This window comes from Lepidothrix coronata, unplaced genomic scaffold, assembly GCF_001604755.1.
Source record: "Lepidothrix coronata isolate B3197 unplaced genomic scaffold, Lepidothrix_coronata-1.0 Scaffold5, whole genome shotgun sequence".
NCBI classification, from domain to species: Eukaryota; Metazoa; Chordata; class Aves; order Passeriformes; family Pipridae; genus Lepidothrix; species Lepidothrix coronata.
The window spans coordinates 1,822,369-2,110,726 of record NW_016690185.1 but is presented as its reverse complement, the minus strand read 5'-3'; the positions used below and the strand labels follow the sequence as shown (position 1 = coordinate 2,110,726).

Genomic DNA, 288,358 nt, shown 5'->3' with positions numbered 1-288,358 from the left:
AACAAAACTGTTTGCTGACTGCAAATTTGGGGGGGGTGGTTGTAGACTCTCCTTTCATGTGGATTGGGGTGGGGTTTATCTTGCTGGAGAGTCTCCTGTCTACTGAGCAGTACTTCTCATGCCAAGTGATTTTGCAACTTGCATTATTGGGCAGCTCACTATTAATTCTGGACAGGGAATGGATGTGATAATGAAAGAGCAAATTCATCAGGCTGGAGGTTGCAAACAGTCCATGAATTTTTCTTGCTGAGGTTGAGATCCACTGAGCTGACATCCCAAACTGTGGAGGGGAAGAGAAAAACATTTAGGAAAATGAATGTTAGGTTATTGTACATACCCATGCCCAGCTTTAAGCAGTTGTCCTCGTTTCCAGTAGATAAGGCAGCAGGTTGAAAGACTCACCTAAAATGATATTATTTTTTCTTAGTGGACAATTTTTCATTTAGATAAATTGAGTAACTCTAAGGTCATGGTTGTCTTTTTCTCAGAAAAGAATAAAATGTTTCTCTATAACATTTAGTATTACAGATCCTGAGAAGGGTATTTATGGCCTTAGCAGTTTTGATTTTGCATTAATAGCAATTACAATAATGACAGAAATAATTGTATGAAACAGATGAATTTTGAAAGGGAGTCTGCTCTTGTGTCTTGTGTATTTTTCCTTCAGAAAATGAGTGTGTACCTGTTGTACTTCTAGGTGTCTACCAATACCTTGTGTATTTTGTGTGCTGTGTTAGGGCTGATTGCAGATCAGAATGATTACTTGTTTTATGGGACCCTAAACAGTAGCACTCTTTAGTCAGCTTCTCCAACAATTATGTTTTAATGACCTTCAGAAGGGTTCAAAGCTTCCTGAGCTGCGTAGTCCTAACAGCCTGGTTTTCGTTCCCTTGATCCCTTTCTTTTTTTTTCCTGCAGCACTCCAGCTCACGCCTGAGTTACCAAAGCAACATTCAGGGATCTTCTCAGTCCCAGAGTACAATGGGCTATTCCACATCATCTCAGCAGAGCTCTCAGTATCACCAATCTCATCAGTCTCACAGGTACTGAGAGGCCTGACAGGCTGCACTCGGAAAGGAATGGACTAAAAGCCAGAAGACTCCAGCAATATGAAGTTCATAATGATGAGAAGACCAAAAATACAAACTATAATGCAGAATTAAAGTTCATGATGACAAAAGGAAAACTTCACTCACTGAAGACTTCCCCCGCCCCATCCCTTTATTGCCATAAAGGAGATTCTTGTGAAGTTTTCCTTCCTCCCTGCCCTTGCATGTGCTCCATTGTGGTTACTCTAATGAACCCTTCTGATCTGAACCCAGCACTTAATTTCTTTAACCTTTGGAATTTTGAAGGATTCCTGGTGCACCTTCCTTATGCTGTAGTGATTGCCATAAATCTGTCTTTTCAATCTCTTTAATGGGATTTTAAAGTTTGAAAATCTTGAACTCCCAGGCTTTCAAGCTTGTATATAGTTAGTTTTATACTAGGCAAACCAGTTTAGCTATACAGGTATATTGCACCTTTTTAAAGCACTATGTTATTTTCACAGGATATTACTGTTTTGCTCATGGATGTCAAGAACAGCAAAATTTTACTGTTCCAGAGTATTTTACTATTCTGTTTTTATTAGTCTAGTTTTCAGGCAAAGTTAAAAATAAAAAATTTAAAAAATTAATAAAATGAAAAAAGGAAAGAAGAAAAAAAACCACCCAAGTCTCTGCAGCGACAAATATGCTTCATGCTACTGGACTGAACGCCAAACAGAAGATTGCTGATATTTCTTAACTCATTCACATTGAATTCTTGAAATCACAGTGATCATGCTCTGACTAGTTTTAAATTAAGTGTTATTTCAAATGAAACCAGGACAGTCACATAAAAAGGAGATGCTTTCAGGATCTGTTGGAACAGAAGAATGGAATGTCTTCCCAGGCTGGACACCAAAATAGTCAGGAAAATGTATTTACTGCCCTCGAGTCTCAGTAGGAATGTGGATGATGCGCTTGTTTTTCTCCTAAGCAGCTCATTAATGTATGTGAGAGTTCTATAAATTTAGCTTTCTTTCGCATTCCTGAGTCAGTTCTCGAAATTTAAAGGTGACAGAAATACTAAGACTTGCTAAAACAAATGCATTTAATCATTTTACGTTAGAATTAATAATTAAGAGAAATTATTGTGCAGTTTGAAAAGCATGTTGAAAACTGTTCCTTTTTCATGTTTATAGTGCATATTCTATGTCCCTCACATTGCTGTGATTAACCAGATTAGTTACACCAGATGCGCTTGATTGCACTGAAATGTTTCCTTTTCCCTAGAGCAAACATGTTTTGATTGTGCCTAAGGGACTGCAAGTGGATGGGTAGCTGGCAGAAAATCCCCAGTAATTAAGCAAGAGTTTAGAAGCATAATCAGGGGATTATTGTCCAACTTCTGGAACCACAGTTATTCAGAGACACACAACGTGTAATTTGGGACAACTTCGTTTTTCCTTCAGCCTTCAGAAATAAGGCTGATTCTAGTTGCAGAAAACCTGGAAAAATGCATTTAAAAAGATACTGGCAATGTAACACCAGTGAGCTTCTACAACTGGTGTCCAGAGAAGAGGTAAAGTGAGAGAAGTTTATGTGTAAATGGTTAACAATACAGATTTTTATGCTGCACTGTGTTCTCTTCTGTCCTGTGGCCACACAAAAAACCCTGTACACCCATACACGTTCACACTGAAGTTGTGATCAGATGTAGCAAGAAGAGGGTCAGGCACTGATCTCTTTCCTGTGGTGACCAGTGACAGGACCCGAGGGAATGGCCTAAAGTTGTGTCAGAGAGGTTTAGGTTGGCTATTAGAAAAAGGTTCTTCACCCGGAGAGTGGTTGGGCACTGGAACAGGCTCCGCAAGGAAAAGGTCACAGCACCAAGTCTGACAGAGTTCAAGAAGCGTTTGGACAATACTGTCAGGCACATGGTGTGATTCTTGGGGATAGTCCTGTGCAAGGCTAAGAGTTGGACTTGATGATCCATGTGGGTCCCTTCCAATTTGGCATATTCTGTGATTCTGTGAATAAATCTGTTTGCTCTGAGGAGAATGCTATTCATCACAGCTAGTCACATACAAGTTTCTACTGGGTTTCATGTCCCAATCACCTTTACTGCCCCCTTCCTCCTCAAACTTGTGCTCTTTTCATACCTTTTGTGAGCAGTTGGCTTGTTTTGGCTATACTTACCATCATGTGGTTTTGACAACACCCAGCTGCTCTGGAAAAGCAACTAAAACCTGCTTTTGTCATCAAATGAGTAAGAAGGTGGTGAAAAATGAAATGAAGCAATTGAAAGGAAACCTTATTTCTGGGGAAAAATAATCTCCCAGAGGATACTTTCAATGTGTAACCCTTGAAATGCTCCATTTTATACATGCCCTAGTAGCCTGTTTGTAAGAACAGATTTTAATTGTTTCTTTATTTCACTGAGCCTGAGGGTTTGCTTGCTTTCTGTCTCACCTCTTACTGATGTTAATAAGAGGTACTTTTGAGCTAATGGATATTTGGCCAATGCCATAAATTAACATTTGACTTGAGTGTCACGTTTCTGGAAATTAATCTTTTTGTCCCCTTCTGTTTTTTTCGTCTTTCTCTTACCTCAAAATTATTTTGTCTTTTCTACTACAGTAATGTAACATTTCTATTCCCTACTGTGACCTGCAGCTGGTCATCCAGATTCATACAAGATCAGGAAGTGGCAGGGAACCATATGGTTAATTAAGATGGGCTCTTGTGCCAATAAGGCAAAATCATGGTGTAGATTAATCTCTATGTAGAGTGTGAAACTTCACAGCAATGTAAGGTGCTTTAATTGAGTGAGCTTCCAGCTTCTAAAGTGACTGCCACGACCTCTCTCTAAGCTGCACTGGTGTTTCTGCCTTGGTTAGGTCTGGTCAATGACCACATGGCGCTCCTCTCTCTAGCTTTTGTGTGCACACATGAATCCTCCGTTCCTTCAAACTCACCACTGGGAGGAGAGTGAATAAAAGCAAAAGAGCTGGCTGCAAAACATAGGCTCTGCACACTCTTGTAGTTCCTTCCTGGTGGTGAAATAATTCTCTTTTTCTTGGGAGCTTGATGCATGCTGCCGAGGTCAGTGGCCGTCATAGTGGAAGAAGCGTTGCTGTCTAGGGGTCATCCCGTGAGGTAAAAATGTTCCGCTTTCAAAAGCGAATCATGCAGTTTGTCATGGGAAACCAGGACCATGTCATTTTTGTTATTTTTTGCCTGTGCAGTTTCGTTATTACTCATAGCTCTGTCTCTGCCCATAACCCTTAGACCCTCACCAAAGTGTTTCACACCTGTGCTGAGAGATGCAGGTGACACGGGCAGAGCTGTCTTCTCCATCCTGGTGGGAGAGCAGGCTGCTGGGTACAGCTTTTCCCATCGTGGCTCAGAGGAAACAAACACGTGGGGAATGAATAGGATGAGCAGCCTGGTCCATGTTGGTGAAGTTTATGTAGCACAAACTGCACAATGAAGGAGAAATATAGGGGAAGCTGCGAGTCCTGCACTGTATCTGTGACACTGTATCTGGGGAGGGGGAGGGAAGAGCATTCGTAGCGGGAGGGGTGGCGGGAAGCTAGAAGTGTTCAAATATGTATAATATTTTATATAAACATAATAAGCTTAGTTCCCCTTCATAATCTTCAGGAATGGTACTTTAACACCATTAAGCAAAGAATTGTTTTAGGATTAAATAAATGTATTGTACATAAGGCCATACGTAATCTTCTAAAAATGTCGCCAGACAGAAGCGATGTGTATTACTATATGAAAAAAGTCCTTAATGCACTGTTATCTTCTAAATATTTAGTAGTAAATTAATGCTATTTAATTTTTTTAAAAATTTGTCTTGTGTAGACACTAAAAAGTATTACACAAAATCTGGACAGAACATGTCCTTTTTAACAGCAATTTAAAGAACTTTTTATATATGTAAGGTAGTAACTTTTCAAACTGTTCTAGTTGTATATTCCCATGTTTACTATTTGTGGAAGTGTGCCTGTCTCTATTCAGTTTTTTTTTCTAATAATTTCATGCACACATCTTTCATTTTTGTAGTTTCCATTGGAAATTATTGTGTATGCACCTCATGCTGCCACAAAACTTTGCCACTCTAGATCTGTGGTGGCCACGTTCAGCAGTGCCCATGCCAGTGGGCTAGCAAAACCACAAAGCAAAATACTTGTTTCTCATTCTAGAGTTGAGAGTTTACTGCTTTTAAGTTGTCCTGATGTCACTCTTGAAATGACTGTTAAAACTAAGCTATGAGTTCATTGCATTTATTTTATATTCTTGGTTGTAATGAAATGGAATTGACTTTGCTTCAGTGTGAATTTTTTTAATAAAATAATATACATTTGTAATAATAATAAAAAGTTCAAATCGAATAAGTGTGCAGAAAAGTTTTTGTAAATATCAGCTTTGGGCTACCAAGAGAGAAAATACAGCCCACGAAATTGCAGTTGTAATTACATTCAGAATGTTGATGATATCATACACCACACAAAACAAAGCTTGCAAAACCTCAGAGTTGAAATTACAGCTTTTAAAATGTCCATGAGGATATTCAAGGGTATGTGTCTATCAAAATAGAATGAAAGCTTATGGAAAGCAGAATCAATGGAGTGGTTCTCTTATGTTTTGTTCTGTGCTTACGAAATTCTGGCATGCTGTGCTGATGCCCACTGTTGAGATTCATTATTACTTGCATGACAGTGCTTTAGATGTATCTTCTGAAAAAAAGCTGATCTACTGCATTCTGAAGATAAATGCCCTCGTGCCTTTTCCTCCTCACTGAACCCTGGAGCATTTCAAGATGTCAGGTGACAACATGGAAAGCACGAGCTAGAGCATGTTGGTGGGTTTTCAGAGTGGGGTTTTGTGTGCTTTGCTAATCTGTTTCTGTTCCATCTAACCGTTGTTTCACGGATGGATAGCTAATTCCTTCCAAAAATCCCACTTGTCTTCTCCATAATAGTTGCCTGGGTACTTGCACTACCAATCGTGTTAAAAGGCTTTAGTTTCTAATGTGCTTTTTGCATAAGGGTGAGAGTAGGAGTGGCCTTTTGCCAAAAAACTTAGTCTGCATTTCTTACACCTCAAGATTGAGCTGTTGCTTCAGCCTCAGTGCAATTGAGCATTCCCAGCTCTATAACCCTCATAGTTTCTGTTTCTGCTGTCCTGGTTTTTTTGTTAAGAGATTGCACTTAGTCAACAGCTTTGACTTGGATGTTCTTAAAACCTCTTATGTTGGCTCTGTCTCAATCTTCGTTCTTCTATAGCATATCTCTCTCTCTGTTTTTTTCTACCTTGTCATGCAATTTACAGTCTAATCCAGCTTGATCATACTGATCTGAATTACAGTGTAGTCCCTTTTTCTGTCCTTGATAGCTAAACAGCTTAGATTTCACAGCCATTGAGAAAGTTGCAGAGTAGGTTGTTTATATTAGTCTCTTGCTTTGACTTGTTGCTTTCTGCTTTGTGTTACTGCCCTGGCTCTGCCATCTCTGTTGCATTAGTTGTGAAGCTTCTCTCTTCACTTGCACATCACTGCCAAAGCCTGCTGTTATGCCATCCCTCTTACTCAAATCAAGAAGTCGTATAAGTTATCTCCTGCTCTGATTGTGCCACCAAGTCACATCCCCTGTTCTAGATTTCTAAATAAGCATAAATTTCTGGAAAATTCCTTCTTAGGTGTCTTCTACATCCCTCCTTAAAACCCTTTGGCTTCAATGTCTACAGAAGTTTAGTATTTTAAACTACTGGTGCGCAGTGAGTCATCCCTGTTGTGTTAAAGAAAACTGTCCCAGTGTTTCATTATGCCCTCCAGTCTGTCTGCACCCATCTTTCACCTCCCTGTATGCCCCTTGCAAGAACAGTCATTTTGTTCTGATACTGTAGCTTCATGACTGGGGCTTGCAGCACTCTGTAATATGAATAATAATCACTTTATTATCGTGGGGTCTTACTGCTGGACAGTACACAGTAGTAGTGTTCTCACTTCCCATGTGCTGTTTCTGTAAAACATCATATTGGTACCAAGTATCAATTTTTTCTGGTTAATCACAGAACTTGAGCAAGCATTGTTCCAATAGCCAGCAAAGGTTAATGATGGTTTACCTGTAATGTTTTTTTTTAACAGGTAGGTCTTGCTTTTTTTACCCAGAGAGCTTCATGTCCATGTTTATGATCACAGAAAAAAAAAACAGAAGCTTTGGTTTATTTTTGTGGTTTTACAGTAATGTAGAAAAATAATATTGCATAACTACTACAATGATTTTTTCATTTGCAAGAAATATTTATTAGAGCAACAGTTGTTTGAGGTAGATTAAAACCACCAACCAAGTTTATGAAAGGTGTGTACAGTCATAGCTGCGCTGCTGAAATTGCTGGGGGAGTACTACACTTATGTAACAGATATCCAAGTTAATCTAGAGTAGGTGTTTAAAAAATTGTTATTGTTATTATTATAAGTCTGAAAGTAATACCAACCTACCTATAATTTTTATATGATGTGCTTGCCTTGGAATACTTCTGTAGGATCAGTTTTTTCCAGCTTTGTGTATTGACGAACTGGTAAGTGTATTTTAAGGACTGTAACAGGCCATTTCTGTGATTATTTTGTTTTGTGTTCTTCGAAGAATCTCGAACAGTACACACAATGTGAGGGTATGTAACTTTTGCGTGGGCATTGCATGCGTTGAACGAAATATTCAGCCATACATTCCTTTGGCTAAAATGTCTTTTGATGATATTCAGTAAGAAGTTGTGTGAAACGTCCAACTGGTATTTCAAGTCATTATAGAAAGGTTACCTATGCCTCAGTCCATTGCCAGAATGGAGTTTTGCTTTGCTTATACTAGCAGTAAAGGTTATAAATAAAGTAGTAAAGGAGGATCTGTATTTTTTTTAAATATGACTTTTTAAAATAAGGAATTTAAAAAAATCAAGTATTTGCTACTGACTCTTGGATATGGTATTGTAGCCAGCAATAATGTATTTTATGTGATTTCCATCCCAGAAGACTAATCACGTCATTAAGTAATAAAAAAACCAATATGTGAAGCACTGAAGAAAGGACTTCTTCATAGCTATCAGCAGCAAAGTTTTAATTATGGATCAGGTCCTGCCAAATGATGTATGGTTCAGATGTCTTTTCCATGGCCTGCATTTGAGCCTACAGTGTTAAGATTCTTCCCTATATCCACAAATAGGAATTGCTCGCAATGTTAGGGGGAAAAAATAGGAAAGAAAGTTTGCAGCATTTGATTTTGTAACAAAGTTTTAATGCTATCAAGTTTAGGTGTCTGAAGTTCTCCAAATCATAATGAACTTTTAAATATTTTTAAATATATGTTTTTAACATTTGCATTGTTAAAAATCTTTTCTACCCTTATCTGGGCAACACAGCACAGTTCTGCTCTGGAAAGATAACCTCTAACTCTGCATGCTTGACCTGGTCAGGGACACGGTTGTCAATTCGGAGTCTTGCAATTTACACAAGTGGGCACTGAACTTTAACTGGTAAGTTCAGGTCACACAGGTTTATGGAAAAGCAATCAGCTTTTAAAGAAAACATACTTCCTTAGCTGAAAGGTGAGCCAGAGAAGTGCAAAATTAAAGGCTTAAAGTCTTACTGCAGAAGGCTCCTGTGGTCCCCCAGTTTAATAGACAGTGCTATGAGATGATTGTAAATTGTCAGATCATATAATTATTGCTAGGCTGTGCAGTTCTAAAACATCTGTTGTTGGTCATGCCATTTTCTAATATGATGTAGAATCAGTAGTTTGCAAAAGTATAATTAAGATTTTCTGTTTTCAACTTACTGTATGACTTGTTCTTGCAGTAGTACAGAAGAAAGAAGGACAGTTTCCAATAGTTTGGTTTTGGTGGTAAAGCTCAGAACATTAACTTGCTAACAAAGAAGAACAAAAGGAGATTAGGCTTCTTCCTTGCTGATATCCTCCTTTCACTGCAGCAGAGGAGATTCAAGGAGGCAGATCAAACTGTGGCATTTTATAGTAACTGCAGTTCTTGGGAAACATTTGCTTTTGAAAAGAAATATTTGTAAATATAGCATCACAACTGCATAAAGTATACCTAACAAAGTTGATGGGAGCAAGTCACCTTTACAAAATTCCCTGCACACAGTGAGCAGACTGACTTGCTCATGTTGAGAAGTTTATAGACTTTGGTTTTACCCACCCATAAATGCATGAAAATCTTCATAGTTTGTGGTTTCAAAATACTCCCCCTGGTAATAATGGAACTTTTCTTTAAGCATCTAAAAGTTTTCTTGTAGCTTGCAAGCATAAAAATAAATCCCTGCTCATTTAAGAAACAATGGGAACATCTAATAACATGCCCTGGTGGGTATGTCCCAGTGGGAATTATCAAGAGTTGCTTCTGCATCTTGCTGCTGCTGGATGAAAGCTGGAAGTCCCCTGTGACTTTGAGGCAGTCAGTTCTAGGAAGCAGGAATGGAGCAGCTTCTCCTATCATCCAGACTGATATTAGAGCTGTTTAAATGTATTTGAGTCATCTGAGATTGTGACATGTATCATATTTGAGCAGTGGCTGTACGCTTTCAAATCCCAAGAACTCAATCTCCCACGATAACATTTGCATATATTGTCTGTGGAAAAATGCTCAACTGTGACTTGTTAATGTAAATCTTATGAAATACTTGTCAGTGGATCGTGTGTGCTGGAGGACATAAGAAATGACCTGCCAGCTAGATCAGAGCCAGGCATGTTCCTTTCCACCTAACGTGCCAAACTCATATATCAGTTGTAGTGTGTCATGCTTTTATTAATACACAGTGGTTGTGCTATTCCAAGACTGCCTTATCACTGCAGCTTCTCGTGCATCAGAGATGTGGTAATCCATTTGTATTCCACCTACCTCCTTCGGGCTGTTTCGTGCATGGCTGTGGGGAGACCAGCATTTCACTGGTCTGTGACTATGTGTAGTCTGCACATTACCTTGAAAATGAAATCAAAGGAGCATCATAGCAGTATTCAATCTTGTCCTTGTGTGGGCTGAGATTCCAGTGCACATGACATGGCATACTTATGGAAGGGACACAGGAAGAGAGTTGCAATTATCCCTGCTTTTGTGGGAGCAGGGGTGGTTTCTGAATATGCTACATGTGAATGTCAAAACAGAACACATATTTGCTTTGATGAATTCACAGTTTTACCAGAGAGGTGAATTCCAAGAGTATGCTCATTTAAATTATTAGGGTATGTCCTAAGTTTGTTTAGGCCAGCATGGACAATAAAACTGTGTTGACATTGATAGTAACTGTCACTTCTTAAATTAGAAAAAAACCAACAAAAACAAAACGAAAAAACTTAAGCAAGTTTCCTATGCCTTGCTCCTCTCACGCACATATCCAAATGTGGATCTAAGGAATAATTTGTTTCCCAAAAATGCCCTGAGAAAACAGGATACCCCGTGTAGCCAGAATAGCTATGCATCCTAAATATAACAGTGCTGAGCATTCATAGAGCAGGGTTCAGGTTTACACCATGTACCACAGCTTAGGATGTTCAGGGCCAGATGTCCCCCCCATGTAACGTGATTGCTTCCTTCAGCTGGGTGCCAGACCAGCTCCCAGCCCTGCATCTGCTGGCAGGGAACGCAGTTACCTGACCCAGACCCACCTCTTCCTGGCCAGAACTGTCCCTCCTGCAAGAAAAGGTGCTTTGTGTCGTGGACAGATTTCTCAGCCCCTACACAGACTGTGGCACCTGTCTGATGTGGAGGTTTGCTACTGTGGCTGGGTGTGAGCTATTGAGTTGATCCTCTGAGAGTCTCTGGAAGCAGTGGGGTGGGCACAGAGGTCCCCTCGGATACGAGGGGTTGTGGATGCAACATACCATCGTGGAGCAGATCCAACATGGAGCCCACGTGTGGAGATGGGAAGAAAGATTACCCAGCCCTCAGGAGCCTCCACCTTACGCAAGCTGTCCGCACACATTGCAGCAGTGGGCGTCTTGGGAAGGTGCCGGCAGCGCCTGGGGCAAGCTGGGAGAGGGTAGCGCTGCTGGTGTGCCACCCTGCCATCTGGCACAGAGAGGGTCTGGCTGTGGGATCCGCTTTCCCGGACACTTTGTGAACACCGTGGTGCTTCAGAAAAACTCTCTAGATCTCCTGGAGCCCCATGGCAAATCCCACCCTTGCAAACTGGAGCATGAGCCACTGAAGTGTGAAATAGACTGGAGCCAGCAGTGAGGTGCCAGCCAGCACAGTGATGGGCATGTTGTGTGCTGCCTCTCCCCCCACGCACGCCGCTCCCCAAGGCCTCCAGGTGGGAGAGGCAGAGGGGGAAGGTGCCATGTGAGGACCAGCTCACTCCTGACTGTGGAAGGGTGACGCACTGAATTGCCCAGCTCTGTGGTTATGTGCCTCCCTGGAGTGGGCCTGCAGTACCCATCTTCCAACATGTTTCAGGCCCTGAAGTTTCTCGGAGAGTCTGACGAGTCCCGCATGTGGGTGAGGGTAGAACTTCTTTAAGTTTTTAGAGATGTGTTCTACTTCTCTGCAGTGCCCCAGGCACAGACCTTGTTCTGCTGTGCTTATATGCTATCCCACAGGAGGGTCTCACAGCAACTGGCAGTTCACTGGATTTGGATGGATTTTCAGGAGGTCTGATCCCCTCCAATCTTTTTTTCCTTGCCCTGTTCTTACCTGCTAGGGCTGCTGTAAGCTTTAGCTAAAATGCCCCTTTTTGTATCATGGCTCAGCTTTGCCCAGTCCTACACAAACCCTCTCTTCTCTAGCCACCTGGCAGCCTACACCCGAAGAGACCATTTTGTGGCTAACGTTAGATGCATTAAAAAAAGGTGTATTTAGAGAGCCCCTGGGTGGTTTGTTTCACTTTGCTTTTACTACTGCGAAGGATATTCTGCTGCCAATGCTGTCTAGGTCCTGGCTGTCCTGGAGAGTTGTCTGACAGCTCTGATGTTTGTCAGGATATGTAATATGACAGCATGTATTTGAGAACACAATCCCTGTTGGGATTATAGTCTTCAAATTTTCTTACATATTAAACCATCGTGTGCCTCGTGAGAGACTACTGAGGAGGCTGCAAAGAATAGTCCTACATGGGAGAGTTCAGCAGTATGGCAGGCATCATCTAGGCCATCTACTTAGAGAACATGAGTCTTGCTGAGTAAATGCTTCTCGTTGACCTGCAAGCCAAAAAGAAAGGTCTGATGGAATCTCAAATTCCTTGGCCATGGCAGGCAAAAGAAAGTCTGAAAATGCTCATATAGGGCTCCTGACAGCCTATCTGGACGAGGCAAGAAGTGGTTCATGCAAGCCCTCTGCCAGCAGGAATCTGCTGCCTCCTTAAATCATCTGCTGGGCAGGCAGCCTTGTCCTGTTGAGGGAGGGGAGGCAGCAGAGGAGCTGAAGCAGGAAGGGGGTCTCTGGCATCGCGTTGTGGTGCTGCAAGATGAGTTGCTGCCTTAGATGGCAAGGAGGGGACTGGCTGCCCCTTGTGCTCTGCAGAGAGGGACACTTAGCACCCCACTGGCATTATCATTTTGGTCTCCTCCCTCTGCAGCCTGACCTGCTGCCCCCGAAAGTCCCAAGTAGCAGCTACTTTGGAGGAAGGCTTCCAGCTAAAAACTACACTGACTCAAATGAATTTCCCACTTGATAAGAACAGGGTGAGAGCTGGACCCTGTTCTGGGAAAAACTCTTGAAAATGTGTATTTTTGCTTCCCTTTGCAGATTCTGGCAGGGAATGAGCATGGGGTCATTTGGGGAGGATCTGAACAAACCCTGACAGAATCCATTAGAGGGACTGACATCCTAGAAGGGGGAGAAAGGTGGAGGAGGCTGCCAGGCCTCGGGGGTATTCTTTTATATTTCATTTATGATCTGTTGATTTGGATCTGGCTGGGGTTTGAGCCCATGAGTCATGTTCACATGGGCAGGTAGGAGTGGCTTCATTATTTTCTTTTGAATCACAGTTCTCTGTCACCAGAACATGCTTTAACAGCCACGTGCACGTATGCGTGTGTGTGTCTGTGTGTGCATGCAAGACCCAGCCAGCCTGGAGGGAACAGGCTTGGCTGACTTTGTCTCAGCTTGGTGGACTTGGCAGTGGTAGGTTCACAGTTGGGCTTACTGATCTTAAAGCTCTCTTTCAATCTAAATGATGCTAAGATTTTGTGATATGTGAACTAGGATGTTATGAACTGTGAGCAAGTGCCATTCTGCAAGAGTTTCTCACAGCTTCTGTTTTATACACAAGGCTCTCTAGTGAGGGGTCAGGACCCCCTTTTTGACTCCTCCACTGGACCTTTGGAACACCGGCATGCTTATCCTACTTGCTTTGTAGGTGGGTACCATGAGCCTGCAACAGTCACTGCTGTTGGACCTCAGTGATGGTGTGGTCATCACAGACCTATAGAGAATGGCTGGGGTTGGAAAGGACTTTAAAGATCATCTAGTTCCAATCCCCCTGTCATGGTCAGGGACACCTTGCACTAGACCAGGTTGCTTAGGGCCGAATCTAATCTAGCTTTGAACACTTCTAGGGATGGGGCAGCCACAACTTTTCTGGACAAGCTTGCTTGAGTTCATGAAGTGTTTAGACAACACATGGTGTAAGTCTTGGGGTGTCTTGTGCAGGGACAGGAGTTGAACTCAATGATCCTGATGGGTTCCTTCCAACTCAGCATATTCTGTAATGCTATGACTGTTGGCTCATGTCCTGCTTTTCATCCTTCTCTGCAGGGCTGTTTTCAATGAGTTACTCTCCCAGCCTGTATTCATATCTGGGGTGGGGTAGACCCAACCCAGGTGTAGCACTTTGCACATGGACTTGAGGAACTTCACAAGGTTCTCATGAGTCCACTTCTTAAGCTTGCCCAGGTCCCTCTGGATGGCATCCCGTCCTTCTGTTGTGTCAATTACACTGTTCAGCTTCGTGTCATCTGCAAATCTGCTGAAGGTGCACTCGGCCTCATTGTCTATGATGAAGATATTGAAGAGCACTGGTCCCAAGACAGAGCCCTGAGGCACAATACTCTTCGCCATGGTTCCCACCCACTGTCCAGAGACACACAGACTAACATTTTCTTGCCTGTTGTATAATAAAGCGCAAAGAGATGCTTGGGAAGAGGGTTTGGAGTCAGAAGATGGGATTATCATCTCACGCTGCTATTTAGGGGAGCACGACTCCAAGGCAACAACCTCAGCTGGGGGCACACCAGGCCAAGAGAGATGTTTGTGGTGTGGCTCACAGCAGCACTATGACAATGTTCACCAGAAGTTGCTTTGTGGAGCTGTACATCACAAAGTGCAACCCCTGTCCCCCACCTCAGGAGGATTGTTGAAAGCTCCAGAAGCAACCTGAGCCTGGGAGCAGCGGGCCTGAAATCTCTCTGAGTCATGGCTAGCCCAAAGGTGTAGGACCCTCACATGGAGACAAGGTGTACAGCTGCCTACGGCTGGGCTGCAGCAAGTTCAGGCATCAGGACAGTTGTCACTGTCTCAAACCCCAAAACCCCAGCTTTGTAGGAGAGCCCAGCAGGCACCACTGCAGGGGTAATGGCTTTCTTGGCTTGAAGGAGGTGGTGCAGCCCCCAGAGGAACATGTATGGAAGATGAGGGGTCTGGGGTAGCGCACACCCTGCGTGGGCAGAGCTGGACCCATGAGGGCTGTGCCATAGCTCCCACCATGCTTGTAAAGGAGAGCAGACCTTCAGCTGCACTGACAGTGTGCCAGCCTGAACACTGTGTTTGTGTGGACAGGACAGAGGCAGCCAGGCTGGTGGCTGCTGTGCTCAGCACTCCCTTCACATGCCAGCTGGCCCCTGGCAATGCCAATGGGAGGGCAAAAATCCACTGGTCTGCTGGGGCCACTGAGAGATGCTGAACTCCTCTGAGCTTTTCCGTGTGCACCTGCAAAGGGAAAGCTGCAGTGAGAAACACCTCAGGCTGTGAGCGCCCAGGCACTGCACATCCCAGGTGCCAGAGTATGAATAATGTACAGGATATGTACGACGCCCTTTGGCAGCTGATGAGAGTATGTCGTGCAGGCTGGAGGAGGGGGAAGAGCCATGAATCTCTGCTGCCCAGCCCAGCAGCCTGCAGAGCTGGGACTGCTCTGTTGAGCTGAAAGGCCGCAGAGCCAGCACCATACCACCAGTACCAGGCATAACTCCTGATAAAACTGGAGAGGGGTGGCTCTTTAGGAAGATGGTGCTGTTCATCAGTTAAGGTTTGTTTTGTGGGTTTTTCCGTCCTAAGACAGCTACATACAAATGTGAAATTCCCATTTCTCTACAGGAGTTTGGCTAAATACTCTCACATAATCCACAAAAAAGTTTCAGCACAGGTCTGAGACAACTCCTTTCCTAGAGCCTTTCAGAATAGACTTGTCACTGGTTTCACTGGGAGGCTTCAGAGCAAAACTGTTGCATCCTGGCTTTGATTTTGCAAACAGCTTCTTGAGGCTTGAAAATGAAATGCCTGTCCCTAGCTGTTGCCATTTTCTGCTTGGCAAGTCTCTCTGCCAGCAGCCTCCATGGTGTTATGATGGGGTTTGTAAATGTGGTTTGTGTTGGCCTGTGTACAGGGCCCCAAATATGAAGTCTGTGGTGCAATATATGCTTGCTCCTTGGTGTTGGCATGGTGTGTTTGATAATGGACCTCTTTTTCCTTAAATATAGGAATAGGGAAGGGGCAGGAGAGCTGAGAGGAGATATTTCTGCTGTTCGGATGGGACCGAGGAGCTCAGTAGCCAAGTGTGGCTGGCCAGGACCTCTGTGGCTGGCTGGTGAGGACCTCTGCCAGGGGTTGCCTGCCATCTGCTGGCAAATCCCACGGGATGGATGGAGCCCAGGAGGGAGCCGGAAAAGGAAAGCTGTTGTGGTTGGGTTGTATCACTCTGGCACGAGACAACACTGTTTTTCTGATAGGACTGAAGGCTGAGGGTCCATCACTGATGCTTCCCGCTGGTGAGGCTGCATTACTGTCCAGCGTATTTCCATAACACCATTACTCTGGCCAAGTTGCAGAGATATGTGGCCCTCAAAGTCAAGCCCTGAAATTCCTCATTTGCCATTGCCTAGCATTCAGGTACATTCTGATGCTGACATCTTGCCTCTGCATCCAGCTTTTGCCCACCTCCAACAGGGCCCACAGTGACCACCATCCCAGGATCAGCCTGTTCTCTGTAGTTTTGCAGCCCCGAGCTGTGCCAGGTTCAGGATTATGGCACTTCCTTGCCAAAGCAAGGAACATCTGTACATGTTCCTGGTGCAGAAAGAGCAAAGCTGTGATTTACAGCAAATGCCTCCCTCCCCCTATCTCTGCTGTGGAGATAATCAGTGTTTTGCCTGAGTCTTGCTGTTTGCACAGGGAACCTGTTTTCCAGATTATTTCACACGTATTTTGGCTTCTTCACGTCTGAGTTGTCAGATAATGCTGGAGACTGTTAAAGTGCGGAGCAGAGGCACTCCAAGAGCCCAGCCTGCTGGGTCAAGCACCATTAGCACCACCAGCAGACACAGCAGATTGGTTCATATGCCACAGGGCTGTTGTTGCTGAGCTGGGCTGCTCCATGCTCTCCACCATCTTCTCTCCTCAGCTACCCTGCTCACCCACTCCTCTGCTGCAGAGGCTCATCAGTGAATCCCACCAGCAGTGAGGACACCAGGCAGCCCCAGGCAGCACGTGCTCGGTTCAGCAGGAGAGCAAGAACCCTCCCATGGGGTTCAACTGCTGTTTGTACTGATGGCTCAGTCTGTCTTCTCTCTGCCCTTCTCCCCTTCTTCTTTCTCTTCTTCTGTGAAAAGACAGACTGGAATAAACTGCTCTGCATTGCCCATAATGGCCTGAGCAGGTTGGAATAGTGCTAGACTCTGGTTGTGAGCAGTGGTAGCTGTGTGACACAGATATTTTGGGGAGTTTTTCTGGAAGTCTGTGGCATTGCAGCACATCCATCCATGCAAAGCCAGGCAATATGTCTGCTCAGACAGTTTTGTACATTTTGAACCATGTCTGAATTAAAGCTATGTGTGGGCAGTTCATAAATGAAGCTGGGAGCAGTTCTGGTACCAGGAGATAGGCATCCTCAGGTATCAACTCTAGTTCCTGTGGCAGTTATTTCTTTTAGCCCTGAGAGTTACAGGACCCAGTACCTGCAATGCTTTTTGCCACATCTTAACTTTGATTTTTTTATCCACAAATTATCCCAGGTTGTTTGACTCTCTTGTCTCACTCAGGTGTGCTAGCTATGCCTTTTTTGTAATAAACTTTTAATCACTTGCGAAAACAATTGCATCCCTAACCTGGGAAGGAGATTATTACTTGTTACATGAAATCCCATCTGGCAGCAGCAAACCCCACTGCAATCACTTCGTAACAGCACCTGGAGGCAGACACGTAGCCCTAATGTAAGGCAGGTATTTGTAAGTGGGATGGGTACCATGACTATAAAAGGAAGTTTAATGAAATGGCCTGTGCTATCTATGTATGTGACACTTGCTGTAAAACTGTAAAAACTGTCCATCTTTCTCTCCAAGCTACTTTATGGCTCTGTTTCTGTATTCCCCACGATACGGACCTGTTGAAATAGTTCTAAATATCAGGGGATTGCACAACTTGAGATAACACTGCCAGTCTTGCTCAATGGCAGAGGGATAATAATGGCAGGCTCTCAAAAAATACCTGCAGGGAAAGATCCTGGTTTCATTAGCTTGTAAGCTGAACTGCCATACTTGCATTTGTTGGTGCCAAATTCTTTTGCTCCCTTTGCCATATAACAGAATGCTGGCTTGGTTACCTTAAAATGTAGCCTGAAACAATTCCTGTGCTGCATCAACTGCTGGAAAACATGCAGCTGAGGAGAAGAGAATTTAGGTGTTTTCAGGAGATACTTCGGCAGTGAGAAGGGAAGGTGATGCTCAGGAGATTGGCACCTCACATGCAGCTCTTCAAGGAAACTCGGTGCAGGGGTGAAAGGAGCAACAACACTTCTTTGCTTTGCTTGTAGAGCTGCAGCCTTGTACTCTGCTTTTCCCGAGCCCCCTCTCCACCTAGCTATCCTTAGTGTTAAAAACCATGCCCTACTAATTGCTGTCATTAAAAATAGAGGGTTTTCTATCCTCTGTCAATAGAGAGGGTGTCAGCCCCTGAGCCCTTCGGCAGCAGTGCAAGGGCTCCCATTGACGCTTGTGGGTGCTGGCACCCGGCCCAGGACAGCCATCACTGCCAAGAGCCGCACTGCCACCCGCTTTTCAAGTGAGAACCCGATACCAGGGCAAAACCCAGGACAGCTGCAGCAGTCACACACCAGTGCGCCATTTGGAGACTTACAGAGAGGCACAAAAATGAGCTGTGCCTTAATATAACTTATTACAACCAGCTAACCCTTGCTTTCCAGAAGAAAATTGCATGTTCCACAATATATTCTAAAGCTGTTGCTGCACTGAGGCGTACTGAAGGCACCATAAAATCTTAAAAATGCATCAGACAAAATGAAATGCTTTTCTTATAGTGTCACTGTAATCCCGACTAGGGCTATAATGCACGAATGTGTGAGATACATGGTTCCTTAAACAGGGTCTGTTTATGCAAGCATTTCCTTGCCATGCCTGCTGGGAATACAGCCTCGACAGGGAAACGACATTTGCGAACAAATGAGCAGAGAGACACCAGCAAGTTCTCATCTCTGAGGGAAATTAGCATTTTAATATTCTGTGCAGGGCTTTGCTAGGCGGCCAGGGCTCGTAGGTGCTGTGTAATAATGACAGTGATAATTAATAATAAATCTGATGCTGAAATGCCACTGAGTTGGGGCTGTCTGCATGCCTGGAATGTGGCAGGGGTTCAGGGTGGGAGCCGCTCTCATGGCAGTATTTTACAAATGGGGATAGGAGACTCATAGCTAAAATTAAGAGATAAGAAGGGTGACTAGTAAGAGAGCTGAGTGGCATGGAAGTAATGAAAAATCTTTGGTGCTGAGAGAAGGAAAGACAAAGGTATTACAGGCCTGATGCTGCTCCTGATGTTGCACTGGGACTGAGTACCCTTGAACAGTGCTGTCCCGGGTTTTCCACTCCTTGCAAACTGCCGGTCCCATTCAGACAAAGACAATGAGGACATGGGGCTTGTGAGATGCGGAGTGGGATAAGCAAGGATGAGGGTGGGGGCAGTGGAGTGCCTGCAGCCCACTCAGTGGGATAGCGGGAGGGTGGAAGGGATAGAGCCTGGCTCAGGGGACTGCTCTGAGGCTTTGTCCAGCAGAAAGGGTGGACTGAGCCTCTGCTGACAGCAGGCTGGGAGGCAGCGTGAAAGGAAGGCAGGAGTTACTAGCTGGCAGGTGCAATGTCACATGCACCAATGAAGTGGATGCTGCTGGTCTGGGTCTGAGTGACTCATCTGAGGACTCACATTTCTCATCCACAGCCTTGTGCAGAGCTGGGAGGAGATGCTTCCTTCACTCCTGTCTGGCCTGGCTCTACCATCCATCACAGCACTGTGTGGTCCATCATCTAAAGAAGTGGTGCAGAAAATATTAATCCAGTGTGGAGCACTTACATTGGGAACATTTCCCACAAGGAGCTTCTCCTGTGACTGGGTCAAGACCACCGATTTAAGGTGATGAAGGTTTGAAGCCTCCCTGGCACAGGCTGTTGAACCTCCACCTCTCCAAGGACTGCAGGATCCAGGCTAACCGGGAGTATTTATGCCACCAGATGGTTTCAAGGGGTTTTGTTCCTCAGCAAGCTGCTTGGAGGGATGCCCCAGTGGTAGTTTTTCACAGGCAAGGCACATCTCATAACACTTCAGTATGCTGCATAGCCACAGTGAGGCATTTCTGGCAGCATCTGATGTCGTGACAATTAATTAACAGTGGGCACAGCAGGTGCCTCTTTAGCCTGAAGCTGCAATTTCACCACAGGCATTTCTCCCTAACCCATCTCTGATGTGATTTTTCTGTCAAATGTATCTGTTGCTCTCAGTCTTTTTTTTTTTTTTTTAATTTTATGATGCCTTTTACTACTCTCACCAGAGTCATTTGCCAGCTGCTGCAGTCAGCTATTCCCCACACAGGCAGGAGAGGCTCAAGTCGGGGCTTCGTTTCACTGAAGGTGAGAAACACACAGACTGGGGCTGCTGGCAGACATTGCTCCCTTCCCAGGATGTGTTCAGAGCCTCGACTGCTCTTTTCCCTTCCTCCTGGACCTGGCCAGCATAAACTCATCCTTACTGCTCTGGGTAGAAGCTTCTGGGAACTGACTGTTCTTCATTGTTTTATCTCCTATTTCTGAACATGTATTTTAGAGGTCTTTCTCTGAGGTCTGCCTGGGTGGCTTTTGCCTGTTTTATGGGATTCTAAAATTATTGGCTGCTGCTTGTTCTCTTCTTTGGGTGAAATATTTACAGACTCTTGCTAAATCTGAACAGTTCCTCTCTAATTTGTGTTTCTGTCTTCTCAAACCCTAAAGAGAGAGAGATATTTTGAGTCCAAACTAGTTGTCTGGAAATTGTACTTTAAGGGAAAAACCATACTGCTAACTGCTGCTAACTGTGCAGTAGGTAAGGCTGGAACCCAAATGATAGCTATGTCCTCTAGCTGGGGCGATTTAACTCAGGCCACTTTCTTCTCAGATGCCCATTTTCCTGGGCTGTGTGTACTCTTAGTGTAAGAGGGAGAACGGATTTTAGATCCCTGATTTCATAATAATGTTATAGGCTCATATTAGTAGTAGCCAAGAATGTTACCGGCTCATATTGTGAAGTTCAGAATAGTGTGAGGAGGAAGCAGGACAGCAAGTGCCAGCTGGTCAAGGGATGTGATCCTGCCCCTCTACTCAGCCCTAGTGAGGTCACATCTGTAGTGTTGTGTCCAGTTCTGGGCTCCACAGTGCAAGAGACACATGGAGCTCCAGGATTGAGCAAAGGGCTTTGAAAATGATTAAGGGGCTGGAGCATGTCACTTATGAGAAAATGCAGAGACAGCTGGGCCTGTTCAGCCTTGAGAAGAGAGGACTGAGAGGGGACTTTATCAATGTCTACAAGTATCTGAAGGGAGACTGCCAAGAGAATGGAGCTAGGCTCTTCTCAGTGGGTCTGAGCAATAGAACAAGAGGCAATGGGAAGAAACTGATGCACAGAAAGTTCCACTTGAACATGGGGAAGAACTTCTTTACTGCACACTGAAACAGATTTCCCAGAGAAGCTGTGGAGTCTCTCTCTCTGGAGATATTTAAAATCTGCCTGGACACAAACCTGTACTCCAGGATGACCCTGCTTGAGCAGGGAGGTTGGACCAGATGATGCCACTGTGGTCCCTTCCAACCTGATCTATTCTGCATTTCTGTGGTATCTTAATGTTAATGCCCCTTGCAAATCACTGAACTGAGCCCAGCCTCTTGATATTTGAGTTGCACCCTGCCCTCCCTACCATGAGGTGTCCACAGGTTTGGTATCTGCTGTTGCCCTTCATAGGGCATGAGCCAGACAATTCCCAAGCTGTGAAATGCCTGTACAGGCTGGTGGCACTGAAGCCACAACTTGTAGAACCTGTGGAGTGGATCCAGTCTAAACAAGGATGAGTTGGTGAGGCTGCAAACTAATTTCTTCAGGCAATGGAAATGGGGACATCTAAGAAATGCACCTGCCAAAAAATGGCTCCCAGCTGAATGAGTGAGAGTGTGTTAGCAATGGTTTCAGGACAGAAAAAATGTTCACATATGTAACCCACATAGCTTCTGAGAAAGGAATATCAGGCCTGTAACTGGAACAAAAACAGGGGAAAGATCTGCTCTGGTCCATATTTTTTCAGTCACTCCTAGCATGCCTATGAGGTGGCAGGCTGGCCATGTGGCTTAGTGTTAGTCAGGGCTTTCTTACCCTGCCACCTGTAGCCAGTGCTAAGGACCACATAATTCATAACCACATCAGTCTTGCCCTAAAGTAAATAAATCAGGAATGACAAAAATACAGCCACTGCAATTTCAAGCAGCGACTAGATCTGCTCTATTATTTTTTTTTATTTTTATTTTTTTTTGTGATCAGGTTAGCTCTTGTAAAAGTGCAGCTCTGAAGGCAATTTCTAAGAGCTGGAAGTGTGAGACTAAATTTTCCACAGAGGACTATGTAAATCAGTGATTTATATTTCACCTGTGGAGGGAAGAGAAGCCTGTAAAATAAAGGAAGCTTTTTGAGAGAATGTGATTGCCAAACACCTCCAGGATTTTGCTTTGTTAGAGATGAGGAGAATGTTATTTGCATTCTCGGAGATACATAAATTTTATTCATCTCTCTGGTGCTCAGACTGTGCAGATTCCATGAAGAGCTGTGCCTTCAGGCTCCCTCTCATGTGCTCATTCAAATACACACAAAGGATCACACTGTGAAGCAAGTGATATAGTTAAATTGCAGCTTTTGCAGCTCTGGAAATCTAGTCAGGATCCCCAAGTGAGTTTGGGGATATTAGTCGGATATCCAAAATCAGAGTCTACACAAGCAGAAGGTTGTCTGGAGCCTGACTTTCAGATTTATTTTTATTTTTTAATCTCTTCTCAAGCAGGCTGTCCTACTGCCTCCCTAGCTCAATGCACACATGCATCTTGGATGGAGATAAAGTATCACCATCTACTGGCGACTGAAAGGATAACAGCAGAAAATGTTAGAGGATAAGGAGATAAAAAAATTGGCTGTGCTTTTGCCAAGTGTGAGATGATGCAGAGAGTCCTGCTCCAAAGAAAGGAAGGTGTCTTACAGCCTCCTTGGATGCATTAGAGCAGCTGAAGCCTGGCATTTCTCACTCACCCTTGCTCTGGTTATACCCACCTTTTGGTCTTGCTTAGAGGAAAGATTGATGCTTCTGGTGCTGTTTTCCCAGGGTCTGCATGACATATTGGGTGGTGTTTTGATGGGCTGGAGCAGTTGTAGCATCACTGCCTGAAAATGAGAAATGAAGGCTGTGCCTGTGAACCATGCTGCCCCAGGAAGGAGCCAGTCCTTCCTTATAGGACGTCGGCTCAGGTCTCTGGGCCATGAAGGACTCCAGCCAGCTGGGCATCTTCCAGGCTGTCACAGCCAGGTGTCAAGTGCAGAAAAGATCCTATTTCTGCTGTGCCCTTTGCAACACAGTGACCAGTGAACCCAGAGCAGGGGTGCGTGAAGATAGGAAGGTGCTATTTGCCGATCTGATCACAGGTGTTGATGGATCATTGAGATCACCCAGGGATGTTACCAGCTGTGGTGACCAGGAGGACAGGCAGGAGGTGGAGCTCATCTCCTGGTATCAGGAAGGGTGCTCCACAGCCCACAACTTTGCTGCTGCTGTTGCCTGAAGAGTGAAGGAAAGCACAGCCATGGCTTGCTTTGTGCTCTCCAGAAAGGCCCCAGAAGAGGCAGTGGGTCCTATAGCCCATGCACTGTGCACTGCACTCTGAGCATGGCTGGAGACAGGCATGGAGGGAACAGTGCTAGGGATGCTATCTTCTTTGCTCAAGGGCCCCCATACCTATCAAGTCCCATCTGCTGAAGGCAGTGAGAGGCAATGGTGTATAGGCAGTGGTGTTGAGCTGGACTGGTGGCATGGGCACACTTTTCCTGAGATCACGGAGTAGAGCCCATGAGTCTGACCACCCGCAGCAGGCAATGGACCATGTGCATTCCACAGGGGAGCGGCTGACAAGTCCTAGCCCATCTTTGGCCAGTGCTCACCAGCACCTTCCAGATCTAGGGAAGATGGAGCAGAGGAGAAAGGGAGATGATGGGAGGAAACAGAGTGAAGGGGTATCAGAAGGCAGCTGGGAAACTGAGAGGAGAACATCCAAGGATTTCATAGTAGTGGTGGGGGATCCCCTTCAGTAGCAGCAGCTCTTGCTCTGTTTCCTCAAAATACTTATGTGACTCGACCTACTAATAAAACCTTACCTTTTGTTCATATGGAGAGCATGTCAAAGTGTCAGCCACCCTGGAGATTACAGTACAATGTAGGTACACTGCTTTATTTCCTACATGATCATTCATTCCCTACTTGCTGGATGGGTTTTGAAGCCTGGGCTGAGCTTTGTGTTGCTGCAGCTGCCAGCATCCAGTTTTTAACGTGGACACAGTCCCTGCCGAGATAGCAGGACAGAAACAGTCTGCATATATGTTTGTGTCACTTGTCAGTAAAGCCGCACAGGAGATGTGTCTCTTCTTCCCAAGCTACTTGGACCTGTTGTTTTGAATACTACTAAGAGGAATTCCTACGAACAATAGCACCCACCAGATGGGTCATGTGGACTTCTAGAATAGACATCATCATGCTCTACTAAATCTTGACTTTGCTTCTAATTCCTAGTTAAAAGGCAGTCAGAGGGAAGAGGGACTAAGAGCCACCACATCTCTAAGTGTTTTAGGCTTTTTCTTGCTGAGGACATTATGAATTCTCTTTAAGCACCATCATCTTCCCCCATTTGGAAAAGGCCGCCATAAAACAAAGAGAAATAACTCTGGATTTCAAGAAAACACTGTTCAGTGAGCCTCTCAGTCCATCCATTACTGCTGTTTCCCTCTCTTCAATCTACTTGGCATTTGCAATGTGCCACAACAATCACAGCCCACATCCCTGCACAAGAAACGCCTGTTGTTCATGCCAGGTTGCAAGTGCCCAGCAGCCAATGTTGTGCTGAGTTAGGAGGTTTTGCTGGGAGCCTCATCTGACACCATTACAGGGCATTTTAATATTTTGGTCTAGTTCCACCTAGCTACAAAACTCCAAAACATCAGATTTTCTATGAAAGAGACTGCAACCTTGGTGCTAGGGAAAGCAGCAAACCTTACATCCTGGAAATTTTGGGCCTGAGAAGTTGAAAATAGAGCAACTTGTGTTGGTCTTGCATGACTCCTTGTCAGGAGGCCAGGGAGTGGAGCAGAGGGACTGTTCGGGACATGTGTGGGCTCTGCAGTAACCTTGCCAAAGTCACAGCCTTTCCACAGAATGTTTCAACATCACTGAATTGGCAAATTCTAGTGAAAAATCTATTTCAGCTCATTTTTCTTCACCAGGGAAGAGACACAACTTGTTGAAACAAGCACTTTAGTAACATATCCAAAGCCACAAATTGGCTTTTTTTTTTGTCCCCTCTGTCTTCTTCATATGTGTTTCAAATCAATCATAGTTTGATGTTTCTCCAATAAATGGAAGAAAATCCAGAACCTCATTATTTTAATTCCTTCATTTCGCAACTCTTTGTTTGTTCTCTTTATCTGAATTGAAGCAGCAATAGAGAATGGCAGACTGGATTTTTCCCTCTGCCCAAGATTATGTCAGAAGTAAATGTCCTGGGATGATTTTTGTTTGTATATTGGGGAATTTGAGAGAAGCATGAGTTGCATACTAAGTCATTCCTTTAGTTTTCTGAGTTGCTGGTACTACAGCTGTCAAAATACTCAGTGGTTTGATTTGGTTTTACAATCAAGTGCTTATGTTAAGCCTTGTGTGTTTTAATTACGCTTTTGGAAATCTCGGCAGTGCATCTTGTGTGATTTGTTCTGAAGAGAAACAATATTTAGACCTTAAAATAATTGTCTTGAGAGGATTGGAAGTCCTTGAGCCTCTGCAGTCTTAGTTCAGTCCCTCTTGGGTCAGACAAACAAATTCAGAAGTAACAGGAGCTGCATTCTGAATAATCACTGCTTTCTGTTTCAAATCACATAGGCCAGCATGACAGGATGTAAGAGGAATACTAAACAAACTGTTAATCCCAAAAGCTTGGAAAGAACTTGCTGAGCATACCTGCCTCACCGTGGTCTTATAGCATATAGCAGGCATCAGCACATCCAGGAAAGGAACTGGGTCAACTGGGAGAAAAGCAGCTGCAAAATACCCCCCAGTGTAATACAGGTAATTTCCACTGCTAGATTGAAGAGCCAAGTGTATCAAAAGGAAAGCAAAGCAGCTGAGATGCCCTGAGGATGCTGGCTTCTCTAGTAATGTCACCAAACTTCACGTTATACTTTCGTATTTGTCTAAAGAGCACAGAACTCTGCAAATCTGGAACAATCACACGTGCCAATTTCAGAAGTGAAAAGGAGGGACAGCTTCAGCTGGTACTAGGTTAAACTACTGGGGGTTGTTGATAGCTCCTTTAAGTGGGGGGAGACACAGGAAATACAAAGGGTTTTTGGTGCAAGATGTGAGCTCTAGAGCATGAAATGACATGTTGTGGGACTCTCTACCCAGACATAAATCATCTTATACAGGAAATCGAAGAGTTACAGTTAAGTGCATGATACCTAACATTACCAGCAATTTTTGCCCAAATGTGTCTCTTTTTTTTACCTCTCTTGTCTAGGAGTAGTGGTGTGCCTGCAAAGAGAGACAAGACCATCTCTTGGTAGGGTTTCTCCTGGAAGGTCCTTGGTGTAGTGTTTGCCTTCTGTGCTGCTTGGCTTTGGCATTATCTTCACTTATTTCTGCCTCCCTTGCTCTGATTTTGTGTGGAACACTCCATCTGGAGTACTACTTGGTGACAGTGGCTACTCCATACCTCTTAAGAAATGATGCATGTGGCCACAGGACTTGGTGCTAGGTTTTCTCTGGTGTTGTGCTTTGACAAGGTTCTAGAATTAGAGTTTGGATCTACAAGTTTCTAGCCACTTGTAGATTTTACCTGGCTCAGCTTGGCAGTAAGCTTTAAATCTTTACAGTGTTTATGTAGTCAACATCAGCTCAAGATTGGACCTTCTGAGTGAGTGATGCTTGCATATGTCTTTGGAAATTCAGCCTCTTTTTAATTTGACTCTTCATAGCCTAAATGCAATCAGTCCAGTGAATGCAAACCCTGTGGCATTTTGTATTCCTACATGGTACGCAGAATAGAGATGCTTCTACATCTGTGTGTAGCAACAGGTTTTGAATCCGTTTGCAAAGTTGTCTAAAGGTTTTGCCTTCAAATGAGAATTTTTGGTGAGAGTATCTGATAATACCTGGCTTCATATCCATGTATAGTCAACATCTGATTTTTTGTGAAACACACACAAAATACGCCTCACATTTTTAGTATATTTCTTCCAGTAAGGAAGTAATTATTTTCTCAAAAATTTCGGTTGCACTTCATTGCTCTTCACCTTATGTTAAAGTCATCTTTCATTAGAAAATAAGTATCTCCTACTGATGTATGGAATGTAATTTCTGCTTGTCTGCTTTATTAGGCAGGGTGTTATTTTGCAGTATACAGTACAAACAGCATGTATTCCAGATCCCTGAGGTGATTGTTCTTGGCGCCCTTCCTGCTCTGAAATCTGTGCTGCCACTTCCTCATTGCTGAGACCACCAACAGACAGGAACTGGGAGTCCAAAATGCAGGGGTTTAAGACACTGCTGGCACTCAGGTCCAACCCATGTTTCTGCCAGCAGAGAGAGGGCCAAATAATGTGAAATCTGAACCTCAGCCAGCCTGTTTCACAGACCATATATTTGCTGAGGCATCAAGCAAAGGCATGGAGCAGACGCCTGGTATTGGTATCATCTTCAGTCACTTCATCTAAATCTGTCAGATCTGTGCCCTTGGTTAATTGAACTAAATAGCTTAACCTAACATGATATGCTGCTGGGTTTTCTGTACTGTTAAGCACTGTTAGGGACCCACAATGCTTGGCTGTGAGGTCCCAAAGAAACTCTGTTTTTCAGAAAAAGCTCCATACATTGGCACGGCAGTAGTGAAAGGAATTCAGTAACTGCCAGCATGGTTTAACTAATCAACTGCAATGAAAAATTCACCTCATCAGTTTTCTCTCTGAATATATTTGTAAGCTAAAGGGTACCATTTGCCTGCCTGACCGTTTGCATAATGAAGGATAAAGACTTTCAACTTGTTTTATTATCAAACTCATTTGATAAATATTTCTGTAAATGAGAATATCTCAGTATAAGTGAATAGATAGCTCTTTATCTACAAAAGAGAAAACCATCTAATTTGATGATTAGAAATTTTCAAGGGGTAAACAACCCATCAGTTCTTTGGTTGATGGTTTCAATAATTATTTACACTTTCTGATATGAATATGGACCTTGTTTCTCATTTTCAGAATCTGACCTTAACTTTCAGCTTCTGGTTTATCTTATCTCTGTCTCTGCTAGTGTATAAGGCCACTTGGTTATTGTATTTTTTCCTTATTCAGGTTCTAATGCAGCAAAAATTCTAGTCACTTCTTTATTTTACTTCTGATAAGATTACAAATTGAACTGTGAGCTCCCTTCACCCTCTTCAAAGCAATTTCTTTCCTATATGTTTTGGTAAGAAAGGCACTAAAGATCAAAACATAACCAGTATAAAATGCAGGATATTCTAAATAACACATATTCTAAAGAGGCCTCCTCTGTTCCCCAGTTAAATACAGATTGGCAGAGAATAATTTTGTAACACTGCTGTTGCAGTCATACATGCTGCTGTTTTAGGAGGGCTTTGGGGAGTTCACACAACAGTGTCAAGGAAGTTGTGCTGATAATCTTGAAAATGTGAAGCTGAAGTAGCCCACACTGAAGTACCCCACAGTTGGATGTATCCTCGCAGATGTCCACAGCACAACTACAAGACACTCACTAGGCTTCCAAAATCCTGTCTGGGCCTTAATTTCACTGAATATAAATCCTGAGTGAGTTCCCTAGGGGAGCCTCTCGTGATTATTCCAGAGTCCTCTCCAGGAGACGGTGAAAGAAAAAATATAGCCAAAACCATAGTGAATGACTTTAGGCTGCTGCAACTGCCTTGTGCCTGCCTGGTCTGCTCTTTGAGTAGCAACATGGAGGAAAATAATATATACTGAACATATTTGTCTTGTAGCAGCTGCCAACAAACTGCTCTCCCATCAACCTTGCTATGGCTCTAGTTCTTTCAGGTTGATGAGACAGACTCATGAAAAATCAGGGAATTGCTGAGTTCCTTCCTTGTAGTTCAGAAGACTCCCAAAAGTTTTTGCTTAGCTGGATGCATGTGCTGATCCACTTTATCAGCCTGCTTGCTATACTGCTGACCATGTTTTTTAAGTCTGTTAAGTGTATAATGATGCACAAGCTACTGCAATGTAATTGCAAAACAAAACTCCCAAACCACCAAAGACTAGTATAATGCCTTATTTTACTTTCTAGAAGATAAAAGCAACATCTGTACTATTTCCTTACTTTTTTTAAAAGACAAGCTTTCTGCAAGCCTTTTTCAACACCAGCAATTCAATGGCTGACACAAAGTAAGACTCTTTTTGGACTTACTCTCTAGAAGCTTCCATTGTGTTTTCATTGACAAATACAACTGCAGTGGTCCTGCAGGTTTTTCCCTGGAAGGGTATAGAAGTTGTTAACTTCAAAACATCAGGTGAAAAGTTACATTCAAGCTATGTTGTGGTTGATTCCAGTGAGGGTTTTTTTCACTAGTGTGATAAAAGCAGATGTCAGAGACCACTCATGGATGGACCTCATTCACATGCTTGACTTGAGTGCTGGCAGCAGGGAGATCATCTGTGTTTCCGACTTGACACAGCTGCAGTTCCTGCAGTACTCCTCATCTCTGGGTTACAAGCCTTGTCAAAAGGAGTGGGGAAACAGATGGATCAGAAATTGGCACTATTTAAGAAGTCATTATCTGTGTCCATGGGATGATGCTGGCAACACTACCAGTTATCTGCCATCCACACCACTTTGGTATTTAGGGTTAAGCTGCAGTCTGAAGCTCAGTGTACATGTATGAATGTATTAGGACCGTATTACGGGCCTGTTCCTCAAATACCTCTCATATTTTGATGACACTGTAATTTGACATAAAAAAGGGGAGATCAGGAACAGCCTTTACCAGCAGATGTTGGATTTTTCCTAGTGGGAATGACAGACTGAAGGAGATTATTTTGTAAGCCATTTCTTCTCCTGTTACAAGTTGTTAAGATCACTTCTTCCTCAAGGATTGTGCAATATTGAATGTCTCTGTTGAACAGCCTGCTTGTGAGTGCCAGAAATGAGACTAACTGAAGTTTTTTGTGATGAGCCACTGCATATTCCCCTTGCTGGATTAAAAGACCACCATTTCAAACCTCTGGAATATCCTGGAGAGTGTTTGTCTGTTGTGAACATCCTTGATGTTTCCTTCTAAAGACCTTATATGAAAGGGATCAGAACCTCCCTTCAGTTTCTTCTGCTAATAGAATTCCTAAAATTCTGAAGGAAGTAGAGCTTGGATGTAGATGGCCTCATCTTGATGCATTTTAATGATAGGAACCTGTAATTTCTTCTTTAGATATTCCCTGTATTTTCTGTTCCACAAGAGTTTATCATGTAGCACAATCCTTTGGAAAGAGAGCCGTGTGCTGTATGTGAACAGTACCATGACTATTTCTACTGGTGAAAAACAACTCAGTGAGGAACAATGGTGACTAAAAGCACAGTTACTACTTCATGTAGCATTGACATAACAGGATAGGAGGAAGGGCAGGCTTAAAGTATGTAGTGCATCTTCTGAGGCTTGAAAGAAACAAGGCAAATCTCTGCCCACCACATGTTTGAGAGCAGACATTGCAGACATTACACTAATAACCTTTGGAAGTGCAAACGTGGGAGTTTGTTATTAACTTTAATAGGAGTGTGTGCAAGCCTTCTTTCTTTACTCTGATACAGGCAGTAAAGTCATGATATTATCAAAGAGGTAAGCATAAAGAGAAATGTGTGCAGGAATGCCTGTAAGAGATTCCAGAAAAACAAAACTACCTATGGATCTTTTTAGGTTTAAAAAGTGGCACTGAAAAGGATTCATCTTTCTTTTGTGCTTGACTTTTACACCAAAAATAGTATTCCCTACATACCATAATGCTGTTGAAAACTGATGAATTTACTTGTAGGAAGCAAGACGCTAAAAACAGGCACATGACCAGCAATGCAATATTTAACCAGAATGTTTACTATTCATTGGTGTTTGTTTATGCAAATAACTATTTAACTAGTGAGGCTCTTTGAAGAAAGAAATGCTTTGTTAAAGTACCTGTGCTGCGTTCAAGCACATACCATTTTGAACCTGAAAACTATTCTCTAAAAAAAACCCCCAGAATTATTACATTTAATGCTGACATTTACAAGGTAAACCCCAAGCAATTAAAAAATTCTTACTGAAAGCAAGCAAATCTATCCTTAGACTTTCTGGCTTACATATCCTGAGAAAGCAAATGCTACAAACTCTAGATTCAGTGTTAAAAATGTCCTTTGCAGATGTATGGAGATGTATGAGCAGCTTTGTCAAATGTAGCAATGCGTTCAGGACCGTTGAGTGAGGTGAGGGGCCTAGATGTGAGGAGCAATCCTCTGCTGAAATTATTATTCAGTTTCCTAGTTGTGTAACATTTCATTTGCTCATTTTGTCGGTCCAGTTAGGATTCACTTGGAGCCAAGGAGCCTGACAAACATCTGCTTTTTCCTGGTCTACACTGGAACAGATTGCTGCCCTGAAGCCTCAACATCTGCTCTGCACGGAGGAGCGGTTGTGGTGCTTGGTGCCAGAGCCTCTTAAAGGCACATTTCCCTGTGAAGTGGTGGAGCCTGGGTGTGGTAGCAGAAGGGTTTGGGTCAGGTTTTGGAAATGGAAGGTTGACTTCAAGTGATTTAACTGGGGTTTACTTCTCAGCTTTTTCTGTGCTTCCTAAAAAATGAAGTGTCCATGTAATAAGGTTGAATTGATTGCCTTTTTTTTTTTTTTTTTTCTGGTCTCTTGTGTTTTTTGAAAGAGCAGTCTAGAAAGAGATCATGCAAGGTGCTGGAAAAATGTGCCTTTCATCACAGAATCATAAAATAATTTAGGTTGGAAGACGTGGTCCATCTCCTCACTCAGAGCAGGGACAACTCGCAACTTGTATCTACCCTAGAAGGGAAATAAAGTACTCTAGGGAGGAAACACCTTAAGTACGAGGAGCACCTGCAACAGTTGGGTTTTTTTTCCTTTATCTTGCCTAATTCTCAGAGCCCAGAGTAACTGGCTGCTAGAGGGTATCTGTTCCAACAAACCCCATCGCTAAGTTAATTACAAAGGTCTTCTGTTGCAACTCGCTTTGCTAATCCTCAAACAATTTCAAGTTGATTATCTTGGTGTACTCTGGTCAAGGCAGAAAAAAAAGGCCAAATGTAATTGAGGCTTCATTACAAATTGGAGAACTAATGACAGTCAAGCAGATACAGGACACATTACATATTTTACCTTTATTAAATAATAATTCTGTTTTACATTGAGTGCTAAAACTTTGCAAGGTGAAAAAAAAGAAGATAATACATCCAAATAAAAGAGCAAATTATAAGGCTACTAAAATGATTCAGATAATGTCCTGTGGAAAAAAATGGTTTTACCCTCCTTTAATTGAAAGTGTCCAAGTGAAATACACTAGAGCCTAAATATATTGGATTACTAGATTGTCGCAGGACGATTTAAGCACATAATTGCTTACTTTAATTTAATTTTAATGCGGAAGACAAGCGCGGGCTGCAGGCTCTGCTCGATGGGACGAGCTGCGGCCCATCCTTCCCAGAGCAGCGGCCGAGGCGCTCGGTCCGTGCGGGAGGTCGAGCCGCTCGCCCCGCGGCGAAAGAGCACCGCAACGGCAGCGCGGGGGCTGCGGACGGCCCGGGGCCGCCGGGGAGGGGCGGCCCAGCTCCCCGCGCTCCGCAGGTGCTGCTCCCGCCGCCCCGGAGAGCGCAGGGCCGCCGCGGCTCGCGGCTCCCGGCCCTCGCGGCTCCCGGCTCCCGGCCCTCGCGGCTCCCGGCCCCGCTCCCTGCTCCCGCTGCCGGCCGGGCGCGCGGAGCGGCGGCCGTTGGGGCGGCGGTTGGTCCCGCCCGCCGGGCGGGGCCGGGTCCCGCCGGGGCCGGGCGGGCGCAGGGGGCGGGCGGGGGGACGGGCGGGACGGGACAGTACGGGACAGTGCCTCTTCCCCGCAGCGCCGGGACTGCGACGCCGAGGCTCCCGGCTAGCAGCAGCCCGGCCATGGCTCTCAGCTCCGAGCGGCTCTTCGACTCGCTGGGACACTTCGGCAGGTACTCTCATGGGCGGGCGGGCACGGGGGCGGTCGCGCTCCGACAGTGCGGGGACTGACGGGCACCCGCGCGGGCAGGGTTTGACAGCCACCGCACGGGGAAACACTACCGTGCACCGCGCGTACCCACAGCATCGCACAGGCTGCGAGGGACTCGCACGCACACGCGCGGACCGTCACACTGACACACACACACACACACAGGCTGTCACACACACAGAAAATGGCACAGGCACTACACACGCGGTTACACACACTGCGCCCCAGGGTACGAACAATACTGTACAGACAGGCGCTGCCGCGTGTATTGGCAGCACTCTACACACTCCCGTGTACAGTGTTCCATACCCGTGCAGTGATCCACCGGTATGCTCACTCGCTCCGTGCACACACATCTCCGTATATGCCGTGGTCACATATGCACCCGCACAACGCCCGTTCACACACAGGCTCACACACCTGTAGGCACCACTTGCATGCAGTCGCACACGCGTGCACTCTTAGACATTTAATGTTCACACATTCCTTGCACACGTGAGTGTACTCACACACACACAGCCCCAGGCTGTGGAACAACCTGTGCGCTTCAGAGGTGACAGAAGGGCACAAGCAGCACGCATGAGAGTTCTGTGTGGCATTCAGGTGGGCTGTTTCTGCCGAGGGGCACAGGGTTGTTGGGTGCAATACATGACGTGTTTTTATTGGAGCTGGGTTTGTTGCATGTGATACATGGATATGGAGTATATGTATACATCCTTATCAGCAAAGGTTTATCCGTGTGGTACATGGTGTGATGCATTGTGGAGAGTTTCCTTTGATGTGCTTTGTGGCTATGATGTGTGTGTATACAGTTCTGGGTTTGCTAGATGGGGTACACAGATGTGGGGTGGGGGTGTGTGTGTGTGTGTGTGTGTATGCTTCTGTAGATGTGGATGTAGGACAGATATATGAGACTCTGCTTATAGCAGGTAATGGAGAAGAAATGTTTGGCAAGGAAATTAAGCTTTAGAGGATATGAATTGTAAGACTAATGGGTGCACGCCCTCACAGTGAGTTCTCTCCTGCACTTCCGCGATGTGCTGATCATCATGGGTTTTGCAGGCACGTGCTCCTTGAAGCAGATGGCTGGAATAAGACCCATGTGTCACAATTTGGCTACGAGTTGAAGCTGTTGAATTGCAGTGTTGTGCTTTCTAGCTCAGTGACCAGCGAGCCAGCCTAACTGACAATGTTGATCTTCTCTCAGGGGCAGGCAGGAGCAGCATTTTGGACAAAGCCAGGAGGTCCTGTTAATGGTAGAAGTGCAAACCTGAACTCTGCAGCAGGAGAGGCTCTTAATATCATGTGCAAGCAGTAGTGGTGGGTATCAATAGCCTCTTCAGATGGTTAGGATGGAAAGACTTTCTTGACTGGGACCTATGCTTAAGTTACATGTTTGACTAGGTTGTGACTTACAGGCATATCTATCTGAACAATATCTCAGTCATTGTCAGTTCTGGGTCAGCAACAAAAAATACCTTGTTCTGTGTGAACTAGGAGAGAAATTCTAACAATCAATTAATTTTGCTGTTGCTGTTGCTCTTCTGTCTCGTGTGCTCTTTGTGGAAAGCAGGCACTTGTCACTGAATACCGAAGTAACACAAAAGTTCTAATCACTGGAGTAGTTTTCCTACTTGAGAACATTCATAAATACTTTAGATAAAGTTTTTACAACCACTATTTGCAATTAAAGGGAGAACAATTCTACAGCCATAACCTCACATCTAGGGACCAAATTATTTGATATGCAGTTCAATAGGGGCTGTTTTAGGTTTAGAAGCTTTGAGACGAACGGCAAGCTACCAAAATTTGCATAGTCCTGTTAGACTCATGGCTGTTTGAGATTTCAAAGACCACATTAGTAGTATAGTATAATAGTAAGTATGACAGTAGCTTATGGTGGATAGATCCAATTAAAAATACTGTAAAAAACCTCTATTTAATGCTTTGATAGTGCTAGATAAATGATCATCCTTCATATGAAAAAGTAGTTCTTAACTGTAACCATGAAGTTAGTTCTGTTCAGTTTGCATCATCTGGACACTGACAGATAGGTAATCGTTCATTTCTTCAGTTCAAGCAATTCTCATGAGGCCCATATAACCTATGCACTATATATAGATTTTGTAGATTTGACAGTCAGATTCTGAGCAATCCAAGCATGACTGTTAGTATTTTGAGACTGTTTTGATTTTCCTAAAATCTGACAGATGCAGTAGAGAATGAGCAGCTGTTCATACATATATAAATATGGAAATAGTACGTATGCATTTTATATATATGTAATATAATACTATATAGCAAATAAGTTATTAATATACACATAATATATAAACCTTTAACATTGATTAAGACTGTGAATTTTACAGAATTGACATTCCCAGGGATGCTGACAATATTTTGCTTTCCATTTGGACTCTCTTTCACAAGTCTTAGTGATGCCATAGTTCTTACTGGGGTCTTGAGACATGCATAAACAACCATAAAAATGACTTCTGTAGCCTTTGCCAGTAGAGGAAGACTTTATGCCTCTTTTGTATTTGGGCATGGGTAGCATCTGTGGCCTATAAATTCAAGATGGTTGTTTTAAACATTGATCTTGAGTCTGTGTGTGGAGCATGAGATTACTGCTCACTATTGCAGAGGTGAATGACAAAAAACTAGTACTGTCTGCCTCAGATGGCCTCATCTCTAATGAGCTGCCAGGCCTTAAAACTCCCAATTTACCTGCAGTTAACTGCACCTTTCTCCCATGTAGCAGTTCTTGCCAGACTGTACCTCTGGGCTCTCCCCTCGGCCCCCTGCCTTAGCCCCTTTCTGCTCACCCACTCCAACTGCAAAAACCCTCTCAGGGGCCCATCAGGTAAAGTCAGGCACAGACAGTGGCTTTCATTTGCAGGCCCCGTGCTGGGAAAGGGGATACATGACTAATGGGCACAAGGTTGGTAACCCAGTGTGTGCATAGTAGGTAGGCGAGCCTTAGGACCTGGCTGACTGGCTCACACTGCTAGCACATCTAATTCCCAAGTAAACTAAAGGACTTCAAATAACTTCAGTGACTTTAGTCTACCAGAAGGATACCAAACTTGCTTATCTGGTTGCTGATGAGAAACCGGCTATGTATTTTGTAACTCTGATCTACACCATGGCAGTGTGCTGAATGGAGACATGATCTAATCAGGAATAGCTGTCTAGAGAGAAATCTGGTAAGGTACCCTTTATGGTAAGTGTGGATGAGCGTAAGGATTTGGTTTCCTAGCTGGAACGTCTGGTAGCTATGAGATGCAGCTTACATGGTACATAGCTTTTCCCCTGTGATTAACAGTTTTCAAATCTTGGCTTATGCTTTAGCTAAAAGCAGGTGGTGAAAACTGTCAGGGAGAGAGGGGAAGATTGGGTGTCACTGACACTATTTCCAGGTTTTGTAATAAAGTATTTCCGGAGTTTTTGAAAAGATTGCCTTTTCCTTTGGAATATTCTGTCTTTTACCAAGTCGAGTAAGTTATCTAGATTTTCAAATGTTGGTTTTATAAACAGATGTTTTACTAGCAGTTAGATTATCTAATAAATTAAAAAACTCTGCTCTTTACTGAAATGTTCATGTATTCAGGTTTTGGCATCTTTACATTGTTGTCTTCTACAGACGTGTTGCCTCATCAGTGGAGTTGCTACAATTTGGACTTTAGAAGCAGTCGAAACCAAGATTAGCAATGGCTGCTGTGAGGAGGAGGGACAGACTGCCTGTTTGGATGTTTCAGCCAAACATGGAGTTTAGTAGAGATTAATACACTTATCAGCAGTTTCAACATTTTCTGTTAATTTCCCTGGAACTTTTCTAGTGTTTATAAAGAGAAAAGAGATTCTGCTTAGCTCAAAAACTGGCTTGACTTTTGTAGAGATTCTTTCAGTGGACTTCTACAATGCAGACACTGCTGATCAGTGCCATAGTAGCAATGTTTGAACAGCCAGTATTAAAGCCACTTCTCTTTGACCTCCTTTGTAGGGTTCTTGGTTCAATTCTAAAGCCCTACACCGAATGGTCTAATCTTTTCACACCTCAGAACCTTTCCAGGCTCCTATTTTCATGCTGCTGCTCTTATCCACTCTCTTGTTACAAAGCTCACAGCTCGTGTGATCAGATTACATCTTCTGCAAATTGTGCTGTGTACATGTTATTTCCAGAAATTCTTGGTTTGTATCAAATAACAAAGAGTCCCAAGTATCTCAAAGATCATGCTCACCACTTCTTTTCACAAAAGAAAAATAAGAACATTTTCAAGCAATGATTTTTCTAACTCAACTATTTTACAGCTGTCTTGAAAGGTTCTTTCCCAACAAAAATACGTTTTTTGTGTGGAGAAGTGTGCTTGCTAGACATGCAAAGAAATTGGTTTTCCTTTTCCAAGTTAGTACGGAGAAACAGGCAATTGCATTTGAACAGAAGATTAGCCTTAACTTAGAAAATCGAAGCATTGCAAGATTTTTCTGAAATATTAATACATTAAGTATTTAGCACATACTACACAAAATCAATATTTTTAAACAATATAATATGAATTTCTGTTTAAGCTTTGAGTAGTTTCCTGAAGATGAACAAAGTGCTGTGGTTTAGAGATTGTTTTCAAAGAAAATAGGTTTTCTTTCCCCCATATACTGGCTACTTTATACAGTGGAAAGGTTTATTGCAACATATCTGTCATTCAGTTTTCAAAATGTATCAGTGGACAGCTGTTTCTATTTACTAGAATGTACCAGACAGAAGAATCTCAAATCTAAGTCTTCCTTTGGCTCTCAGTCAGGAGTGGTGGTTGACAGAAATGCTTGATAAGTATTCTTCATCTCATAAGTATGCTATATGATAGCATCTGAGTCGGTCTGTGCTCATCTCAAATGTTCATAGGATAAAATAAGTGGACGTGGCTGCATTTCTTTTTTTCCCCCCCTTTTTTGGGGTGCGTGTGTCCGGATATTTTGCAAATTATACTTAATCCTGTTGGTTGAATGGCTTGGAGAAGCATGACAACCCATGTGTTTTCAGAGACCAAACTCTAGCAGCTTAAACAAAGGTCTTATTATCTATGCCTGACTAGGCAAAAGTGGAAATACTCTCAAGACTCAGAACCAAAGCTGGATACTGGCAAGTGCTCTGGGATAATGGTGACAATGCGCTGACAGTGTGGTCTGCAAGAGGTACTAACAGTATTTGCTGGGATCCAGGTCATATTGGAGGCGGTGTAAAGCAAAATCTGCATAGACAAAAATGTACTGCCTCAGAATGTGCTGGCAACCTCAGCCTGGAGGCGCTGTGCCTGTTTTTGGATTGAAAACTGGAACTAGATAGAACTAGATTTAAAAGTAGATTAAAATAATAGAAAAATGACTAAATAAAAGCAGGATGAAATTGCACTTGTACTATCCATTACTTCTCTAAGGCTAAAACTTGCAGTGCAAATAACACTGAAACTTAAAGCTAGTAAATCAATTATGATTTGCAAACCAGCTGCTGAGGTTCAGACTGCACCTCTGAGATGTTGCCAACCCCCCCAGGGTGGCTTCTAGATAAAGTTGTAGCATGGACATAGCTATGGCAGCATAAGACAATTATCACACACATCAAGGAGCTGACGATCAGCTGTTTCATCCTGAAATATTATGGTGTGAATGAAAATTAAACACATAATGCACTGGACAGTGTGTTCCCTGTAATACAATGCCTGAGAATGGGATACCACTCCTATAAAAGCTCTGTCAATAATTTTCTCATAATAGTCATAATTTTCAGCAGTACTAAGATATCTCAAAATTGAAAGGAAATGTTTTATAAAAGGCCTTACATATAGAAAGTTTGACCAGTTTATTGCAGGAAGTAAAATCATACAAGTAGAACACACCATTAAATTTAGATTTTTCTAAGGCCCCAGAAGCCTTTAGCACATTCTGTGGAAATTTCTGTGCCACCATTTTGCGATACACAATATGACTGGAACTGAGTACACATACAGCTATGTATTTACTATATATACAGATATATGTTTAAGGTAGCTTGAGGCAGGAAGCTATAGCAGCTGAGCAAGAACATGAGAGTCTCAAGTTCTCAGAAATATGAAAAAATTAGCAAGCCAGAGCAGATAACTGCTGCGGTAGCTATATCTTGGCTGCAAGGGCAAGACTGGAAAAAGCATGATGACAAACTGTAGAAGACGAAGATTTATAAGTACTAGTAATGATGGCTGATCTGCCAAACTGTCCATACACTTGGAGAGAAATATCATCTTTGAAAATTACTGAAATTGCCTAGAGAGCTAATGTATACTTTAATATCATACATTGACAGCCAGACTGTAGTGATCACCTCACTCAGAGCAGATGTTCTTTGAAAATCACATGCAAAGAAAATATGGTTTCAGGAATATAGAAGTACCATCCATTGGATCATAGACTGAACCCTTTCCTCAAGAAAATGTTTTTATCCAGAGGTGAAGTTAGGTTTCTTGTTCCTATTATTTGGAGGCGTTAGTAGTAGGTAGCAGCATTAGAGGTGCAGCCACAGTAGTGGTGCTGAGGCAGGAACAAACCCTGGAGAATAGATGGAAGGGCCAATAAGGCAACAAGAAGTAGAAAAGAAGTGTTGAAAAGGTGCCTCAAGGAAATGGGAATAATTTGCTGCTCTATAAAAAGCAATCATCATCATTCTTTGGATGGTGCTCAGCACCATTTAAATGGGTTTTATTTGTGACAGTCTGAACTTTTTCAGCTATATTGTGAGTTTTTTCTCCTCTAAATTGTGAAAGAGATTTGGAATTATCTAAGTTTCTATCTGTATAGGTCTATTCTAGCTGTGTGGGGAATCAGCTGTCCAAATCAAGGCACTAGTGAGCTCATCTCTCTGTGTTTACAGGTCTGTAGTGTAAACTTCAGACATCTGTAATTATCACCTTGTCAAGAGGGACAATTGGACAGTTAAGGGCATGATCTATCTGTCTTACTTCACATAGTGGTTTAGGACAAGGTAAATCCTATATTTGTCTCTGGTTCCTCATCAAGTGAAAAAGGGATCTAGAGAAATACTGTAAATGCATATGGATTGCATACTGTATACAGGATGTTGCATCCAAGTATACAGCATACATGCAGATTCTTTACTTTCAACCTGAATTAACTACTTAAGTCTTCACTAGAAGATTGGGATGTGGGAAATGCGTGTGGCAGGACACTTTCTGTGTCACAGCATTAGCCAGTGTCTCAAGAAACTTGAAGCAGATACCAAGATCCTTGCATTTCTCTTTGTGACACATCAGAAAAACTGTCATGTATGCAACAGTACTGTTGTTACAATGCTTGCTACATTGACTCTCCATCAGCAATCCTTGCTATCAGGATCTTGGATACAGGTAATTCCAGTAAAGATTGATTTAGGTGAATTGTGGGGAGCATTAAGATCAGAGAAATGAGAGATCAAGCCTATTCTGAAAATGTGGAGATCCCCAATTTTTAGAGAGTGAGGGAATAAACCCTCCAACTTTCTGAGGAGGAAAAAGGAAGATTTTTGCCATCACTTAGGAGTAGGCAAAAATAGATTTGTTTAGCCATTCAATTGTAGGCATAATGAAAATGAAAAATAAGAAAATATTGCTAATAGTATTCATTTAGCCCTTGTTCTATAAATAAATATTTCCGTATCCATCACCATGATGTAATACATCATTTGGTGGATATCTGTCTAGTGTAAGAGAGAAAGTCAATTACAAAATGTGAAAAATGAGCAATAATAGATAAGCAATATCCAAAAGCATTCTCTTACACAAGGCCATTGGATATATGGTGATTATACTGATGATACCCCATTTCATTTAAACAATTTATATTTATGTCTCATATTCCAGAACAAATTGTTGTTTGATTTTTTTTTCTGCATCTTTAGAACTGGTGAAATACCGTAAAGTTGTTACAGCTTGACCCTTCTGAGAGAGATAATTCATGTAAGTCCCAGGGTCAGAACAACTGGAACCTTATCTCATTTACACCTGTATTTTAGGCTCCTTGGAAAACTGTCATCCTTTGTAGATTAGTGTAGCCAACCTCAGTTCTGTCTCACCCATTGAGAATACAGGGGGCAATTAGTACTAAAGTAGATTTATGCAGAAGAATTCTGGTAGGTCTGAACAGAATCCAGCTTATTTATTCTTGTGGAGAATGGGACCTGTGTATTGTTTGCAAACATTTATGTAAAGTTAGAATATAGCATTATTCCAGATCATTCCCTTGTATGCGATACCATAAGAGAAATGGCACTCAAGGAAAGAACATGACAGTACTGTGAAATTATGATCAGGTAAAAGCACATTATAGAGTATATTTAATAAGAAGACAAAGTACATTCTTAGCCTTGGCAACAGCAAAATCTGTAATTTGCATTTCTTTGTTTTTAATTTAAATTACTTCCAATTTTAATAGTTTAAAGAGGAAGGCAGTAGAATCATCTTCCTTGAATGACAGGAAAGGAAAAGGTTGCTTTCCATTGAGAAATCAAGAACAATATAAAATATCGTCTGTTGATCATGGAAGAGATAAATGACCAATAAAATTAATGAAACAATTTTCTTTGAAAAGATCAATAATGCCATGAAGACTTTTACTTGGTTTTTTTTGAGAAGCTGTAGAAAAACTCTTTGTCTGGTTAAAGTCAAAGAGTATATCAAATATCCAAGATCTATTAAATAAATTTTCTTCATTTCATACTATTTTATATACTCTACAATGTCTAAATCTCTCAGAGCAGAGAAGGCAAAAACATTTTTCTTGTCCTGTGAAGACATAGACTAGCAAAACCAATATCCAGGACAGAAACTAGAAGGGGATATAAATAAACAAAAACTGGACAGAAGTTCATGACCAGGCTGCTATTAAAACAAAGCAAACTGAAACTTCTCCAGTGGCAATTAAACATTGAATAATGTCTCATTATGGGGCAGATTCCCATCATCATTTGGAAAGAACTGAGGACTTCTAGCAAAGAGTGGATTACACATTTGCAGTGAAGAGGTACAGTTTGGAGGGAAGGTGAGCTATGAACCTGCAAAAGAAGCTGAAAGTCCTCTTGTGCTCAGTAACTTCCTTTTATGTGGGTTTAGAGATAACCTGCCTTGCCTGGGAGAGGATAGCCTGTCAGGGATACTAATCTGAGCTCTTGCAAGCATTGATGAGCTCTTGATGGGTCATCAGTGTAGACTCCGGAAAAGAGAGGAACAAAGGAGATATATTTTACTCTCTTTCGTGTCCTAACTGGGCTTTAGCAACATCTGTAGAAGATACCAGCTACTCTGTTACACAGAGAGAGAAAAGCTGTTGGTGTGGAGGCTAATTTCTTTTTGAATTTAGAACACAGCTGCTAAATATGGATGTACTTAAATAATCCCTACATAAGCAAACCCAAGTTTAATAGAAGACCATACTAGACTGTGCATTAAATTGAATCCCTTTCTTCAAGTTGTAGAGCTACAGAAATGCAAGTGTAGGATTCCATACAGGTAGAATTGCAACTGGCAATGTTCTCTTTGGCAGAAAGGAATCTATGGCTCAAACTGAGTTGCCTTTTCTAAAGGGGTGCCCTGATTTACATGTTGACTTGTCCCAGGTTTTAGAAGACGGTATTATTTGACACTTAATTCCCTAAATGTAGCATCTTGTTAAGTGATATTTTGTTTCAGCAAAATATTCATAAAAAGCTAATAAGACAAAAGTATCTGCTTTAGCTTTTCTGTTTCACTCTTGATGAAGAGTCACTGGGGTGAAAGTCAGAATTAGCAAAGAACATTGTAACAGTTGCAAATGGAGCCAGGGAAAGTAAAATGACACATTATGTAGGTAAAATAGTGCTTTAGGTAGCCCATAGAAATAGGCCAAATCAACTTAATCATATTCTAGGGTGCACAAGTAGTGCAATGGATAAAATAATTGCTTATATTAAGGAAGAAAGACACAATAGACCACTCCAAAATTCCATGACATTTCTATCAAGTATTTACAGAAATTATTTAAGCATAAGTTGATCCATGGAACTAATAGTCCTTATTATTTCTAACTGAAATCTCAGAAGATACTAGTATGTACAGGAATGGTTACAAGCATTTGCTAGGAAAGTGATGTCCAGTGTTCTTAAATTAGTTACCAGATTTCTTACTTGTTTTACCTTTTCCCATGAGAACTTTTGAAAACCTGTTAGAGTAAGAAATTTTACAATCATTTTCCAAGTGGGAAGGAGTTAAATTTCCAATACAGAAATTTAAAGCCTTGGGTAGTATGCTTAACAATGTGTGGCATGGTATGTAGAGAATTTACGTAGAATTCAGACTGAAAATGAGCTGTCTGTATCCAAATCTTCTTAGGTGTTACTATGAATAGGAAACAAGCAAAAAAATAGAGTTCTTAAAGGGCATAATATAACTGTGACAACTGTAAGGCTTAATTACTTTGCAAATCAGTATTTAAAGAATAGTTTGGTGTTTGGTGACTTGCTCTTTGCTTCAGAATGAACAGTTTTCACCACTGTGAAGTAGATATTCAATCCATGCCTTTGTATCTTTAGCTACACCAGATTCAGAGTTTTGCAATAGAAATATGTAAACAGAATAACAAAGAAGTAAAACATAATTATGACAATGAGTTAGTTTTAATTCAGGATTATAGACAGAACAAAAAAACTGGATACAATAAAAGTAAACTTCCATAGTTTGAAGATAGGCCAATGTGTCAGCAGTGTAACATGCAGCAGTGTAACATCTGATTTCCTAAATGGGAAAGGAAGAACGAAATTTAATAGTTTATACATGAAGTACTGCCTATGTCTATAATTAGATGGAATCTCAATAAAAACATTTAAATTCTATTAGACACTTTACAGGTTATAATGTGAAATGATTTGCTTACATAAACCGATGGAAATCGTACAGCAGGGAAAAGAATGAAATACCTAATTTGGATTTGTCCACAAAAGAGAGGCTGACTAAAGAAAACAATGCTACCAGAGAAACTGGAATTGAGTTCTCCCTGTGAGAAGTAATGCTGGTAATATATCATGCAGAGTATGTGCTAATTTTCTAAATGGTAGATGTTTATAGAAATGCCATACCCAGAATAGAAACTTCCAAGTATAGAGCCTGAAGTGTTACTACTGTTCAAGCATAACCACTCTGCTGTGTTTAACACTAGGCCAAATAACTCCAAAACAAAGCTAAATGACTTACAAACTGCATGTTCGTGTTCTTTTTTTAATTAAATTACCTGATACATACCCTTAACACATTTAAAGCAGAAAAGACAAGTGGGTAACTACATTAAAATAGACTTGACTACAGCTTTGCCATCAAAAGGTGTGAGAATTGCTGCCAATGATGTGTTTCCCCTTAATCAGAGGCTACTTTCCCAGGAAAGTCAAAAGTGTAATGTTTATGTGTAGCTTGGTGCAAATCCAGAGCCCTTGTGTCTTGCCCAGTTTCACTCCATTTGAACAAGAAGGTTGGGTGTTGCACTGGAGGGGCTGAGCCATGAACACACCATCCTTCTGTCTGGCTCTCCCCTGGGGGCAGTAATCCTTGGCAGAGGAGCAGCAAGAAACATCAGAGCATCTTTAACAGCAGCTGCTCTCTCTACTGTGAGTCTATAGGTGTAAGCTGTGCTACTGAACTTAGTAACTATTTAAACCAAGCAATATATATCAACTAGATTATTTTGTCACGGGTGACAACAGGAATCTAGTGTGCCTGATTTAGATAGTCAAACATTAAGAACTGTTCTATTTAGTTTAAAAAAACATTATTAAAAGGATGGCTCTTAATTCTGTAGCACTAATTCTTTATTTTCACACTGATTGACTTTCTTCATCTAGGCTGTTATACCAAATGGGCAGTAGTGAGCAGCCAACATATTTTTCTTCTTGACTCTAGTGAACGAACGCTGGGCTTGTCTTAATCAAAGAGAAACATGCATAAGCTTAATGGGATAGAAGTGAATCTTCAGAGAATCAATTTTAAATGATTGTAACAATGATTTGGTAAGTGTCTGCTGTTTGGTGACTGCACATTGATGCACACATTGTCATCAGTGATGATATATAATTCCTGGGGTCTTCCTGATCTCTATAGGCTTCCTTGTTCCTGTTGCATCTGTGCTGTTGATATGTTTAAACTGGACATTCAACACAGCATCTTCTACCTCTGAAAACAAATTCTGGAAATAACCATCTTTTTCATGTGGGCTGAGACCAAGTCCTAGCATAGTTTAAACTGCCCTTAGGAGGGAAGGAAGTTTATTCTTGACACCAAAAGTCAAATAAAGATGTTCATATTGTATATTTAAGGCTGCTTCCAAATCTGTATCACTGCACCATAGCCAAAATACTCTTGAGTCACATTCAGCTTCTTTCCTCTCAAAAAATAAATGTGGAAGTGCATCATAGCTTTTTGGTTTAGAGTGGAAAGAATGCTGAATGGCTTTTCTCACATTAAAAAAAAATCAGGATGAAATACAGAGTTTAAAGCGGTTACTGAACACAAATTCTTTCAGAAATAGTAAATATCTGGAAATTTCTTTCCACTGAATCCATCCTGTCGAGTGTATACTGCACAACAAAAACTTACTGTGTTTTCTGACTCAAGCAATTTACTAATGAGGTGGTTGAGAAGAGAAGCAGTAAAAATAGTTCTTGTAAAGCTGATGGAATAGTACAAATATTTTGCTAATCACAGAACAGTGTTGTGAGTCTATTCTACAGTAAAATGATTTTCAAATGTTTGTATTAGCTTTTGACGAGTATCTAGTAATACCCCTCTTCTCTCATTGATGGACAGACAAGGAAATGTTATCAGAACCACATTTTATTTAACATTATGTTTGACAACAATTTTGTCCCTGCTGTGCACTGCAGTAACTGACAATGGTAGAAGTACTGTGAGGCTGGGAGTTTAGTCTCCAAGATATATATGGCAATGTGTACTTCAAGTTTTTTTGCACGCCAGATTTGCCATCTTTCAACATAAATGCAATATAAATTACATTGAGCAACTAATCTAGCTTGTTGTTTGTGGGTTTTTTTGTATTTTTTTTTGTATTCATCATCTATTTTGACTTTTTTATTCAAGGTAGATCTGTTTCCCAGATGGTCCACAAAAAAATACCACTGTGTCTGAGGGTAGAGCACTGTGTCTCAGAGGATGAATAAACAGTGGGAAAAGAGAAGGGAGGAAATCTGTTGCAGTGACAGTGCCACAGATATATTGTGTCATAAGGCTACAGCCAGAGCAACAGTGGTATGAGATCTAGTTCATTGCCTTTGTGGAAGAATATTTCTTCAGTTCAGCTACTGACATGATATTACGAGTGCTTTTCATACTGGTGAGATCTTAAAACTTGTGCAGAGGAAATAGAAAATGTAAAAATAATTTTTTAGTATGAGCTGCAAACTGAAAAAAAAAAAGAAAAAAACTGTGGAGAAATTTTACAGAAATATTTTAAGAAAGACTGGAACATTTTCATGTTGTGTCTTGCTCAAGTTATTGTGAAGATAGTTTTAGGCTCATTTGACTTCTGGCATTCATTAAGTGTCTCTATACTGGAGCAGTAACCTATAAAGTCTTCTTGACTTCTATATTTGACACTCCTGGCAAGAGTGACAAAATGTACTTGCCAAATAATTATCTCCCATGGCAAGTCACTGAAGAGATGGAAAAACACTGAGAGAAATTATCATACCTTTTAGGACAGTCATCATGTTCACAGAACGTTTTAAAAAATTGCAAAAAGTGTGTGTTTTTCAAAAAAACCCCCTGTAAAATATGTTATTGAAAATTACTGTTTGCAGCAATATATGTTGTGTAATCTAATGTGTGTATGGGAAGATGACTGGCATATAAAATACCATTGTCAAAAATTGTCCTTGAGATCAGTCTGGGAAAATAAATTGCAAACTTTGGTTTTTTTGATGAATTTCAATAGTACTTATTACTCCCACAATGGTATTTTCTTACCATTTTGATGCATAAGCAACAGTATTTCTTTATTCAGGGAAATCTAACTTTTTAAATGGAGTTTGATGAGGTTAATAAAATGATTACAGTACATAGTTGTCTGCAATAGAGAGATTTAAGCTTTTAAGGGCTTTCTTATCAGTTTGGTGTTCTTAAATTAAGGATTTTGGAGAAGAGCTAATAATTTACAGTAGGTATCAAGGACAGCATAGACTTTAACCTATGCCTCAGGGTCAGTGAAGTGTATGACCTGTATAGGTTCTGCTGTGACCTGCTGCCCCAGCACAGCCTCTGTGGGGGCTGCTCCAGGCTGCCCAACCCGGACCTGCTCTGCTTCCCCAGCAACGCGTCCTCCCGTGAGGACAAGAAGCTGCTCAGACACCGCATAAGCAAGGGCCAAGAATCTGCCCCAGGGTTTTAAGACTGGGGAAGAGCATCAACATGGCCACAACAAGAGGTCTGAGATAAAACTCATGCACCCAAAGGTTCAAAGGGAGGGATCACAGGCTAGCCATAGAGAAGGCAGCAGCTCTATGTTCTTCCTCACTCAGCACTCTCTACTGCCTCAACCTCTGTTCCAGCAAACCTCTGTCTACCATGAGGCTGGATCTGTGTCTTTGTCCCTTTTCAATCTTCAGCTGTTCTGGAAAGCAAAGTTCCATGCACCTGCAGTATTTTTCCATTCCATGTATCATCCTCCCTACATGCTTTCTATATGTTGTCACTAACGGTCTGATTAATTCCTTTTTGGTAACCTTGCAAGTTAAGGAGTTTCTTGACCTTTCTAGAAGAAGAACTCTTCCTACCCAGAGAAGATAGTCAGCAACTCCTATGATTGGGCTTTTCAATCTAGCATCAGTGGGGGTGCTGTTACAACACTGCTGTAGTCAGCAATGAACTTTGCCTTCATGGCAAAACAGGGCTTTCAGGATATTTTTTGTGTGTTTTGTGTATGTATATATACAGAGAGAGGCTTAGCCAGCCCAGTGTGGAATTTTACTGGAGAGAGCAGTAAATACTTTCTACAGGCAGGGGAGCAGCCCATTAGTGTGGTGTGGAATGTCTTCAGACACTGGTGCTTCCAAATACTTTGCTAACTTCACATTAGGCCTTATTCTCCCCTATTCCTGCTCCCCTGCCTGCTCCTTGGCTCTTTTGTTGAGCAGTCAGAGGTTAAGAACTGCAGTGCGATCCATCCTGTAAAATTCTGCATCACTAGGGTGATTTTGCTGTAAAAACATGTTTTCCTGTTGTTAAATGAAGTCATATGCAGCATAAATTATGTCTATTAATGTCTATCTGGCATTCTGTCTAACTTTTTGTGTTTGCTTAGCATTGGTACTGGAAATTAGGGCAAAAAATAATGGTACAGAGTGGATTTCTTTGTTGGAACTGAATAAGATTTTCATAACACTGGAAAGGGAAGAATGTTTTTACAATAATCAGTTATATCTAGTGCTAAGTTAAACACTTGAAAGATAGGTGATATATGTCATGACACTTTATTCATTTCTTTAAAATGAATCCTTTACTGCTTTTTATAGTCGTGGAAACAAAGAAAGGACATAAAGAAAAGGAAAGGGTAATGAATTGTAATTTGTATGGCTCTAGAAAGTAACTGGAGGGGGATAACTGATAATTCTGTAAAATGGAGTGATAAAAGACAAGGAAGATTTATTCAAGGTTGCACAAGGGTATTTTGTAAGTTAGTAATAGTTTTACATTTGAAAAGGGGACATTGAGATTAGATGTAAGGAGAAACATTCCGACAGAAAGATTTGGCAGTGGAGCAGTCTGTCAAAATGGTTACTGAAGTATGATCACAAGAAGTGTTCAGGAAGAGTTAAGATAAAACTCTCAAGGGAGTAGTTAGAGCAGAGATTAATTAGACCTGCTCCAAATCATAGCCCTGGTGATACTCTTGGGATTTGAGTTTTTAAAAATCAGTGTAGTCCACTGCTTCATGCCATCTTCTCAGTCTGTATCCTTACAAGTTGTTATCTCCCTTCAAGCCTCTCCAACAAAAAAGGATATAAATATATTTTTCCTGCTCACTCTCACTGGGCAGAAGAGAAATGATGAACCTGATATTTCTTGTATTGCAAGAACTAATTGGGAAACTCAAGAAGTATGTATGGTTTGCAATTACTTCCTTCTGCCTCCGTCTGGGAAATATCAATTGGGCTATCTGACATTGCAATTTTCTGATGCATAATGACAGATGTTGCAAATACTGGGGAACCTGGTTCCATGTGTAGTAGAAGACGTAACTGCACAGCTTCTAGGGGTTTAATTTACCAGTTTTCTAGAGGTCTTCTTGTCCTGATTTCAGGCATTCTGCATACTGCAACAATAGCCCAAGTTGTTGAATTTGGTTGTGCTTTGTTATTTTTAAAATGAGTTTGTGTCTTTTGATGGGAACAGCTAAAATGAAATTAGAGAAGAGGAACTAAAAAAAATGTTGTTGACCATATTTGTCTGCATCAATAGGGTGACAAAGGTTACATTTTAAAATAACCTTTGCTTTTTTGTGGTCCAAGATAGCCTAAAAGCCTTTCAGAGCCGTTTCAGCCTTGCTCTGGTTTGTGGATAGCTACTTAGTCTGCAAGAAGCTGTTCTCTTGAGAGGGGATTGGTAGATTTGAGGGTTACTGCGGTTACATTCTGTTTCTCTTGACCATATCTCTCAGTTTCATTCTGAAAGAGCAGCAGGGCACCTGTGTGAGGATTGCCTTGAGGTATCCTCAAGAGGGAAGTGGAGCCAGCTTTTGAACTGCCATGGTGGGTTTAGCAATTCAATCCACTCCTCAGACTGCTGTGGAACAGTCAATAGAGCTTTTGTTAAGGGAAAGGGGGATAAAAAGCACTGCATCAGAACAACAACAATGTCAAATGTCATTGGAAGAACGGGACAGGCAACTGGGTTTACATTTACCAAGGAAATATATAAAAATCACAAGGTAAAAGGCAAAGGAGGATGAGGATGGTGAATGGAGGTGTGTTATACAAGGGAACTGTTTAATTGGAAAGGTTAATTGGATATTAGGACAATGTATCCAGTAAATTCTATTTAAATAGTCTGCTTAAAGATAATTTAGAAATTAATTAGAAATTGCGATGGTAGATGATTTAAAAGTCCTAGGCTATGTACTGTTGAAATCTTTATTATGGGAATTCCAGGCTAGATTAGATACCTTTTGGAGAGGAGCATTGAGAGACCACATTTGTTACAGAGATTGGAATTGCTTTGACTTTTCCCACAAGACACTTCAAGGTAACAGGGCTTTAGACATCATTTCCTATGACTTCAGCAGAGATAGCCTCTGGTCATTTAAAAAAAAATCTGCTTTTTGTTTCATACAATTAAGGCCTACTGCATATGCAGTAAGGATGTATATATAGAAGCTCATTGAATGCTTCTTCAAATTATTGCAATTGATTAGCCTTCAGGAAATAGAAAAGGGAGGAGAAACCAAAGCTATTTTGTTTTTTTATGAATAGATGTTGTACTAATTATATGTACAATTTAAACATTTAATTCAGGAAAATACTCCTTATGCTTAAATTATCAGAAACTTTCTAGAATTTGCAGACAGGGATACTAGAGTTCATTGCAAGCCTTTGAAATTCAGAATACATGTGCAATTTTTATACTAAGATTTACTTGCATCTCAAGCACGTCTTAAAAGCTGTTTAAAATGCCGAAATTCAGGCTACACATAAAACATTCTTTTAGCGTGTTTGCTTTTTGATACAATCTTTAACGGATAACTGCACACCCTGTTTAAGCCAAAACCCAACCCATTTCACAGCTATGTTTTGGTACAAAACATTTCACATTGTTCAGATTCTATCTTCTTCTGCTTGTGTCTACATGTATTCTCTCTGTCTTTTGGAGGCAATAAAGAGAGATGGTAAATGGAATACAATTACAGAGATACAAATAGATTAAATGAGGGGCATAATCTGTTTATTTTGTTTTATTTGATGCACATATCTCTAACCCTAAGAACCTGAAGTTGTAACATTTTGGTTTTTCTAACCATTCAAGTAATCTCAGGCCCTATTTTAAGGGGATGTGCTACAGAGAATTGGAGGTAGGAAGGTTGCTTCAAACTAAGTGCTTAAGTTCAGAATTGTTTCATTTTAAATGGTCTTCCCTCTAAGACTAAACACATGACTGAGAGCAGCATTTATTTCCTGGCAATAGATTACTGTGGATCTTTTTCTCATCTTTGGTCTCTTGCAGGGCTTAACTAACATTGAAGCAGCACTATACAACAAAACACTAGACACCCTAATGATGTCTCCATTTACTGATCTTACAAAACAATTACGTTGATTTTTTTTTTTTTTCATGTATAGAGGGCTTTTCTTCAGTAAAATTTTTTCTTTCCCTTTACAGATTTCAAGCATGTGTTTATTTTGCATCTGTCTTTCAAGCTATGTCATGTGGTATCCATTACTTAGCATCTGTGTTCATGGCTGTTACTCCTAACTTTGTATGTGGGTTCCCTGGAAATGTGAGTAATATTCTTTTCCACAACTCCTCTGCATCAAGTATACAGGACATCTGGACACTATGGACATCAACAGAAAATTATGTTGTAGTCCAGCTGGAAAATGGAGAAATTTGGGAAATTAATCAATGCAGCAGATCCAAACGAGAAGTCAGTTTGGATCTGGCATATGAATACAAAGGCAACAAGTCTGTATTTTCGTGTTCTGATGGATTTCTCTATGATGATACAAAGTGGAAGAGCACTGTTGTTACGCAGTGGGATCTGGTCTGTGACCGAGAATGGCTTGCAAAATTAATCCAGCCTACATTCATGCTTGGAGTCTTGATTGGAGCAGTGATTTTTGGTGACATCGCTGACAGGTAAACTGCTATCCTTTGACAACTGTAGCTTCAGACTGCAGTAACTCCATGTGTTTTTGTTGTTTTCACTCATAATTACTCATAATTATGTGCTCAAAATTCAGGAAGTTTGGATATTGCTTTATTCACAGATCTGTTTAACTCAATATCTTTTTCCAATAGCAAGTACTAATTTTAAAATGTCTTTGCAAGTCATTTCCTTTAGCAATTTTTTTTGTGCTTTATGTCATCCATTGTTCTAGGCCTTAATCTCTGAAATTCCCCTGGGCAGCTAGTATTTGCCTTTAGGTTATTTATTTGTTTGTTTATTTATTTATTTTTAACAGAAATAGCAATAGCTCATTGTAATAGCAATGGAAAAACCTGGGAGTAGATTTTCACCTCATTTTTCACGAGGAGAGATTCCTAGTGGAAATACTGATTTTTAATTTGTAATATGATAAATGACAGAACGCCTTCTAGAAGATTAAGTGTAATGTATTTTAAAATCATGTTTCCTAACCTCTGTCATGAATACAGCTCAGTGGGGCTGATGCAAAGGCTTCAAGGGTTTGATCAAGCCCCATGTTCTTAAAATAAACACCCATACGCTATTTTTCCTTGCTCTCCAATTTTAGCTTTTCTCTGAAAAATTAGCTTAAACTTCAGTCTCTTGAGGGTTAGTCCAGATAGGAGAAAAAATGGGTGTGAGTGAGCTGTGCTGTAGTTTCACTTATTTAATAGCATGTATAAAGTTCTGTTTGAGCACAAGGAGAGTCAGTCCATGGAGGGACTCATCCCAAGCAATCTCATGCTTACGGTGCCAAGGCTGTCCTTCAGCCCATTCCTGTCCAATGCTTCTTCCCTGGATGTTATCTCAGATCACGCACTGAGATCCAACATAAGAGCTGGACTCAGAAGCAATGAGATTCAGGATGAATGTCTGTATCCTCCTGTTTCTGTTGGTTTTCTCTCTCAACACAAACAGACTTATTCCTGCCTCAGGAGAACACTCAGCCATGCCCCTTTATCCATATGACAGTCAAATATCCAAGCTACATTTGTACTTGGTTTTGTCTCAGGCAGTTTATGTACCTGTGTTTTGCTTCGAAGGCTGGTTTAGAGTTATTTTTCTCTTTTTGTAAAGGAGCCTGTTGACTGACATTTCTGTTAGGTCGAGGATGACATTTTATCCTACATCTAACAGTATAAGCAGAACAAGGAGATCAGGCGTGTTTTTTCTGATTTTCCTTCATTAGCACAACACTATGGTGTGATAGTTACAACATGGGAATGCAAAAGTAATGATGACTTTTTTTTAATTTGGCTTTTAGAACACATGGAATCAATCTGCCTCCCAATCCAAGGCTTTGTAAAACCATATTTAATACAAAACCAGAATATAAAGCCAACATTTGTTTTGTGTCCCTTTAAATCATTCATAACTTTTTAAATTAATACTCAGACATGATTTATAAGTTTAGGATCATATTGTTCTCATTTCCATTAATTCAAGCCATGGACAGCTAGTTAAGACAATACACACATTCTGAGTTGCAGATTTACAACTGTAGATTTTACAGCTGAAAGTTATTATTTTCTGACACATCCTGGCTTGGTGGGAAATAAGACTGTGTGTTCCTCCCATTACCAATGAACAGATTTCCCAACAGAAGAGCTCTGATAGCTAAGACTCATTGGGATCTTTTCTGGCAGGAATCAAAGATAAAATGTGCATGACTCCAGGTCAAGGTTGGAGAAGAATAGGAGGAATTTTAATGGAGTACCAAATACTCACAGAAAAATAAAATTACAAAGGAGTCCACACCCCTGAAAGTCCTCAACCTCTCTGTCTAAAAGTAATATCTCCATTTGCGAAAAGCTCTTTGCAATGGAGTAGATAGTAAGAGCCCAAGAAAATATTATCAGGGAAGAAAAATGATTCCACACATTTTGTATTACAAAGCATTTGTAGATAAAATGTAATGAATCTCCAATAGAGCCTTTAGCATGTGCTCACTTGTTTAGGGACAACTGGCTCTACTCTGGATATTTTCTCCCTGAGATACAGGAAGAAAAAAAAACAAATAGAAGTTCTTTTTTACTAAATGCCCTTCTTTTACACTGGAAACTACTATGTGTTGATAGGAAGCTATTATTTGACATGTTTTTTTTGCCGTTAGTATACTATATTCTTGGATTTCTGTATTTGTATATGCATGCATGTGTGCTGTGATACAATCAGAAAATTCAGGGGAACTGTGTGTTTGCCATTTATTAGAGAATTCAATTTTAAATAACTGTACAAAGATATGTTACAGAAGCCTTTCATTACTATCCAAATTGGTTGTTACTTTGGCAAGAGATGGCATGTTATGACAGCTAACTTTTGTTAGAAATTATTAACAAAAGGCTACTTAATATAAAATATCTGAAAAAGTGATTTATGTCCTCATAAAGAAGACTGAGTAAATCTGCAGATCAGTTATGCAGAAGTTCAGCTTGAAACTGGAGGTGAACATATGTAATGCTCACTGCACATTCCATTCATAGGAGCTTCCTTTTCCTTGGAAGTTGGAATTACTGAAAAATTAATACAGGTAACTAAACCAGAGTTTCTGTGGTGCATTGTTAAACTTCCATCTAGGCTCTCTGGAGTTGCAGGTGTATTTTAATAGAATGTTTGTGGTTATTCATAATTTTATTACTGCTGTGATTTTCAGGCTGGGAAGACAGCGTGTTATATGGTTCACAAGTGCTGGTCAGTTTGTATTTGGCATTGCAGTGGCCTTCACATTTGACTACTACAGTTTTGTGACTGTGCGGTTTCTCCTTGCTATGGTAAGAAGGGATGATCACCCTGGCTCTTTTTACGTGTCATTTCCTACCCCTTATCAGGAAAGCCTCCCTTTTGTTATTATTTCCTCCCCTACTTCATTATTCTAAAGCCCCATCTGTTGCACTTATTTCAGCAGAGCAGGGAGAGTCTGAATATTCTTGGACCACAGCAGTTTTCCTCTTTGAATTAATAGAAAGCGTCTGTATGAAGCAGTGTTTGGTACTTCCTCCATCCCAACCTCTGCTGGACTGGTAATTAAATACCAAGTGTGAGCAGCAAACTCTGGATTCTGCATTGCAGCTGCAGTTGCATTTCTCCTCATTGTTAGAAATGGAGTATAGTTTTTCTTAACCTAGCAAATCTATAATAAGTATTATTTTTATCTCTACCATTTTGAATGATGGAGGAGAGATGCACATGTTTTATGCTGTACTTAAGAGTATTTCAGTATATATGTTTATGCATACCTACACACATACTTTTATATATATGCGTGGTATGTATTCCATATCTGATAGATATTCAATATTTATACATATTAAACAATTTTAAATAACTGTTTTACAGCCAAAAATGTACTATTTGTAGCTTTTCACCACATAATGCATACAGAATGCCATCACACACAAAAAAATGATGTAACTTATTTAATGTGGGTTAGATATTTGAAAATAGTCACATAATTTATTTTATTCCTGCTGACAGCGCATTAGTCAAGACAGAACCTTGCACCTGGAGCTCCCTTTGCCTGATTAGAGCTCAGAAGAATTTCCTAGCAGGAAAAACGACATAATTTTAGCCTTGAACAGTGAGATCTAAAGAAGTCCCTCCACTCACTTCCTTGGCTGTTGATGCCAGGGATGGTGGTAGTTTAGAAAAGCAAAAAGCTCAGACCAGACCAATGCTGCAGGTTTTAACTGGCCACTGGGACTGATTTGCAAGACTCAGGCCTAAAGCTCTAGGCCCTGTGCTACTGAGATCAGCACAACTTTCCTGTCAGCTTCAGTGGGTTCAGAATCAGAGATTATTAACTTTCATATTTTCAACCAGAAAACTGATTAATCAAAACAATATACTGAAATATTTTCTAGTCTATATTTTCTAGCTGTGTTTGGAAATGTTTTGAGATACCATGAATTTGATGTTGCTAGAGAAATTGAAATATATATATGTTCAATAATATATATATTCAATAAAAAAATACTATCATGCAGAACATGCCAGCAATTGCATTCACTGCATAACATATGAGAACCTGTAATCATATATATATATATATAATTGTAAAAAATTTGATTTAATGAGATCATTTACAAGGGTGTGGAAGGTAACTCTCAGTAAATTTGCAGTTCCTTGACATGTAGGTTATTAATAGTTTACTTAAAAGCCAAGGTCAAGTGGATTTTCAGAAGTGAGGATTACCTCAGGGGACCTCATTTTCCTGAGCATCCAGTTTGTGATGTCATTAAGGGACCTGATTTTTGGAGGGGAAGGGCTTAATGACATCATCAAATTAGGTTCCTTTTCAGGTATCTCTTGCTGGCTGTCCCCCACTACAGAGAAGCATCCAAATTCACTTCATATTTTTAAATACAGTGTCTGGGCAGTCTGAAGGTTTGAGCGAACTTTTCCTCCAGCCGATTAGTTTTCAGGGTTGCCTTTTTTCTGTCAGTGTGAGACAGGCCAGCACTGTGGCAATTAAGCGTGCACAAATGTGGAACACTGTTACTCTTTGTTTTTACTGCTGGTGCACAAGGAGAGCACATACAAAACTCACTCTGGTTTTTTTTCTTTTCTTTCTCCCACACCCCCAGGTTTCAAGTGGCTATCTGGTTGTGGCTTTTGTTTATGTGACTGAATTTGTTGGCATTAAAGCACGAACCTGGGCTTCTATGCATGTCCATGCTTTTTTTGCTATGGGAATTATGATTGTGGCACTCGTGGGATTTCTGGTTCGGACCTGGTGGGTCTATCAGATATTTCTCTCCATAGCAACTGTTCCCTTTGTCTTGTGCTGCTGGATGCTCCCAGAAACACCTTTTTGGCTCCTGTCAGAGGAAAGATATGAAGATGCACAAAAAGTGATTAATACCATGGCAAGATGGAATAAAGTAAACACTCCCTGCAAAGTTTCTGAACTGTGCTCAGTCCAACAAGATGATCCAGTCAGTGGCAGAATGGGTGAAAATGACATGTCCTCAACAAAGAAGCACAACATCTTAGACCTGTTTTGTAACTGGCAAATTGCAAGAAGGACCATCACGGTCTGGCTGATCTGGTTCACTGGGAGCTTAGGGTACTATGTCTTCTCCCTCAGTTCTGTCAGTTTAGGAGGCAACGAGTATTTAAATCTCTTTCTCATAGGTAAATATTTTTGTACTTTATTCTGTTAATGACAGAACTGGAACATAACATTTAGAAATGTCTATAGATTTGACAGCCAATTTTTTACTTTGTTCATTCAATTATGAGCCTTGTTCAAAAAGCTTCTTGCTAACTCTTCATAAAGTTGACTAACACAGGAATATCATTCACTCCAAATCTGTTTCCAAAAAAAAAAAGAATTTAAAATTTGATGGTGTACAAAATTCTTCTCTATCTGTCTTTCTGATTGTAAAACCGCATTCTGCTTGTCTCCTCTTTGCCCTGCAAGCATGCAGCAGATCCACACAAACACCAGGGGAAACAGATGAGCAACACAAAATTTGCCCTGCACTGTTAAAGGCACAAACTAGGAAAATAGGAGAAAAATATTATTCTTTTTATCCCTTACAGTCATGATATATTGAGTTTGTCTGTGTAAAAAACAGATTCATAATTCTCACAAGCAAGACTAATTTTAGTTTTCTCAAAAGTATATTTTTTATTAAGTTGTGATATTATTTTATCATTCTGAGTATAATCTTTCTCTGGTATGTAAGTTGTTTGTTGTTTACAAAGGCAGTTAAGTGCATTCAAGGCCTGATTCAAAGTTTGTTAAGATCAGTGGAAATACTCCATTGACTTCAGAGGACTCTAGATCAGACATGTAGCTCTGAGCCAGCAAAGAATTAAATTATGTGCTTTCCTTTGTGCAACTGAGTACTCTCAGTGAAGTGAATGTGACTGATCGTGTACATAAGCACACAGAAGGACTGGGGCTCTCATGAATTCAGTTTGTTTTGTCATGTATTACAGTGTATTGTTAGACTGATGTGTTGAAGAGTGGAAGCTAGTATTGCACAGATAACTAAAATGTTAGGTTGGAGTACACTGTATCCACCTCTTCTAAAAATACTTTAGCAGACTAACAAACACATAATAATTGCACAAGCCCAAAAGATCGTTTCCTGATATTACAGGTGTAATGACATGCCATACGCACTTAATGAAGGAATGCAGCATATTCATTCAGGGCTGTATCTTATGTTATTCCTTGATTTTACATTGGACATAGTAGCATTCTTCATGAGCAAATTGGTTCAAAACGTGTCCAAAGTGGCTTAGGCTCAATATCATTTGTCTTGGGGCAGATCATGTTTATACAGTATTTGTGAACAGTCCTCGCCAAATGCCAGTTCCTTCCTGCAGAAGTTTTTCTCCAGAAAGAGACATTAGGAAGAGACAATCTGTGTTAAGAGTGGGATGTTGTAAGCAGCTGCCCTCTTTTTTATAGAGAAGAGAGTAAGCTGGAACTGCACTCTGTATTTGTGAAGCTAACTCAAAAAACTGGACTTGGAGAGACCTTGCTTGCCATTTACTTTGGGATGATTTTGAGCTGAAGCTGGGGGAGGCACCTGTGCCTTCAGTTCTGTGTCCAGGTGGAAGCTAGAAAGTCCTGAGAGGTGTGTCAGTATGACACTAACAATATTCCTTGTGGGCATACTTGAGCTGTTGTGAAAATACTTGAAGGAGAAGAGCAGCAAATGTACAGCTTTAAGACAAAAGTGCCAGTATCCTAAAAGCAGAACTGTGACTTTGATGTTTTCTGTAATTTTCCATCCCAAGGAGAACTGGAGCTGCTCTGCTCTGTGAAACCTGTTTCCCTTGTCCTTCTCCACTCTCATTACCGTATTTAAGGCCATTTTCTGCCTCCTGTCACCATTTCTGTTACCAAATGAACTAGCCCAACACACTGGTTATCTCTAGATTTTACATATTTATTATCCCCTAGATTAAATTAATCCTCATAAAGAGGAAGTTAGAGTTAGAACATGAATATGTGTAATCATGACTTAAAACAAAATAATTTCATACTGACAGGTGCTGTGGAGTTGCCTTGCTATATCATTGCTTGCGTTGCGATGGACAAACTGGGAAGGAGAAACACACTCATTCCGTTCCTTATTTTAAGTGCACTGATCTGTGTTTTAATTATGTTCATACCTCAGGTTAGTCACGTATTGTTGAAAGTGTTCCTATAGCAGAAATTGATTTTAAAGGCTCTTAAGCCAGTAGATGCAGCTGCTCTCTCTAAACCATATAGTTGGTCAAAGGCTGATTTTAAATTTCAGCTGCCAGTCAAAGGTAGATTTCTGCATTTTCAGTACAGGTTTCACTGTCACTGCTGGAGTCACATGTAAAATGTTCCCAAGACTTCAGTGAACCAGGACTGGTAAAGAGTGATATGAACATTAGTAACTTACTGAGCAATTTTTAAAAAGCAAGCAATAAGCATTGCTTATTAAGGTTCACAACTTTTCAAGAATTTCAATTATGTTTGAAAGTGTTATTTTCTCGTGATATATTTATTTGTGCTCTCTTTCAATAGGACTTCAGTATATTAATTATTTTAGCAAATATGGCTGGAAAATTTTCAATAGGTGTGGCATTTGGCCTTATATATCTCTACACAGCAGAACTGTACCCAACAATTGTAAGGTAAGAACTTTCACCAGTTATGTGTTTTTCATTAATTGGATGTTATTTCATTCCCTTTGTTATTGTTCTGCACCTGATCCAGCAGCCCTTGGCATCAGTGGAGGTGATCTCAAAGACTTGGGATGGGATGAGTTCAGAGTTGTCTGGTGTTTGGCTGTACCATAGTTTTTTATTCATTTTTTTTATTCATTTTCCATTCCATATGCATTGATTGGTTCCATTGGGGAACTGGAAGAATACTCAATACTTTCTTAAACATTTTTCATGCCTTTCTTAAAAGTCCTCGTTATTCATCCTGGGATCTGTGCTGAAGGATGATTATATTTTTAATCTTAATTACAGAAGCAGCTGAATTTCACTACAACATAAATTTACCTTGGCATAGTGACAGCTTCCTAGTATAATTGCTTAAAGACATAAATCCTACTGATGTTTTAAGTGTCTGTGCATTTCTAATTGTTTCCTTTATCTGCTAGAATTCTTAATCAAATTTTTTTAAGTCTAGATCACTTGCTGTTGGAAGTGGAAGCATGATGTGCCGTGTAGGAAGTGTGGTTGCTCCTTTCTGTGTATATCTGAGAAGTGTTTGGATTTTCATGCCACTTGTAAGTATTTATTTCTATGGTGAATGTTTCTGGTTTTGAAAAGGTGCATGTGTTATTTGTTTTCTCTTTACTAACTTGCCAAGTATGTTTTTCACATGACAAAGGAACCAAAGGCTGAATGTTTATTTTGAAAAGAAAATTAAGTAAGCCATTCTTGTTCAAAATTTTAAGTCCCAAAGATTAGTTGCTTCATATTGTTAAAAATACGCAGCTAAAGTAAAAGGGAGACTTTGAATCACTGAAATATTCTGAAATGTTTTTGTGATGGGAGACAGAAAAATATTTATGCACTGAATACTAGAGTAAAATTGATAAAAATATTTTCTGTTAAAATATTCTGCATCTACCATGTAACATTTAGGAAGTGTCATAGTCCATACTTTCTTGCAGGCCTAGCAGTTTTTGACCATGCTCCTGACTTATTCTCACCTTTCTTCAAAGGCATAGTTCTTCCATTCTTGAACTCACCACAGGTGGCTGGTTTTTCTTACACTATGCCTTAATATTTTCCACAGCTTCCCTGGGACATTACATCTTTGGAATAGCCTTCCAAAAGATCAAGAATGTTTTGTGCTTACTACACCTGGTCTTCAAACCTGCCCCAAAGGTCCCTCTCTGTGTTCATTTACAAGAACTGAACAAAACAATTCATGAGACAGAAAAAGAGAAGGAAATGGTATACTGATGAGGTTCATGGTGGCTTTGACTAGCAACAGAACCTTGTATTCATTAAGCACACCTTACTTTTTAGGTAACTCCAGGTCATGTTTTCATTAGGTTTTGTCTTCTACCACCAGTTGCCCCACAAAAGAGAGGTGGAACCATTCCTTTGTGGACTTTGGGCATTTTGTCTGCATTATGTAGCAGATCCATTTTGGACAAAATATTTTAAGTATTTCCTGCTTACAGATGAATCACATTTCTTCGTTGCATTTCTGTTATGAAGCATTTGCTGCTTGGAAGTCCTGCAGCTACTCAATCCCTTTTTTCCCTTGAAGGATAAATTATGCCTATATATGTCAAACCAGAAGGAATTACAAAGTTTATATTTAAATTTTAAGTAAAGAAGAATTTATTATTGATTTAAAATAGTTTGAATTCTTTCAAAAACCCCTTAGGATTCACTGTTACTAGCACATTGATGTTTTATGTAGATGATACATATCCAAAGATGAAAATGTAATGGGATGTGTCTTTAACCTGGATTTTTACTCAAATTTTGTCCATCACATTGGAGTTTCCTGAAAAAGTGCATTGTGCCCTTTTGATTTTGCAACTATAAAATCTCCAATTATAGATGGTAGAGACTGGTTTCAGAGAAATCTTGTAAGCTAATTTCATTATTTAAATGAATTACTTTTGGTTGTTTTGGATAAAAACTAAGAGGATGAAGAAGACTACAAATTAATTTATCTCCTCAAGCTCCTAAAAATTTTTTCTTTCTTAACAATGGCCTCCACAAACCAAAATGTCATCCCAGAAAAGACAAAGAAACATTTGCAGAGTAGAGTGATCATGGGAGAACATTCTTTTTCTCTTGTCAGCATTTTGCCTTTACTGGATGAGATAAGCTTTAGTATCTGTGCAGAAGTGCTGCAGTTCAACTACAGATGGGGAATGCTCAGACATGCTGGAGAGCAGTGCAAATGGCAGTATAAACACAGGAATTATTTCAGCTATGAACAACTCTCAGTGTACAAAAATTATCCAGAGTATTTGTAGTTGTGTAGTAGTTCACAGTGAATATGTTTCCATTATTAGCTCCTGTTGTAGAGCATTTGTCAGATTATTAAATGGACTTGTCTTGTGCTGGAGCATAGCGTGCCAAGTCTCAGGTCAAGTAAGCTTTTTGGAATGGAAATGAAATAAAATAGATTATATTTATGAGTAAACTGATATACATCACACTGATCTATTGTATACACTACACATTGTTGAGCAGTCAATACTGCTATTTGACAGTCTGCCTCTTGTACAGTTATGCCACCTGTGAGTACTGCAAGTATCTCATTTGAATGACTGTAAATCTTGAATAACTTGACAAGTATGTTTTTTATGTGACAGCTTTATAGAAAACGTACAGTAAAGCAACTGCTCCATGTATAACCTATTCCTGTTTCTCAGCTGGTAAGAATTATGTTACAGTAGCCCTTTAACAGACTGGATTTATCTCTCAGAAAAAACATAAATTAGAAATTTAAGAAGACCTCAATGAAGTCAGTAAAATTAAATGAATGCAAATACTGTGTCTAATACTAGTGGATTTTCAGGTTAAAATTTAATCTTTTTTGTTGAAGTAGAAGTAAAAGTATTATTTTTAGGGATATTTAATTCAAAATACCTTTTGTTCTGGACTAAATATATTAAGTCCTGGTCTTAGACCACTGTGAAATTGTTGCTCAAGGAAAGGCAGAGGACATATGAAAAATGATGGTGCATCTTTTTTTGAAGTTTTTTATGGTAGATAGTAGAAGCTGCTGGCTGTACTGAAGTGTTGGGAGTACTCTGAGAGTTTAACTAAGCAGATAGTCAGATTTCAAAAATTAAGGCCCTGAAAATGCAATTCATTTAAGAAGGTACACCTGTCAAATTAACTTCAATGCAGCTTAAATGTACTTAAATATCTTGTACAATAGTACACTTTATTCCATAAGCATTTGACTATATTAGAACATTTTCTGATACTGAATCATATGTTTAAAATGGTACATACATACAAAATTTATATATTTGTAATGAACAAGCAAAGGGCTAAATTATGTCAAATGCCTTATGAAGCAGTGTGCCAAGATAAGACAGCAAAAGACTTGCTTTGACTAAATGTAACTTCATTGATAATTGTGGCTACTGCCCTTGAAAAGGCAGATAATGTTTGAGAAGCCCTTGAATAAATACACTGTGACTTAATTTTTCATATTTTGTCTTTCATAGGAAATATTGGAAAATGCTTTGTAGAGTCAGGGAGAAGGGAAATGCGGGAATTACATGCATGCATCAGCTTTCACATAGAAAAATCTTCTTTTCACATAGAATTGAAGAAAACATGATGCAATAGAGTTATGAGAGCCAAGTTGAAAAGGCAGGAAAAATGGTGATGTGTATGCTTACAGAATAGTGAGAGTTCTCAGGGGGATAAGAGGTAGATTCATGAGGAAGAAAAACATGAGAAGAATGCCAAGTGTCTAAAAGACTAACTGAAACAGAGAAGACACACATATTTAAAGCACACAGTGTTGCTTTAACCTTGTTCTGTTTGGTATAAGTAGTGACCCTGTTCTCATACACTCCAAATGTATGGGTGTCTGTAAGATTCAATATTCTTTACAGACTGCAATATCCTCAAATGTAAACTTATGAGAGGCTAAAGGATGTGCATGAGAGAGGTTACTGTGGAATAGCTGCCATGTGTCACTTCATCCTGTCTTCCCATAGCAGAAAATCATATTTTATTAGTAGAGAAGCATTCTGACACACAGAGATGAGATTTTAGTGTTTTGGAATATATTTTTAAATATCACTCTTGCCACATATGTCCACAAGAATTTCCCTCAATTTGTCACTGAAGCACTGTTTGTGCCATTTCTTCTGGTTCTATTACTGTTAGGATTTTTTTGTTTGTTTTAAATTTTCGTGGTAAGAGCATGACTATTTTATTTTCACTGTAGTTTGCAGTATTTAGCAGTATTTTGCCTTTTTTTATTATTTTGTCAGCCTCTATATATTTAATGCAAGTGCAAAAAGAGGACTGTATGCAACTGCATGACTTTTACTTCTCAAAATAATGCTTGAGAGAAACTGTCCTCTTCTTTTGGGGGAGAAGAGAAGCAAAACTAGCATAGTGCATGTACATGAAAATAGAACTGTTCAAAGTTACAATAGAGACTTCTGATATTAAAGCACCTTTCTGACTTAAAGTCTGGCTTAGCTGCAAGTGGTAGCTGGCCAGTTCTTGTCTCAAGTTCTGTGTGAGAGACATAGGCACAATAATTCCAAATGTTCTCTCTCATATCTGGAAAGAATATATTAAACACAGGACAGACTTGAGAATCAGCGAGATAAAGATAATACAGTATCAAAGTGCAGAGTCATAGAATGGAAAAACACTGAGACCAGACATGATGTACTGTGGGAAAGCATTTCTATCAGGAGAGATTTGAGTCATTTATAACCTGGTGTTGCGGAATGTCAGGGTTTTAATCCTGTTCTGTCCTCAAAGGAGGAAAGTGTGAATTGTTCTCATTGAACAAGATATAGAAATGAAAGGGAAGAGTAAATATTCCTGGAGCAAATGTGTGCTTCTCTATCTACCCACATTATCCTGATCCTTGCACCACTCATGCTGAAGTAAGCTGTTGTTATGGAATTGTGTACCCCATGGACAAATCCAAAATGTGATCCCAGTGCAACTGTCAGTAGATGCCTGCACTCCTAACAGTTCTTTGAAACTGAATTTAGCAAAGTATTCTTGTTGAGAGCTAGCTCATCATCTGCTGAGCATGGATGTGCACTTTGTGGCTCAAGGCCAATGAACCATACTAAGAAATTTCAGTCTGGCTATGCAGGAGGGACAGGCACACAGGTTCAAGTACAGCTACACAGGAGCTGGAGAGTGAATTGAGATTACAGGTGGCAGGGAAATTGTGGCTCTGTGTACATGTGTGTAAAAATAAATGTATGCAATCCTAGAATCAGTTCTTAAATACATGCCTGATAGCAGAAATACGAAATGAAGATAATATATATTGTTTCCTCAGACAGAATTATTCCTGTTTGCACTGTATTGATCCCTTGTGAACAAAACACTTCACTTGCTCATTGATAAATTGTGCTGCATAATCTTTCATTTATGCAACAAAAAAAGGTAGATCTTTTATATAGGTAATATTTAAGACTTATGATCTTTTCTTTACATTTCAGTTCCTTGTGCTTTATTTTAAATATGCTCTCAAGCAAGATCAAAACTACAAACAACTTGAAAGACATTTCTACCTTTACAGCTGCTGTTTGTTTCTTCCAGTTGCTTGTTGGAATCATGGCTCTTCTGAGTGGAATATTAACCATAATGCTTCCAGAAACACTGGGAAAACCATTGACTAACACATTGGTGGAAGCTACAGAAATGGGAAGAAACAAGAAAAGCTGTTCAGGAAAGACTCCTCCAGCACATGGTGGTGCAGCATTAGAAAAGATAGAGATGTTTGGTCAAGAAACAGTCAGCACTGAGAAATAAAGCACCAGCAAAATGGCTGTTCCCAATTTTAATCATTCTCTAATTTATAAGATCTTTGTATTCAAGAAATGTGACTGTTCTATAATATCTGTGCCTTCTACTTTGTATCCAGTCTTGCCTTTTCAATAGAGCAAGACTATGAAACCTTTTCCATGGGACTGAGTTACTGCAGAAAATTTGATAGGATTTCTAGATCCCTTGTCAAACTTACCTAGACTTTAAAAAATCTGACTTGCTGTGACCAGTTGGAATGATTACGCTAAATGTCAGAAACTACCTGATTACATATATATATATAAAAATATGTCAATCCTTTGCTTCACATTTTCTGCAGTTAGAATTGTAAACCTACCATGAAGTGCCCTCTCTGCTCTCATTGTGTTGCAGCTGACAGTTAGAGGCTTAAGACTTCAAAGCACAGTAAACTCAGTTATAATTCAAGAGAGAAGCCTTAACGTTGAATTGAGTCATATCAATACTTTTAAAGTGAAACTAATTTATTATATTTTTTTTCAAATTTTCTACTAGAAATGGTACCATTGCTAACAGAGGAACGTATTCTATGGCACAGCTTCTGACTGAAAAAATAATACTAAGTTTGCAAAATGTGCAAATAGCTTGTATATTCATTCTGTTGAATGGCAATTGTATTTTTATTAGTGGTTTAGAAAAAAAGTGTTCACTGGATCTCCTGCTGTCACAGTTTAGGTAAAACTAGACTGCCTGATCCCTTTACAAGTTGCAGTCATTCCAGACCGTTATTTTAATGCTCCCCTTCTCACTTATTTCAGCTCAGATCTAGCCTCAGATTTTTTATAACTTTTAAGAGCTACACTAGCAACTTTACCAAATGCCTCCATCAAGGTCTTCACAGTCTTCAGTGCAGAGAGCTCTTACTCAGGCTCTCTGCACAGAAGCGGACTTAGTTATTAATGAATTTTTAGTAGACATGGTTTCCACACAGCTATCTGTAGCTCATTTTTTCCTTATTATACCACACAAAATCAGTTAGAAAAATATAATCTAAAAAATGGTAGCTGGAGGACACTGATCAATAGAAGAGTTACCAGTTACTCTAGTAGTTTTAGTCAAAGTGTCTGTAAACATCCCACTGTTGCTACACCTCAGGTGTGCATGAACCCTTACTTGTTAGTGCAGTGTTTCTGCCTTATGACTGTGGACCATAGAAAACTGATAGATAGGAACGCATCACTCTGGTTGCTACTTTTATTGTTTTCTCTCCCAACTCCCCCTCTTCAGTCTAACCTCCAGTCCTGGGGGTTCTTCCTTGCCTGAGGATCTATATCCTCTTTGTTTGACCATCCTTGGTTTGAGGGGAGCAGCACACCAGCTGTCTGCATGTTGAGGCTGAGACAGCCCTCTCTTATCTGGGCTGTGTGAACTTGGTCCCCCTTGGTTTGAAATCAGGTTTTTTTGCATCTTAGGGACCTACTCTCATGGCACAATCTCATCAAAACAAGTCTTTGTTTACTTCTTTGCCATGTACCCAAAAATAAGGTATCTGTATTACTACAGATAAATATTCTGTATGTTGTAGAAATTAATGGCCGTATTTTTCAATTATATCTGCACAATCATTAGTTTCAATGACTTCTGAAACCAGAATAATGGTTTATATCCTCTTATAAAAGATTTTATTCTTCACTGCACTGTCCTAGATTATCAAGTAGCATTTTGGTCCTGGTATTAGAACAAAATAATATCCTGTGTAAGGATTAACATGCTTTGAAGCAAGCAAAATTCAGTCAGTTTAAGTTCAGAGAGTTTCTACGAGATAATTATATAGAAAGCATAGAAAAGAATCTTTATGCTCCCTACAGTTCTGTGGGTGTTCCAATGTTTGCAGAGAAAACCTCCAAGAAGACCTGCACAGAATACTCTGGCTTACGTCCAGATATGTTAGTTCAGCAAAAGCACTTAACCTTACCCCGTGAGTAATCCCATCATTATTCAGAGAACGACTTGAACACATACTTTGTTGACTGAAGAACGGATTACTCACATGCTGTGGTTTTTCATTTTGCTGAAGAGCAGACCTAGTATTCTTCCACTGCTTTCAGATCTCCCTCCACTTACCAGAGCAGAACAGTAGATCTTTATCTGCAAGATCTATTGCCAAACCCTGCATGCCCTGCCTTAAATAAGGGTTTAACCATGCTAAAAAAGAAAACATCATGCAATACACCTAACAAGGAATTAAACTGGTACTATCTTCCATTACAGCCACCCTTCTCACACACAGAGCTCCAAGTTGTTTCCTTATTTTAGGGTTCTTTCACATGGATACTCCCTCTTTTGATAGTACATCTATTTTAAAACTCACTAGTCATGAGTTTTGGGAGCACTACAGTCTAATTCTAACAAGGTACTGATGAACAATTAAAATTATTTTTTCTACCTCCTTACTTGCCAAATAACTGGCAAGTAAGGTGTTACCCTGGTACGAACAGTCAAGGCGTGTTCTGTGTTCCTTTGGCTTGAGGGATTCAGGACCTGGTGATCTGTAATCAGTATACATAAGGTAAAGAAAAGAAACAGAAAAATCTTAAATGCACAATGATACTGATACTGTTTACAAACTAAACTGTAATTATATTTCTAGACCACAATGTTGGCTGGTGGCTTTTAAGACCAAAACCCAGTTCCTTCTGTCACTGAAGTCAGTTGGTATTTGGTCTTTGATTCAAATGACACCTAAATTTCCCTGAACTAATGATGTTACTGTTTTTCCTTGGAAATAAAAAGTTTGTTGATCTACAGGTACACCTTTTGTGATTTTATGTATCAATAGCTTAGAAAATGCCTTGGAGTATCCTATTCTTTAACCTGAGGAAGCATATTACTGAAAAAAAACCAGGAAATGGCATGTCTCTGTATGTCTCTAGCATTTCTGTTTGATTGTTTTTTCCATATGGACAAAAATATGTTTAACACTAGTCATGCACTATAAATGTAGCAAAATCAGGGTGAGTTGATTTCTTTCCTTTCAATACCCATAGATTTTCTAAATCCTCTTGCAAGAGAGCACTGAGTTTGAGAACAAATGCTTCTGTTCCTGTGGGGCATCTTTTCATTTCATTGCTCATAAAAAGAATTATTTTTTTATAGTTTCTTATCTGAGTTCTTTTATGTTTGTATTTTTCATCTCTACCTTAGTGCATATTTATTGTGCTGATCTATGTCTCTGGAGTTACATAATTGTTTTATGGCATAGTGAATCTGAATTCTTACCTGTGTTAATTGCTGGTCACTCTTGCATGATGACAAATGTTTTTGTCCTAAATCTTATATCCAGTTTTATTAGACAGTCTTGCAGTTTGTTAAGGACATACTTTCTGGGTTAAATATAGGAATAAGAGCAATTATCATTAGTTTAACGATAACTAATGAAAAATAGTAAATATGTTTGATATTTTGAATAATTATTTTAAACTTTGTGAAACATCTATTTTCTACTTTAACAATTCCCTTCAATTTCTATGTGCAAAATTCTATAGTTTGAACAACCATGTAGGAAAAAAAAAGCTATGCAAACTATGTGCAGTAATCATATGCTCTGAGTAGTACCCTGAATGTCTGAACAAGGGGTGAAGCCTGCCTGAAGGCTGAGGGCTTTTATGCAGTGGCTCTGTGGAAACAGATGATGGTCTGACATCCCAGCGCTGGGATGGAGTGCAGGACTCATTGGCCTTCTCCTGCATCTTTCACAGCTTATTTTTACCAACTCCTTAGGTGCAGTCACTTAGGAAGCCTCCACAGCACTGGGCTCAGCAACATGCAAGGTCTGTGACTGCCTTTTGCAAGAGCTTAGGAAAAGGTGAGGTCATGGAAGCTTCATGCCAGAAAGGCATTTGTGCCTGCAAAAAGGAGGCTCTGGATTCATCCTATGCCCTTTTCAAATATCTTAGAGATGCTCATCTGAATCCCAGAACAGATTCCTAGGGGAGAAATTAAACTCAAAAATTTAAAAAAAAAAATATAGTGTTCACAAAATAACAAGTTTATTCTATCAGGGAAAATTCTAGTAAATGCTGTCAGTTAGTATCTGCATTGTTACCTTTCACAGGAAGAAAGATTAAAGCACACCTATGTACTGGTAGCCTAATAACTTTGTACAAGATTCTGTACCAAACAGAGTGTGCATTTTGGTAACATGGAGGAAGTATGTATTCATAGGAAGGAGTTTGTTTGCCCAGAATTTGTGGATTCAATACAATATATTTTAATGGTTTTTTAAAATGTGCATTTATTATCTGCAATTATGGGCAAGAATAAAGTCAGACACACATTTTTAATTTTTACACCTTTACCTAATTTAATGAACTCCTATCACCAACTGTCCATTTGGTTCACAGTCCCTTATAGAGGCCTGGCTGGCGTTTTGGCATTCCACAGCAAAAACCATTTATGGTTTAAGCTAGCAAGTATCATGTGTATGTCTTTTCCCTGTTTGTGTTTGCAGGTGTAAACCAAGGTTTGGGTAATGTGTTAGATGGTGACTATGACAAAATGCACATGAAAAATGTGACATATTTTGCACTTCAGTTACGGAAAGAATATTATATTTTTTTTTTGCTTTTATTTGTATAAGCTGACTGGGGCAGTAGTCCCTCAGACACATTCAGTAGTGACAAAAATAGCTGCAGATACTGTAGAATGGGTATGAGTTATCAGTAAAGAGAGTAGGTGACTACAGAAATGACAGAACAATGTACATGAACACTTGGTGTTCAGTGGATGTGAAAACTAACTGTAGCTTCCTCATGCAGGCATTGGAGTGGGCAGACAGTGCCAGGAAAACAGGAATTGCAGTAATTTATAGCCCTATTCCTCATTTTTTGGCCCCTTAGACCTTCTCGGGAACCTATTCATTCTTCACTTCCCTTAAATCTCTAATTAGTGCAAGTAACTCAACTTTCTATTCTTATTTTATTAATCTTACGTTTTCTGATCAAGTTACATCCATCACTTTGCTTCGTCATTTGTGTTTTGAAGGCTTGATATGTCCTTGCCAGGTGATTTATGTTCCTCCCTGAAAGTAACCGTAATAAATGGTCCAAATAGTTGTTTGTTGAAGTTGAGAAATTTGAATCATCCCTGATATACTGATTTCAAGAGCACTGAGCTCAATCAAGCTGAGAAAAATCAAGCCTAAAAAGTATACACCTCAAAAGGGGAAACATCCTTTTTTAATACGACTGGTATATAAAAAATGATTGCAGAGAGGTTTGTGCACAAATCTTTCAAATAAATTACTAACCTAGGTTTATGAATAATCAGAAGTAATGGGAAATATCTCATTTAGTGACAAACCAACTCTTCTCTCTCTGAATTCCTGTCTAGCACGCAGGCATGGATACTGCTCAAGTGTTTGCTGCAGATGAGTAGGATCCCTCTATGGAGTGCTCACAGGCATGTAGTTATTAACATTGCCTCATAATGTTACATGTGGAGATGAACAGACTTGCACAGGAATAAGAAAAAAACATAAGGGGTGATTCTTGTAAAGATTCTCGCCACAGTCTCATTGCCAGTGATGTGATTAAAAAGTGGTTTTGACTGAGGTGATCATGAACATAGCAAAAGAACCAGGGATAACTGGGCAATCTCTCAGCAAATATTTTCACAAAGCTTTTCAACAGGAATGTCAGAACTACTGGTTCCTTCCTTATATTGAGAGAATTTCTCCAGAAGTAAGTAAATAATAGGCAAACAGCAAAACGAGGCCCATCTTAAACTTTCTGCTGAAATGGTAACTTGCCATGGACACTGATGCTTGACTTGATCTTTGAACTGGTTAAAGAAGTGGCACATAAATGATTCATGTCATTCACAAGACTAGAAGCAGGTCAGCATCCTGTTTTCAGAGAGGTCATTTCTGCTTATCATTATGGGTCTATTCAGGAGAGTATACAAAGCAAAAGGAATGCTAAGGTAAAGGGAAACACTTCTTCAGCACTGCTTGAGCTGGGCTGGTGGTGTGCTGGAATACCACTGCCAGTCATGGTTCACAAAGAGCTCCAAGTACAATTAGGGCTGTGTTTGTTCTATGCCAGAAGGCTGGTGCTCTCTTCCTGAGTGCCCAAATCATGACTTGCACTAAATTAAAGGATACGACAGCCACTATCACAGTTTGTCAGGAGCATTCTCAAACTACAAATAGGTGAAGGTTGCACTTGGAATACTATTTAGCCAATTATTTGTTAGTTCAAAAGGACATACTTTGCACAATACACAGAATAATACATACACAAACATCCAGGGGATCTTTAGCGGTTGGGCTGTTACACGGATCTTCTTGTCTGTTCTTGTCCTTTTTCCCATTTTTCACAAGAGAACACCAACATCTGTAGCAAAAAATTTCTCATATCTTGAAGGCCTCAATACAGAATGGCTGATCTTCAGTTTATCAGGGCTCTGGGAATTAGAGGATCTATATTGTGCTGTTCATTTTAGGGAAGAGCAGAAGTAAGAAAATCAATGGCAGCACTAAAGAGTTGAAATTGTTTCCCCCTATAGATGCCTGCATGGATAAACAAACATTTGTGGTAGGAAGTCACATATCTAGATTACATGGAAAAAAGCTTTTTCCTCATCCTAAAATATGTTGTACTTTACTTATGGGTGCTTTCACAAAACACAATGTGTTCACCTTTCCAAAATACTTTAGCCCATAGAAGATTCTTGTTATGCAATAACATTACAATAAGATTTGGTATCCCCAATCAGCTTGAATTTCCTGCATCTCATTCTCAGGAAAAGATACATTGGGAATTCCATGAAACATTCAGCCTTGCACCAACATCTGTCACAGAACATTTCAATCCAAATAATTCAAATTTGGCAAAGTTATAAGCAATAAGCAGTAGAATCTCAGGAGGAGAAGTAGCAGGCAGTTTTAATATTAGCTGGCACTGCGACCTATTTGAGGGAAATTTCCATATGTGAAAGGATTCTCTCCAAAGTTACTGCAGATATCCTGTAATGGCTTAGAATAGTGTTCATTTTACAATCAATGCACCATGCCCATCAACAATTTCATTTCTAAACAAGTAAACTTCTGTTCTTCTGCTGCTTTCCCTGTCTTAATGCCCTATTTTCAGAACACAGAAAAATCAAGCTACACTATAATTTGGGGGAATTATGCCTACACATGTGTAATATATCGTGTCTTTAGTTTTACCATTTAAGAACACAGCTAGATTGGGAGAAGTTTGCCATATGTTGTGCACACTGTTGCTGTACATAGAGATATCCTTCGGATGACTGCTGGTCTGTATTTAAATGACTATAAAGAAAAGGCACTTGCCTGGAAGATCCATGGCAGAAGCTGTTCGACAGGGCTGAAGAGGAGTGGTTGGCAAACACTGTCCTGATGAGCATGTTCAGGGACGAATGCTCAGGCTGTCAAATATTAGCCAAAATGTCCTGCCAAAGGCAAATGCCCTGGAGGCGATAAACTGGGGTATATGCTATATAATTTCATCCTAGCGATCCTGCAGAGAGGTTTATTTTTTGACAAACTTGTGTTTTTCCGCTGAAAACAGCCCTGCCTGGCTGTGCTTATTACGGGTTTGCGGTTTGGCAAGGACTCGTACCTCACCGACCTGCGATGGCTGGAGTTCCCCTCCCAACCGCTCGCACGATCGCTCAAGCGCTGTGGCAACCCTAAGGCAGCTTCAGAAACACTCAGAACATAACTGCCTGTGAGGGAGGAAAAAAGGACAATGTATTCCCTGCAGCACAGCGGGTCCCGTTGAGCCTCCTCTGGAGCGCGCTGGGGAAATATCAAGGGGGAAAGTTCTGGCCGGGCCCCGGCAGGGCCGACGCGCGGCCGCCGGGCGCTCCGGGCGTGCTGCCAGCGCCGGGGGAGGGCACTGCCCGGGCACAAACAGCTCCTTCATTCGCGGCGGGGGGCGGAGCTGGGCCCGGGGGTGCCCTGGGGCAGGGGGGCAGCGGCAGCCCCCGGGCAAGGCGCTCCGGCCGCTCCCGCACGTGTCCCCGCGCTGCCCGGGAGGGCGGCTCTTCCAGGCGGGACTGGGGGCCTCCTCCTCACCAGGTATCGCCTGCTCTCCCCGCTTGGGTTGTTTTCAGACTTGTACTTCCAGCCGAAGAGGGAAATGCTGCATGCCGGAGCCCTTTTGCTGCCGAGGGCCGGAGAAGCGCCCCCCGGGACTGGGCGCTGCCCCCGGGCGTTCCCGCGGGCGCAGCCCAGCTTCCAGAGCCGGGGCCGGGAAGGCTCAGCACACATACCGGGGCGGGAGGGGTGAACCGCAGGGCTTGGCCGGGGGGAAGATCCGGGATCGCAGCCTCTCCCCGCACAGAGCGGCGACGGGCTCCATAGTCCCCGGCCTGCGGCGAGCGAGGACCGCAGACCTCTCCGGTTTGGGAGGGAAGCAAGAGCAGCGCTCGGCGCGTAGGTGCTGCTGCTGAAGGGGACTTGCAGGTAGCTGAGGGGGCGGTATAACCTAGCATTTTAGGGTTAGGGAGCTGTTTCCCGTGCATGCGAACAGCCATCTGAAGGACGAGCTGAAGCCTCCCTGGTCGGCCCGGGGTCCCCTGTGACGGTGGCTTTCTGTGGTCCCCTGTGACACCTGCTTTCTGACAGTGGTCCCCTGTGACACCTGCTTTCTGACAGTGGTCCCTTGTTCAGTGAAGAGAGAACAGCCTTGCCTTCCTTCTGTGGCACTTCCCGAATGTACATCTCACAGGGCAGCCCAAATGGCAGAAAAGGGACTAGGCCAGAGTCAAAAGGACAAAATCAGTACCTCCTCCTCCTCCTCAGCAAACGCCCAGGAGTGGATCATGAGCACCATGTTTTTGCCTGGCAAAACCCCTCTCTGGAATCATCTGAAGGCAATCAACACCAAGGGTGCTTGTAAACTGGGGAAGTGAATAAACAAAAGTGATCAGCAAAAAAAAAAGGAAGGGAAAAAGTGCTCCATGGCAGGCACTGACAGGGACAGTGGGTGCAGCTGCTCTGGTGGGTGAGGAGCCCCTCCAGCAGTTCAGAAAGGCTGGAGCTTTTGCTTCCTGGTACCACAGGCTTCAAGCAATTCAAAAGTGTATTTCAGTACTTAATTACAATGAGAGTTAGTTTAAAAAAACCCACAGGACTTATATATAGCAAATTTTGTTTTTTTTCAGTTACTTCCTGTTCCATTTTATGGTCAACAGTTCAGCTGGGCTTTTTCCACTGTTTATTTGGGTGTGTAAATATGCTTATTTTGGTAGGCTAGATGGGTTGCAACACAAGCTCAGAGTGGTCAGCCTGCTGTGTTTGCAGGCTGCAGCTGCAGCTGGCAGTGGGTGTGCATGGTGTGTGTGTGTGTGTGTGTGTGTTGGGGACCAGTATATTTATCCATATTGATCATGTTGTCCACTGCTAGAATGACGTTACAGCTGAAGGTTTGTGGCACTTAGTGATGACATACAGCTATGGGAGGCAAGAAAGAATAAGGATACCCTTGAGACACATGAGGCTGGCATTGTCTACTGTTGCCTGAGTTGGGAGATGAAGTCATGTCACAAAATATCTCAATATTTTTAAAAATAATTCATTCTGGCTTGGGAGGAGCAGGAGGGTGGCAGGACCATGAAACCCACATCAGGCAGCTGGTGTCCTCATTGCTGGGGAATTACAGCTTCCAGGTGACTCTCTCTGGCTTCTGTCCCATTCTTCTGACACTATGTAGGGACAGAGAGCTAAACAGTACTTGACACCATTTGCCTCCCTCCCCAGCAGTTACTGCAACTGGTCTGCCTTTTAAAGGCTGATTTTTGCAAAACCCTCAGTACAGGCCTGTCTGACAGGACAAGAAATGTCCCTCTGCTGGGACTAAGCTGGGCTCCCACATCAGCTAAAAGTAGTTTCTCCTCCTGTGCCCCCTGCCCAGGCTGTGCTGCCAGGGCAGAGCCATAGGTGAGCCTTGCATTCATAGCATGGTCAGTGGTTCTGCAAAGCCCAAGCTGCACTTGCTGATACTAGCTGTGTGTAGCTCTGCTTTGCACCCAGTTGATTTTTGGCACATTAGCACATGAAGGCTTGATGTGCTCCTGAACGGCAGTAGTAAGTGCTAGAAAAACACTGCATTTAATGGGTGTGTCATGGCCTTCTGAGCTGTTCCTGTAGACTCCAGCACTGTCAGCAGCCCCTTCCTGCCCTCACTGGATTTTGCAACATTGGGATCAGTTGATATCGAACCGGCTCGTCTGCAAAAATGCTATCTGAACTGGAAGGACTTCTGAAACCTGAGCCTCCCCCAAGCCACAGCTCCTCTTTCTTCCCTGGGGAAGGGAAGGAAGGTCAGTCCAGAAATTCAATCTCCATCACAGTCTAAGGGCTTCAGCAAAGGAGAGTTGTGAGGGACAACTGAGAGCACATCTCTGGCAGATGCATAATGTACCCACTGCATATGTTCCAGGGCAGCTGAAAAAGAAGGGCTGTGCTTGTCCATGGACTGCTGGGAGACTCGCTGGGTGCGCTGAGAACCACACGCTATTTCCACAGCTACCAGTGCTGAGTGAGAAGGTTTGTTATTACAAATATGTTTAAATACCTTTCTCAGAACCAATTTTCCTAAGTAGTTACAGAATTATTATTCCCCCCCCCAGTTTCTTGTTACTAATATTCTTCATTTCTCTTCTCCTTTCCCTAACAATTTTCCATACTGAGTTTCTGGCTGTCAGCCATGCAGGCCACCAATTGTGGTTCAGGGTCCACTTGCCCCCCCCACACTCCATCCTCTTTCCCCACTGTGAGGGCACTTTTATAGTCAGCTTACGAAAGAAGATGTGATAATTAATATGAAGAAACTTAAGCGTTGCCCTGAGAGGTTGCTAACAACCCTTGGCTGTGATGCAGAAGGAATGCAATGACAAGAACACTGCCTGTTCCTCTTTCCCTTCCTACCTAGTAGAGACGTCAAATTTTAGGTAGTAAAACCTCAGGGGTAAGTGAGAAGCTGTGTGAACAGTTATGAGCAAGGATCTCATAAATAAACCTGACCTATCATAATCTCACACAGTTTGTCTTGCCTAAATTTACATCAAATATGCCAAAAGCCACAGGAAGATGGGAAATCAGCCCATCATTATAACTGCAGGCACTGGTTTCCAGAAAAGGTTCTCAGCAATTAGTGAGGCTGGATTTCTAGTCAATGATAAGCAAGTCCCATAGGAGAAAGCAGAACCATAAGGGCACAAAACCAAAGGTCCATCTCACTCAGCATCCTCTCCAAGAGTGAATATTGCTAGATAATATACTCCAGGAAAAAAAAAGAGCCACAGGCAGAGGAGATTCTTCCCCTACATCCTGGTTGACCGCAAGTTGAATATGAGTCAGCAGTGCCCTGGAGGGCCAGGAGGGCCAAGTGTGTCCTGAGGGGCATCAGGCAAAGCATCGCCAGCCACTGGAGGGAGGGGATTTTCCTGCTCTGCTCTGCACTGGTGTGGCCTCACCTTGAATACTGTGTGCAGTTTTGGGCACTGCAATACAAGAAAGATATAGAGCTATTAGAGAGTGTCCAAAGTAGGGCAACAAAGATGATGAAGGGCCTTGAGGGGAAGCAGCTGTATGAGGAGCTGCTGAGGGCACATGTCTGTTCAGCCTGGAGAAGAGGAGACTGAGGGGAAACCTCATTGCAGTCTGCAACTTCCTCATGAGGGGAAGAGGAGGGTCAGACACCGATCTTTTCTCTATGGTGACCAGTGACAAGATCCAAGGGAATGACCTGAAATTGTGTCAGAGGAGGTTTAGATTGGATATTAGAAAAAGGTTCTTCACCCAGAGGGTGGTTGGGCACTGGAACAGGCTCCCCAGAGAAGTGGTCACAGCACCAACTCTGGCAGAGTTCAAGAAGCATTTGGATGATACTCTCAGGCACGTGGTGTGACTCTTGGGGATGGTCCTGTGCGAGGCTAAGGGTTGGACTCGATGATCCTTGTGGGTCCCTTCCAACTCAGCATATTCTGTGATTCTGTGACTCTATGATCCCTGCTTAGCTTTTGACAGTAATCCCTTGATGGGATGCCTGAGCTGGCAGATGCACCCCAGCTCACCTGGTTCAAAGCTGCTAAAGGATTTATCACCTCTGAGGTTGCCCAGTCTCTCTCTTTTGGGCCCATTTAGTTCTGGCTTCTGGGAATTTGTAGGGTGCACTGAGCTGCATGGTTCAGTTCTGCTTCATGCCTTTGCCAGTGTGAAAACTATGAACTGGCTGGGGCCAGGCACACAGGCTGGCACCTCGCTGGGATGGGCAGTCAGGTGATTGTCAACCAGGAGCTGTGCACCACTCACCGGGACAGGTGCCAAGCTCCAAAACTTGGCCAGGACAAGGGAAAATAAAACCACTGCACCTCTTGGAGTAGCAATCAGCAGTTGAAAATTCTGAGGAGTGGAGTAGAGCTGCTCCAGGACATAAAGCAACTTATAAAGCAAGGCAGAGAGAGGCAAATGTACAGGCTCTTCAGGCAGCAAAACTGGCTGGCTCCTGGGGACCACTGTCTGTTGCTGAGAGAGCATGGCAACCTTGGATGCCCACAGATCTGTCCAAGGTAGTGGGCCATGCTGGCAGGTACAAAGGCCAGGAATGGATTTGAAGACCTCCAGTCACTAGGGGCACAAAATCCCCCAGAACACAGGTAGCTTCTCTTGCCGCACTTTTCCTCCCAAGGCACCATGGCCCAAACAGTTTTTGGATGTGGGCATGTAAACAGCCAGGCTGTACCATGTGAGAATATTCATTCTGTTTAATATGTAAAATTCCTGTTTCCTAGGACAGAGCTAAGCAGGTAACACAGTCCCTGGGGGCAGGAGAACTAAGATGAATGTTCAGAAGAAGCATCTCCCACCATGGCTGGACCCTTTCCTCAGCGTAACCAATTTGGCTCCTGTGCAATTTGCTTCTGCTGCCCAGGCAGCAGCAGCTCTCATTGCTGGAGATCCCAATATTCAAACAACCTTTTTCCTTATGGTGCCAAAAAGCCAGTTTCTTCAGGGCTCCATGACTTTTGCACCTGACATGATTGAAAACTCTATGGGTGCCTCAATCCCTTGGGTTTTATTAAAAAAACCTTGCCCCAAAACAGCCAAAACACCAGTGGTGCATGTACAGATCTCTCTCTTGCCCTCTGCTCCTGTGCCGAGGATGAAGTACTTTTCAAAAATTTGTCATCGTATCAAAGGCTGATGATTCTTTTAATCCTCACTTTCGCCTTGGTTGTGTGCAGCAGTTAGCCTTCAATTAGTTGCTCTGGGGGGCTTATGTTACATCTTGTGTGGGTATTTCATAGCCTGATGAGAGTGTGAGGCCTGGATAATAGTGACATGTGATATGTTGTTTCTGAATGCAGGTACGTTTCTTTTTCCTCTGCCTCTGTATCCTGGAGATGGCAGCACCCAAGGTCGCAGTGGTTGGCGCGGGAGTCATCGGCCTGTCCACAGCACTGTGCATTGTGGAGGCTTGTCCCAGCTGCTCTGTGACAGTCCTTTCAGACCAGTTCAGCCCCAACACAACGAGTGATGTTGCCGCTGGGATGCTCATTCCTCACACGTACCCAGGTTCGTGAAGTTCACCGTGGCATTGCCCTTAGCACCCTATGCAGCCATGTGTGCAGGTGTGCAGCGATGCACGGAGGCTCAGGAAGAAAAGTGCCTTCACCTGTGTTCTCTGTCTGTCCCATATCCTTGACACTCATTTGTACATTTCTATTCTTTGCATTATTCCTCTCTGCATGTTTAATTTCATTCACACGCAGGCACACCGATTCACGTGCAGAAGCAGTGGTTCAAAGAGACTTTCACTTACCTTTTTGCCATCAGCAACTCAGCCGAGGCATCAGAGGCTGGCATTCACCTGGTCTCTGGGTAAGAATGACCTCCTGGGGCAGCCTTTGGTGTGTTTGTGCTGTGTTCTGGAGCAGTCAGAGAGGTTTTCCTTGCTGGAGTTCAGGTGTATTCCCTTCATGAACTAGGTTTTATGACTGTATTCCCAAGAAACTGCATTGCAACTGCTCAGATATGATGTATTTTTAGGCAAAATTCATGCATAGGTGTGCACAGAAAAACCATTCAAGAATGACCAGTGCCAAGTGTATTTCAATAACTGATGTTTTCCTCCCTGTCATCCACCAGTTGCTTGCAGCAGGGGTGGTCTTCATAGGGATGGGACTGCAGGATCTTCCAGCTTCAGCAACTGGGTACAGGGATCCAGTTAGGGGTGTCCATTGTTATCTCTGAGGCCTCTCACTGGGTAGCTGTCTGTGGCTTTCTGGGCTGAACACCTGTTTGGTTTCCCACAGGGGTGGGTGTGTTTGGGGTGTTTTATGCTGCCTATTATGTACACAGAAATTTGCCTCTTGGGAGTGTTGAGACTGGGCACTCTAGCTTTATGGGTATCCAAAGAACTATGCGCAGGTGTGCAAGTGGCCCTACCAGGTCCAGCCAGGTTGTGGCAGGGACCCTGTACATGGGAACTCTGTACATACACTATTGCTGGAAGAACTCTCTGCAGTTTATTTACCCCAGTGTGTCAAGCTCGGCTGTGCCAACCCTCTGCCTATTTGTCCAGGCAGGTATTGCAGTAGCAGGCAGCAATGTTTCCCTGTTGCTATTAACCTTTCAGAGCTGTACTGATGAGCAGAAGCAGGTTCCTGAGCTCCTGAGTTTGTGCTAAGATTGATGTGACACATAACACGGCAGAGCACTGGCAGTGAAGTTTTCTAGGTTTTTCTCTGTGTCCTTTTAGGTGGCAGATCTTTAAAAGCACTCCCAAGGAAGAGTTACCTTTCTGGTCAGATGCAGTCCTGGATTTTCGACCAATGTCCGAAGCAGAACTCCAGAAGTTCCCACAGTACCGATTTGGTCAAGCCTTTACGACATTGAAATGTGACTGTCCACCCTACCTGCTGTGGCTGGAGAAAAGGTTGGTTTTGCTGCAGGCTGGGCATGTGGAGAGAAACTCAGGCAGAGGGACTGGGGGCAAGATGAGGTCTCTTTGAGAACCTTAGATTTGAACAAAACTGGAAAAATGCTGCTTGCCAGTGGGGAAATTGCAACAAGATCTTCCTTAGGGAGAAGCACAGGAAATAAATACCCAATTTTTCAAAAATGTGAAAGGCCCCATTTATGCAATGTCTACTTTCTCCCAGTGTGTCTGTACAGTGGGGCTTGGAGTGTGAGTGACCCTGGGCAAAGGACCAACCTAGCCACAGGAGCCATGCTTGGCCAGCTAGACCTTGAAGGTACATCAGGAACCTGCCATGTCCTAAGAAAATGTTTGGGTGATCCTCATTTGTCAAACTTCCCAAATAATATCCCTCTGTTTTTGAAGATACATCCAGCCCCTGAGAGAATAGGCGTGTCTAGGAAGGTGTCTTATCTGTGAAGACTTTGCACTTAAGAAGTGGCTGGACCAATTAATCTCAAATTTGGTCAACGGTTGGAGTAATTTCTTAATCCAGTCAGCTGGAAAAAAACCCGTTAAATAGCATCATCTTGTAACAAACCTTCTAAAAATGTTTGCCTGCATAAGATAGGTGATGCGCTCACTCTGAGGAGTTGTGGCTTCAGAGTTCATGCCTGGATTGACAGCAAAGTTAGAAGATTTGCTAATTTCCAAATTTCTAAGTTTCCCCAAAATACATGGATTTTGGAGAACCATAGGAGAGATAGGACGCAGATCTAAAAGGGCTTTGACACCTGGAATGTGTATTTAATCCATCTAAGTACCTCTAAAGTGAGCAAATAGCTGTCTCTGATTGAGAGAAAGTGATAGGCTGCAAACTGATTTGAGGTTAAGTAAAGAGATGTGTACTGACACCAAGGTACAAATTGCCAGCCAGCTCAGGTGGTTACTTGGATGCCTTTCATCACACTGCAAAACGTGAAAAAAGCATTTCTTGTTCTAGCAGCCAGACAGGCTGGGAGTACTCCCATGGCACCAGTGCCACGTGAGGTCTGTGCCATCTACTTGGTAGACATTCTCTGTCATGTTTCATTGCCTAACACAAGCAATCTCTGCTGCAGGACAACTAAGTTGTACAACCCATTTAGGATCTGCCGTGAGATTTCAGCCCTCTCCTCATTCCTGCTGTAGTCTTCTTATTTCTCAAAGAATATAGTCTAATGAGATGATGAAGCTCTTTTTCTTTCTTTTCTCCCTGGTGATGAGAAGTGAGAGCATATTAAACATGTAACTAATTCTCAAATCCCTGGTGACCTGAGCAGTATTTATAGACTATTCTCTTGGCAATTCACAAGGAAAATTGTTTTTGTGCCCACCTGGCTGGTCCAAAAATAGACTTCAGGATTTTTTTCCTGCTTGCTTGCCTGAATCCTGGAATTTTCAGAAGTTTTTTTTTTTAATGGTGGTTTTTTAATGGCATGATGACAGCGTTCCAATTACAACACTTACGAGCTCTCCCAGCAAGTTGCCCAGCCAGAGCTGCTGCGAGACCTCCCCTATTCTTCCCGAACAGCTTCGATGTCCTGCTGCACCAGGCCTCAGAGCATCATCTATGCCCTGGATCCTTCTCTCACTCACTGCTTTGTGGGAAACCATTGCATTTACAGTGAAGTTGATGACTTTTCCAGCTCCTGGAATATTGCAAAGGACAGGATTTCCCATCATTATCACAGACCTGTCTCCTGACTTGCTCATGCTAAAACCCCCCCAGTAAAAACCCCCAGAAACTGGAGCCAGCTGACAGCATGCAGTGACTCCGTCTCATGCCAGTGATTTTCCACAGGGAAGAGCTTCAAGCTTCAGGCAAGTTCAGGGGAGGATTTAGCTTGAAATTGAGCTTAAAAATAAACGTCAAGAGGAGGTGACTTTTGCTGAAGAGCAGACATGGATCTATAGTGCTCTGAGCTGTCCTAGGTGACTCCTGGCTGCTGCTCTAGGAGGCTGTGTGTTCCCTGGGGGTCCCATGCCACATCTGCCTGGCCTGCATGGATGTCTTAGGGCTTGGCACATGGCACTGGATGACTCTCTGGCTCAGGAGGGGTGTTGGGAATGAATGTGATGGCATGTAACAGGCACATCAGAACAGATGTAATATGATGGCTCTGTCACCAGCATGAGTAAGTTGGTAAATAAATCAGTTGGTTTTCTGCTTGCTTGAGCTGTTAAAGCTTGGTACTGTTACAGAAATGAATCAATGAGACCATGAGGACCTAACTGTTTGCCTAGGGTCTTCTGCCAGACCCTTCTGTAAAACCGATCAACTTGCTGTATCTTTTCCAGCCCAACAAAGCTAAAAAATAGCTTTGATGAGATCAAATCAGAGATCAAATGACAAACAGAACCCCCATGGCATTTTCTTTTCTTTTTTTGTCCAATCTGTTGTTTGGTTTTGATCATTTTGTAAAGGCAAAGGAAATCTATCTCATTTACCTAATGTTCATAATAATTAATGAGGGTTTAGAGGTTTCTTTCCTGCCTCACTTCTGGAGTCTTTTTGCAGGTTGAAAGCAGCTGGTGTCCAGACGTACAACAGAAAAGTTTCAGACTTGTGGGAGCTGCACAGTGAATATGACATCGTTGTCAACTGCACAGGCATTGGAGCCCACCAGCTAGTGGGGGACAAGAAGCTCTTCCCTGTCAGGGGACAAGTACTCAAGGTTTATGCTCCTTGGGTGAAAAACTTCATCCGGGACGGGGATGGCTTAACTTACATCTACCCAGGGATACAGGGGGTAACCCTGGGGGGAACCAGGGAAAAGGAGAGCTGGAGTCTTTCCCCTAACCCTGGCACTACCAAAGACATCTTTGACAGATGCTGCTCCCTTGAGCCCTCACTGCGGGAAGCTCAGGATATCAAGGTGAAAGTGGGCCTGAGGCCATCCAGGCAGAGTGTGAGACTGCAGAGGGAGGTTTTGAGCCAAGGAGGAGTTAAGCTCCCAGTGGTCCACAACTATGGGCATGGGGCAGGTGGCTTTTCGGTGCACAGGGGCACAGCCAAAGAGGCTGCTCGCCTGGTGGGAGAGTGCATTGCTGCCCTGAGAGGCTCTTCATCAGGGGCCAAGCTTTGAATCTCAGAGGCTCCTTTTCCATTTACAGCAGGCTAGTGTTGCATCTCCTAGTAGCAGCTTGGACTTTTACTCCATTACAGAATAAAAGGAAAGAAACTAAGTCAACAACTTGTGGCATTGCAGATATTCAGTGGTATCTCACCTGGCTTCCAGCTGCTACCTTGGAAAGGCATGGTGGCTTGCTCCAAGTATTGGTCTAGCTGTTCGTCTCCTCTATGTGGCGTTGTTGCTGCCCTGGGCCTTTGTCCTAGCCTCATGTTAAGAAGAAGACAAGATACATAAATACTTTCCACGTAACAGGGATCACATTGCTGCAGTATAAGACAAATAACATCAATTTAGCATTTCTGCATCTAAAGGGTGTCAGATGCACTAGGTTCAGATTCAGTAAAAATCAGTTCTCTCCTCTTGTGCCAAATCTAATCTAGTATTGCCCTTGCTCCTGCCATTCCTAACACATTTTATCATTGACTATATAATTTACAAGGAAAAGAAAACCCCACACAGTGCTGCATTACAGCGCTCCAGGTCAGCTCTTACAATGTTAGGTCATTGTCTGCCACAGTGATTTTAAGAGCAGGTCTGTGATACTGGTCACTGCATTTGCTCATATTACACCTCAGAGAACTTAGTTTCTGCTAACATTGCCCCATATGAGCTACAGGTTTGTGCATCTTTTCTCACGCTTGTTTTCAAGTCTGTTTTTTTTCCTCCAAGTCTCTCAGATTTTGCTGTCACAGATGATTTCCCCCCCACCCTGCATAGCAACATTGACATGGCCTGTGTTCCACAGAACAGGATTTTTCAGAGTGGGCTTGGGAATGAAAGCATCTCCTTTCTACTTCACATCAACACTGTCTGCATTCCTTGCAACAGCTGATATGAATAAATTGGAGACAAACCAACAAGGATTCTAACACCAGGATCAGTTTCATAAAAGAGAAGAGCCATTTAAGACTAGATATACACTCTAAAGACAAATTTGTCTGTAATGGGACGTGAGCAAGCTCCTCTGCTGTAAGAAAGCTGAGTCACCAGAGCCCAGACCATCTCACTCCATGGCAAAGGCCAAGCTGGGCTTTACACTGCCCTCAGCAATTCAAGCTCTTTGATGTGGCTGAAGATAATCACTCCCCAAAACTGGATCGTACTATCAAAGTACAAGTCTGATTGTTAGTGATTAAATTACTCATTAGATCTTAAATGTCTCATTTAAGAGTATAATCCACTTTTGTCTATTTTTTTTGTCCTTAGAGTTACAAAACTATTCAAAATCCTTCAAGAATTTACGTGATTAAAATGAACTGATAAATAAAGTTCTAATAATGGAGCACAGGTCATTTCTGTAGTGTTTCCTTTCATAAACAAGGGTGTTTCTTTCATTTGAGAGGGTCTGACACAGCCAAGAAAGGCCACATTCAGTCATGGCTGCCAACTTCTGCTGTTCTCACTGGGGATGAGGACAGTTATCCTTTGCAAATGACAGCTGTCAGAAGAAACATCACCAAATTAAATTATAGGTCAATAAGCGCCTGGACCAGCCTAAGCCAGCCCTGCCTTCAGCAGCCTTGCCCTCTTTTTCTCAGCTTTGAAGGCTAATTTTGCATTCCCCCCTCTACCACCCCCCATTTGTGCTTTCCAGTGGTATGAGAGGGCAGAGCTGCTGCTTTTGGCAGCAGTGTTGGTGTAGGGCTTGTCAAACTGCAGCTTTGTCCTCAGCTAACACAGAACATAAAAATACATGGAAAAAGAACATGAGAAAGGGCTATTTTTTTTCTTAAATCTTTATTTTAATCTTAAAAAATAGCAAACAGTGTAGCTTATCCTGGAGCAAGAAACACTACTGATACTAATAGGGTGATTATAGCCCCACGAGAAACTAAAGCTGTGGTTGTGCACTTATGCTCTGGAGGGCCATGGGGTTTCTTCCGATTTACTTCTAAAAGTTGTCCGGTTGATAAAAATGTCAGAATGGTTTCAGCTGCACCCCTCAGTCTGGTGTCCTAGCTCTGGTCGTGGCCAGCAGAGGGGACGGCCACTTCTAGCCTAGGGTCTTCCTCAGCTAAGGGGTAGCTTCATGCTTTAGATGATTCGTCTTCCACACATTTGTTGTCTTGCTTCTAAAGCCATGTGTGGTGCTTCTGTAATCCCCAACATCTTGTGAAAACAGGTTCTGTAAAGAGACACACTTCTTTGCCCAGGAGCAGAGCTCCTTGTCTTTGTCTTGAACATGAAAACATCTTTTGATGCCCCTTTCTTGCATCATATGAGGGGTGGTGACTAGTTATTCTCCATGATCCTTCTTGATTTTATAAAGCTCTACCACACTCCCTCTGGGACTCTTCTTTTCCACCTTGAAGAATCTTGGTTTACATAATACATAATTACATAATAGCTGCTAACCACATAAAATCATCCTATATCTTTGGTCATCCTTGCTGCCCATCTTTATATCTTTTCTGACTCTAGCATACCTTTTTGGAGATTGAGAGACCAGAACTGCATACCATACTCATGATAGGGGATGAACTTTGTATTTAATTAATTACATCAATTAGGATACAAGCTCTTTAAGAAGGACAGGCAGGGAGGACAGGCAGGAGGGGCTGTTGCCCTCTATGTCGATGACTAGCTGGAATGCAGGGAGCTTCACCTGGGGATGGGTCAAGATCTGACCAGGAGACTGTGGGTCAGGATCACAGGTAGGGCAGGGACAGGTGACATTATACTGGGGATCTGCTACAGGTCACTTATAACACTTATTTGCGACACCTGACCAAGAAGACCAAGAGGTTGGGGCCCTTTATAGACTGATAGAAGCAGCATCATGTTCACGAACCCTGGTCCTCATGGGGGACTTCAACCTCCCCCATGTTCGTTGGAGGGACAGCACAGCAGGACATAAGCAATCCAGGAGGTTCTTGGAATACACTGATGACAACTTCCTTCTCTAAGTGATAGAGCAGCCAACAAGGACAGGTGGTATGATGGACCTTATTCTTAACAAGGAGGGGATGGTGTCCCAAGTGAAGATGCCTCTCAGGGGTCAGTAGTGGGGACTGGTGCTGTTTAACATCTTTGTCAGCAACATGGACAGTGCACCCTCAGCAAGTCTGCCAATGACACCAAGCTGTGTGGTGAGGTTGACACGCTGGAGGGAAGGGATGCCATCCAGAGGGACCTGGACAGGCTGGAGAGGTGGGACTGTGCAAACCTCATGAAGTTTAACGAGGCCAAGTGCAAGGTGCTGCACCTGGATTGGAGCAATCCCAAGCACAAATGCAGGCTGAGGGATGAATGGATTGAGAGCAGCTCTGAGGAGGACTTGGAGGTATTGGGGTGTTGGTTGAGGAGTAGCTCACATGGCTCATCAGTATGTGCTTGCAGCCCAGAAAGCCAACTGTATCCTCATCTACATCAAAGAATTGTGGCCAGCAGCTTGAAGGAGGTGATTCTGCCCCTCTCCTCCACTCTTGTGAGAGCCCACTTGGAGTGCTGCATACAGCTCTGAGGCCCCCAACATAAGGACGTGGACCTGCTGGATTAAGTCCAGAGGATGGCCATGAAGATGATTAGGGGACTGGAGCATCTCTCTGGTGGAGACAGGCTGAGGCAGCTGGGATTGTTTAGCCTGGAGAAGAGAATGCTCCAAGAAGACCTTATTGCGGCCTTCCAATACATAAAGAGGGCTGCAAGAAGGCTGGAGAGGGACTTTTTACAAGGGCATGTAATGACAGGACAAGGGGGAATGGCTTTAAACTGAAAGAGAATGGATTTAGATTAGGTATTAGGAAGAAATTCTTCACTCTGAGGGTGATGAGACACTGAAACAGGTTGCCCAGGTTGAATGGGGCTAGTGGAAGGTGACCCTGCCTATGGCAGGGGGATTGGAACTAGATGATCTTTAAGGTTCCTTCCAACCCAAACCATTCTATGACTCTGTGACCTCTCTTCCCTTCATAATATACTAAAATGCTTTATAGTCAGTAGTAAGCATTTAACTGACAACCTAACTCGAAGGTATCTGTCCTGAGTGGTACTAGATGTTTCATAGGCCATTGCTGAGGCTGGATAGTAAGGAGGTCTTCCTCCCAACTCAGCAAGGTGTTTTTCTCTGCTGTTAGCCACACTGAATTTCACCTGCCGTTACTTAGCCTGGATTTATGAGATGGTTTTTGCAGATCCTTGCAGGCAAGTTTGCATTTTACTACCTTAAATAAACTTGTACCACCAGTTTATTAATTGAGCCTTTTACTGCCTGACTGATGGGTCTGTGGATGAGCACTGGCCCTACCAGTATCCCTCTAAGATGCCATTGGTGACTTCACTGTGAAGAATGAATGATTTATCCTTACCTTGTCTCTATCCTGTATGCAGTTGCTGACTCATGAGAGAATCTTCCCTCTTACTCCATGCCAGATTAGCATCTTTATGGGTGACAGATGTTATTAAAGGCTTTCCAGAAGCTGAGCAGATCATACCAAGCAGATTGCTCTATTCTGCAGCTTCACTGTATCCTCTGAAGATGTAAGAGGGTGGTGGAGCACAGCTTCATAGGTCCTCGCTGCAAAGCTCTGCCAGTTCTTCCCTCTTAGCCTGTGTCTGTCCTTGCAACTATTCTATTACTATGGCTTTTGCTGTTTGCCTGCTACAGATGTCAGATATAGTGGTTTGCAGTTCTCTAGATCCCTCACAGCACTAAAAGAAAAGTGTATCACGTGCCATCCTCTTTTTTCTTTGGCTGTTTTAAGTAAAAGCTTATACACCAGCTCTTATAGTGCAAGAGTTTGCATTAGCATGCCTTAAAAACCCACAAGCGAGTAACATCTGCTTCTCATGAATTTGTTACTATCCCTTGCATCAATTTGTTCTAAAGCCTCATCTAATGGCCCTTCAATCTGTGGCAGCTTCTCTGCATTATCCCTTTAACAAGTGGTTCTGCTGTAGGAATTTCACTAAGCATTTCTATGCCGAAGCCAGACACAAGTAATCTGTTTAGCTGTTGTGTTAGGGCTTATTTGCTCTCAAACTCCTTTGCCGCCCTAATCGTCTGCTGACTGCACACCCTGGTCACCTGCAGAACTCTCCAGCAGGTTCCTTGCTCCTGCTAGGATAGAGAAGGCTTTTGTCTAGTAGCAAGTTATTTCCTGAGAATCTTTTTTAATCTGCCTTTCTGTATCTGCTTATAATTTGACAGAGTTCATGTCCTTTTCCTCATTTGGATGGGATCTATTTTGGTTCTTTCCCATGTAATTTTTACCATGCTATTACAATGACCCAGTAATTATCTTTCTTCTGAGATCTCTCTGATATTTCAATATCGTTATATAAAAATTGAGGATTTTAGACTCGTATCTTATTTTCATGATTATAGCAAATAGAAACAAGCATAAATTCAGGCCAATTGCTCCAGTTCCTGTGCCCCATTAAAAGGGGCTTTATTTCTCCAGATTGTGCCTTGCTGTTTCCTGCTTACTTGTGGTTATAAAGAGGTCAAAATGGCACCTTTAAAGATATGCTGTCAAGAACCACTGTTCCTCCCTTCCTCCTCACTTCCCCAGTCTCTAGCTTGAAATTCCTTTTTAAATCTTACTCCTTCTCACAGAGGTTTTCGCCCTGGCTAAGGTCATGCCATACAAAGACTGAACACTCTACTCAGGAACCTCAGCTTTTTGTTCCAGAAGCTTACAAGTTGCTTTCAATTTTCAGATATGAATATGTCCTAATATTTTGGGAATAACTGCAAATCCCTCCCCTATTTTTCTTGCTGGGCGTGGAAAATTTAAATAGTCTAAGATATATCCTAGATATATAGTGATGCTGCCCTGTGCTGACTATAGACTTTCCCACAAAGGGGAGTCACACTGTTCAAGTGCCTGCAAGCCAGATCACTGATACTGACTGCTTCTAGGCTTTAGGCAGCTAAAATTTGTTGAGACGAGTCCATCCTCTCTTGGTTCAGCTGCCTACCCTCTCGTATCTGTCTCTGGCAATAACTCATCATCTGTTCCTGAGTTTCTCTTCCTCACCCAAGACTCTTGCATGGAGCTGAAGCAAAGATGTGGCCTCTAGTACCTCTCCAGCTCCAGCTGAAGCTGAGCCAGCAACTTAAAAATTTTAAAAATTCCATTTTGATCTTAAATCTGTCTGTGCTGCTGCATCAGCTCTGTAGTTTCCATCTGGAATCACAGAACAAGTGTCAGGGAAACACTTGCAGGTGGGAGGGGATTAACAGTAGAAGGTTCATTAAACCTCCCTAACCTCCCATGCTGATGAAAGGTGCCTTCAAAGAAAGACATAGCTGTGACCTGTGCAAAGCATTTTATCCCTGTACTATTCCTTAATCCTATGCATGTCCGGACAAAAGTTATCCAGACTGTACTTAAGTATTTCCTTCTTATTTGTACTTTCTGATCTGCATTGAATAGGCACCCCTGGCAGATGGCAACCAATTTGTCACACTCACATGGAACTTCAAAGGTGTAATTACGGTATAGAAAGAGAACAATTATATCTTGAGACATTTTTATCAATCCTTGCGATTGCAGACAGCAGGTTAGATGTATGATGGATTTTGGAGCTTGAGCACAAAGAATAGTTTTCTGCAACAGAGAATTGTGTTGATTTTCTTCACAGACACAATGCCATAAAGACATATTGTTTTGATAGTGGCTTTTGCCTCTGTTTAAAATTTTGCCAAATTTCTGGAAAATACATGAAAATTAGCATTCACCATTCATTATCATTCTTTTCCAGAGGAGGACTATTTGAGATAACATTCAAATTCATTAGGAATAAATGTAGCATTTAGAGAGAACATCATGGCCTGGACCGAGATTTTTATTGTTTTCATGGCATTCAAGTAAGTTTGCTATGCTGTACGATGCTCTATTTTATCCTGCTTTATTCCCTGTTTTCCACCAGAGGGAGATGTTGGATCAAGCAGTTGCTGAAAGAAACCCTGCACACTGCATCTCAAAGAACAAATGCAGTGATGCTGAATTCAGTGGAAATCTGAGTGCCTGTCAGGCTCCCACAAGGCTAGGAGGATATGGGTGCTGCAATAGAGCTTAAAAAATTATTATGAATCAGTTACTCATGGAGAATGCTTTAAAAAGTACATTAAGAAAATAGAAAAGTGAAAGTAGCAGCATACCAGAAGCTGTTAAGAGAAAGTAAGGAATCATAATCCTAAATAAGGCTGCTGCTATAGCAGCAAGTCCCAGAGCTTTCCCCCCATCAAAAGTCTGGCAGGGAAACAACTGTCTTGGGTAGCTAAGTGTCCTTGGTTCCTCCTGGTGTGGGGACTTGTGGTCCCCCAGCCTCATAAGCTGTGCCTGGGCTGGACATCTCATGGTGGGGTCCCTGTGGGGCTGCAGCCTGGCCCATGTGCCCACTGCCTGGCCTGGCTCCTGGCAAGCCCACACAACACTCTGGGTGCTCAGATATTAGAAACTGTCATTGGTTCAAGATCTGAAATGGACTGTTTTCTTTCTGGGTATTTTCCCCCCAGGTCTGGTTTTCTCAATGAGAAGTAAAAACCACATATTTTGGAGAAGAAGCAGATATGAGTCAAAACTCAGCCTTATGAAAAAAAGGAGTGAAAAGCTGGGGTGCAAAGAAAGGGGGATGAAACTTTTCTGAAAGTGAACGACTTCATAGAAATGGTATTTCCAAAAGTAAAAGAAGTTTCAAGGGAATATTTTTCCTGTGTTTTATTTTTATCCTTTGAGACTGTCTCACACCGCTGACAGCAGCACTAGGAGAGCACTGTCCCACATCACTTTCCTCTGTTCCTGTTCATGTCCATTACCTACCATGGGGACAATATAATTCTCACACTGTAAGAGCCATGCGCTGTGTTCACTATGTCCATCACACGCTGTGCTCCTGTCATTGTCACATCTCCCGCCTTTTTATCCAATTTCTGCAAAGTCCTGGTCAACCAGCTAATATCTAAGCCTTTTATTAGCCTTTCCTTATATTTATGAGCCAGACAAGTGGAGGCTTGTTTATTTTCTGCATCATCAGATAATTAAGCAGCCAAGCCAGCTGTTGGTGTTTCTGACACACCTGCATGCAAACCTCCAGTCAGTATTTTGGCTAAAGTGGAGGTCTGAAAAACAACCCTTCTCTCACAAAAATGCACTAGATGCATGAAGGGAGCCTTGCTGTTGCAAAAATGAGTGGTTTAGGTCACTTAAAAAATCACCATCAGAGATACAAAACAAACTTCAATATAAATTTGCAAAAGTGAGACAAAGTTCAATGGCAAGGCTCACTCTACTACTTAGTGCACGGATAATACATATAAAAGTAAATTGAATTAGAATCAATTTAGAGTGATTTATATGGAGGCCAGGGATGTAAAAAGGGGTAAGAGAGACCCTTCATTGACTCACAAGAGTCAGAGTAGATCCCCTTGCTCTCCAAACTCCTTCTCAGAGAAGAGTGTAGATGTGGCTGAATCCAACCTTGGGCTCAGACTTAGTCAATGGTTTATATCTAAAGGATTTAGCAGCACTTAATCATAACAGCATTAGAAAGCTAGATTAAACAATTATCAACTATGAACATAACAATAATAACAGTTAGGGATTCAAGATAATAACGTATACTATATTTGTTACAGGGTGTTCAAGTCAATACACACACACAGATATGTATATACAAATGTACAAAGGTAACACACACAAACACGGATATGTAATGTAGAAGTACAAAGGTATACCTATTAAAAAATTCCCCTCAAGAGTCAGTGAAATGCTCATGTCTAATGCCTTTTTGGTATTTCTCAATGGGTGTGCAGAGGGGGGAGTGTTGAGCCTCGAGTAGTGGGGATATCAGCCCAGGTTCTGTTGCCAGGCGACACTTCTCCGAATTTCACAAGCTTGAGAGTTCAGGCACTCTCAGAGGCATCCCACACAGAGGGAAATACTGATGCAGTCCACTACAGTCCAGAAGAGCTCAAAGGGTCTGTCTTAGGACCCTTTGTTTGAGGGTTGGCTTAAGTCATTGGTAAATTTTCATCCTGGCTGCAATCTGGGTTAGTGATTATTGGAAATTTTGAAATTCCAATGAGGATGGTACTGTTCCACTTGAGCTACAATTCAGATAAGGGATGTTCCAAGGCTGTCAGGGGGTGATTGATTATTCCTGCTGTTACCTCCCGCCCTGGTCAGGCAGCAGGAGTTCCTGGTACAGTCAGTGCTGCCCCCACCTTAGCTTTCCAAGAGTTCCTGGTATGGTCAAGAGATGCTTCACTGCCAAGCTCTTATGCGAAGGCCTGAGCAGGCCAGAGGAGAGGGGGGAGGGATTAACCAACACAGTTGCACTTGCTTTCCTCTTTGCCAAACGAGTGCATGGTTGGGCTTCAAGGAGATGAAGCCTCTCCTCTGCATGGACCTTGCAGCGTGATGAGTCAAATGATTTCCTGATCAGTAGGACAGCTGGTCTCCTTTAAACATTCAAAGAACTGTATTTGGTCTTCTCACACCCCTGTATTGCTGTGACAGTGGCTACAAGAAGAGCAATCCCACTTTTGGGTGTGCTTCTAATGAAAAAGCTCCTTTTGATTTTTGAAATAAAGGGGCTGAGGCAGCTGAAAGCGCTGGCTACCCTGCTTCTGAAAATCCCTCCATAAGCCTTGGTGGGCAAGGTCTGCGCCTTTTTTCTGTGTGGCGAGTGTATCTGCACAGTGTCAGCACTCCAAGAATAAACACAGGGCAAATTTCCACAGAGATCTGCAGTAGGATAATTGCCTCAAACAGAAGGATAAATAGCTTTTTCTAGCATTTAATGGGCCTCTTAAGTGAACGGCAATAAACTCTATGCGAACAGATGTTTTCCCTCTTTTTTGTCCTTTTGCATCTCATCCATAATTATACACTAAAATGTTCTTGTCTGGGTTGCTGAGAGCAATCTTGTTGCTGTTTGCCTTTGCTGTGTAAGACTGAGCACTTCAGCACAAAGATTGAGCAAAAAGCCCTGGATTCCTAAAGGCTCCCATCAATATACATCAGTGATCATCTTCTTTCCTTCACATTAAGCCTGAGGGAAGAGTGAGAAGTAAGAGGGAAGATTTGCCTCTTCCAGCTGCAGGTCCCAGAGTTGGGGTCTCCCCCTGCCTGCACTCGTGCCCTGGACTCTGGCTCGGAAGTTCCTTTGCTTGCCTGGCTTCCGCCATTGACCCAGCTACAGCTTGGGAGAAGCCACAGCTTCTCCTTTGCCTTGCAGGGGAGCTGTCCTCTGAGACAATCCTCCCCGCTATGCTGCCTCTGCTACACTGACTAGACTGTGGGGAGATGGCAGCGCAGGCTCTGTAGCCACTGGCTTTGCCTCCAGCCTTGCCACCAGGAGGGTGGCAGGCACAAAGTAAGCCCTGCAAAAAGCCTTTATGCTTTCGGGAGCATGTACTTGATCTCCTGACAGAGTACAGAGAAATTACCCTGTTCCTGAAGAATTTCGATGCATTCTGGCAAAGGGATCTCCTCCTAACAAGGAGCCTGCAAGCGAGCCAGGAGCTGGGGCACAACCACAAACATTAGCCTGGCTGAGTGTTCATCGCCTGAAGCGATGCCTATAGAGGTGCCTGTGTCATTGCAAACTCACTTTGTCCTTCCCAGAGCATCTTCAAAATATCCAACTGGCCGTTGTTTTCCACATCCATATCTGAGGATGGAGGCAGATATGTTGCAGGAAGACACATGCCAAAAGGATGAGTCCTGCAGCAACACCTAACCTATATATAAACTCTCAGCTAAGGAGGTTATTCCACTTCAAATCAATATTGGTATCTCTGCATCATTGAAGCTGCTCTACATGGCATCGAGGGCAAACTGCCTTGAAAGGAGCCTGCGGGAAGAGCACTGAGTTTTATCCTCACCGTCTGTTCCCAGACAGGCTGCTCAGCTGCAGGGGAGCTGTGGCATCTTTTCTGCTGAGGGCAAGGCCATTTCTCTCCTCCTTGTTAGGGTTGTATCTAAGACATTTAAATTCAACCAGCTGGAGGAGATGATTGGCTGACCTACCAGTAATAGTTTAAAAAAGCAACCTTTTTATTACAGGGAAGGACAATGATCCTGAATTTAGTGTCCTGAAAAAAAAGGATGCTTTTCAGACACATGGGTGAGGCCTTTATTAAAGGTGGATGTATATTATTAATTGGTCTGCATACTGGTCCAGGACATTTTTGCATGCCTTCTATCCTACGAAAGCTGCTTTTTGTCCATCAGGTCTATCAAGTATACTGCCAACCACTTCCAGCTTTTATTGTTTCCTATTGCCTTTAATGAGGCATAAATTGTACAGACACATGCCAGTATATCAAACAACGTTGCAAGACAGACTGTAGAAAAAGTGCACAGAACGTTAATTAAGTGTCTTAATTTGTTTGTGAATCTTCTACCTGGAACATTTTGCTGCTGCTCTTCTCCCTAGCAGCCCCAGTGCTCTGGTTTGCTTCTCTTCTTCCCTTGGAGAGCCCTTTTTACTGAGTGCTTAGAGATGAAAGTCTCTCTCACTGACATCTGCTCTATTGCTCCAGTGCCGTTGCCATCCCCTATATAAATACTTCGGCATTTGTACTGTTCTCTGTAAGCCCATTAAAACATGTAATAAAAAGGCTTATATAATTTCTTGAAGCCATCATTACTACTCCAGCTGTGGTGTTTTGTCAAATTCTGACCATTATAGATTAATCCCTATGCCAAATTACAGTTTTTAATGAAAGATATTCATCCTCGATCTTAGAAGTGTAAAAATGTCAGTAAAATTTATAGCATCCAAAAAAAAAGGCAGAAAGCTGAAGCCAGAATAACACCAAGGTAATCTCTGAAACATAGAGAAAATAGGATTTTGTAATAGAAACTCAGGGTAGTTTTTAAGCAAAGCTGGACATCTGTCTGGGATTACAGTACACATGCAAAAGAAATACAGACGACAAAGTACTATCACAAAAGTTTATGCAGTAGTATGTGAACTGCAGATGAGCTATCACTGCTTAATTCCTATAAACTGGAACGTCTTTTTTTAAAAATGGCCATACATGCTTTCAATTTATGTACTAGTATCTGTTCAATAAAATTGCAAGCCCTTATTTTAAAAAGCAGGCAGAATTTTACTTGTTCAGAATGATTTAGGAAAAGGCAAACTGTAAAATCACTGTTGGTCCTCTCCAGGAGTGAAACAGCTGCTAGAGAATTAGGGTTAAATAAATAAAGGTAAGGTCCAGGCATAGCACAGAGCTGCAGAGCATCTTCTGCTGAAGGGCTGTCTCATTCTTCTTCTCATGCCTGCAGCGAATGTGTGTGTACAGGTAACAGGTATGTATGAGTGCAAACGCACAAGAGTGTGTCTCAGAGGTAAACCTTGATCTATAATCCCCTCTTCAGGCCAGTAATTATCAACTATCTCTTTCATCAAATTTGGATCATGTGACAGGCCGTGGTGTTTGAATCCCTCTGTAGCTGGAGGGAAAAGACAGCCTCTGCCCATGCCTCGTGCTGTGCTGCTGCACAGCAAGATCAATCTTGTGTTAAGCTGCCTAAATAGCCCACAAGCGTGAGGAGAGCTAATGGGAGACTGCACGAACATATATTTTTTAGCTGTTATCTCCAAACTTACCAGTGGTGAGCTGAGAAGTGGTTTTAATAATTCACACAGCTGAGCTTTTGCCTTGACAGCTGTTCAGACACGTATTTCTCAGCAGTGGTAAGTCGGTAACAGACCAATGCGGCCAATTTACTTCTCTGTTGCTAACATTTAAAAGGTAACAGAAAGAGATTCTTTCTCTCAGTTTTCAGTGGGATTTAAGGTATGGGAAGAAGTAAGAACTGTACCTATCTGGCAGAGTTGATGGCTGTGTGCAGGCTTCAGGGTCATCTGTCATTTGGTGCATAAAGAAATCCAGGATTTCAAGCTGCAATTTTAAGGAACAGAAATGAGATCAGGCTTGCACCGAAGCCATCACTGAGAAGTCACCCAGGAGCTACAAACATTTCATCCCACGTTCCCCAGGACTATGGCAGAGCTTTGGCACATAAATGTGCAAGGCAATAAACCAGGCCTGGACCAAAGCTCTGACTCTTGCAGAGTCAGGATCAGAGGCACACACATCTTCTGTGGGGAAGAACACACTGTACTTCTCTTCCTGTGGCCTCTTTTAAAATGACCTTGTGAAAGTTTCTGCATAAAACATCTCTGTTTTCATGTGCATGGAACAACATCACTCAGATTTTAAAAGCGTTAGCCAGGAATGTAGGAGGGAGGAGAGGGAAAAAAAAAAATCTTCCTTTTCTCTGTCCTGTAGATTTTGGCAAGTGGTTCCTACCAAGTCCAGTGCAGTTGTTAGGCAGAGTCAAAAAGAGCATTTTTATTCATTCACTCATTTTATAGGAGGAATGTTTGACTTGTACTAACAGCCCTTGGAGAATCTAGGGAATTCCTAGTGGTGTTTTTCCTGCCTGGGGTTTAATTTTGCACGGGGATTGGGGAAGACATTTTGACTAACCAGGAGGTAAACAGATGCCTTGACAGTGGGTGGAGGCAGAAGATGGATGGTAGTAGGCAAGATGTTTGAACTGAAAATGGCCGTAAGAGAGAGCAACATTAAATAACTGCTGCAAAGGAGAGATTTCACTACCAACAATATCCTAGGCAAGAGGTAATTTATAAGCAGTGAAGACAGCACTAAAGCAATGAAATTTCATTGCTGTTAAACTTCTTCCTTCTAGAGGCTGAGCACCATGCTCTTACCATAGACAAATTTGTAAATGAGAGAGGAATTTTAGCAGTTCAAAGACTTTTTTGGAGAAACTGTGCACCTACATAAAAAGCAGACACAGTAAGACCAATGTCTAATTTTGGTTATCAGGGCATGGTGCTCGCTGTTCTCAGTAGAAATTTAATGCTCACATTCAGAGTCGCTATTTGAGTTACTCCTTGCATTACATGGCAGTAGTTTGTATTCAGTTGGATCCAGCATGATATATGTTCCTTTAACACTATCCATTTTGCTTTAGGACAGCAAGAAGGGGAGGCTATTTGCTGCCTGACTCAAAGAGTAAGCATGTTTTGCAGAAGCTGTGAAACTTTACAGAAGCTGTGTTCCCAGCAATCACCTCAAAAAGGCCCATCCTCCAGTTGGATTGGAGTTGCATCCATTATGCTGCAATTTTAATTTGCTCTTTTTCTTAACAGGCATTGCAGGCATTGCTCACACACATATCTTTACAACCAATGCCTGTGGGAAGAATTGATTTATAATTCACTTGTTAAAATGGAAAAGTGAGACTGTTTAAAGTACTATCTTAATTCCCACTGATTCTTATGCTAAACCAGATAATATTTCTCATTGTTCCTGAGATTTCCTGAGATTCTTCTCTACCATTGTTTCCTTTTTCTATATCTTTAGAAACCCTCTGTTGTGTTTTAAACAGGCAGACTTACATTCATAAGAGTTGGGGGGGAGTGGGTGTGGAAGCAGGTGGGAAACATGAGAAATTCAATTGTTCATTAAAACACAAAAGCAAATTTAAAACACTGAGTTAACTTTTTTGAACTGTTCTTTATCAGAACCACTCCTATCATGCTCACAAACTGAGGATGATCACCTTTCTAAGGAATGCAATATTTCATACAAGGTCAGGACTTACAGTTAGAGCTCAGTGATGACAAGAAGAGTGGCTGCATTCAAGTATTTGAGCTTTCTGATGAAGCTACACAATGAGAGAAGAAAACAAATGAACTTGCAATGCTAAAATCAAGAAAGACTTTGTGGATTTTATTCTGCTCAGGTAGACTTCTCTTATTTGAGTATGTACTATTCAAGTTTTTAGGAAAGCTTTGATTTCTCAAGGGTTAAAACTCATGAGAGAGTTTTAAAATGTATTTGGGCACTTTATACTTTTGTAGTCAATTTTTGTACTCCTGCCTTCAACATTTTCTCAATAATCATACAAACACAAACTTATATTTTAGTAGGACCTTCACATACCATTATTTATCGACTAGATGCTGATAGCTTAAAAGAAACTTTGTGCTAAGAAGTTTGTGATATTATTATTTTGGCTAGCACTATTGCAAGTCTTGTGTCTTGTCACATTTACCCCTGCATTTAGTGTTCTTGATGTATGTCTAAACCTCTCTTCCCCGAGCATCAGCATTACTTCTGTCCTGCAGATAAATGTTGCCATTTCACATGGAGAAGCAAAGTGATGGAGAGGGAGCCCCATGGCAGCCAAAGTGACCTTCTGCTGATAAACTCCAGGTGATGCTCATGGATGGAGCCAAATGCCCATGACTTCAGTTGATGTCAGTCATGATTGGTGCAGTTACACTCTCCCTTTGCCCTCATAAAATCCTTTCTTGCACTAGCAGCAGGGTTTGTCTGATCCATTTGTGAGCCATGTAAGTGGGGTAGAACCAGGAAAAGCATGTGGTTATCAGAAGGGTCCCCAGCCAGAGCCAACTTGCTTGCCTATGGCAAGCACCTGAGCCTGTCCAAGAGGAAGACGAGGACTCCTGAACTGAGGCGGAGGAGAAGTGCTCTGACCTGCACTGCATTTCCCCAGAGGAATAAACCACCCAGAGGTTGTCCAAAAGATAGGATGGTAGCAAAAAGGGTGTCCAGGTCTATTAGGAACACACTCCAGATACAGTTTTTCTTAAATTAGTTTTCATCTGGGTCATGGACCTGGTTTAGCTTACAACAAAGGAGCCACCCTCTTGCTACAGGAATGGCAAGCAGGACTGCCACTTACTCCCTTCCAAGAGGGGCCTGCATTTAGGGCAGTTTAAAACAACCATGGAATTGCTTTAACCTAATTTAGAAGAACAGTTTACTTAAAAAAAACGAGGACAGCAACGTTTAAACGGCAGGGAGCATGCACCTCACCTGCCAGTGCATCTGTGCTTGGAGCCATGCTTGAAATCTCAGTTCTCCAGATAGACCATTGCTCCCTCCCTTATCTTCCTACATGCAGCTCCTCTGTCATGCTGCCAGCAGGTCTGGTTGCTTGGCTGCTGCAGGCCCCACTTTTCCCAGTGCTCCCCTCTGACCTGCTCCCCCAGCATCAGTCTGCCCTGGCTCTGCTCCAGGCTGTAAAGAGACAGGGAGGAGAGGACATCAGAAGGAGCTCAGTGAAGCAAGTACTCTCCCTTGCCAGCAGACAAGACAGGAGTGCTGGAAGCACAGGACTGCTTACAGGGGACAAGAGTTACAGACTCTCTCCCCTACTTGGCAAAGAAATGGGGATTAGTTTTGGACTCATGTCCAGCACATCCCACCCAGGAATACATTTATTACTAACCAAGCAGCATGTACTGCAAATTGGCTGCCATCTCCTCCCTCTCTGTTCACACAGAGCTTGCCTCCTGCCATGGACACTTCTCCCCATCTGCAGGTCCTGCTTCAAAAAATCCCACCAAGCACTGCGACTTGCTCATCACTCAGCAATGGTTTAGCATTGTTGCTTAAGACAAAAGCCAGCCTCTGCACTTTATAATTCTGTCTAGTGTGTCTCCCTTGTGAAACAAATGCGGGGCCTCCAGTGCTCCCACAGAGGTGAGGGGGACACCTGTTCCCTGCACTACCTCTCAGCCTTGCTCAGCTCATGCAGGTCCTTTCTTTCATGCATGAAACCAAGGATGTGTCATAAAAATCAGCAGCTGGCCTGTAATAACCCAGGAAAGAAGCTAAGATGCAAAGTATAGACTTAGAAGAGTTACTCATGAGCACGAGGAGTTGCAGCCAAATTAGGGCACCACAGCTGATGTTTCACGCAGGGTTCTCATACCCTTCAAAAGTTCAGGTCCAACACAATGTGACTAATCACTAATAGACACACCACTGGTTACTAATCAGAGTAGAACTTTGAAAAGTAGCTCTGGTTTTGCAGCATTCTGGCTGCTTGTCTATTGGTCCAGATGTCCCTGGAGTCAGCCTTGCTGGAATTATTATATGTACTGCCAAATGATACTGGGAAGGTTTCAAAGACATATCAGAAGGGTTAGGATGCTAATGCTATCTTGGATGTTCAGGGTTATCCTTTATCCTTCATGGATATCTCTAACCTTCCAAGAAGCAAAGTCCTTGTTTCCAGGCCTGGGCTGTCCTTTTGTTTGACTTAGCCATGAACAATACCCAAGTCTCCAGTAAAATTCCACTACTTCATGACATTACATAATGTGTATAATCTGAAATAATACAAACGTTGATAAGTTAGCACACTTCCATGCTATAGAGATGGGCGATATAACAGTTAGGTCGGGGGGTTCTGTCCTCTGTCAGGCCCGGGTGCACGTACCAGCGACCCGCACCTGTGGCTCCTTAGCGGCACGGCCCCGCGTTCGGTACCCGGGCGCTGCCCCCGCCGGGGCGCGGAGCATCCCGCGGGCCGTCCGATGCCGAACACCCCTGTGCCCCGCAGCCCCCGCTGGGCCGGGACAGGGGCACCCCGGCCCCTCCCCGGCCGGCCCCGCTCGGGGCGGGGTCTCCCAAGTTTCGGCGGCGGCGGCCGCGGGGCCCGGCCCGCCGGCGGCATGAGCCCTGCGGCGGGGCGGGGGGGCGGCCGCGCCGGGCAGGGCAGCCCCCGCCGCCATGCCCAAGGAGCGGCCGCTCTGGCGGGGCCCGGCTTTCCGCCTCTGCCTGCTCTCCGCGGCGCTCTTCCTCTGCCTCCAGCTGGGCATGAGGCGATCCTGGTGTCCGGAGGAGAAGCCCCGGGAGCGGGCGGTGGCGGCGGGGCGGGCGCCCCCCCCGCCCCGCGGCGCGGAGCAGCGCCCGGGCGCGGCGGCGGCGCTGGGGGGCAGGCGGCGGGTCACCTACGTGCGGAGCGGGCGGCGGGGGAGCGCCGCGCCCGCCTGCTGCGCCCTGCAGCCCCCGGGCGGCCGCCGCAGGAAGGTAGGGCGGGCTCGGGAGGAGCCACCGCCGTGTCGCGACCGGCGCCCCCTTCTCCCCGTGAGGAGCTGAGGGTGAGCGGGCAGCCGGGGCGGAGGTGTGGCTCGTACCTGAGAGGAGGTGGCGGGAGGGCGTTGGTGAGGTGAGGTGGTGCGGGATGACGTGAAGGCGACTTCTTGGGAAGAGATCGAACGACTTTTTGAGGATTGCTCCTCAGCTGCAGAGAAGGGGGAGTGTGCTGGAGCGGGGCTGGACAGGGTCAGATCTCGGTTTGAGGAGGTAACACTGGCCCCGAGTTAGCCGGCGCGCTCATCAGGCTTGACATCCCCAACTAGGAGCAAGGTTGGGAAGAGTCCGTGGCCCTTGGCGTTCTTGGCATCCAAGTGCCATTGCTTTCGCAGAAGGCGGTCAAGAAAGGGTTTTAAGACCTGGTCTTAGAATTAATGAGCTAGTTAATGAGCTGGAAATTGAACTTGTAATTAGGTTCCTACTAATGGTTGTTAAGCCTTTTGGGGAAGTGAGGACTATCATTAGCATCTGGAGTTAGCAAAAGTGAGGAGTACCTGTACTATCTTTACCCCTCAGTTACCTGCCTGCGTGACCAGGAGTGGGATCTTGTCTTCTTCGATGACCTCCATGTCATCTTTGGTTTTGGCAGATGCCACTCTCTCAGGAACCACTTAGAGATTCAGATATTTGTGAAGTTTTCTTTGCAGTCTTTCAAGGGGAGAAGAGCCAGCTTTTGAAGGTGGGAAAAGAGTCCTATTTTGGGGCCCTGCTGTCAGGGTACAGTATTGATGGTCTGTGCAGAGATGTGCTTAAAGAAGCTGGAATGATCAGGAGGATGAGCAAATGGGATTTTCCTAGAGATGAGACTATCCTCCTGATCAGAGTAATTAACTGTTTCTGATCTTTGCCTCAACAAGAATAAAACCAGTAGTCTGTGGAATGGCTAAAGCTTGTCCTTAAACTTGTCACAGAAACTTTATCTGGGTTTGATCAGAGTCCTTTAGTGAAAAGACCACTTGCTAACATCCAAACAACTGTCTGATCAGATGTCCTGTCACCATGGGCTCTCATTTGAAAATCTGCTTTCTTTTCTTTGCCTTTGCCACCCTCAGTAATTAATTTTTTATTTAAAGAGGAGAAGGACAATGAACTTGTGTATAGTTTCACTTCTCGATTTGCCTCATCTTCTGTGGGAAACTGTGATGGAAAAATTAAAACGCTATTTCCTGCCTCTGGTTTCCTGAAAGGTTTAGGAGAAATGAGATAATCCTTTGCTTCCTTCAGTGAGGACATTGTCACATATTTCTTCAAAATAATGACTGTGTGGTGGTGTAGCACCTGATGTGCTGTGGTATTGATATCATACTGAGCCACCTAGATCTTGCAGTATCAGGTTTTGTGATTTTTGTTGTCAATGCTGTGTTACTTGGTATTCTAAAGCCCAGCTTTTAAGTGATCCTAATTATGGAAGAATTTCAGGATTCATGGGGGAAAAAAATCCCGTGGATTAAGATAGGTTATTGAAAACATGTAATAAGAATGGCATCAGAAAACAAGAGGCAAAAATAAAGCACATCCTAATTTATTTAGTGATTTGTAGGGAAATCCTAGTGGAAAGTAGCATCAGGAGAGGCAGCTCATTGTACCTGAGAACTGGCGGCACCTTGCAGTGTTGGGAGAGCTTGAGGCTCTGGAAAGCCCAGAGTAGTATGTTTTGGTGTGTTTCCAGGTGAAGCATGTGAAACATCACTACTGTGGTTTGTGGTGTTGGGAATGTTGCTGCTGAGGTCTCATTTGAATCCCACTAATTAACTCAAGTGAAAAATATTAGTAAATATAATACAGGGTGGAGTTGCCAGGTTTAGTTTGAGATCATCAAGTGTCTTCCGTGTTCATCTGTTTGACTTGAGCCTGTTGCTACAGGCTAAGAAAAGTCTACTTGAAGTGAAGATAGGGCTCTGGGGATAATAGGACTGAACTTCCAGAGATTCCTGGTTTTGAAATAGAGTTGTTAAATAAAAATTTAGAGGGAAAAGCTCTGGGAAAATAAAGTGGAAGTGGTCTAAGTGCAACCATTTTTTCTTGTTAAAAAGCACGATAGCTTAAAAAAAAATTAATGGGTGATTTTTATTATTATTTTTTTTTAAATCAGGAAACATTATATTTCACTTCAGACCACTGTAAGACAAAATGGGGGCTCTTACCAAAAAAGGCTGGTTAAATTGATGGACCGTGGCTTCTACCAGCAGCTCTGGAGAAAGGCATCAGTGTGCGGCTGCTGCCGGTATGGGTATGGTGCACTGCTGTGTGTAAATGCTGCCTGGAGGAGAGTGACAGGCTCTTTGCACAGATCTGTGCTGTATCGGCTTGGGATTGCTTTTTGCTGTGGCTTTTATATGTTTTCAGTGTCTTCTGTCTGTCTGTAAACCGGAGGCTTTCAGGAATAGGTTTTTTTTTTCCTGCTGCTGTTTATGGGGGTGGTGTTGGACCGTGCCGCGATGTGTGAGCCAGCAGGATGGCAGCAACAAAAAGTCGGCAACGCCAGACTTTGCTCTATTTTCCCACTGCTGCTTGGTTATAACTCTGCTCACACTTACATCACTGAACTAATGCAGAAGACCAATGAACAGAGTGTTTCCATAGATGAAGTTGAATATCCTACTTTGTGGCTGTATAAGAAAGTAAACTGCAAAAACACATGAGGAAATTATTTGATGCCTACTTCGAATTACTTTAAAGTTTCCTGAATGAGAGTTGTATTATTTGTTTCCCAAGCACAACTGCAGTCAAGCAACCAACACCACCAAAAGGGGGGGGGAAAAAAGACCCAGACAGGATGGGAGAGATGGAGACTTGCCCGTAAACGGCCCCTGAGTCTGCAGGAAGCTGCCTGCACAGCTGATGGTAAGGCTCCATCAGCAGAGTCCAAGACTGTGCAGCGGGTGGGAGGGTTTGATCGCCAAGGTTCCAAGTGTCTGTTTGTGCCTTAAGATGCATACATAAAAAATGTTAACTGAAAGCAGCAGGGAATAAAGCAATTTAGCTATGTGACAGCTCTAGGAGTTGCTGGAGCTGCCTGTTCTGGTGCTTCAGGGAGCTGTGTTGCTCCCAGCTGTTTTGCTCCTGATTGAGCCTACCAAATAGCAGATGCTGCTGCTCTTGCTGACAAAATAAGCAAAATTTGCCATTGACAACTTATGATGGTCATCTGAAGAATGGGACGAGTTATGCTGGGCTGCAGATGTAAACCAAGTGGAAGTTTGTCATTGCATTTATGTTTTGGTGGAAGCACTTGAAACTGCATTGTTGCTAAAAAAATGCCCTGTGATTCTAAGCTCTGATTGTGTTCAGCACTGGCCTGGCATAATATATGCAGCAGATAAAACCTCTAGCTACATGGAAACACACAAATTCTTCCAGATGCACCTGCTCTTGCAATAGGTATTAGCAAGGTCTGCACCCACGCAGCACTGCGGATGTGTGAGGCGAGTTTTAAAAAGTTATTCCAGGGTGCCATGGCAAAAGAAAAAAAAATGTTGCATTTGGACTTCGAAATAACACCAAATTCTTGCAATAACAAGGCTATGTTGGCTATTGTGCACTGAAACTGGGAGGAGCCCTCTTTGAGAGTCTAGTTAAGAAAACCTAGAATTCTTTGCCTCTTGGGCAGATTTATTTTCCTGGAGGTGGGTAGTGTGGTATGCTGCCAAAGTTAACCTGATGTTATTTTGGATGCTCTTTCATCTCCTATCTAGGAATATGAAAGTGTTTTCACCGGTTAAAAGCTAAGAATTAGATTTTGCTGCTGGGCCCATTTGTATTTTGTCCGGGATTATAACATATTTTGAAACATGATGGATCATTGCCCAAAACAGAAAAAACTTGTGAGATTATGTTTTTCTAGGCATTACTTGTATACCTTTGTCTTTTGGTTCATTATAAATGTAGACTAATTGTCTTTTTCTGTTGCTCGTTGGGTTGAAGGTTTTGTTTTTCTTTAAATAGGAACTATTTCTGAGAGGTTAGTGCTTCTCTGTGGTGATGAATGATAACGTTCTCACCTTTAATTTAATTGAAATCTTGCAAATTATTTTGGAGTGATATCTTCAAAATTATGTGGAATAACTGTTTGGCAGTTAATATGGCAGGTTCAAAATAACCTCATGCAATTTAACATTACATTATTGCTAAGATTTTAGTTAAATTTACATTTGGTTTTTAATTTTAGGATGACAATGCCATTTACATTTATGTCAGTGGTATATGGGGCTTATACCAAGAGTCCTTTTTAATTCTTTTAGAAATTTGGTTAAAAAATATAACAGATGTTTTTATTGCCTATTTGCATGTATAGTTTTTTCAAGCTGGCTTCACATCTTTAAAAGTCTGGTAAATTTTGGGTAATATTTGAACAGGAAGTTACTCTGACTCTGGATGAGCAGGAGCCAAAATTCTTGGAGAAAACGGTTATTCTGAAGTTAAATCTAGTCTGTCTTTCCATATCCCATGGTGTAATAGCTGGTCTGTTTTGGATTGGGACTTAACTTTTATAAGTTTATTCATTATGTGTGCCTGGAGCAGTGTTTTAGCATTACACTAGAATTGAACATGACAGGGCTTTGGGAGCTGTGCAGTGAGTCACCTCAGGCTGCGTTTGAAGGAGTGGATTTGCCCTGGCTGAGCCAAACCAAGGGAGCTGCATGGGTTAAGGCAGCCTTTTGGATCTCCTAGTGATTTTAAATCCAGAGATTTTTCCAGTCTCTTCACCTGTGTACGAGACATGACGAGCTTTACAGCATGCAGTACCGTTCTCTAAATGCTGTGTCAAGGAGTGAATAGAGTCCTGGCTTCAATGGATGAGTGGCAGAGGAGTGCTGTGCTGAAGAGCTGGATATTGATTATTCTTTTGAGTGTGCTACTTCTGGGCGCCTCCTTTAATAGCAGGTAGACAAACTGGAAGGAGTCTCATTGAGAGGAAAAAGGTGTTAAGAGCTGCAGGAAGGCAAGCCTGCAGAGAAAGCTTGCAGAACTGGTATTTGTTTTGAATAGGGAAAAGTAGGTTTTGAGGGAATGTGCCAAAACTCTTCAAACTAAAAAAAAATAATTTTTTGTTGAAGGACACAATGACCGTTTGTTCCCTAGGTCCACTACAAGTAGGACAAGAAGTAACTGGCTTGATTTTCAGGCAAGATATTAGGTAAATCTTTGAACTCTGCAGTTGGTAAGTAATGGAAAGACTCCCTAGAAAAATGTGAACTTCGAGTGTGCACACAGGGAATGTCTAGGTATCTTTTTCATTATGCTTCAGGGCAACCTCCTGAGGTCCCTCTGGCTACATTTACCTGCTTTGCAATTAGAGAAGCAATCTGGCAGATACAATGTGATTAGCCAAACTGGAATTTAGCCTGAACAATGATCTAACATAAGTGAAATAAAAAGAGGTAGTAGGGTCTTTAAAGACTATAATAAGCGATCCTTGCCCTGGCTTAATACCTCACTAGAGAGACCAGACACCACCATAATTGTTCTGTGTGATGATTTAGTGGACCCCAGAGAAAGGGACACTAGTTGATAGCTTTTGTCCCTCCAGCACTTGGAGGTCTCTTAGCAAATATGAACCAACACAAAGATGCTTACCTTGTAAGGTTAGCACAAGATAGGAGCTTATGGTTTCTGTTAGTACCTGAGGAACAGCTAGCTGTGAGAGCCGTGGTCTGATTTTGTTCAAATATTCAGGCCAATAGCATAGACTGAGAGAAGTTATTGTGTTTGGAAGAAAAGAATAAACTTTTACTGAAAACAGTTTTCAACAGCAGATAACCAAATCTGGGGAGCATCAGCCAGCTCTGCCTGTAAACAGGGGAAGCTGAGGTACCAGAAAGTACCCAAGTACAGGAATCCTCCAAGTAGCCAAGCAGGAGCAATACTGGGCTTTCACTGTATTCTCACTGCAGTTGAAATGTGTTTATAGTAGACCATAAAAAGGAGATGGTAAGGTTTTTTCTGACAATGATGTCACTTGCAAGCTTGTGAGGTAAATGATCACTCAAAATAACCTTGTATCTTACACACTTTTTATTACCTGAAATATGTTCTTCCTTCATAAATTTTTGAGAAGCAGCTAGGGAATATTATCTTTCAGAAAGTCATTATAGCATTATGAGACTTTATTATATCCAATAGCATAGATTTCTTTCAAGTACCTTCTCAAGACTTTCTTTTGGCATATAAAGATAAGAATAATTTTTTCTAGGTAGCTGTGGCACAGAAAAAATGAATTAGGATATATAAGCTTTCTTTTTTAAGGGACCCAAGGATCAAGGTGATAATTTATTCTACAGATGCCTTGCTCTGTGATGACCATTACAGTTGTGCCTCATTCCTTGAACCCAGAGAGATAGTCCACAGGCCTTGTACAAAATGAAAATCCTTTATGACTGCAGTAGCAGGTGCAGAAAAAAACCACACTGATCCATTCCTCTTTGCTATCTTCAGCTCAAACTGTTTCATGGGACTGCTGTGGGGGCCAGGCAACCCACATTGCCCTCCTGCCTGCCTGTGTGGTGATGCTCAGAGAGTGGCTGAGCAGCTGTGGTCATGGCCTCTGTGTCCCACTGAAGGGCAGCAATTCAATAAACACATCCTCTGCTCTCACCTCTTTCTCCACCCCTCCGAAGTTCACTGTGTTTAGGGAATTGGGTTGTGTTGTCTGGTGCACTGCTGGTTATCAGACCTTATTAGCAGCAAACAAGCAGGACTCCCCGTGCTGTGTATGTGCTTGATGGAGGAAGGATATCTTCTGCATGAAAGCTGTCAAGCAGGAGGTGGGAGGAGGTGAGCACTGGTGCGAAAATCGATTGTGCAGCAAGTCACAGTCTTGTCATAGGGAAAGAGTCTCTGAAAGCTGGAAATTTTGACAGCCTTGAAGACAATGAGCACAGTTAGTGCCAAAAATTATCTTTTGTCACGTTTCGTGTTTTGAAATAAGAAGTGAGAATGGTTTTGAGGACACACAGCTTTCCTTGCTCAAGCAGTTCTCAAGATGGCCAAGCTTTCTTTATTCTTTTCTCAAATTTCTTTCTTTGGAGAGAGAAGAATCCAGAAAGAGAGATTTTGGACAGGTAAAAATTCTCCCAGATAGCCTTAGGGTTTTTACTTTACATTTCCAACCTTTAGCTGCCTTCTTATGAGACAAATATTTAACTTCATCACCAGTAAGGGTTTTATCCCACTTTGTTCAGTCAATTCACATCAACATTTACCCAGCCAGCCAGGCAGTTAACAGAGATGTGTGTCTGCTTTGAGACTACATGGTAGGTGCTGGCATGCCAGACATCTCTTGTGCCACTTTTACTGAACTGTGGCCATGGTTCAGACTGAGGTGCAGCTGGTGGATCTCTGGTGTGAACCCAGAGCAAACTCCAGTGGCCGCTGACAAGGGGTACAGTACTGAAATCCTGTGGTGAAGAACAAAACCTTCTCACAGCTGCCTCGCAGACTCATACAGACAGTGTGACGAGGGCATCATCACTTCTTACAAAACAGATGTAGAATTTGGAGATTTAGGTAGCATTAGTGAGGGACCTTCAGCCTTCACACAAGCAATTTGTTTTGTTTATGGTAGATCATGCTGTCCTCCTCCTGCAGCCTGGCAGTGATGGCTGTCAGTCATGGCACAGCTTAGATAAAAGACTTGACACATAGGTGAGAAAGTCTGTGTGAACCACCACTAATCATTGATGGCAGCAGCCCCCTCTTATCACTTGTTCTAATATTAGCTTTGAGCTATGTTTGTCTTGGATGGCTGTTCAGTGCTCCAGGGCTGTGTGCAGTGGATGTGAGTCATTTATTCAACTCCAGTGTTTTTGTAGCTAGCAGATATGCACCAAGATACTTTCGTGTATGATGAAACATTGTCCAGAGCCCTTTTGTGTTTGTAAGTCTTAAGATCAAATGACAGGCAGTTCAGTGGAACAAATAAAGGGGGAAAAAAAGGATTGATTTAATTTTTCTTTCAGTTGCAGTATATAGCATATGTATCCTGGAATCTGTAACATACATCACTCACCCTGATGTCGTTTATGTTAGTGTTTTTGCCTACAAAAGTGACAGGGTGACATGCTGCCCTATTTTGAGTTAGCAAATCTCTAAAGGTAATAGAAATCATGTGTGTAAATGGACCAATACCTAGGGTAACACAGATGAAAGCCATGATTTTGAACTCACTCTTATGGCAACAACTGGGTCAATTTAAGCAGGAGATGATGGAACTGTTCCCAACTGTTTATGCTGTGCTCAGTGGAAGAGTTTGGATTTTCAATGACGTGATTTTTTCCCCTGTCTGATCTTCTCTTCAGTAGGCTTGTGTTTGAATGTGCCATCGGGCTCAAGCACCATCAAGAAGGGCTCTGTCTGTGAAGTGTTCGTAGACTGTGCTGTCAGAGAATGGGTGGATGAGGTGTCCTTGAAGAGCATAAGTTCTGGGTCTGGTTCTGGGGGATCCCCTTGGTGATTATTTTGCTTTCTTACTAATTTTTTGCAACATTTAAAAATAGTCCTGTAATTTTTGTCCACCCCGATATGTGTATAAATAAAATAAATAAACCTTTCCTTATGTCTTTGTGTAATGATAAATGTAGTAGTTCTAGCAGCTGTTAGGGCATACACAGAAGTCTTGCTTCTCACCAAAGTTGTCTTCATATGCTTTGTAGATGGGAACAAAGTGTCTTTGCAGAGTTCTTCAAAAGTCAGTACCACAGAACTGTTCTGGTTTTGCAGATCCCAAATGTGGGGTACTTGTGATGAACATAGTTCTCCCTGTCATGCAATGAGAACTTTTCTTGTTTCCGGGAATGTAGAACCAAGAGGACTTTGCAGTGAGCTGTTGGCTTCTGAAGTCTCTTAGGATTGTCAGGTCAAGCCAACTGCTTCAGATTTTATATGGAAAACTTCTAGGTTTATGTGCTTGTTGCAGAAAGAGCTAACCAGCAGCTCATTTAACAAGTGATCTGCTGAAGTTTACTTTGGATTTCACTTTCTGATAGATTTCAGGTGCAGCTTCAGGTGCACTGCTGTAGGCTCTTCTGGAAGCGACAAAATTCTGGGTTGTTTCCAGGACTGACCTTGTGACTGCTGCAGATTGAAGGAATTGAAACCTCTGCCCTTCTTGTAGTGTGGAAGACAAAGTTCATGGGCCTTGAGAGCTTAGGAAGGAAAGAACTGCAAAGAGCCAGTTAGGCAACTAGTCTCTCTTAGGGATATTGCTAAAATGGTGGACATGCTGTGTGTTCTTGCTATTACTTTTGATGAGGTAGAGTCACTGTTTTTTAGTTTCATGCATGTGTGACAGGGTGGTCTGCTGGGGAAAATTAGCCTAGACAAAATTAGAGCAAAGGAGCAAATATCAATGGTGTGCCAGGAGCTGGACCTGTCTGGGAAATATGTGCATTTGATGTTAAAGTGGCAAACGTTAACATTGCAGAGCTGCTGTTGCTGCTTTATCCTCCCTCTGCTTTGCCTCATCTGTCCCCAGCCCTCTTCCTCATTCCTCTCCTAGCAGCTAGCTAAGTCAAATAATCAACTGGGAGCTTCAAAGTCAGTGCCCTTTTATTTAGCATCCTCTTTCATATTTTACAAAGAGACAGTGTTTGAAACTCTAGGAGGAAGAGAGGGTAATGCCTGTTGATGCAGCATATAACGTTAAATATTATTTGCTGCTTAGAAGCCTAAAAATGATAGAAATCATTTTCAAACCCTTCCTGCTCCCTGCAGAGTGGACAGCAGTAGTGAAGGAGTGAGATTTATCCATAGATAGGTGCCACAGGGTAGGAGCTCTCTGAAAAAAACCCCAAAGGAACAATAAAATTTGTTAGTACTGATGCCATGTCTCTTTTTGGGCTTTCCTCATGGTTGTTCTGCAGCACTGAAGCTTTCAAAGAAGTGAACTCTGTTTCATCCTGAATAGAGCGAAGCTACCACATCTTATTCTTTTTCCCTCGCTCTTTTGAGAAAATTAAACAAGAAGCAATTATGTGTCAATTTGCTGCTGAGCTGATGTGTTTCTTCTTAGTTAGATGTCTTGATTAATGGTTTGATCTTGCAATTATTATTCATTATGAAATCTGTGAGAATCCTGGATGTATCATGAGTTCAGGGTCAAACCATGTAGCTGTTTGGTGCTGTATCTGTATAATGCTCAGAATCAGGGATAAAACATGGGAAAATATCCTTAACTAAAGAAGATGGTGCATATTTGCCCAAGACCATCCTCCATGGGTTTATTATACTTTGTTCAATATAAGTATAGACCCAAAAATATTTCAAATTGGTGCGCTTTGAAATGATCTTGATTTTGTTCTTTGTAAATTGGAAAATAAATGTGTCATCTTGTACTTAAAATCCTAACAACTTGTGAGCCAGCTGTTGTTGCCTTTTTAGACACAGGGAACTAATTGCCCAACACACGGTTTTATTTTGTTTGGAAGAATTTTACATAGCTCTAGACTAAGGGCGGTAATCCATAATCATATTAAAAACAAGAAAAGGAGTATGTTGGTAGACATTTAAAGCTAGTATACATTTGATTCTGTGAAGCTCCATTATCTTGTTTTATTAACTAATGCTTTTATGAAATAAGGAGTTGAAGAAGAAAAAAGTGAAGTCTGGCTTTTTGAGTCTTCCCTGACTATCCAGTAAAACCCAGGACAATCAAGTGAAACTGGTGGTGGGTTGAAGGAACAATACTTAGGTACCTGTTCTAAATATTTTCTCTCTTACCTTAGGTTTTACACTATTAAATTTAAATACCTTTAGAAGTTACTCAGCCCTTTGGTTTACCCATGAATAAGAATTAGTGTTTACTTCCTTTATGAGATTATAGATGTCTAGTGACAAATACTGCCCTCTACTGCTTCCTGGGCACAGAAGGTTGTCCTGGTACTTACCCGGGAGGGGAAGATGAAGGGGAAGGGGTTTTCTGATGCTTCAGGTCTCCCTTTAGTGTAGAAGGTGTGGGCGACCATTTCTGTTTAGACATTTGCACTCCACTTGGATGAGAGAGAAATCTGCACAAGTGTGAAATGCTCTTATTTGTGTGAAAGCATTGGTTTTACTCCAAAGCACCTTCTTTTCCCCCCGGAGTTCTTAGCCTCAGGCAGAGGCTCTGAAGTCAGTGGATAGGCTGCCAGAGGCATCCCTATCTGTAAATCATAGTTAGAGTGCTGGAATTTGCACAGAATAAACTCAGCTTATCTGGCTAGCTGAGTATTTACTGATGAATTCTGTCTGCTCTATGCTGTGGTTTGAATATTGAAGTGAAGTCAACCTAGAAGAAAATAGCTTTTCCTCCCACTTTATTGTATGGATTATGGAGTCTCCCATATTTTCTCAGCCAAAGCACTTCACCTAAAGCAGTTCTGAATACAGGTTGAAACCATGGTCTTGCATCTGCTTAGCAGAAATCTGAATTTGACAAGAAGTGACCAGTAGTTGCTGTATCTGTTTCTTGCTGTTATCCTTAAGTGTTGGCAAAAGCATGCAGGCACTGGAAGGAATTCATCTGATTGAGCTGCTTAAGCAGTTTTGAGAATTTACTTTCATAAATTTCAGTCTGTTCTGGCTTCTGGTTTTATCTCCCTCGGATACTGTATCATGCTGTCAGCCTCTGGATAGCTCTGGAATGCTGCTGCCCACTTTATTTTATTTCATTACCATAGCAAAGAATCCCACTTGTCTATTTTCAAAGCTGTATGTCTCTTAGCAGAGTAAAATCAGTCTCTCTTTTAATAAACATATATTTCTCCCTGATGTTACTGCGATTTCCAATGGCAGAGCTGTTGGTCTTCGGTGACCTTTGGAGGTTTGAAGAGGGGTTCCCCCCCGTGCAACACTGCCCTTTCCTACCTCCTCAGCTCCTGGCTCCTTTGGCTGCAGTGGGTTTATTCCTCAGAGGTAACGAGGAGTGGTAGTTATGCGATGTAAATAATAAATTAGATGCAATGCTTTCTGAATTTGTAAGTACCTACAAATTAATATTTTGGCAAGCCTTCTGAAACCCATGCTTCCTGTAAGTCCCAGTTCACTCAGGGTGATGAGCCCCAGTCTGGTGGTGAATTTACAGGGGTGTCCACAGCAACTGATTTAAACCTGGTGAGTTCCCAATACCCATTTTACTATGAAAGTCAGGGTTATGATTTGAATTCAATGGAGCATTAGTCACCTAGAATCCTCTACAGATCTGGCTTCATCATGTGAATTTTGGAAGGTGCTCTTTATTTTTCCAAAGCCTTTTCTTCATTCCTAAAGTGATGTAAATTCTGTCACACAAAGTCGGTGGCAAGCAGCCTTCCTTCCTGCACATGCTTATCTTATGAGACATATATTTAGGGGAAAAGACAGAAACCTAAAAGTAGAGTTGGAAAGAGCTTGAGTATGGGCTTTGTGTGTAAAGCGCTGAACCTCCCAATGCATCGAAGTTGTTGGTGTTTTGCATGGAGGTTGGTGTGTCTTGCCTGCAGGTTAGGCCAGCAGTTCCCTCGAGACTGTGAGAGCAATGATTTGTATGCGTGTGGCTGGATTTCATACCATCAGGTGGGAAATCAGTAGCAAAAGGAGCAGAAAGTAAACATCATTATTAACAAAAGGAAAGCAGAGGTGAAATGCTTGTTGATTGCTGCCTTTTCAGGGGTTGTTATGTATTCGTGTTCAGACTGATTTCCTTTGCAAGGGTAAAGACTTTGGGTTTCAATTACTGTGCAGTGACTCAGAGCTTTTCTAATGAGAATTGAAGTCAGAAAATAGTTTGCTTCGTTTCAGTGCAAAACTTTGCTTTTTTCCTTTTTCCTGCTAACCCTAAGAGTTTTACTTAAGGTGCAAACTGCAGCCTTGCAGCTGCTAAACTGCTCTCAAGTGAAGCCCTCTGGGCAGCGTTCGGAGCTTCCTAAGTTGACTCTTGCAGCACTCGCATCCTGCTCCCAGGCAGACGAATGTGTGCTGCACTGCAAAGGCTTGGAGGAGATGAGGAGGCTTGGAGAGAGTGAGGAGCTCAGGGAGAGTTAAGTGCATCTTAGAAATTCTTTCTTCAATTAAATAAAACACACACACCTGGACATAGAATTCTTCATATACAGGTCATGTCAGAAACTCATTTAAATTGAAGACACACGCTTATTAATGCATAAAATGCTCATATTATGGGACTGGCAGAATTTACTTTTGTAAGCAGCCTTCCTGCATGGGAAAGCCTGACTGTATGTTTTGCTTGCTTATCTTGGCACAAAGCTTTTGCTCCTCAGCCTAATGTTCCAGATTCAAATCTTTAGATAAGATCATGGAGCAGATCCTCTTGGAAGATATGTTAAAACATGCTGAAAAAAACGAGTTGGTTAGGGACAGCCAAAGTGGCTGCACCAAGGGCAAGATGTGCCTGACTAATCTGGTGGAGTTGTACAATGGAGTGACTGTATCAGTGGACAGAGTAAGAGCTATGGATGTCATCTACCTCTGAATTCCTGCCTCTGAATAGGAGACATACAGGTTTGATGGATGGACTGACAGATGGATAAGGAATTGGTTATAGTCAATGGCTCGATGTCTAAGGAAACGAATAGTGAGTGGTGTCCGTCACAAATCTGTACTGGGAACAATGCTATAACCTGGTCTAGTGGAGGGTGTGCACCACGGAAGTGGATCATACTAGGTGATATTTAAAGGTCCCTTCCTATCCAAACCATTCTGTTATTCTGTAACACACCACAGTTTTATAGCTCTGGAGTTTGCCTATGGAAGGGACTCCCTTTGTGGCCTGCTGGTTCCATTGCACCAACCTGGTGTGTGGAGAGGATGGAGTAATCCAGTGGTGGTCGGGTACAGAGAAGGCTGTGTGCAGAGTTGTCAGAGATGCCTCTGCTTTAGATAAACTCAGAAAAGTAAAAAAATGGGGAAATAGATTTCCTATATTAATTATTTTTTTCAGTTCATCATGGAATTTGTGCAACGTTGGAGTCTCGCTGTTGGAGTGGAAATTCTCAGTTCAGGTTGGCTGCAGTAGTAGGTGTGACCTGCATTTCCCTGTGGTACACTGAGTGCCTGATGACTCAGAGGGAATCCACTGCTTTTGTCTCAATACAGGCCCACACATGCAGAGAAGAAGTGCATGTAGCAAGTTCTGCACTGTGGTTTCTTAGGTGAAAACCTCATATGTTTAAGAAAGCCAAACTGCAAAGAAAAAATAGAAAACAGTAGTAATAGAAAAGAAAAGAAAGGAAAGAAACCATTCAGACATGTAGGGATGGAATATTTTGTTTGAAGGAATGGGGAACTATTTTGTGGTTGAGGACTGGTTGTGATTCTACTTGAAGTTGCTTACTGCTGCTGCCTCCTTGCTGCTACATACAGTTCTGCTTGGGGTTGCCTATTGCTCTGCTTATAGTTCTGCCTGCTTACTGCTACTTATTGTTTCTGCTTGCTTACTGTCACAGTGCAAAGGCAAACCGGGCAGAATGTAAGGTGGTGAGACCAGCCTGGGCTCACTGCCAGGGAACCATGCGGCCGGGGGGCAGGGAAACAGCCTGACAGGTGGGTGAAGACAACCAATGGACTGCACCAGAAAGCGAAGATTGCCTTTTAAGGAGGGAAGGAGTGAGGCCTGGCAAAGGAGGAGCGGGGCAGTGGTTATGCAAATCGTCCCTCCCATCCAGGTGTTCTCGAACCAGGTCACGAGTTCGATGCACCCAGCATGCTCTTAATAAAGTTCTTTGTTTCACTGTATTTGGCCGTTTTCTAAATTTTAATTAGAGATATTTCTCACACATTTAGCTAAAGGGAACTGTAGGAACTGACCTTTCTCAAGGAGCTCTTTGCCAAGGCTGAAGACATACTTACTCATCAGTACTGACACTTCAGCTTTGAGGTGGAGTTAGGTTTAACTTGTGCCACATATTGCTGCTCCTAACATAAAACATTTGGAATTACTCAATCTTGCTGAAGAACGAAGTGCAGCTAAATGTTGTTTTAGGCTCACGGCTAAAGAGTAGGCTCAGCCCTCTAAAACACATGATTTTCTGCAGTCTGGCATGTGTGATAGTCTGGGCTGGGGTTTCTCTTCTGTGGTGTTGAGCATCTATGGTGTAGGTGTTCTTGAGCCCAGACTTCAGGCTCTCTTTGCAGGTCATGGAGCGTCATGGACTTTTCCAGTGCTTGACTCATCTACTTATAGACATCTACTCTGTAGAGAGATGAATCATTCCATTAAAGAGCCTGTCTGCCTCATCTGTCCTGTCAGATAACTTAGCTCCACAGCCCACTGTGGGAGCTTTGTCCATGGCTGTCCTCACTGCAGGAGCGTTTCTTCACTCCTGTCTCTCCCTTGGAGTCAACCAGCTAATTGCCTCTGAAACTAAACATAGGTGTTCACGAGGGATTCTTTGCCGCTGGAGCTGCTCTGTGTTGTCAGCAAGAGGAGCAGTGTGCCAGGTTTGGCTGCCTGCACCCTCAGCAGTCCTCCTACTCGTCTTAGCAGGCTTCACACTTGTTGTGTGACCCTCATGAAGCATGTCGTGTAAAGCCAGTACTTGAGTAGGCTGCAACACACTGCTTTCACTTAGGGTACTTCTGAATTGAGGGAAAACCCCAAACAATTAGACCACTACAAAATAATATGCCACAGGTGCTGCAGCGGGACCTCAAATAATATTATGTCCAAGCTCTGTAAATCATATCTCCTCTCACAAGGGCAAGCCTTCAGGAACTCAATCCAGTAAATCTGCCGTGTAGATGTCTGAAATTTTGCAATTTGAATCCCACGCATTGCATTTTAAACTGATAAAATCCCTGCAAAATTTCACCCACGAGCAAGCTCTCTTGTGCTGTGCCCTTTTACAAGGATGAGTGTGGTGGTACATAGGGTACCAGGTAGCCAGAATGGTTGGAGGTGAAGATGCATGTGTCATTTGTTTCTATGACTAGCAAATATTTATAGTTATTGATGGAATTTATTGCCACAAGTGATTTCCACTCACATTTGGACCTGCCTCAAATGTAAAAAAATTATTGTTGCATGATTTAATCACAGGATTTGCTTAAGACATCTGTGTATATATTGACAAGTCTTTTGTTTCTTCTTTGGAAGCAACAGACTGCTTCATAGGGTAATGGAATTCCCAGATTTTTTGTTTATAAACACAGCTAATATGTTTCTGTATTTTAATTAGCTGCTAACAAGGAGGGAGATTAAAAGAGGGAAAAAACAGTTATTGAAAAAAAGATGGAAATATGCAAAATTTACTAATTCCCTTTCAAATGTAAGCAGAAAGGAAGGGAGGGGTTGAGTTTTTTGGATCAGTGCACTGAAACTAGGATTGGTTTGGAAAGAATTTAATGATTTGTGTGTTCAAGTTTAAGCTGGAAAAGCCAGATATTTTGCAGACCTACAATTTTAGACCTGCTGGTTTGTAAGCCCTTTGCAGATGTTTATTTACATTTTATATTATGATTTGAGATTTTAAATTACAGTCCTTTAAAAATATACCATATATATACTACAGATTATTAAGGGATTATCAGATGGCTACGAGGAAGAAAAATCTAGAAAGAAGTGGGCTCCAGAGAAAAGTCTCTGCAGATTACTGTCAGATTAGTTTGAAGGAAACATCAGTCCTTATCCTTAAGTGTGAAGTACCTGGGTAAAAAATCAGACCTTCAAATGTGTCCTTCTTTTTCTAACAAAGCAATGGCATTGCCTTAAGATTTTCTTTATTCTATGGTTATCTCATGTGGTAAAAATTTAGACATCATCCTGAATAACAGTTTCAGGATATCCGTTACCATTCTGGAGTAGCTGAAGTCAGTGTCTCACTGGTGCTCAAGACAAAGTCTTGCTGAAGACTGATTTTTCTTACAATGCTGATTTCAGGTAATGTGTCTGTAAGTGAAGCTGTATATAGAGGCATACTTCAAGATATTCGGTGTGGTATTTTTTTAAGTGGCATTGTAACTTTCCAGGTACTGTCATCTCTTTATATGCTGCTGTTTGGGAAACACAGTCATGGTTGGATGAGTCCTTACCCTAGGGAGATAGCACACCCATGGTAATAGGCAGAGATGTAGAATGGCTGAACCCATTTTCTGGCTTCTGGGTGACCTTGTGGAGGTCTGTCTTTTCATATCCAGAGCTGCATAATATGGAGGTAATACCTCCTGTGTTCCTCTGACTGTAAAGCCTGTTGTGAAAGGAGCTGCTCCTCAGCCTGTTTTGTATTGCAGCCACAGCTCTTGGTTACTCTAGAGGTTTCCACAATACAAGTGAGAAAATCCAAATCATGATGCCACAGTCAGGTTTGCTCTGAGTAAATAAAATTGCAAAGTTGAGAGGGGGGAAACTCTTCAAATAAAGATCATTTGTTTATCAGGAATAAACCTGGTTTTCACAAAGCACTTAGTCCACAGGGACCAGGTGAGTTTTATCTGTGGAGTTTATTTGAGAAGGCTTACATGGTAACACTATGGAACAGATTGAAAATTACCTGAAAAACTATAAACAAAGGCTATCAATGTACATATGGAATGGCTTCTTCAGGAGGATATTTTGTGAGTCCCGAACATATCTATGTCACGTCACCAACATCAGTGAGTTACCCACTGGGAGGGTGCACTTAGTCCAAGAGATGTGCTAGATTTTCATCCCAGTTCATCATCTGTGAATCTATTCAGCAGCTGTTGAAGTGCTCCATAGAGATGCTTAGTAGGTGTTAGGAACAGACCTCTCTAATGTATTCGTTAGTGGATGGAAATATGCTGCTACTTCCTAAGGAGCCAGGGACCAAGTGTGAAGTTTGAGAAGCTATTCAAAAGAATTACCATCAAACAGAAGCCTCAGGTCTGATCTCTGTCATAAAAGTAGCATTTATGCAGTGCTTCTAAATTTAAAGAACTATATAAAAGGTTGTGTTTTGGGTTTTTTTTTTGAGACTGCCTTATTAAGTCACTGGGGTTTTTATTTCATTTTTGTGTGTTTATTGATAGTTTGGAGTCACTGGGAAGGTAGTTTGTCTTCTTTAAGATTTTAAGAAACTGAGAGTAAGCTGCAGTGGCTCTTGTATATTGCAGTTTGCTGAAAAAGAACCTCATTCACGTGGTTCATTAGAGGGATTTTTTTTTCTTCCCTCTGTGCAGAGGGAATTCTTGCTGAATAGTGTCACAGTGGCCACCCTGCAATTCCTCTACTTAATGAGCTACTTCTCACACAAATAAATTTCAAAATAACTGGGCACAGATGTTTAGATATCTGTGTGGTTGGTAGGTGGTTTGGTTTTTTTTGTTTTGTTTACTGTGGGTTTTTTCCCCTTTCTTTTTTTGCCTGAAAATGATTGTCAGTCTTCATTTTCATTTCAGCTTTCAAGCCTGTTGAAACGACAGCATTCCTGTCATTGCAAACGTTATTCAGCCGTGTGAACTGTGACTCATTCTGAAAGATTACATGCATTTCACTCCCTGGTGTGCTCCTATCCTCCTGCTGTTAGCTGCTTGCAGGCTGCCTTCTGCAATCAGAGGTCAGGGATATGTGCTACTGCAGAGCTTCCTTGCTAGCTTGCTTCCAGCCTCATGCTGTGCAGAGTATAGGAGCCCGTGTTTGCCATAGGCAGGAAGTTTCAGGGTGAGAAATGCTAGTTTTATCTGCTTCTGGGGGAAAAAAAAAGTCTAAAATGTCCATTTCATCATCTCTTTACAGTAAAAAACCCAACAAAGAGTAACCCCTAAAGGAACAATAAACCTCATACAGACCTCCTGGCTCACATTCACTGTAGACTACGTTTTCTTAGGCTGCAAAAATATCAATTTGTGATACCAGCTCAAGGCAAACTCCATCTAGTCTGGTGGTCCTCTTTAATAAACTTTCTTTTCTAGTTTTACCTTCTTTTTCCTGTGTTCCTCTCTGGCATCAGAGGATCCCTGCTGTCACTGTGCTGGCTCTTCTCCTGGTGCCACAGACCAGTCCTATCTCGTGGCTCAGCACCTCACTTCTCTGATCTGTCTTCATCCTCTGCAGCTGATTGCTGTTTCCTACATGTTTTCCAGGGCTTCTTTTGAAATAAAGTCCTGTGGAATCCCAAATGGGGTTTCTGATTGTATTTTATTGAATGTCGACATGAACCTATGAGGGAGGAACCCCATTATGGAAGCTCAGTTAATTGAGGATGATTAAAGGGAAGCTTGATTCTACCTGCCCAGCCATAGAAGTGAGTTATGGTGCCTGAAGATGAAAAGCCATGAGGAATCAATCTTAATTTAGTACAACTTAACACCATGCTTGTATTTTTCTCTATTTGAGGGCAAGAGATGACAAGTTGAAATTTTCCAGCATGACAAAAGCAGGCAGAATTTGGAGAAGGTGGTGCAGATGGGAGCACAGAGCCCTGTTGCTCTGCAAGCACATGTCTGAAAGACCTTTTCTGTCCTACTCTGTCCATGTGGGAAGGGTTTCTGGAAAAGCTGACAGGATCCCTGAGGTTCAGAGCTGAGGGGCCTTGTAGGGAGTACAGAAAGCACCCACTGAAGCTACTTCCTTGGGGCTACAAAAATGAGAAGTGGTAGGGCTATGGGCAGCCACACTTGTATTTTTTGAGGGGAAACAAATAATTCTGGTGTATCTCGTCTGGCAAGCATGGGAAAGGAAGAGGACTTTTCTCAAAGACCACAAGAAGCTTGCTTTTCAATAAAATCTAGATCTTAAAAAAGAAAAGAGATTGTTTGCAGAGGTTTCCTTTGGTGATTGTTGTTTACAATCCAAGTTCTTCTTTCAGTGGACATTCAAACAGAGATATGCAACAGATATAAAATTAAAATGATATCACTCTTTTCAGATGTTTTGCTAGGGGATTTAGTTACTCAGATCTTGTTTTTTTTTCATGTGTTTCTGCAAGCCATGGCTTTTTTGGATGTCCTAGAATAACTGGGTTGACACATGTATCCTGGATGAAGAGCCCTTTCTTTCTGAATTACCTACATCTGCTTTCAAAGCTGATCACTATAAATCATAAGTGCTCTTTAATTGTAGTTCAAACCCTACTTTATTCTGAAACGTCTTTCATGTGTAGACAAGCCTCTAAGAAACTTTTTGTTTGAAATTAAATCTCCTTATTTTATTAGGCCTGGTATTTTACAATTGTACTGCCTTTAAGGTGTTTTTTGTTTTGATTTGTTTTACAGACTGTAAGATGGCACGTTGAACTACAACCATGGGCAAGTCCAACTCCTTCCCTCAACTACGAGGCATTGAGGTTCCTAAAGTATATTAGCACTTCTCAGGTATGTTTTTCATTTCAGTCTCCATTTAGAAGATAGTTTGCCTCTACAAGTTGTTCCTTCTCAGTTAATGAATTAACCTTGCACCAAACTTTTTTTGAAACTGTTTTATTTCTAAAGTTGTTTAACCTAGCAGTGATGGTCAACATGAATGTAAAGGTCAAAACACAGGTTAGAAAGAATGCATTATTTCCTTGCTTTTTGTTTTTGAATGGGTTTGTGTCCCGACAGGAGCGTGGTATGACTGAAATTCTAGATGTAGTTTCTCTCCCTCTCTCTCTCTCTCTCTCACATACTCCCTCTCAGATACAGAAAAATACAGAGCACTCTGTATTGAGAAAACTGTGTTATTCCCCCACTCCACTTCTCAATAATAATATAATAACCAGGCTCATTTTACTTAAAAAGGATGCATTTGAGGTTCCCAGTAAAATGAGAACAAGGCATCAGACCCTAACTTGGACAAGTTGTTTCAATGATACCAAATACCAATGATACCAATGATACCTGATATTTTTGGGACAAAAATGATGACCTGGAAAATGAGTGGGTTTATGTGATTTTTAAAATATGTCATTTCTAAATCCAGATTGTGTTGATAGTTACCTTCAGCAATCAGCGCATATGGAAATTGGGCCATCATGTCTTCACAGGGGCATCATTTATGCACAACAGCATTTATGCATGTATTTCCAGTAATAAAAAATGGAAAAGGTGCTAGATTCCCACAGTTCTGACAGGGCAGCTGCTTTCAGTACCCAGGTCTATCAGCAATTGACCCTTGAATACAGATTTAACAGCACCATTACTTACACTGGAGAACAGCAAAAAGCCTCAGGTGCTAATGTCACTGAAATGTCATTCACATATGAAATTCTTTGTTGATGCAGTGCTTTCAAGGCTGAGACAAGATTCATTTGAAACACACCTAAAAAGGAGGGTAGTAGGGTGTTCACGTATCCTCCAGCTTGTGGATACCCCTGGCTAAATCCTCAAGAAAATGACATTTGTGCTGCCACTCATGCCAGCACTGAGAGGGCAAGAGGCAAGGTGATGCATGGGGACAGCAAGAGATGTGTGTAGAGCTGCTTGTTTTGTTGTACAGAAATTTAGGCTGCAGCAGACATACTGAGTTTGAAAACATCATCTCAGTGACTTAATAAACAGTGGCAGATGCTGCTAAACTCCACTAGTTGGGTTAAAGCCTACAAGGACATCAATTAATAGAGAGCTTATTGCTCCTGACACACTAATCAAGAAGTTTTGTTCCCAGAGTAACTGACCTTGGTTGGGGGAACAAGCATAAGTGAAAACAAAAAATTAGAGAAATCTCTGTTTCTGACCTGGCAGATGTTACAATATTAATAACTGACGGGATAACACCATAACCGGTATGAGCACTTCTGAGAATGGGATCCTGCTTATGTAGATGAGCATGGGATCTCATATTCCTTGTTTGCTGAGCAAGTGTCTACTAATTACCTTACCTGAGTTCAGCTCCCTGCCGATAGTGTACAATGGCTTAAACTGCTGGAGGGGAAGATGCCATGTCAGCAGTGTCGAGGTGTGGCCAGAAAAAGCTTTTTCAGCGCTGATGTCTGATGATCAGAACTATCTTACCTGTGCTGTTGTTTGTGTGATAGTAGTGAACAGAAGCCCAGAACAGGATGTGAGCTCAGTGCATCAGGATCTGTAAATCATGCAACAGACTGGTGATGGTGCTAAGGGCAGGTTCAGCATTGGATTTTTTTATTTTTTTTTTTTTAATTTTTGATAGCAAGAGCAATTAAGTAGCAAGAGCTGTTAAAATTGCTCCTAATTCTGACTATTGTAATTGCTCATAATGCCATGAGTCAACTAAGTGGCAGCATTGCAGAATCTTAGTTTTCTATAGAGAGTACATTATTCTTCTGTGTCTTAAATTAGTGCTTATTTTTGCAATGCCATTTATTCCTTGATTGTTATGTGACTGAAGGGAAATGAGTAGTGGGGTGCAGTGCAAATAATTGCTTAAAACTTAGTGAATCCTGAGCAGGAGCAGGGAGGTGGTGATGCAGTGTGCAGCTCTTTGAATGTAATGCTTCAGGCAATGATCTTTCAGAGCATAAGCTTCTTAAAGAATTAGTTTTTTTACTTATTATAAGGTACCTGATGGAGAGTGCCTATCACATTAAAGGCTGGGTTCCAGTTTTCGCTCTCACCCCTGTGTAGAATTGTTTCATTTCTGTGGTTCCGGGTGGGACCAGAGCCATGCTTTTTCATTTGTCTAAAACTGAGAACTGAACCTGGGCAGTCTGCTGTAGAGGAAGGAAGGAGCAAGATGAGAACAGTGTTCAGGACTGATGTTTAACCTGGTTTTGTGTCTACCACTTTCCTTCCCACTGTTTTAGTTTTTGGCTTTCTGACAGTGCCAGCTCCCATTCCTGCAGTTAGGGTTGGTGCTTGGCACAAAGAACAACTTTTTGTTGTGATGGCTCAGCTGGGTTCCTGCAGCTCTTCTCAGTCTTTGCTTTCCTATCTGCGTGTTAAGCAGCCTGTGCCCTCCAACCCCTGAATTTGATGGCTGGGCTGCATGTGGTTTGAAAAGCCCTTCAAAACCCAGCTGTAGATGCTGATACTGATGCAGAGTGGCACAACCTTTCTTAGGCAGAAGCAGCCACAGCTTTGGTGCTTACTTCTGCTCCCCATTACCTCCTTAACATTGCTAAGGCAACAGCCCTACAAATTGTACTGGCTCTCCATCACCTGCTGTGCTCTGGATCCTGAGTTCTGGAAGGGGTGCAGCGCTCCCCAGCTCCATGCCTGCCTTTTCCAGAGTGTGTCTGGAAGAAGAGGATAGTGCAGGATGATGTGGCCTGGGGGTGAAATGCTGGCCCAGGCTGCTGGGGGGACAGGCAGAGCTGGTGCTGCAGGCAGGGGCTCCTCCTTAGGGTGTCATTCACGGGGCCCTGGTTTCGTTGGCTCAGACCCCGCTGTGTTTTGGCTGCTGCCGGCTGCTGCTCAGCTGCCGGCAAAGCTGACTTCACACCTCAGTTAAGTGATTTTTGACACTTACAGGTTTCTGATGAATCCAGTGTGTTTTCTGTCTTTGCTTTCTTGGTCTGTACAAGGGCTTTAACTTACAGTGTTCCTCCCTGCAGGGTCTCTGTTTTTTCTTTTGCAGGGTGTTTTATCCTGGCTTTAGACTCTAGATGTCTAAGCCAGCTCAGCATAGACACACATTCTATGATTCCTCTGTTTAGTTAAGCACTTGCTTAAATCCCCTTGTTTTTGGAGAGGCCATGTGTTGGGGTAATGATTAAATCCCTTCTGGAACTGACATCCAGGATACTCTGGATAAGGTATACATCTTACATTGTGTGACACTGCACCTTGTGATTATGATCTTGAATCATGACATGAATAATGGTTTTATCATTATTTGAGATGCAGAATCCATTCCAAGGTTTGAAAAAAACTCCAAAACATTTGAATGGTGAAGATCTTTTCCTTGTGGAAAAATGATTTTGGGTATAGTACTAATGCTTAATTATTTGCTTTTCGAACTGCATTGCTCTCTGTGGGATTATATAAGCCTTAAATTTCACCAAGCAGAACAGATGAACAAGGAAAAAATGATCAAATTTCTGTAGCCATGTACCAAATTGACAATCAGATTTAAATGAAACCAATTAACATTTTTCTTTTTTCCACTCTTTCCCCAGAAGGCAAATTAAAAACAAATTAAAAGTCCTGTCTTAAAATGAAGCATCCTTTGATTTCAACAGATTTCATGTGAACATATGAACCTGAACAGCCTGAAAGGGTACTCTGAAACCTCAAAAAAGCCCTGGTCGATCTGTCTTGATGAGAGGTTTAGCCTCATTCACCGAATCAGAAGCAAGCAATGCCGTCTGTATTCACTTGGGTAAGTGCTCTCTTTTAAAAGTCAGGAAATTGTTTCGTGAGAGGTAACTTCAAAAAGCCCTATAAATGCAACACAGGTTGCAATAAGGTTGTCTTCTAAAATATAGACTTTGTTTGCGTATGTTATGTGTTGATGTGCTTCTGTAAACTTTTTTTTTAGGGAAAAGCCTTTCTCTATGAGGCTCTTTATTTTCCTTTGCTTTTCTAATATTAATATGAAAACAAATTGCTTAATGGTGAGTTGTGAGTAGTAATTCATACAGAGGAAGATGGAAATTAAGGAGATAAACTGAGAAGCCTACAGCATCTTCTTTGAGCAGAGATGACTTGCATATTTGCTGGGTAGTTCAGCAGCATTACTTGTAAAACTTCGTTAACTGCCTCTGGGACAAAATAGTACATTTCTGTATGAGGGTGTGTTTGTTCAACACTTTAGGGGTGATATGTGGCGAAGTGATAGTAATAAAAGCAGTTGTGGCTTTACTTGAAAATGTTTGCAGTGTTTATGATATTTACAGCACTTGAGACTGAAGTTTTCACTTTGTACAGAACAAGTGCTTTCTCAGGTGGCAAAACCACATATACAGCCTGTTTCTGTGCTAAGAAAACATTCTGCTTCCCACGAGGATGAGGGAGATTAGTCCTCAGAGTACATCAGGCCTCTGGCCTTTTGCATTACCCTTCAGCACACAGCTGCATTAGGAGAACGATCGCTGGAATCTGGAGCCTATTTCACACAGATCACCACATAGCTGCTGCCTAATAATACTGTCTTTGCAGTCCTGGGAGCCAGCTTTAGGTTCGAGGTGTATTGAAGCACTTCATCTCCCTTGAACCAGTGCAATTTATTTCTGTGATTTTGCTGCTGTGGGATACAAACTGTGGATAGCAGGGAATAGTGCCTGGGTGGGGTTTCTCAGTGATTAGTACATGGCAGTTAACACCAGCAATTAGAGTGAAGTGGATGCAGAGAGCACTGCAGTCAAAGGGAGCATTTTGTGGTTAATTTGGGTGGGTTTATATTTGGCTTGAGTTTGTATTGAGCTGTAAAGACCTCCTTAGAGGTTGAGGGGCTCTCAGGTTTTGTTCAGCAGCACTGCTCAGTGGCAAAACACTAACATACCCTTTAGAGGTAGATCAGGTATATGGAGAGGAGACTCCTCTTGACTACTGTTGCTTCATATTTTCTGAATGTTCTTTGCAATCCATTTCAAATTGTATTTACCTATATTAATGCAAAATATAGGTTTACATGTTTTTTTTTTTTCTTATCAGCTTTTCGTGTTCCTACGGAAGTTAGGAGAGATGCTCAGTTCCAGACTTTACCTGCTTGACAGTAGTACTGACTTGTTGCCTGAGGGCCCTTTCAGTAGTCAGTGGGGAGAGGCAGGCACATTCAGGTGAAAAATCAGCTAAGCTAAATAACATTCTGGAGGTAGGTCTAGGTTTCCTTTGATTATAGAGGAAGTCTGGATAACGTGTCTGCTGACTTTAGAAGTCTTGGTAAAATACTCAAAGTTCAGTGGAATTAATCTAGACCTTTCCCTTCAAGCTGCATGATCATCAGTATTAGACTTGAGCTTCTGTGTTAATGTCCCTTTTCCATGTTGCGTTGTATCAAGTGTGGGTTGAGAATGGTATTTTTGTTGAACTGGCCAGTAGGTACAATGCAGAGTTGATTTTGTCTGTGTTAGGAAATGCAGATTTGGCATGAATCTGACCAGCACAGAGATATTTTACTAATGATTTTGAACAAACCTGAGCTAGTGCATGTATACCAGTGCTTTATATGTGGTGCAGTTTTGCACCAGCTCCAGGGAGCCTGAATGCCAGATTTTCTGTACTGGTGGAACAGTAGGACTTAGCAGAGATTGAAATTGATGTTGGCTCTCCCATCAGACGTCAGAGACACACATGCAGTTAGTAACAAACCATGATGCATCACATGAAACAGCAAAAAAATAAAAGGGAAATACTTGAGATTAAGGAGAAGCGGTCTTCAATCCAGCTGCTTCTGCAGACTTGGAGCTCATTACTGCATAATTCTTCCCCTCAGACTCACTTCCTTTAGTTTATGACAGACAGAAAAGTAATTTTGTTCTGAGTAAGACGAAAAACCTCTTTAAACATTTTTGTTATCCCATACACTTCATGAAGAGCAAACAGGGAGCAGCTGCATCCAATGAAGAACATTCTCTGTGGAGAGGATGGATACAGGACAAATGTGAAAGTTCAGTGCGAATGTTGCTGGGAATCCTGAAATGAATCCATATATCGCTAAAACTGGAACAAAACATGCTGCTTAGGCTTTGCCTCCTCAAATGCTATAGAAGAGGTCACTTGTGAATGCGAGCGAGCAGTCTCTGGAACATCTGGGCATCCCTTTAGATTAGTTATAGTTGCTTCCACTACTGGGAGACAGCAATGTTTTTGCTTTGTAGACAGGATTTCCCAGTGTGATACGTAATTGCAATATGCATTAGTGAGCTCTAGTTATTAGTGCTAAATCTACTTAGATTAAGCTAAGTCAGTTACAAACACCACAGGCAGGCATTCAAGCTGGGATAACATAAATGAATAGGATTTCAAAAATTTACCAGTAGAGGTTTAAAGAGTCTCACTGCAATATAGTATAAATGCTGTTTCAGGTGCATCCTAAAGTGTATGGGGTTTATGATCCAGGCAGGGGGTGCTTCTTTTTTCCCTGAGCTGCAGAGCTCAGTTTTCTTCCTTTGAAAAAGAAGGGGAGGAGGGAGAGCACAGAATGGGAAAGCTGGACCTTAACATGCATGTGTTTATAGCTCTGTCCTGTGATCACTGTGGGAGCTGGAGTACCTGCAGTTAGACTGGATCAGCTACAGGTGCCAACTAGAGCTGTGCTGTAGAAGACAAAGCAGCTTTTGTGCCACTTGAGCACTTGCTGAGCTCCTGGATGATTCGGGGGCTGGTGGGATGCTTTGTTCGGTGCAAGCTGCAGCACAGTGTTTATTCTGAGTGCAAGGCTCTGTGTACCATGACCCTCTGTGAACCCTGGGAGCCGGGAACAGCCAAGGGACACTGCTCCCTGCTGTGCTGCGCTCTGTCCCGGGTCAGCGTCCCTGCCCTGCTGCCGGCGGGGAGCGATGCCAGTGAGCCCTTCCTTTGCACTCACGCACAGCCTGGGAGAGATGGTCCTGCAGGTGCTGGTTCTGCTGTTTGGAAGCCCACCTCTACCCCCACTGCAGGGGACTGCGTTTCTCTCTGTAACCGAGTGCCCTTCTCCTTTACAGTAAAAATAGGGCCAATGTCTTTGACATGTTTTATTTTGCTGTTGATGGAGGCAGCAGCTGCTCTCTCCTCATGGTGGGGAAAGGCCTCTCTAGTCTTCTGTGACCTCCACACCTTTGTTTTAAAATCAAGGTATCTTTTTAAGTAAGACAAAATCTTTTTTAGGAGGCCTGATTTGTTTATCTTTTGCATGCTACATTATCCCTTAGCATGATTGTATGTGAGCCAGGCATTTTGCAAACCAGTTCCTTCAGAGATGACTTTATTTTCTCCCCTAAATATCTGTTGTTGGCTAAATCTCTCTTCAGGCATGAATTTGAGCTGTTACTAGTGTGCCAGAAGATATATCAGCCTCTTCTTTACCCTCATCTGTATTTTTTTTTTCTGTTTTCCACCACTGAAACCTCCCTTTACAGTCCACACAAGTAGCAATCTGTTTGGACGCAGCCTGAGGTTTGCCTACAGCAAAGCATCCAGTCCTCTGGATTGTACCAGCTGGTACAGTTAGAAGTGTGTTATCGACACATGTGGCCATCAGATGCTGGCAGGCTCTTCACTCTAGTGCTGTAACTGCCCCCAACAATTCGCATGTTGTTCATTTTTAGCCAGTTTATCATTCCTAAGGGATTACACTGGTTTTTGTCCATCAGTGTCCCTTCTGTAGAAAGCCACGTGCAGACAAACGTGTCGATTCACTTAGTTAACTTCTGAACTTTTTTCCTAATGTGTGTTGAATGTATTAAAAGAAAACTGTCTTTTCCTCCTACGTGGCTGTACGGGTTGAAATCCTGTGAAATAGAGTTGTTCTTAAAAGCATGCTAGGCTATTTTTGCAAACACTGTCTCCTCATGCTTTCCCAGGACATGCAAAAGGGAAGATGGCTGAGCAGAAGACCACCTCATAGGATATCACTACACTGTGCTTAACCAGTATTAGCAAGTGTCATACCATATTGGTAACTTCCAAAACATATTATCTTCTGAACGTTTTTTCATCAGTTGAATTCTTTTTAGTTTACTAGTATGTCATCTCTGTAAAACATTTAGTGCTGGCCTGGTGTCATACTGTAGTGTATGACGCGATTTAAAATGTATCACATTTTACGTATTGATGCAAATAGCCAAAATTATTTCATACTCACACCTTTTCTAAGGATTACTGTGGTGTAGTGTAGCAGGTGCTCTGACAGTACACCTAAGAGTTCTGCCCTGCAATGGTTTGTGCGTGAGAGATAAATGCCGTGCTGTTAGTACATAGTGGACGGTCTCAATTGGCACAACTGGTTCAAGTGCTATTTAAAAATCTTGATTCTCTTCTTAGCACTACACATGTGTTAGTTTTGTTAAAGTTTAATGTGTAGTGCATGATTTGAATCAGATTTGGAACAAGCTTGAAGGAGTATGAAGGAAGAGAACATCCTGTTTTATGGAATAGAGAAGGCCTGTGGTCCAGACTTGATTCCAGTGGTAAATACCAGATATTTTTAGTTTTAATGCACCCTGTGTGAACCAGTGGGCTGTAGGAGGTGGGAATATGGCACAGTCTTGTACAATATGTCTTCTCCTTGCAGAGGTAGAGACTGAGACAGTCCTACTGCACGGTGGGGCTGTTAATTTTTCTTCTTCTTTGGGATCTTCACCCAATTAGCAGCAATATTTCTCTTAAGTCTATATAACAAATCTGCTACTGTTGTAAATTGGTTATTTTTAAATTTTCTTTTTTTACTTGTGTCTTCCTGTCTGCAGAAAAAGAGAGGCATTTGGTACTTGTGTTGTGTCCACACTGGTGGTCATTGTGGCTCATCTTTGTAACACCAGATGATAGAAATGGTGTGAAATATGCCAGTTTTTTACAAAAGAGTATTGTATAAATTTTAAATATATTTGCTCTTCTGTTTATGCTTTGCTTATTGGAAGTTTGTGCAGTGGGGACTGAGAAAAGTATTGTAAACTTGTCAAGAAAAAAGCAAATTGAAAATAGAGAAATATATATAAATATAAAATAGGAATATCGGTAATGACAGCACATAGATTCCAACATTTAATTTACTGCCTTATAAATTTTGTCAACTTCTGAATTAAGAAAATGCTCTTTGGGAAGTTTGTCAGCCTGGCTAAAAGTGGTTTAGTTCTTGACTTGAAAGGAGCCCTTTGTTCTAATCATACTGCTTTGAATTTTCTGTTTAAGCCAGTTCATCCTCAGAACGTCCTACCCACTAACACTTCTTCTTGCAGCATTAATAGTTACATGTTTTTTGGTGGTGTTTTTTTTTTTTTTTGGTAGGCTAGGCAGTGATGACAACCAGTTTGAGGTCGGCATGGCCAACAGTGGGTGTGAGGTGCATCGCTTTGACCCCAGCATCAAGTCGGCGCACATTCAGGAGGGTCGGCACCTCTGGTACCATCGCCTGTCCATTGACTGGAGGGATCCCAATCCAGCCATTGCTGCTCACAAGCTTCACAGCAACACAAAGAAGCTGGGCACAATATTGAATGAATTTGGACATCAGAAGGTAAGGACTCGGGTGTCAGGTTTCTGACTGCAAGATTATGTGTTGAGAAAGCTGCAGAACTTCCTCCTTGCTGTCTAAGGAGACCATGCACTTTCCAAGGTTTTCTCCTGATAATGAGTCTTTCTTCAGCAGTACTTTTAATGCATTTCTTGTAGAGGTGCCTTTTCTGTCTTGCTTTTTCTGTGTGCTGATAACAGCCACCCTGATTTTAAATCACTAGCCATATACTAAATACCTTTTTCCTCCTCCTCCTTCCTTTTCCTTTGAACTAGCTGGTGACGTTGGGTGCTAGCACTTCTAGTCCTGTGGTCTTTGCCTCAGTATGAACTCTGGAGTACTCACACAGACAAGTTTATAAAGAGAAAAAAAAATATTTGCAACAATAATTAGAAGAAGTAATGGATGGATTGTTTACATTTTCAAGGTCACTGGTCCTAATTACAGTCATCAACAACAAGAACATCCTGTTTTGAAATTGGCAGCAGTCTGTCGGGGTTTTTTTTTTTTGGCATTTCCCAGTTTGTTTTTAAAGAACTAGAAAGACTTCAAAAATCTTCAAGTCTCAAATAACTTTTGCCAGAATATAGTTGAAGAAGTTCCTTAGGTTGCTTTTAAGAGAGTTTTTCCTTCTGAAGATACATAAGCATGAATTCAAATGCTTATGTACTTCATTGCCTGCAGCTAGTTCTGCTTGCCTTTGTTTTTTAAGAAATAGGCAGCCTGAGCTAAGGAGGGGCTCTTCTGTAAGACTTACAAAGCAAGCAGTGCAATGTTTGTTTGGTTTGTTATTAAAAGATGCAGGATGTCCTTTTCAGTTCACTTCTTGCTTTTCTTTAATATTTTCTTTTGGCTCAGCTCTACTGATTGAACCATTTTGAAGATAAGAGCAGAAAAAAGAAGCCTTTTCCTACTTCTTAGGCATACTGTAACTACACTAGGCTGTGCATTAGCAAAACATCTGAGGAGACAGAGATGGCTTTTCCTTGATGCGTGCCTTACATTCTTTGTTTTGATTTTAGAAAAATTAGTCACAGAGCAAATAATTAATGACCCGATCCAGTGCAAGTCTTGTGATATACCAGACCTGTGGGGAACAGTCAGTCTCAGGTTATCATGGTGATATGGAGTGATTGTAAGATCTTCTGTGAACAAGAAGAAGGTAGCAATGAATTCTGAGTATGTAACTTTCTGGGCGAGAGTTAGCTGACGTGAAAACATCTGGCTGGAGGGCAGCCAAGGATCATAATGCACACGTAACACATGCAACCAGGCTTTCATCTAGCTGTGTACACATGACGTGGGATTTGGTTAAGTGTTTTGATGCGTTATGAACAGCCTCTTGCTCTGTTAGCATTTGAGCAGCTCCCCTGTGCGAAACTGCGGCTTAGCGAAGTTGGGAACTGACTTTCTGCTGGTGAGGATAAAGCTGTTGAACATCCTGCAACCTTCTGCTACTATATATTTGTGGAATACCTGAATGTGCTGACTGTCCTCACATTGTTCTGTTTAGATTTTCTTGAATTTAGAAGACAGCCTGAGAACTTGCATGTTGTGTAAAGACACCAATAAGCTCAAATTTATGAAGAGAGCATCAAAGTAAATACTGTGACATTCAAGTTTTCATTCTTCCGGTGAATGTGAGTGGAATATTCCCTTGGCTGAATAAATAAGTTAATTCAAAACAGTTCCACAGAATATTTTCCAAAGCACTTTTTTTTTCAATTAGAAAGTTAACACATGCTCTTTGTCCTGTTCTTTTTAATTTAAAAAATCCTTCCACTTACCCTCAACTTTGTTCCATTCCCACTTCAAGGCAGGAATTCCGGGCAGCTGCATTTGAAGTTAATGCCTCATTTTCTCCTTGCTTTTATTCTTTAAGATTTGGGACTTGATCCAAGACCCTACAAGTGACTGAAACTATTTCCACCAGTATTAGAAGATCAGGCTGATGCAAACAGCACAGACAAGGCCTCCTGGAGTGCTTGAAAACAAAACTTGCAGTTTGGGGATTTTGTGTGCAAGAGAATCAAAGGACTTGAAAGGGCTTGTTTGCACACTGACTCAGATGAGAGCACACCTGCTATTCTGCAGACAGTGATAGGACCTCATCCACAGAAAGGGAAACCCATCCTGATATTTTGGCAAGAAATACAAACACTTTTTGGTGTTAAGAGTGGATGCGAGGAAAGATTAAAAGATCTCGATCTTTCTAACTGTCTGTGTGGCATAACAGTCCTCAGTTCTTTGAGGAATGTGAACAGCCTGGGGGTAGAGGACTTATGTAGTACTATATCTAGTACTATATTAGGATGTGGCTGACAAAGGAAACATGTAGTCAGAGTATTTTTGGGAACTGTTAGAGTATGAAATCTCTTAAGCCCTGGGATAATCTCTGAAGGATGTCATGGAAGTTTTATTTCCTGGTGTACAGTTCTAAATTGAAAATTTAATGGTGTATCTTCTGAGAAGAGCAGTATTTTATTGGCCACAGGAAAGGATAAAGATGTAAAAATTGATCTTGTTCATCTTCCCTTCCCTGCCCCCCACGCTCAATTTTTTTACTCAATGTGCATGCTCTGTGTTGCATTGATAATGAACAGTGGAAAAAGGGAGAAGGCCACTGAGTGCACATGATTCTTTTTCTATTGCAGTGGCGTTCAGCTTTGTGGAAGCTTTCCCTTTCATATTTTCTGACTACCTACTGGGTTGAGGTTGCTACAATGCTGGTGTTCCCCATGGATTAGTGATCAATGGATGGGGAACTTACCTTCCTACAGAGTCGTTGGATAACTCAAAACAGATGGGATCTTAAAGGATCTATAGTTCAGTCCTCTGCTCGAAGCAAGGCCAGCTGTGAAGTCGGACCAGGTTGTTCAAGGCTATATCTGCTCTCATCTTGAAAAACACTGAGTTTTTTCCAGAACAGAGACTGCCCAACTTCCCTGGGCCAGCTATTGTCCTGCTGGACTGTTCTAATTATGAAAATACTTTTCCTTATATCCAGTCTGAAAGACCCTGATTTGAGTCTATGCCTGTTGTCTCTTGTCCCACTTCTAAGCACTGCTGAAGAGCCTGTCTCAGCTGTCTTGATGACCTCTTTGTAGGCTCTACAGGCTGATGTTTTTTCCCCTCAACAAAGCTGATGCTTTTTCCCTCTACCTAGGTTGAACAAGCCCTCTTCCCACAGTCTCTCTTTGCAGCCATCTTGGTGACTCCCAGCTGAGCTCTCCTCAATTTATCATTGTGTATATTGTGTTGTGGGAACCAAAACTAGATGTAGTATCTAGATGTGCTCTCACAAGTGCCATATACAGGGATATAATCACATTGCTTGTGTCACTGCAGGGAGTCCTTCCTCCTCAGGTGCAGGACTAGGTGTTTGTCCTTGTTGAATTTCATCAGGTTCCTGTCAGCCCATCCTTCCAGTCTGTCTGGGTCCAGAGCAACTCTGCCCTAGTGTGTCTTTATTGGCTGATCTCACCAATTTGGTGTCATCCATAAATATGGTAGAAGTGTCATCGAACTCTAGGTAACTGATAAAGGAGTTGATCAGGATGAATCCAAGTATAGGCCCTGTGCCACCCTACTTGTAACTGACTTCCAGGTAGAGTACAATCCATTGTACTCATTGTTCATCCAGACTGTAATGTCCTGACTTGGATACAAGCCTACTGTGGGACACAGCGTTGAGTATATATCCTAGTGTCCTTCTAGACCAGTCACAGCTGGTTCCATGGTCTTGCAAGGGAATCACCAAATTTAATTTCAGCTACAGGGGGGGCTAAGTTATCTAAATAAACCATTCACCTAGTCCCAGCATGGACTGGTGTTATGTATGGTGTCAGTGTCTTCCTCAAAAGGTTGCTATGTAGCCCAGATTTTAGTGTGGAATAAAACTGTAAGGGAAAAACCATATTGAAACGTGAGCTCCTTCTCCCCACTCTAACATTATCCCCTCTACAAAAAATCGTAATCCTTAACCAGAAATTCAAACCAAACTACTACGTATATTCTGTATTCCAAAGTTTGTGCTATAAAGCACAATTAAAAAACTTTGACAGAAAGGCCCTGAACAGCAGAAACAGGCAAGACTTCATTCTGTCCTGAATGGGCATGCATGTTCACACATGCAAACTCTTATTTCAGTAGCAGTTTTCCTCTCTCTGGAGCTCTGTAGGATAAGTCCTGTGTGATGTCCTCAGTAACTGCTATGAATTTGCATTCCCTGGCAGTACAGCTCGGCAGCAGATGAAATGGCTCCTGGTAAAATAAATTAATCTGAAAAGGAGAATTCGAGAATACAAAGTAAAACCTTCATTTAATCAGGAAATGGTCATAGCTGTTACTTTCAGGGGACAGCAGAGTTGCATTCACTTCCTGCCATTCAAGTAATCTTGAACAAATTCTGTAAGAGACCAAACTGTGTCATTATTCGTTATGAAAAGAAATGCAAAGCAATCTTTACGTCCTGCTTTTGATTTGAAGGCTTTAATTTACACTGTCTCTTTGTGAAGATTTTTTTTCTGTGACAACTTGGCTAACAGGTATCTGCTTCATTTTATTGTATAGGCTTAGATTTAGGATTTCAAAAGGAAAAACCTCCTTCCCTTCACCTGTTATTTAATACTCAATACAACTTCAAAACACTACACCCTGAAGTCATTTTGATTAATAACATCATCTCCTCTTAGAGAAGTAATTTATCATTTGCTCTTCTCTTAAAGCAGATACTGTAGAATCTATTTTATGCTGCACTTTAAGATTTGTGAAGACTGGTGTGAAAGAGCAAATATTAAAGAAAAGATTTCCAATTTTGGTTTAAAATTGGCTCTTTTGACAGTAATTTAATAATATAAAAGTCCAGGGAAAATGTATCACAGCTTAGTTGTGCATGGAGATTTATTTAACAAAACAAAGACTTTACTCTTCAGGGTGGGAAACATCCATGTTCAAGTTTTGTAGCAACCAAATTCGTACAATTACTCTTTTACTATGTATACCTCAGGACTACAGGGGCCAGAATAGGCTTATGAATTCTTGACCCTGCCTAGACAAAATCATTTAACTTTGATTATCCTCTGCAAGGGTAGACTTAGGTATTGCACAGGGAGCCGTGAGTTTGTTAGTGTGAGTTACAGGGGCTGCTGTGTCCAAGTTCAATGTGTGAGTGCCACCAGGGTTTATACACTCAGCTCAGCTGTCATCTTAACACACAGAAGGTCCTCAGTACCAGCTGATGAGCACCTGCAGACTGGTCTATGTCCTAGTGTGAAAGCCTGAGCTCAGGATGAGAAGCCAGGAGCTCAGAAGCCTGGGAGCTCTTGCAGGGAGGTGAGTCCTTGTCACTGTTCCTGATGCAGCCAGGGAACAGCCCCTTTCGCCTTGCTGGAGCTGGAGGCACAAGTTCAGATCTGCTCTGCTACATGTGGCTTAGTATCAGAAAGAAAAAATGAGACAAGGTCTTTTGACTTGTTGCATCACAAATCCTTCAGTAAATGTTTGGAGTTCTGTCTTGAAAGGGTTTAATTTTTTCTCTGCTTTTTGTGCTTATTTGGGGCTTCTCCAAGATCTCAATTCTAGAAGGAAAAAACCCACTCTTCATCTGATTTTTAGCCTCGTTATTTTCACATCCAAGTTTTCTCGTGCAATCAGTGGTCTTTAGGCTTAAGTGGCCTTTTATCTGCAGCTGTTATTTACCATTCCCATATAGTTGTGAAGAACAGCCTTGGCTTTTAGAGGGTTATCATACCGGCCTTTCTAAGACTTCTCTGACATGAGAGATCCTGTATTTCCTGTAACATCTTATTAGTGTTGTGCTGCCCCTCCTGCAGCTGGGACATCAGCAACTGATACTATTCAAAAGTCCCAGTGGTGTGTCTGCTAAGGCTCGGGCTGTGACCTGCCTTCTTCCCCATCCTTCCCTGGAAATGTCTGCACTGTTACTGCTTGTCATCATATTTGCTTTTTTGTGACTATCAGGCCATCTCCTTGTTATATCGGTTTCTGAATGGCACAGTAGAAGGAGATTTGTCCCAGAACACTGGGTTTTTTTAAGTGTAAATGGCTGGTCCTGACCTATTTGTAGTAGGAGTAACTCTGCAAAGTCAAGTCCTGTATTAGCATTTTGCACCAGGCAGATGCAATACCGTAGCATTTAGAGCTTGTAGTCTAAATAAATGTCCTGCCAAAGAATGGAGGAACATGAAACTCACCTCCATTAACTTAAATTTCTACATTTGAGATAGCTCTTGAGTTCCGTATAAACTCAAGTGAAACTGTTAAGGTGCAGTTTGTCTCCCTCAAGGGCAGGTATTTAAAAGAGGCTGGATGATGTGGCCTGTACATCTCAAGTTGCCTTTGAGAAATTCCTGTTCTTCTCCGTGGTCCTTTGTCCAAGGGAACTTGGACAACTGTTTTGGGTTTAGATGTCTAAGGCTGGATGAGGTGCATCCCATCTTGAGTGACTTGTCCACAGACTCAGCTCTGTACTCGGCATCTGACAAATCCTGAGATCGGGACTTCAGAGTTGTGCTAAGTAGTCTCACGCACCTGATTTCCAGGTTGTGCTGAAAGGGAGGGTGCAGGAGATGATGACATTGGGCAAGCTAGCCAAAATATGTAACTTTTTTTTATAAAAGTCATCCCGTTAGAGCAAAAGCTCAGAGTGCTGGAGAACATGTTATTCTACAGTAAGCATCTGCCTCTAAATCTACAGTTTACGAGTTCTTGAGGGACTTACTGCCTGTGACACACAAATTCAGTCCCTTTGAGGGTATGTTTGTAGATCCTGGGCCAAATCCATTCTTTGTGAAATGCGACCGATTTCCTTGGAGTGACAGCAGAGCTGCAGTTTGAGCATTAACCGGTGCTGTAGTGAACCTTTTTGTTTGGGTGTGCATCAGTGAGTTGGCAAATTTTACTCCACTTGCTGAAAAGAGGCAATCAAACTGGTGCAGACATTTCCAGCTGCAGTTGGAAGTGCTACCTTTTGTAACTTTGTAGTAGTTGCCTCTGAGTAACGTCCAAGCTCCTGACATACAGTGTTTCTCTCCTGGATGTATATATTTTTTCATTCTAGGGATAATGAAATCAAGGTGGTAATAGCTGTATATTTACTTAGTCAGCTGAGGCTGCTGCTGCCTAAAGTATTTTAATTGTAAGAGGATTGAAGAGTTTGGTTGCAAGGAGAAATGGGCTTGACATCCTCATGTTTTGGGAAGCAAAGATCCTTGGACAGTGATTTACTGCTCACTACCTCTCGCTCTCTGTGTTGTATACATGGAGTGCCTCATACACATTCCTTTAAAGGGTTTTATCTTGGTCCCTTACATATCCTTTCGCCTCATTTAAATTCTCTCCACCATAAACACTTCTCAAGATATTGTTAAGAATATTGGTGTTTCTAGAGAGTGGTCTGAAGGTGCTGTTTAGTATCCAATTGTCAGGCATGGAGGAAAGATGTTTTTAATGATACCATTGGCTGAATATAATGCAATCCATAGCCTTTTCTTCTCCTAGTAAAAGGGCTAGTGCAATGCCTGACTTGTAATGAAAGTATTGAAGTATTGCACTGTTGAAACAGAACTTGTGCAGGTCCTCTTAAAAAAAAAAAAGGCACTTTCAGAGTATGTTATTGTCTGTTAAAAATTAAAAAGCAAGGACAATTTTTTAGGGTTTTATTTTCCTTTTTTTGTCGTTGCTTTTGTTGTGGTTGTTAAGACCCTTCAGAAAAAAATCAGGTATTAAAAATCTGCTTTCCCCCAGCTCTACTAGAGGGCTGTGCAGACTGTGTTCAATTCCACCTTCTTTTCAACAGCAGCAGCAGCAGCATACCACTGTTTCAGTGTCAAACAGTTGCATCCAGAAGAGCATGGCACTCACTGCTGGCACTGTGTATTCATTGATATTCTGCTACTGTAAGAAAACAGTCAGTCCTGGTTCCCTCCTCCCACCACAACTGGAGTTCAGCAGGAGCCTGGGGAACCTGCACTGCTTCTTGAGGTGGTACCAGATCAATATTCATGCTCCCCACTCCTGCTTAAGCCATTAACACTGCCTTAAACACGGAAGTGTGAATCTGTATGGTTTTAAATTAACCAAGGTGCTGAATATTTGCTCAGGGTGGTGGTCCATAACATGACACTGGTTTAATTAGAATTGAGAACAATGCCTTTCTTATAAGCATTGTCATTTTTCTCCACTACCCATATTTCTCACAAATTCCAGGGAATAATTGACATTAACAAGCTCTTTAGACAAATGTCCTATCTAGAGCACTTAGGAGCTCTCTGAACAATGTACTTTTTTCCCCCCCATGTTTGTTCTTAGTAGCTCATACGTCCTCCTTTTATGGTTTACAAATTTTTGTCATTGGCATTGGACGTATCTCATTTGAATACTTTCACTTTAGTGTCTGGATCCTTTCTGATCTCACTGTTGATTTGACAGCAGTATAAGATATCCCTCCATTCTCAAAAATTTAAAATACAGAGGTCAAAGGCTCAGCAGCTCTTCTGTCCCTCCTTAGTGGCTGTCCCAGATGAAATCTGAGACGTGCAAGCATTTTTGGGTGTTTCTTATTCATGTTTTCAGGAATGTGCAGCTTTCTTTCTGTCATGGTTGCAAGCAAATAGCAAGGTGGACAAACAGCAAAACAGTAAGGAGGCAGGTTGGCACTTTGGACCAGAAATGGAGTGAAACAAATAGATTCTCGTGAAGGGGTGTAGTCTTAAAGATTGCTCTGTCTAGTGCAAGTGGGAACCAAGTTCTCCACCAAATTTAATTGGAGCTACCCAGTTATACCAGGGCTGCAGATTCTCATCCTGCGAGAGATGTTCTTTAAAGTGTGGTGAACGTTTTTTGAAGGTAGGACTCTGATCCCTTTCTTCAATTACTTACATTTTGAAAGCCCCCATGGGCATTAACAAGCAATTAATAAATAATAAAAGGTCTTGCAGCCAAAATGCTGTTTACTGTGTGTAACTGTTTTACAGTAGCCTAAGCCCTCTGTCCCTTGCTGCACACACACACTCACAGGTCTTGCTCCTCAGGGTTTTCAAATCAGTCGCTGCTTAACTATTTGCCTTCTATTGCAAACCTCCTGCGCTGACTGCCCCCTTGTCCCCTTGTAATGCGCTTGTCCCATTGCTGCTGGCTTTCACCTTTTGCAATACTGGGATAATGTGGCTTCATATAAGCATAGAGCTGGATCCCACTGTCCTTGCTTGGTGCTGGGGCAACATAAACAGGCTGCAAATGTTTGTTCCCCTCTAATGAAGAGACTTGAGGGTCTAGCATACACCATTTATTCTTTTGAGTAAATATCCGTTCCCACAGGCGTCCAGCAGCGTCTGGCAGAGAAGATCAAAAGAATAGAAATGAAAAGGACTTTCCCCCTTTCTGGGGGGAGCAGGCAGCAGGACATCTCCTGCAAGATTAGATGGCTGAATACACTCTTTGCAAAGCAACTCGTGCTCGGCCAGGGCTGTGCGCAGAGCGGCTGCGCTCCCAGCCTGGCCACTGGTGGAATAAGTGCAGTATCTAAAAAGTCTGTTTGCAGCATGGGCTTGGCAAGCAGAGCTTTTGCTGCTGATTAGACTGTTAAATAACTTAAGGTCAGGGCTTCTGCAGCTCCCTTGTGGTATTTTTACCACTTTGGCAATCTAGCCATTGGATTCAAGGATCTGGCGAGGGGATGTTTTCATCTTTTAGTGTACAACAGGAGAGCTGTGCAAATTGAAGAAGGTAACACAGTGCAAATGGGAGCTGGGACACAGTGTTCTGAGCAGAGATGCACACTTGTGAGCTGCTGCCACTCTGAGCAGGTGAGGAGGTCACTGTTTGGGGGCTTACGTCCTCATGGTGACTCTTCACCCTGTTTCCTCTGAGAAGGCGTCATTTTGAGTCTTCAGCTAGCGGTGAGGTTCCTGTTGCCTGCTTTGGAGACTGGTCTCAGTTTAAAGTAATGGGAAACCAGGATCTTTGATGCTCAATTTCTTTTAGAGAGGAAGGTCTCCCTTGGCATTGTCTATGTGCAGTGTTGGCCTGCTCCATGCAGAGGGCTTGTAGATCCTATTCGCTAGGTCAGTGTAGAGGAACCTTGGTCTTGGTGGGCAGCAAGCTAGACAAGATGTCTGACTTTAAGATCATTATAGTGTAGAGCTAGCTAAACCTATCAAACTTGTCAGAAAATCAACTCAGGCTCGAGGACCTGAATTATTTTATGACCAGAATATGATTAACGAGTGAGCTGCTGTCTCTGGCTGGTCCAGTGCCCAGCATGAATTAAGATGGGAAGATGCCAATAACTAGTCCTGTGGCAAAGGAAGATATTCGTGGTAACAGAAGTGACCTGACCAAGTGCAGCTAGGCAGAAAGGATGTCAGGCCATGCTGATCTCATGAATCAGATGGTGGTTGTTTCTCCAGAGATTATTTTGTCCCTTGGTAAAGTGTTATTGAAAAAAGCCTTCTGCCAGCTAAAAGGCCTCTTCTTCTCTGCCTGTCCATTTGGAGTAAGAGACATCACTTAACTGGTCCAGTTAACTGGACTGGAGTGGGTGTATGTTATATTTTTTTCTGTAATGGGTCCTCAGAGAGAAATTGCTTTTGGATGGAGAGAGTACATGGGAAATGTTTCGGCAGGAGACCAAGAGAAGAAGTGAGGAATGAAAGTGCCAGGTTGCCCTTAGGCAGTCAGGTTGACCTGGGCTCTGTGTCTGTGGGAGGAAGTCTCTTAGGGTGCCTGCATGGATCCTTGCTGGGAGCAGTCCCCTATGGGAGAGCATGGGCAAAGTGCTCACAGTGTTCCTGAGCATGCAGCTCCTGCATGTGCTGGGTGGGCTTTCTGGATGGATACATTTGTCTGGGGCCATTACTGCATCTGGCAAGATGTTGCTATACTGACAGTTGGCTATGAGAGAGTTAAATAAGTTCTTTTAATATGATTTTGAAACATTTTCTCTAGTTCAAGTGGTAAACCTAAAATTACTTTGTATCCTGCTCCTGCTGTGTAATGCTTTCATGGAAGCACATTACAAGAACTGGGAGGAAAGGTTTCTTTGTCACTTGCAAGGCTGTGGAGGATCGGAGGTGAGAGCAGAGGAACAAAGCTCGCCTGCACTCACTGCTGGTTTTCTGTTTCAGTGATGTGTATATCAACTGGACAGTTGCTTTTTACTGTAAAAAAAGACCAAAGACCATGTAAACACCCAACTGCACAAATCAGCTTTGTGACTTTGATGCCTTAAGCAGATACTTTAAGATGTGCCCGATCTGTCACATTGGGAGTGAACAATCTCAAATGACACATTTGCACCAGTGTAAAACTGGCTATACTGACTGCTGCAGAGAGAAGTGTCAATGTGAGCAGGTAGGAAGGGAAATAATTAGAAGAAGTGCTGCTGTTTGGAGCTGTATATCACTGATCAGTAGTGATTGACTTTTCTCCCTGTTTCAGTATCCATGTTGCTCAGACCATGCCCACAGCAGTCCTGGTCCCTCCAGCAGATGGCTGAGAGAGAGAGACAGGATGTTTCCCCCTCCCACTGATTGCAGGGAGCGTGGGGAGAGACAGTCACAAGTTGCTGGGAGCATAATTTGCTATTAGGCTACGTGGCATCCTGTCTGCCATCAATTACAGTCTCAGCTCAGAATAAAAGGGAATGGAAGGGACTTTACATCCAAGCCATCTCCTGCTGGTGAGGAGGGGCTGTGAATGCATTTTGAGAGGAAAAGAAAGTGGGGGAAGTATCATGCTGAAAATTTGCAGATGGGAAAAGAATAAGAGGGAAGACGCATTTGAAAAAAACATGCTCAAGAACCTGTTGTTACCTGCAAAGACACGTGCTATCAAAATGTGAATTAAATAGCTTTTTCTAGAGTTTTATCTGCTGAAAATAGAGAATTGTACTTAGGCGGAGAGGGAAAAATCTGATGCATAAGCCAGCAGAGTTTATCTTGCTGTACAGCTGATGTCAAAATGGTAACCGGGTATCAGGGAACCAGAGCAAAGGGTTAATTCTCCCAGCCTCAAATCGTGGGGGCGGCTCTTCGGTTCAGGAGGCCAGGTTGTTCTGAGCTCTGTTCCTGTGCTTGAAAGCTGTAACCAGCTCTCCTCTCCCTGCTCCCACCTTGCACCACAGACCTGCTCCCGCAGAACTGGAGGGATCCTCCTTATGTGACCTGTACAGCATTTGTTGTTTTGCCTTTCCTGGCTTTCACTTCCACACGCTGAGCTCATGGTGGAAATAATACAGCTAAATTGCTTCCTCCAGCTACTCACTCTCAATTGACTCTTCTCCATGGGGAGCTTTAAATGGTGCCCACGGGGCAGAGCAGAGCCTGAAATCCCCCTTAACCCTGGTATTTCAAAAGCGATCAAGGTGAACAGAGATCTGATCTCTGCTGTAGGAAATGATGCACAGTTGTAACAAGTCATTACCCTAAAAAGAAGAAACGAGCCTTCATACAGTATGTGTTGACCTTCACTAACTAAAACACATTTTTTTTCAGCTGTTTTATATGCTTGGTTGTGCACGAGCAAGGCCCTTTTTTTTCTCCAAGTGTAAGTGGTACAATGCTGCAGTGCTTTTTCAAAGGAGCTAAACTGAGAAAACATTTTTAAAAATCCACACTTTTTACTTTTCTGTGATAGCCTAGTTAGGTCTTGGAGGATAAAAGGATTTGTGGAAGATAAGAGGAAGCAGCTTTTGTGAGTGCTTGAAACTGACTGCCATACTTTACCTTCAGGCACTGTAGATCTTTGCCCTCTGGGATTTACTCCCAGCAGCAGACTCCAGCTGCGCTCCTGGATGAATTAGAGCTCTGAATTTATAGACACGTCCACTAATCCTTTCACTGGCACTTTGAATCAAGGCCACTGGAAGGTGGTAGTGTATTTCTTATCAGTAGTGTGCTGCTTATCACTGATGGTAAATATCTCCTGAGCTGTCTAATCATCACAAAACTTGCATTTGGTGTTAGCAGGACGCTTGTTATTTGCTCAGATCCTCTGACACAGAGCTGTTCTGCCTTTTATTCTGCACTATCTGTGGCATAAAATGGAGACTCTGGGCTGAAAGGAACACCTTGCCTGCAAGGCAGTCATAAAAGTTGGTGGGTAGAGACAGGTACCCTCCTCCCTCCAGGTCTCTGAGCAGTGCACAGCACTAAAGGCAGCAAAGAGCCTCTGGTTTGTGTGTGCAGCACATCCCCACTAGCCTTGTGTTTCTTTCCTGGTCATTTCAGTGTGTGTTTAAGCAGTTATTGTGGTAACTCAGTTCCTCCTACTGAAACATTGGTTAGCAGCCACTTTTCAGATCAGTTTTGCAAATACAACACAGAGCATGAGAGTCCTGCTGAGCAGCCAGAGCAGCAGTTAGTGTCACAAAAGAAAAACAAACAAACCTGTATGATGACCGCAAATATTACCATGGAACAAAGATGTCCTACTGTTGCCATAAAGTAAGATCATGGGAAAACAAAAGCAAATGCATAGAAACATTTCTTCCCCTATACACCCACCCCCCTGCTCTATCACCCAAGAATATAAAGTTTTGAATAAGTTGTTGTCTGCTTTCAAAGTTACAGAAATCTCCCAGAGATAAAAATCTTTGGTATCTTAAGTGCAGCAGTGTGTGGTCCTATGGCAATTGGACCCATGCAGAATGAACTGCCTGCAAAATTGCATTACAGGTAGAGATGTGAGTTGGTATTTGAAAAATAAATAACCTATTTAAATGTATAAAGGAAAACAAGTGAGCTCACCCATGAAGTAGGTCTCAGCTGAAATGTCATGAGCAGCATCATTTACATTCAGCCTCCCCTTGAACCCAGGGGAGCCTTATGTTCAACGTATTTCACTGACCCACGGATGGACAGACTGACAGGCTCTTTGTTGTAGAGTCAAGTTAGGAAATACCAGAGCTGAGGTTGTCTGTGCAACCTTCCCCTCTGCTCCCCATGCGGACATGCCACAATATGGGCTTTAATTCCATAATCCCTCAGTCTTTTTCCACTGGCTCCCTGCCTCCCACAGCGTGGAGGAGGCACAATGCCGCCTTAATGAGCAGACAAGCAGTGGCTTGGCTTATTGTTATTCAGGCTGTGACCATGGACCTCATTCAAGTCCCACTCTCCCAAGTCCTGCTCTGAAAATGCTGTGTGTTATTTTCAGCTGCTTTACAGCTTGTTCTACTGAAGTCTTGCAGCCCTTCATTAGCACAACCCCTGCACTCTGTAGAGGGTGTTCCATGGTTAATACCCTTGTTTTACAGATGGAGAACAGAATGGGCACATGTCCAGAACCTACAGACTCTTGCCATCCCATGCCCATCTGTAGTGCTGGAGCACAGCGCCTGAGTAGGGCTGACATGGCTGTGAGCTCTGCACCTCAGCAGATCAACCTGTTGTGTCTCCAGTCAGCCATCCTGAGAACAAGGGAAGGTAGATACCCCTTGCCACAGCCCTGTGGTTTCTGGCCATGGCCCATGCAATGCAGAGCTCTGGTGGTACAGGAGACGTGCTCACAGTACAACCCCTGCCCTGCGCCCAGGGCAGAGGGGTCTGGGAGCCAGGGCCCCAGCCAACATGGATGGGGCATGGCATGACACCAGCGAGGCATCCTGGGATGGTGCAGCTTAGGAAAACAGTTGCCTTAGCAATGCTTTTACATTACCCGCCCAAATTTCTGGCCTGTACCTGCACAGGTGCCTTTTTCAACACTGCCATGACAGTTAAGGTGTGAGAGAATCTGGGGGTTTTGTTTGGTTTTTGTTGTTGTTGTTTGGTTTGGGTTTTGTTGGCTTTTTTTTTTTTCAGTATTCTTGACTCTAAATTAACTCAATTTTTCACTTCAAACATATCTTGAGTGTGAGCAGATGGGCAGAAGCAGCAGCTCAGGTAGAACTGGCACAGGCGAACCCTGTACTCTCACAGTGTGGGAGTTTCCTGTGTGGCTCTGGGAAACACAGACCCTTGAGCTCTGCAGCTTGTGATCACTACTGCACTGCAGTCATTGTTTTCTAGCAGCTGTGAAAAGGTGATGAAATGCTCACTTTTCATTTCAGTTTACAGCTCCCCTGCACCCGCTAATCTCCAGGTGAAGTAAACCCACAGTTGTGTAGGGCTGTGAGAAGTTGGATTGCTGAACATCTCACCACAAAATTAAATAACGGTCTAAAACTAGAGCAGGGAACTTTTCTATTAGATCTGTTATTCCCTTTAAACACCTTCACAGCTTCTTTCCTGCTATGTGTTTTTCTTTGGAGAAGCTGCCCTTAAAACCCTGTAGACTCTGCATAATTATCTTTTGTTTTGGTCCTCCTCACTCAGCATCTGTAGTGATGCCTGCTGACCTGAGCTGCTCTCGCATTCATTTCACTTTGGCCTTCTCCTGCACTTGTGTGGAGCATGTAGCATCTGGCTCCTGAGGACGCCACTCGACTGTGGTGCAAGTAATCCCTGTTAGTGTGTTTAGATCTGTCACGGAATTTTGTGACGGAGAAATAAGGAACAGTCGTGCCTTACTGTCTGTGCTTAGTTAGGTAGGTTTCTTTCTTTCATAGATGTGATGCCACCACAAGAATTGTGAAGGAACAGTAACATGCTTTGTTTGTGGGAGGAGCTGCATCAGCACCTTGGGATACATAGTTTTTCAGACCAGGAGTTGGAGGCAGGAGGAGAAGGGCTGTGAACAGGCAAGCGTGAAATATCGTGTACTGCCCCTGTTAGTCCTCTGAAAATTCTTAATTTTTTTTTACTACAAAATTATTTATACATAAGAACAACTATGTATATTAAAGAATGGTCAAGCCTGGCCTCAGTTGTTTCTAACTATAATTGCAAAGTTTCTCATTTTCACACAGTAATGGTGCTTTTGTTGCAGATTGATGTCCTCAAGGCAGATGTGGAGAGTGCTGAGTGGAAAATTTTGGAAAACCTGATCCTGGAAGATGTTGTTGAGCAGATAGGACAGCTGGTCTTTGAGGTGCACATCCACTGGCCTGGATTTGAAGTTAGCGGCAATGACAGCACGGTGGTGCGGTACTGGTACAGTCTGCTCCGAGAACTGGAGCTGAAGGACTTCAGGCTTTTCTATACCTACAAAGACTTATCAAAACCACAGATGTTCCTGAAAAAGAAAGCCTTCAACGCCAGTAGCTGTTACACACTGAGCTGGGTAAATACAAGATGGAAATAGCAGAAAGGAATTTATGATGTGTGACTGCGAGGCATCTGGCCCTGGAGCATTACTGAAGAGGACTTTGGCATCACTGGCTTAGGTTGCTAAATTTGTACATGGTGACTGCTAACAAAATGGCCTGGCTTTTTTATTTATATGTTGTCAAAAGACCTGGCACTAGGAGAAGATACATGGTGCAGATCTGTGTAGCAACATATTTGCCAGTGGGTACACTGTCTCAGAGGACAGAGGTTTCTGTAAAGGTTTGCCTGGGCAAGCTAACAGCAAGGCTTTTCCAGGCTGCCCCATGCTTGAGCATGCCAGCAAGGCAGGGCTGTCCTGGGAAGCTGTGCTGGTTCAGCTGTGCCAGCCCTTGGGCAGGAGAGTGCTTCTGAGGAGGTGCCTTTCTAAGAAACGGTCAAGTGTTACTTCTCTGTAAAGCAATTGTCTTTGATTTGCACCTTCTTTACTTTGGCTTTGTTTCCTATGGAACAAATTTTAGTCAAGAACAGTATGTTCTTGAACCCGCTGGCAAATTTCAGCTGAATTGGGCAGAGGCAGAATTCACCACCAAACTAAACTTCTACCTATTTCGTTGAGCAGCTTCTGGGTGCTCTGACTTTGGGTCTTTAAGCTAGTCTGGCTGCATGAAGCGAGTTCAACGCTTCTGACACAGGAGACGGTGGGACAGAGACACTCAGCTGCTGGAAAAGCTGCTGCCAGTGCTCTCCCTCCTCACCCTCCATAGTCTTCAGCCACAGAAGAAAGGGCTTCCCTAGTTCATCTGCTCAAAAACCAGCTTGATTTAAATTAGTCATGCAATGGCTGCAGTGAATGGCTTTTCATCTAGCCAAGATACTTACGTAAAAGAGATGAAAGTGAAACCTGGTCTTTTTGTTTGTTTCTTTTGAACCATTTGCTGATGCCTTCTCCAGTGCTGTGCCTGAACACCTGCACCTCCTCAGCACCTTGCTGGCCCAGCTGCCTGTCCCTGGCACAAAGAGGCCAGACCCTGGATCTGCACCGATGCTGGCAGAGGTGGTGACTCAGTCAGGTGCCCTGGTCTGCTGCTGTGCTGGGGCTCTGCAGGCTGGGATGTGGATTGTCTGCAGTGCACCCCCAAGGAGCCAGCCTTTGGCATTTCCTGGGGAGCTAAGGAATGGGGGGAGCTAAAAAATATATAGCAGATTGGGGTTTTTCTTATTTTTAAAAGAATTTTGACATTAAACTTTGCATTAAAATACAATATATCACCACTTGCATGTCTTTAATACGTGGCCTTTGTAACTGCCTTTGGTTTCTGACTTCTGCAGGGCTTGGTGTCCCTCCCCTTGGCGTGCCTCAGTCCAGTGTTTTGTTTTCAACAAGTCTCTCCCTCTGTCCCCATGTAGTTCCTTCTCTTAGTCCTGGCATTTTCTTCTTTCATACCCTCCTTTCCTTCTTCACCTCTCTGCTGCCTCACCACCCTCATCCCCTCCTTCCCAGAGCAGGAACCTGTGCTGGACCCAAGAAGTCCATAGGATCTCAGCAAGCAGCCAGAGGTAGGAGCTCTTCCTTCCAGGCAGACAAATCAGCTTTCTTTCTGAGGCCCTGCTTTGCCTCACCAGTGGATCGAGCCATTCCCCTCACCTTCTCCAGGCTTTATTCCAAGCCAGGCTTCTGCTTTCCTCCTCTCCCACCTCTCTGAGGGCTCCTGCTGACCCAGGGTGGGCAGGGACCACTCTTGCCAGCAGAAACTGCTTCAACCCTTCAGGCAGCTTTCCTCCCACCACCCTTGCTTGGGGGCTGTGGGGAGCTCTGGCCCCAGCACCTGCCTCCCACCTCGACCTGAGGAGTCATTGTAGGGGTTGAAACTGCTGCAGCAAATCTGACTTCGAGCATCTATGTTGACCACAGAAGCCACAAACCTTGGATTGCTTTGGAAGATGCAGAAAACCCCCCTCCCTGCTTCAATTGATGAAGGACTAGCATGGGAGGGGCTAGTGGAAACGGAGGGGGTTTTAATCTCTTCAGTACCCTCAAGTGTTTTGGTTTGTATTAGTCTTCCTAATCACATTTGAAACTTTAACTTTTTAAACAAACTCTTTCTTTTATAACCAATGCATGCTGGTTTTCAATCTAATGCCTTTCAATCACACTGACTGTGCTTTATGTCATATGACATAAAGCTGAAGGACTTCAGGCTTTTCTATACCTACAAAGACTTATCAAAACCACAGATGTTCCTGAAAAAGAAAGCCTTCAACGCCAGTAGCTGTTACACACTGAGCTGGGTAAATACAAGATGGAAATGATTTATTGCCCCCCCCTTTTCATTTTACTTTTAAAAAGAAATCCCTCTACTTCTTTAGTTACAGTAGGATTTGCTGAAGTGGAGTTTAATCCTAAGGGGGAGACTTAACATGGGCTTCTGCACATCAAATGCCTCATTTAGGGAAGAAGATGGATGGTGCTGCTGGATCGGGACTACTGACAGGTGATGATCCCGGTTATGCCTATGCTAGGAAATTTAGCAGTGACAGGCAGCGTTCACAGGAGCGGCTACCTGGTTAACTGACAAGATCCTTGGCACAATTTTGGCTCAGGCCATCTAGGATTCTCCCAGATGATTCCTAGGCACGGCCATGAGTTAGCCCAAGCCAACGACAGCCTGGATGCAGCCACCTTGTTTGAGAAGCTGAAAGTGTTTAGTAAATGGACATGGCCAGGCCATCTTTTCCAGTTTGTCTCAAGGCTGAGGAATACCTACTGGTGCCATTTTGCTTTCTGGTATAATTTAACAAGAGCAGGTGGCAGATTCTTCAGCTGTGAGGGGGTAATCCTGGTTATATGTACAAACTGGGGGGATGAGATGCTGGAGAGCGGCCCTGCAGAAAGAGTTCTGGGGTCCTGGTCAATGGCAAGGTGAATATGAGGCAGCAGTTTACCCTGTCAGTCAAAAGGGCCAACCATATCCTAGAGTGCATCAGGGACAGCATCACCAGCTGGTCGAGGGAGGTGCTCTACTCTGCGCTGCTGATCTCAAGTAGTGTGTGCAGTTTGGGATGCCGCAATATAAGGACATCAAACTATTAGAGTGTGTCCAGAGGAGCGTGACTAAGATGGTGCAAGGTCTTGAGGGCAAGACTTAAAAGGAGTGGCTGAGATCACTTGGTTTGGTCAGAGTGGAGAAGAGAAGGCTGAGGAGTGACCTCCTAAAGTGACTTCCTAAAGAGACACAGTGGAGGGGGAGATGCTGCTCTCCTCTCTCCAGTGACAGGACATGAAGAAATGGAATGAAACTGTGTCAAGGGAAGTTCAGACAGGACACTGAGAAAAGGTTCTTCACTCAGAAGGTGGTCAGTCACTGCAACAGCCTTCCCAGGGAAGTGGTCACAGCACCAAGCCTATCAGAGTTCAGGGGGTGTCTAGTCGACTCTATTAGTTGTGTGGTTTGGTTTTAGGTAGGCCTGTGAGGAGTAGTGAGTTTGTCCCAATGATCCTTATTGAGTCCTTTCCAACTGGAGATATTCTATGATTCTATAAAAGTAGCTCCTGTTTCTGCTTCTGCACATCCTGCCTGGACCGGGGAGCAAGGGGCTTTGCAGTTGCCCAGAGCAGGATGCTGTGGGGGCCCACCGTGTCCTCAGCTCTGCATCAAAATCAAGATGACCTGTTGCAGATGCATTGAATTCCCCACATCCAAGAGTTGGGCAAAGGACTGTCCTCAGGGCCAAGCTGCCTATTGCCATCCCTGAGCCAGCTAATACACAACCCAAGAGATCCACGACCTTAGAAAATAAGTAGGAAATGTCTTCTGTGACAGCCATGCTTCCTATAACCCTCATACATTAAGTACTAAGGTTGTTTAATGATGCAGGGCCATGAGGAGATTCATCAAAATGCGAGAGGCTGCCAGGGTTTCCTAAACTAATATCTAACTTATTGGAATGATCACGATTGGTGCATTGCAGAATGGCTCAACTCCCATTTTTCAAATAATGGGGTGGCAAAAGTCCAGCTGCAAGTCCTGATTTATTAATAAAACATAAAAATATGGGCTCTAGCACTGTACAGGTTTTTTCTCCTAACTAGTCTTAGAATATGTAGCTTAGTAGCTTATTATCATTTGTTTAAGAAACCAATAGATAGAGGGCAAAAAACAAATCACATGACTTCTCCCAGATTTAATATTCCAAAGCGATGCATATCTTCCATAGTTCTATTTCCCTGAAGTAAAAATGGCAATATGGAAATTACAGAAGTGGAGTAGAGGTCCATCCTGGTTTTTCTTTGGTTAGTAAGAGTTCAGTAAACTCTCAACTAATCTCTTGCTTGGGATTGCCAGGTAGTCAGGAACGCTTCAGGCTACATCTTCTGAAAAAAAAAGATCCCAATAACTGTGGTAATTTTTAAGAAAACCTTATCTCAAATGCAAGATAGATAAAAGCCATCTATCATGCTGGAGGCAGTTATGTGATATTGTAGGAGAGAATGAACAGCACTTATTTAATGCAGTATCTGTGCCTTGCTACTTCACATCTCTTAGAGCAGAGTTCAGCCTTTCTTTCTGAGATCTTGCTTTTGTGCCCTTACCCCTTCTCTTTTATTGATCTCTTTTACCTAAAGGAGAGACCCTTAAATGAATTCAATTCCCATCTCCTAAGGACTGAGCTGCCAGGTACGTGCACAGCGAGAAGACAAGCCAGCGCTGGCTGAATGCCGCAGTGGACAGGCTGGTGCTGAGGGACGTTGTGTGTGGTAAGTTTCTGTCCACCCACTGCTGTACCCAGGCACAACTGCCCCCTACCTGTTGCAGGGTCCCAGCTGTACACCCTGCTCGGGTGGTATCTCCAGCCTGTGCTGAGAGAGAAAGGTAGGGATCTGGGAATTCTGTCATCCGCAGGCTCATGCTGCTTCAGGCAGAGCTGAAGATGCACCAGCCAACCCCTGCTACATCCTGTCTCTCAACCAGACCAGCTACCTCTGGGACATCTGCACACGTCTGGCATCCATGTTTGAGCTGGCCTTGTTCCTGTAGGATAGCTCTTTGCTGGGAGCATTCCACTGCCCAGAAGGAGCTCTGGAGGAGAGAGACTATTGGAAAGACTATGAAGGCGGTGATGAGCTTGTTGAGACCATCTCCATGCAGTGACCGTATGCCAGTGTTGCACTCCACATCTCTTCCCAGATCAGACCTGTGCAGAAACCACCATAGGTTCCCCCTTCAGGAGCTAAGTACAGAGTGCACCATTAAAACCAGCATAGGCAGGGCATTCTTCCATTATAGCCACAGCCTGGAGACTGGTAATGGCGTGGCCATGCCCAGGCAGGAAGAAAGAGCCACTGGCTTGTCTTGGCACTGCTACAAGGCTGCCATACCTGGGCAGCACCCAGCATCTCTTTTAGTGAATGCAGTAGAGCCCATTTTTCCCTCATTCGTCTGAGAGAGAGAAGGAGAGATGGCTCTTCAGAGACTTACTGCAGGGCCCTTCCCTTGGCAGCAGCTAAGGAGGAAAGTCAGACTCAGCCCCAGATCTGCTCAGCATCACTGTTATGGGTATTGCCCAGCCCTGCTGTCCCCCCAGACTCCTGGCCTACTGTCCCCAGGTGCATTGGGCATCTCCCCCTGCTCCCTGTCGGCATCCACATCAGCTCTCCAGAGCAACCAGCTCATTGCCTCCAGCCCAGGAGCCTCCTTATTGCCCACACTTCAGGTCATTCATGGTGGCCACAGCCAGTGCCAAACCCAGCTAACAAAGACACAATGACCAGGTCTCATTCCTGATGTGGAGCCATGATTGCATCAGTTGGACAACTCCACCAGGAGATGTTTCAGCTCAGTCTAAAGTGGATCTTTTCAGAGATACCCATGTGTAGGAGCAGTTTTATTTGCACAGATCCTTCTGTGAGGGTATTTCTCTTTCAGAGAGGCCCACAGCGACTTATAAATCACACGGATTTGTGAAGTGGAGTTTACAGGTGCTGCCTGTGACCCAGTGAAGATGAAGAGCAGCAACAGATGTGAATCCCCCAAAATTATCACAGTTAATACTGCATCATAAGCTTTCCATAGAGAGCCCGTGGCAGCAGGTTAGAACATTAACATGCTCCTCCAGAAAAACCAGCCTCTTTCTGAATGCCATGCTGGCTACCGTGGAGTTTCAGAATTTTGACCAAAGAAAGGTCTGACCTCCTGCTGCACTCCAAAACCTGCCATTTATTGCATGCTCTTCTGGCCCCAGGCTTTGATCCCATCAGTGACTTGTGAAGGGTTGTTCTTCATGAGAGCCTCTCAACTGTGAAAGAACAAAGAAAGCATAAAGGGAACATATGTCTGGCCTTTCTTGGCAGATGCCAAGAAGACATATCACCCAGTAGCACACCTGAAGAAATGGCACTCATTCTCTCTGGTGAATTATTCAACAGCTGAGACCATCTGGTTCATTACAAAACTTTGATTTCATGAGCTTCATTAGCCGCTCCCTTGTCCTTGAAAGGATCCTCAGGGTTATTCAGTAGGAATCACTCGTGATTTTTTCCTGCTTGTTAATACAATGTGACATTTAATTGCAGTCAGTAGAGACCTGGTTTAGTGCTGGTGGAAGTTCAGAGCTGACCTACATTCAGGGACATTTATACCTGCTTCCCCACCTGACTTTCAGGGTCAGCATCTGTAGAGCAAGCCTGGCACTTGAAGGGAACCACCTGCAAAAATGAATGGATCTCTTCCCTTAAATAGAAGTCTCTGTTCAAGGCACAGTTTGACCTGCCTGATGTAAAGAGTTTCACCTAGTTCCCAAAGAGATCTTTGCAGACAGCTCGTGTTACGTCCCTTACCCTGATAAGGCAGCACCTTACACAAGGGGGAAATGGGAGTCCGCTTTCTGCTGCCTAGAAATGATGACTCAAATGTGAATACCACTGGAACATCCCAGCTCTTTTTGGTGGATTACCACCATAGATGTTTGGTTTTAAACAGCTTCCTGAAAGGAAGTGCACTGCCATACACAGTACAGAACTTAACGCAAGTAATGAAAATGCTTCTGTGCCTCAGCTGGTATTTCTGCCCCCATATTTGAAATTCCATTTTTGAATCGAACACAATGTGAATCCCACCCTTGCATCCACCTTCAGATATCTCGAGTGGAGCCACCACCTTGGGTACCACCACCCTTGCAGGGAGGAGGGGACGGTCTGCCTGTGTCAGACCTCTAAGGTGGCAGCAGCAGCAGCAACCATGCCCTGGAAGGACCTGTGTCTCTCCATGGACACCAGCCAGGAGCAGCCAAGATGCAGAGGCTAGGACTTCACCAGACCCAACACTGACCCCTCAAACTGATTTGCCAGGCAGTAGAGGCCCTGAAATGCCTTTTAACTACTTCTTTATGAAGGGAAGGAAAATTGCTCCAAGAAATAGGAGAATTCAGGATCCGAAGAAATATTCAATAATATAATTCCACTTGTTTAATATTGGAGGAATAATGACAAAAAGCAAACAAAAGCCACTTGCCTGCTGCATCACGGTACTCCCAAAGGGTCAGCAGCAGGGCAGAGAAAGGAGTTTGCAGCAGGGAAGCTCTTCTGACAAAACACAATGTGGTTTTGAAAACTTCAGGGAATGGCCTTCCCTCTTTTCCCTGTAGATGTCTGGCCTGACAAATGATTTCAGAGTTCCCTTTTTGACTCCAAAGAATATTCAAAGGGAGAATGTTTTACAGAGTACAGGAAGAGGAGTTGGAGCAAAACTGTATAGGGATGCCGAAGCAAAATATAAACAATTCTTGTGGGTGAGCAAAGGCCCAGGTGTGTGTGGAAATTAGCCTGGTGCAAGCTACGGTGTGAAGATAAATGGTTACAGATCTTCTAGAACAGGGCATTTTTGCATTTTTTTTTTTATAATATTGCTTTGCAAGAGTTCAAACTCCACAAAAAAAAAAAAAAAGACTTATTCCACAATATCTGGGGAATAGGAGCAAGATACCAACTCCAGAGCAAGTACACTGGGAGAAAAGAAAGATTTCCACTGCCAGAACTATGTTTGGATAACTGTCAGTGGTCTTGAAGCTCCGTGAAGTTCCTATTACTGAAAACAACTCCCTAGAGGATTTGTGTTGCTGTCTTCCTTTCCTAAACCAGAGAAGTAGGCTCAGTTAGTCTTGACATCCTTCAGACTAACCAAAAAGATCAAAAGCCTAATGAGAATCTCTCGCTCTATTGACCAACACAGCACATCTGCAGTAACTTGCATTTGAGCAGTCTCCCAGTGGCATGAAGCACAGCAGGACAAAAGGAGGCTCAGAAAGGCTCAGTGCTTTAGCACATAACATGTTTTAAATATTCTGTCATACAAGACAACGAACAGGTCTGAGGTCAAACTTCTGGTGTGCCTGGTGAATTTACAGGTCCATGGCCCGTTGAAAGTATTGCAACTTGTTTCTGAAAGCTTTAGACTCTGCAAGCAGTTTCTGTAAACATAGCCCTGCCACAAGCAGTTTTCTCTGAGTGCTGCAAGACGGCCGTGGTGACTGTTTTGCTTACCAGCTAGCCTAACAGGAAAGACATATTTTACTGCAAAATATGAGATGTAAATTTTGAGTGTATGCTAGTGAAGTCAACCTACAGTAACAAGTCCTTAAGTAGTCTCCAGAGGAACAACCTCCCTGGCAACTGATTTTTTCTGGCGTATGGGTTCAGCTGTTCACACAGTCTTCCAAGCAAAACTCCCCTCCCTCCTCCACTCTCCGCGTGTTCCCCCTCGTGCAGCCTGCTTGTCATATGGAGTCTTCCTAGCAAACGGGAGCAGGATTTTGTAATAACCAGCTGGTAGAAAGAAGGAAAGTACATCATGTTACTGGGCTGTCAGAGCTGCAAGGCTCCCTGTTTAAATCAGCCGTTAAAGACCACAGTGTTAAATGGCATATTGAACATCTGCTTGCTGCTAAAAATCGGCTTTTTACAAGACAATCTTGGACTTTTCTGGATGTACAGTAATTTTGATGTTTGTTCATAATGAGGGCAAAGACTGAGCAGCCCCATCTTACTGGGGACAATTATAAACTCTGAGCAAGACAGATGCCAAGACCATCTGCTTCAAGACAGCCAGCCTCTTTACCAGCAAGATGCACGGGATATGTGGGACATTTCCCCCTCTCATATGTGAAAAAAGTCCAAGAAAAAAGCTGGCTAAAGGCCAAAAGAACTATCAAGTTTCCCAGGCAGAACTCTAAGAACGATGGAGATAGTTGCCTGATCTGTAAGACTTCCACCGTAAATGTAATCAGTATTAATAAAAGTAGCAACATATTGGCAAGTCATTTCTGAAAGTTACAGATGCGTGACCCAGGGGAACAAAACCATGATGCTGCGACAGCAGCCCTGCACTCCAGCTTGCCTGTATTCCTTCCTAGCAGTGCAACACACTTGTCTGCAGCCCTCCCAAGATGTTCTTTTCGGCTTGAATCACTATATTGCATTCTTCATCTAATGTCAGAGGAGAATAAATTGGGGGAACTCGAAATGCATGCTTTCCTTTTCTCCCAACGCTGCCTTTTCCCTAGCTCTGTCTGCTCAAGGGCCAGGTTCAGCCTGGGGAGTCTCAGACTAGACTTGCTCTGACCAACACTTAAAGCAATTTCTGGTGAAACATGAAGTGGGGAAGAGAAGGACATGATTTGAGCTGATTAGCCCAGAAAGAAATCTCTTCCCATGTGGCTGCTGGAAAGTCAAGTCTAGACTCGCACCACACTGACACACACCATCTATCCCTGTGTACGGCAAACTAGCTGACAACACGAGCTTTGCAGTTTGCAACTCTCAAGCTGACAAGAGGGAATTATCCTCATAAAAATTCCCCCTGCAGGCTTCAATGCAGATGTGAGAAATTCCACAAAAGATTAACGAAGTGACCAACTGTGAGGGACAAAGGATTTTATCTGAAAGTTTCTAGGGGAATTCTGATTCTGGCCTTGCTGCAAACATTTAATCCCAGTTCATCAACTCCAACAGAATTGATTGAAACATTTCTTTTTTTTTTTCCTCCAAAGACAACACCCAGTATATTACTACAAGTTTATACACTTATTTTTATACTTTGCATATACATATTTTTAAATATATATCTCATGTTCTGCTGGAAGGTGACACACGGAAAAACACAGCACCAGTGACAGAGCCAAGCACTTTGTGTATTATGATTTAAATATTTTTAAGGCATTTGGGAAAGGTGTTTCTGATGTGAAAGCTAATATGTGTTCCTGTGAAAAGTTTCTCTATTTGCTCTATTCCTCCTCTCACCCCTGTTTCCCTGTACATATAACCAGTTAATGGTCAGGGCACACTGTATCTACCCAAACTACTTCAGCCCCCTTTCTTGAAGCAGCACCTGGGGGACAGCATACACCAGAGCTCTACTCCCAGCTCATGAATCAAACCTTCCCTATAAAAAGCACCCTGTTGGAAATTCACCCTCTGTGAGACAGCAGCAGCTCTTTCCCACCCACATCCTGAAGAACAGAGAAACGGGAACAGCCTCTTCTCTCCCTGCAAAGGAGATCAGTCATCGGGACATGTTGGACCAGCTCTTTCCTCTCTCTCCAGGCTCCACCATTTCCTATCTCAGTACACGGGTGCAAGGCTGGGCAAGGCCCAGTTACCACCCATACACTGCTTGTGAAAACAGCGTGTGGAGTTTCTCAGGCACACTAGGCTACTGAGATGGGAAAGTAAACAGAAACATGTAAACTTGTTGCAGTTACACACCAGCACAAACTGACAGTGGAACAACTCTCGAGCTCAGCTTTAGAGTTGGTCTAAAAATGCCTAAGCTCCATGTTCACTCACAAGGGCCTACCTTGTGTAAGTACTCTATGAAAGACCAGAATTGTCTTGTAACCAGTGAAATAACCCAAAACCCACAAAAAACCCAATCCATTTCCTTCTGTCTAGACCATCTGGGATTCTTTGCTTCAGCTTCTATCCTGCTGTCAATTAAGACAATTACTCCTTTGCTATTGTTGATAATAGATGAACAGTGATTGGATTTACAGTAAACAATATAATATAATTCAAAATTGTAATTAAAAGACTGATCAATGGGATAAGATTTGCTACATGTTTTTACTTCCATTATGAGCTCAAAAAGAGAGGAGACTAGGAACTGAAAATATTTTTTTCTCCTGTTACCAACTTGCATTAGTTTTGAATGAACACTGCTAGAGAATGAGTTTATCTGGTACAACTGCAAATTAAAATACCAAATGGTAGGAAATATTTTATATGGACACTGCAAGATGGAAAAATTGCATAAAAACAAGCAGACTTTTTATAAAAAGATTTATTAAAAATAAGTTCTTTTAAGAGAAAAAGTGTGACATGTATATACATTAAATCGTCAAAACCTTCAGGGGGCTTATAATACAAGCTATTCCAAACTGAACAAGAGACATTCACTCTTTTTTTTCTAATATGTCATGCTTACTGGAACAAAACAACATATGGGAAACAAAACCCAAACACATAGCACCCAACCATTACAAGCAAAATCTTGAAAGTGAAGACTACTGGCAAAGGTGAAAGTCAGTCATCATCATGATTCTACAGACAGAAACTAAGACTATGTATGAATGCAGTCTTCAGTTGACAGAATTTATCTGACAAGTGATAGCTTCCAATTAGTTCTTAATTTCTACTCTGAATTAACAAATCTCAGTAAGTGGGTTTGTGCTTTATAAAGGCAGAAGTATTTTGGTGACAACAAAATGCCACCTAAAACCAGGTAAAGAAACACATCTTTTCCAGCTCTTGAAGTAGGTACCAAAGGTTTCTTTTTTTGGAAGAAAGTTAACAACTGCTGGTTTTCTCCTTTGACTCTCCACATCTCTTGACAGCCAGACCCACAAAAATAGTTTTTCTTAAAATTATTTTATTTTACAAAGTGTTTTTCACAAGCAGTGACAGGACAAAGTAACATGTGATTCTGCATGCCTCAGATGACCTCAGCTCCTCATACCCAGATGCCATATTTAGAACTATATCCTTTCAGTTGAGTCTTCTGAAGATTTCTTGGATTTTAGTGCATATATACAGCAAGCTGAGAACTGCAGTATTACACACATCTACCCATCCTTACAGCAGAATTCATTCTAATCTCAGATGGGTGCAGGACTTGCATCTTTAGGTCTTTGTAGCCTCATCTTTAGTCCCACAGTTTAATAAGACCATCCCAGCCGCATGTGATGACTTTAGATGTTTCGTGTGGATGCCACACTGCACCAATACAGACTTTATCATGTGCTTTTAATCTGCTGTAGAGTTTTGTCGTCTTCCAGTCCCAGATGTTTAGTTTTCCATCTGCATCTCCAGATATCACATAGCTATATTAACAGAATTAAAAGTTGTATCACGTGTGAAGACAGCTTGTATTATAACACTATTACACTGAGCAACAGAAAGGAGCTTCCCCCAGTGAGCTTCCTGTCTGACAAACAAACCTACCAAAAAATTAGCATTCATGCTGCGCTCTAGAGCGCACAAGTCCTGCAGAAGGTGATTCATCAACTGTGAGGTAAATGTGCTAAGCAATGCAATTACACCATACACTGTGTTACTGGAACCAAAGAGAATACATCAGCAAAAGAGAAAGTGCCAGAAGTTCCTCTAAAATTTATACACACTTTTTCCACCAGTTTTGCTGAGGTTATTCTCCAGTTTTTATAGTAACTGATGTCTTACGTGCATATGGTAGTAAATGTATGGACATATTACTAAGTCAACAGGAAGAAAGAGATGGTTGTCTCAACAACTAATGAGGATACCTACACCAGACCTAGAAACTGGGAAAACAGGTACTCCAGAGAATGTTGTGGGAACAGACCCTGTGCTGCAGACCACGTGCAAAAGGAGCCAGATGTGAGTCAGACATGGAAGCCTCCTGTGCTGTGCCAGGATGAGGCAAAACAAGGGGAGTCTCTGGATGGTTTAACAGTCATCTTCGGGGAATAGGGGATCTGGACTACACAGACTGTTTTCTAAATGTTTTTCAGAGCAATCCCCAAGCATAACTTAGTCCTATCATATGCTAAGAGTAAACTTTCTGTTCTACCGCTTGGCTAGGGAACTCTGAGGCTGAGCTAATAGCATGGCTGTGCATACATGAATGTTGCAGAGGATTCAAAAAGAAATTTAGTGTCAGTACCTGCAAGTTTTAAGACGAAGTTCATTTCCAGGAAAACTTACCTCATATCAGGTGAAAAATCCACTTGACAAGCGTAGCCAGCTACCATGTGACCTTTGAAAATTTTCTTTTTGTTTAATCTGAATCTGTTCTGAGCTCCAAAAATCAGAATTTGATTATCCATTGACTGGCAAGCCAACCACTTCCCTATAAATGCAATAAGAAAAGGTGATATAAGGGTGCTGCATCTGAATAAAGAGACTTAACTAGAATGTTTTAAGAGATTTTTATAATTTTTCTTGCACAATCATTATGTAGCAGCTGATATTGCAACTGCCAAGAGTCAGAATCTTACATTTGACAAGATTTGGGATCCCTATTCCTACAAAATGCACTCAGGACTCCAGCAAAGCTCTGGCTGTTACAACGATGTGCTGCACCAGTCCTGCTGACATACTCTTAAGCTTTTAAGCTACAGAGTAAGGTTGCTGGTGCATACACTCAGGTAGCTCAGATCAGGGGGAAAACCCCCATCTAGCTGCAATTTATTTCATCACCTGTTTTGTGGGTACTCTAAGACAGTCATCTCTTATTTTCTTTATGGAAAAAACAAGTTTAAGGTAGACTAAGGAGTTTGAAAATACTTACATTTTTGCAACTATTTAGTATTCACTGCTTTAATAGAATGCAATTAATAAAGATATTTCAGTAAAAGTAAACATGGAGGCTTTTCTAATCTTAACTCTATCTCATTTTCCATCTTGGCAGTGCATTAACTCCTGCCTGAGAATCCAATGAAGATGATATGCTACAGAACACCCTAGAATAGAGACTTCTGTCCTTAATTCTGCATATTGTCACTGCCTTTATGGTGTTTTACCCGAACAATGACAACATAAAATGTGCTGACTTGACTATACATCTGATCACTCTTCCTGCTACTAGTTTGGAATCTGAGGATTTTCTTCAGCCTCCCAAAGAAAAAAATGACATGTGTACCCCAAGCATATTATTCTCCTCTTCCACTTTTAAAAAGGTTTGTTTCCTGCATTGCTTAGAAGAAATTAGAGTAGAGTAAGTTGTGCAATTTCAAAAATGGGTTGAAAAAGGCCAGCTGAGGAAGCTAACATTTTCAAATGCAGCTACCTCTTTCTCCAGAATCTTCCTTTTAATATTAGGAACCCACTCTGTTTGTTAAGAATAAAACATTTACACTGCAAAGCAAATACAATTTGATGCTGATAGCTGGCTGAAAACGTCAGATGTGCAACAAGCTGATCAACCACTACTCAGCATAATGGGACTGTTAACTGCAAATCTGGCAACACTTTAATAATGGTGACACTGAAGCTATTTAAATTTGGACAAAACAAATAACTGCCTGTTAGAAGGCTTTTCAGTGATTACTTGAGCCCCTAAACCTTTCTCCTCCCTCAGTATGATTCTAGTTGAAGAACATAAACCAGTGAAACATTAACATTAAGAAACACTGAGATAATTTGGGGTTTCTTTTATGCAAGAGTTATTTGGCCTATATTCAGAACAGAAAGGAACAGGATCACGTACAACATCAGTTTCTGCTTTAACAGTGGCACCACAAGGACTACTGAACTTGCTTAGTACTTTGCCACTATTGTCAGTTCCCACCATTCTTTCTCTTAATATTTCAAATACAGCAAAGAGCACATGATAGCTGTATGAAAGGGAAGAGTCCTTTTGCCCTGTCTGGATGAAGATCTAATTTTAAATGGATAGTTACCCTGATATAAACACTCATTTTGACATATGTGTTCTTCTTAAGACTTTTAAATCAAAACTAGATGCAGTCCAACCTTGGAATAACTGCACAGAGTGACTGGCAAGGGGGGTAGTGTAGGGTGACAGGGGGATGCAACACAATAACACTACAGAGATATAATCAGTAAGACATGCCTTAGTAAATTAGGCCTAAGAAGGCAGTAAAGTGTTAACCTACCATTTGGAGACAAAGTCACAGCTGGCATGGAATGCATGCTTGGTTCAGCAATGTACTTGAAGTCTACAGGAATGTCCCTGCAAAAGGAAAAAGTATGTGCTTTATGAAGACATGGAGAACATCCAAAGAGCTGCCTCAAGTCAGCTGATTTACTTAGTGACTGAACCCTAGAGAACATATCGTGGTGTCCAAAGGAAGAATATGCAAAAGATCAAAAATACTACGGATGTCCACCTAGAGAGCTCCAGCCACACCATAACCTCTGATAACGTGAATTTAACCCCATCAAATGACCCAGAGTCAAATGCATAATCATAATTCCAATTGTTAACACCGTGATCCTTTATTGCCTCCATTATAATTGCAGCTTGTACAGAATTCTTACATAAGTAGCAGGAATACTGCTATATGTACGCACATATCTTACTAGAATATTTTACTGACTTTTGTTTTAACTAGAATATTTCTGCCTTTTTTTCCCCCCCTCTTTTTTCAAAGGAAAAGAAAACAGGAGTCTCTCTCATCTCTCTGACAATGCCCTTTTCCTCCTGATCTCCCCAAATGGGATGCCAACCAATTCCAAACGTTCACAGCTGAACTGAATGGTGAACTCCCTGGGCTCAATCGCATGTATGTTAAGAACAGACACTGTCCTGTACAAAGGCCTAGGGAAAGAACAAGTACAGTCTAATCCTTGCTCTGCAGAACTGTCATTTGGTTTTTACTATATAAATTGAATTACTAACGGTTTGTGCATATTCACAGTATTCCTCATATCCTACACTAGAAGACTGGCGAAGAGAGAAGGCATGCACATGGCTTTCTCATTAAGCAAAAGAAACCTCCAGTAGAAAATAGATTCGATTAATGCATTCAGCAGAAAACACATGCAAAATGTTCTGTAGCAACATTAATTAATACAAAGGGGATGTTTATGACTTCATTGTCTAACTCACACAGCAGAAGGGAGCAGAGAGTGTGGGTGGCTGCCTCCTATGAGCTGCCTGAGCCTTGCTGAATGGCAACACGGTTGACACTAGCAAGGTAATTACAATCCTGTTTTATTGTGGAGTAAGTTCTTTCCTATCATCTTGCATTAAACATGAACGTGGGCAGCAGGGTGAGAAGCTGCTCTGCTGTCAAGAAGTGACACAAATGCTCCTGTGTGTTAAACGTTAAAATCATTTACCCCTCAGCATAAGAAGGGCAATCTCTCAGCATAAGAAGGGCAATCCCTCAGCATAAGAAGGGCAAACCACTTAATACAATCCATGGATAAAAGCATGTGCTTTAGGCCAGGGATAACTGGCTTCCAAACAGGCAGACCTAAGACTACTGTTGGGCAGCAAACATGTAAAGAAGTAACAAAAAGTTCACATAATCTCTTGGGCTGATCAACACACCACCACAGGAAGTGCCACATGCCACATCCTACCCAAACGGTTTCAAACCCCAATTGCAACAGGACACAAGGTTATTGCTGCAGTTAAGGCCAGGTCCTGATCACCTCCCACCATCCAAAACTTCTGCAGACCACCAATCATCTGAAGTCCTCAATGCCAGGTAAAACCAATCCCACTGGAAGCCCTATTAAGCAAAGTTTCATCACAGAAGATGCATCTCTAATGCTGAATTGTACTGCAGCCAGAAATTTAAATGCAGCAAAGGTTGCTCTGCCTTTCTTCTCCACACCAGCTCTGCTTTATTCTGATACCTACCAGACACACTTAGGACAGCTGCAGGATATGCTGCATTAAACAATTAGGCAGAATAAAGAGATACATTTATGTTTCACATTTACTTCCAAATTGCTAAGTAAGTATTATCAGCCTGCTCTCTTAAAAAAACTGTTAAAAAAATTATCAAGACAAATGTTATCATGGTTGTCCGACCTCAAATCTCATGTGATATACTGTTTGGTGAATTTTTAAAATTTAAATACTTTCAAGTCCTTTCCCCACTTCATAGCATTTCAAAGGCTGATAAGTTTTAAATACCAAAAGTGGTATCTGCGAGCCAAGATGCAGAAGTGTTATATTCGGGGGTTCTGATACAACTTCTTCCTTAAGCAAGATAGAGAAAAATCTTTTTAATAAAAGAAGAAAGAAAAACAAACCAACCGAAATCCCCAGGTCTAAGCCAATCCAGTTTTGGGACCTACACCTCATGAAGAGCTCTCTCAGGAGACTACAGTATCTTTACCAGGAATGATGGACAGAAGAGGCCTGCTGAGGGGCATAGCTTTATAGAGGTGACAAGCCTCCAAGCCTGTCAGCACAATAGCTGTTACCACTGTACAGTTCTTGCTTTGCTGACTGACTTGGAGGTAAAAGAAAATAAAAGCCTCCAAAGTCAACTACCAAAATCATTTCACTGTTTATCCGAGTAGGATCAGACACACATGAAGCAAAGACAAATAACACTGCATTTCTAGAAGAGAGAACACAGAATCCATACACACATATCCACGCCAACTTTAATATCTAATCACATGAAATGCAAAACTAGAAAAATCTTCAAGTACTCCTATTAATATTCCTGAATAAACCATTTAATCTGCAAGAGTCCATGCTATACTTGCAGTCTGAACTTTAGGCAACCAACTAACTGCAATTCAGTGCACAGCACAGTGAAATCTATGCATGGGATGAACTCCTCACTGTGATGAAGTCAGACATACCATCCCATTACCAGCTCTGGCCAAGTCAAAGTGTTTATAAAACACACTACAAAATTCCTCTAGACAATTAAAACCAAGCAATTAGACCAGCTTTTAATTACTTGCTTTTAAGGCCATACTCAGGTCATAATTACTTCCACTTTGTTTCTGTAGGATACTGAAGAAATATTGTGCTGAAGAACATATGAAGAAAAGTGCCAATAAGTGCAGTAACCAAATCACCCAAAGTAGCAAATAATTTTCCTTATGAACTTAGGAAAAAAGGATTTGAGAAAGAATTTGCCATGGAAGTTTTCAAGCTCCAAAAGCTTTCTTAGTGAATGTATTAACTTAGTTTTAAGGCATTTAAAAAATCTGGATCTTGAAATTATAGAAATATGCCTACAGACCAATTAACATAGAACATGGCAGGTTGTGAGGAAAGGTTTTCAAGTCATGCCCAGAAAGATGGCATTACATTTACTCTTTATAAAACAAAAATCTCCAACAACTGCATTACAGAATACTGCCTACAGTTGAGTTCCCTATTATTTCAACAAGGGAGCTCTTTCTTCAGTGTACAACAAGCTCAGTACATATTTTTTTCTTCAGAAGAACAAAACTTCTGCTACTGGAACAATTAGGTTGCAATGTTCCCATGCCAGAATCTTTTTGCCTTTCCTGCTCTTCCCCACAGAGTGACTAAATCCACCCACTTCACTATTTATTTCAGCCATCAACACAAAGCTCACAAAACAAGGGCAATCCAATCTTAAGGAAATAGCAGATTTGTGCAAGCAAGATCATCCTCCCACTCACCAGAGAGAAGACATTCCTTAGCAGACATGGTATTGTAAAGATTTTTCTTTAAGGAGCTCAGTAAATGCATGGGTCTGCTTATGAAGTACTGAACAGAGGCTCTCTCGGAGTGGCATATGGTGACAGCATTTTATGTCTAGCCTAAGCCTGAGTTCCCAGACTTTGGTCATTCCCACTGCTGCTACTGGCAATGATAGTAGCTGATCACAGACATGCTGAGGATTTAGCTGCCTGCTTGGGTAACATTCCAATACCACAGATTGGAGTCTCTTGTCTAAATTGAAAAAAAAAAAAAAAAGCTGGGAAGGAACTGATTAGTCACAGAGCTGTTGAACTAGCGTTTGTATTATGCAACAGCTTTGTATGTGTGAACACCAAAAGGAAATGAATACCTAAAGATATGGGAGTGATTATTTCAAAATGAAATTTCAAATCCTAGAGAAATCTTAAACGTCCAAAATTGAAAATCCTAGTACCCAGAACCTTGTGGAAAACATTTCAGATAGGAGAGATCTGTTTTCTCCCCAGGTCAAATGTTAAAAACTGGAAGTCATTTAAAATATTTTTTTCTTGGACAGACTCTCACCTTTCTGTCATCTATTGTATTCATACTGTGAGTATCACTGACTGCCAAAAACACCCAAATTACCAGAAAACCAGAAATGAATCTACACTAAACTAGTTATTTCAAACATGGGCGAAATATATATAATACTATGCACATCCAAGTTCAAAGCATTCAAAACCAGCACACATTAACTGTAACAAAGCGAACATTTCTTTAAAAGGTTAATTTAATGACTAATACACCCTTGGGGAAAGGAGAGAGAGCAGAGACCACTAATAGAGTGCAGCATGCCTCAGGCTGATACAGTTGTCTTATGTTTTCTTTGGGGAAGAGGAAATCTATGAAGTGTCTCAAGCATTAGTTATAACAGGGTTTTAATGCTCTTCCTCAGTTAGCTAGAACTCAGTACACTCCAGCGGTCTATGTGCTATGTATACCTTTAAAAATAAACTCTATTCTCAGTTTGCTCATCATATACTTGAAGTTAAAATTGAAAATTTTAAACTTACCATTCCCAGACTCTTAAACTCTTGTCATCAGATGTACTCACAAACCTTCTATTTTCATCCACAAACACAATGGTGTTGACAGCTCCCAAATGCCTATCGTATTCTTGCACAATCTCACCACTTCGAATATCCCACTGCAAGTAAAAGAGTCAGAATAAGAATTTGTTTTTTTACTAAATACCAGAACTTTTAAAGAAATAAATACTCAGTAATAAATACCTGCACAATTTTCTTATCTGACATTCCTGCAACAAAGAGATTTTGTTTATCTTCATCAGGATTGAACTTGACACAGTAAGGAACCTTCCTGTTTGTGAATCTTGAAATACATTGCCCTGCAACAGAAAGCCATTCATAGTGCATCACGTTGGAAGTTCTATGGGCTGATTGGTTGTTTGCAGATATTGATAAAAAATACTTTACTAACAGTAGAAAATACTTGGTTTAAAGTCCTTGAGAAGATTAGAGGGTAGAATTTGCTCTGCTCTTTGATTAGACCTTCTTTCCCATTTGTACGCATACGCCGGCATAAACATGTGCACATACAAACTGTTCTGTAAGTTTACTACAGCTTTTGAAACAATATGACTGCTCAGTAACCTGGATGTCACCAGGACATATCAAGAAGATGAAGACTGGTCAGGATATCACATGCTGACCACTGTCTTTGCAAAGCATCACCTTCTTAGGATCAGATGTCTTCTGAACAAGAGATGCAAACTCAGGCAAGAATTCCTCAAGAATAAGCTTAGAAAAAGCTGCAAAATAAAGCCCTGATCTCCCCTCATAGCTTCAGCCAAAAATAACCTGATTACATGTTATCTGTAACTTACAGGAGCTCATTTTAATCCAAAAGCTCAATCTAAATAACTGAGTTCAGACTCAAGACTGAAGAATCTGACTTACACCTTTTTGGCTATCATCTGTATAAGACTAGTGGCACTGCCAACCCAGAAAGCTAATGTCTTTTTCACACATGGGAACTTCCTGTCTTAGGAAGAGACTTCAGTTTAAAATAGTATTGAAAAAATCTCTCCTGTATTTTTTTAACTTCATAGAATCATAAAGTGGTTTGGGTTGGAGGGGACGTTAAAGATTATCTGGTTCCAACCCTGCTGCTATGGGCAGGGACACTTTAATTTAGGAAACTTAAGAAACTATTTGTAGCAGAATGTTACAGCGCATCTGGAAGGCAGTTGTGTGAAAGCATCACACCTACCCTCCAACTTTCTATACCAGCAGCCCAGTTTCCTAGTCTTATTCTTCCTATTCCTATTCTTATTCAGGAAGTGGAAGATAAAGTGAGAGAATTCTTCTAAATTAAGCATATTTAGGTCTAAAGAGTAATTTTATCCCTGTAGATGTAAACATGCAATTAAATGATCTATCAAAATGTTGTCTTTTTTTCTGAAAATTGTTCTAGCATTACAAATAACTATCAAACTTCTCAAATGAAAATGTGTATAAAACACAGGTATATAGTTCGTGTCAACTGCACCATTACAGACCACAACAAAACACGAAGGGGAAACAAGACTATTCACCCTGTCACGAAAGGCTGAACACTGAGCTACAAGACAATATGAAGGATATTTGGAAACAACCTGAATGATAATATATCTTTATATTCACTGTTAATTAAACATCGTGCCAAATAACAATGTTTACAAATACAAGCCTACCTGTTTCAGTGTCCCAGAGTTTAAGATAGCGGTCATATGCAGCACTAAGAAACTGAGTGCCTGCATTATTAAAACAGATGTCTCGAACAGCTTTACTGTGTCCTACAAAATAGAAAAAATATGATGATAAACTTTCATCCATTCATGTTTAGAACTAATTTGTTGGGAGGGGGGGATTTAAACAAAAACTCTAGTTAAATGCTCCAGTCTAACAATGCAAAGAAAACAAGAAAATCATTTATTGAAGTTCTTCATGACAACTAGTAAAGAATTCATGTGAAAAAAACCCCAAAAACTCCTAAAGAACAATGTGAATAAAACCCCAAAACCCCTCACACCTCTAAAGCACTGGAGAAATGAAGACATTGCACAGAACCAACCACTGTGTGTCATAAATTGATACATAAGCAGAATTTCAGGAGAAATTTAAAACACTGTAACAAACGTCAACATTTAATGAAAAATAGGAGAGACAAACCCTACAGAAGACATATTTAAAGGAGAAACATTTGTAATTAGAAAACAGGTTAAAATATGGGACATATTAGATCAGAAAATTAAAAATGCTTTCATCTGGTGGAAACCTTGCCACCCTCAGGCTCAATACCTTCATCTGACCACTACATCAGACTTGTAAATCTCTTTAATTAAAATACTGGCACAGTAACTTAAATATAGCAAAATAACAGGCGAATCTGGTTGATAATAAGGACCTTTAGAGAAAAAGAATTTGACTGTTCAGTAAGAGCAGTCTATTGAGAGAGAATCTTTTTTGAGCAATCATCTTTGCCACATTCCTGTCATCAGAAATATTAGGGGAGAAAAGACTTCTTTATTGTTACTCAACATATATTCACTCAGTGTTCTAGAAATGTTCCCATTTCAAAAAGAGAAGCAGCTGCTTTTGTTCTGCCTTCAAGGCTGCTAAGAAGTTTGTATTTCTCTCTCTCTCAACTATCTGCTTCAAAAAGCACCTGTTACATGAACAAAGACAGCACCTGAACCTAAAAAAAATTTCCCATGCTTTTGCACTAGAAACTCAGCACAGAGGAAACGACCTATTTAAGGTGGGATCATCAGAGCATGAGATGCCCTCACAGTATAAATACAAAAAGCTGCTGTTTCCAGCATGAAGATGGGGCAATTTAATTTCACGATTTTGCCTTTGGAAAGGATCTTGCAAAAACTATTGATGATTGTCATACACTAATGTTTTGTTTTAAAGGTTGTAAGATGTTACACATCAACATCGGACTGCTTGGAATAATGACAAGATTTTGTTAAAAACTTGCATCTTTTTCAATTCTTACTGCCAAGATCATTCCAAATACCATTTGCCTTGGATGTGTACGAGTCCTCTCTATGATAAATAATTAAGCTAATCTAAATCATATTCTTTTCTTTTAAATCAGTTTAAAAGAAAAACTATTACCAATAAACGTTCGTAGACATCTTCGATCACCATATACTTCCCACAGCTTGGAAAAAGAGATGGAGAGAAAATATATCAATTGTTAAACAATAATGATGCTGAAATTAAGTGCAAACATATATGGCAACATCTTTTAAGAAATTAATCACAAACATATGACATCTATTGATTAGTCACAACTATCTATCCAGAAATTCACAAGAATGCTCCCACCTTCCTATTAGCAAACCCCCCTTAAAATAACTAAAAATTCCATACAATATTCCAACTTTAAAGACTTAAGGTTTTGCTACTGAAAAATCCCAACAACATCAGCTTTCTAATACGGTAGATGCTGGACTAAAGTGAGATTAGTTCAAAAGCACAAATGCTTCAGTAAAACACTTCAGCAGAAACCTACTGTTAGTTATAAAACTAGGCTTCACAGAAAATGAATTAATATAACAACAAAGGCAATACCCTGAGGTACTCATGACCTTCTAAATACTATTACTAAATGATTAACACTGTTCTAACAGCCACAGCCTTATGTATTATTTCTATTTTTGTTCCAATGAAATTGTAATTTAAAAATCAAGTGAGAAAAATAAAAGTAACAAAGACAAAAGGTATTTGTTAGAAATACCAAATGTTTTTGTATCCTAAAATGCACTGTCTGTATTCAGAAAAATAACTCACCTTAATTTTGCAATCCATAGAGCAAGACAACAGTATATGCCCAGACAGAGGAAACAATCTAACTGCACTGACACCCTGTAAATAAGAACATAATTAAACAGATACTTCCTCAGTTCATTTGCTCTCTTTTCCAAGCAAAAAGCTAAAGCTTATCTTCATAAAATATACAGATACTGTATCCTGAAAAGAAAACCTATCCACATTCCATTTTAGAACAGTGATGCATTTTGAACAATTGTTATTGGCAACAAATTGATTCACTTTAACAGCTGTATATGTAGCCTCCTTCAATATTCACACCTTTACTGCGGTAAACACAGGAAATAAATACAAACTTAGGGTTCGGGTGGCTGTTTCTGTGTGACGAGCCTTTGTAAGTGGGGCAGGTGAGCAACTTTTCCACAAAAAAAGTTTTTTGCCCAGCTCAATTTCTTACATATACTATCAGTGGCTTCTACCTATTGAACTCAGATTCCCTGAGCACAGCATCTTCCCATCTGTCTGTATTTCAGGTACTCCTTTCAGAGGAAGTCTAAGGAACCCCCAAGTACTCATGGCTTGATGCCCCTCCTTTTCATTTCCTATCAATTACTTTATTCATATGCCATCCAGTTCCACCCTCCCACCCCTGACTGGAGTTGGGTACTTTATCCTCCCTATTACTGTCTACTTATATCCTCCAGGTTTTCTAAAATTGTCCACCTATCTTTCTTTTGCTTCTCTCATCGATTTCATTATTCATCTCGTTTGAAGGAAAAAGCTATTTTGTGCATCAGTCTGTTGTAATAGGATAATAGGCAGAGGAGTGACTAGAGCTTTGGGGAGGAGATGTTATTCTGGAAAGCCCTGATAGCTGCAGCTCTAAACTCACTGATGCTGCAATAAGTAAAGCAGATCTCAGATTTGTGACAACTAAAAAAGGGTAAAAGCTAAAAACATTTCCTGTGTCCTCCTTTCTTCTGGCTTTCAAGTATTACGGTGCTCTCTGCTGCAGTGCAGCATATTCCCCTCAAGCATACTAATACTGAAAATTAGTGACAAAAGAAGCAGCAAATTGAGTATAAGCTTTACAAACCTGATCAGTGAAACACTCTTTTAATACCAAAAGTATGTATACAGTTACAATCTCTTGCACAAGAAGAAACTGTGGATATTAAGTAGTATCAAAGAAAACTCTTAACAAGACACACATCTCAAAGGTAATAGCTGATGCATCATAATAAAAAAACCCATGTAATTTTTTTTAAGTTGGATACGAAATAGCCCTTAAGTACTTTTACTATTAAAAAACCACAAACCCCCCAAATTCTCATGAATCTCTAGATTTAGCTTTATTGTTATTCACATGGTAGTTCAGGAAATAACTCCAAACCCCACAGAACTCACTGGATAATACTCTTCCCCTTAAGGGAGAACCATTATGTTGACAGAAAAGCATATGCAGCTAGACAACTGCACTTGAGCAGCCAAACACCTTGTGTGAGCATGTAATGCATATGTAATGCAATTACATGCATAATGTGGTAAAGATGAAAAAACTCTTTCCTTCTACTGAAGCTTCAGTTTTATAGAAATTACTAGCTGCAGACACAAAATTAAGTGGGTTTTTATGATGTATGCTCACAGACATTCCTACCTTTGTATGTCCTGACCACACATGGATTTGTTTCTTTGGAAGATAGCACTTCTCAGGTGGCACTGTAGAACGAAGATTAACTCCAACATCTTGCGGGACATGAAGATAAGATCTCCCCTGATAGTCATACATTTCCTTAACTGAAAAGACAAACACAGAATTCTGACAATCCAAGAACCTATATTTTAAGAGGTTATAATCTTTGGAAGGCTGAACAACACACACAATCAAACTTTTTCTCAACACAGCCGCTCTGCTGTGAAGTGGAGAGAGAGGTGAGAGGCAGGGGTAAGAAAAACCCACTTCAGAGGATACGGACATGGAATCTTATTTGACATCAGTTAAGATCAAATTAAGTCACTTCAGCAAAGTCTGCTTGGAATCTGNTACACATCTTACTCATCATTAAATGGTATGAGAGTTCCCCCGACCAACAAGGGTTTGCTTACACTAACTCTACATAGATTAGAATGTGGAGCTCTAACCCTGGCATTTGTTTGCAACTCTCATACTGGCCAGCTCTGTGCTGTGTCAGTCATGACAACAGAATTGCAAATCAAGGAAAAAAAAGATTCATTTGGCCAGCATGAACCAATATTGGTCAGCAATAGCCAACAACTGCTCTTGAACTAGATTTAAGAAGTGATTGGACAGTCAGACATACAGGGATGGACTGTGCATGGAAATGGTTATTTCAGAGTAGACATGCTGCATAGCCATGACATTAAGTTGTGCACTGATTAAATTAATTTCTCAGTTTGGAATGTTGCTATGGCAGTTTCGGTTGTACAAGTGACCTCCTGCACAGTGTCCACGTTTACATTGTGTCGTGTTTATATTTACATTAGATGTCTACGAAATGGCATATTTCTGGAACGTTTGTGTGTGAGAAAATTAAAGTTTATATTGCAAGGTCTTTCACTGTGAAACTTCAGGTACGGAGCATGAGAAGTTGGATACAAGATAATTACTCTACAGGAAGCTCAATGGCTAAAATTTCATGTTTGTTATGCGCAACACTGTTCAGTAAATATTCTCACGATCTGCTACGATCTACTATGATCTATATAAACAGAATGAGTACTGATGTCAGCAATGCTGATCTCACAGCCACCACTTCTTCTTTAACACTCATAAGAAGGGATGCTCACAGCTTGTGCGTGTGAGCCTGGCTGTAGGAAAGGGTAAGCAAAGAGAGACTCTGTTTACCTAACTATCTGCACCAAGTAATATGAGGCAGGCCTGTTTTGTATGGAGCTGAAGTAACAGTTTCAAAAACTTACTTTATTTTACTTATTTACCAAACCATTTTCTTTGAAGGTACCACATACTATAGGTTTCCATAGGGTAATTAATTGACAGCAAGTACACTTACATTAACAATTGAGGAAGTATAAAGTCCAAGTGATTTTCTAAGTTGTGCATAAGCCATAACTCAAAGCACTATATGCTAATGAGAATACTGACACATAAAACTACAGTAATTTTGAAGCTGAAACTAAGCCAAACTCATAACTTCAATATGTTTGCTCTGTAAAATAGGAAAGGGATATATGCATCTAGTAACATTAAAAATAAATAAATAAAGCCAGAACCCTGAAAAACAACATATCCATGCTGCTCTTCACAGTATGAAGTGGAATTAGTCCAAGTTTATTTCTTTTCCTGTCCTTTATGCTTATGCCCGTGAGTGCTATTATCTCCAATACGGAAACATCAAGGTGCCTCAGCAAAACTGAGGCTGTCTGCCATCCTTACTAATTAACACAGCAGGCAAGAAAACACAGCAAGCTAGAAAATGAGAACAGGCAGGAAGATGCCATTACCATGTAATATAGTCTTCTCCTCTCCAGGTTTATCATCTTCTAGTTTTCCTCTCTTCTGCCTCTTAGCTGTTATTTCATCCAACTCCTTCTGCTCTTCCTGGAAAAAATAAAACATGATCTTTTTAAAAGACAGCATTCAGAATTACATAGCAAAATCTAGAACTATAGTGCTGTTTACTCACTGCTAGGAACACATTTATTTGCTAAATGAGATTAGAAATATTTCTAAGCATCAAGAAAGAGAATACCTTTATCAAAACAATAGCTTAAAAAGCTATGTACACTGAAAAGAATCATCATCTTTTTATTCACAGACTACAGTTAAATACTGACTGAACAAGAACTGTGTCTGTTGGTTGGAGGGTTCAGGGGAGGGTGTATTATTGGGGCTTTTTGTTTGGCTGGTTTTTTCTTTTTTAAAAAAGTTTTACTTTTTTTTTCAAGCTGCTTCTGTCTATAAACACCTTTTAATCAGACTCTACATACTACACACAGATACAACAAATATTATTTCCAATCAGTCTTACAAATAATAGAATGAAGAATATTTGGAATACCTTATGTAGACATATCACCTTAAATGTTCCTATCACCTGAAAGCATAGCATGGATTTTCTGCTTGGACAAACTACTAGTGCAGATGGATCTCTGTTAAAACCACTGCAATTTCGTACTAAAAATTTGTGCCTATTGTGTTAAAGCAGTACTTACTTCTGATGGTTTGGCTACTTCTTTTTCATCAACATACTTTGCCCATGGTCCCAGAAAACCATCAATATTAGATGCATCATTCTCCTTGAATTTCTTTCTTTTCTCAATTTTCCTCTGTCCTGTTTCGAACACTGTTAAACCTGAAGAAGGAAACAATACACTGCCTAACTGCTAACACAAAATACAACATCACAGGTCACACTATAGTAATTTTAAAAGAAAAAGCCACCACCATCTCTCCTTTCAATACGAACAGCAAAACGGAAAAACCATTTGAGCAAAAGGGGCCAAATCATTGCCCACTTTTCCAGCTGTGTACATCGCTAACTATGCACAGTAACAGAGGAACCACTTTAACTGTGTGTCATCGTTTGTTAGGATATTTAACCAGGCATGTACCCATTAATTTTTAACAATAAGTCTGCAGACTGTAAGAATACATCTGTTTTCCTATTTTCACTAGTGCAGTTTTTGACAGTAGAGTCCACAAGTGGCTTCTAATCACCCTCAATCCTCAGACTTTCAAAAAACCCCTACCCCAAAATGAAAATAAGACAAGTCTCCCCAAACCTCAACCAAAACTGTGCATTTTGATTTAGTAAAAATTCATAGAATCATAGAATGGTTTGGGTTGGAAGTGACCTTTAAAAGTCACCTAATTCAACCATCTTACAATGAGCAGGGACATCTTCAATTAGATCAGGTTGCTCATAGCCCCATCCAACCTGGCCTTGAATGTTTCCACAGATGGGGCATCCACCACCTCTCTGGGCAAACTGTTTCCCCACTTTCATTGCAAAAAATTTTCTTCCTTATAACTAGTCTGAATCTACCCTCTTTTAGCTTAAGATCATTACCCTTGTCCTGTTGCTGCAGGCCCTTTTAAAAAGTATGTCGCTATTGACAGTCACCTGACTCCAAACATTTTCCTGTTCTTTCATATAAACATCAGCTTTTCACAAATGTTGTGCTCTCAGAATTTCATTTGTCAAAGCCATTAAACAATTTAGATATGGCAGAAAGAGTAAACTTTAAGTCATTAATATATTTTAAGTTTTTCAAAAGGTTGTATATACAACTATGTGCAATTTTCAAACGATGTCTTTCTAGAGCAGCAGTAATACTCATTTAGTGCAAAAGAGACAAAAAGAGCTTGAGATAAACAAGGGGAAAATAGGCAATGTAAAAACTGAAGCAGTTATCATATGAAGGAATCATACATTAATCAAGAGTTTTCTTAAAATGAATTACTAAATTCCATTATGAAAAGGTTAATTTTTAATTTTTTTTATATGATTTAATCTTAGTAGTTTCTTTCTTTGGAAGGAAAGAGTGAAATAACCTTGGATATATTCTGAGGAAAAGGACATAGAAATAAAGAACCTTTGTATATATATGTGAATAGGATGTTTGAAAAAGATATGCAAGGGAAAGCATAACCATGAAGTTTACACAGCTACAGTTTTCCAAGTCAAACAAGTCACTTAAAATGTTAAAATATCTTGTATCAAAGTATTAATTACAAACCCCATGCTTCTGGTATCAATCTTCCCAGTGGCATGCCATGCCTTTACTCTTTGGCAACCTTCCAATGGTTTTTCTTTTCCAAATAACCCAAAGAGCTTAACTCCACTAAGCAGAGATAATATGCAGCTCCCAACAGGAGTGCTAAAGGTTGCAGACAGAGAGATCACTTTGCTCCTGAGTAGCACAGTTACGGTGATTAGCCCAACATACAGGTATCCTAATGCAAGACACATGACACCTTAGCCAGGACAGAATTTAGGAGGACCAAAAAGCTAATTCAAATATACAGATAAATTCTATTTGTGCAACTACACATTGCAAATCCTATTTGAAATTTGTCAAGACAGGCTGAAACGTTTGCTACTTCAAGAAAACAAAACACTCCAGTATCTCTCTATCCTCTTTCCATTGCAACACATCTTTCTTTATTGTATCTTTGGACATGGGTACATCTCCCATAATTCTTTCCTTTGCTAATACCTATTCCATTTCTTAGTAAAGAAGAAATGAAAACAGTGATCAGCTACAAGTAATTTATATGAGATTCTGGATTAATTACCTTGATTTTTTTCAGCTTCTTCTACAGAACCAATATACTTGGTAGCAACTTCAGGGTTATCTATGGAGGGATCTAATGCATAACCTAGAACAAGAGGAAAAAAAAATACTGTTATTTCAAGCTTTTCAGTTTAGTATGACTTTCATTACTCTGCCCCCCTGCAAATTTTTCCCCGTCGACTCTGAATGAGCTTGGTATGAGGAAGAATTGATACTTTGGAATCCCATTCATTTTTCACTTGGCCTGAGTATAAAGATTACTATGAAGTAGTACCTTGAAGCCCTTGAGTACATATTGCTATCAGAAAGCTTATATTTGCACAATATTGAGAAACAAATAAATATAATAGGCAATGGTTAAAATGAGATACAAAGTGAGGGTAGTCACAAGAAGCAAAGTCACAGAATCCTTCTGGTGGGAAGGGACCTCAGGAGGCCCCTGCAGGGCCCAACACCCTGCTCCAAGCAAGGTCATCACTGAATTCAGACCAGTTTGCTGTACAAACATTAGACTCTGAAGTGCCATAGCAACCTCTTGTTGTAACATGGCATAAGGAAAAGATAGCTCAAAATCTTGTGTTAGTGACATAAGATGTTAAACAGATTCTGCTTTAGTTCAGGGCACTGTTCCTTGGTTTGCAAAGCCAGTGAGTCACATGGAAACCAGCCTGTGGCTGCTGCACACAGACAGCCCTCCAGCTTCAGCAGCAGCCTCTGGCCCTGAAGCCCTCTGCCCTGCTCACCACCTCTGCAGGGTCAAATGGAGTGCTACTCATCTCTGGCAGTCCTGGCGATGGCAGCAGCTGGAAGGAAGAGGACAGAGATGGGGAAAAAATAAAAGCAAATGAAGTTTTCCAGGGCTTTGTGCGTATTCTGTCTCCACCAGCAAAAATTTAGTCCTCCTCCTGCCAGCGCTGTGAAAGCTTGTTCCTTCAACTTGAAAGCGGTTGCTTTACCTAATGTGGATGGTACTAGAAGCAGTAGTAATGCCCTTTAATTTTTAAAAGAATTAAGTATTCACATCTCCATTTCCTGATTACAGCTATTGAGTCTCAATAAAAAAAAGAATAAAACCAAAACCAACAAAAAACCCCAAAAAAACTCCAACCAAAACAAAATCTGCTGCATTTACACTTATAAATAATTTATAAAATGTATCAGCTTTCATATATATTCAGGATATTTACAATTTTTGAAACTGAGGTTGTCATTTTAATACACATCTTACATTTTTTCTCCATTTCTCCTGAAGTGGATAGCATGATCTTACGAGAATAAGATAGACAAACAAATTCATCTGGTTTCCAAGGAACAGGTGCATTGAACAGTTACTGACCACTATGGCTTTTTTTTTGGGAAAGACTGCACCCTGGTGGACGTAACACCAATTTTTATTAAATATTAAAGTGACAAAATGTCCCTTGAGGACCCAATGAGAATTTCTGTGTATCAGGGAGGGGGAAAAAAAGCAATAAAGATATTAAACCACTGGCAAACACAAAACCAATGAAATCCAACAGCATACAATCCAATTCCTGTATTTTTCTTGATTCATAGAGAGAATCAAGAACAGTGGAAGATTAGCCAGTCCACCCCAGAGACCAACAGCCCACAAAACCACTCGGGTGCATACAAAGCGACAACCTATCAATACCATCCCAATAGCCAAAGGAGATTGTCTCCCCAAACATTTCTCAGAAAGACTACTGTCCCAGAAGATGGCCCAGTTAATTTCTTTTTTAGATGCTGGGAAAAAAAAACATATTATGGAAATTAGTAGAAGAGCCATTCCAAGAACACAGCAGGTATTCCCATCCAAATGGAGCAATCTACCTGTTGACCAGCTCTTGAGTTTCAAACCTGGTAAGAGCCAGCCACAGAACACTATATGCCCAGATGTTCAATGAATATGATATAGGGAGAGAAATATATACCAATGCCCTCTCAGGAAGTATACATTCTCTCTTTGTTCTAGACTCTTATTAGGATTTATTTCTACGGGTAACCAAACTGAGCAGACACTGAAATTAGACTTTCACTAAGCCACTATTCCAATGAGTTCTCTTCCAAGCTATAAGGTTTCTATTAACAGTGGAGAGATATTACTTTGGATTTATGTCAAAATCAATACAGTGGTTTACTTGTCCTCCAACTGTATTGACACTGTCTCCGGGACTCTATTTGCTTGGTACTTGTAAAAGAGGGACAGTATTCCAATGAATAGGGCCCCTGGGCCAAGCACAGCTTCCCGTGGAAGCGGAGACTCCTTATAGCTGAGTTGAATTTGGTCCAGCATCATTCTCATAGAAAAGCTCTGAACAATTTCTACTTTCTAGTGAATGTGTGAAAGAGAATCTTTTCTTTCTGGCTGGGACTCCTGAACGCAGCTGCAAAAGACAGCTTGCTTTTATCCTGCTCAGCTGGTATCCCACATAATGTGCCCTGACTTCTATGTCTCCTTCAGTTTTATTTAGGAGGCAGTTATTTCATGCAACATTTTAGCAATGAAAGGTACAATTCCACCTACATCCATAATTTCAATGCACCTGAAATGGTTGGTTAAATAATCAGACTTTGATGTGCATTCCAGAAAGACAGCTAATTAAAGCATGTTTACACTGTACTGTGTAATGCAGCATACAGAGACCCAAGGTAGCTCAGGTGTGTGGAAAAATACAGCTGGACTAACCCACTCTGACTGCACTGGCACCTCTGCAGAATCGAAGTAATCAGAGAATAAAGTGCCTATAATTGTAAGAGGTAATAGTGACTGTAGGTGTTGCATGCAACATGAGTAGCTGGGGAAAAAAAAAAAATCAAAAAAATCACAGTGTTATTTCCAAGTCAGTCATCTTAAGCTCTTAAAATATCAGTGTTAGTGATGAAGTAATCCTGCTATAACCAAGTTACTGAGTACTCATAAAGAGCTTGGACAAAGGCTGTTTCTTATTAAAAAGGACATTAATGTCTTGTGAAGAAGAGATTTTAAAATACTAAATGCTGCATGAATGAAGCAGTCCACTTCTAGGATGATCACTGATGCTGAAATAGCTATGAAATGACTTTTCTAACATATTCATGAACAGTTGGTGCCCTGCATGTAAAAAATAATCTCTATTTCTGCTTCTGAAAATGTATATATGCTAATATAATTAAGGAGAGTATACTGACTTTTTTAAACTACGCTCAAAAGAGAATTTTGAAGAAAAGAGACTGCTTCTGCTGAGAGTACAGATACAGAAGAATAAACAAGTGCTTGTATTTTAGGACTCCCTAGTCTTTTCTGCCATGCTCCAAGGACTACATCATTGGGAAAATAATGCTAGTTAAGCTTTTGGCATTTTACATTATAATGGCTTGTGAAGAGGAATTTGTTTTTAGAGAAAGACAGCCTTCTCCTAATGGCAGAAATTAAACTAAGTTACATCAATGGAATCAAAATGGGGTAGATTACCTATGACTGCAGACACAAAACTAGTTACCAATTTAAAAAAGTCAGGACTCCCTCAGACCAATTATTAATGGCTTTCCATTAAACTGGGAGAGGATCTTATACGGAATCTTATACAGGATATAAAATGGCCTACCTGGACTATTTTACTCAATATTTCTATGGATTATGCCATTGGCATACTCCCTTGAGGTAGCTGTAGAAAGCAATGAGGTCTTCCCCGCAGCCCAGGTCTCCTTTTCTCCAGGCTACACAAACCCAGCTCCCTCAGCCACTGCAGATCTTAACCATAATGTGGAAAACATCTTCAGTGCCTGTGTCAGTTTTACTTCCTCAAACTCCTGGAATGAAGGGAACCTTACTGAGATGGGTAAGTCTCATCTACACTAAAAAGCTACTGGTACTGAGAAGGTTCAGAGAGTGCTTTTTGATAAAATATTTGAGGATAGCAAATACTTCAAGAAAAATAAGCAATTTGCAATGATACACAATCTTTAGAAAACAATATCATCAAGGAAAAGGTAGCACACAAATCTGAAACCTCAGATAATAGGGATAGTAATAAGCACAGAATCCTATTTAAACTGAGGGCAGGGAAATGGAAAACCCAAGCATGCATGCAAAATGGCAGAAGCTAAAAACAATACATAGTAAAATTGGAAAATCTTGTTTTAAAATAATAAACTAACATAATTGGTAGGACAGTACTGACATAATTGGATAGAATATATGCTTTACCGGGTGGAAGGAATACAGAAATAAGATGGTCACACCAGAGGGGAAAAACATACTATATACCACAGAAGGCTTAAAGACAAATCAGATTAACAAGTTAATAGTGTTAACAAGCATTAAAGGATCCTTTGGATTGAAATTCCAGGTTTAAGTAGTGGTGGGTACAGTTGATAGGACTCTGTTTCTAACCATTCAGACAGAAGATGCAATAACCATGAAATGCTAACAGAGACTAAACAACAGGTGCCAGGGAAAGAAGTACAGCAATAATGACATATTTTAGTCACCTCCTTGTAGCAGCCTGTGCAAATCTCACACCAAGATATGATGAAAACAGCGTTTTTACGCAATGTACTTGTACCATGAAGCAGTCATGTTAGAGATTCATGTGAAAAAAAGCCAACTGAGCAGTGCAGGAAACTTGATTTTAAGACAGTCTTTCTAAGGATACACATTTTGACAATGACCATAATGGGGTATAAAAATCAACACTGTTGACTAAGCAAAGAAAGCCATAAAAACCTTTACAACAGTGATCTCTATCTCAAAACAGGAGGGCTATATTAAGAAAAGAAGGTTTTAAAAAGGAACAGAAAGTGAGTACCAAAGGGTAAAGCCTTTTTCAAATGCAGGGGCACTTCGAAAACACCATGTAGGTGAAAAAGAACTAGTGCCTGCCAGCTATTAAAAGACAATTTCAAAGCAACCAGAAGGAAGTGAGCCCAGTTGAATAGTACATAAAGAGAAACTATCAGAAATAAGAAACTATTCTTCAAAGAGCTGAAGTTGCATCCAGATGTGGCAAATACAAAAGACCAACCAGAAGACAAAATAAACACTACAGTAAGGCAGCCTCCTCCCAAAAGTGAGGGTCAAATCACAAAAGGTATAAAAACTAACACCTATCCTTTGTCAAAACCTGCAGGGGCAGAAACCATACCAGACAGCACGCAGGTCAACAGATGATCAAGGAATGAAAAGAGAGCATGAGTGAGGATTTTTTTTAAACACATGTTCAATATGGAGGAGCTTGGGTAGGCTCCTGTGCCAGAACTTTTCTTTATGGGTAACATGATATAGTATCTATCTCAAAGTGAGGACATTAAAGAATCAAGTAAGTGGTAACAAAACACCAGGACGAGATGGCAGTCACCCAAGAGATCTAAACTCAAACACAGTGCAAAGACTCTCACCTAACATCACCTGAAATGACAGAAAAAGAATGTATCGATACAATGCCATCTTTCAAAAGAGATATGGGGATTACAGGTAGACATTTGTATATTTAAAAGATTGAAGGAGAAGAAACTATAGTAAAGAAGATGAGTATGCACTTGGGTGAGTATTATATATTGCAGCAGAGAAGACATAGTTTTCTGTACAGGTAAATTACAATGACAAAACCTCCAGAATATTTCTGAGGTGACAACCCTGTGAATGAGCAAAGTTTGGATGATGTTGGACACCTTTACGATACCAAGTTAGACTGATCAGAGGGTGCCTTGAAGACATTTAAAAAGTCCATATGTCTTTATATGGTCAGTTGATGAAAAGTTATTAAAACACTGGCAAAAATAAATGGTTGGTTTGCACAGCACAGGAAAGTTGCTGACAGATTCATGCTCTCGACCATGATCTTCAACATATTGATAAATGATCTGGAAGAAAGTAGCAAGTAGCTTTGAGCAAGTTATTGAAAGTTCTAGAGAAAAATGCAATGTTAAGAATTCTCAGCAAATGAAAAGGAAAAGCCTCTCCCTTTATTAAGCCACAGAACAAATACACAGTGAGACTAACATGTAAACTTTGTGCACAGCTTTGCTCTTCATCTTGAGGAACAATACAGTGGAACTAGCAGAGAAATGGAAGAGAAACAAGGATAGCCATAGGCATGAAAAGTCTGGAAAGGAGGAAAAAGAAGATTGATCAGACCTTTTCAGGTGAAAAAACTCAAACAGACTGAGAAGTAGTTATGGCCAAGATCTATAAAATAAGGAATGACACAGAAATGGGAAATAAGAAATGACTGCTCGTTTTGTCTTCCAGTACAAGAGGCTAGGGGATATCAAGTCAAACAAGAAAGCTGTTAAGTTGGACAAGTTTCAAAATAGAGATATGTCCTTATACAAGGTGCTGGTAAGATGCAGAGCTGCCTGCAAGAGATTACTACATACAAAGAAGAATTATATGGGTTCAAGAAGGAGCTTAACAAGTGTGTCAAAAAGAAAAAACAAACAAACACAATGAACTCACTGCAAATTAATAAATATATAAGCATTGCCTTTAGTTGAGAGACTGAGTATTGAAAAAAAAGTATTTGGATGTATCACTATTGGCTTGCTTCTTCTACACCTCATTAGGGATCCATTCCTGCCTATCTATCTAATAGAATAAAGGGCTGGAAGGACCGTCAGTCAATGGCAGCATGGATGTTCTCAGCTATCCAAGCATCATAAGGAAAATGTACTTTTAACAGTAAATATTTACTGTAAAAGAAGTAGATAAGAAAGACTAGTTCCCAAAAAATACTTGTTGGGGTTTTCTGGTGGTTAATAAATAGTTTCTCACTGAATATGTACTAAGTTTTAGGTTGACATATAATATAAAGCTGTCTTTTTTTGGTGAAAGACACTCAGGCAGTTGAGCTGTTTTGGATACATGATCTCATTTACCACCCCTTGTCCTTCGTTTATAGTCAATGTTTATTTACATGCCAGCTATTGCAGATTTGAGATCTCCTGCCTTAGTGCAATGGTACTAAACAGAGTAACAGAGGTTAGAGGTTTCAGGATCTGCAGGTTTTAAAAGAGAGGTTTATTCTCTGTTCTTGCAGTATGTTATGACTTAGCCATTAAAAACATTTATGGCTTAGATTTATGCCTATCAATTATAATTGCGTTTTTACACTTCGTGTTTTCTGAGAAGATAATAATTACATCTTTCCAAATGGAAAAAGAGAATATTGCATTTTCTAATAGATAACTTTTTGACAACTTAAAGGAGTGCTGTTTTGAACAGACCTACTGAGCCAGAATATCATGCTCATTTACTGCATCTTCTAGCTTGAACTTCAGCTTCTCAGTGCTTGTTCTTGCCATTTAAATTGCCTGTATCTCAGCCTTTTCATAGTTCCATTTTCACTGTACCCAGATCATTATCTATTGAACATTTCTAGAAAGCCGAATATGATAGCTGCACAGTTGCCAATGTTACAAGTCTTAAAAATACACTTTTATACTCACTTGTAATACAGCTTTCAAGGCAGTTGCTACACAGTGATTATATAAACCAGTAGCAGGAGTTTTGAGTAGACTTGCCAGTTCTACCTTCCCCCAAACTAAACTTCACAAACAAAAAAACCCCCAAACCAAACACTATATGCCTACAGACTCCTTTATTCCAGTATCTATTTTACACACAAAAATGCCCAACCCACACAATGCTACATTTAATTTCACAGAACAAAATCTAATCTGTCTATTCGGATCCTGAAGAGGCTCCTATCTGTCAAGTTCTAACATCAAAATTACAGTCAAGTTAAGTTAAAATTATGCTATGGAACTAGATATCCATTTCTTAATATTGGCATTTTGCTTATATTCCACATCCTAACAACACAAGGAAAAGTACCTAATAGCTAAAACGATATAAAAGAAAAACACTGTCATAAATATATTTCAGTTTTTAACTTTCACAAGAAAATCTCTAATAAAAGTCAAACACAAAGAAAACTTGAGGATGTGATAATCTCTAATTTTGGGCAACTTTTTTCACTGCATTACCTAGCTCCCATAGATGTTAGCAATAAAATCCCAATCTCATCCATCAGAGGACACAGTAAGTGAATTCATACATGCATAAAGCCCTAATGAATTTAAGGGGACTCATGTTTAGGGAGGTGATTTTTGAGGCAAGAGTTTCCAAGGAGTAGTATTTTGAATGTAAATATGAACAAAGATGCAAATATGTTGTGCAAAAAGTTAAGTGTTGTGATATTTTAAGTTTACACAGGAAGCATCAGAACTTGCCTAATAAACTGAATTTGAAGAATATAAAGTGATACTTCAACTGAGCAAGAACTTGCAATCAGGCTTAAAACAGAAATGAAAGCTTACAATGAAACACAAGAAAAATTAACCACTGTTACATACAAACACATGGCAGTTCTGTTCTTTCAAACATGTCCAAAAGGATGCTTAGAATCCCTAGTCTTTTGACATTTTTCCTATTTAAAAAAAAAATCAATTTTTCTTCAATTCCTAAAAAGTTTGTTTGAATCTCAAGCTTCTCGAAGAAGGAGATCATACACTGGATTACAGTTTCAAAGAGAATTAAAAAATGAGTTTGCCCAAATAAATACTATTATCTCCAGTCATATGGATTCTCATTCAAAGACCTTTTCCCATTTTACTAAGTCTGATAAAAAGCAATTTACAGAAGTTTCAGTCCTATTAACTGTTCTATCGAGAACAACTTAATTTGTTCAACATGGGCATAAGAAAGATAGAGGTGAATTTCACTGTTAAAGACTTACCATAGGTTGCAAATGTTCTTCTTTGTTGTTCAAACATGAAATCATTGATGTGAGCTGGTTCTGCATATCCAGAAAGCATATTTCTAGGTGCGGCCATTTGTTGAGTCCTAAATGGGTTTTCTGGTCCAAACTACATCAAAAAATATTAAAACAAAGTATAGCAGAATGAGTAATTTCTTATTTTTGTGTATGTAGGTTTTCAGAAAAAAAAACCCACAGGGAAAAAAAAAAGATTTGTCTTTCAAAAATTGTAATGCAAAATCACTTCAACTTTGTATTTGGTTACAACTACTGAATAAGTTTCTTAGTCTGTTATTTTACACAGTAATCACACAGTTGCTTTGAATAGTTAGTTTCGTGTTTGAACTTTCTGCCTGTATTACAGAAGACAAATATCAACTACTTGACTTGCTGATACTTGACAGTATCAACACATACAGTCATTCAGTATGTGACCAGTAGAAGCATTCAGAAGACAAAACCACAGTGTACTGTCCCTTCTAAGGGGAGGAGATCGAAAAAAATGTATCAGGTCCTACTAAACTCATGTGATTAATACAGAAATTACACTGCTAACAATATTTTTCTGCATTTAAAAAGCAATTAAGGACTTGCTGTATTATTCCAGGAAAACAACTAATGAAACCCTTCCTTTCTTTTCTTTTTGCAAGATGACAAATGCCAGTCTTCCTGGTTATCATGGCTAGGAAGAGAACAGTGACTACAAATAAACGCAGTACACTGAGACTAATATCACACTAACTTTAACTGTAACCCCTATGCTTGTCAGCCATACTAAACACCTGACACTCCCACAATAGGTTTCCCTCACTAAAACATTTACACACAGCAGCACTTTTATATCAGTACTTTTGCTCACACACACCATGGCTTTGATACATCGCAAAATGCAAGCTTGCTATGAAAAGGCCAATTTATGTGGTTCCACAAAATGTTTTCTAAACATAAAGCATAACTAATATAGAAATCTGAGATTGCTGCAGCATTTGTCTACCTAGAATACTAACTCCTGGTCTTACAGAAGACAAACTGTACAAAGAAGTTAAATACTGGAAATAGTTAAATGCTCGAACAGCTATTTTTATCTTTCCGATAGCCTGTCAGTTATAATAAAATGGAAAGTGGTTCACATGGCACCAAGTAGTCTAAATTCAGCCTAAAATAGTTTTTCGCTATACACATTTAGAACAGCTCAAGTTACTAATATTCTTAATACTGATGTGAATAATTAAACTGAAAGTGCTTTGATTTTAATTTTAAATCCTCTTCTTAAAAGCGTTATATCTGCAATAACGTTATATCTTAAAAGCGTTATAACTGTTCATTTTGCTCGAATGACCACAATGAGTAAATACCAAAAATGTGAAAATAGTCAGAGACCACTTTAATGCAGTTCGTGTTTTGCTCAACATCTTTATAATGCTATTTTACCAGCTTAATTTTTAATTTCCATAGCTATAATTCTGATAAAGATTTTAGGAATCTTCTTAGAAGAGCTTTATACAGAACATTAAAATTCAAGCATTAAAAATACCAACACAGCTGTGTAGAATCTGTTTTTTTAATTTGTCAAAACTAGATCCCAAAAAGCAGTGAGCATCCAAAGAAGTTGTCTTATAGGAAATTCACATGAAATTTATAGAACCTCTGCCCTCTAAGCCAAAGGCATTTCCGCTCTAAAGATCAATACTGCTCCTTACCTCAGGTGCAAACATAGTTTCATAAGTGGGATTGTATTGAACTTCCTTGATAGCAGGATCAAGGTGGACTCCTGTTTCCACATCTTCCTGAAATAAAACAGACATATTAATAAACCATTTTTCACATGTAGACTTTTAAATACACGACATTAACTTCTTTCAGTCCAAATTAGGGCTGTGGTTCAAGGTGACACTTTTAGCATTATGAAAGGAAAAGAGTACCTTGGTCAAAGTTTCTATTTTTAAAACATATTGACTGCAAAACCAGTGTCAGTCCATCACTGAGAAATTCATCTAAAACATGTGCAGAATTTTGCATGTGAATTACTGCTTTTTTTTTAAAGACTTCATGCACACAGTGTAAAAAGAGCAGCAAGATTAGAGAGCAGAGCTTTTTTTTTTTGAAGATGTTTGAAAACCAGCCTTGTAAAGACGAATCAATTAAAATGGTCACCAATACAATATAAAGGTATGAAAGAGAGTTCTACAAAAGGTAGAAGGCAGAAGTCACAAGTAAATGTTCTGAAAGACAGTTGTGAAAAAAATGTTACCCATCAGCACAAACATTAAGTATAACAATGATTTTCAAAGAATCTAACAGTTCCTTACCTCTAAGTTTTTAACCTAAAGGAATAAATGCAATTCAACTTTAGTACTTAAACATATTTCCAAGTCCATTGTGACAAAAATTTAACTTGATAGATGAAGGGACAAGAAAGAAGGACTAACCAAAAAAATTACTTAAAGCAACTCAAGGGGAAAAACTCAGAAGGGCACATGCAGCTGAAACAGAAGACAGAGAAGTTGGTAAAGAAAAATACTGATAAGGTAGTAGCGCTCGAAAAGACCTGGTTTCACAAAACTCTACGAAGGCTCACTTACATTGGTTCTAAATTGACAGTACCTCCCCCCTATCAAGAGTTCAGTTAATGAAGGAGAACATTATTTTTCAGAATTATTACTTGCTTCCTGTACCTTTATTCTAGTATAATAGTAATTCAAAAGGACTCAGAGGTATATTGATAACATCCCTAGTAATTATACTGAAAAAACTACCTTAAGCATCAGTGTTTAATCAGTGCTTACCTACAACAGGATCCAAAAGCATTTGTGACTCATGGAAAGAAGTGGCACAACAGAGGATCAAATTTTAGCAGTCACTTCATTAACAGAAAATTACCTCAGAGAAACTCAGTCTTGCTTTGTATTACAGTATCTTGAAAGAGCAAAGTGGCACATTCTTTACTTGTTTATTATTGTTAGCTATTCTCTGACATGCTGTGGCTAGAAGCTTTTTTTCTCCCCAGTTCAATAGCAGGTCAATTACAAATTTGCTCATGCATGCAAGACTCTATAACAGATTTTAAAACCTGGTTTTCTAGAATGCTGAAAAGAAAATCAGTACCTAAAGATCTTTGGCTTGTTATCTCAATATATTTGATTAATACTGCTCAAAAAAAAGGGAAAAAAAAGGATATTAAAGGAAAAAAAAAGGCATGACATCAGCAATCCTGTCAATTGTTTTTCTGCTAAGGCCACTGTCTTAGTAGAATTAAGTCCAACCACAAAGCTTTACTCTCACCATGTATCAATTATTTTACCAAGCAGGTACAGCCATTGCACTGATCTTGCTTGAACCCTTAGCACTGCCAGTTCTTGGCCTGACCCCTTTTTTCTCATCACACAACCTTTTAAATTCACTGGGCTTGGATGACAATGGGTACCAGTACATTCAGAGCCCTGACTGTCATACACTATGAACTTGCCTGGAAACAGCACAGCAGGCCTAATCCAGTCATTCACCAACAAAACCAGACATTCCCAGCTAGAATAGGAGCATAGAAAAAAACAGTTCCTAACCTGTATTACCTATACACTTAGATTTCCTTTCATAGCTCCATGTGCTGAGGACAGTTTCCACAGACAACTTTTTCAAGTCACATCCTACAGCTCAGTCTGCCAACTAGACCTCACATCTTGTCCACAAAACTTATAATTTGAGAAAATAAAAATTAATATAATTGATAATAAGGCAAAATGTATCTGATCAATGGTTAGTGACATTTAAACAGTGATCAGTTTACTTGAAATTAAGATGCAGGTTTTTTCCTGCTCTTTAATCTGAAAAAGTGAGAAAAATCCAGTTTTGCAAAAACGCCAAGAATTTTTCAGTTCTGCTATTTTTCCTCCGCCTTTCTTTCTGTTAAGTTCTATTATATGCTGCTTAGTAATTGAGAAAAGAAACAGATTGTGCCATGAAAGCTGATCCTCTGCTGGACGATTATAGTAATTCTGGTTCTACTTCACTGCTGGTGGAACAGTGCTGAGTCACTTGGAAGCCATACAATATGTTCACTCCTAGACCACCACAGGCACAGTCTTTCTGTGTGAAAACCATCGAGCCTTGAAACTGAAGCACATGTTATATTTATCAGAGCCACACTCCTCAAGACCTCTGGTCTTACTCATGTTTTCATAATTTGGGGCATCAAATGATGATCTGATAATATGCTACTGAAACATACAGTGGTTACCTTTTCATTATGCCACTTTGCCTTAAACTATATAATAATTTGAACGTGTTCCAACTCCCCACTTTACCTTCTCAGTTATTTTAAAGAATTGAAATCTTGATAGGAATATAAAGTATTGACACAACATATTCTGACATATTAGTCTATGGTAGAAGTTCAAATTGCAGCAGACAAATAAGCCTTTGATCAACATCTGACAAATGCTATTTTGTACGGCATTACAAGACTCTGATAGGTAGCAGAAACATTAAAAATATTAACGTAGCCCATCAAACATTTCCCAAACTGCCAAGCTACCTGCATCAGTGTGTTTTGGCTGTTTTTTTGTTTTTTTTTTAATGAGAGAAAAGAACTCATCAGCAAACTCTGCACATGGTGCAGATCTCCGGGTACGACTGCATGCATTGCCAGAAGACCATTTCAGCAGAACTCATCTTTCTAAGACCCAGAAAGCAAAAAAGGTAAATACAGGTCTTAGGACTCTGTCCTTTATGCTCGCAACAGCCTTAACTGCATGCATTCTAGATGGATTTGCCATAGCTACAGTTCGCAGGGAAGGGATCACAGGAGCAGCAGTCTGGCAGAGCTGTGACTGAGATAAGGTATCTAAGGCATCTCGTCTCTCTACAGTGCTGTAGCTTTTCCTTTCATCACACAAATATCTTGATTTATCTAAAAGCCTAAGGTGAGCAATTCATCATGTAGCTTATGTGCCAAGTGTGACAAGTGGCTCTGTGGGATGGAAGACGATCAGCAGCTCGGCTGAAAGAGGAGGGCATCTGTGAATTCAGTGATGGGCCAAGTATTACCCTAGATCACTTTCCACCCTCAAAGGCACAGGAATCATCAAAAGAGGAGTCAAAGAGCTGTCAACTTAAACAGATACAGTGTTCCTCCAGAGAAAGATAAAAGTTTAGATGTAGGACTGGCAGAAAAGCAGCCTGTGTTTGCTGCCACTCAGAAATTGTGTAAATATGGGCTTAATGGCATTCTGTAATATCATTAAAGGTGGTACACCACGTATAACCTGCGAGAGAAGAATGAAGGTGTTAGGAAGTTATATTTTACTGAATATGGCTATCTTGAAAGACATAATACAATGGAGCTGCAAACTTCAGCTCTACGTGTGACCTCTCTGCTTTTCTCACACTGGTAACAAGCACCCCACTGAAATACAGTAGCCACATTGGGCACCACATATCAGGTAAGGCATGTGCTACTGAAAAGGATCCAAAGGAGAAAAGTCAAGAATGATCAAAGGTTTAAATTGACCCTAATTCAGCCTAGAAAAGATTCAGATTATACAACTTTGCAGAAATTGCTCAGTCCATAGATCCACTGAAGTTTGGTTAGTTGAGTGTCTGTCCAGACAGATGCAAGTATCACTCCTGATACAAGGCAAAAAGAGGTAGATGATGCCATATCACCAAACTATTTAGTGTGTTGGTTGTGTTGTTGTTTTTTGTTGGTTTTTTTTTTTTTTTTAATATATAGTCTACTTGCAGTATAAGGCTGATTTACAGTTCAGATATGATTTGATGAGGTAAAAAAATTCTTGATACCAAAATGCTCTCCTTTTGCCTCTTTTGTTCTACAACACAGCATCACACTGTTATAGGGGAATGGCACTCAGGGCTGTACTCTGGAGTATTAGCATTGCCTAAGGAATCTATCTCGAGACAGAAAGAAGCTTTCGATGCTAAGTGTAGACAAGCAGGTGCTTCATTACAACTCCCCAGAGATCACAGAATGTCTAACTCCTTCAAAGGCATGCTCCTTTAGCCCCACCATAAGGGCCCTTCTGCCACTTAAGAAACAGCACAGAAAATAGATGGTATTTTAGACTACAAATACAGTAAATCACATTAACTTTCATTCTTAACAGGTTTCTTAAACATGCCACAGTCTTGTTTTTCTTCAGAAAAACCCCACCTCAATGCCATAAACAAATACTGTTACTTTCTGTGAAAAGTACTTGATTTACAGACTACAGAATAGTTCAATAATAAAACAAATTCACTCAAAAAAAGCTTGCTAGAAGTTTCTTTCTATATGCAAGACATACAGAAAGACATACAATATGTAGGCAAGACAAAATTTTTTTAATTAAACAGAAGCGAAATCCCTGTAATAGGCAACAAAGTAAAGCCTTAAATAAAAAAACCCAAGCTGCAGTACATACTGCAACACTGGATAGTAATTCTGTTCCTTAGAATGATTATAATGTTGATTACGCTTTCCCATTTCATCTCATGCAAGCAGAGAGTTTTGATGTCTATGTTGGGGTTTTTTCTTTTTTTTTCTGGACATTTCAGATAATAAACCTACCATGTTCCATTCTCCCCAGGTAAATTCATTACTAATTAGTCAAACAGCTAAAAAGGGCAGACTGCTTTGCATAATATTTAATTAGTTTTAATTATCGATTAAATTAAAATGTGGTAAATTAAGACCACATCCCATGAGCCACGGAGGCTTAAGCAGTTTGTCACTCGCCAGTTCCTGCATCAACCACTTGGGCTGTCAAATACACATTATCTCATCCTAAAGATTTTCAAATTTATTACCTAGAGACAAACAGCATTTGCAGTGAAGCTCCAACATTAAGATATGGCTGTTATCAGCTTTTATTCTTTCTACCCATCATACACTCTTAACAATAAACAACCACCCCACTACCTTCAACAGAATAAAAATAAACCAGCAAGAGAAGCATATGCTAAACTATTTTGTTGGGATTCCTGGCATTTTGCAGGAGGACCAGACTATCCTTGTAACAGTGCAAACTTCTTGCACACCCAGTACTTCCTGGCATGGGAATAAGCCCTACTACATGTTGCGTGAAGAGTTGCATCCTTTTGTTTGTTTTGAACCTAGCTCCTACTAGTTAGCTTATAGTTGCTGTACAGTGAGTACTCAACCCCCTCTCCGTGCCATTTAATGACTTTGTAGGTCCCTGTCGATACTTTTCACCTCAGTCATCTCTTTCTCAGTTTTGGCCTCCTCAGTAATTCCTCATACAGAAGCAAGACACCTCTTCAACCCTGCTGCCCTTCTCTGAACACTATCAGTTACAATGTATCCTCTTCTGTATGAAGGGACCAGAAGCACACGTTTTCATCCTCTGTTGCCTTCCCCCAGGTGCTGTAACGCTTTCAGCAATTTAGTGGTACTAAAAACAGTAGCAGAAACATGCGATTTCCGTCTAGTTGGTTTTCCAACTTATAATGAAAGAAGTAGATTACTAGCTTGGAGTAACCAATAATTATAAGTCAATGTTATCTGAGTAATTTAACATCAAAGATCAACAATAAGCCTATTTTAACAAGCAGACTGTAAGAAGAGAGTTTAGCAAAAGTCATCCCCTCACACTTTTAAAAGACAGTTAGAAATCTTTAGTACAGCTTTCAATTATAGAAGAATTATTTTCACAGAAATATGATTTTATATAACTATGATGTACTTTGAGGCAAGGACTCAGCAGATTTCTTATAGAATAACAAAATACATCTCAGGGCTGTATTTGCTATGCACAATTAAGTAACCCAAATGGTGTTAGCTGAATGTGCTAACAACTATGCCTTGCTAATAAAGAGAGCGAGGACCTATTCCTCTTTAAAGTACATGTAAGTCTAATGTCTCTGCCAGTTAACAGGCCGAAATTCTACAATTAGAACTAGGATGCAGAACACCAACCACTTAAGATTTGCATTCTCAACTGCCAAAAATGCACTTGTGTGCAGCCATTGTTTACATTTATTGTATGACTAACCCTTGTAACCTCCCTTCTTACCACCATCTTTGCTTATCCATTCCTGGTCCTTTGTACAAAACGTATCCATGCTCCTAAGAGTAACTGATCCTTACTCATGTCAAAACAATATTTGCACAAGTGCAAATGAACTGTAACTTCGCTTTCCTACTTGCTCAGCTTGCCATTTTTCCAGGGCTGTACTTAAAGAACATTTGTGACTTACACTCAAACATCATGTATTTCACATTTGTTTAGTAAGGGCTTTCTAATTCTAAAGAATTGGGGCAAATTCCTGAGGAGGTGACTGGTAAGCTTCCACTGATGGGTGGGATTGTATCATTTTTAGACCTGGAAGGTGTTGAGAACGTGTTGTCTACTAGACCTGCACTTACTTCTTGAACCCAAAAAGAAAGCCTAATATCACTATAAAAAAAAATTATGTTACTCCTCAAAGAAGGTTGTGGTGCTAAAAGAAGCTGCAGAATGGTATGTTCTGAAAGCCTTAGCTTGACATTGTTGCTCTTCTCAGTTATATGTACCTCATCTGTGATCTCAAATCAAAATTATAGTCATTTTAATAGAACGTTTTGATACTCAGAAACCTCACTCCCTTTTTATCTTAGTTAGCATTATGTCTGACACAGAGGCAGTCCTAGATGTGCTGGTGGACACCCCTTCCAGGGCACAGCCCAGCAAATAGCTTTGAACTGAACGTGCTGCTGCCATCCAACTTTTTCTTCCAGCTGCTTGTTTCTGCACTGGCATTACAGATTTCACTGTGCTGGCACTGCATTTGTGCAAACAAGATCAAGGAATGGATCCAAGGACAAATAACGCCACTAAAGTTTTGGGGTTTTTTTACAATTCAGATCACTTCCCTGATGTCAGCCACTGAACAACTACATAAACCCTTCTGCTGCATGGCACAGGGAAAACCCATGGCTACAGCCCTAAGAGTGGTGAAAAGCACAGACAATGCTACTTGCAACTTGTAATCATTCACATTCAGGCAATATTACGGTTGTTAATTAGCTTTCCTTTTGAAGCTTCTACAAGACAACCTGCCAGACACTGCAATTCAAGAAGTCAGACCCTAAGGGATGAAAAAATAGTCACTATATACAATATAACATATACACACAAATATGATCAGTTGCAGCAGTGTATGAATTAACTAATGACCACAAAGTGAAAGATTCCATCCACCCCTTGGTCACAAAGTAGGAAACTTTTCAGAACAACTAGGAGCAACACAATAACATAGTGACAGTCATCACGGTGAGATGCTTGCTTTTGATTAGATATTAGCTGCCAGTACTTTCAGAGCCAACAGGAGTACCACAGACATGGTGTTTGTTCTCAGACAACTGCAAGAGAAGTGTAGGGAACAGAACAAAGGACTTTATGTAACCTTTGTCGATCTCACCAAGGCTTTCGATACTGTGAGCAGAAAAGGTCTGTGGCACATTTTGGAACGTTTAGGATGTCCCCCAAAGTTCCTTAAAATGATCATCTGACTTCATGAGGATCAGCATGGACAAGTCAGATATGGCAATGCACTTTTTGAGCCCTTTCTAATAACCAGTGATGTGAAACAAGGTTGTGTTCTTGCACCAACCCTATTCACAATCTTTTTCAGCATGATGCTCCAAAGGGCCACAGTAGACCTTGATGATCAGGACAGTATCTACATTCGATACCGTACTGATGGAAGCCTTTTCAATCTAAGGCGACTGAAGGCCCACACCAAGACCTTAAACCATCTTGTCCGGGAGCTGCTTTATGCTGAAAATGCCGCCCTTGTCGCCCACACAGAAGCAGCTCTGCAGCGTTTAACATCCTGCTTTGCAGATGCTGCTGAGCTCTCTGAACTGGAAGTCAGCTTAAAGAAGACAGAAGTTCTCTATCAACTTGCACCTCAGGAAGTCTTCCATCATCCCCATATCACCATTGGCGAATCAGAGCTCAAATCAGTCCAGCAGTTTAATTACCTAGGCAGCCTCATCTCCTCGGGTGGTAAACAACAGGTTAGCAAAGGCATACAGTGCCTTCGGAAAACTCCATAAAAGAGTTTGGCAAAATAAACACTTGAAGAAAAGCACAAAGATCAGTATTTACAGAGCCACTGTACTGTGAACTCTCTTACATGGATCCAAATCATGGGTCATTTACCGCCACCACCTGCGACTCCTAGAACGCTTCCATCAACACTGTTTCCGTACAATCCTAAACATCCACTGGTCAGATTATGTGACCAATACATCTGTTCTAGAACAAGCAGCTGTCACAAGTATTGAGGCCATGCTGCTGAGAACACAGCTGTTTTGGGCAGGACATGTCTCAGGATGAAGGACCACCGCCTCCCTAAGATCTTGCTTTATGGTGAACCTGCCACCGGCTGCCGCATGAGAGGAGCCCCAAAGAGAAGATACAAGGACTCCCTGAAGCAACATCTCAGCCTTGGCCACATTGATCTTCATCACTGGTCTACTCTGGCCTCCAATTGTCCAGAGGGGTCTAGAGACACACTATCTACAACACTGCTGCTTCTTTTGAGTATGCAGACAGGATCACTCTCGAGGAGAAAAGACAATGCAGAAAGAATTGTGTCTTGCCGATACCATCCAAGGAGTCTTTCTGCTGTGCCTTTTGCAACCGGACTTGTCTATCTCGCACTGGCCTCTTTAGCCACCAGCGCGCTTGTAGCAAATGTGGGTAGAGTCCTTCCCAAATCTTTGTTCGCGAAGCCTAGCCATGAGTTGCCAGTACTAAAATCCCAATGCCAAACCAGCACCTCCCCCGCCCTTTCTGGAATCACATAAGTGAGTCAATGTGCTACTGAACTTAGAAAATTAAGGTTTGCCAAACGAGACTGAAAAGAAAAACAGAAACACTAATCAGATTTCAGGCTGCCCTTTAGAACAGGATTCAGTTGCACTCGGCCTATCAAAATATCCACTTCACCTCATCAACCAGGAAAACCACACGGGAAAACATCTTAACTCAGGGAACAGCGGACAAGAGTATCTAAGAAACTGCAATCAAGGCACGCTCTGAGATGGAGATAGCACGCTTTAATAAGTTTAATCCTCACGGCTGGGATCTGCCGGAGTCCCTGACACGCGCCCTCCCTCCACAGCTCCGGCCCCGCACCCCGGGAGCAGGGCAAGGCCAGGCAGTGGTACCGCACCCCCGCCAGTCCCGCGCCCCTCCCGCCCCGCTTTCCCGGCTCGGGGCTGCCCCAGTGCTGTCCCCAGGAGTGTCCCAAGGCCGGCGGTACGGACCCAGTGCCGGGCAGGCGGGAGCCCCGGGCCCAGAGGGACGCCTACCTTCACGGCTACTTCCGGGGCCGCATCGACGGGCAGGGCCGGGGGCGCGGCGGGCGGCGGGCAGAGGTGCAGCACGGCGTCGCGGCTGGCGAGCACGGCGGCGGAGCGCTGGGAGCCGCCCTCGGCCTCGGGCTCCGAGTCAGGCTCCGAGTCGGAGCCGCCGTAGGAGGCGAGCGCGGCGATCGCCGCCGACATCTTAGCGCGGAGGATGACGGGACGGTCAGGTCCTGGCAGCTCCGCAGGGCTCGCCGCTTCCCTTCCCCCGCAGAACGAGCGGGCTGTGGCTGCGCATTAAAAATGTGGGTCATTAAAATGGAAAACACACTCTTAAAGATAGTTTATCTTTACGGGATATACAGCCGTTCGAGGGGGGATCAACCCCCTTGGCTGCTGATAGTGTTTAACCTTTCAGGACTCTCAGGAGGGACTACAAGCTCCAGCATGCAACGCGGCGCGCCTCTTGGGGGCTTTCCCCCAGCGCTCATCTGCGCTCTGCGTGGCAGCAAGGGAAAACATTCAAGAGCCTAGGAAGAGCTCCCGCCTCCTTCCGCACACAAAGGGTTTTCGCCGCCTCTCCAGCATAGCCTGGTGGGGCGAGGAGCCCGGCAACACAGGACCCTCGCGCTCCCGCCACCTCTGCCCCGCGCCGTGCCCCGGGGAGCCCCGCCCCCCGGCGCCGATTGGCTGTCGGCACCCGGCTTCGGTTACGTCACAGAGACGGGGCCCCGCCTCCTCGACCGGGGAGAGGGAGCCCGGCGGGCCGGACTGTACCACCTGCCCGCCAGCAGGGTGGGGGGCGGTGGCGCGTGGACCAACCCGAGCATCGGGCGGTGGGGGGGGCGGCCGGGTTCGGCCGCCGGGTAAACAGCGCTCCCCCCCTCCCGGCTCGGCGCGCCGGGCGAGGCCCCGCCCCTCGCGCGCGCACACACACACACGCACACACACACACACACACACGGGGACACGCGCGCGCTGCCCGGTGTCTATTGTGAAGCCGCCGGGGACGCTCCACGCCCGCCGCCGCCGCCCCCCGGCACCCGGGGCCGCCAGCCGGGAATGGCCGGCGCCGCGTGAACTTCCAGCTCCCCCGCGGCCGCGGAGGGAGGGGCTGAGGCTGAGGGCGAGCGGCGTGAAGGTGCGAGGCGAGGGCAGACGAGTAAGTGCCCCCCAGCCCCCGCTCCCTCCTCCCCTCGCGGTGCCCGGGGCGGGCGGGAGGGACCGGTCCCCGCTCCCCATCCCCGGCGGGAGTGCGGGACGCGCCTGCCCCACAAAGGGACCGGCGCTCGCCAGGTGTTGGCCCCCTCCCCTTTGTCCGCGCCCGCGCGGGGGGCGGCGGCGGCAGGGAGGGAGGGAGGAAGGGAAGGAAGTAGGGAGAGCGCGTCGCGGAGCCCCTTTCCCCCGTCTCCCTGCCGCCCCCGCGGGCAGCGGCAGGAGAGGGGCGTGTTGCGAGGCGGAGGAGGGGAGGGGGCCGCACTTGTGCCGGAGCGCGGGGCTTCCCTGTCCCTGCCCCTCTCCCTGTCCTGGTCTCCCCGTGTGCCCGCGCCCGGCAGGATCGCCGTGCGGGGAAGGTGCGGCGGTCGGGGCCGGGGTCAGCGGCGGGCGGGGGGCCGGGTGACGTCACCGCCGCCAGGTGCGGGGAGCGGCGCCCCCTTCCCTGCCCTCCCGGGGGACGCGGCCCCGCCGCGGGCACCGGGGCTGGCGGGGCAGGGGTGCGGGCGGGCGGCGGGCTCGCCGGCCGGAGCGGACCGGAGCGGGATTCGACCCCATCCCGGGGCAGAGCTGCTCGCTGGAACACTGCTACCATTGTTAGGCGCGCTCGGAGATCGCGGGGGATGGCCGGGAGCGAGGAGAAGCACGTAGGTTCCAACTTCTCCCAGCCCGCTCCAAAACGCCTTCCTGTGCGCCCGCCGCGCCCGCGGACAGGATGAATGGGAAATACAGAGCGCTGACCGAGAGCTGGATGTATCGCCAGGTGCGTGCATTGCACGCGCTTGCACCTGGAGCGGTACATTGCCATGACTTCCCTTGGAGCTGCATGTGCTTTCAGAATTAAAGTGAGCACACAGTGACATCTAATTGTGACACAGTGGCATTTAATCTGATTAAATGCTCTAGTTTGATTTTTCCACCCTTTTCAGCAGTTACGGTTTGAAGCATTTGTTTCCTTAGCTTGAGAAGATAACCACTTAGATTTTATTTTTTTTTTAAGATAAAGTAAACGTAGAGGACGTATCGAAAGTGTTTATAGCATGGAGTGGAACAAGGTGCTACGTTTAGATCTGTTCTATTAAACACAAGCATGCCTCTTCTTTGTATGCTAGAATCGGGATTTTAGGTAAAAGTCTCACATTTTCAGCACTGAGACCTTTTGTTTGCATCTCCAACAGCTGAAATATACTACATTCAACTGGCATTTCATATGGTAATGAGTTGACTTTTTCATCTTAAATCTATGGATGATGAATCCCTAAGTAAGGAAAGCTATATGATGCTTCAAATGAATCACTGCTTATTAATATCAAAAGTGGTTCTTCCACTGCAGTCAGTTTGTTTATTGGCAGTAATTGTTAACTGATTCCATATGACTGCATTCCTTTTTCTCCTGGTATGCAGATCCTGGGTGTTTTCTGAAGTTCAAAGGTGTGCCTCCCGAAAAGTGAAAAATTTCGAGATCTATTTCTGCAACCACTCTGTGATATTCTGTCTGGAGAACTGTGTTGAAAATCATTAAACTAATTCTGCTTTGTTATCCTTGAATTTTAAATTTTTAATTCATAAAGATTTGGTAGTTTGCTTAAGTCTGTTCACCTGTGTTTTGTCCAAACACTCTAGATTGCTTGCCAGTAATGTAATCATCTGGGATTCTAGATGCTTTCATTGTAGAACTTATGAAAATCACTTACTGGTTTAAATTAGTTGCATTTCTGGTACCATCAGGCTAGTATGTAAGCAAACACATGTGAAGGCATTCAGTGGGATACTGACTGAAGTTTTGTGTTGCTTAAATGGTAGCAAAGATAGCAAAGATTAATTTTCAGCAAGCATGCTGGTGTCACTTTTGGGTTTGAAAAACTGACTTGACTACACTTGAAAAGTGTAGGCGGATAATATACATAGTTATCTAAAATCTGGTTTTGTCAGAAAAGCTGAGAAATTGCTGCTGGTCATTTGTGGAGAGATATGTTAACACATTGACTATTAACTGCATATTTGTGATTTCAAGAAGGGGTTGATTGGTATAAAAGAAACCACAAGATTTTTTAAAAAGGTCTGCTCATTTATTACTGTATGTGTGTATGATTACTGTATGCTGTATGTTCTCTTTTAATTGGGTTCCACAAAACATCTTATGCGTTAGATGCTGCTCGTTTTGAATGCAGACTGAAGTAGTAGGTGGAAGGTGGTTTGGGTTACTTGGCTTTGCTTTCCATCCAGCTTCTTCACTGCTGTTTTTCCTTGCAGTCACTTTGCTTCTCTTGCTTTGATTTTCCAAAGGAAGATAAAAGCACCCCACTTTGTACAGCACTTTTGCATATAAAGAGGGCCTTTTTGGCACCTGTTTGTTATTACTCCCAATGGTAAATACTATACCAAGTATTACCCTGCCTTTTCCCCTGGACACTCATAGCATCTTTATTTCATGAACTTATCATTTGCCTAAGTAGTTGTCTTTGAGAATTCTACTTCTCTGTCAAATTTGGATGGATTCAACCAGTTTCCAAGTGGAGGAACACTCACCAAACACCTCTCCCTGCCCCAAACTTCCTGTATGAGATTGATTTCCTTAACAGTCTGGGCTTAAATATATTAAGTTTTAACTCAACATTTCACAGATTTTCCTTCACATCAGTCTCTTTCTTCCCTGTACTTGATAATGAAATCTATTTCCCTCTGCTTTTGATATATTTTGTCCTACTTTCTTTTCCCTTTACTTGCTCTTTCATAGCTCTTTTTTTGTTGCTTTCCAGGATGGAGGTGCTTTATCTCACACCCTATGTTTTCCCTTGGTTTTTCTTCCCCACAGAAAATGATGCGTATAATCCTGCTTATTCTATTTTTTTCTCTATATATGTTTTTTTACAGTCTTAAATTGCTATCAGCCCACTTGCAGATACACTCATTTCTCATCCACAAGAACTGTAAGTCTGCAGTTTTGAGGAAAGGGTAAAAAAAAAAAAAAGCATGATACTTTTCAGGCAGAGGATTGAACTAAAATATGAGGGTCTGTTGTCTGTGGGAAATACAGTGTTTGAAAGAAAAGTGTTTTTTTTCTTTTGTTCATATACTTTTGGCTGCTGAGAAAAGGTATCATGATGGAAGTCTTATCAGGTTACTGTTACTGCATTTGGATTGGGCCTTTTTATAACCACCTTGCCTGTGTGTCTGATGCATCTTAATGTATTCTAGTTTAGCTGCTTTGGAGAGTGAAGCACCTTTTGTAACTCCTGTTCTGCTTTTTCTACCGCCTTGGAGCCTCTGACTGCTGTAAGGGTGATAGTACCTCTTTTCCAGTTTTTGTGTTTTTGGACTATGTCCCGGATTCTGAAAGATACCAAGGCGCCAGATTGCAATAAGAGTTCTGTGTTCCAGTACATCTGTGAATCAGTCTCTTTAGGTTTTTTGGGAGGGATCTTGAGGTCGTCTGACACAGATTACAGGCTATATATTTCATGTTTACAAGGTGTGGTTTCACAGAGAGAAACACACAAGATAAGACTGAAGCAACTTAGACTGTGGTACTTATTTCAGATGACTGCAAACAAAGCAATTTTTTTGCAGAACCACTTCTTCCCTAGAGGATGGAAGCTGTGCAACCTCTTCAAACTACTCAAGTGCTTAGGCAGTGCTGTGAACTGCGTCTTATAGCACAAGCTGAACAAATGATGGGTTGGACAGACAGCAAAACTAATTATAGACTTTCAGGAATATGAACATAATTATCATAATTATAAATTATCATATCTTTAATGTTAGGTTTCTTAATTCTCTAAAAATATTTTTTTATCCGTTAAAGAACAGAAAATGCCATCAAAAGTGTATACATTTCTGAAAATATATTATGTGCCTATATTTTTGGGAGGATGGGAAACTAAATAAATAGCTTACTTATGCTAGTCTGTTGGTGTGATAAATTACATTATACACACAAAGAACTACAGAATAACAAATGTAGTTATGTTTTAACAAAGCACTTAACAAAGAGCAGAAATAATGAATAATTTTCAATGAGTTTATACCTTTCTGTTGGTTGACTTTTTAGTTAGATGCTATGGTTACAACACGAATTTAGTCTTCTGACAGCAGACTCCATGCAGAAGTAAATTATTATAAAGGCCCTTACAGTATGACACTTGAAACTTATTAAAAAACAGGAATCTATTCTAAAGCCAGATGTGGGGTTTTTGGCATACAATAGAAGTCATTAAATTCTGTTGAAGCATTTTTATTACAGCTAGGGCATTTGTACTGTCTTTTCCCCTTTCTTCCTGCTCTGTGGTAAGCTGAATTCGTTTTCTGCGAGTATTAATAGGGTGTTTGTTTTTATTTGGCTCTTGTTCTCACAAATTTGGAGAACCTCAATGTACTTGAGTCCAGTTTGGTAGAAAATTGGTCAATAGATTTTAAGTTACTGAAGGAGAGCTTCCAACAAGTACTTTGCAAGTGATCTCATAAACCTTGCATAGGGAACAGGTCTAAAAATCATCGGGTGCTCTTAATGGAAAAACGTGCACCTGTAATTCTCATCCTTTTCAATCACAATAGAAGTATGTGATGACGGCAAAGACTGATGGTAGACTCAGTAGTACTCACTAGTATTACTGATGTAGTTAGTACTGCTTCTGTAGTGACCATTGTGCCTCACTAATCTGCCAGGGGTTTTGATTGCAGTAATAGCGTAGCAGATTGAATTTGAATTTAATTCTAATTTGAATATACTTTTGAAAGGTATAATCAAAGGTTCCTCAAACCAGGCTATTAAATAAAGAAGCCATGATGTGAAAGGTAAACTACTTTCATGGATCACAAAAATCTCTGAGAGAAGGCTTAATGTTTTGTCTTAAAATCAGGAGCTGTTCAGTATTTTCTATTAATCATTTGTAGAATTTGATTTATGAAGTGGAATTACTTACTGAGGATTCAAAACCATTTAATCAAATTCAGAAATACTGGAAAGATCACTTGAGAAATCTAAGTGAGCTGTGTGGAAGGACAGCAGGGTGACAGGTAAAACTGCTTCTGGGTATATGCAAAACAGTGTGTTTTGGAAGCAGAAAATAAGATACCATTTATATGTTTTAGGAGTTCCTAAATTAACAATATTAATATAACCAAAAAAATTAAGCATTATTACAGTATGATAAGGTAGTGTTACCTAATTTATAGCTGTAATCAGATATGGGGAAAAAAACATAGAGAAGGAAGTGGCATTGTATACAAATTCATTACTTCTTATCTGTTATTTAAAATGTGTTATGAACTGTTAGTTTAAAAGAGATAAATCACAGTGTTGTAAGAGAGTTTGATACAATGGATATGCCAGAGTTTTTCAAGGAAATGAGAAGATTGGAATTATCTACCTAATGAAATGAAAGACAGATCAAAGAAGTGAGGAGTGGGAAACTATAAAATACACGTGACTTTATGCTCTCCAATAGCAAGTGTAAGAGCAAAACCACTGCAATCAGTAAAAGGCAATTTATTGGAGCCATATGATTTTTGTGCATCCCCTGAATGTACCTGTATGTCTTTCCATATATGTATGTATCCGTATGTCTGTCTGTCACTCACTGAGACTAGTTCTCTTGAATACACAGAATCAGCTTAAAGTCCTTACTTTATTTCTTTCAAACCAGTAATTTGAACTTTGTTCTTTCTCATCAGAGATGACTGCTCAAATAAATTAATATTCATTGCAGTTAGGTATTCTCAGGTTTCTATAGCTGAAATAAATGTTGTAATTTCTGGGCTTTGGAGTAATTTTCTGGCTGTTTGGTGTAATGAACTGTTTTACACAAAATGAAGCAGTCCAAAATGGGGATATTGAGAGAAATTCTTACATCAGTAGATTGAATATGGAAATGGCTTGTAGCATGGGGATGGCAAGTTTAAACACAAATAATGAATGTAAATTGATGTATGAAAGGAAACTGTCTTAGGCCAGTCCAACAAGCTTATGAGGGTCCTTTCTGGAGGTGGAATCATCTTTCAGACTAACCCTTTTCTCTAGTATCTGCCCTGCATAATAGATGCATAGGTTATGGAAAACTGGAAGAGCATTTGACACTAAGGTACTTTACTGGTCGTATTTATGCTAAATATTATATTGAAGTGGCTGGTCCAGCAGCACCCAGTTGTCAATTCTGATGTAATGGCTATAGAGTAGCCAAAATCAAAGTTGTCAGATACGTTTCTACAACATGACACTGTTCATGGTTTGAGGATCTTTTACCTTCCAGGCACATTCAGAATGGTGATGTGGGTTCACACAAATTATCTGACAGATCAGCTGTACCAGTTAAGCAGTTTTCTGCAAAAGGTTCTCATTGTCATAAGACAAAACCAGCACCTTCTGTAGTGATTTTGACACAAGCCTTCAAGTAATTAAAAAAAAAAAATTAGGAAAATCACAAGTCATTTATAACTTGATAATATGTGTGAACTTAAGTAGTTCAACCAGCTCTTGTAAAAGTGGCGTGCAGAGTCAGCTTTCCAGTAAAAAAAGGAAATGCTTAACTTGTTAAATCTTGTTCAGCCACTAGCCACTGAATGTGTGTGCAGAAACGCTTATAGAGGTCTTTTAACTCTCTGCTGGTTCTGCCTTTTGTTAATATTAAAGGAGAAGGCTGTGATTGTCAAACTTTTCCAATTGTGATTCCATGTGCAGTTGTGAAACTTAGTAGGCTTGAGAACACAACTAAAAATATAAGTTGAGTTTGTTATAGATGCTTTTTCTTTGGAAGCCTCTCTTCAGGAACAAGGCCTTTACAAAAATTGTATAATGTGTGGGGGGAAAAAAATTCACTTCTCTGCCTCCCAGCTACCCAATCTGGCCAATGTTAGTCTCCGGTGGTAATACAAGACAGTGATATTTGTTACATCTTAATAATCTGAGCAACCTGTTCTGGTTGATATTGCCTTGAGCATCCTCAAATGTTCTATGATTAGATGATCTTCACAGCAGGAGGAAAAATTATCTTACTGTTAATTTAGGAGAAGCTATAGGTGGCCTAGAGTGCTGTGGAAGTGGTGATGAAAGTTTCTGGAACTGCAATTTAATCTGAATTTGCTCCTGTGAAAACACATCAGAACTGATACAACACGTGTTTGGTGTTGCAGGGATCTACAGTGCAGCTGAAGAATGGCATTATATGGCAGAATACATATGCGTATCAGTCATATGCAGAATGAACTCATGTTACTCCATAGTCATGAAGATTCAAGACTGTTGCACTATGGAAGCTTCAGATGTGACTACTCACTTGAAACAATGCTGTCTGTGTCTGCAGGCAAGACAACAGAATGCATTCTGTGGCTCTGGCTAGCATGAGGGGTCTGGTAAACCAAAACAAACCTGAGTTACAAAGGAGTTAACAGTTTCTGTTTCCCATGGGAGTGAACATAAAGCAAATCTGCCTTCAGCAAGTTCTATGATACAGGGAGAGGTTCTGTACAATTCAGTCCAAAAAGAATATATTGTCTACCAGCTATGATGTCCAGTAATGGAAATCAGATATTAGGGATTATCTGTGCCGAGCCGATTTAGCTAGACTTTTATCCATTCTACTTCTAACTATAAAAAAGATTTTATTTCTTAGTCTAGAAAATGAAAAAAGTTTTATTAGCGAGAAGGAAGATTTTTGTTCATACCATAAGACTAATAGAGTTCTCGTCAGAGAAGAATTGGACCTCTATTCCGTACTTGTGGGTACTCTGCTGATAAATACATTATTTTTTCCAGATGATAAGTGTACATGTCTTTAAGCTCTGGACAGGTTTGTATTCCTCCTACATGATCATCTCTCTGATCTTCAGGAAGGTTCAGAGTCAGGCTTCATGGCTCGAATCTTTACGAGTACTGGTAGTATTCGTTAAAAAAAAATTATAGTACTGATATTACATCAAAGGGGAAAAGGGACTCTTATTTCTTCTCAGTTTTTACCTGATGCCTTATATACCAAACTCATATTGCAATTGAGGTAAATGGGATTGATTCTTAAGATCTGTCATATTTGATAGATTCTTAACGGACTAGTAAACTATAGGTTCCTCAAAAGTTTATTATCTGCTTATTCATTAGACATCTGATCAGTGTTGTGAAAAGATTATTCTCTTGAAACCTGTGGACCATTCCTTTTAGTGTCTGATGATTTGCTTAATACAGCATAGCATGTAATACTTGTAATGAGGTTTTCGTGGTGGATCGCTGTGGCCCAATGATGGGACATCTTGATAAATGTATATACTTTTGTGACTTAAAAGTTTTTCTTAATTCTGAACTTCTGACAGCAACTCACCACACTCTCTGCCTAGATGTTAGAGGGTTCCCATAGGAAATAGACACTTAATGATTAGTGTTGTCCTAAAGTAATACTTGATAAGAAGTTTCGTGTAGAATAACTTCTTGATAGAGAAAAATCCATGTTGCTTTGAATGGTTTCAGACTCTTGCCGTGAAAACCAGCCCTTAATTCTGTCTTTCATTGTTCCTGGGAATACATTGAAAAGCAAAGCCATTTGTGTATAGAAACAATCTAAATGGGTCATCTTCTGTGTCTGAGTATTTTCAGAAATGTGTTTTCCCCTAGCTCAGTGCTTGCATATGAAGTGCTGGCTACCAAATCTGATTTTTTGAGCCTGAATGTAGTAAGAAGCAAGTGTTTCAGGTTTTTGGAATCCCAAATAATATGCTGATTGTAGATATTCTAGTCCATTCTTGATTATAATGAGCTTCTTTATTAATAGTATTTTTTTCTTTGAAACCTCCTGTGTCATTACAGAAAGAATCTTTTTAGACAAAAAGGTTAACTTTATTAAGCAAAGAGGTAAGGGTATGGTTTTAACATAGAGACAGTTGGAAAAGAAAATCGTAAGAATTATATGATACAGTCATAAAACGTGTTGAATGTTGATGTTCTGTTTTTTGGTCAGTTTTTCTTTTGATGCATGTTTCCTAGAGAGACCTAAGGACTCTGCTTCATGGTAACCTTCTAGTAGTCTGAGAAAGGCTTCTAAGAACAGATTCTTTTCTACCTGTTTTATGTATCCTTTTTCATAAATTCACAAGCTTGTGTTTCAAAACTTTCAAATGTACACTGTAGGTTTTTAACATTGATTTCTCACCTTTCTGAAAAGTCTGACTTGCAACATGAGGCTTCTCATCTGTTTTATTTTGGTTTTTTTTTACTTGCAGCTTGCATATATACAGTTTTGCAGTTTATTAATTTTCAAGGCATTAATGTTTTTTTAGTCCTAATACACATTTGTTAGCTTTATTTTTAGAGTACTCAGCTACCTCTAAGGTGGAGTTGCAGACAAAATGATAGGTGGCTTTGATTTCACATTGAAAGAAGAGTAACCCTTTGGACATTGTATTTGAAAGGATTGTGGAGAAGCCTGATTCACCTGTACGTGAGAACAGTACTTTGATTCAAAAGAAACACTTCAGAGAAATATATATTGTGTATGACTTTTGGAATGTTGAAATATCTGGAGTCTTATAGAAAGAAAATGCACAGAGTTAGAGCCCTTTGAAAAATGCAGACATTTTAGAATACTTAAAACAGACAATGAAACATTTGATTGTAATTATAATAATCATATTGTTGTTCAGATTGGTGTGGGGTTTTTCTTTTAACTTTCTTCATGAAAATTTATAACTGGTACATGGTGGTCTCACTGTTGTGCATGTGTTAATTTTGGGTAGAATTATGCAAGCCTTGGAGATAAGATTTAATAAGTGACATGCAGATCTATTAAAAAAAATGTAAGATCTGGAGGATGTATTGTGTGTCCTAACTGCTGAGTCATACACTAACGCTTGTTCTATTTCTCCTCTTGTGAATCTCGAATTGTTTTGTGCTTAGTGGAACAACAGCAAAGGGAAGGTGAATAGTTTTCCAATTTGTGTTTGTCTATAATGTATTTTTAATATATGCATTTTCCCCCACGGGAGGTGGGAGACATGCTTTGAACTTCCAGAAAGCCAAGGAAGATGTTTCTGCTTTGTACGGGCCAGATGTAATATCAAAGATGGGTACTCTGTCTCCTGGCCAACATTTTTTAAGAGGAAAATAAGGGCAAATCCTTCATTCTTTGAAGGAATGAATGTAAGCAGCTGTGTTCATCTTCAGTGAATAAAGAAGATTGCCTATAGGTTTAAATCTGTCAGGTGAAAACTAGAAGAGGAATGGAATATAAAATTCACTTGTCTTTACTGTCATTCATAGATTTTTTTAGATTCATATCATACTGTATGTTGGTAGTCTAGAAGCTTAAATGAGGATTCTTCTCTGAAGGGCTGTCCATACTGCTGTGGGCATATGATGGGGCTGAGGCAGTGCTGGTTCTTTTCCAGACATCTGAACAGATACCTGTCTTCAGGTGTCCAGGCAGATCTATTGTAAATGTTTTATTAGATCTAGGCTTTAATAGTATGGTCATATGTGACCAAATGGTATGTAAAGCAAAGTTGCTTGACACAACCCATAAATTTTGGTTGTTTGGTTTGGTTTGGTTTGGGTTTTTTTGTCTGCTTTTTTGTGAGAATAAAGCCATCTATGTGGCAGTGAAAAAATGTATCTTTTTAAATGAAAGCTGACACACTTGGGTCTGTGGAAATGGAGTCACGGTGTCTCTTTCTTAACATACTTAACAGAAAAACTGAGTATGCCTCAAAATAAACACTGGTGGTGTTTTTTTCTTTTTTTTTTTTATGTACCTCCACTCCTCCCGATATTTCAGTATTGAGTGAAGCGAAGTTGTTAGGTGCATTTTGGATACTGTGAATTTGTTTTATAGCATATTAGTAGTCTTGAGTGCTTTTTGGGGACAGATAAAAATTATGGTGACCAGTAATTGTCATATCATGGTTTGATAGGGAAATGAGAATGTTTAGACTGTGGAACCATGTTTCATGTGCGATTACAAACTTTTCTCCTTCACCCGAACCCCAGTGTTAGAAAGATCATGTTCTTTCCTGGACGCATTAAGTTTAAAGTCATGCTGTTTTCCTCTCATTCTTCTAAATATGGCACCTCTGTAAGTGCTGTTTTACTGTCAGCTTTTTTATTGCAATGGAGCATGATTTTATGAAGGTGATCTATTTCTACAGGCAATGGAGGACCTTTGAGCAGAAAATTCAACACCTGTCAGTGTGTTATTCTGCCATTTTCAGTGCCTGATATCCTTAAGCTTTTCTTCCTGAATCTGGTGGTGTGCTGCAAGCCTCCACTGCTATGAAGGCAGCTAATAAGAGTGTAAATAGAACTTTTTCTAAAACTAGTAGTTTTCAAACCTTTTCCTTTGAAGCTGCTGAAAATCGTCAGTTTGAGAAACACTGGCTTGGTTTGACTGTCCTTGCTCAGTTGTACCTCTGTCCATACCCACAGGACACAGCTGAGAATGAGGAATGTGGTGAGGCGATAGCTTCACTGTCTGCTTTCAGTGGAGAAAGGAAGATACCTGAAAGTGTTGCTTTCCTAAAGGGCAGTGATGAGCTTCCCTTAGAGAATGCCATCTAATGCCTTCTCACCTCAGCACTTTGCCATCCATGGTCTGTCATACCTACCCAAAGTGGCCCTGGAGAGAGCCAAAGGGGTCACTGTGCTTCAGTGCACCATTAAAAGCCCTTAAGATTGACAGCTGCTGTCATGGAGAAAGATTTCCATGGATGTTGTATGACTGCTGCTTTTTAGTAGCTGAAGAGCCCTCAGTCACTTTAACGTTCTGTTGTGACGTGTATATAATGGATATTTCATGGAATTCATAAGTTACTCTTTGTCAGAACATTTTGAACTTCAGGTATTAGAAACTAATTGAAGTGAACATTTCACTTCAGCCCTTGCTGACCTCTGCAATCCACGTTAGTGCTTGAGATAGTAGTTGCATTCACTCAGCCATTAAACAACTTCTAGAGCTCTACTCTCTGATCTCAGGAGTGTAGTTTTCTTAATGGGGTTTTTTTGAAGTTGACCATAAAAGAAAGACAACAGCTACTGTCAGAAGTATTAAGCAGTAGTGTGCATTGTGAATAGGTTAGTTTAACTCAGTCCTAAATATAATTCTTCTAAAAATAACTCTACTCCAAACAATAAAAAGTGATGTGGGTTGACAGCATGATTTAGCAGACATTGACAAAATGTTGATTTCTACTTTTTGAGCTTTTAGATAAAAATAAGCAAAAAAAATAATTAAAAAAATGTAAGCAAAACTAATTAAAAATAATTAAAAAATAATTTAAACTCTTCTTAGTAGATGTTATTGCTTATTACACTGTACTTGTCTGCTTTTTGTGTCAGATGAACACTAATAAACATTTAATTTGTCTTTTAATTTTTTTTCCTCATCTCACCATTGTCTTCTCTTTTCTACAAAATGGCAGTGCTAAGGTAGTATCTAGTTTGAGCAAGGGACAACATCCTCAGTTGTGGAAGAAGTTACTGTTCACAGTTCTTACCTTTTCATTCCTTGCTAAGTGAGGTGGTAAATAAAATGCTTTGTTCTCTTTTTGTGGTAGAGGTAAGTCTTGTCTGCATAATCAAGTAGAATGATAACATGCAGGACCTGTTTTGATATGTAGATATCATACACAAGGCTAGGCAAGTAAATGTATTACAAACTCTTGCAGCTAGTGTCAAGCTGTGCTTGCTTATGTTGGTGGGTCACTTTAATGTGAGTATGTGGAAGGCTGAATCATTTTAACAGCTTAATCATTTTAGTGAGTTGTAAACTAAAGTTATTGCTTAATTTTTTTTTAATTGCTAAATAAATTGTAATAAAGAATTTCTTTCCATTTTTATTCTAGTTGTGAGTCTTATCAGTTTTTCAAATATTTTAAAGGTTGGAATGCTAAAATGGAAAAAAACCTGTTTGGTTTCATCCAGTCTTGAGACTGGATAAAGCCAATAACTAGAAATGAGGTTTAACAGGTGAAAAATAGGATGTGGAAAAGCAGAGGAAAATTACAAACAAGAACAACAAGCAGTCTCAGCATCACGTGTGGCAGTTACATTCTGAAAGAAATTTGCTCAGGTTCCCAACTGAGTCTTAAAAATTCTTCTGCCAAATTAGAGGAAACCTCGAGTGTTGTTGTCTGCAATAATAGTCTCATTTCTGGATATTGCTAAATCACCATTATAACATAATTTATGTAGATGTTTTAAGAAACCATTTTTTAAAGTATTACAGTTTTTTGGTAGTGAGCCAGATTCAGCAAAATAAAATCCACTCTTGAAATCTGCTAAGATGGTGTGCAAAATAACATCTTTACTCACAATTTGTTTTTCCCTTATATGCCAGTTCACATGTTCAAGTGAAATCCTGTCTGTCTTTCAGTAAACTTGTGCTTCTTACAGAGAACACATTATTCTTCCTGAAAAAGGCAACTTGGTATTTGCTTGCTTCTCAGTGTATTTGGTTTTTTTCATTGGTAGTTGTTAGAAAATTTCAAGGTGAAAAGTCAGAATCTAAACCTTGTCATATTCCTTTTCTTTCCAATTACAGACTATGGATAAAGCAGTTTTGTCACAAGAGGAAAAAAGGTTCCAGAACCTCTTGTGCTAACACAACTACTTAGCTTTCTAGCGTAGGTGAGCTGCGGTTGGGAATGGGATGGGAAGATTTCAAAGTTCTTTTCCCAAGCTTAGTGATAGGTCTTTGGGAAGAAAACAGATGACTACTGATGAAGAAAAAAACCAAATCACAATCTAAGAGGCAAGTGAAAGCTTGTAGCTAAAAAGCCATCGACAAAATGCCCCCTTTCCTTCACCTGAAAGGCTGAAACAAGAACGCAGACTAGTCAGTCATACTCTGAATCCACTTATTTTTTTTATTTTCAAAGTGTGTTCTATCTACTTCATGCTTAGCAATTTGTTTTACTGACATCAAGAGGATAACAGTTCTGCAAACATGAGGAAGCCCCGTTGTGGTCAGTCTTCCATGTGTGCAAAATAGAGAGTTTTTTTTTTGTTCCTTTCAGGATGGAATGAGAATGATGGTGTCCGTAGTTGTGTGTAATCACATCCTGGTGTGATGAAGCTGCAAGACATATGGATGAGTGGGATCAATAGATGGCATTATTTGTGAAGGCACAGAAGTTAATCACTAAGATAAGATGAGTGAAGCAGTGCAGCAAGAAACTGTGAAGAGGAGTCAGATGGAATAGAAAAAAAAAGGCATTTGTGATTTTTTTCAAATGCCTACTGAGTTTGAAGGGCATTGGAGGCTTCTGTATGATTTCTCCCTTAGGAAAATTAACTTTAAAAACTGCTCGTTTTTCTCCTAAATTATTTAAAGCCCCTACCCTTTTGAAATTGGTAGTAAAATTCTCAAGGTTTTCTTTAATGATGTATTGAATGTTGATAGAGAGCTTTATATATATAGATTGTATGTACTGTGGAGAGGATTGAAATGATAGAAGACGTGCTAGGAGGAGGAAGTCAATCTGGGAGCTGGAAAAGGGGGAAGGAAGATAAATCTGGTGTGTAGATAAACAATTTAGGAAAAAAGTGAAAGGTGAAGGAGCTTTGGAAGAAATGTCTAACATGAGGATGTGTACATTGGAGCAGAAATGGAGAACAGCAGTTAGGGAAAGGAAAATAACCTTTCTTCTGGGAAATAAAATCCTGTACACAAATAAAATCAGTGGAAAATGTGATTGAAAACAGAAGTGAAGGGAGAAAAGTAAGCAAAGAAAGGTAACAAAAATAGTAAGGATGCAGAGGAACAAAATGTGGATCCATCCTAAATAGGGGTCTTATTTAAGGAAAGAAAAACACCTGAATTTACAAACAATCTTACAACAGAGTAATTAGCCATTGTCGTTCATTCTACATTCTTAGAGTATCAATTAGGTTTTCATTTTACCTTCTGGCAGATGCTTTTTTCCTTAGAGATAGCAACACAAGGTTTTGCAGAGCCAGTGTGAGTATAAGGCTTCAGTGCCTTATGTTAACAACCTGCACAAAACGTCAGCAGTGTCTGGTTTTAAGAACATTATGCAATCTGAAACTTTATTACTAACTTAGGCTAAAATGTTGTACAAAATTCTTGCACTGTTGACACTGAACTTGAGGCAGAGACCCTGTCTCTGTGTCTATTTTGAAAAAAGTGTGGATTTTATATGGATGTAATATTCTAAGTAGGCTCATTGAATTTCAGAAATAGCTTGTAAGAATGTAGATTGTCAAGAAATTCTTGCAGTACCAATTTTGTTAAGCAGTCCCTGCTGATGGTTCTTGCATTCAAGGCGCCCTGCAGTTGTATGGTGTTACAGTATGTGGGAATGGGTACTCATCTAAGGTCTTTTTGGTTTTGTTTGCTGAATATGTTTTACTTGGATTAATATTCTGTTCTTTTCACACAATTTTACCTGCATGCTCAAATTGGAAACACAGGGAACAAAGCTGCAGAATTTCTATTTGTGCTGCTTAAAAAGTGGTTGTCAAATTGCTACTTAAGTATTCATTGCAGATTTACGCCAAACTTTTCCAAAAATTGCCATCAAATCTATTTCTGCACATGTGAAATCAAGGGGGCTTTGCAATTGATTTCAATAGAATCAGACTTCTTATAAAAACAAGGAGACTGGTAAAACTGAGTGGCTGGAGGGAATTCCTTAGGTTTCTCTTTCAAGACAGAAGTAGTCTTTTTCATTTTCATCAAAGTATGCTTAGTTTTAAACTAACAGAGTAAGAAAATAAGGCATCTATGTAGATTTTAAATTGGCCTTTACAGATCAGTTGGGCTTTTGTCAGAAATAATTCCCATGAGTATTCGACACAGAATGTTCTTTCTAAAATCATAGCTGTAACTGGTCCTTATTTTTCTGAAATAAGGACTGTTTTTCGGAAGAAAATTCTGGTAAATAGTTGTTTCGAACTGGAGACACCCTATTCTGTGAATTCTTTAAATTAAATTCTTAATTGTAAATATGACATTATAGATGAAGAAGCTTTAATAATGAATTCTAGGGGTGAGGGGTTTTGAAATAAAATAGGCAGTAACAGTGACATTTAAAGTGAAATAAGATTTTTATGCTGTTGGTTCTGTAAGACAGTAGGGATTGTTCTGAAATCAAATAAGCAGTTTGCATGCGTAAGTAAGTTACCAGTAATCTGATGCCATGTCAGACAGACATCTGCAATTGTTTACTTTTCCAGAAGAATTAAATGCATAGTTTATGACAAAAAGTTAAAGTAATGCTTGAGGGAGGGAGTGAGTTTGTTTTGCATTATGTTCTTCTGACAAAGTAATCCTTTAATACATCATCAGGACTGGTTTAGTTCAGAGCATTTCTTTATATATTATATGCTTCTGGTGATGGGACACATTTTACTTTAGAGGTAATTCCAGACTTCCTTCCTGTTTCATTTTGTATTGAGCGCAACTTAATTAAGAGAAGGTAGTCCTATAATTCATAGATAATTATCATAACACTAGGAAAAATTGTTTAATTTTTCCATATCTGCCTTTACCTATTCTTTTAATCCCTTAACAATTTTAAAGTCTTTTCATGAGATAAAACCGTAGTCGTGATGACTAGGGACCTCGTTTTATGTAATCCAAACCCCTGCTCAACTCAGAACTATGTCATTTGCTATTAAATTGCTCCTGAGTCCTTTTGACTGAAATGATCTAGCTTGCCTAGTCTTCTTGGAGGCTGTGAGCTCTCAGCCCTTTGCCATCCAGGAGGACCCTCTCCAGTTTCCTAATAGTCTTTTTGAAATCAGAACCCAAAATACCAGTGTTCTAGGTATTTCCTTACTAGTATTGAGTAAGAGGTGGGATGGTAACTTTTCTTTGGTTTGTTCTTGTTTCTGTCTTGTTATTTTTCCTCCTAGTACAGCCTAGTGTGCCATTTGCCTTACTCATGATGAAGAAGCCTTGTTGACTTGACTTCAGCTTAGGGTCTGTTGCAACCCTCAGGTCCTTCTTAGCAGGGCTGCCACTCGGCCAGTCACCTGTCAACATTACCTCTTTGAACTTCAGAGTTTCAGATGATTCATTCTTCAAGTTTCTCCATGTCATTTCTTTTACTATTACACGATGAGTTTGGGTGTGGAGTTTTGTATGGGTTTTTTGTTTGTTTGGATTTTATTTTTTTTGTAACAAGTCAAAATAGGATCAGACCTGGATGTTCTGTACAACTCTGGTTACAATCCGTGGTAATTTAAAGATGACTCAGGAGTCAAGGACTTGGCAAAGTGAAAAAAAAATAGCCCTTAACATCTTGAAGGCCCAGTAGCCAAAGAAGTGCTTCTTTAGATTTGTATCCTAAAGAAGAAGGCCAAATTTCCAAACTTTTCTTGTAACAAGAAAAGAAATATGTCTCATTTAATTTTCATCTTTATAGTCATGAGAAGTTATCGCTACTGCACAATTGTACAGTGTTGAAAATTCTGGAATTTCTTAGCAGTAGCACCAACAGCGGTTATACAACCACTTTAACACGGTATTAGTCTGTGTTGGCCTTCATGGATGTCATCTCAGGAGACTGTCCCACTATATATTATCCGTATTGAATCTTTGTAATAAATGAATAAATACCTGCTTTCTGGGGTTGTAAATATCAGCAGTTTTCAAAGGAGGAAAAATGAACAGATATGTCAAAAACAATGTTACACTGTGTGTATTTGCAGTAAAACTTGCTTTATACCCATGTATTTCAAACACAATTATTGTCATACTTTGTTTTGATTAATACAGTTAATATTGAGATTCTTTTTACATAAATAATGAGGTCAAACTAAGCCTCTTATCATGTTAAGTATTTCTTTTGAAGATACAGTTTAAACAGGAAGTGGAGGAATGGGGTCTGATAGATTTGTGTGTGAAGAAATTAATTTTTCTTAATACGTTCATATAAATTTTAAAAGACATTTTCTGACAACCTAATCTAGTAGTTTATTTCTTTTTAATATTGCAGCTGAAATTAAAGGCATCCATCATACTGATGTGGATAAATAAAGAAAATATTCCTTACCAAGTTGTTACTACAGTCTAATGTTCATCTTGTAATGACAGTAATAGCAAATAATTTGAATAACGAGTGCACAGAAAGTTACTGCAACTGAGATGAAGAATGCATTATTATTTTGCTCTGGAAAATAAATACTAATATGTATACAAAATAACTTTCCTGCGATTCTGATGGTTTTGTTACTGTTTTACCAATTAATACTGCAACATTAAGACCTAAAGTGCTTATATTCAGTAGGCACATGACAAACACTGGTAGTAGCAAAGCATACCTCCTGCCCACACACCAGATGCTGTTACTTGCTTTCAATTCATATTGAACATAGTTGTTTTAAGGATGTGAAAGGAAGCTGGGTGTTCCTTTCCTTTTCCAAATGCAAAGGTTATTTTCCATCTTTGCCAGTATTTTATTTTGTGTTTTAATTTGAAGGTGCATAGATATGGGTGGTCTCGTGCATGCTGAGAAACTCTTTCTGATCCTCGTGAAGCTCAACAGGACCAAGTGCACCTGGGTTGGGGCAATTCCAAGCACAAGTTCAGGCTGGGCAGAGATTGAGAGCAACCCTGAGGAGGACTTGGAGGTATTGGTTGAGGGGAAGCTCAACGTGACCCAGCCATGAGCACTTGCAGCCCAGGAAGCTGACTGTGTTCTGGGCTGCATCAAAACAAGTGTGACCAGCAGGTTGAGGGAGGTTGTTCTGCCCCTCTACTCCGCTCTCATGCAACCCCACTTGGAGTACTGCATCCAGCTCTGGGGTCCCCAGCACAAGAAGGATGTGCACCTGCTAGAGCAAGTCCAGAGGAGGGCCATAGAGATGATCAGAGGGCTGGAGCACCTTTCCTGTGAAGACAGACTGAGAGAGTTAGGGATGCTCAGCCTGGAGAAGAGAAGGCTCCAGGCAGACCTTACAGCACCTTCCAGTACCTAAAAGGGGCTACAAGAGAGCTGGAGAGGGACATTTTACAAGGGCACATTGTGATAGGATGAGGGGGAATGGTTTCAAACTGAGAGTGAGTTTAGATTAGATACTACCAAGAAATTCTTCACTGTGAAGGTAGTGAGGCACTGAAACAGGTTGTCCAGAGAAGGTGTGCGTGCTCTGTCCCTGGGAGTGTTTGAGGTTGGGTTGGGTGGGGCTTTGAGCAGCCTTGTCTAGTGGAAGCTGTCCCTGTCCATGGCAGGGGTGTTGGTGTAGGGGATCTGTAGAGGTCTCTTCCAAACCAAACCATTCTGTGAATCCATGAATTTATAGTGCATATAAACTGGAAAGCAAAGGTCAGTTGTGATTTTATTGCACTTTTACCCAAACTTTACATTAAAATTTTTGTCTCTGTATGCATTATTACAGTCATACCATATTGCAATTGAAAGGCTAGAGTTGTGCTTCTGATTTCTGGGCAGGGGGCATTTTTGATACATACTAAAGGTTGGTTTTGTTCAGTTGATTTTTCTCAGCTGGAAATGTAGCGTCCACGTGTGTAAAATCTTCGAATGAAGTGATGAATTCCCAGTAAAGTAGTTGATCTCAAACAGAGAGCCCCAGGTGGAATTACTTATCCATCTTATGTTTGTCTTACCTATTATTTTGCCAAGAGCTGGCTAATTTAGGCAAAACTGTAACGACAGTCCAAACAATAGTGACTCCGGAAATAGATTGTAGGACTTAGTAGGACATTGTGTTTTCTATATTTCCTCATTTTTACTTCAAGGCAAAAAAATATGTATCTCTGTACAGTTAGTACACCTGCTGAAATACAGGACCTTTCCTCAACACTATTGCTCTGTGACAACAACAATATTATATCTGTATTTCTTCATTCAGAAGAGCAGTAGGAGGAGTAATGTATTTAAATATACCAAATCATATTTAATTTGTTGCTTAGCAGCCAAAGCAAATTATGGTAATCTCTGAGGCAGATCAAATATTACTGTAGTATAGGGATTTCAGATAATTTTGTCCAAAGTTCAGAGTTTGAGGGAGAGAGGTCTCTTTTCCCGGTTATTGATGTTCTCCTTAGCCAGAATCATTTTGATGAAACCTGAAACAGCATCAGGAGAAAAGCAAAAGTAAGCATTAAAGCAAAAAAGAGGACAGGAGGGGGAAGAAAAGAGGCAAAATGAAAAACAATTCTGCCTTTTGATATGTCACTAGATAAGCACTTCAGTTAGGTACATAGATGAGAAAATGTGACATGTCCCTAGCCTGGATGTTTAGGGAATTCCCTGGATGTGAATTTAATTTACAAGCTTTTTTGCCATGTAAGTTCAAAGGTATGGAAAAGACAGTAACTAGTATATGCTCTTTTGAAGCTACAGGTAATTCGGTTTCACACTGTACATAGGGGAAGTGATGTTATCTTAATAAAGATTAATGCCAGACCTTAACCATTTGGTATTAATTTAGTTTTACTAAGTGTATTTGGATACAAAATGTAGTAATTACCACAGCAAAAGCAAACAAAACCTTTGAGCACATACAATTATTTCAATGTTGTTCTGTCTCCAGTATTTTGTACAGGAAGGAATTGCTATGAATTGGTGTTTGGGGGTTGGGAACATGGAACATACAATCCATTTAAAGACAGAAGTACTTTCAGATTGATTCAACAGTAAGATATATATATGAATACACACAAAATAAAAAGAAAAAAGAGAGATACTTTAATATATGGGTAAACATTAAAGTGCATGCAAACAGAACCAAACTACTTCAGGTTGACTGAGGAGAAGACTGAGCTAAGCAGAGGATGTTCATACGTGAGTAGTGGAAAATCATCTGAGGGACTGGTATAGCTCCAAAACAAGCCCCACCAAAGCTCATGCAGTGGAGAAGGGTGGAGATTGGGTAATTTTTTTTTTTCTGTACTGTAGTCTAATGACCTCTCCTATGCTCTGTGACGCTAAGCAGCAGGCAGTGCTGGTAGGGCTAATCAGGCCAACCAGTGGCATCTGAATTTGGGGTCTTGGAGCATGAAAGAAGCAGCTGCTGCTGTGCATGAGAGCTGGGCACTCAAATGGGAGATATGCATGCATGTATGATTTGAAATTCTTAAGCTTAAAGCATGAAAATGGACTGATTTTGAGTCAAATGTTTTGTGAACGCCAATCTGTTGCTGTCATGAATTACTCTTCAGAGAAACTCAAAACCTTTTGGAAAGAAAAATCCTTTTAGTTGAAAACCTGATATACACTAATATCTTTGCTACTCAGCACACAGGCCACAGTTAATTTTCTTTGATGGTCAGTTAGGAAAAAGAAGCTGAAGTTCTCAGGCTATGACCACAAATGTAATTTTTGACTTTAACCTCTAACTCTTTGGGCTTTTTTTGTTTTGATTTCTTTTGCTATAAAGATAGTGTTCACCCTTATTTTAAAGTTTCAGTTTCTGGTTTAAATGAGTAATCATTATGTGTGGGCAGCATCATTTTGAGGGTGGCTTTTGATGCATAAGCAACTGCTGCAGAGAGATACTGGATATTTATGGAAGTTGAATTGCAGGAGGTTTTTTGTGTATGTTGTAAAGGAACAGAATATTTCCTATCCTAACATAAAGAAGGAAATATGTACTTTTCAAAATAAGATATAGAAAATGTTGACAACTTTTATATCACAAATCTTTTATAAAGAAAAAGTCAAACACAGTACAACTCCGATGTTTACTTTCTTCTTTGCTCTGAAATATTTCTGCAGTTTGTATTGTAGTTTGGTCTTCCAAGAATTCTGTTTATGTAGCATCTTTTGTTTAAAGGTATTTATGTACTTTAGGGCTTAACTGGGTTTAGTAAAATATGTGAGAAACATGGGAAATATATGTTTCTTTCACATGCAAAAGCTAAAGGAATGGAGAGCCTTTGTGAACTGCTTAAATTAACATTGTGAAAAGCTTGGAAGAAGAGTCAACTCTCCAGACTCCTTATGCCCTAATATCAAAATTATTATTTTTCATTTTTTCATTCAGAATTTAATTTCAGACAGTTGCAAAATTGTAGGTTACAGAACAGTGCTAACATAAACATCATATGTCTCAAAAGATTCTTTGATACTAAACCTGGAATTTTATAACCTAGTTTAGTTGTAATTGAGGGAAGGGGCTCTTAATGTGTTGTGTTTGTGGCGTGGTTTGGTTTGATTCTTTTTTCCTGACAGGAACAGGTGTTGTTGTTATAGTCTACAGTTTCAATGGCAAAAAAACGACTGAAAAGCATGCAGGGAGCATCACTTGGGTGTTTCACTAGCAAAAGTCAAAGATAACGTAACCAGCCAACAGTGGGCATTTAATGGACAGGAGCCTTAAGTGAGGTAGGCTACAAATTAGAAATGAAATCACCAGAAATGATCTCTTTCTGTAAGGTACAGTTTTTAATTTGAATAGTAAGACAAATTCCCTTAGCTGTACAGGACCTCTGTTTTTCTCAAAACCTATCATGGACAGGCTTTTCTCCATGTTTTCCATATGAGCCGTATGGCTTCAACTATAGGGGATGTTTCTTACAGATGCCTTCTTGTCCTATGCTCACTTCTAAATCACGAGATCTGTATATTTCTGACAGAACTGTTGCTAATTGCACATGTGCAGTACAGCAGAAGCACCAACAGATTCCTGCTTGTGTCTGTTGGAAAGGCAACAACCAGAAATGGAACCACAGCAATTTATGTAGTATGCTTGCAGTCATATTCATTTCTCAGGACCATCAAAAATATATGTGTAGGCATCCAGTCTGTTTCCATCTTCTAGAGTCTCCACTTTGTCGTCTGACTGGATGTGCATCTCTCATATGGAGAGAGGGAAAGACAGGTGTCAGTAAGGTGTGTACTAGGTCTGCAGAGTTGAACATTATTGGCAAGAACAATGTTGAATCTTGTTTTTTAGTCTGCAGTCTTGCAGTCAGAGCAGAGAATTAGGATTTGTGAGGGGTTTGTGTGCATGTGGTGATATTTAGAAAATAAACTTGAGGAATTGTTTTATCTTGATTTACATTAAAATGCATTTGAAGGTTACATAATTTTGCAGGATTGGATTGTTAATATTTATTGCTAAGTTTCTTCATTTATGAGCTTGAATAGCATCTATGTCCCTGATTCAAACAGAGTGAATTTGTCTGCCTACTTGCATTTATATTCTTGAAGTAATAAATTCTAAGCCAGCAGAAGATACCATGATGGTTGATGTTATTTAGAGCTGCAAAGTTGTTATTGTAGCAAACACGTGAAATTGTGTAGTTCATAAAGAAAAACTTTGTGCTTACAGAATAGGAAAGAGCACACATTTTTTTTTTTATTTTGTGAGCTTAGGTAATTTGTTTTTTCCTAATGCATAGCTTTAGTTTACTTGAAATTACCAAAAGTAGATCTCTTTCCTAGCTTCTCTGGGGAAATTAATTGTAGCTGCTTTTCAGGAATGTAAAAAAATTACTGAAGGTTTTCTGTGGAATTATAAAGCATGCACTACACTTGCTTGGTGTGTGTGCACTATTGACAGTACTTGTTCAATGAGCCTTAGGTTGGCATTGTGATGTCATTAGAATTCTCTGAATATTGTAGTAAAAGAAGATGTTAATTTTAATTCTAATGTCTGTTTCTGGAAATTTGAACTCTGTGAAGGTGACAAATTTTGGTGGATTTTTTTCTTATGTAATTGTTTGTATGCCTTTTTTAATGGTTTTATTTGTTTTAACATTTGAATATAAATAAGAGTGTAACAGTAACGTTCAGGTGTTCAAAAAGACATAGACATACTGGTGTGAAAAACCACAAAAAGATTTAAGGAATTGGAGCATCTGTAACATGGGGACTGTCTTGACAGGCTGGGGTTGTTTAGTCTAGGGGAGAGAAGACTCAGAGGAATCTCATCAAAGTATAAATGCCTGATGGACAGCAGTAAAGAAGATGGAGCCAGGCTCTTCTCAGTGGTGCCCAGTGACATGACAAGAGGCAGTGGGCACAAACTGAAACACAGGAAATTCCGTTTAAACATAAGAAAAAATTTCTCTCTGTGAGTGTGATTAAACACTGGAGCAGGTTGTCAAGACACTGTGGACATTGTATTTGTGAGATACTCAAAAAATGACTGGACAAGGCCTGGAGCAACTGCTCTAGCTGACCCTAGTTTGGGAAGGGGCTTGATCTAGATGAACTTCAGAGGTCCTTTGGAACTGCATTGATTCTATAATTTATTGGCCAGAGTTCTTTTGACTTGTTTTTCTACTGAAATGAGCTTTTAAATGTGCAAATGTAGACTTCCTTAGACCTTCGGGAAAGATTTTAGGAGAATAGTGCAGCACTGGAACAGGTTGCTCAGAGAGATTGTAGTCTTCATCCTTTCTAGACCATGATGAATCATAGCCAAGGTTGCCCTGGTTTAGTGCTGGTAATAATCCTCATTTAAATGGGGACCTAGATGACTTCTGGAGGTCCGTCCGAAGAAATGTTACTGTGATTCTGTGTCTCCCTGTGAATTTTAGATCTGTGTGTTCATCAGACGTGATGTAAAATGAGTAAGGATTCTTGCTAATTGCCATCAATGGGGTCAGTATGATGGAGTGATCCAAGCACCTTAACCTCCTGTAGCTGCAGTATTTTGAGGGACTGTAATAATGCACGTGGTGACCTACCTTCTACCCCTGCTGTTTGGAATTTATTCAGCTAAGGATTCTTGCCACTGCACATCCGTAAGGAACAACTCCGTCTGTTTTGTCCGCAGATGCCATAACATAGGGACATTGCAGCAAAAGAAAATGTTTCTCTTTAAGAAACTCAGGTTTACCTTGGTGCTTGCAAACTAACAGTGAAAAGTCTGTGTCAGCAAACATGAAGTAACTCCTAGATCAGTGGCTGCTTTCTCTTTATAAAACAAAAGTACCTAAGTTCCACTGCTCTCTCTTTTCCTTGGCAATAACATGGAGAGGCTGTCATTGGGGTAAGGATAGTTTTCCTCTGTGCTGATCCATTTTCATGACTGCAATAAATGAACTGTCTTGAATAATCAAAGCCCTTTATCTTAGCTGGTAACTGGCTTTCATTTCAGGTGGTGTCACATTGGCTGTCCTATAAGATGATACATTTTCATGGCTTTTCATACCTCTGGTAGTTATAGCACGTGGGCTTCTTTTGCTTATTTTTAATGCTGGTTATCACAGGAGACTGTCATCACTGTTCTGTTCTGTGTTTTCTCCTCCCTTAGAAAATGGGTGGGAGGTGGGGGAAGGAAGGGGGAATGAGATAACACTGAAAATCTTGTCGCGGCACATCATCTTCTGGAACGGTGGGTGGTTTGGGGTTGTGCGCATCTTATGATTCTGTGTTTTCAGAAGCTGGCATGAAACTATGCAGCCAATGAAATTATAATTCCTTCACTGAGTGACCTAGTGTGTAGTTATGCACACATTTGCATATAGGACTAAATTTACTTGTTCTTCTGTAATAAATGTATCATATTAGTATATATGGTTTTGAAGTAAAAGACTTTAAAACATGTTTTTCACATTTACAGGTAATTATAGCTATGCCTCTTTTAGTTTCAGACAATTATTGTCAGCAACTTGATTGAAATCTTGAAAAGCAGGGTTTGTGTGTATTGGCATGTGTCCTTTAAATATAGCAAATAGTTCTATTTTCTCTATTTTATGCAATGACAGTAACAGTTGTTAAAATACATTTGAAATATCATAAGTTTTGTAGAATTCTCTCAGATTATGTGAATTCAAGACTTGCTCTCCCCACCTCCATAATTGTTTTAAAAGACTAGTAGTTACTCTTCTTTTTATTTCCACAAACAAAAGAGGTATCATAAGTATCTTTCAGTAAAATAAAAATGAACACCTAAATAACTTTAGTAAGTGCGACTTTAGGCAATTTACATTGTGCACAATATTTGTTAATCTTATCGTTTTCAGGCTAGTTTAAGCAGATAGAGAACACGGGGAAAAAACCAAGTGATTTAGAAAGTTAAGTTCTACATGTTATACACAGAAAATGTTGCCAGTAGGAAAGCAACAGGAGTCTTCAAAAATGAATGATCCCATTTACCTCTCCACCTTTTCTATTGGTCCTAATGTTGACTGCAGAAACTTTGACAACAGATCACAGACCTAAGCTTCTTTTCTGTGCCTTTGGCACTCCAGGTGACATAATGCCTTCTCTTCACCCAGCAACATGTAACTTTTTGGTGACTGGGAGAAGGAAGAATCAGAGATCTGAGCTGCCAAAACAGAATTGAAATGCAGAGGAGAAACAGTTACTCAGGCAAAAGAAAAGAAAAGAAAAGAAGATTACAAATAATAGTCTTCTTTCCTTCTCATTTTCTGTCCCTGTGAAAGGTGTTTCTGAAACTTCTCATTCTAACCATGGGTTATGTTACTCTAAAAATGAAAAAATTTTAAAAAAAGGCATCCAAAGCTCTTGTTTAAAGAGATTGTAAATACATTCTCTGCCTTCTAATAATATTGAGTAAAATCCGTAAATACTGGTTTGGCATCGTCTGGGGCTCTAAAGAAACAAATCTTACCAACTGCATGAAAACATAATTTATGCTCTAGTAAAAGTGGTTTCACTTTCATGTTCATTAAATGTAGTAACAGAGGAGTCAGGAAACTAAATTAGTTTTTAAATCAGTGTTGTCTGAGTTATTTTGAAAATCAGCAAATTAGTTGAAGACCTGAAGTGGCCAAAATTGCATGTACAAGGAAACTATTGTTTTGAGTTGCACAAAGCACTTCAGTTGCATTTACATTTTATAGTAGAATTGGAAGGTAGAGGAAGAGTAGGACTTACATACTTTAGCACAGCAAAATGTACATAGTTATATGTAATTTACATGCAAATTGGGGGTTTTCTCAGTGTTTCAAAACAGGAACAAATATATGGAAACTGAGAATTTTTATGCTGTCCCTGTACTGACAAGGTTTAAGTTTTTTGAGGAGAGGTAACCTGCTGTGAAAAAGCTGAACTCCTGCGTAGTCCAAAGGCAATAGTTGTGTTTCTGATTTTTATACTCACAGAATAGTCGAAACAATTAAAACCCATACTTTTCAGCCTGAATTAATTATTTAATTCTAGGTGAATGGCTGGAATTTTAGTTGATTGCAAATCCTTAGAGAAGCATAATTATTTGAAATACATGGATTTTGTCTTTCTTTATAGAGGGATGTTTTATTTGTGTATTGGTTTGACTTTTCTTTCAGTTCTGATTTTCAATTTACTGTGCTCACAGACTGGAAAAAGAAGGAGAGATGAGCAGCTGAGAGCTCTGCATAGTAGGAGGAAGATAGCATTGTTCCCTGTAAGAAATATGCGTGGTGCGATTTGGACCACTTGTGGAAAAGACAGCGTGCTTTCGTTTGATCTTGCTTCTAGTGCTTTAATAAAATTCTGTATTATGTACTGAAATGTACAGACTCACTGAGGTATAAAGTGAGGATGGTCCTTCAAGCACCTTTCCAACTGTCTTCTCCTCCTCTCCCCACCCAGTGTTCTAATGGGGGGGGGAAAGAAAGGATCCTGAGCTGCATATTTTGAGACTGTGTGAGGGTTTTCCTGTAAAAGACCTTAATATAATGGAAAGAAAGGTTCGGCACAACAAATAGTGATATTAAAAATCTCTTTTTGGGAAAAGAACCCCAAACCATAAACAAAAAAAGAAGCAAAAAAACCCCAAACCATTTTATATGCTTTTAATCTGGCTGCTTGGCGTGATCACAGTAATCACACTAAGAATTCTGTATATATTTATGACTACAGTTCTGGTGTCTATGCCTTTCTAAAATTTTGCATAGCAGAATTGGCACCTAGACTGTGAAGCAATCCATTAGCCTACCCTCCAAGTTATGCTGGTAAATAGTAGTGTATTTCAAAAATTTTAGCTAAGCATATACATATCAGTAACAGAAGAGAGTAATTGGGGTATGACTGATGCTGGTGCCTTCTACTGATGGGAGCAGCTTTTAAAGAAAAGGAAATATTACTTTTCCAAAGCCTATTCGTTTCAGGAAGGTTTAGAAGTGGTAGTGTTTAATTTTCTTCACAAATTTTAATCTTTGTTTGCTTTTAGGATTATTTGACTGCAACTCAGTTTTTTAGGGTTGACTCGTAGTGGTTTTTGTCTTGGTAACATCACTCAAGGAAAGGGTAAAATGGCCTTTTATAATTAGATATATTATGATTTACATGAAAGAAGAAAAATTAAACATGGATCTCTTTCTGTTAGTACATCTGTTTATAATCAACTAATTAAGGTGAGGTGACAGTGATCTTTCTGTATCAGAATTCACATTTTAAGATACTGTTTCCTGAGATGTTTTGTTGTGGTGTTGGTTGGTCTTTTTTAATGTTGAGTACACCACTGGCAATGGAAACCACAGTCTAAACTTCAGCTCTGTGTTGGGCTGTGTACAACTCTCAAGAACTGAAGGTATTGTAAGAGGAACATGTACCACTGAGAGTCCCTATTCTTGAAAGTACTTCTTGAAAGTACTCCTTCCACTGGAGTAAAGTTGAAGAGTACCATGGAAAATCAAGAGAGATACATTCTTTGTGTTGGAAAAAATTGTTAAATTGAGTGGAAAATAAATTTGCAGAATTTCTGCAAAACTCTTTCCAAATACCTATGTTGCCCAGGGTTCTTGGAATGGTTTGATTAAGGATTCTGAACTTGTCTGAAATAAAAATAAATGAATCTAATTTAAGATAATTCATCATAATAAAGATAACATTTTTTTGTTAGACATGAGATCATCTTGTGTATTCAGTTGTTCAAAGATCTGACCAAATGCTGCTTTTGTAGCCTTAAAATGTGAGTTCTTCCGCAAAGTGTGTGCCTTGGATCTTGCTTCTAGGGAAGATCATAGTCATAATGTCCCTTTTCTTTCCTCCTCAGAGTTAGCTGGCGTTTCTTTGCCAGAACTATTGGAAAAATTGCTCTGCAAGAGGCTTCCAAGATGTTTGTGGAAGGAGTAGCACCGTTTCATAAACAAATGTTAACTTTTATCTGTAGAAACAGCTTATCAGATGGGAATTTTATTCCTTTTTTCATTAATCTAGTAGATATGCGGTGAATATTGAAGACAGATTGGTTGAAATGTTCATTGCATAGTGCTGCTTTCACTGCTAATGCTTATTAAAGAGAAACTGCATTTTTAAAGTGCTTGGAAGGAACTTTTGTATTTTTTCAGGCAAGAGGATTAAGGCAAATTTATTTTCACAGTTTGCCTATGCAAGTCACAAATCAAAAATATTTTCACTATGCCTTGATCTACACTTACGTGGTGGTTTGTTTGGTTTTTTGTTTCAAATCTACTACTACCACTAAGAAATGGTGTTAATAGATGGAGTGATAAAAGTGAATGATAGAAGCTGGTTTTACTTCCTAATAGCAAAGTGTGTTGGCACTCACCTGTAAAAAAAACCCCTAACCACTAATAGAACTGCACTTCAGGAAGTAAAATGAATAATAGTTTGGCGTTTGCTTGTTTTGAGTGTGTGGTTTTGTTTTGGGTTTTCTTTTATAGTTCAAATGTAGACAAAACTCTAGTATTTTGGATAAGTACAGGTGGCAGAAAATTAACCACAAGATTCTCAAACCTGTCTTGTATATTAATGGTTTCAATTCACAAGCATATTCCTCTGTTTTGACAACAAATCTGTCCTTCAGCTGGTTTTTCTTGTGTGTGTACACTTGCATCTCTATGCCTATATATATTCTGTGTTGAACAACTGGAGAATGCCCTACGGTTGTAATGAAACAGTTTTTATTATTCTCCATTACTTTGTTTTCATAAACTTTAAGAACTCCTTTATGATGTAAAGTTGCTTTTGCCTGTTGATAGTGATATGTGAAGTGCTGTGCAAGAGCTGTGCAGAGCCAAGCCAAAATGGAGGAAACAAATCTCATACTCCGTCTATGGCACTGGGAAAGAGTAAGAACAGGGAAGGCATGTATATAGCTATTCTACTCTGAAATACTCCCCACCTTTGAGATTGCGTGGCATTCAGATTTCCAAGGTCAAGAGAGGGATCTGAATAACTGAAAAATCTGAAAAATCTAATTAACTGCCACCTGTATTTAAAGTTTCTAGTAAAAACTTTCATAAACTTTGAAGACTGTACTAATTTCAGGCATGGAGGTAGAGCTGTCATCGTGCTTAGGTATCCAACTTCCAGCAAAGGCTGTTTCGAAACCAAGGCTGGCCATTCCTGCTGCTGCATTCTGCAGGAATGCAGACCAGGAGGAATTAGGTGAGCACTTTTGATGCATGTAGACAGTAGGGAGTTAAGCCCAAACCACAGCTCTTCTTTTTTTACCAGATTTCAGAAACATGTAGGTTACCCAATGCCTGTATCCTCGTGCTTAAGGCGTTCTGGAAAGTGAGAAGGGTGGATCTGAGTAAATGTTTAGTGAATCGGTGTTTCCCAATAGTGCATCAGTGCTTAGGCTGTTATGTGAGATACAGGCAATAGCATCAATTAATCCAGTTGTTTGGACACAGATAATATGGCTGAAAAAACTAAATGTGAAAAATGCTTACTTCAAGTGCAACTTGGGCATCTAAGTACATAAAAGAGGTAAAATTTCAGAAACACATTTATCTTGCACATTTCGTGGTAGTTGTACCTATTTCCTCTACTCAGGATATTAAGCATTGGGAATACTCATTTTCTGTACCTAAGGCTATACCTACAGTGTCTTGAAAATTAAGGTGCTTAATGGAGCCTGAGAGTTTGATCTCTAGAGCCAGCCAGCTATTTCCTTATGCTCTGTCCTTTAGTGCAGAGTCTTATTTTGTATCTGACTTGGATATACTTTAACAAGAGCAGTTAAAACTGGTACAGTTAATTAATTGAGATTACTTATGGCACATTTGTTATTTTTGATAGTTCTGTACATAAAGAATAAAACATTCCATTTTGCAGTTATATAAAAAATTCACTTAACCATTCTGAAAGCAGCCTTATTTTTGATTTCCGATGAATGTATCTTTAATGGAAAAGAAATAGAAGTAATCAAATAAAACTTTTAAAAGGTTTTCAGTACACAATACATTGCAGAATGGACAGTGCATATATAAAGAAAAGTTTCTAGATGCAATTAGCTTGCACAGTCATACAGAAACCGTGCTGCTTTTCATGCTGCTGTTAATGATATTCATTACTTAATATCTGTAAAACTACTTCATTATAGTCCATCAAAACCCTCCTTATAACTTGTTGTCCAATACCTATGTAAACAGCCATAGGCAATATTTATGCCAATATTTGTGCCTGTGTTTTTCTGTCTCTTATTTCCTTGTCTGCTGTTGCAAGTCTCTTGGAGATACCAGTCTTAATCAGTAGACAGAAAGTGGGAAGTTGTTGATGTTCTCATCTGTAGATGATAAAATGAAAAGCATCACTAAATGGTGGAAGATTGAAGACTGAATTGATTAGAGTGAAATGTAATAGAAAGTGCAAATGTCAAAAGAAGCATTTTTACATTTATCCATAGAAGAGTGCATAAGAAAACCGGAGAAGCCCTAGCTGACCTAGACAATAATTGCAAAGCAAAAATGAATCTGAATTCTGTAAAAGGCAAATTTGCTATTAGGCTGTATCAGATGAAGTATTTCTGAAATAGCTAGAAGTAAAATAGTGCCATTTTACAAGGCACTGGAAAGATCTAATGTAAAATTTTGTATTCAGGAATGATATATTACATGCAGCTAAAGACTAGAAGAGTGATTTGTTTGATGTACAAAGTTAAAGTTTAAGGGAGCTGTGACTCCCTCCCACATGTAAGTACAGCAGAAGGTAAACACTGAAGGAAGAAGAGTTACTTAAGATAAATGATGGCTAAAGAACAAATATCTAGAAGGGTGGGCATGAGTATATTTAGGTTGGAAATTGGAAGGAGCATTTAATCATACAGAGTTGTGTGGTTCCAAAGTAGCTTTCCATTAAAGTTTTATCTTTTATAGCCCTGCAGTAGATATCAAATGGAACTTGGTTAAAGGAAAATCATGTGACAGGATTTGCCATATTGGACTTTCTTGCTGTTTGCTGTTGGCTGAGCAACACAGAGCAGTAAACACAGGAAAATACCTAAAATCCAGAGAAAAGATTATTCAAATAAGAGATTATAGATAAACTATTTACTGTAGGATTAATCATACCTAGCTTTCGTAGGTTCAATGACTAAGTTGCAAGAAGGGTTTGAACTTCTAAAGATAGGAAGCTTCCGCATGAGCATGAGTTCAAGGACAACAGAATGCAATTTGAGTGCTTATCTTTTAAGTATTTAAACTACTGTAAAGTTATTAGATATGATTGTACCCCCTTAGCTCAGCCTTTGTAATGTGATTGATTATTAGTTTGCAGAAAAAATTGCACCCAAATAGCAAATTCTGCACTGATCTGTCTTGCTCAGTATTCTTACTTCAACAGTAGCCACCAGCAGATGCCTAGAGAAATGTAAGAATAGGATTAGCCCATATGATACTTCCTAATATTCTTTCAGTTTCTGAGCATTTTCAGCTTGAAGGATTTGTAAACACTTGGGGGTTGGTCTGTTTAGGTACATGCAGTGAACTCTCACAGGTGCTTGTCTGTTTTTAGCATGACTTCTTTAAGTGAACTTCTTGTATTCAGTGTTCCCTGCACTGTTGGAAATTGTCTGAAATCTGACCACATGTTGTCTTTGAACCTGGCTCCTCCTACCTTTTTGTGCTATCCGTTTATTTGTTTTAATGCAAGAAACCATGAATACTTAATATCTGTGTATGATGTTGCCACTAAAGATTTTGTAGATCTCTGTCACAGGAGCTCGCAAACTCACATTTTTTGTAAACAGAAGCATACAATTCGTACCATAGATCCCTCTTGCCGTCTTGGAACCCTTTCCCCTTCTACTGTGTCCTCTATTGAGAGGAACAGGCAAAAGCTTTATGCAATATTTAAAGTAGGGAACAAGCATAATTTTATAGAATCATATAGAATGTCTCTTTTTTTCTGTTTGATACTCTTTTCCTTTCCTGATGTTTCCTAATTTTCATAATGCTTCTTGAGTTTCCTAATTCACTTTATTAGTATGACCAAGCACCAAGCTGATGCTTTCATGGAATTATCTAGCACAGCCCCACTCTTCTTCTCCTTAGTGTTGCTAGTCTACTCAGAGCCTCTTGTTTTATATATGAAGCTAGGATTAGTTTTCCATACGTGTATTGTTTTACATGAATCTAAATTGAATTTCACCAACCATTTTATTACCTGATCACTCAGCCTGATCAGGCATTTTTGCTTGTCATTCCTCTTTACTACTTTGTAGTTTGTACCACCAGTAGATTTTCTCACCTCACTGATGTACTGCCATCCCTTTCTCCTTCTCCCTTGCCATGTTACTTATGAATGTGTTTAACAGGTGTGGTGGGTTGACCTTGGCTGGACACCAGATGCCCACCCAGCCACTTTATCACTCCCCTTCCCAGCTGAACAGGGGAGAAAATAAGATGGAAAACAACTCCTGGGTTGGGATAAGGCAGTTTATTAAAGCAGAAGCAAAGCAAAAGCTCACGCGCGCAAAAGCAAAGCAAAAGATATCACGGTTTATTCTCTGCTGCCCATGAGCAGCGATGGTCGGCCACTCCCGAGCAGCAGGACTTCAGCACACGTAACGGTTCCTCAGCAGACAGCCACTGGAGACAATGAATGCCTGCCTTCCTGCTCCTTCCTTAGCTTTTATATCTGAGCTGACGTCATATGGTCTGGAATATGCCCTTGGTCAGTTTGGGTCAGCTGGCCTACTTGTGTCCCTTCCCAGGATCTTGCCCTCAGTTGAGGAAGGAATGTTATAGTGGTGGTGCTGTGCTCAGCAGTTGCCAGAACACTGGTATTATCAACGCCCTTCTAGCTACCAACGCAAAGCACAGCATTGTGAAGGCTACTATGGGGAAATGAACTCCAGCTCAGCCAGATCCAATACAACAGGACAGTTCCCAGTACAACCCCCTGTGCAAGTGACATTGTGAGACCTGAGTCTGATCTTCTGGTTCCTCTGTTTTAGTCAGTTATTTTGCATACCACAACCTTTGCTTTTATATCTCAGCAGCTTACTTTCCTAAAAAACCTTTAGAGAAGAATTTTGTTTAAAGCCTTTTATAAAAAGTGAGTAAGCTGCATGAGCTGGATCACCCTTGTGCTTGAGCTTGTAACCCCTGCAGAAAACTTCAACAGGTCTGTCAGGTGAGACTTGCCTTTACAGAAGCTATGTTGGCTCTTCACTGATGGACTTTATTTAGTGAGATGTTCACTGATTCTGTCCTTTATTATACTTTCTATTATGAGATCTCATGCTTACCCAAATGTATTCCTCAGAACTTTTTGTTTCTCAAACTTGGCAGTGCATTTGTCAGCTCCAATGTTTAGATACTAAAGAGGTTGTAATTATTTGGCAACTTCATTGTATATTTCATTAGAACCCTTGGGAGGACTCCACAAAGCTAAGGTGATATGTAATTTGTATGTTTGTACACAAATCTTCACCAAGCTTCTTCCACAGATTCTTTCATTTTTAAATCAAACCTCTGATTATTTACTTAATGATTTAGTTGTTTATTCAGCTGATCACACTCTCTACCAGCATTTGCTTTAGTAAGTTGTGTTCTCTGGCAGTGCTCCTTAGATATGATATCCTTCAGTAGTCTCTACTTCTGCCTGGAGTGATTCTGTTGCTTTAGGAGCCCCTTCTGGCTTTTTTCCATTTTCTGGAAGTATTACTTCTGGAAGTAACTTTTGTTTCCTGGGGGCCAGTACAGGAGCCAGTTCTGTTTAATATCTTTATTGATGATCTGGACGAGGGGATCGATTGTTCCCTCTAGTCGGTTTGCATATGACACCAAGTTGGATGGGAGTGTTGATCTGGAGGGCAGAAAGGCTCTACCGAGGGATCTGGACAGGCTAGATCGAGAGCTGAGGCCAATTGTATGAGGTTCAACACGGCAAAGTGCCAGGTTGTGCACTTTGGTCACAACAACCTCATGCATTACTACAGGCTTGGGAAGGGGTGGCTGGAAAGAAGCTCAGTGGAAAAGGACCTGGGGATGCTGGTCAACAGCAGCTGAACATGAGCCAGCAGTGTGCCCAGGTGGCCAAGAAGGCCAATGGCATCCTGGCCTGTGTCAGTAATGGTGTGAATGGCAGTACCAAGGCAGTGATTGTTCCTCTGTATTTGGCACTGGTGAGGCTGCACCTCGAATACTGCATTCAGTTTTGGGCCCCTTTACTACAAGAAGACATTGAGGTGCTGCAGTGTGTCCAGAGAAGAGCAATGAAGCTGGTGAAGGGTCTGGAGAGTAAGTCATATGAGGAGCTGCTGAGGGAGCTGAGGGTGCTTAGTCTGGAGAGAAGGAGACTCCCCAGGGGACCTTATTGCTCTCTACAACTACCTGAAAGGAGGTTGTAGCAGCATAGGGGTTGATCTTTTCTCCGAGGTAACAAGTGATAGGACAAGAGGAAATGGCCTCAAGTTGCCATTTCACTATTTATTACATAATCTGTTACCACTATTTGTATTTTTTTTTTTTTGTCCCCGGGCTTCCTTTCACAAAGTTTCAAATATGCCTGGTATATTAATGTTTCTATTTAGGACAAGAAAATGATGTAAAATGGTCTGTTGAATTTTCAATTCCTGTTCTAATGCCGAAATTCTAAATAATGTATTCTGAATTATTAATGCATTCCATAAATATTGAAACATAAGCATTAATAGTTTGATAAAACTAAGCATTTAAAACATATTTTAAAATGTAATTGTATATAAAATGAAAGTTAGAAAAGAAAAAAATGGCATGGAAAAATACAAAATTATATGTCTTAAGTGCTATGCACTAAAAGTATGAGCTGTATAGTACTTGCTGTTAATGTAGAAACACTGGTAATGTAGAATTATGCAAATGTGTACTTTTTCCAGCACTTCTGTTGAGAGCTCAGAATAGTAAAATGGAACAAATAGCTGAACAGATCAGCCAGAATAGTAACATTAGAATGATATATTTGACAGAACATTTTGGTTTAAATGTATATCCCTGTCATTCTAAGGGGAAAATAATTTGTTTTATTCAAAAAAAGGAAATGGCATTTTTCCTTAATTAGAAACAAACGAAAAAACAACCGAGTTGCATAATCAGCATTTCCTTCTTCTGATCTCTAGTATTAAGTGAGTCGGGTGCCAGTAGGTCAGGATTCCACAGTTATTAGAGATTTGGCCTCTAAAACTAAATGAGATCTTCAGGGCAGGACTAATGTAATTCAGCATCTAGCACTAAATAGAGTCTCAACATGATACTGCTGTAAAAATAATATAAGCACAAAAAGAAAACCTTAGTAATTTTCATCATCACTTCCTTACCCTTTGTTCTATGTGCTCTACTAGGAGAACCCACACAAATAATTTGGCCTTTTTTGCATTAATTTTATCTAAATTTCACACCTTGAACACTTTAGAATTATCCTAGCAGGATTTGTAGGGTGTTCCATGCCTATACAGATTTAGTATATGGTGTTTTGAAGCAGTTAGCCCATGCAGTTAGGGATGCCAGGTGAAAGATCTTTAATCTATGCCTCACAGATCTGATCTGTGGAATTTACTGAATAGTTAAAATTAACTATCCTCATTTCAGTGAACAAACTCTAGGAAGCTTGTTGTTTAAATGAGAATAACAAATCAGTACTATCTGTGTTCCCTCCTCTGCCTCCTGAACTCTTTGTTTGAAATTCAGCAACCCTTCAGAGTTGTACAGTGAAGTCCTTCCATTTTCTTTATATTTTTGTATTGTCACTTTCTAGTTGTCTTATTTTATATATATGTTCCATTAATGCATGAGGAAATCTCCTGTAGCACACCAGAACAAGTGGTTACTTTGTGCTTAATTTGTATAGCATTTCAAAAGAGTCTATTTTAATACTAAAAGAAGTGTGAGGCTTTCTTTAACACAGAAATGTGGCAAATGTAATATGCACCCAACCAAAGACGATGATTCAAAACATATTGAATATAGTGTTTACTTTATGTATTTTCTGGTAGTGACTTTAGCTTGAATTTTTCAAAACATTTGTAAAGATTTAGCTTTTACTTTGAAATTTACCTGTTCTTTCCTCAATTCAACAGGAAAATGTAAGCGAATAATCCAGTAGCATTACCAGTTAAGAATTTCATTTGTGCGTATGTACCATATTTATAACCATTGGAATTTGCCTCCCAGGTAGTAGACATTGTTTGCTGTCAGCTCAGTGCATCAGCAGACAACACTGATAGCTTAAGCTAAATTTGCCAGAGCTTGTGTGATTGAAGCTTTGAGACAGGCACAAAACCAAGGTACAGTTTTCCGGAGGTTAGGTTGTTTCCCTAGACAAGCTATTTTTGTTGAGAGAACTCCTTCCCCCCCACCCCCTCCTTTTCTCCTATGTTTCTCAGTATTTTTTTGTTTGTGACATTAATATTTATTTCCAGGTATAGTGAAAGATGCTTGTTTTCAAGTGTGCGGATGACCTGTAGTTTTTGTGAAACATTGCAATAACTGTCTTTGGAAGTTTGCCAGACTTCTTAAGGCATCTGTGGATGTTTTTAAGGACAGGTTAACTGATAATTTGCTAGTAATAACTTGTGTATAATAACTTGTGTGTAATAACTTGTGTATAATTGATCCTTCCTTATAGTGGAAGAACGGACTGTAGATGACCTTGAAACTTAACCTGTTTTTTTCACTCAGTTTTATGATTTTTCGAGTCTTTTAAATCTTGGGATTTGTTCATTGCGGGTTCTTGCAGTCTTCAGTCTCCTGAGCACCTGGATGGATTCAACACAGAGACAGATCTTGTTGAGTGAGCTCTTCAGGGTAGCAGGCTGAAGGGAAGAGTGCTTTAGCAGAAGTTGCCTTTGCTACCCGCCTCTTTCCCCCTCAAAAAAGCTTATGGGGGTTAGGAAAGCAGAAATGCAAAAGGTGCTCTGCTGAACATGGCTGATTAAAGAGTCCAGCTATTAAGTTGGGGTCTCTCCAAAGTGACTCAAAGCAGCAGGAAATTCTGACAGCAGTCCCTAGGGGATTCTCCTTTAGGAAGCCCTGGCAGAACTCTGACAGTTTTTTGTAGTGCAGTGGCTTTGTCTTGGAGGAGATGTCAAGGCTTCCTGAAATGGAATCTCTAGTTAAAAGTGCTTTCATGCCAAGAAACTCACCCTGTGGAGCCATTTCACCAGGCTTCAGGCTCTTTGTACTTGCTTCCTGTCCAGGGGTGCCCAATGTCATATTTTCAGTACAATTTCAGCAATCCTGACTAGAAGCTGAAAGGGGATTTTTAGAATTGTTCTCATCTGCAGTTATTTTTAGAAGGAACAGGTGACCTTTAAGTAAGTTGGAAGTGGCAGGGAAGAAAGTGATGCCCCTTGAAGACCAAAAGTGTATCAGTCTCATGCAAACTTCTGAGAAATGTGGGAACTTACTTTCTGTTCATTCAATATCAGCTATTAGAAATCACTGCAAAAACATGGCAGTTATTGAAAACTATTTAGATAATGAAACATTCTCAGCAAAGCACCTTCACACTGAAATTATATAGTTTTGTAGTGAGAAGAACCTGTTCCTAAGGCTTTTTTTTAGCAGTTTAATTGTCACTGTTGTTACGTGGACTGGGTCTACAAATAACAAGAATCTCCTCTTATCCTCAACAGTTTTGCTCTAAGTGTTGCATAATCATTTGGTTATTTTCTTTAATTAGGTGAAGAGATGTTTCTCTTTCTTCAGTAAGCAGTAATATTTTTGAGTGACAGCAGTAGTGGAGAATAATTATGGCTAGGTAAACTTAGACCCTTCATTAGGAATGACTGTATGACAAAGTACTGGACAATTACTTTAATCCTTTTTATTTATGGACAAGGTTGTCTAAATATTTATACAATGATAATGGTATTACTGTAAAGTCTTATACAAGGTCTCTTTCTGTTTTTTTTTTTTCCTTTTCTCTTATATTAACAAAATATTTTCCCTGTAGTGGTGCCTGACATAAACTGGATATTTGAAGAACATGCTTTGGACTTGTGATATAGCTTAATAGCAAATCAGAGGGTTTGTCTTCTTATTATTGTTTTTTCTTTGTTAGTTGCTTTTTGATTAGTTCTCTGGAGAAAAGTTGGTTCAGTGTATGATTGGGATAGAAATTTTGAAACCTCTTTCATGTTGCTCTAATACTCAGATTACTGTGCCACTCCCTCCCCCTGACTCATGTACGTTGGAATGGATCATCTCAGCACTAATAGAATAACTCCAAGCATGTAGGAGTTGCCGTGTGCATTAAATATAAATTATCAAAGCTGGTAATTTTGTTAGCCTTTTTAATCGGGAGTTCAGCAGTGAATTCTGATAGCTGTGAATTCTGACTCTCACCACATGAGAGTCTAGCCATTTTGGAACACTACTAAATTGTGGTTATGGATTATAAAAACTGATGAAGTTGCTGTGGGTTCTGAGAAATGTGCAGAAATCATATTTTGCGAAACCAAATTAAATTTTCTTTTATAAATCTCATCTTTACGACCTTTCAGCGTATCTATATATAAATATAAAAATGTGCATTTGTTTAGTGAATGAACATCAGTATCAGTTTTGTCACCAGTGTGGTATTCTCTCCCGCTTATGGTTGAAAAGAAGCTCCAGACTATTAGTAGGAACTTGATGTCTACTTTATTATGTGCATAGCCATGTCTATTCCAGTATTGATCTGCAAGTAATAGAGATGACGTGGTGGCTGGTTTAGCTTTTACTTGTTGCAATCAGAAGCATTAATTTATTTCAGATTGCACTAAAGGTAGTACTTTTTTAAACAAGCTTTTTACTTTCCTTGGTTGTTTTCTGGTCTTTTGATAAGGATTTTGATTGAAGATTCACAGATTTCACAGAATATTCTGAGTTGGAAGGGACCACAGCCTTGGTGTTATCACTATGCTCTAACCAACTGAGCTAATCTCAAAATCTTGCAGAGTAACCAAGCAGATGTTATTTGATTGCATCTGTCATTGTGGTGTATAGGGTAAGGCAAGGATTTTATTTACAGCTTGTATTTCTTATATTTATTGCAAAAAATAAAAATTTTTCTTTTTTGGGATATTACTTCAAATTTGTTGCTAAGAATTTTAGTCGTATAAAATTATGTTATCATTGAAATTAAGATTTTACTATAGAAAAATACAGAGAAATGTTACTTTAATTAATTAATTTTGTTATTTTTTTACTTACAGAAAGACAGATGACTATCTGAATTTGCAGTATGAATATTCCCACTAAGTTTTATATGAATCACAGAATCATTTGGTTGAAAGTGACCTTTAAGATCATGGAGTCCAACCAATAGCCTAACACTGCCAATTTCACCACTAAACCATGTCCCCAGGAGCCACACCTGCATGTATTTTGAATACCTCCAGTGATGGTGACTCCACCACTTCCCTGGGCAGCCTGTTCCAATGACTGACAACCCTTTCAGTGAAGACATTTTTCCTAACGTCCAGTCTAAACCTCCCTTGGCACAACTTGAGGCCGTTTCCTCATCCTGCCATTAGTTGCTTGGGAGAAGAGACCAGCTCCCACCTAGCTTCAACCTCCTTTCAGATAGTTGTAGAGAGAGGTAGAGTCACTCCTGAGCCTCCTTTTCTCCGGGTTAAATAACCCTAAGTCTCTCAGCAGCTCCTCATGGGATTTGTGCTCCAGACCCTTCACCAGCTCCATTGCTCTTCTTTGGTCATGCTCCAGTGAATGTTTCCAATTTGTATGAATGTTTGTGAAACTTTCCCAGACACAGTGGTGCCTTTATACTCTTATCTACCCATGTCTCAAAGAGACTGCTTAGTTAAGAGCTCTGTTTTAAAGAGGAAGAAACTTCTCATTTTGTTTCTAGTAGTCTCATGGCATTGATCAGTGGAATTCTCCCACCTCTGTTACAATCCATGAAGTATATTTGCGTAGACATTTACCTTTCCCCTTCAAAAATAGGCTGTGGATATGCCTATATACTGGGGAACAGCAGACCTGTGGCTTGGACTGAATTTAGTTTCCACTTCTGCTTACCTTCTCCAAGCTATGATCTGTACAATGGATTTTTCCTAGTGTTTCCCTACATCCTCTTTCTATACGCTGATAAGATGCGTCATATAACTACATCACATAACACCCCATCCTTATGCTGAATCCCATGTTAAATTCCACATCCACTCCTTTTCAGACATGTCTCCAGATTATGTGGATTCCTGACTGGTGTTTCATCAACATACTAATTACAGTGTCCTAGCTGTAAGTTAATAAAATAACCTGAATCAATATTTTAAGAACACCTCTTGAGTTGAACCAATGTCCGTGTGATAATCAAGGTACTCTGAACTTCCTTGACTAGACAGCTTGTTCTTCTCTCAAAAAGGCATATTGTTTCCTGGTTTTAATTATCTTAAATTTAATTATAATATGTTTTAGTTATGTAAAACTGGAAACATAATAAAGCACAAAGTACAGTTGGAGAGACAGAATTTTTTAAGAAAAGCGGGCAATGAAGAACAGTTCTAAAATGGGAAAAAATTAATATTAATCATAAATCTAGAATGGAATTCGCATATTATCTCCTGTCATCTAAGGAGTGAATTTTGCTTAAATTTAATGTCAGGGCAAGTTTGTAACTAAATTTAAGATGGAGCTTGATTAGTTCATAAATACAGTTATACAGCGTTGTCTTCTACATTACATAGGATTAGGTTTGTGGTTTAAGGATGACAAATGGTATTTTACCTACTCAAAATATATACATCTCAGATAGTAAAATCTGTTTATTTTCCAAGACTACTTAACGCTGTGTATATAAATACATTAGGCTTCTCCCTGCGTATTTGAATCATTTAACTTGAGTCACCCACACTTGCTTAGAGGTGCCTAATTTGTCTAGATATGTGGATAGCCTCCTAAATTCTCTATCATTCCCAGGAGAAGCTTGGAAAGGTGACCTGGGGATTAGATCTGTGACCCATTTCATCTCATCTGAGAGTGGTCATTACTGTCTCTGACTGATAGCACATTTGATTGGTTATGACATATTAGACCACTGAAAAATATCTGTACAACACTCAAGATAGGTAATTTAAACCTATGTCTTCTCCTTTCTAGGGGAGAAGGAGCTAGGTAATAGAGGAAAAATACCTTTCAAGTAACCAGAACATTAAATTGGAAGGACGCATATCTAATTTTCAAATCAATAATTCTGGATATGGTTTTATCTAATGACAATATGTGTATGTTTTAAGTGTATAATTATTTTCTGGGATTAAGATCTGGGAACTAAGTTCTTCTGCTTGTGGCTAATATCCCAATTGCTGGATAAGATTTGACTTCCTTATTTGCTTGCTCGGTGTAAAGTGCTTTCCCACAAAGTGTTCTGTGGCTTAATGCTTTTTATTACTGCAGTAAGGGAGGCATGAATTCATTCCTCTTAATCTTGTGTCCATCCTTTAATCAGTCTTCCCATTTCTTGAGTGAGTTCTGCTAACAGCAGTTGTTCAGGAGGCAAGAATCATCCTTCCTTTGAAGCCTGTGCTTCAAAGAGAGTAAATAGAGTTAACCTGAAGTACATGAAGGCCTTTTAGATTACTTGTTTGTTTCATATACCCTTGGTAGAAAAAAAAAAGTAAACAGACTGGTTTGCTCTTTATAGGCACCTGTGATTTCTGTGCGTTCTGGGGAAACTCCAACATTTAGCTAGGTATGGTGATTTCCAGCTGCTGTCCTCAGAGGCTGATGAAGCGACTGTGTTGTTGGCTTTCCAGACATGCCCATTTCCTTCCTCTCTTTTTCTATACTTGAAACGAACATTTAGATTACAGAATGAGTATTTGATAATTAGCTTTTTATACAATTCCGTTCCAATACTGTGTCCTGAATTCTCTGAATATCTGCAGTTAACATATTTTAATTGCAAAAGGAATTATTGAAATTATTGAGTTCCTTGGTGTTTACTTTATCTACCTTTGAGGCAAACAGGTAACTTTATTACTTGATAATTATATGTGCTAGTTCAAAGTCTAACAGTTTCAAGCTATCTTTTCAGAGCTCCCTGTAGAGACAGCTAAAGATAAATCTCATTTCTACATCCATATTCTATCATCTGCTCTTTGCTAAATACTTGTTAAGAGAGAAAGAGCGAACTTTTATTAACTGCTGTACAAGATCTGCCCTTCCTCTTGGCTGGCTAGGCTAATCTTTTTGCTCTATTGCATCAAGAATAAACAGATTCACCTTCTTTTCTTTTGCTTTTCATGTCTGTGGTTCCTTGACTCCCTGAAAGGAGCCAGCAGAGATCTGTATTTAGTCAGTGTTTTTCTTTATCACGGAAGATACTATGATTGTCACGTTTAACAGTCCTGAGGATGTTTTCCCTGCAGACTGAGAACACCTTCTTTTCCCTGATAAATATGTACCTGCAGGTTTTTTGCTCATAGTGATTTAATACTGTTGATGCCATCAACCTTGTAGGTGTACCTTTACCTCTATTAAGAAGTCTGATGTAAGACAAAAGCACAGCTGAAAACACTCAGTTATTTAAACTATAACTTTAAATAATTGTTGTTCAATGCATAGCACAAAACCAACTTAAAAATTTTAAAAATCAAATTTCCAAGCCTGGGGTCAAGAAAAGGAGGGTTTTTCTGTTTGTCTGATTCCTGTTTCATCCCAATAATTTCTAAATGACTTCAGACTTGAGAGAAATATCATAGAGGAACAGATATTTGAAACACCATTAAACTACTGCACATATTATGAAAATGTATGTCTTTGCAAATGTTATGGGCAATGGAAAGGTGACAGTGTTGATTTACCTGTAAATAGATACGGGAAACCAGAGAGGAAAGGCTTTCTACGGATATCCCAATTATGGGAACATCTTTAGTTAAAGCTCACAATCAACCATGATACAAAAGCCTTGAGAGGACTAGCTTTAATTCATTCTAATCTTCACAAAAAAATTAATATACTCTGCAATATTTATTCATTTCCTGGCAGAAATATTTCTTAAACTCAGCCATGGACAGAGAAAGTAAATGGTGGCTAGAATTAATTTCAGTATTTAAATTCAGGGAAAAATACATATGTAAATATAAGGTCTTTAAATGCTGCTTATGCAATTACAAGGAAATCTAATTTTGTGTGGAAAATGAGGTTTTCTGTGTGATATATTTTAAGGCGTTGAAATAATTAAATATTAGAATTCATTTATTAAAATATAACATTTAAAAACCTTCATGCATATAATCCCCACTTGCTACATAAATTTTCTGAGTACCTGTTCTTTTATATAATCTTTCATCAAATTGTTATGAAGGAAGGGCAAATAGCGTCACATTTCTTCTTAATAAATATTGGCATGAGTAGCTTCTTCGATCTTCTGTAAAAGTTTATTTATTCTTTGGAAGTCATATAAATTAGGCTAATAGAAAAAACCTTCCTATTGCAAGTTGTAAGTGTGATCCTGTAAAGAATCTCATTTAACTTCAGAATAGTTACTTAAAGGACCAGGAGCTGAGAGGCTGGGCCTCAGACCTCAACATTCAATGGACATCCAAACAAGAAACTTAATCAGGGGAAAAAAAATTTGCAAAAATTAATTTATGCAGGTGCAAATTTGGAGTAGATGATAGCAACCAATAATGTTACAACTAAAAGTATTCACAGAAACAGAATGATTTGGGTTGGAGAGGACTTCTAAAGATCATCTACTTCCAACCCCCTGCAATGGGCAGGGACACCTTGCACTAGAGCAGGTTTTTCAGAGCCCCCTCCATCCTGAACGGTTCCAGGCATGAGGCATTCACAGCTTCTCTGGGCAACCTGTGCCAATGCCTCACCACCTTCACAGTAAAGAATTTCTTCATATTATATAATCTAAACATTAAATATGTAATTTAAACTCTTCCAGCTTAAAGCCATTACACCTCGTCTTGTCACTACATGCTACTGTCACTACACATATATTGGAGACCCCAGAACTGGGTGCAGTACTCCAGGTGGGATCTCAGGAGAGCAAGGTAGAGGGGGAGAATCCCCTCCCTCGACCTGCTGGTCACACTGCTTGTCATGCAGCCCAGGATAGAGTTGGCTTTCTAAATTGCCAGCGCACATTGCCAGCTGAACACCATCCTGATGTTTAGACTTGTTTAGGTATGCTTATGTAACACGAATGCATCCAGAATGCTGCTTTCAATTTTGGATTCCAACAAGTACCGATAAATTAGATGGTATTTGAGCACGAGTAATAAACATTACTGGACTCAGTGACACTTCCATGGTTTTTTTTCTGCTAAATGAGAACAGAAATTTATACCTTGGTAGAATTGCAAGCACAGAAAGTGTATGAAATCTATAAATACCTGAATGTTGCGAACAATGAGAATAAGAATTAATGCATGTAATCTGAAAGTACAGAGGAACAAAACTCAGAGGGAAAGAGGGAGAATTGACACATTTTTCTGTGTGTGAGATGTAGTTGGTTGTAGAAGAGTTTACCCAAGAAATTACTGGAAATCCCCTATGTAAAATGATGATATTTGAATGGGACTGTTTCTGTGCTGTTGAATATTTAATAGCATTTCAGTTCAAAAGTAAACAGCTTCTCTGTAGATATTAATACCTTTTTCCTGCAGCATGGCTCTTCAAACATGTTAAGTAGCATAAATGGCAGTAGACAGGGAAAAATACTGTTTCTGTGCCTTGGCATTTTTTGCAACAAATCCTCTTCTCAGGAATTTCACTGTTCACAAGGGGGGAAATTCATCTACAAAGAAGCTCAGCTAGTAATAATAAGGTGATTATTACACATCTTTATATCCCACTTGATAGTTGGTATATCTTAATTCTTTCTTTAAGACTGTGAAAAAGAAAATCAAAACCAGTAATCTGTCATTTGTGGATTTGGTATCCAAGCATAAAATGCATTCAGGCAGTTGGTATCATAGGATAAAGTGCAGCGAAAATTTCCTTTTTTAATATGTGACTCATTCGTGGCTCCTCCAGTGCTAACATCACTTCTTGAAATCTCTAATAATGTTTTGAGGCACAAAAAGCTTCCGATAGTCATTGTTGACACCTGTTATTTATTTTAGTGAGTACTAGTTAATATAGTGTGTATCACTGGTGAATTAATATACAGGAACTGCATTGTGTGACGTTTCTTAGTCACTGCCATCTGTACATTGGTCTCATTACTACTGTAGATTCCCAGCATCATTTATTATTTCATTAGCATTCAATTTCCTTCTCAGATTAATCAGTAAGATCAACACAACACCCAGACTGTTGTATTCCCCCTCCTTCCTTGCCTCACCAGTGCACAGCAACTTATTTATTTCATTTTTGGCACATCGTAATTTAATATTTACCAGTAGTAGCTCGGTACCAAAGGAATAATTATTTCTTAATCGCTTTGCCTTCAGGGGGTTCTCCTCTTGTGTCTGGGGAAAAAAGGGCAGGCTTTGGTCACCGGGGGCGAGCGCGTCTGCGTTTCCTTTGTAAGGACAGCTCTGTTGTTAGGGCAGGGCACTGTGTGTTGAATTCTAATGCCTTGGTGCGAGGGCCAGCCCTGTTTTGGAGCTGCCGTGGGAGGTGTTGGCTGCGACGAACAGTGCCCCAGCCCGGGGGCTCCCTCGACGGGAGGAGTTCTGGAAGTTGGCAGGGCACTGCCGATGGGGAACACAGCAGTTCAGTGCCGTAGCCAGGGTGAAATCACCTTATCTGCCCGGTACCTACCAGGTTGCTTTTCTTAGCAGCTGGGAAGTTCAGGTACCTATTCCTTAAATATTTATCATTTACTGCCAGGAAAAACTGTTCGTTCAAAAGCAAGTGGTTTTATCTGTGCAACAGAAATATACTGGCATTGATTTTATTTGCATTTGGCAAGTTTTATAAGATTGTTATAAAATTGATATGTGCGTTAAATAGGTCTTATCCTGGACTGGTAAAGGACTATGTAACAAAGGTAACTGTTAATGTGTAGAATATATATTTTCAAGGAAAACTGTAGAAAATTTTCAGAGGTTGCATGTTATGATATGCTAAAACCACAGAAACTGTACCCTTAGTTCTGGTACTAAGGTTTTGATTTTAAATTAACATTGGATTAGTTATCTGTCTCTGTCAAGGCTATAATAAAGAGCTTTTGTTGCAATCCATCATAGGGCTTTTGTGTTATACACCATACACAGAAACTGTTAACAGGAAGACGAGATTAATGCAGAGAGAAAAAATGTCATCAGATAAAACATAGGTCTCAAAAAGCAATTTCAGGTCCCATACTATGTTATGCTTTAATACATTTTTAGCCTTTGGGGAACAGAGGAAAACTTGTAATCAAAAATTAATTTGAGCATTCTTGGCTGCACCTAAATTAGAACCCAGGATACTTCCAAAATTGTTTTTAATCAAATGACCTGACAGGAGCTCACTAGGAGAAAATTAATGAGTACAGGGTATTCTGAATAATATTTAGTAATGCTGGTAAGAAATTTTGCAGCTCTTTTTCTAATCTTACATGTAATAATTTAAAAGATTTCTGTTTCAAGGTAGCTGCATGTGTCTGTCCAGGTTTGTTATGCAAATATATTGTTCATCTGTTTTATATTTTTAAAATAAGCTTCTTCAAAAAGCTTAGTAGAAAAGCAAGTGCAAGGAGTCACTGTTTTTTTCTTGATTAATATCCTAACAATGAAGTGCAATGTGGTTCCATATGACTTAAATATTTCTCCATTTATATATGGACATATGAATAATGTAATTAATTTTTTAGTAAACTATCATTACAGCTTATGCCTCTTTAGGGATAGTGATTCTCATCTCTTCTATGAACTATTCACAAGATTGATTTTGTAAGTATTTGCTGTAGTTCAATGCTGCAGTTTCAATATTGGAAGGTAAAAAATTGGTGATTAGTATTTTGTGACTTTAGGATTTGGATTTGAAGAATGCAATTTTATTCTATTCAGTTTCTGATTACTGTTTTGTAAACTTAAAATATGACAGGTTATGAAGGAATTGGATCATCATATATGTAACTAAAGTTTTAGTTTAAAGCTACTAAGAAGTAGAATTGTAAGGAAAACCAAAAGCAAATACCAAATAATTCCCATCTAATATCTGGAAATCCTTAGTGTTGTTATTTTATTTTTTAAATATACATAGGAAGGCTTTTTAGTCAGAAATTTTATTCTTTGTCTGTTCTGTGTTTTCTATGTTATATATATATTTTGGAAGTAAGTTGTTATACCAAAAAAAGTTTATTATAATTTTTTATTTCTATTTTTGCTTAGCGTACTTATTGTGAAAGAAATTTGTAAGTTTAAATGTTTCTTGTTGTAGACATGCTAAAGAGTGTCATGTCTAACTTTTTTCATTTAATTTTGTCTATAAACCAGAAATGTAACTGGCTTAGTGCCTTATTTCCTCCAGCAGTCCTGCTGTTCAGGGTAGTAGTGTTCAACCTGATTTATTTTAATGCGTTTTTTTTTTTCCAAGAGCAATTTGAATTGAATAGCTTCTTTATTAAGATGAACAGAGATGTTTTTACAATTATTAGCAATACAAATAACTGCAGGTATGATGGCTGGATTTTTTTTTCCTGTTTTTTCTGTTGATATGTTAAAGTTGACATGAGCGACTTACATTTAAAAGACCGTTAAGATGGAAGCTGTTGGAAGTGTGAAATAAGGGAATTAACATGGTGAAAAGAATTAATGCATAATAAATTGACAAATCAGTAGGTACTTGTTTATATTCTGGAAAATCATAGGTGAAAACAAAGGAAAAAACTTCAAGCAGAGTTTAGCCTTGTAGAAAGAAACTATCTTGAAAAGCCACAGTTAGTGAGCTGCTGTGCTCTGAGTTCTTTGTGTTTGAGTTCCACTTCACTAATAGGAATTCTGCTTAACAATAGGGATGAAATTTGCAAAATCCACATGATGTGTATTTAATACTATTGTATTTTGCACTTGTATTGGGGGGAAAAGCCCCCAGTATTGAGCTGCATATTCTCTCCTTGTGTTTGGGATACCTTATGTTTTTACTCTGTACACATAATGGGAGTGAAATTTTTCGTTAGGGTTTGAGGACAGGAGAGTATAAATGTATGGTTATATCATTTATATAATGTATAAATGATGGTTACAGGCTCTCTCACCTGCATGCTGGGACAAGAGGGACCAGTGGCAGCACAAACAAAACACAGGTGAGAGTGAGGACACTGAGGAAAGCCCAAAGCTATACAGCGGGTTGTAGCCAGAGGTGGACTTTAAATGATTTTCCCCAGCAGAATGGGAAATGGTATGGAAGCCCCCAGGGCTGAACTCAGTGGGTAAAAAGTGGTTGCTGCGTGCTATTTTGTTACATAGAGCTCATTGACTTGACCCAGATTGCAATTTCACTTGCTGAAATTATGCTGGTTTTTCCTCTAAAACCTTCCTTGTAGTTATGAACTGGTATGTCAACTTTCTCCCCTGAAATGTTGCTGCTGTTTCTATTAATGAAGTTGTACTTGTTGCATTGCTACTAGAGTCATATTTTGCAGTGTTACCCATACTGAGAATTCTGCTATTGCTGCCATCACCAGTCATCTCAGTGACAATAACAATTTAAGATTTTTTTTAAAAGCTGATTTATCACAGATAAAGCTCTCATAAATCAGCATATAAATTACTAATCACTCAATTTATTTCCACCCATAACTTGCCAAAATTGCCTTCATTTTTATTATACTACTTCATTACAGTCATAACCTATAGAGGGCTGAAAATACAATTTTTTTCCCCAGTGTAAAAATTATTGCACTTTTTTCATTTGTATAAACTTATAAATTTTGACAAGTAAGTAGATGTGGCTGTGGTTTGTGTCTGTAATCACATCCAAATTGATTTTGAAATATTTTTTTCATGTGTTTTAAAGATGAGTGTGCCTCTGTGTGTGCAGGTGTGCACACATGCATGGGGGAGAGATTGTAGTCTTGAGATACACATCTGAGAGAAATTTGGCTGGATGGTAATACCTGAAAAGTAATTTTTTAGCTCTGTCTATAATTAGCCTTAGAGATTGAATAGAACTCAAGTCCTACCCATTTTTGTGACTGCGTTGTCTTTTCTGCTTATGTGATATGACAGATGTGCTGAGATGATTACAGATTGTTCTGTAAGAGGAAAATACTAATTGCCACAGACAATTAAAATGATACAGCAGTCATTATTAAATACAGAATAAAAATTACAAATTATTTAAAAATATTTTTATAGTTATATGAGGTAGATTGGTTTTTACAATCTGTTCATTATTATCTTGCTAATGTTACTGAGACAGAGCCTTCAGTGACATATTAATCTATCCCTGAATAGTCTTATCTTCAGTTCAGCAACAGAATATTTAGAGACTGTTTTGAGAGATTGCTTGTTGATATTACTTGAGGAACAGTATTTTTTACATTTGTGACTACAGATAAAATATGAAACATTTTGTTAGTGACTCTGTGGTTTAATTAAAAAATAAATTATCTACTTCCTTCCTATGCCCTATAGAGACATTGCTTCTTAAGTTGACCAAACTATCATGACCAGTGACAGGACTCAAGGAAAGAGCATGAAGCTGGGTCAGACGAGGTTTAGGTTGGATATCAGAGGGTTATTGAATACTGGAAGTGGTCACAGCACCAAGCCTGTCTGAGCTCAGGATGCATTTGGACAATGCTCTCAGGCACATGGTGTGATCCTTGTGGTGTCCTGTGCAGGGCCAGGAGTTGGACTTGATGATCTTGATGGGTCCATTCCAACTCGGTATATCCTATGATCCTGTGATTCTATAAATGTGTAGCAAATTTTTTGAAGACAGTCTAGTATAGGAGGTCTTAAGATGTAAACTCTTCATTTTACACTCATTCTTAAACAGCAGTGATGTCAACATCAGATTCTAGTAATATATTCTGCATTTTTTGCATGTTTTTTAGTTACAAAAAGGTCATCTCTTCCTAATTACTTGCCGTTAGAAAAGTTTTTGAAATTGAGTTGCAGAAGACTGAGATTTGAGGGAAGTGTTCCAAGGAGATCTTCCATTCTGTGATATGGTTCATAATGGAAAGTATTTCAAAACTGTAATTTTAACACATTTCTGTTGAATTGTCAATTTAAGATGTCAGTTGTCATCTTGTCAGTTCCAAGATGTATCCTCTAAGGGATGTTAATTGCCTGTAGAGTTTAAAAATCGTTATGTTGACTCGGCAGTAGGTGGTAGTGGCCTACTTTGTTGAAGGACACTGCACTGTAGGTGTCTGTTTCTTCTTAAGCTTATGCCTGCACCTTGATCTTGCCATGAGAGCTGCAGAGAAACAAGCTGTATGAAGTCTTTGCACATTGCCTTTCATAGTAGAGGTGTGCACTATAAAAGCTTCATCTTTGGAATTTCTGCAACTGATGTAGCATATGATGTCTTGGAGTATAATTAGAAGAAAATTTGCCAAGAGTATGAGCTTGTTTTTTTAACTGATATAATTCTGATTTTACCAGATTCATTAACACATTTAAGATTTTTTTTATTAGCTACTTTCATTCTGTCCCAAAGTCTGTATAGCGTAGATGCAGTTAGTACATGATTATGTAAGCAAATATAAAAACTATTGTATATTCTGTTTATGTTTCTAAGGGTGAGTGGGGGAAGTGTTAAATTGATTGCTGCATTTCAAGCTGTGGTCTGTTCTGCCAGCAGCTAGAACATGATCAATTAAATGGGGCATATGAAAGGCATTGCTGTTGCACATTGTTAAAGGAAAATTACAAGTAATATTGTAATATTGAGGCCTAAAGATGTACTACAGAAATGGCTGGAATTAAATTTAACTTCATGAAAGGAAGGGCATTCAGTGCTGCATTATTGGTATATTATAGAAAAATTATAGATTAATATCTTTCATTAATGCTAAGACAATAATGACACTTTTAGTAAGGATGAAATGTAACCTAATCAGAAGTAAACTTTGATTAAAAAGCCACATGATCATGAAATTTCATTAGTCTTCTGAAAAAGAAACTGAAGTATAATTTAATTACCAGTTAAACTGTTGGACAGTTTTTCCCACCTTAATGTTATGCTTTCATTCCTGCTTGTCTTACTGTACTTGCTAGAAAACTTGAATTGTTACTGTGAATACTGACATTTCAGATTTTTCACAAGCTGCTACTAAGCCACGTAACATTTCTCCACACATCTTGCAGTTCTCAAATATTTCTACAGGAGCTTGTTGAAGGGAAAATGGTAGCTGTTTTCCTACATATGTGCTCCCCAGGGCAATCTCTCAGCACCCACAGCAGGGTGACACTGTCCTGTTTGGAGCAGGTGGCTGTGGGCACAGGGGTAAGTGTCCCAAGAGTAGGATTCTCAGCTGCTGCCAGCAGTGTTTGAGAAGTATGAGACAGAGGTAGAAGAGTATCACTCACTTTTAAGACCTCTAATAGCTGAAGAGGGCTGTGCAACACACTCAACAACGTGTCTTTTTGAAAAGAAGTGTGGCCAAATCTCATTAAGGCTGTTCTTCTGAAAACGTATTAATTAGCTCTCATTAGTGCCATTGTTATGCATTTTTTTTCAAGTAATAGGAAATAATTGAAAAGCAACTAGAGCTTTTTACGTAATTCCTAAAAAATCAGGTATCAAAGCATGGTAACCTAACCAAAACATTAAGCAGGTGTTATGTACACACATTTGTATTCTGTACTCCTACCTGAAGCACATATGAGGAGGGTGAGTTTGTGCCAGCCGTTGTGAAACTGAAGTAGTGAAGGGGTTTGCAAAGAAGATTAGAGTTGGCTTCTCAAGTGGATTCAGTGCTTCAAAGAATGTATAGGAAGTGGGGCAGAAGAGTTTTCGATAGTGTACCTCTATGAAAGAGATTGGCATCTCTTTGTAAAGAGGAGTTTCAGTTTAAGATCACTATAAAGTACTTCCAGATAACTGGGTGTAAACTGGTGCTGCTTCACTTAGTAAAAACTGCCTCAAAAGATTTATGTGGGATTGCAGGGAAGAGGAGGTAGTTGTGTCTGAGGATTGCCTTGCCTTCCTGAGTTTTGAGCTGGGAAGCAGCGGGGCTGAGGAGAGGGAGACCTGTGTGTCAGGAGGAGAGCTGTAAACCTCTGAGTAGGTGTCATGTAACCTTTCAGTCGAGGGATCCTCTTATGCACTGACAAGCTGCTTCTCTCTTCTGCCTGGCTGGGATTATGAACACTTCGCAGAGTTTACTTGGGAATGACATGGTAACAGGATTTCATGATCGAGGAATGAATTTTTCCTTTGCTGCCCCAGGGGCTTGGGTAATGCATGGTTTGGTAGCAAGTGGTGGTGGGGAAGTGTGGTTTTTTTGTGTTTAACCTAAAGGATATACTAGACTGTAACAATGCCTTTTTTTGTTTTTTTCCTCTTCACAGCTCTAAAGCTGCGTATAAATATAGTGATTTCAGAATTTTTCACCTTTCTTATTAAGAACTACGGTAGGAAACATCTTTTATAGGAGAGAAGAAATTCTATGGGTACAGTAAAGTTCCATTTACTGTCACACACCTGTTGCTCTCTGTGCTGGGATCACTAAATTAACTTGGGCAGGAATCATGAAGACCTTCTAGTGGTTGCAACAAACTGCAAAGAATATGAGGTCCATAGTGGACAAATTACCAGCAGGTACTTTTGTATGCAGCATCCTGTGGCAATGAGTTCCAGAATTTATTAAACACTGTGTAAAATACCTTTTCCTTTGTCTTAAGCATGCTTGAGTGATATTTTCCTTTGTTATCTCCTTGGCTTAATTTTTGTGGGAATTGGGTATATATTCTCTGTTCAGGCTTTGCATAGTTTTCAAACATGATGCATAATTTCAAAGGTGTCAGTTATATCTTGTGTCGTTTGTTTCCCTTCCAAGTTTATTCCTGTTGGAAACTATTCCTTTTACCATACTTACTATTTCCACTGCTCCCTTTTCTTGTTATGCTGTATGTTTTTGTAGGACAGCCACAACGGCATTATTCAGATATTAGAAAGCATTGAAATTGTGAAATTTTTCTGTGAAAATGTTTTTTTTTACATACTTGTTTGGACCATTTTTAAAAGACTTGTCTACTGTGCTGTTTATACAGCAGTATCATTAAAGCAGTAATCAAGAAAGGGCTCAACTCTGGAATTAATATTTAATTTCTTCTGTAGAACATTGCTCATGTATCATTTGTTGTGTTTCTTTGACAGTGACAGAATGGTTCCTTTATTTTCTGGTGGGGAACTGTGATAACAAACCTGTAGTTAAGGGTTTATAAACACTTTTTCATTGCTTCTATCTGAGATAATGTTCAGATTTGCACTTTTTATTTTATTTAGTTTCTGTGTAACAGCTAACTTTTCAGTACTTGGATGTTTAGCGACTAGGAAGATTTGGGGTATTTCTAGAAAATAAAAATAAGAATAAAACCCTGTTCTTATACTTAACCCTGCCCCATGCACTCTTCCATAATTTTTACTGTTAATATTGAGAAAATAGTTACACAAGTTTAAGAACTGTATAGTATTTCCCTTTAGCCAGTGACCATAAGAATCATTTTTATTGACTTTTATCCTTCAAAAACATAAAATATTTTTTGTTGTTCTCTCAAGAAAATAAGGGTGGTAGACATGATGTTAAAATGCAATGAATGGCATCTAATCACATCCTGGCGACACAGAGGTGTTTCTCAGGTAGATTTAAGGATCCTGCCTGCGTCACTCAGGTACGAGTCCTGGCTTCAGTGAAAGAATATACTCCCAGAAAACATGGCAAGGAGAAATCTAAGCAGTCTTCAAGGGGAAAGTACTCCATTACAGTTGCCTTTGACTCTTAATTCACTATGCCATTCCATGTCAACAAAATTTCAGCTCTACCACCATGGCCTTGTGTTATTCTTATGCAAAAAATCTCTCAGTTTTGACCAAGTAAGAATAACAGTGTCTCAATATATACTGTAGGGAGGATGCATTCTGTGACTCAACATGAAGCCTGGCTTGCATCCTGAGAACATTTTGGGGTAAAACTTCTAAGCAGAGGACAGATGGAACTGTGTCAGGCTGTCTGGTTGAGGGACTGGGATTGCATAGAGGTTATGTTGTGGAAAACTTGTTTGCCTTTCAGTCTGGAGAAGTTTACTGTGGAGACTTTTGTATTTGGAAGACACATTCTTAAATTAATTTATTGTCAGTAGCAGTGTAAGTGTGGAAGGGAAGCATCTTCTCTTTTCTTACCGTGACTAGGTATGTTTTAGAAGTGATGTTCAAATTAGAAGGGTGACTCCTGCTAGTAACAGGACAAAATGAATAAATCATATCTACCTTTTGAGTGTAATAGACAACTAGTTTGACTTTGACCTCATAATAAAGGGAATTTGTTGTTGGACTTTGCTTGGCCTGAATAAGGAAGTAGTTCATCAAGAACTCAATCTTTCTTTAATGGGTTTGTACTACAAAGATTTTCCCGTCTTTTTTTTTGGGGGGGGGGGGAATAAAAAACCTGAACTGTAAAAAGTTATTTCTTCACTGAAATCTCAATCGGGTAAGGATTTAAAGAGAGAGAATGAAACAAATCTTTCTTTGGGCAAAGAAAAAAATATTTATGTACTCACAGAGCAATGAATTCTATCAGTATTATGGAGCTATTTTTATCTTGTTAGGATTAGTTGATTTAACTTTACGCATAACCTAAATTTAAAATATAATTAGACTTATAACAGTATCGTGTCTCTTTCCTTTGCAGGTGTGCTGGTCCTCTGATACATTTCAGAATGCCGCTGGTAAAAAGGAACATAGACCCCAGGCACCTGTGCCACACCGCTCTGCCCCGAGGTATCAAGAATGAATTGGAATGTGTCACCAACATCTCCTTGGCAAATATAATCAGACAACTGAGTAGCCTAAGTAAGTACGTTGTCTTAATAGCTGTATTTGGAACTAATATATTTTACAGTCACAGTTTTTGTGTTTGAAGTACGAACACTTTTTCAAATTCTCAGTTGAAAATTGTCACTGAGTCTTGAATGTACTCCTTTCGTGGCTAGTGACTAGCATGGACTTCTGTGAAAGAAAGCTAGGAATTTTTCTAGCGACATGTCTTAAAACAATTCATCCATATATTTCTGTTACCAGTAGAAGATGACAGAAAAAGATAGCTGGGAGTTAATGAAGTCAGTAATTGCCAACCTCAGAGCAATTCTTGAGTAGGGAATGTGACATAATGAGGAATATATCATTGGTTACTTAATTCACTTAACTTAAGCCCTTGGTCATGTTGTTGTCATTCAGAAAAAAAATGTAGTTACCTTCTGAAATAATAAACCCAAAAATGTAATTATTACATAGTATTTCAGACAGTTAATGATTTTTCTTCCTATTCTCCCTTCTGTCAACAATTGTACCCTTGGTGCATTTGAGAGGAGTGAATACTTCTCAAACTGTAGAACTGTGAGGGAGTTTTGCTGAAAAGGCTTTAAGTTACAGCAACTTAAATAAGTTGTCGGATGAACCAGTATGATAACATTTTGGATTTCCAATACTACAGGTGCTTTTTAACCACTAGGACATTAGTAAGACTATCAACACATTAAATATTTAAATGTGCATTTATGTACATCTACAGTGTGAAAAGTCTTTCAGTGTCATCATTATCTTAGTCATAGGTAATGTAGACTAATTTCTTAATTAGATTGATTTAATTATTGGTTTGACAGTAAGCCTGTTGTGGCAGCCTTTTAAAGCTGTTAGGATGCCATTAGGTGGAAAACACTAATTGAGGACACTGAATTATGCAATTGAGACAGGAATGCTTACAGCACGTAAATATGACCATTATTAATATACCTGCAGTAACAAAGGAAGTTAACTATTTAAATACTTTCCAGTGAACCAAGAGCAGGTCATATTAGGATGCAGTATATGGTCATCATCTGTAGTTTTGCGTCATTCTGACAAAAGCCCTTCTCAGACTAGTGGCTCGCGTCCTAGCTTCCCCTTCCAAGTCACTCTTACTGGTATTACATTATTTTATTTTTGTTTGCTTGTTTTAAAAAAATCTTATTTGATTATATGCTTCATCTGGGGGAATTTCCTTTTGTAGGTGGCAAACCAAATTTATATTTGATATTTTCATTTGGAAGTATCATTTGACCTTAAACCCAACACCAACTTCTGGCTCAATATCATGGTCTCAGGTTGACCTATTGAGATTCAGCTGCCCTTGCTATGTTTTCTTGGTATACAGAGCTTGTATCCGACACTATGTGTACAGCTGCTTAGGAGGAGGTCTGGATGAAGCAATACCAGAACAGAAAGAACTCAATTAAAGGGAAAAAAAAGAATTGAAGAATATCTATTGAATGCTCCCACATATGTTACATAGTTTGCCTAATGTGTAGCACTGAGAAACACTTGCAAGGGAATGTGACTGTAATTACGTATAACTCCTTTTGTGTAAAAAGAATGTGGTTCTTACATGAAATATGCATAGTTGGGAATGAGCCTAAATTAGCTGTTTTCACTTGAGACGTGTTTCTGTCATGAACTGGTGACTCACTAGTGGTCAGAAACGCATGCAATCTTGGATATGACAAGGAAGGTAAAACAGAAAGGAAAATGCATTTGTTTACTCTGGAACAGCAAGCCCAGAATAGGTAATTGTGAATTCTTTAGAAGTTAAACACTAATGAGCAGAACCTGTTATTTCAATGTTTTGTTCTTCCTTCTAAATAGCATCATGGTGTTTGTAGGTCTTCTACAGGCAGTGTTTATACCAAATGAACAAAGTTTTTAGTTTATACTGTTTTTAGTTTATACTGTGTATGTTTTCAAAAAAAAACAACACATTTTTCCTACAATTAAAATAGGACATGTTTTGCAAAACAGTCCTTATTTCTCAGCAGTGTTAAGGATTGCTCTATAGAAATGGAGATCATGTTACAAAGGTGTGAGTACCTGTGAAAGTATTTTGTTTCAGAACTCTTTTAGTTTTTCTGCCTTTTTATGGTAGTAGCAATACAAGTTCAAAAATATTTGGGAGTTCTGGCATAGGAGTTTTGTCTCTCATGTTTAAACCCGAATAACCAGTCTTCTCTTGGCGTGTCACTGTTACGTGCGTGCAGCAAGGCCTGCTGACATGCAGATAAATTTCAGTAGTTGCCTGTGAGTCACAGCCAGCAGGCATGGTTTCGCAGCAGTCCCCTGGCAACGAGCTTCTCTGCAGTCCTTCGCTTTTTGTTTTCTGTGAATAATGTGCATGTTTGAGAATCAGCCTTTAAGTTGTAGGTGAAATGAGGCTTTACTCTGAGGGTGGAAATTGGTTGGATAGGGTTTCATTTCCTTTAAACTGGAGCTGCTTTTGCTTTTGATGGTAAAGTTATGGAAATTTAAATGAATGGTCTTTGACCTGATTAATAATCGGTCATCTTTTCCTCTAAAATTTTTCATTTACTGGTCCTCAAATAGAGGATCAATCTTCTGCCATTATGGTTATGACTCTCATGATCAACCATTCTTACCCCTTCTTCTAACATGATTTGGCGAAGGAGTGCTCTCTTGGAATTGGAGCCTCCAGTACTTTAAACGAGACCGAAATCCCTTATCGAGAAAAACTAAGTGTAGAGTTTTGTCATGTATGTTGTTAGATCTCCATTCTTGGAGACATTAACTACTTGACTGGATTAGTCAAGCAGCTGGATCTAATTGGATCTGCTTTGTGCAGGGTGTTTGTCTAGATGACTTCTGAAGGCCTTTTCAACCTGAACAGGACTTGATGATCTTTGATACTATGTTTAAGTTATATATGCAATAAGAAACAATACCTATTAAATGACAGGAATTCTGATTTCCTGTGTTTTAATATAAAATGAAAAGAGATTTACACCAGTATGTCAGTGATAGCTGCTATGTATTTTCATACAAATTGCCAACCCTTTCATAGCTTATTTGACGTGTTGCTTTTAATTGTTCAGTTTGAGAAATTTTTTGACCTTTTAAAAGAAGTAGAGATGAGAGGACGAAATATTAATTTCTGCTTCAAGTGATAATCCTTGCCTTTCTCCCTGGAGCATGAAAACACATCAGTCTGTCTTGATAAAACATAAAAAGTTACCAGTAAGTGAATTTTTCCCTGCTGTCTATTCCCAGTCTTCTCTTACTTCATAAAAGGATCTGCGTTCTGACAGCTTTTCTTTGCACTGTGGCAACAGAAACTCTCTGGACAACAGCAACAGCTGTTTTAGTTTCCTAGCCATTCTTCCCTGTATTTCTTGCTTTCTGACAGTATCTGCTTTGGAGAAGATACTAGGTGCTTACCTATTTTTTTCAGCAATATTGCATATGCATTAGTACTCCCGTTCTGCCTGAGTTGGTGTATGTTGGTGTATGTCAGGCCATAACATTCCCGCGTACGTGAAACACAAGTGATAGCATTGTGTAGCTGTGCCATTGTTAGAAGATGGATAAATTGTTCTATTGTGTACATGTAGCCTCCTCATTTTGTTCACGGCTATTGGCCAATCTTGGTTTTCCTTTTATTCAGCTGTTCCCTCGACACAGAATCTCAGTACCACATAAGAAACCTAACTGATGGGGTTTGTTCTTGGCCCTGGTCTCTGACACCTCCGTGTAGAGGGAGGAGAACATTTCTCCTTTTGAGTATGTTCCTTTACTGAATATTTATATTGCAGGCATTCAGAGTAAACCTTTTATTCAATCATAGCAAGATGTCATTCCCCATTTTTTTCTTTTACCTCTGCATAAAGAAGGAGACTGCTGAATAACTCTTTGCCAAGCTGGAGTGCTTTTTATGTTAGTGAAAATGATTTTCACTTGACACTGAACCTTCAGTAGCCTTTTCCCTCTTTCTATCTTTTCTATGTAGTATTTCCTATTTTTACCGTGTTCTTCTAATTCTTTCTTTTCCTTGCTCCTTATTTGTTAGTTTTCAGGAGTGAAAACTTGACTTTAGAGCAAATTATTTCTCCCCCTTGTTTTTTCCTCTCAGACTCGCTTAACTTCTCTTTCTTATTTTTTGCTTACCATGCCATCCCCTAGAGGGTTTTAAATGCTGTTCACCTTGTGAGAGACACTTTCTCACCTCAGGAAAACCTACAGTTTGCCATAGCTTAAGATGTTAACATTCAGTAAGTAGGAAATGTTTCTCCAGAAATACTTAGCAGTGAGGTGTCTGGAGTGCAACTGATCTTTAGAACCAGGCCTCTTCAAAAACCAGTCTCTCTCTTCATCCTGTAGGGACAACATCTTCAGCAGATGGTAAGGTTGAATGATTGCATGATTGGAAGTAAGTCTTCACAGATCTTCAGCCAGAGCTTCAGTCAGCATTCCAGAAACAGCAGAACCCCTCTGGCGAGCCCTGCCATGCAGATCCTCCTTCTCAGCGTGCTCAGAAGCATGTTCAATATTCTCTGTGAATTTTCTTCATTAGTCATTCCTCTTTCTTCATTATTACTACAATTGCCAGGGAACACTAGAAAAAGTGTTCTTCGGTACATGGGGTAAAGAAATTGATGGACTTGAAAACTAAAGACTAACTTAGATTGAGAGACCCCCATCCCCAAAGACTTTGTCTGATTTCTTGATCTTGTGTCCCTAGCAGTAGTGGTATTGGCAAAGTGATGCTCTTTTGTGTCTGTCTCAAATGGTAATGAGGGGATGAACAAATGGTCAGTAATGTCTCATTGAAAACAACTGTGTTAGCAGAAAAGAAGTCCTGCCTGTCGTTAATTCCTTCCTACATAGAGCAGTGAATTTGGGTGATATTAGAAAGGAAAGGAAGAGCAAGACTTCCCTATGAAATGATCTTTAGACTAGTACCTTCAACACAAGTTCAGCTCTCATCAGTCCCTTTCACAGATTTCTGAATGCGTAATGGATAATCTCAGCCAATTTACTTGATGATGTCCTCACTGGGAGGTAACAAATGATATCACAGACTATCATGGCTGAAGAATTTTGAAGTCTGATTTTTTCTTTTTGGATGTCAACAAGAAGCTTCAGACTTGCTCCAGATATGACCTTTAACAAAGTTTATTTGATACTTTTGATCAGTCAGGTTGTCTGATAAATGCCTGTGTCAATTTTCCTGACTAACGGAACCAAGTTGTCCCTTCAATACTCTGACACTCTGTTATAACCCTTAAATCCAATCCTTGTGGACTGCTCTTACACCCTCATAATGAAGGTTCCTAGTTAGCATCAGTGCTATGTATTTAGTACATGGTTTTTCAGAGCTTGCTCAGGCATAGCCACTGAAATTCTCAAGGATCTACCAAGGTTCTTATCTCCAGGTTCACTCTCCTAGCTTTTAGTCTGTCTCCTAGTCACTGAGCTGTGAGATTGAAATGATCCTGATTAGAAAAAAGTCTAGACTTTTAAGTGAAACTCAGATATACCTTATTTTTGCTAAAAATTAGATTATGTTGTGAAGAACTGAAGCTGCATCAACAGGCAATAGATATGTTAAATTACATGTCAGAATTAATGGAGGAGGACTTAGAATACCTTTCTTATTTTGCTTTATAGAAAGACCTGGATTATATATAGTTAGTGGCTTATGTGGTAAGTAATTATCCTGAAAAAATATTTTCTAATGAATACACTATATTGTGTAGGAAGGAACTATTCAGTAGTGAATAATGTAATTTGGCATAGTGTATTGGGAAAGAATTGTGCAGTGGGACATGAGACAGATTTTACAGCTGCTCTTGTTCTGTGCTTTTACTTTTTAGTAAAGTGTACCGGGCAAAAATACTGTTTAGTTTTTGAATGAGATTGAAATAATAGAAATCAAGGAATGATAGAGTATAGGTGGGTAACAGACTGAATTCTTAGCTTATTCTTTCAGATATTTTGTCTGTTTCTACGTATTTTTTAAAAATGACCAAACCTATATTTTTAAACGGTAATATTATTTTGTGGTTTGTGTATTTCAATATATCAAAATATTTACTATTTCAATATTAAAATAATGTTTATTAATATTAAATTTAATGACATAACACTTCATTATACTTTGCACTTAATAATCTCACCACATATTTAACATAATACATATTTTTATAATTAATTTAATGTTGGATTTGATTTTGTTTGTGTAAATGTTAACACCCCCCTAACACTATCTCTAGAAGTGTGATGGATTATTTAAGGCTAAATTAATTAAGATTAATACTTTTGGCAATATTGGTCTTATTTTGGTTTTCGTGTTTGCTGCATCTTGCGTTGGCCTGAGTTTTACCAGTCATCCTTGTGAATTTCTGAAAATGATGCTGTTTTGTGGCACTGGGCACTGGTAGGTGCTCAGTTTATTTGTCCAGATAGATACATAAAATTTAGCCCATGTTTCCTATAGGCTGCTGATGCCATAACTGATCTGTGGGATGCTGTTTCAGGTTGAGATGTTGAAGGGTTTGGAACTCTTTCTTTAACAATGCAAAAGGATGACAAAGAAGTGACTTCTTCCACACATCTTACTCCTTGTCTGAGAGCATGTAACTAAATCTGATGGTAACTGATCTAGTGTTGCAAAATGATTAATTTAAATGCCCTTTCCTTAAGGTTTGCTAACAGATACATCATTGAGAATGCTGTAGTTCAGGTGAAGTTGAGGACTGGAGTTTCAAGGACACTGCTCACGTATGCCCTGACCCTGCAGCCTGTTAGTGTGGTTCTAAGAACTTGTACAACACAAATATAGGTCTTTTAAGACAACTCTTTGTCATGCTTTGTTTAATTAGCCTGAAATATGGTTCAGAACCTTATGTGGTGATTGTGGTTGACTTCAGTTCATCTGAAACATACCCAGTCGCCCTGAACAAGACAAAAAGCCCCATTTCTTTTACCTTAGTATCCCCTCATTTTAGTGTGTCGAATGGTTAGAAATTATTCATCTGTGCACAGAAGCCAGTGCTGCTGGACAAATGTTTAAGAAATTGTGGGGGAAAATTAGGAGATAAAACAGATTGAAAGGAATAAATGGTGAAAGAGAAGCACTGTAAAACTGATCTATATTTTTTTCACATTTTATAAGCCATTGTACATTTATTGCCATGGTAATGAACATGAATGGATGATACATGTTGTGGTGGGTTTAATTTAAAAAAATGAGGAAGGCAGTAAGCAGTATTATTTTTATTTTATTTTCAGCTAGTAGCTACTAGTTAGTATTCTGTTTTCAGCTCACAGGTCTGTTTTAAAAGTCAGGAAAATAGTTGTTAAAAAAAGCCATCAAAACACATGCAAGTTATCAAGGGAAGGAAGGACAGCACATTGCTTCCAAAGCATTTTACTTGGCTGTCGAAAAAAAGGATACTGACTGACTGACACCAGAGCGAGCTGCATTCCTGTATCCCTTTCTTATTAAAGGTTTAATTGTGAACAGAGCCCTTTGAGACATGAGGAAAAATTGTGAAAACAATAATAAGGTGAATAATAAATTCCTTAATTAAAACTAAATAATAATGTATCCTCTTTTTTAAATTTTAAAAAAAATGCTCTGTTAATAAAAATAAATGCCAGGCAAGTTTTGCAAATACAGTAAAATAAGCTTTCCACAGACATTGAATTATTTAGTTGCAGAAGTCTACATTGTCGTTTAATTTAATAGGCAAACAAGATTACTGATCTTTCTTGTCTGGTAGTACGTATCCAGCTGTGACCAAGATCCTAAGATGTTATTATTTTAATTGTCATAGTCAACTGTAATTCTCTTTATTGTACTGCATGAAACAAGAGTAGAGGTTTTCATCAAGTAGCACCTTAATATGGTAAATTTTCTGAAGTGTTAATAATACTTTGGAATGTTCATTGTATATAATGGAATTAATTTTGATTCCTTACTCTTCTAACATATTACCCGTTGTGTGGAATGAGCTCAACTTTGTTTATTAACGTATTTTTTCTCATATTTTTTTTTACTTATTTGAGTTTTTGACATTTTTTTCAGTATTATTACTCATATTCATATCTTTTGTAATCCCTTCAAAATTGAAGATACATTCATACAGAATACATACAGAGACAGCAACATAAACAAATACTAGATTATGAATGTTATATATGTATACGTTCACATACAGTATTCTTTTGAATGGTAGTTGTACATTGCATGAAATGCAAACATGTTACTTTGCTTGAAAAAGTATTTGATAAATATACCTGTGGCTAAATAAAGAGACCACCAACAGACATGTAGGTAGAGACATTGTGGCTGGTATACCACTTCAAACGGGACAGGTTGTTTTTAATGTATTTCTCATTTGAGGATTAGTGTTCATAAGCACGGGCAAATTATTCCTTGCAGTATGTTTGTGGCTGTATGCAACATAATGAAAAGATTTTCGAGACAGATTATTTGCAATTGGAGCTCGTTAATGAGGTAGGTGAATTGTAAGCCTGATGAAATGATACAGATAAAACTGTAGCCTTAAATACACATATAAAAGGAAAGTTACTCGATTTTAAGGCCCTGCAATTTACTTTTTATTCTATACATGAAATTTTACACTTGATTTTAATTCTAATTTGCATGTCTGAATATTACATGAACTATCTAGTTTAAATTAATATTTCTGAATATATTATCTGAAGTACATTAACTTTTTTGCATATGTGTGTTAAAAGTTTAGGAATCTTGCTCTTAGTGGATCACATTTTTAAATAATTTCTCTTGCTTCAGATACAGGTTAAAGAACATAAACTTTACAGAGTTTCAAGACCTATATTAGGAAGTCTTGTGTTAGGTGAGTTGCCAGCTGAGAAGACTTTACTAAGTTTCCATCTCTGTTTTAATGTGGACTGGTGCTTAAAGACAAAGGTCCTAAGAATGGCTGTGCCTTTGATCTGCTTCTCACTGTGGCTATTAGCAGTTGCTCCAAGAATGAGAGCAAGACAGCACGTACAATACTCCTACTAGTCTCCCTGCTTTCAGCTCTTTACAGCCTGGAAGCCTCTTCCACCAGCTGAGGTTTCTGTGTATTTCCTAATGCTCAGGGTGTTTCGTTTCCATAACTTTGTATCATTGGCAAACTTTAGTCTCATTTTTTTCAGGTCATTTACAGATACCCTATATAACAGAGATCCCAGCATAGAAACTTAAGAAAACTCACCTTTCTCAAATGTGAAGGCTGATGATTTACTCCTATCCTCTGTTTTCTACCTTTTGAGGAGTTATTTATCTGTGGCATGTTGTTTCTTTTGTATGCCCCATCTGTTAAATTTTCCCCAAAAGCTTTGAATAAGTACTTTCTAAACTCTCTTGGAAATCTCACTAGATCATAGCACTCTATCTGTGTCCTTATAAACAGTTCAGACATTTCACTTCATAAAAGCAGTGTTGCCTCTTCTCTAACAAGTCATCCAGATGTCTGCTGATTCAGTTCTCTGTAATGATTTACACTAATTTGTCTGGATGTCAGCCTTACAGGTCCATAGGTCTCAAGATGTTGCACAAAAAAAATTGAACTTCATTGTTGTGTGCTTCAGTGTTTATAAGAAGATTTGCAAATTGTTACTAATATTTGCTGGTCATTTTGTTAGTTTATTTTTGTAATTTTTATATAGGCCCTTCGATTTCTTCGAGCCTCCCCCAGTGAGTTCTCGCATGAGGGTCTCTGCAGTTCCTTTCAGTGAGCACCAGTGGAAAGTGTTATATTAGCTTTCTTCAGGGGTCTTGTCTTCTCTATATTCCATTATACCTTCATTGCCAGTCAGCTCTGCAGACTCCCTGGCAGCTTTCTTGCTCTTCATGCCTTTAAAGGAATATTTATTGTTAATTTGCTAGTTGCTCCTCAGACTAGTTTTTGGGATTTATGTTTAATATGCCAGAATTTGTGATCCCATCTGTTTTCTTCTTCTGTACATTTCTTCTGATATCCCCTTTTATATTGCATTGTTTATAGTCATGCTGGTTTTCTATTGCTATTACCTAAGTCTTAGTAAATGGTATGTGCTGGCCTTGTGCTTACTACTTAGTATCTTTAAGTAGTTTCCACAGTACCTGTAGGGATTTGATTTTTGTTCTTTTGATATGTTTATATAAAAATGTCCTCATTTTTATGTATACTTCCAGATGTATAGCTCACCAAAGGCTAAATTTCCATAGCTGTATTTTCCTTTTGTACCAGACAGAACTTGAGTGCAAAGCAGGTTGTTAGAAATTTGTGAGATTTGTATTTCCAAAACCAACGTAAGTGCACAAACACTACACAAATTACGTATGCACAATATAGTACTAAGTTTTAAAAGCTATCACATGGTATTTCAGAAGTGTGGCTACAAATTTTGCTAGGCAGTCTGGTGGGGTTTTTTCAGTGACATCGGCAAACTACTCAAGTGGAATCTGGAGAGCATTAGAAGCACTATACAAAATACTCTGTAGAAGAGAAACTCGTTACTGATCCTTTTCTCATAATACTTGAATTTCTTGTTCTTTTGGGCTAAACATGTGATGTCAATTGAAGTGAACAAAGGAGATTTTTTTTTTTTTACTTAAGTATAAATTGGTCACTTACTAGAATTTTGACCCTTCAAGGTAGGATTTATTATTTTAATGTGTATTTTTGAATAGTCTGGTTCTAATTCACCTAGATGTAAATATCTCATCTGCCATTTTTGTAAAGTCTGCCATACAGCAGGAGTGGAAGTTATGCTTCATTTTGAGAAAAATGTTGAGGTAAATTTCACTTAGAAAGATTAGTTGTTGCTCATACAGGAGCGATACCTCCAGATGATGGAAGTTATCCTTTTATACATATTCAGGAAACGAAGCAGTCTAGTTCCTTGCATATCATCATAGTTAGAAGAATTTATAGTAGCTGAATATCTGTCCTGTAATGCATTAAATAATTTCATTTCTGATAAATAACTTGCAAATTAAATATTTAACTTCCATTTGATTTTCTGAAGCATTCTTAATGGGCTCAGTAAGTACAGGTTGTTACAAGTGATACTCATGCCTCTTAGAATTACTTAATTAAAATAGTTAGAAATCTTTTTGAAGGCAAACTCATTTGGCTGTCTCTTCGAGCGCTTGAATTTTTCTTTTTTTTCCTGTGTTTCAGGTAAATATGCTGAAGATATATTTGGTGAACTTTTCAATGAAGCACACAGTTTCTCATTTAGAGTCAACTCCTTACAGGAGCGTGTAGATCGCTTATCTGTCAGTGTTACACAACTCGATCCAAAGGAAGAGGAATGTAAGTTAACTCCTGCACTTCTTATTTTGTCACTCAGACACCACTGATACGTGAAATGGAAATAATAATAGTTTAATAGTTTAAATCATGGTTATAAGAACACAGAGCAAAGCATCACAAGAAAGAGGTCCATTTCTATTTCTGCTACAGGTTTGTTTTATAGCCTTGAGCAGCTTTCTGAGCTCAGCATTTTCATGGTTACTGAATGATGCCATAACCAATGAATTTACATGAAAACAGCTACAGGAGAATGTGTCACTTCAGTAGTGTTATGTATTAGTGTTAAGAATATTAAGTAATACTATGTGAATGCTTGGAGATAAGTCTTTACTCTTTTTTTTAACCTTCCTACTAATTCCCGTGGGATGTAAACCTTTGTCCAAGTAGGGTTTTTGCATTTAACTGGTACCATCTTACTTTCTGTATGATTATAATTGTATAGCTTCATTTATTGATGCTATATAACCTCTTGGATTCTTCCTAAATGGCTTATTAGTGTATAGCTCATGCCTGTAAGATCAAATTTTTATGGAATTTAAAGGATGCCTCGGCTTTGTGATGACTATAGGAACATTGACCACCTAATTTGTAAATGCCATGAAGCTTTTTTGCCTTCATGGATATTTGTTGATTGCAGATGGAACTATGAAAAGTCTTGTCATCCCAAAGAGTTTAGGGTGTTCTAAACTATGTGGTTAAGAACTTGAAAGTAGAGAAACATCCTATAATGAAAAATAACTTCAGATTGCTTGTGGGATCCAATTTTAAAGTATAGAAAGCTGTTTCAGTTCTGGATGTCTAGGTATGATAATTGTGTATTGACAGGAAAAATGAAGTGTCAAACCAGGGGCATGGTCTTCAGCTGTCTTTAGTTATAGATGTTGAAATTTCACTAGTAGCAAAATTAAGCTAAGAGAAGTTTTGGTTCCGTATTTTGCGTGACATTAATTTTAGAACAGGTTTTGGAAGACAGTTGTTCACAGCTAGTAGCAGATTTTCCACGAAATCGTGACTTGCCTGGGGGAATTCTTACATTAATGGGATTTTCCAAGTCTCTTGACAAGCATAAATCATACATATACATCTCTTTTTCCAATTGTTGTGGTTTAACCCAGCAGGCAGTTAAACACCACACAGCCACTTGCTCACCCCTGCCCTGCAGTGGCAGGAGGGACAAAACTGGGGGGAAAGAAAGTAAAATTCATGGGTTGAGATAAAGACAGTTTATTAGGACAGACAAGGAAGGGAAAATAATGATAATAGAATTAGAATATACAAAACAATTGATACTCAATGCAATTGCTCACCACCCACTGACAAATGCCCAGCTAGTTCCTGAGCAGCAGCCTCCGGCCAGCTTTCCCTCTAGTGTATGTGCTAAGCATGATGCCACATGGTATGGGACGTCCCTTTGGCCAGTTTGGGTCAGCTGTCCCAGCTATGTCTCCTCCCAGCTTCTTGTGCACCACCCCCCCCAGCCTGCATGGTGGTAGAGTGAGGTGAGAAGCTGAAGAGTCCTTGACCACTGCTCAACAACAACTAAAATATTAGTGTTATCTTATTCTCATCCTAAGTTCAAAACACAGCACTATATCAGATAAGAAGAAATTAACTATATCCCAGACAAAACCAGGACACTAATAAAATACCATGTTTACTATGGTTGGATAATGACAAAAATTCCTTTCAGTGTACCATAACAAATTGTCAGCAATTGTAATCCTGTAAGAACTGTAAAAGCCCAGCGTTACTGTCATTTTTGCATTTACTCTTGACAGCCTAGTTTTTTGTTTAAATCAGGGTGGAATATGTGTTGATGTGGTACATCTACTATGTTAACCTTTCACATTTCAGGAAAGTGGAGAGACCATTTTAAGCCATGGAGTTAAAGCATCTAAGGATGGAAAGATGGAAAATTGTACTATTCTGAGAAAATGGCCTTTGACAAGTTTGGCTTTAGGTTTCAGTACTAAATATCCATAACTATTTGATGTAAGAGAATTGCTAGAATTAGTTTTAAATAGTATGTAGTCCCAAATGAACCATATCAATAAATTTTCAGAGTACGGCATATACTATAGCATTTGCTAAACTGTATAACTAAAGAAAAGGACAGACACTGCAGTTAAAGAAACAGGGCTAAGAAGAGGTCTAACTCGATCGAGGCCAGAGTTGCTAAGTGTGACTCGTGTCTGATCCCCTGGATTTGTCTCTCACACCATAGAATAGCAGTGACTCCTACTACTTTAGAGGAACACATGCAATCCTCAGTGTCAGGAGCTGTTAAATGACTAATTTTATTAACCTAAGAATATCCAGTCCTTGAGCCATACCCAGTGCTCCTTATTCACAGTCATCTGCCCACAGTGAGTCACCAGATGAGGACAAAGGAGATGAGAGGAAATTCGATATTATATTTCCTTAAAAGTTAGGGATCAGGAAACTTTTTTCCTTCAGTGTATGGTTTCAGGCTTGAAATTTAGAAAGTCATCGTAGATAGTTTTGATTTAGTCCTAGTCTGGGTGAAAATAGCTGGAGGATGCTAATGCATGAAGGGGGGAAAAATTTGGATTTACCTTTCTTAACCCTCTATGCAAGAATTGAAGCAAATTTCAGTAGTTCTGCTCAGCTAACAGCTTGAGTAAAATGGGCTGTACTTGTGAAATGAGTCTCATCTGCTAGCTCTTTGCCAGCAGGCAGTAATAGAAGATTTAATAGGTTCCTTTGGGCCCATGCTATTACACAAGAGAAAAAAATTAAGATTCATTTAAAGCTAAGTGGCACGAACAAAAACAGCCCAAGTCAGATTCACTGAACGAGGTGCAGATACTTGACAAAATGTTTCTGGTACAGTCAGGGCAATAAAAAGCTCTGAATTTGTTTGAATAGTCTGTTTGTTTTCTCATTTTGAATTATTACAGTATCTCTCTGAAAGAATAAAACCAAGGTTATGATTTTATCTTGAAGGACCTAACTCCTGGTGCACAATCTCTCTATCATAGAAGAATTGTTATGAACTTGGTTAGGTTTGAATTATTACACTGTTTTCAAATTCTTGATTCCTCAGTATTATTAATTTCATGTTTTAATAGATTTTTAAAAATACTTTATTCTTTTCACATATATTTGAGTTTTTCCCCCTCAGAAGATACCAAACTTGCATGCAGACAAAAAGAAATCCTCTGCTTTCCTTCAGGAAACTGAACTTTATTTCAATTTTATAGGAAACAAGTCTGTATGTATCCAAGACTAATGATATCTGGGGTCTTTTTAAGGCTGAGAGAACATATTCTTGCTGTAAAGCTGAACTAAGGTTGACATTTTCAGTAGCCCTGCAATATAAGATGTTCTCATAGATGATGAAATAAATCCTAGGAGTACAGTTTCTTTGCAACCATTTTTAATTTCAGTCATCATGGCTAGGCTTCGCAAACGAAGATTTGGGAAGGGCTCTACCCATGTTTGTTACAAGCGCGTTGGTGGCTAAAAAGGCCAATAGGAGACAGGCACGTCCGGTTGCAAAAGGCACAGCAGGAAGACTCCTTAGGTGGTAAATTCTGCAAGGCACGATTCTTTCTGCGTTGTCTTTTCTCCTCGAGAGTGATCCTGCGTGTGTTCTCAAAGGAAGCAGCAGCGTTATAGATGGTGTGTCTCCAGGCCTCCCAATTGGAGGCCAGAGTAGACCAGTTATGTTGATCAATATGGCCAAGGCTGAGATGTTGTTTCAGGGAGTCCTTGTATCTTCTCTTCGGGGCTCCTCTCTTGCGGCAGCCGGTGGCAAGTTCACCATAAAGCAAGATCTTAGGGAGGCGGTGGTCCTTCATCCTTGAGATGTGTCCTGCCCAACGTAGCTGCGTTCTCAGCAATACCATGGTAATTTGAACAGTCTGATTTAACTCCTTTCTTATACAAAGTGATGATGACTGCATCACGAAGGTCTGATGGTAATTCACCCAGTTCCCAACAGCGTACCACAAACTCGTGAAATTTGGCATGGAGCGCAAGGCCCCCATGTTTCCAGACTTAAGGTGGAATTCCATCAACCTCAACTGCCTTGCCAGTTTTCACCTGCTGTATGGCCTTAAGGGTTTCTCCTAAAGTGGGGGCAGTATCCAATTCATACTTCACCGGTTGTTGTGTGATGGACCGAATAGCTGTGTCTTGGACTACACGGTTGATACTGAAAAGAGTCTGAAAGTGTTCAGACCATCGATTCAGAATGGAGGTTTTATCTGTCAGAAGGTTTGACCCTCAGCGCTGAGTAGGGGACTTTGGACTTGGAATGTAGGCCCATATGCTGTTTCCAAGGCCTCTAATTTCAGTATTTACTTTATAAATAACATTACTAACTCTTTCCATATATATGCAAATTTTACAAGTAAAATAATAGATTTTTCTTAAATGATCACGTTGTAAATTTATTTACATCTTTAAGTGTGAAGCACTGCTAAAAGTAAATAATGTCAGCTGTAGAAATCTGGCAGTTTTTAAAAGAATATGCATTTTAGCATTTATGTGGTTCTTTTTTGAAATGCTGATACACAGTACAGCTCTGATGTATAGTGCATTGAAGTATTGGAAAATAGTTGTGTATCACTCAGAAATAAATACTATCAGGGCAGAAGCAAAATTCATAAACTCAGAGTTTATCAGAATATTTTGGTATCAATTTAGTGGCCCTTTAAATATAAGCCACCTAATTCTATTTAAATCTCAAACCACAGTATTTTAATCTCAAAGGCAGTGTATCAAATTTTTGATTTTTTAGTAGCATATCTGTTACAAGCAACTTAATGGCAGAAGTGCTATGGGAGAGCAGCCTGGCATACTTCAGGGGAGGAATCGGTGTTGTGAATTGTTTTTCAGTAGGCTTCTGGCTTAGAGGACATGCTTGTTTTTTTTTCTAGACATTCTATAAATGTTTAGAATTCTATAAATATAAAATTCTGATATATATAAATTCTATAATTCTATTAAACTGGTAGTAGTTCAGAAGTTTAGCTGAACTAATGCTAAAGAGAGATTTTACATTTTGCTATAGCAAAAAAGATGGCATTTGTTGGATAGAAACCTAAACAGCCTGACAGCTCCTTGTGGTCTGTATGCTTTTGGATACTATGAAAATGGGAGACTCGTTCAACTTTAAAATCAGGACACTCAGCCCATTGTGTGACTTATAAGGTAAAGGTAGTAAATCCCAGTTTAAGGGGCAGATTGCTGTCTCTAGCCTTGAAGCTAGAGGAACTTGGTGACTTGAGTATAAATGTAATCAAAGTTAAGGACAAGAAGCACATGAAAATTTGGTCATGATCTCCACTTGTAATATGTTAAGTGGAGAATAACACCATTGTCAATTCATTCATTAGAATTTCTACCCCCAAAGGCAAATAAAGAAAAAGACTCTTAAATTAACTTGCACAGTAGATCACTTTTCCTTGTGCATGTCCACTCAAAAAAGGTTGGATTTGGGTGTATCTCCCTCTCAAGAATCTATGCCGGTGGGCTGAGCCCCAATTGCTCTCCATGCTCCTTTTCTAATTTTCTTAGGCCCTTAATTAAATTCATGGGTTATTTAGTAGTTCAGTTTTAAATTAGAATGTTCAAGGCTTAATAATCCATCATAAGGGCATGATATTGCATATTTTGTTTATAAAAAGAGAGATCTGGACAAAATGTCATTTGTTAAACAATGTGGTGGTTTTGTTGAGACAGCAGATTCAGCGCTTGATGCTGCTGGTTGATTCACATCTTCTTAACAGGCTGCATGGGGCTCCATGGTTCTACATGCTGCACTTAAAGCAGCTTCTAAGTCCTCTTAAAATGATTGCACTAATATTTACATCTGCTTTTTGTTTACCTGTAGTAGTTAAGCTACGTACATTCTCTCCAAAAAGAGCTTGAGCTGTTTCAGAAATTTTTAAAACAGTATTTCAGAAAATTTCTATTTCATATGTGGAGGACAAGCCCAAAGGAGAATATTGTGTGATCTACAGAAGTAGTCTCTCTCAGCAGCTATTAAACCTGCAGTGACCAGTAAGAAGTACTCTAATGGCAGAGAAACCTAATATGTGTGCAATTCTAATCGTTGTTGAAGTGGATAATAATTAAAAAGATGAAAAAAATAAAGTAAAAATAAGATTTAAGATTGCAGTGTCTTTGGGAACTGAATCAACAAGTCTTTAGCTTAAGAGAATTTTCAACAGCACTACCTCCTCCCAATTAATTATCTTTAATTGGAAACTTACTCATAAGATATTCATTCAATAGTGTTGTTCTTTCCTCCCTGCACTTTTCAAATTGCTGGGTAAGATTTTGAAAAGAGAAAGAGAATTGTGGGCAACTGAGTCCATTGATTTGTATATAATTTCCCCTAGTTATTTAGTTCTGCAAGGAGTCACAGCTGTAAGTTCATGGTCTTGAAAGATGTCAAGATCAAATTCTACAGAAAGCATTAAGAGAGTGAGCTTTTAAAAGGAATGTTATTTATTTGTTTGCCACCTTCACCTTTATTTACCAGTATTTTTTGCCCTAGAACCTAATCATAAATTACATATTTGAGTGAGTGTAAATGAATAAAAAAAAAAGTCTAGTAACTTTTTTTCTTCTGATGAGGTAAAATGTAGTATTTAATATATTTGAAAGGTTAAAAGTAGCAACTTTCTGTCAGTATGCTGATGTGCTCCATACTTGACTTTTACTACAAATTGGGGATTGCAGTTTAATGAGAGGCTTACCTAAAGGTAAAATGTTATTTAGTATATTGATTACAGATGTGTTATTGTATCGCATTAGAGTTTGTTGTTGATTACAAGTAAAAATGGACTGACATCTCTTTTTTAAAACCAAATGTACAAACGATTGGCAATTTAGCTTTCTGACAGATAATTGTAACTTAAGTGGAAAATATTGTTGTATACAGAAGGTTAGACTGGCTGATATGTCTTTTCATATCAAAACAACAGACACAATAAAAATAAACAGGCATTTGTTTAGATTGTTGAATGAATGTTTAAATTAAATTGTGAATATCTCAGCATTTAAGGAAATTATTTAAGACCCCATTTTTTATTCATTCAGTAAACACAAGTGGTGTAGCAGATGGACTTCAGACAGATATATTCATACAAAATTTAGGATGTTGGCGTATACAAAGATTTTGGTGCTAGTTAGGAATTAAGCAACTGGAAGCTTAAATTTAACAGCATCAAGTAAAATGCCTGCGGCTTTTCCATCTCCTCCTTCAGCCACTTGTCTCTTCTCACACCTGAATTCATAAACACATCCAATTTGTCTGACCCGTCCTCTTGCTGTGCCAGTTTGTCAATCAGCCAAAGCTGAATGGCTGGATGACCAGCCAGGTTTTCACGTATTCCTGCACTGAGGTGGTGAGCCAGGAGGGTGTCTGTCTCTTAGCCAGCTGGCAAACTAAACAAGCGGCTTTGTGAGCCAAACCGTGCACAGCCCAGGATTATGCTGTGCTTGCGATGTGGGATTTACCTGATCCCTACATGTAGCCAGGTTGTATCTGTGTCGTGATTCTCAGTTGTTTTGTGTGCCACATCCTTTCATTTCCTGAGTAACGCTGTCCTGAGGTAGTCAATCGTTTGGAATAATGGTATGCTTTTTAGGGAATGCCTGTTACTGGATATCAGCACAGGAAATGCGGCTTGAAATTCTACAGTGTATGTTTTCTGTGAAGACCTTTACTGTGTATATTAGGTTTAGAAAGTAATTATGCTTATTGTTGTTATGATTGATTATCCTCAGGCGTGTTACCCCTTGTACATGTTTACAAAAAGTGGAGTTTTAAGCAAGAAAATGGAAATTATGAACTAAACTGGCTGTAATTTGCTCATTGAAGAGATTAAGAAGTGCTAATAGTTTAGAGAACAGTGTGCTCTGTGAGCATTTTAATATTAAACCGAAAAACTGTATTTATTTATTTATTGGAATAAATTAATTTACTTCATTGTCTTCAGAATGCGCACAGGTTCAGAGGAAAGTATACTAAGTTTTAGCTTTTGTTGGAAAAGTCTCCAATAAGTGACAGTTAAAAAACTTGCAGGATTGCCAAGCACCTCTGAACAAGTACATTTGGTGTGATTTGTATAACAAATAACCCAAAGGAAAAGTAGCTGAAGTATAAAAGAATCTAAGACTTAAGTTTTAAATGAGGTAAACCACAGTTCTTCTAACTGTGAAATTTTGCCAGCAAATAACAACTTGTAATTCATGACAGGTACAAAATATATAGGGTTATTTATGAATGCAAAAATACCTACAGAAATTGAGATGCCTAGCTGACATTCATACATTATAATACTTCTTTCATGCTCTTAAAAAGACTTCTGAGCAGCTAATTAAAGGTATTAAAAAGAATAAAAGACACTGTGATGAATTAGAACCTAAGGGTAAAAAGGAGAAAACTTCTCCAGGAATACACAACCTTGCCAACTGTAATAAACTTCAAAAGCCAAGCTGAGAATCAGATAAGTCCTGTCTTTAGCCTCACAATGGATGCTGTCAGTATGCTTAGGTAAGAAGACAGAACATTGCAGAATTGCAAGCCCTTCAGAAAAAAGTCCTGCCTTCTGCCCCTTTTTGATCATAGAACAGAAATCCAGGTCTCTGTGTGTGTGTGTGTACATATGTATGTGTACACTTCTGTGTGTTAGAGGAACCAGAGTAAAAATGCAGTTTTCAACTTAAACAAATATTTTCAAAAAATTGTTGCCAAAGACCCTAGTGATATGGAGGGGGTGGGGGAAAGGATGTCTTCTCATCTTGCGTAAAGGGACACTACTATCAACCTGTTTCTATGAAATAAACATAATTATTTATAGATAAAATGCATGTGCTGAAAATACTCTCTTTGCTAGTATGTCTTAAAACTGTTTTCAGTAAAAAAACAGAACCCAAACCAGTGGAAAGATCTGCTGCTTTATCTAATGGAAGTCTAATGCTGGCTGCAAAGTTAGCTTTGAGACACACTTGGACTTCAGAGATGTAGTAACCGAAGATCAGGGAGGGAAAGAAATATGAGACTAAATAGGTATACTGTTTCCAGAATTAAAAGTGCAAAGCTTATCAGTTGTGGTCACTTTTCCATTAATCTTTATCTAAATTTTAATGGTTTTGAAATAGAAAAAGATATGTGGGGTTTAACAGGAGTAGGTAAAATATTTGAAATCACTGTTTAATCTGTTGTGTTCATGTGTTGTTTTCCTTTGAGTCTTACATAAAGATAATTGATTATTCCTAACTAATGTGTTAAAAAAGTCAGTGGTTTGCCTGAATTAAACAGAGAAGTCTTCTCAGTTAAACAGATTAAAAAACATCATTTGACTAGTTTCATGTGTTGGAACATAGAATCACCTCCCATTAAAACTCATTGATCTCACTAGCATAAGTGGTTTGGCATTTCAGTGGGCCTTTAGTGGAACTGCTGCATACATGCAAGGAATGCAAAGTTTGGCTTGCTGATGGCATAAAGATAAAATCCATACTGAGAGAGAGAGAGAGTAGTTTTTAGTACAAAAAAGATTGTGAAATGGAGTTGGTAAATGTTATTAGGTATCTGAACTATCAAATGGTATCTTATAGCTACAGTAAGCAATTTGTTGAACTACTTAGGAGAGACAGAGTTCTGATATCTATCCAGGTGAGAAAAATGTCCTGTGAAGCCAAATAGAGGATAATGTGGTAGAACATTACAAACATGTTTTTCACGTAGTCTGACAGTACCTTGCCATGGTAGTAGTGCTAGATGAATTTATATTTGCTGTAAAATGCCTAAGATGTAAGTAGTAATGCTTAATATTTATTTTTTAACCAACATTAAGCAATTCCAGATTAATCCAAATCAAATATATTTGGGTGTTTTTTTTAAAATGGCAATATCCCTTTTCAGTGTCACTGCAGGACATTACAATGAGAAAAGCTTTCCGGAGTTCCACAATTCAAGATCAACAGCTGTTTGACCGCAAAACTCTGCCCATTCCTTTGCAAGAAACTTATGATATTTGTGAACAGCCTCCTCCACTTAACATTCTCACCCCTTACAGGTTGGTAAAATAAAATTAATCAAAACCAATTTCTGGCTTATTTTATGTAATAGAGTGGCTATATCCACGCACCTTGCTCATGTTGAGTAGCACTTGAATATTTAAGGAGCCAGACTAGAAAATTGTGAAGCTGCTGGAAGAATGAAGGCAGCAGAAGACATTATAAGCATTAAAACTTTACTCCATTTTACTAAAATTTTAATGCAGTGTAACAATGTTAAGAAAAAGCCATTTTTATTCCCTGTATTTAGTAAACTGTGTAATGTTCTTGGATGAGAAGTGAAGAAAATAAACAGTTAAATATGTAGAAAGAAAGGTCTTTAATGGAAATCAGTTGATTAGAGCCTGGTGCTAATAACACCAAGGTTGTGAGTTTGATCCCTTTTTGGCCATTCACTTAAGAGTAGGACTTGATGATCCTTGTGGGTCTCTTCCAACTCAGAATATTCTGTGATGCTGTGAATGTTGTTCACTGTCCCAGAGTTAGTTTGAATCAGTAGCTGAACACAAGCAGCCACACAATTTTGCTCAATATTTTAAGAGAAAGATTTGAGTCATTGGAGCGGGAGTTTTCTGATTTATGATACTCTTTATTTGTCTACAGCTTGCATTCAAGTTACCTTTCTAAAATTAGGACCTTGGATGCCAGGAAAGACAGTAAAGACTGATGGCACAGGAGGTCAATGATCATCTCTTTTATGTTCCTCAGTAAAATATTTCAGAGTCTGAGATACTGAGTGTTCCTTAATATGCCTTTCTTTTGTCTTAGTATTTGGATTCACATGTTGTCAAATAAATACCATGCCTGGTTTGTGTCATTGTATTTCAGGGATGATGGAAAAGAGGGTTTGAAGTTCTATACCAATCCTTCATATTTCTTTGATCTGTGGAAGGAAAAAATGTTGCAGGACACCGAGGACAAAAGAAAGGAAAAGAGGAAGCAGAAGGTATGTATGTTAACTTTATAGAGCTTCTGGTTGTTTTTTCCTTAAAGGGCTTTGCTTGCAGACATGGTACTTTAATAACAATCCAAACTTTACAGAGTCATCTTTATTCAACTAAAACTACTTGTAGTAATTCAATTCCATCAACTTTAACCAATAACTAAATAGTAATAATAATAGGAGGAGGAGGAGTAAAATAATACAGAAGAATCTAAAGCTTTCATGTTTTAGTCTTAGTAAAACCAACATCAGGTTTGTCAAAACTTTTAAGTATACTAACAATGACTCAACAAAGAGGAATACACCAAGAATAAAGAATTTTACTTGAATATTTATTTGTAATAAAAGTTTTTTACAATCTTACAGGTGAAAAGGCCTGAATGACATTTTAATAGATATATTTACTCTAAATTAGAAAGAAAGTAGTAGGAAAAAAGCACTTTGCTTATAATTTTCTTTAAATTGAACAAGCACTTTTGCGAAAGGTAGTGCTTTTTTGTTTCACCATTATTTTGTGTATTTCATACATAATAGAGAGAGTAAATATGTGTCAAATTCATAACTTTATTTCAGACTTAGAGTAAAAAGCTACTTATACAGTTATTTTTCTCTGTATTATTCAGCTGCTTATCCACTAGACTGAAGTTTCTGGCTCTTACAAGTCTTTGGTTTACATATCTTTAGCCTGAAAGTAAATTTTTCTTGCACTTGAATTGGGATTGTTTTCCATTATTTGGTGGCTGATGTTTATATGCAACTAATTAAAAAACACTGTGTAAGTTGTCAATTTTGTTTGCACAACTCTCCTACAGCAGAAAAATCTAGATCGTCCTCACGAACCGGAAAAAGTGCCAAGGGCACCTCATGACAGACGGAGAGAGTGGCAGAAGTTAGCCCAAGGTCCAGAACTTGCAGAAGATGATGCTAACCTCTTACATAAACACATTGAAGTTGCAAATGGCCCAGCTTCACATTTTGAATCAAGGTTCCTTTTTATTCTTTCTATCCTTTATTATGTGTATTCGAACTGCATAGCGAACATGCTTGAGAAATGGTCAGTGATGAGATGCTACTGCTATTCTTGAAATGCACTGGAAATCATTGACTTAGCTTAATCAAAACTCAGTTTTAAAATACTTAATGTGTTCTTAAAGGAGTAGTTATTATGTTATTTTCAAGAGTAGCGTGAATCCTCATGGTATCCTTGGGGATATTGTTGTCATCTGTAGCTTGAAGAAGATGTAGTGTCACTGCTGCAAGCTTACACCCACGTGCGGATCTACATTCCTCCAGTCTTGACCTACAGAATCCCTATTATTCCAGTCTCTTGATTTTTCTTAAGCAGACACTGCCAAGACTATATGTTGGGTGTGATAGGAACAAATGTCCACTTGGAACTCAAATGAGAATGCTGAGCTTCTCTTTACTCTTGAACAAGTCCAAGATTTGATTGACATTTCTGGTTATAGCCTATTACAAAATCCAACCTGTTGAATTGTCATTTCACAGTACGTATTTGCTGGTGGCTAAAAGTAGCATTTCACATGGGAAACACCTGCTGTGTTTATGCTTCTGGTGTTTGTGCAAAACCAAGTCCATTTTACCAGCCAGGAAACATCTGATAGCAAAGAGGGCTGATGATTAATATTAGGAGATTTGGGGGTATGGTTTTCCTGGGTTTTTTTGTTTGTTTTGTTTTTTTAAATTAGAAAGTATTCATTGTCCTCCAGAAAAGTTAAATTTTTTCCCCCTGTCCTTCTCTTGCCCAAAGCGCACCGTAAGAGAGTATTTTGTTTAGCTTTGTAAGGCCTTCAAACAAATTCAGTAGTGATGGTGAATAATAAAGGCAACTTTAGGAGAGGGTGTTTGTTGTCTGAAAAATGGAAAAACCTGCTCATTGAAAACTTAGTTCAGAATGTGAAAATGGTTTCAGTGCATTTCACTCAGTTGGGGTACAACTTAAGTTATGGTGCTTAGCATATTTCCAGGAACAGCTGTATAGTATCTCTGTAAAGTGCTGTGTCAAGTCACTGGCAGAAACATCTGCTTTCCTGCTGCCCTTCTGTTGTGTTGTACGTTGGATTCCACTTTAGACACACTTGTTGAGGGTATCCTTTTATATCCAGGATCCTGCCCTAAACCTTGATTATTTCATTACCAGTAAAGCAATTCTGAATAACGCTGAAGTGGTTGGGAGCACTGCATGTGCAGAGCATGTTGTTCAGATACAGAATAGCACTGGGCTTTGGAATAAGGGAGTAGAAACTTCACCCCTTAGGAATTTAATAGGCTTAAATACTACAGTGCAGTATGTGGAAATGTAGAGTATTGCTCTACTTACTGGAAAATGTTCTGCAAACACTTTTGTGAATTTATTAGAGATTACAAAAAAATATGTAATTGAGTAGTTAATTAAAATTTCCTAACTGATTGAGTCCTTGAGGTGTATCTAAAGTTGTCATTAACAACTAAGTTGAATCATCTTTATTTATTGCTACTACTCAATAACAGATATTTATCAAATCTTATGTCTATTAAAGTAGTGAGATCTCTGTATGTATTGGAATATAGATCCTCTGACAGAAGTTTAGCTAAATTATTCAGTTGTAAATTCGACCATTCTAACATCGATGGATGTTTCATGCCTTATAAAAGAGTAGTAGTTCTGATTGCATTGCTATGTTTACTTAAAATAATGTGACTAATAAACACTAAGGTCACACACGTACTGTAGAAACTATGTGATATACCTGTCATAATCAAACCCTTGAGCTGCCAGAAGCAATGACAGAGAAAGTGGGATGAATTATTGAAAAGCCATGATGTACAATACATGCAACTTTAGTGCAGAGAAGATACTTGTATTCAGAAATCAAACCGAAGTAGAGAACAGTAGCTGAGGGCACCAATACTTACTGAAGGCTAAATTGGATCGTTTTTCACTGTTTTTCTACAGATCTCAAGCATATGTGGACCATATGGATGGATCATATTCACTTTCTGCATTACCCTATAGCCAGATGTCCGAACTTCTGAACAGAGCTGAGGAGCGAGTGTTGGTCAGACCGCACGAACCACCGCCGCCACCTCCAATGCACGGAGCAGGAGATGTGAAACCTGTGCCTCCTTGTGTTAGGTACAAAGCAGTCAAGCAAGTTTATTGAGGTGTTTTAGTTTTCCAGCACTCATCATTTGTATGATTTCCATGCTGCCCAAGCAGTTCACATGTCCTGGGGGCTGTGTCATTCCACAGCCCTGACGTGTCTGCAGCATCAAGGGCACACAGGAGTTGGACAGAAGGCCAGCATCTAAATCCTGTAGGGTGCCATTGTGGAGTCAGGCCTCATCTTGCCATTAATACTGCAGTTTTGTTGCCTTCAGAGTTAAATGGCAGGACAAATAACTGTATGGAAAATGTTCCTGTGAAATATGTTGGCATCTCAGGACGTAGCTTTGGAGTTTTGGAAATTTGTACAACTGAACTGTGTTTCAGCGTACATGAAAGGAAGAATATATCACAGTAAGACAGTCAGCTGTCAAAGCTGTATATTCATCCTATTTGTTAAATTGCAAGTGCTTCCTCCCACCACCCCGAAGTGATTTTATTTTCTATATCTCTGCCTTTCCAGAAGTGGATGTGTATTTAGAATATTTTCTAGAGTGAGGCTTTGGTTGTCGCTCCCCTGTTGTTTTAAACCCAAAATCTTATATTATGCTCGAGTACATACAAGTTAGAATAGAGGATGGTTAATTCAAATACAGTTGTTACATGAGCAAGATGGTAGTCTCTTGAAAAGAATGACTTTATACTGTTTAGGGGATCATACACAAAAATGCATAACTCTTTAGATTAATTTTCCACAACAGCTGAAAGAAATACTCTGTGGTCTTTCAGGAAAGTAATTTTACTGTTTCTTTCTGTTTTCTTCAGTTCACCTATGCATTGCACCTATGCATTCACCTAGCATATAAGGGTACCTCTCTGTACATAGAGTTGATGACCTTTGATATTAGCCTCACTCATTTTGCTATCACGCTTTAAACATGTATTTCAAATCTGACTTGTCCTCATTGTTGGTACTGTTTTGTTTTGTTTTTAAAGTTCTGTGAATCAAAGCAGTTAATCAACTGCTAGTTCCCTTACTTCAGAAAAATAATTTGGATCTATTTAGGGACGACAGGGAAGAATTATACTAGTATAGGAAACCTTTGATAAAGATGCAGGTTTGTGTAAGAACACAAATTTGGTTAGTAGCTGAACGTGAGCAGAGGTCTGTTGGAAAACTGATACATACCCCATACTGCAAATTATATTTCCTTGTATGTGAGATATGAATGAATACCTTGAAATCATCACAGTACATAATGCTCTTTAATGCCCGGGGTTCAGTGTTCTTAAGTTGCAGAAGTGAATCTATTGCTATTTTTTCCACTCTCTAATGACTTTGTTCTGTTATTGGATGTTGCAGTTCTACTACTGGCTTGGTAGAAAATCGTCCTCAGTCACCAGCAACAGGCAGAACACCAGTGTTTGTGAGCCCCACTCCTCCTCCTCCACCACCACCACCTCTTCCATCTGCTTTGTCAACTTCATCATTAAGAGCTGCAATGACTTCCACCCCTCCACCCCCAGTCCCACCCCCACCACCCCCTCCCACAGCTGCTCTGCAGGCCCCAGCTGTGCCACCTCCACCAGCTCCTCTCCAGATAGCTCCTGGAGTTCTACATCCAGCTCCACCTCCAGTTGCTCCTCCCATAGCACAACCCTCTCCCCCTGTCACTAGAGCTGCCCAAGTGTGTGAAACTGTACCTGTTCACCCAGTTCCTCCACAAGCTGAAGTACAGGGACTTCCTCCACCACCCCCACCTCCTCCCTTGCCACCTCCGGGCATTCGACCCTCCTCCCCTGTCACAGTTGCAAACCTTTCTCACCCTCCTCCCGTTCTTCACCCTCCTCCCACAACCATTGTCCCTGGCCCCCATGCACCCCTAATGCCTCCATCTCCACCATCCCAAGTGATTCCTGCTCCTGAACCCAAACGCCATCCTTCAACTCTTCCTGTAATCAGTGATGCTAGAAGCGTTCTGCTGGAAGCAATACGGAAAGGTAATGTTTGGATATTAAGGGGCAAAAAGAACTGTCTCAGAAACTTGCTAAATACACATTAGCCTTGAGAGATTGGATATTTCACATGTGTAAGAAATTAAAGGAATGCATCCTAAGTCTGTTCCTGACTTCTATTCTCTACAGCATATGCATTGCCAAGTAGACAGATTTTTTTTTAATTTGTAATTGCACTTATCAGATGTTTAGTTTGGATGGCATAACTGATTATTTGTGGAAGTTAATTTAAAAAAAAAAAGAGTACATCTGTTTGTCAATGATGTGTGGAGATTATCTTTTCATTTCTGTTTGCTTGAAAATGTAGTTATTTCTGATAACCTACAGATTGTGTAGGAGACAAAAACATTGTTTTTCCACAGACTATTAGATAAAAGCAGAAAAGATTGGCATTGGACAACAACATATAAATAACATTCAGAAATTGTTGCTGAAGACTTAAAGCTGTTTAGTATCTAATCTCAGCACGTCTCAGCGCAGCAGTGAAGCAACCTTTGCATTGCAAGGTGCCCACTGGCAGAGTGCAAGTGAACAGTGGAGCTGGAGGGCAGTGTTTTACTGATGGTTTAGTGAGGAGCTCTGTGCAAGCTGTACCTTTCAGCTTAACATGCCCATGGCCAGAAAAATCCCCAGTGCACCATGAGTGCTGCTGCCTGATGGTGGTGTATGTGTCAACAACAGTTGAGTACAACAGGGGTGAATGAACATTTGTAGAGAATGTCAGCAAAAAAAAAAGCACTAAGAAAGGAGAGCCTGCTGGTTTAATTTAGGTGACTGCTTAAAACACTTTTGACCAAGTCATACCCAAGAAACAACAGCTTGAGTTACCACTGCTTAAATTCGACCTCAGGTCCTGTGCTTGGGTTGTCTGTCAGTTGACAATGGGGAATATTAAGTATAGGATGTAGGTCATATTTAGTTTGTGTCAGTCTGGGATGTTGTGAGTACAAAACCAAAATATATGATGTCTGTCATGTCAGTAACTAAGTTAGTGGATTTAACTTTCTCATACTGTTGGTATGTATTATTTCTCCATTGTGTTTGATCTTTAAGTAATACTTTATCCCAAAACAGATCATTACATGATAAAAACTGGGTTACAAGAGATCCTGTCTTGTTGAGATCCTCAAAATAGCTCTAACTCTTAATTGAGATCATGAAGAGGGAGTATAAAAAGTGTATGGAAATGCAAATAGCAAAATGGCTTAATCACTTAAAGAGGTACTAAAAATGTTGGTGTATTTTTAATGGGAAATCAGAACCACAGTATTATAGCAGAAGGGCTCATGTTTTGGTCTGCCACTGCAATTCTGACATTCCTCTCTTTAAAAACTTGACAAAAGAGTTTCTATCTGAGGAGGGCAGTGTCCTCAGTCTTCATTTTTGCTTGCGAAGCATTTTGTGAATCATGACCTAAATATCTTTACAGTGATAAAGGAGGAGAATAACATGTTTGTGATTTGATGTTCTTTAGGTATTCAGCTACGCAAAGTTGAAGAGCAACGTGAACAAGAAGCTAAACATGAGCGCATTGAGAATGATGTTGCTACTATACTCTCTCGTCGCATTGCTGTGGAATACAGTGATTCAGAAGATGATTCAGAATTTGATGAAGTAGATTGGCTGGAGTAAAATTATTACATTGCTGTACACTGCAAAATTGAATGCTAATGTCCATTGTGGTGCTTGTTCTTTGGAAGTTTGATGGTCATTTCTAGTGTTTTTTGTATTCTTTTCTTTACATTATTAATCCATGTTTTTCTACTTTTCGGTTTACAAAAAGCTCCTAGTGCATCTTTGAAACTAAATGTTTTACAGTGGCTTTTCTTACACATCTTTTTTGAAGGAACATACTTTGTTCCAATAGACCACTAAGTATTAAGCATGGGCAGCTGTTGGTAGAGTAGCAGTTTAAATTTTTTGGCATATCTTAACTGTGCACTTTGTGAATTTTAAGTTGATGAAGGCAACTGAGATTGACATTCCAAGGGCAACTGTATGTACTAATGAGCCTTATTCCACTTCTGATAGTGTTTTAAAAGATTAAACCTAGCTGTCAAGATATCACTGCCTCGATTACACCTGTACACTAAAAGTACATATAGTTAGCAGCACTGAACACACTGAAAAGAAAATGGATCTTTGGGGGGGGGTTATTATTGTTTTATTGTTGTTTTTAAATAATTATGGCCTTATTTGAATGTTTAGAGTTTCCCCTTCCCTTCTTCCCTCCCAGGTACATATTGTGTGGTACTATTTTTGCCTGCATAATTACAAGTTTAATTTTTCTTTTCCTTGTGAAATCTTTTGACTTAAACATGCTGTGTAACTTATGTAACTGTTAAAATAACAGTTTGATTTAATAAATGGTTCATTTTAAATGGTCCTGGGTGTTGCTTTTTCAATGAAGCCTGCTTTTCACTGGTATACCTGAGGGATCCTTGGATTTCAAGTGTTTAATCTTTGGGCTACAAAGTTACAGTAAATATTCTTCATCTAACAAGAAAACTATCAATAAATGACATCTATATGCACATCTACACAAAAAAAACCTGAAATCTTACTGTGATCTTAGTTTTTAAAAAAGTACAAATACAGAATTGGGAGCTTGTGGCCTCAAGCCACAAGCTTGAGCTTTTTTTAAAAAAAAGCCACACTTCAGCATCAGTGTATCTTGAGGAGATGCAGCAGTCAAAATTATGGTTAATGAAAGATAACGAAAATATGGGTCACTTTTTAAGTGCTATCCAGCAGTGTAGTGCATGTTGTGCAGGGCTCTCATTTTTCTCTTCCCTGGAATAACTCCTTCAAGTCTGAGCACATGGTCGAAAGCCTATTGAGAAGGGAAATGTGAGAGAGTGCAAGAGCACTCTTGTCCTGTGATCTTGTTCCTGAAAGATGGAACTGTATAATAGAAGAAAATAAGTTTGGAATGTCAGAATGAGATTTCTGAAGGTGGAACATTAGGTGTTCTACAGGCTACAGAACAAGTTGCATGGGCATGTGATTGTTAGCCTGCTCTTGGGACTGGGCAAAACTCCAGAGGCATAGACTAGGGTAGGAATAGTGTACAGCAGTCCTTCCAACTTTGCTGTCACCATCTCAGCCTCCACTGCAATTTTTTAACATGGCCTACTATGCTCAAGACTTTTCCCACTGCAACAATGTTGTGTTTGTGGGAGAAAAAATCACTGTTTGTGAATCTGCATCTTTACAACTGTGGATCCCATTCTCTATACACTGTTCTCTTTGATAGTTGTCTTCACAGTAACACCATGTGGTTTGTCCTTCCATTCTCTGTTAACTTTCAAAGTGCATGTTCTTCTTAATGGCTCATTGTAATAAAGAAAAGATGTTAGAAGCACTGCTGAATGAGCATTTGACTGTGTCGAGGTGTTTCCTTGGATCTCAGTAATCCTACAGGCCAAATCCCGTCCAGTAACTAAATGTGAGAGATCTCATTTACCCAGCTTTAAAGGATTGAGATCTTCAAGCCAAAGTGCACTATATGCACCTGCAGCTACCCTGTAAGCAGGCGGCTAAAGGAAAGCTTGTCTCTAAATTCCGTGTGTAGGTAAGTTCTGCCATTCATAAAATTACTTTTCAACTGGCGTTTATACATGTTCCTTACTGAAAGCCTCTAAACTCTTAATTTTTCTGGTGGATAATAGAGACAGTGCCCTATGTGGTCATTTAAATGGAGGAGCAGCGTTCCTGTGCCGAGGCAGTAACTGTTGAAATTAGAGGATCTCCTCACTATCAGACTTGCACTGGGATGTGCTCTGAGCGCATCCAGGAGCTGTGAACTGGGTATAACTTGCCCAAAGTAAAGAAGAAAGAAATTAAAGAAAAAGAAAAGGCCCTTACATGACTGCAGCTATCGCATATCAGACGTGAAGGTATAAAAAAAAATCCTTATTGGCAAATGGTTCATATTTGACCTGCTTTGCTGTCCTGGTGATTAATAATATCCCTTCCAAGCTGGTACTCAGGGCAGACAGAGCACTCGTTTAATATGACACAGTCACACAAAGTAATGAACCTTGTCTGAGAAAAGTCAAGAGTTAAATTCAGTTAACATTTCAAAGGCGGGATTCTTGGCCTTCTGCCACTGCTACAGCTTTCTGCCATAGCAACTAGTCTCCAGATAGCAATAGCATGATTCACTAGTAGTGAGAGGTGATTGCTGAACTTGAATATTTGCATTTATACATCGACTCTGAATGATGCATTTGCAATCTCAGTGATTTGTGTCCCTTTTACTGTGGTCTCCAACTGCCCTTCTCATTTGGTGGAATGCTGTGCAGTGAGCTGCTGGGCTTTTCGTGCCTGTGATTAGATGTGTAATAGATTATTGATTGCTTTGTCTTGTAAGGTACTAAATCAAGTCTTCTGTATTGAACTGTTTACAGAGTCTGTTGTTTACTTCTGTACATTTACAGCAGCTGGTTAAAACCAAGGCTCAAAGTCTGCCACAAAAACAATGTGTCAGTAATGTACCATATAAGTGAAGAGAAACCTTTGTTCATCTTCACGCCTTTCTCGAACTGTAATCTGGGACAGTTAAAAATTATCTACCTCTCCTACTGAGAAATTGGGGGGTCGGGAATGGAAAGGACAATATGAAAAGCAAAGAAAGAAGAAACAAAAGTTACTTGGTGGCAGAACCAGAGCAGAAGACTGGGGATGTGCAAAATTGGTCACTCAGGGGTTTTATCAAAAGATAACAATGCAGCCATCATGAACAGACCAAAAATAAATAGGTAAATGGAAGAGAAAAGGGGCTAAAGAAACAAAAATTACAAAGAGACATAATTCTAGTTCTTTTTTTAGTGTTGTGTTGTGAACAGTAACCATTAAATACTAGATATCATTAAGGGATTATGTTATCTCCCAGTAAATTGGGATCTAAAAAGCAGGAAGCATATTACAATGACCTTTAGTCAATAAAATTATCCTTTACTGCATGTGGCACAGGGGTGCACTCCTCAGCATTCAGGTGGACGCTGACACACCATCCCCTGTCTGATGCACAGACATCTTCTTCAAAAGATGCTGTGGGACCTGAGTGTGCAAACCTGATAGCCCCAGATGCATTGCAACAGGTTTTCTTCAGGATACTGGGACCATCTTGGCTTGGGTGCAGATGCCACCCCTGAAATGCATCCCCACGTGATTTACCTGGAGGTCATGAGCCCTTGACCAGCTCCAAAGATGCAAACAGGAACACAGACTGCAGTGGGCTGTCACATCTCAGTCTCCCCAGCCCATGAATTGCCACAGGGAGGGGGTGTCCTCAGTAGCTTCAGAGCATAGTGCAGAAACTCTTGCTTGATAGCTGGGTACAGCTCACAGCAGTGTACCCACAGCAGTGCAGGGTTATGCTAGCAACCAGAGCTCTGAAATTCAGCATTTCCACAAACCAGAGCAGTTCCAAAAGGAGACACGGAGGCAAGGTGGCAGCACAGGCTGTGCTCCCCAGGGCTGCATCAGCAAAAGATCTGACAGAAATTCGACTCGAGCTCCATCAAGTGTCTGCTTGTCTCTTCAGCTACAGGGCAGAATGAGTTTCAATCTTACCAATTCTCTTTTGCAAGTGGTAACATTAAACACCAGGAGAGGAATCACAACCAGAGGCTGGGGCAGCAATAGTCATCTCCCTTTTTGGAGCCACTCTGCCGATTTTCCCCTTTCCCTCCCTCCTGACTACTTTTCAGTCTTGAACGATTCTCAACGGTGGTAGCCTGCCCATGGGAAACTTTTCACACATTCTTTGTGGCTGCAGCTGGGACAGACCTTGCTGATTCCCGAACTGCTTCTTGGATATATCACCACCCCTTGGTAGATGTTAGTTCCCTCCATCTGCCCCTTGAGCTGCTTGGGACAGCTCTCCCTTCCCTGATTCAGCCATAATGAGCTGGGTCAGGTTTAACTACTTAAAAAGCAGGTTCCCATCAGCTTGGGAACCTGCTTTTTTGCCAGCACGTATGCAGGGAGTGCTCCTGTGAGTGACTGACTTGGCTGTCAGGTCTGAGGGCTTAATGAATGCCTGGCAACACACCACCAGGCAGCTGTGGAGGAGCAGGCAAGGGATGGGAACCTCATCCCCATCCCAGCTGCTGCTAGAAGAGGTTACATGGACAAGCCTCAGGAAATGGGCCCTGAGGTACAGAGCAGACCCTGTGAGGCTGGAGCTGTGCACCCCATTCCACTCTGTTGGAGTGACAGACCCAATACTGCACAGCCCATGCTTTTTCTTTGATACATGCCTGCTGCAAGCAGACATCTTTCCCCCTGCTAAT

At 40.3% G+C, this 288,358-nt stretch overlaps 5 protein-coding genes across 18 annotated transcripts in view; 4 read left to right on the top strand and 1 right to left on the bottom strand.

Moving 5' to 3' along the window:
• CDK19 (cyclin dependent kinase 19) overlaps positions 1-1,664 on the top strand; it is a 114,227-nt gene extending 112,563 nt beyond the window's left edge. For all 3 annotated transcript variants that reach the window (XM_017829946.1, XM_017829957.1, XM_017829949.1), the window contains one exon: positions 919-1,664. In XM_017829946.1, the coding sequence (XP_017685435.1) occupies positions 919-1,050 (132 nt within the window). In that variant the 3' untranslated portion in view covers positions 1,051-1,664. The remainder of the gene's footprint in view (positions 1-918) is intronic.
• A 31,261-nt stretch (positions 1,665-32,925) lies between these two features.
• Positions 32,926-84,913, top strand: LOC108503831 (solute carrier family 22 member 16-like). 7 transcript variants are annotated; one of them, XM_017828226.1, is made up of 12 exons: positions 32,962-33,075; positions 34,321-34,433; positions 51,539-52,015; positions 54,718-54,835; positions 56,648-57,197; positions 59,584-59,693; positions 60,199-60,298; positions 75,974-76,080; positions 78,903-79,110; positions 79,308-79,416; positions 80,297-80,473; positions 83,016-84,913. In XM_017828226.1, the coding sequence occupies exons 3-12, from the start codon at positions 51,579-51,581 to the stop codon at positions 83,581-83,583; spliced, it is 2,484 nt and encodes an 827-aa protein (XP_017683715.1). In that variant the 5' UTR covers positions 32,962-33,075; positions 34,321-34,433; positions 51,539-51,578; the 3' UTR covers positions 83,584-84,913. The 7 variants fall into 7 exon arrangements, with proteins under 7 accessions (XP_017683731.1, XP_017683723.1, XP_017683695.1 ...); XM_017828216.1 differs by lacking the exons at positions 32,962-33,075; positions 34,321-34,433 and adding exons at positions 45,058-45,162; positions 46,250-46,417; XM_017828234.1 differs by lacking the exons at positions 34,321-34,433; positions 83,016-84,913 and adding an exon at positions 82,029-82,682 and having other exon boundaries at positions 32,927-33,075.
• A 16,269-nt stretch (positions 84,914-101,182) lies between these two features.
• On the top strand, positions 101,183-149,048 carry METTL24 (methyltransferase like 24). The gene is made up of 5 exons (XM_017827130.1): positions 101,183-101,482; positions 121,691-121,789; positions 125,554-125,693; positions 131,243-131,471; positions 147,357-149,048. Exons 1-5 carry the CDS (start codon positions 101,183-101,185, stop codon positions 147,669-147,671), a joined length of 1,083 nt encoding a protein of 360 aa, XP_017682619.1. The 3' UTR covers positions 147,672-149,048.
• A 10,035-nt stretch (positions 149,049-159,083) lies between these two features.
• Positions 159,084-197,665, bottom strand: CDC40 (cell division cycle 40). Its single transcript, XM_017830315.1, has 15 exons — positions 197,445-197,665; positions 187,828-187,914; positions 186,107-186,236; positions 177,388-177,471; positions 175,302-175,441; positions 174,591-174,687; positions 172,765-172,904; positions 171,129-171,203; positions 170,451-170,496; positions 169,019-169,120; positions 167,556-167,671; positions 167,337-167,470; positions 162,782-162,858; positions 160,869-161,013; positions 159,084-160,006 (listed from the first exon to the last, which is right to left on the bottom strand). The coding sequence occupies exons 1-15, from the start codon at positions 197,637-197,639 to the stop codon at positions 159,829-159,831; spliced, it is 1,746 nt and encodes a 581-aa protein (XP_017685804.1). The 5' UTR covers positions 197,640-197,665; the 3' UTR covers positions 159,084-159,828.
• A 704-nt stretch (positions 197,666-198,369) lies between these two features.
• WASF1 (WAS protein family member 1) lies at positions 198,370-284,439 on the top strand. 6 transcript variants are annotated; one of them, XM_017827082.1, is made up of 9 exons: positions 198,370-198,600; positions 254,457-254,617; positions 265,792-265,926; positions 275,837-275,990; positions 276,820-276,937; positions 277,747-277,919; positions 279,891-280,070; positions 281,404-282,041; positions 283,531-284,439. In XM_017827082.1, the coding sequence occupies exons 2-9, from the start codon at positions 254,485-254,487 to the stop codon at positions 283,686-283,688; spliced, it is 1,689 nt and encodes a 562-aa protein (XP_017682571.1). In that variant the 5' UTR covers positions 198,370-198,600; positions 254,457-254,484; the 3' UTR covers positions 283,689-284,439. The 6 variants fall into 6 exon arrangements, with proteins under 6 accessions (XP_017682571.1, XP_017682587.1, XP_017682595.1 ...); XM_017827098.1 differs by lacking the exon at positions 198,370-198,600 and adding an exon at positions 199,324-199,416; XM_017827106.1 differs by lacking the exon at positions 198,370-198,600 and adding an exon at positions 245,368-245,455.
• Positions 284,440-288,358: the final 3,919 nt, after the last annotated feature.

What these genes read in the sequence shown, in the direction of transcription:
- LOC108503831 (XM_017828206.1), top strand. Translation starts at nt 33,026, where the DNA reads ATGGCTCTCAGCTCCGAGCGGCTCTTCGACTCGCTGGGACACTTCGGC. An exon ending in TTTGGTGACATCGCTGACAG is followed by an intron (nt 52,016 to 54,717) that starts GTAAACTGCTAT and finishes TGTGATTTTCAG; the next exon opens with GCTGGGAAGACAGCGTGTTA. An exon ending in TGCGGTTTCTCCTTGCTATG is followed by an intron (nt 54,836 to 56,647) that starts GTAAGAAGGGAT and finishes CCACACCCCCAG; the next exon opens with GTTTCAAGTGGCTATCTGGT.
- METTL24 (XM_017827130.1), top strand. Translation starts at nt 101,183, where the DNA reads ATGCCCAAGGAGCGGCCGCTCTGGCGGGGCCCGGCTTTCCGCCTCTGC. An exon ending in AGTATATTAGCACTTCTCAG is followed by an intron (nt 121,790 to 125,553) that starts GTATGTTTTTCA and finishes TGATTTCAACAG; the next exon opens with ATTTCATGTGAACATATGAA. An exon ending in ATGAATTTGGACATCAGAAG is followed by an intron (nt 131,472 to 147,356) that starts GTAAGGACTCGG and finishes CTTTTGTTGCAG; the next exon opens with ATTGATGTCCTCAAGGCAGA.
- CDC40 (XM_017830315.1), bottom strand. Translation starts at nt 197,639, where the DNA reads ATGTCGGCGGCGATCGCCGCGCTCGCCTCCTACGGCGGCTCCGACTCG. An exon ending in AAACTATGTTTGCACCTGAG is followed by an intron (nt 186,237 to 187,827) that starts GTAAGGAGCAGT and finishes TTTTTGATGTAG; the next exon opens with TTTGGACCAGAAAACCCATT. An exon ending in CAGATAAGAAAATTGTGCAG is followed by an intron (nt 167,471 to 167,555) that starts GTATTTATTACT and finishes TTTTACTTGCAG; the next exon opens with TGGGATATTCGAAGTGGTGA.
- WASF1 (XM_017827065.1), top strand. Translation starts at nt 247,402, where the DNA reads ATGCATAATAAATTGACAAATCA. An exon ending in CATAATAAATTGACAAATCA is followed by an intron (nt 247,425 to 254,456) that starts GTAGGTACTTGT and finishes TTTCCTTTGCAG; the next exon opens with GTGTGCTGGTCCTCTGATAC. An exon ending in CCTGTGCCTCCTTGTGTTAG is followed by an intron (nt 280,071 to 281,403) that starts GTACAAAGCAGT and finishes TGGATGTTGCAG; the next exon opens with TTCTACTACTGGCTTGGTAG.